We start from the raw sequence: 288,358 nt of genomic DNA on the forward strand, positions 1-288,358 counted from the left end.
AAGTCAGCAGCTGGTACTTATATGAGGCAGTATCTTCAAGAAAAGTTTTCCTTTTTAGGCACAGTAGCTAGAGATTGTAGAGGTGCTTCAAATGGCCTTGCGTTTAAAGGCTCTGTTGCATCTTTCCAAGAACTGAGTATCTTGAACATCTGCTAGATATTCAAAAGTGACTCAGATGTGATCTCTAAAGAGGAAAAGTAGCAAGATTTTGTAAATATGATCAGCTCCTACAATAATAACTGAACGTCAGTGCCAGCATTAAGGAGAAAACCAGAAGGTGTTAAAATGAGCTAGAAAGCTTTTAGGCCTATTAGTCTCTCTGCCAAATGAACAGCTTTAATACGCAAGCTTTTAGGATGCTCATGCAGTTAACCCAGTATGTTTTCTAATGCTTGTCTTGTCAGTGAAAGATAAGGATTTCATTGTAATAGAACCACTTTTAGTGAAAGTATCTGCTATTTCCTGATTGCTTAACCATTCTGATTTCTTCTGATTTTTAATCCCATAACAAGAATTACAAGTGAAGGAGGATTCCTATGCAGCTGCTTCAGAAATTGTTTGTCTGCAATGGCACATTTGTTTTCCATCTGAGTGTTTGCTTAAATTGCATTTCATCCCTCATTTATATTTCTCATCTACATGATAACATCGTGCACGCTGATGCAGTTTCTCTTGCTATCATCCACATAACTCTTTCTGATTTCATTTGACACTGTATTAAGGTAGACCACATTCTTGTTAACAGTAATAAGCACCAAGGTGGTTGAGTGCTACTTTGAATGAAGACAAATGAATGGAGGTAAATGTAATGACTGTACACACCGTGAAGCAAAAAGGCTGTTTTAATGGACTGAAATCAGCTTCTGAGGATAAAATGACTTCACTAACATACAGTTGAGATGGACTTGACTGATTCAGCCAACAGCTTGCTTAAGGTACCATATTATTACCATATCACTAAGATCTACATTGTAAATGGTTCCCCAAGTCTGATAGCACTCATGCCTGTAAAACCTAATTTTACTCCTGGGTAGGTACTTAGTCTAATTTATTTCACTAACATATGCTTATTGCAGAGAATATATCTGGGCATAACATTTGTTTCTTAAGTACTTTGAAATAAAAAAACAAACAAACAAACAAACAAAAAACAAAGCTACCAGAATGTCCTGTGAGAACAGATGTCACAAAGAAAGTGGCCAGTTCAGGGAATTGTTTTCAATGAAACTGGCTGTGAAATCACAGTAAGATTTTCTCTAGTGTAATCTTTATGCAATGCATAACTTAAACTGTCAGCTGCTAGATGGCACAATATACTTCCAGTTGCAACAAGCATTCATACAAACACTATATTATGCACAAAGAAAAAAATCATGATAATGATTTTTCATGGTTAATGGAGCAGTAGAGTTCAACATGGTGGTACAGCATGTCTGCAGGAAGGTTTTTGTTTTTTTAAACTTGCTAAGACAGTTAATTTGGAAGGAATACTAGTAGGAAATAAAGTTCAATACTTGAGAGATGGTTGAAATAAAAGTACTTTCAGTTCAAGGCAGCATTAAAAAAACAGTTGGGAGTCCTCTGATCTTTATTTTGTGCTTCTAATGCTAACGTAGAAAGCCATCACTGACTTTATATTTCCAGAGATTTCTTCTTATTGTAACATTACTTTGTTGGGTCTTCTAGCAAGTGACATCACTGGGAGTAGATCTATTTATGTATATGGACAATTTTTTCCAATGTTTTTTCTCAAAAGTCTTGATAAGGTGAAGCATAAAAGAAGCAAGGATGTCTATTCTGTATGCCAAGAACTTTCTTTCTTATGGTTGGGACACCCATTTTCCAAGAACTCTGTGGAGAGACAGGACTTTGTCGTGACTTTCATTTTTGACAGGGAATTGTATGTGTTGGGCAAGCATTGATTCAACCAAGGAGCAGACTTGAAGAGAAGCCTGATCTTTTAGCAAGCATAAGAGATACTGAAAATTACTCCTTTGTGTATCTTTGAGGATGGGCAAATAATTCAAGGCAACAAGTCTATAGGAAATACTCTGGACCACTTTCTGTGGCACATTGACAGTACTTGCTATTCATTTTGAATGGCTTCTTGTATTATGTATAAAGTGCAAATATTAGAAGTGGTAAGACCCTTGTAACCATGAGTGGAACTTTCCTTCAGTTTGGCAATGAACATGGAACATTATTCAGATCCTGAGAATGTCAATCATTCTAAACAAATGGCATTAAAGGTGTAACATGAACTCCTTTTTCATCCAGTCACAGATGGTACCTTCTAGAACGGATGCGGTAGTGAAGCTCAATGAAGTGGATACACACTGCCAGAATTCCTGGTACCTGTGACTAGCAGTAATGAGACCCTATTGGTTGAAGCAGCTTGTGTGTGCTATGTTTTATGCAAAGATAAAGCACATTAGTAAGAGAAGTACAATAACGGATCAACAGTACCGAACAAGGAACTCTTGCCTGGTCTGAAAATAAAGACATTGTATAAAAAGTAGAAGCACACTTGAGAAGGAGCAGAGATGAATGGCATTCACATGTGGCAACAGACCCTGGAAATATTAAGTCACAAGGTTAATTGCAACTGATTAGAACTTGAGGACAATGAGGTGGGATTTTTAGTAACTCCATTCAAAAGGAAAGAGGAGAACAGAAAATATAAATCTGATGCTGAATGTATAAAGAGAGGAATAGCAGCTAGCACAGAGTAGTCTCAAGCATTCAATGTATTTTTATGTCATTCTTCATGAACGTTAATTATGAGGGGTTGATTTTTCATTTTATTTAACAAGAGAAAAGCAGACCAGAAGTGCAAAGAACACTTTTGTCTGTTGGTTTGGTTTTGATACATAATCAGCATGCAGAAGATAATAACATTGTAAGGAACAGGCAACGCTGGCTTTACATGACTCTTGACAAGTCTAGCCAATCTTTTACTTCAGTGGTGCAGCTACCTCAGTGGATAGCCAAAGCAATGGCTGTTACCTCTTGACTGTGCTGAGGCTTTTAATACCATCCACTACGACTTTCTCATATGCAAACCATGGACCCTTGAACTCCAGGAAAATTCTGTAAGTGGGTGCACAGGGCCTGAAGGGTCCTACTTGAAACAGCTTTCAGTGGTTCATTCTCCAAGGGGCACAGTGAGGTACTGAGGTGAAGGCTAGCTGGGCCTTAGATTTTCTAGGCAAATTCCTAGTGCCATCTCCTACATTGTTAAATACTGCTTAGAGCCAGATTTATTGTGTGTGTGGGCACTGAGTCAGGAGAAGTAAGAAGACAGAAAGCTGGAGTTCAAAATCAGTCACAGAGGGGTGGATTTGGTCTGAAGTCTGTAAGAAAGAACTCAGCAATAAGTGCAAAAGTCCTACTTGTGGAAGAAGAAATTAAATGTGCATTGCAGGTGGTCTCACCATCCATGCATCAGCAATGCAGAAAAAGATTGGAGCTTATAATGAGGCATAGACTGAATATGGAGTTAGAATGCGAGACTTGCAAGAAAGAGACTATCATATATAAAGCCTAGGAAGTAATTTTTCCTCTGCATTCAGTACAGGTGAGGTCTCAGCTAGCTAATTCTGGTACCACGTTATTTTTAAAGAGAGATGTGGAGTAATTAAAGAGAATCCAGAAGAGAACAATGAGAACTGTTACAAGATTAGAAACACTTCCTATGAGGAAATGCTGAGGTGATTTCAATTGGATTCAAATTGGTTTAGGAAAATGAAATCTCTGGATATTGCATAAGATAATACCGAGTTTAACACTTGCTGTGGTTGGATAGCATTTACTGAGACTGAAATATCCTCTTTGACATTAGTGGACATTCAAACCTCAGAGGAAAGAGAGCATCACTAGCTAATAGACACAAGTGTTTTTGAAAATGGAGAATTGCTGCAAGTTATAATAATGCCAATATGCAACAAGCATTAAAGAGAAAACCTGAACATACATGTACAAGACACACACAGAGGGATTAAAAATTCTAGCCCTGCAAACGCCTTTTAATTGCTCTGTTCTTACTGTCAAAGTTTATACAGCAACATTCTCCATCTACAAAGGACAAATATGGTCTAAGCAAAGCTTTAAAAAAAAGATTTACTTGAAAAATGAAAATATGATGTTAGCTTCCATTGCAGAGAGAAAAATATATATGCAGCCTTAATCCTAGTAGAAAGCAGCTGGATCTGACATGTTGACAGAACAATGACCACAGATACAGCCTGTACTAACAAGTGAACACTCTGGTCACACTGCGAATAACAAATAAGCATAACAAGCTCTAAGCCACCAAGTGACTGTCACTGCGCTGCACAACATGGACAACAAACTCACAGAGGCAGCAGGAAAAGCGCTCATGTCCCCACCCCCACAAGGCTTTCACTGCTGTGGCACATGCTGCATTGGCACCCATGCTGGCAGTGTGTCAGCCCCTGCCCAAGGATGAGAAGGAAAATCTCTGGTTAAAGGCAGAGATGCAGGCAAGCAGGCCCTCTCAGCAAAGGCCCACAATACAATCACATAAATTCCTACCCTGCAAATTGCTATTAAGAAGGTATTTAAAGAACCTCTCTCTTCCCTCTCCACTATATCCTCAATAACACCCTTTGCTTACACCCTCACTACCAGAGAGGAGAACACACTAAATGTGTGGAGAAGAGAAGAAGGTCCCCTGCCTGCCAAAACGGACCTACTAAAGGACACAGGAATGTCTACAAAACCAGCACTGCTATGTCCCAAAGTCAAGTCCCAGCAGCCTCTTCAGACCTGAGATTTTGGACTTCATCCACCTTTTTTTCTGACCTTCTCTACAGTTAATTTCGTCAGATTTTTGTCCCCATGTATTTTGAAGTATTGCCTAGTCCCCTTTCCAAGCTCTTTATGGAAATGAGAAAAGTAAGCTTGCATAGATGACATTTCCTTAGAATAATAAAAACGTGCATTCTTTTGGCTGTAAAATCAATCACAATGCTAATCAGAAAATCAGAATCTCTGGAAACGTTTACAAGTTTAATTCTCTGACAGATGATAACTCATATAAACTAATTTATTGTAGCAACAATTTTTGAAAAATATGTTCACCATTTCTGTAGAGTTCTGTTCTAATTTTTATTGACCCTTAATTACATAAGTCTAGTAGAAAAGTTTCAGCCACCAATGAGGAAATTTTCATATGAAAATCTTGTTGTTTTTAATCAGAAGTAATAAACTGCTATATTTCATGGCTAACACCTTATATACTGCAACTTATTGATAAACCGATGCAAAAGAAAATCAGTAGTAGCTAGATAGAGACATACAAGTTAATGAAGGGTTTGCATACATGCCAATAAATGGAAGACTCACATTCAGATTGGTTTTCTCACTGATGTAGATCTGAGATTAGGAAATCTCATTTGCACAATCAGTACTGGTTTGTGTCAGTAAAAATAAGAGTGCGCTTTGAAAAAAAGAAATTTCAAGTCTATTTTGATATTTTTGTTCTGTTTATTCATCACATACTGCTGAAAATGCATTAAAAAATGGCCCCTGTAAGATATTACATCCAGAGTCTTATCGATAAAGTCATTGCCACTCTACTTCAACCTTTGCTAAATATTCCCCCGTTCCTGCTACTGATTCCAAGCAAGCATGCTGTTTTACTCAGAGAATAAATATCAGAGACCATAACTATGAATGCTGCTTTGCTGTTTATGATTTGGAACGATTTTTTTCCCTACAACCACAGTATTTGAGAATTATTCTTCTTACTCTACTTCCAAATCCCTAAATAACACAGGCAAAGTGAGGAGCCGCCAGCTGATTCTCCTGTGGTGCATAGTATTCCTTCATGTGCTGAACACATCTGAAATGCTGACCTACTATTTTGAAATTTACTTTTTTTCAGCAGACTTCCTTCTCCAAAATCTTGGGCCAATAATGAGCAATCAATGGAGTAAATAAGTAGGTACTTGACTAGCCAGAAAGTACAGCTACTGGCCTGTTTGCTAGGGATGATTTTACATTTCCCAGCATGTGTCCATTCTGAAAGTTATTGAGGGGGATTTGGACTTCCAGGTCACTGCAGAATGATCACTGAGCAGTCATTTGCTCGAGACAATCACTATTATTATGGCCCTGACTCCACATCCTTTCAGGCATTGAAGGATTGGTATTGATCTTTGAGTAGCGTTTGTAAAGGGCCTGTGCACCTGACAGCAGCTGGACCATATCATTAGACTATTTAAGGGATTTCTCATCAAATATGTTTCTAAAGGTAACACTAATAGAAGAACTCTTGACCTCTGAATCAGAAGATGTATGTGTAAGAGGGTTAATATTTTAAAGGAAAGAACTTCAAGAAAACAGCTGCTAAAAGGCTGTTTGAAGTTATGGATCACAAGCTAATCATTGATTTATGAAGGCAGCACAGTAACAGTTTTCTAATTAATTGATCTGATTGTTCTCAAGGGTGTTGGATTCTTAATATTCACAGGAGTCAATGAAGAGCAGAAACCTATTTCTTGGCTCCAAAACAAAGCGGAGTCTCAGAAAAAAGGATGTAACTGCTGCTTGGCCACACTCATTGCACCCGTGGCAGCTGATAATGCAGCATGTCAGGTCCCATGCTCATGGACTGACTCACCCAACCTTCTCCTCTGACATGGTCCTTCTTCTGTTGTGTCTGCATTTTAAAGCTCCGAAGCTCCCTGGCTCTGATAACATGGAGAACTCAGGGCCACAGGCAGAGTGAGGTACCCACTCCACAAGCAATGCTGCAGCTGGGGCTGTGTGTGTGACCCTTTCCCATCATGTAGTGTGAGAAACACTGTTTTGCATTAGGCTTTAGGTGAACACATCTGAACGTACTGCAGAACAACTTCTGGGATTTTGTAATAGGATTTTAGAATCAGCTAACTGAGATTTAGGTGAGATTACAGTAAATTTCACCTCTAGTTAGTTGAGCACTGATAGCAACTCAGCCAGAGAGTCTGACACTATTTTGCTAGGAAGAACAGATTTCCACCCCCAAGCTACAAATAAAATTTTAAAATGTTAACTTGGAAACAGTGGTATCTATATCTGCCAAGCAAAGACTAAAATGTATTTACTGCAATGAGCTAGAATTGAAAAAATCAAATTGACTTTCTAAATTTCTTGTTTTAAAAAATCAAACACAGAACTTGTTTTGTCTTTGCCTTCGTTTAATTTTAATCTGAGGTACTCATGCAACCTAAGTTACTGTTGCAATAAATAGAATCTAAACAAGAATCCTAGTGTTTTGGAAAAAAACCCAAACATATTCCCAGGGTTCTACACTCAGAATCAAGTGAAAATATGAGGAAGTTAGTCTTCCGTTTTAGGACTTTCCTTTCTTACTACAGTCTGGTAGTTATCTTGACCACCATTTTAGCTATTAAATTTACCCAAATACCAGTCAGGTATTACTGTAATTATTACTGACTAAATGCTTATTCATAACTTCTCCAAAATTACAAAATTTATTAGCAAGTGAGAAATATGAACTTGAGAAAGCCAACAAATTTTTAGCTTTATGAGTCTGGAAATGTGCTTCTGAAGGACACAGAGCTTTCCCAGAAGTTTGGCTTTAAGAGTCAAAAAGCTTTTGAAAATATTTACTTAAAACACAAAACTTTGCTTGTGTTTTCCGTGTAAATAAAGGATAATGTAGTGCAGAAGCAGCTTATTTAAACTATGCATACAAATATGCATGAATGCCAATTGGATTCAATTTATCCTGACTTAATTTGAATTAACTTGATGGGTCTTTTGACACGAGCTGTACTGACTAATTGTTGCTTATTTGGGTGCACTATATCAGTGAGCATGGCAATCAAAAGCTCAGCCAGATGTTCATATTTTCTTTGATTGCCCACAGTCTTAGGTTTGAAGAAAAGTCAATCAGCAAAATTATTCTTCTTAGCATCTGTCAAGGTACTGATCACATTACTGTAACAGCAGTCAGAAAAGCAGAATGGCTCTGATTCCCCTTTCCCTTACCTTGGAATCAGCCTTCAGTAGCTCTCTGCAGTCTTGGTTTGATACCATCACAAAACATGGAAATGATGTGAAATGAGACCAAAAGTCTTTATAAGTAGTTGATATTACCACAGTGAAGAGTGAATGTATTTTTATCTTTGTAAGAACTTATATTTATGTGAGTCACTTCTTTAAAATACCTTTTGTATGTTTTATACTGGCACATGTTTATGATGAGTTATTGACTGAAGGGATATTTTTTCCAAACATCATCTAAAAGCTTTTAAGAAGCTGAAAAATGAAATGTATTGCCCCCATGTGCAGGACTACTGAAACAGTTTCTTTGGATTTAGTTTAAAACTTTTGGAGACCTCTAAGATACATCAAGCTTTATATTTACTGCACAAGAAATGTTTTTCAATTCAATAGTGTTTTCAGGAAAGCATACAGAGAAAATTAAAGCTTTTTCTTTTTTTTTCTTTTTGTATATTTGTTTCAGATGTTCTGAAAGCATCTAATAGAGAATTTGCATGTATTTTCAGGAGGGATGCAGCTCAAAATGTCTTAACCTTTCTCTCCTTTCATCCCTAGATGTTTGAAATGTGTCCTTGCATCTCCTGCATAACTGGATCCTAGCTCATTAAGGATAAGACTTTTTTTTGCAAACCAGATAGGAACAGTGGTAACAAGGGAGAATGGACAGTTTACAACTGTGTTAATTTAAGAACTACCGTGGTCTGGAGTTTGCTCCTGCTCAGGAGTGTTTTAATTTACAATCCCCACCTGCCTGTCTGGCAGCTGAATACTTTGAGCAAGAATTATCATTCCGTTTGTTTCCCTAGGATACCCTCAGCCTAAGATAATTCATAGCTAAGGAGAACTGGGGGAAGAGAGCCCAGGCTAGACCACAACTGTTAATTTGCTGCTTGTCTATGTGTAGGACTGGTGCAGGTCTCTTACTTTGTTGTACATGTTCCATAGAAACATCTTAAAACTGTGAATGTAGAACAATCCTTGGCATGGTCCTTAAAGCTGATGGACTGTGGACAAGAGGATTCCTTATTTTCAACTGTTTATCTTCAAAGCTGTGGTGAAATGTGCTTAGTATTTCATCAAGTGCAAAAGCAGACCTGTGGACAGTAACAGCACTGTGTGCTGCTTTCTCCCCTTTGAGTAATGACGCTTGTACTTCTCTTTTACACTGTTTAATGTGTGTCATGTCAAAAAGATGAATTTAACCTGACAGATGAAGATAATAGGGGAAAGATTCTGGAAATATTATTATGGGTGATGAGCTCCAGCAGCAATTAATTCAGGAATGAGTTACTGAAGGAAGCTCCAAGGCTCAACCACAAAACCCTGCATGTGACTTAGTTTTCAATCAAAGCTTTCAGAGGAAGAGATTACATGAAAGACGAGCTACCACATCCACCACAAAGCTACTTAATATGACTCATGTCTCAATGGAACAGTTTTCAGTGTGAAAACTCTTTAAACAGTGTTTCAAAACTAATGCCATGTATCCTTAGTTTATCGAGTTGTTTAAATATTCTTAGTGTTTGCATACCTGCTGTCACAAGTCCCACACCTTACTCAGGTTTTGCAGAACTGTGCAGCCCTTCTACCACAGAAACACCTAGGTAAAGAAAATAAATAACCTTTTCCTTCCTTTACTCCTTAAAAAGGTTTCTCACCTTAGGTTGCATACATCCAGCTCTTCAGAGAATAATCCTCAGATCGGTGCTAACTGATGGGAAACACTTGCATGGCACGGCAGGAGAAAACTCAGGTAGTGGGAGGTGGCACTGTCCTCTGTACACTACGGACATGCAATGCGTTCATGTGTCTGAAGGACCTTACTCATGGCTCTGCAGAGGCAATAACTAAACTTGAATCCACCTCTTCCACATACAGAGACATAAAAATCTGTGGCTCTCTGACTGGTACATTTTTAGTGGGATGTTTTTAGGAGAAATGAGGGGAGAAAAAAACCAACAAAAAATGGCGGGATTTTTTGGCTAGAGAGAAGTGGAGGTCCATCTTTTACACACGTGCGCGGACTCTGAAGTTACCTTACAAGCGTTAATGCAGTCGCCCCTGAGCTGAGCTCAGCCCCCTGCCCCGAAGCGGCGGGAAAGGCGGCGGGCCCAGAGGCCTCACGGCCGCGCAGGCCGCGCCCGGCCGTAACGCTCCCGACGCTCGGTGACGGCTGCCGGGCCGCCGCCGGGGGGCGCTGCGGGGGCGCCCTGTGCAGGCGCTGCCCTGGCCCGCCCGCGGGGGCCGGGCGGCCGGCGGTGGCTGCGCGGGGTGTTCACCCACAGCGGGCGTGTCTCCGCGCTTGCTGCGCGCTCAGCGGGCTCTGCGCGCCCCCGAGCACCGCCTCATCGCGGGGCACAGCCCCTTGCGGGCGGCCTCGGCCCTGCCTCTCCCAGCCTGTCGGGCCCGCGCCAGGGCAGCGGCTGGTTGCCCCTCAACGAGCGCTTTCTGCCAGCTTCAACGCAAACTTCCTCCTTGGCAGAGGTTGAAAGTTTTGCTCGGAAAAACCACCCAGGTACTGTTAAAGGAGGGCTTAGGCTAAATATTTCCTCAGCTGTACTTGGTCAGCTTTCTCTTCCTTTGTAAATACTCTCTTGTCATGTTTTAGTGTTTGCAGGCCCAGGGCTTTACCCTTTTCTGCTTTTTGCCTTGTTACAGCCCTGTCTTCCGTGTGTGGGAGTTAGCCCACATTTATTTACAGAGATTTGAAAGCCTGCATCAAGATCTATATTCTTTCACTGTGTTCAAACATCAAATGTAAACTGCTATCTGACTGTTGCTACCTATGTCATGAAAATGCTCCAGTGTTGCAAGAGCAAGAGTGCCCTAAAGTATTTTGGTGCTTTTGCTTCCTCTGATTTAGGCGTCTCATTAGAGTTAAATGTGTCATTTCATACACCATCACAGCTGAGTTCCACTTGGGTAACGTGCATCCAAATTTTCTGTATATCTATATGAAGTATTTATTGTTGTGCATATTAAGAGGGTATTAACTAAGTGTGCTTGCATATGTTTCAGCCCTTAGTTGGCTTTTAAATTTGTGATTTCGCTTTCATCTTAGTTTTATAGTAGATAATTCTAACCTACTCATTAAATTTAATGAGTAATCACACTGGCTAGCTGCTGTTTCTACATGGTACACTTGCATATACAGTCATCAGAAAGATTATGCAAAACATGAGAAATGAATGCACACATGCAAAACTGCATAATGTCTTGAAATAGTCAAGAATCATTTAATCAGGAAATTCTTCAGGTATCATCAGTTCACGAGTACTGTCCCTTTTTTAGGTTTTTTTATTGCTTTCTCCAGGAAAATTGTCACAGAAAGATGTGACACTAGTTTAAATGTAGTTCTTCAAGATACTATGCCTTTATTTTGAGGTTAATGTGTTTAGAAAATGAAATAGACCAACTTTAATGTGCAGAGGGAGGTTTCTCGAGGTCATCAACATGAACTGATTTCCCTGTTGTTTTCATTTGACTTTTGTTGCAGAGACAGTCCTCGGGAGGACTGTAGTGCTGCCTGACCCATATGCTTCTCTGTGGTAGAAAAAGGACACAGAAACTGAGCAGCCCTTGTCATTGCCTATTCCTAATCTGGGTGTCTGGATGGCCCAGACAGGCGTTATGTGAGTCTAGCAGCATGTTAGTGTGGCTGATTCGTGTATTGGTTTCCCACCCTGCTCACCCTCCCGCATCGTCCTTTCTCTCGCCTTCAAGTACCTGACTTTAAAAGTTAAGCTTCTCACCCCCCTTTCAGAGGTCCTGTACTTTTCAGTGCCACAATAAAATGTGGCTGAACCGTGAGACTAGAGCTCCTGAAGAGGAAACAACTTCAGGAATGTCTGTTTAAGACTGAGGTACTCTTGGGAAGAGAGAGGAGGGAGAGGAAGGGACAGCTAACAGGGGCCTGTGGTCTTTGCTACTCCATTTAGGTTTGATTTTTATAAACCAGTTTTGCTGCTGCCTCCTAACTAGGGGACTGGTGCACACCTCCACTTTGCAATGACTGTGAGAAACAGCTGCTGTACACCAGCAATCACATGGGATGCTCACAGACTGGGCCATAAAGGTTGCTCACCGGAGAGGAGAGAGAGGAGGGAGCCACGTTTTGCTCCCATTGTCCTTTTCCCACGCATTGCCCCTCTGCTTCCTTATTTCCTTTTTTCCCCTACAGTTTTATCCTTTCTGTTGTGTACACTGAGAAGTATTTCTGCTTGGTTTTATTTTGCCTTTCTTTTATACAGATGCCTTTATTCTATTCAACTGTCAGTATTTGACTCAGCTCCTGTCCCCCAGTACACAGGGAAACAATCTCAATGTGGATACCAGTGGCCTTCCTCCTACCAGTCAAGTATTTTCAGTCAGTTTGAAGAAAACAACTTACAGTTTCAAATGGAAACATCACAAACAAAAAAGGGGAGAGGTGGGCAGGTGAAACAGACTTTCTTCTGCTCAGAAATGGGAGTGCTGTGAAAATTTTTTACAAATTAAAATTCCATTTTTGGCCCTCTCTGACAGTAAACAGCTTTGATCTTAATATCTGCATTGAGCAAGTCTGCAGGCCTAGAGCAAAGTGGATATTTCTAAAATCCTTCTGAGGAATAACAAAGGGATAAGTCATCCTTACACATCCAAATCAGAAAGTTACTGAATTGTGAATGTTATGAAGATTATATATTTATGCATTCTCCAGAGCCTGAGCCTTCACATTGTGCTGTGTTATCTTGTGAGCCAATTTGGGCAACAGGACCACAAAGCAGAGCTACTTTCTCACCTGAGCTGCCATTGAGGTGATATTCTGATAAAAAAAGGCATAGGCTCGAGAGACTGTATGAATAGAATATAAAACCTTACCTTTTTCTTTTTGTTAATATTTGACAGAAATAGGCTTTTATGTCAATAAAAATAACTTAATTCTAAATCTCGCCACTTCTCATTCACCTAACATACTTTACATGCTGTGATGAACAGTGGCTATTGGAGAAGTCATTCAGTTGGTGATAATACTCTAGCTGACTTCAGTGGGCTTTCTGTGTAAGATTCCAGGTAAACTAAGAAAGAACAAATTTCCGTTTCAGAAACACCAATTTTATTGGAATGTTGTTATTGTTATTTGTTAGTCACATCCTGAGTTCAGTTCACAATTTCAACATTTGGTTAATATTTTCCATTGAAAAACTCAGGTTTATGGCTCTGCTCTAGCAATGTTTACTTTTTACTTGTGCTAGGGAACTACAGAGCTTGCAGGCTGGGCCTCTGCAGGCCGCACCACACTATGGCCTTATGTTGCTGCAGCACATGGTGTGCTGTGGCCATTTTCAAGATCTCTGGCTATGAGATGTTTCAGGGTGAGATGGGAACTGAATGAGAGGCATCTGTGTTCATTCCTGGTCATTAGGATGACCTTAGGACTCTGGGCAGCCTTGTTGTCACAGCCCTGTGGACTCAGAAAGTTAATTACCCATTACATCCTTACTATAGTGAAAACACAGCAGAAGTTCCAGTTTAGAGAACTTCTGGGGCTAGAGAAGAATTAATTTGGTTTTCTTCTTGCAGATAATTTTACTGACCACCATTTAAGGCATAAAGTGAAGGCCAGAGCGCAAAATTAGAAGATGGCTTTGCGAGCTGTTAAAGAACTCTGACGGGTACTTACATATAGTTGTCTTTAATGTACACAGAAGAAGAAACGATAAATGTTCCATCAGCTATTCTCCTTACTGTGTTGTTTGGAAAGTGATTAATTTCCCATTTTCTTGTTATCTGTTGAGGACTTATTGATGCTGTTTGTGGCAGATGGTTTTTGTTTTAAAATCACGAAGGAGGTTGAGTGATTATCCTTGTTGAGCCTTATGTTGCTCTGAAAATACCAGCTGAGTATGAGAAAAAGCGGTAACGTTAGTCACTTGGGTGTTGAATGGCTGACAATCAGGAAATTGAAAACTACTGCTACTATTAGATTGTAACAGCTCATGAAATATATAGTAGACATTGAAAGGCAATCAAATAGTCAGCATCATCCACCAAAATGCAAATTACTAAATGATGATGAAAGGAAATCAGATAACAGGCTCAAGGTTTTTCCTGGAGAGTAAACTCTGGACTTGGAACAGAACTGGCACCATCAAGAAAAGGAAGACAGATGCATTGACTTCTTACTTGTGGATTTTATCATAAGCCACTGACTGGGCCCTTGATCATCTCCTATTTATATAAATTATATTTTAGTAGTGTATAATGTAATGGGAGCATATTGGATGAACTGAATTTTGATTTTCATCAGCATTTTAATCACTGCAAGCTGGGGTTTTTTTATGCTTCAGCAAGATTTAGCTACAATGGCTTTTTGATGTTAAAAAAATAATTTCTCAGACCATATCAGGGAGCAGAGAAGACACTTAGATCCCATTCCCGCTGCTGAATTCTTAACAACTCCTGTCTGTCTTACTGAAGTTAGACATGTTTTGACAGAGATCACTTCTCCACCCTTGTGAAACTGGAAACAAAGTCAAGGTCTGGCAAAGCTCCTGAGAGAACCTAGACAAAACATGTGCATGGTAGCATTGTAGGCTTTGACTCCATCCTCTCTCATTAGAACATAGCCTTTGTTCACATAGATGAGATAGAAAAAAGCCCAGTTTTGGCTAAAGCAGCATGTCTGAATATCTGTATGCTTGCAACCTTCCTCACTGTAATAATCTTTGATGTCCTTATTGAAAACAAAATGAATAAATAGCTTTATAGCACTCTACCCGTTTGCAATAATCTTGGCATTGCTTTTTACTAAATTAACAATGAGCCTCTGACATGTGTCTAGAAAAGGAACACAAACAAGATGCCTTTCCAGGTAAATATAATAGACATGACATTTAATATCCTGTCTTTGTCATTTTCAAGTTATTTTTGGTGTGTGTACAATAGAGGTTCATTCACAGAAAAATGAGTGTGCTTGTAATAGAAAATCAATTGCTATTAAGGCATCTCCTACCAGTCATTAGCATGTGAAGCTTCATTTTAAAATTAACAAAGCTGTTCCCAAGGGGAAGAATCTTAAGCAATTAACTGTGCTTATTTTTTGAAACAAATGGTAGCTTTTTGTGTTACAAGGTGGCTGTTGATGTTAGTCATAATGACTGCCCACTTAGACTGACAAAAATATCTTCATTACATTTTATGAAATTTTCCAAGAGATGTGCCAGTCATGATGATTTGATATTGCCCTATCCTGGATTAGAAACAGGAAAGGCGAGAGGGGTGGGGGGTAGAAGAAACTACACCTATGCACAGGACAGTCTATACCTCTATGGTCATAGCTTGACATCTAGTGTACATCCATGTTATTCTGAACAAAACATTGCCTCAATGTGTAATATTTGTTGCCTTGTGTTTGCTGTGTGCCTACTTACTCCATTTCCATGCAACATGACAGCAACATCTGTATTTGCAGTGAAGAAGCTATATACCATTGCTAGTACAGCTTGTCTCTCTTTAGAGAGAGGCTCGGAGCAAACGTTCAAGAAAAACTGCACAGTCTGCTCTGAGGTAGGTAGGGTGAAACCTCAAGATTACAGAACATACAGGTTCTGTTGTCAGTTTCTAGAAGTAAAATCCAGATGTCATACAGCAATTTTTTTTTTTTTGTGTGTGATTACAAAGGTTTTTAATTTGTGGTGTGAAGAATATTGATCTTTGTTTTCTCATGGGCTTGGTTAGGGAATTTAGCTTTCATAGTTTTGGAGTGGGTATTTTTTTTATGACGGCATATGATGAAGCTGAGGTTTTGTGTTTTTATGGCCAGTAGGATTTGACTACAGACTCTGAAGTTTATTTCATAGAAAGACTGAAGTGTGAGTTTTGATGTGGAATTTATTTCTGTTGGGAAGAGTGCTTTTTTTCAGGGAAAAATAAATAGCATAATTTTTCTTGAGGGCAAGACTATATAATGGTAATTTTTCCCCTTTAATCAGAAACTTGTAGAGAACAAGAACAGCATATTGAAACAGAGAATGGACAAAGAGGAGTTAGAATAACGAGCGGTGGTGAGATGTTTTCATGACAAGGATAAATTATAAGGAAGGTACCTGGGTAAGGCCTTAAGAAGGGCTAAAGAATAAACCTGATGAGTCTTTGCCTGAGAGGTGTAGAAGACTCAAGTTCATTTCTTCCTTTGGGATGTTTTTAACATGAACCTTGGAAAGATACTTTGATTAATTCTGGAAAAGATCTGGGTTTGTTTGGCTTCTTGCATACGTCACTGCAGTCTTAGAAACACCATTCTGCTACAGCCTAATCCTGACTCTGCCAAATCACAATCATCTTTAGTTTTTTTTACCCAAATCACCCTAAAGCACCTGACCTAAAGTGGTGGTTTTTTTACATAGGGTTGAGCAACTCAGCACCTAACTTAACCTAGCTCACTTGAGCTGCAAAAAGTAACTGCTCCTCTGCCAAACTTACTGGAGCTGCTTTCACAGCTCCCATGGACATGACCAGAGTTCATAAAGAACAGTAAGCAGCTTAAAAAAATATTTTGCAGGAGGCCCCAGGTGACACATCATGTCTCTAGCTTGGACCCATCACCAGTTTTGATTCCACTATCTAAAACAAGGTACTGGAAATTTTGTGTTCCAGTACTTTCTAGGTCTTGGTTTCTTGGTTCTTCTCATCCATTTCCCATCAATAAATAGGGTCATTTACCTACCTTATGGGATCCTACAAGGATAAGCACGAGATTGTGAAGCACTCAAGCGTTACAATGTTGTAAGACAGTGGCTAGGGAAAGAATGTCAGGTTCTTATCTTGTGTTTGATAGTATCATGTGGACTGCTGCAGCTACAAATCCGTATAAACGAAATGTGAAATTATCAGCGTTGCTGCATACTACCAATGGCCAGATCAGCATCTTTTCTATTAACACTTCTTTTCCCCCTGCTGGTCCCAGTGCTTGCCAGGACATGTAGTAAGACGTCTTTTTTTTGAGTCTGGATGTTATGGAAGCAGAGTGGTTACAGTAATAACAGTGGGTGACTTTTGGACATTGAAAAAAGAAAATGACCAACCCAGGTAGACAAGACTTGATTTTATTAATAAAATTTGTATTTTCCTCTTTGAGGTGACAGTTACAAACTTTGGTTCAAAAATAAAAGAAAATATGAACAGCAAGAAGTTGACTTTTGAAATCTCACTTTTACATGTATAAACGTGCATAAGAAAATACCAGTTGGAAATGAGCCAGCAGAAACTAGTACTATTTAATTTAACAATTTATAAGAAATAGAAACAAACATTTCTTTTCAAGTCTTACATATATTATGAAAAATAATTACAAAAGGATTTTTGTTGTAAAGCTAAAATGTAATTTCTACTTAAAACTACCTGAATAAAATGTTCAGAGGGAAGGCCAAACCAATTTTTTTTTTGGTGAGATTTGAATAGCAAATTATAACAGTTTGGGTCAAAGACAGCTCTGTAGGAAGCAGTCCCCTCGTATGTTGCTTAGCAACTATGTAGAATCACATGACCTAGACATATTGCATCCCTGGCCTTCAGGTGAAATAACAGGAAAAAATAAATCATATTAATGGGATGGGCAAATATTGTATAGGACCATTCTGTGGAACTTTTAGTATCCAGTTCAGGAAGCAAACATCCATCATTGCTTACATAAAAATCTAAGTAAACACTGCAAAAACCCATAAATAACTGTTTAGAATCCAGTTTTAATATTTATGCAGACCAAATAAGCACAATGGAAACAAATTCAGATGATCTTAAAATAAAAAAGGAAAGCTATATGACTAATTTATTTCACACAGATTTTTAACAGATCTCTTACACAGAAGTTGTTTTTTTTTCTTACAAATTTTCCCCACCCAAAAATATAAACTTGTTTATTTTAGGTATATACAGGTATCTTATGAAATTATGGAATTAGAAAAGAAAATAAAAAGTCTGAGGTATAGCACCATGGAACACAGCACCTTTGAAGGTGCTTTCCTTATTGAAATTCAACATCAGAGAGTGATATCAGCAGAAAAGAGTTGTTTGAGTGTGCTGCTCAAGATTGTCCAGTTTTGCCACCTTAAGTTTTGCTGGCGACTTCAAATAACAAAGCTCTTCAACAACAATATATACAAAGGGATTTTATTATTAATCAGAAATGGAATTCGCTTCACTGGCAATTACAGCTTTATTTTTTCAGAATACATACACAGTATTGACAGTGTAGTTTTGTAATTATAAAATAAGAGCCAGATGCAATTCAGAGACACATGCAAGTTTTGGAAATGGACAGAGAAATAACAGTATAGTACTGTACATAGAATAATTACAGTTTATTAAACACTTTCTTAACACCTCTTTGTTGTAATGGAAGGAGCACCATGTCGTTCGTTTTTTTACAGCACCAAAGGAATCCAAAGGGGGGTGTTCCTAAAGTAAGCCCTATGTTGTCTGTCTGTGCCACAGCATCTTTGCAAAGTAAGTTTAAGTCATGTGATTCTGGCCCTACAAGGGCAACAATTACTTTCTAGATAAGACATACATACACAGCAAGACATATTTTCTATGCCATCCTTATTCAAAACTTGCATGTGGCATGAAGTGGGTTGGTAGCACCAAAGTGCAACGTTTTTGTTGATCTGATTTTGTCATAAGCTTAACCAAGGAAGCAGACAGGACCAACCTCAAATCCAAACTTCTGGTTCTGGTCACCAAAGTCATTGATCATCACATCAACTATAGGCACTTGGTCTATTTTGGGTGTGTTGATTTCAATCACTGTCTTTGCATAGCCCTTTCTTGACTGTTAAAAAAGAAGCAAAAAAAAAAAAGCAAACATGGTTATATATCAGAGCAGTAGACATGTGCTGTAGATCTTCATAGGTTCTCTCTGAAGTGTAGAATTTGTAAATTATTGCCCCCTCATGCACCAGATATTACAAACTATGTTCTCTTAGGATTTTATTTTTAAAATGTGACATGGAATGTTTTTGATTTTAGAAAGAGATCAACCCATAGCTTTTTGACTTACTAAAATAGGCCTACAAATGAAAAATTATCTAAGACATTTAATGTTTCTTAGAGGATTCTAAGTTCACATCTATACTGTTTAATAAATAATAACAGTATTCTCATAACAGTGCATGTCTTCCCTGTGAAAAAAATCACTAATTAGTTCTGACAGAAGAAAGATCCACTTCTGAGAAGAAAGACTGTAACCATCTCACAAAATATTACAGCAGCTTTTTGGACATGAAAGAAAGTAGTAGTCTGTCAGGACTGCCAACTGATGTGCTTAGAAACCAGGTTTGAAGGCACACCCTTACTTCTCTAACAAAGGCTCTCTACCTCCTCTAAATATCATCCAGCCAAGTCATCCTGTTAGTTATCAGGACTGCACTTTGTTCAGATGGTTTCTTAAATCTTGCTGAGACCCCTTTCAGCTGTGCCAGGGTCTTGGACTTTAGATAAGCATCCAAATCGGTAGATCTGAGTGTTCTTAGTTTAGTGACAGAGTTACACCCTAAATCACTTCTAGCTCTCTCTCAAGCTGTGGATAACAAAAGCAAAATAAATATACAGGGCATACAGAAAGGCTGACATGAAGCAGTTATGTATTAGACTCTCATTACTAAGGGGAGGAGACTCTGCATCTACCCGAGCTGCATCTCTGTCTCAGAGCCAGGTATGTATCCTGGCACTTTCAGGGCTCTGATTCTCTATCACTGACTTCTGAGGAACTGCCTTCAAAATGCTCCCATATCAAACCCCAAAATAATTAATGAAGCTTCAGCTGTCACTTGCTCCTTTGATGTCTTTTTTTCAAAGTGTTCAGTACAAACCATTCTGTTTCTGTAAAGAGGTAACAGTTGCTATGCCTACAAAGACCCTGCCGGAGAGGTGGTCAGAGAGCTGATGCATGTTTGTACAGCTCCAGGGATTTTAGCTAAGCTAAGAGAGGATTCTGAAAGGTACAATCCACAAACTTCACCTGGTTTTGACTATCAAAAAAATGAGAAAAGGAAATGCAAAGTCACATATCAAACTATGCAATTAATTCATTATGTTTGGGTACATCCATATGGCTTAGTTCATATATGTTTTTACTGTATTCACTAAATATTCTGTCTGCATATGCCTTGATTCTGAGTATAAATATATTCTGCTGATGGGCTGCTTCACCTGATTATGCTTTTTCGCTTGTGTTCTTCTCTTATACTGTGCTCATACTACCAGATAGTCTAGTTTCAGCACATTGGTGCTGACAGCCTGTATCCATTCCAGGTTTGTTCCATGTCTGTTGCTTGGCTTATGGTTTGGGGTTTTTTTGGTGTATATATGAAAATTAAATAAGGGACTAGTGTACTGTAGTTAAAAATGTACTAAATGGCAGTCCATTAAAAATAAAGTGATTAGAAAGCTTTTCTCAGAAGAAAGCTGTGAAAAAAATGAATATTTGATTTTTACTTTAATTGACAGGTTGGTTTCGTAAAGACTCTTCTGAACCTATACTTACTGCACAGCCGTCGTGAAGAGCTTTGATGTAAGGATTGTTGTCATAAGACATTTCTTCATCATTCGATCCTAAGAACCTTAGCGCTCTGTCATAGCTGTCAGATGATGCATCATGCCAAGCTACAGACTGATGACAGTTGTAAGTGAAATTCTGTCTGGCAGAGGCACTCAGTAGTTTAAGGAATGTCATTTGGACCATATTAATGGAATTGCCTTCAACATCCAGATAGGAAAGCTGGAGAATATATGAGTTACATGAATATTTATCTATTTCCTTCATTAAAATGCAAAACAAAATTATTGACAAAAGAACCACATAACTGTCCTTAATAAAAAAAAAAAAAATCAACTAACATATAACATTTTATGGAGTTTTACAGTTCAATAAAGCTATGACTCAGTAAATAGATTTTCATGTTGTAGCAATATACTTAGGATGAAGAACTACATATTTTAGCTTCATTCTGATGGGGAAGACAGACAATTACTCCTACCATAAACGGCAGAATCTCCTTAGGAATCTGTTTTTAGTTAATTATAAAGTTACATCAGCTTGCAGTCTCATCTTTGCATACTCAGTATATTTCCAGTTACCTACAATGGGGCAGGGGATCTATGCTCCACCTGCTTTACTAAGGTTCAGTGGTGATGTGTGGTCTGCCAGAAGCTAGATCCTGACCGTCAGCTGTGCAGGTGACCACTGGGATCATTGTGGGACAATACAGAGGAGGCTTCTGCTGTTCAGTGGCAAGAGGACATATAGATGCTCTGATATTTAGGGCAAAAAGGCTGGGGCTGAAAAGTCTTTTCATTATCTAAATATTTATAAATTTCCTTGGGATCTGTTGATCACTGATAACACGTACTTGATTTGTGAATAACTGTTACATTGCAGTGTCAACTTACAAGTTTGCCTCGCTTAAATTCACTAAACCAAGATCCTGGATTCTCCTTTGGCCATGATGAAATTCTAACCTGTGTGATAAAACAACAGGGATAGAAGTATTTAAAATATATGTTAACAGATACAAAGGTTTTACATTACCTGGGACAAATTTCACATCAGATAGTAAAGAATGGTTCTTCTTTCTGAGATCTCAGCCTCTTTAAAACTCTAAAATAGGATATTTTTATTGCATAGAATGCCTTCAAATTAGTGACTTTAAATGGAATCTAAGGTGATAGCTTATAAAGAGCGCTAGTTCTATTTAAGAGAGACTGTTGTCATCTGTTAAGATTCAGGTAAACTGCTGGTATAAATTGTTCCTGTGAAGACTGTCTAAATTAGATTTTTCACTGGTGTTGATGCTGATAGATCTCTCTCATTTAGGCAAGCTTTTAGAAAGCCTTCCTCTACACCATATGCCCCACCAGAGGTAATTTATAACAATGAGCGAGGACGCTGTTAATACATAGTGTTTTACATCTACTTTGCATCAGTATAAATAAATAGATATAAATGAACCCACAAGAGAAGCACAGTAAGAGTTTAGCTTTTAGATGTCAAACGCTAGATTATGCACTTTAACTGGCTGCACAGCTATGTTGCATTCTGAAATGCAGTGAAAGGTTAGCAAGCAGGTGCGTAGGTTCCCTATCTAAGCAAAAGGGGGAAAATGCTGTTTGTTAAAAATATGTACCATTTTACCACTTCATTCAGATTTATGCAAATTTTGATGTAATCAGAAAGACAGATATATGAAAATGTGACAATGTAATTATCCTGTTTAGTTCAACATCGCAACAGCATAATAGGATCTGTCAACAGCCAACTGAAAACACCGATTGGTACTTACTCCTTCAGATTTCTTATCTGGGTAGATGCAAGTTTCCCCACCTGCTGTAAAATTGCAGTATACTTTGAAGGAGTCTCCAGAACAGCCCTGGTTAGGATCAATCCAATATTCCCCTAAAACAAATGAGAAAATACTTGCTTTATATAGTGGAAATGGTATTTGGAAGATCTAGGTTTTACTGCTACTTAATGGCCCTCCAAACTTTGTAGCAAAGTTATTTTATCTGAATGAGGAGAAAGCAACCCTTTCTTTTCTGCCTTGTGATTTGTTGCTGTTGTTGTTTATGAAAGATAACACCAGGATCAAAGTCTATTTTTATGTTCTGGTTTCAGCTGGATAGAGTTATTTCTTCTTCTTAGTAGCTAGAACAGTGCTGTGTTTTGGATTTGGTGTGAGATTTGATATGAAAAGAGTGTTGACAATACACTGATGTTTTCAGTTGCTAAGAAAGCAAGGACTTTCCAACTCCCCATGTCCTGCCTGTGCACAGGTGTACAGGAAGGTGGGAGGGAGCACGGCCAGAGCACCAGACCCAAATTGGCCAATGAACTATTCCATATCATGTAACGTCATGCTCAGTATATAGAGGACGGTTGGCCGGGAAGGGGGGACTCTCGCTTTTGGGATTGCATTTCAGGATCTTGATTTCTCTGGGATTGCTAGCTGGGAACAGGCTGGGTATCAGTCAGAGGGTGGTGAGCAACTGCATTGTGCATTACCCATTTGTACTTTCTATTAGTGTTATTATTATTTTAATTATTAAACTGTTTTTATGTCAACCTACGAGTCTCCCTACCTTTACCTCTCCAGTTCTTTCTGCCATCCCCTGGGCAGGGGAGTGTGAGTGAGTGGCTACGTGGTGTTTGGCTGCCAGCTGGGTTTAAACCACGACATTTTATCTGCATCCTTTTGTTTTTGTCTAATTTTACTTCAAACCATGACTCTATTGCAGGATACTGCTGAGGTTTTGGTGGAACTGCAGAGACCTCAGTTTAGAGGAGGAGGGATATTATGTGTGAAGCATACATTGCAGGTCTCAACAATTTGGCCATTTCAGTATTTCAGCTACAAAGATAATTTGTACCTGTGGTAACAGCACTCTCAAAACCAGAGCAGAGGCAGCCTTAGGCAGAAATAAGTTATGGCTTATGTCAGAGAGTAAACTCTGGAGTCATTTGCATACCTACCTACATAACGAGGTGGCTGCATAGGGCTTGGTGAGGTTGTAGCTGGCACAAGTACCTAAAGCTTCCATTGAGAGATATACCTCAGGCAAAGATGGTTTCTACTACTGGGTTATGAAGTTTCACAACACTAGTGAAACTTCAGGCTGCTTTAGTTGATAAAAACACCTTAACTAATGCTTGGTTAGGTGACACGGGAGGAAAGACAGTTAAAACTTGCATGAGGCTTCCCATAGTTTCAGCAGTCCTACTTGACTGGCATGATTGAGAAATTCAGGCCCTATAACGCTAGGGTGAATGAAGGCTGGGCATGAAAGAGAGCCACGGTCAAGCCAAGGTCCATTAAAAAGCAGGGCTGTTTAAAATCTACCATTCTAATTGTAATGATGATTTCTGTGATGTGGGTCCTTATCTCCATCTAGTTTCACAGCAGGACAGCAAATGATTTTCTGACACTACTTCTCTAATCCAGTTTCAAGCAAATAGTGGAGGTTTCAAAGAGGAATGACAAACCCTTTCACCAGTTCTGTCTTCTGAACACAGAGCACAGACAAAGCATTTATGCTATTTTAAAATTCTATTGGTTCAGGCTGTATTTATTGAAAACAGTCTTTCCTACCTGTAAGTCTTGTCCCTGGAGAATTTTGTATTTTAATGAATGCATTTATTTTTATTTTAAACAAAATAAGATTACTTTTATAAGAAGAAAGCTCCAAATAATAAGCAAATACTGGTAAATGAAGAAGGTGAATGTGTTCTATAAAAAACATTCATTATTATGGAGGGTACTGAATTGTAAAATATGTACTTTTCATATAGCACATACACTGCTTAACTACTCCTCAAGGCAACCATCTGTTTTTATCTATCTAGAGTGAAGGCAATAAAATATTATTAAGCTGTCAAAATTTATTTTTCCTCCTATTTAAAAACAGAAAAATATTGCTTTGAACTGGAAAAAATATCCATTGCAATCAAAAAAAATATGAAAGGATGAAAACTCTGTGAAAGCTGGCTTTCAAAAACCTTTCCAGAGAGGTAAACTCAGTTAGAAAAAAAGAAGAAAACAACACAGAATAATTACATCAAGATAGTACTTCAGAACACAGTGTCTTGTTCATACTACTCTGCATTTTATTAAGCTAGTACTTAGTAGCATTAAACAGTATCAGATAAACTTGCATGTCTATTTGCTGAAAGATATAGAACAAGCAGTGGTCTTGCAGTAGAACAAATTATTGTTTCTAAGAGTCATAATCAATAATAAATCTCATATAATACCAATGCTATTTTATATTATTATGCTAAGCTAAAGTATACAGCTACTAAAATCGTGTTTCTTTTAAAAGAAGCTATTAGCTATCCCAGCATGTTGACATTTGTGATTTTACTTCCCACTGATCTAAATAGCATCAATCTTTCATCCCTCTCCTGTTTGGATAGTTCTGAAAAGGCAAGACCCACCTTTCAAAACAATAACTTTTTTATTTAGCACTTCAAAAAGTTTTAAATCTAAAACCAGATCAGGTTATGTATTTAAAGAATTTTGGCTTTTACCAAGAGAACATCTCCTACTTACATTTTATAAGCTTTTATACCTACAAAAATGGATTAATGAGACTATTTATTGAGCAACTATATTAACCATCTACCAACGATTAATCATTCTGCCAGAGTATCTTAACAGATCATAACTTCAGCTTTGTTTGCCTTTGTCATGCAATATTAACATACCATCTGGGAAGTCTGGGTGGCAAAGTTGCAAGTCTTTGCAAGTTCGGGCTGGGTTATTCTGAGTGCCCATTGGATACTTCATATGCTCAATGTCTTGCTTCAGTGAATTCAGTGAACCAAAGATCTCTTCCATGCCATCAGAATAATCCAGAATATTATCACCAGCATCAGATAACATGTAATCAGGAGATCTTCTTGTTTTTTTGGGTGACTGGATTGGCAGCGGCTGGATTACCTCACCCGGAGGACCCTGAGTGGAAAACAACGTATCTGGTTACCTTTTCTGTTTGTTTTTCAGCTGCATAAATACACAGATGAAGACCACAGAATGTGACTTGGAGATGATTTGATTAGGCTTTCTTCAAATTCTTTATTTCACTTATTTCCTTCACATTTATGCCTGTAAGCTTTGATTTACCTGCAGAAAAAGATGACTGTAGAAGGCCAAACCATTGTTTTGCTGTAAACTTTCAGATTGGGGAAGAGTGTGCCGCCCTCATATAAGTTAAGTGTGCAGAACTAACTTGCGATTGCCTTTTTATCCCTGGCAGTTCCCTCAAGCACAGGCATAGCCTCTGACAAATGAAAACTGTGGATGTTTCCTATGATAAAACTTTAAAATTCCACTTGGGGTCTACAAAGCAGTATTTCATTTCAAGAAATTGAAACACTTCATTCAGATTTGGACTGTTTTCATTTCGGATTGTTATGATATGAAAAAGAAATAGCAGAAACTGGAAAGTATCAACAGGGGGATACCAATATCATTCAATTTTCTGTGCTTCAATATAACACATTAAATAATTATTGAGAGGGGGTTTTTTGTTTGTGGGGGGTTTTGTGTTTTTTTTTTTTAAGTTTCTAATTTTTTTTCAGTGCAGACAATGTATTTCTGTGTCTGGTGGATTTGTGTTTCCTGAAAAATTAATTTTTAAACAATTGTTAATATTTTCCTTATCTGCAAGTTCACCAATGCTGTTTTCTAGCCTTGTCAAAACAGGGTGGTCCTGTCAGTGTAATGTGCATGCATGTCAAATAAGAGTCTTACTTACTGGAGGACCAGGTGGACCAGGTAACCCACTGTCACCCTTTTGACCAGCAGGGCCCTATAAAGCAATGAAAGAAATGCAGTGTGGATTGTGCTACACAACGTTAAAAAAATAACACACACAAAAGTTAAGCAAAAGAACAAAAGACAGAGAGGAGAATTACTCACACTAGATCCTTTGGAACCTTTTGGACCTTGGGGACCCTACGGGCAAGAAGATATAACTATAGTTGGAGTGTATTCCACACAACATGGGAGTGTTCTGAAGAGGAGGACTGGATAAAGTTACTTACAGGTAAACCAGGAGGACCAGGGGGTCCGAGTGGACCAGCAGGACCGGAAATTCCCTAAGAAAGAGTAAGAGAGTAAGTACAGAACTGAAGTATTTTACATACTGGACTGGATTAAAAAATGCATATCTATGAAAAAGGTAGTCCTACGAAGCATCCAACCCTGATGATTTCTGATTTAGGCCATTTGCTAGGGTTCAAAATAGTTTGTAAGTTTAAAATATTACTGACAGTTTGAGCTGCTTGTAGTTGTTCCTACATGCAGTAATTATAGTCCCAATGGTGTTCCCCTTCAGATTGGCTTGGCAACCTCACTTATTACATAGTGTCTTAAAACATAGCTTAATAATTCAGAGAAAGGAAGCTATTTCAGGTAGTGCAGTTGATAAAAATGATGAGATTGGTGCTCCTAGTTTTATCTCGTCCTTAACTTAGGTGTTATGTGCTTCCTTCATCTTCTGAAGCACTCTATGATCTCATTTTAAGCTGTTTAACTTCACTGTGTTTGTACAATATCTAGGAAAGTTTTAATGTCTAGCAGGAGGCTCTGGGTGTTAAATATTTATAGCAACTTTATGTCTCTCGAAAGACTGGAATATGTACCCTTTGCTTGCATGGAACTTGAATAAAAACACAAGTATGTTTTACTCACTGCATCACCCTTGGCTCCAGGAGATCCCTGTGGGCCAGGAAGACCCCTGTCACCCTTTTCACCCTGTTCTCCTGGAGGTCCAATCAGCCCAATCAAACCAGGATGTCCCTAAACAAGATAGAAGAAAATATAGTTAAAACTCAATATATATAAAAGCAAATGTGCTTTGCAAACACACAAATTAGAGCTTTCAAATGTCATCACTGTTGCTAGACAACAATTAACCCAAAACCAAATTATTCTGAAAGCGTATTCATTGTTGTTAATTGGCCTTTTAGGCTTGGGGATTATTTGCAAGTTGTGACTGCTTATTCAGTGAAAGAGATCTAAGTGCAACATAGTCCTTACTGAAACTGATGCAGAAATAACAATACCTGTGGGTACAAATTTCATCCCAACTTTCGCATTTAGATGCTATAAGCATATTATAGTTGCACATTCGTTTCCACATGTAATATAGCTGTATAAACAGCTGATCCAAGCACGTAAACAAAAACTGAAATTCACAAGATATAATCATATTCGTATCCCTTTCTCTGTACAGTTTTTCTCTGATACACAAGCAATCAATAAATTGCTGGGACTCCATTAGAAAATGCTATCCTGGATGTCTCAATCCATTACTTCAAAAGAAAGTGTTATAGCTGTTAAATATTTACATTTTGTTGTCTTAAAATAAAAATATTTTTATTTCTACTTACTTTGTTTTTGTAAAACCAACAGTTCTCTTTACATCAATGTCTTTGGGATTTTCATTGCAAGGAAGAATCACATGGTCAATGGATTACCACACAGGCAGTAATCTTTTTCATTCTATATATCTCCAGGATATTAGATGTGGCTTAAAACTGCACAATTACTATAAAGGCTATGGGAAGCTGACAGACAGGGTAAGTTGTTTTGCTTTCTGATACAAAACCCCTAGTGTTTCTGCTATTTTTATACAGGCTTTTAGACTGGGTCAAATGTACAAACAATGAATAAAGTATACCTTCTCTCCTTTGGAACCTGGATCTCCTTTCAGGCCAGGCAAGCCAGGTGGACCCTAAATAAATCAAGGGAAGTAATGTTAGAATAAGTTTTAACACACTGCACAGATCATGTTTGCTTGAAATATTATTAAAGGTAGTGTCGGTCAAAGTACAGTGTCATTCAGTGGTTGATGGTTGTGATTGATGGCATGTGATTTAGGGCCCAAGATAAAGTTGAAATGTATTTTTAAAAAGGCATAATGATGCTACTGTAGCATTTAAATTACTTTATAATTAGAAATCTATAAAGGGTTGTATGATTAGAATCTAATCTAAGCAGCAGAGGGTCAACTGAATTCTTAAAAGAGCACTGAAAGTGTCCAGTGAAACAAGTGATATTTAAAAAAATATTCAAGCAATTTTTGTTGATTAACCTAATTTTGGTTGTGGTTACATTACATGTTTTCAATTATTACTTCCACTTTAATTGCTGTACCTTGTTTTAGTTGCTTATTTTAGTCCTTTCTTTCATAAGACAGTGGAAAGTATCCTCTTAATTTGTTTTCTCCCAGTTTACTACATCTCAGAAAGATTTTTGCAGAATATAAATCAGGTTGCTTATAACAGCTGCTCCTCAATATTGTTTTGTTGGAGAGCTACCTCATAGTTTGTTTCAGCACTCAGAGCGTTGTCTCGGGATTATGGTTTCCTTGATTTGCCACCTGAAATCCCTGTATGACCATGAATAATGCATTTAAATCTATATTTTCTAAATATTCAAGTCTTTTCTACTTGACATTGCAGGCTTACTTAATGTGATCTAGGTGTGCTAGGTCCACTTGACATGTACAAGTTTATGGCTCTTTGTCACTTTTCTGAATGTGATTAGTTACACAAATTACTTAAGTTTTTCAATACTAGCCTGGGCAATCCTAAATGCTTTTAGGAACTGCCTTAGTCTGTTTGGGCCTCAACTGCTTGTTTGTTGGATAGGGATAATACCCCTACCTTACAGAGGTGTTAAACTGTTACCTTTATAGGTACTTACACGATTCACATCATATGAGCAGCTTACAATTTTTAGTTTTTATTTACAAGCCATCCTTTATGCAGCACAGTAAAGACATGTTACTTTATGAAAGAAATGCGCTTTATTCTAAATTTTATCTGCAGTTGTCCCTAAACATTACTCCATGTAGCTAGATTTCTGTAAACAGAAATATGCTGGGGCAGGAGACAGAGCTGCAAACAACCAACACAGGGTCAACAGAACCATTCTACCAGCCCTTCCACATTTCTGGGGTGGGTGTGGGGAGGGGACAACCCAAACCACTCATTTTTTTCAGGCGATTCCAATGTAAGCTGATGCTTAGAGAATCTATTGGAAAACTCCACTGCAGCTCTTGCTACCTGGGAAACCACCGCGAAGGATAAACACATTCACATGGATAGGTCTTACTTTCTGCACATCCCTTGCAAAAACCACTGAATAATCTTGTTCTTATAACTTGACACAAGCTTCTTTTCCCTGACAGTGCTCTTTTAATCTTTGCTGGGGTCATAAGAGCAATCCATGAAAGATACTATTTTACCAATAGTCAAAAATACAGCTGAATAGATGGCACAGAAGAAGATTATATATGAAACTTGTTAAAATCTCCTTGGTTTGTTTATTCTCCAGCTTTTTTTTTTTTTAATTTCTTTTAATCCTTATTTATAATTTTAGAAGAATTTTGAGGGATTTGAGAAATCTTTTGAGGTTCATAAGAATGGCAATGCTGGTTTTGTGTAATTTGTGCAGAATAAGGTGAAAGATTCAGGCCATGCAGTGCGTATGCAAGCACAGAAAAGGCAGTCATTTCTCAGAGGCTATTAGTCTCATACTGAACATGTATGCATTAGGTGTAGAGCTGCTAGACTAAGTCAGTATCTCATCACTACCAGTCTCCTGCTGGCAGCGGACATCTGTGAAGTTATGATATGGATAGCAGTAATAAGTGACCTTTTCAACCTGGCACAGATTCAAAAGTGCCGTAACACTTCATGTACAAAATATTATTCAGTGCGTATCCTTTCCATCTCTACTTCAGGATATCATTAGATGCAAAAGCCTAGGCAAATACATAATTCATGAATGAAATTTTTAAGCTTCTGGAATACAGAATCAGACTTTTTCACCTGCAGTGTGTTGTGCTCTGCTGCAAATCTGCTTTCATATTCTTCTGATAGCAATCTACTATGGAGGGAGGGAGAGGAAGGAGGGAAACCTAATATCAGCAACTTCTACATACAAACTTCACTTTCTTAAAGTCCAAAATAAAGTTTAAGTTGCAGCAATGCATCTAAAAAAAGTTCTGCTGAGCTGAAAAGAACCCTATGCATTTGGGAGTATATAGTTCATTATTACACTCAGCTTCAGATTTGAATTGAATATTTAAGCTCTCAAATGTTGGAAGAGAGATCTTTTGGTGATGTATTTGGAGGCTTCTGGTGACTGACATGTGGGAAAGGGATTGCTGAATAATTGACTTTTAGATTTCAGCACAGAATTGTAATTGAGGAGATCAGTTTTCCATTCCCTGATTTATCTCCCATGCATTTTATTTGTAAATTGGGCACATAACTAAAAAACTATGGTGGTGATCCCATCATAAACTCTTTGGAGAGAAAACGTTTTTATTATGGGCTCAGCACAGGGGAGTCCTTTTCCTTGCAGCTTCTCATTCATTGTTTCCAACCTCTGACTTACAAGCAATATGTTATCCATGAGAGTTTAGACAAAATGCGAATGTTAAAATGAAGGGCAAAGAGCAATAGTGTAAGGTTTCCTCAGTACCTTATTTGCTCATTATTGTTTTCTAAGGGACAGAGAAAAATGAAATTATATGTAAGTGCCATTGTAATACCATACATAATTATATACAAGAAGTGATCAATAGATGGACCTATGCACTAGATCACTGTTCATCGGAAAAAAACCCCTACCTAGTGTGTGGGGCATAAAAATAGATGTTCTGAAACTCTTTGCTTATAGGTTAAGTAGTTGCATGTTTGGAACATTTTTGGAAATGTAATCAGTTACCCAAACACTTTCACCCATGAAAGTGTTTCAGTCAATTAAAGAAAAGGCAATTGCTCCTGTTCACATATTCACATGAAGGAGAAAGACTGGTTTAGGGTAAACGTCTTGATTTATGCATTTCACTTTAAATTCCCCATTTTTTCCACTTTCATTTTTATATACTGGTAAAGTCTGATATGAAAATTTTATAGCTGATGTTCAGATTCTGAGTTCTCACTGGGGAGGCAGGAATGCTTTTGGAAAGATTTTGAATTCAGGTACATAGCTTAAGTGCAGAGAATAGTGACTTTCTGCTAAGAACTGACTTGTACATTCCGTTTTCTGTAAATGCACAGACATGCTAATGGTATGTTTTAAAAGGTGCTTTTTCTGTTTTGGCACTGAAAGGAAGGGTACTCACCAGAGGCCCAGGAGGGCCATCCTGACCTGGCGCTCCGGGTAGACCTTGTTCTCCCTAGAATAAAACAAAGTTTGCTTTACCAGAGGGTGTACAAGAAATGCAACATTTAAAATATTATTATAAACTTCGCTTACTTACCACAGGGCCAGGAATGCCCCGGAGACCCTCTGGGCCAGGTTTTCCTGCAGGCCCCTGTGGGCCAACTGGACCTGTTTTTCCAGGAGCCCCTTCTGCACCAGGTTCACCCTAGGGAGAACATAAGCAACAGGTCAGAGAGGAAGAGCTGACTAAGCTTGGCAGTGTAAGGTTATACAAGCTGCAAAGTGAGAGCAAGATTTCCTTACTCCATTTTTTAAAAGCGATTCTAAAACAGCGTTCTGCAGAGGACAGTTTTCTGAACAAAATTTTGATAGCCTCATATAAAGATGTGGTGCCAGCAAAGCATGCTCATCTTTCTTTTCCACAGGGGTGAGCTAAGTTGGGCCTACACTGGTGAGAGTCCACCAGGTACTCCATTATGTATTGCTACTAATTCTGGGTCTTAATTTAGATTTTACAGTTTACCTATTACTACTTTGGTAAGTTTCACACTCAGTGCATGATAAGCAATTTACTTCTCACTAGTTTACATTTTCATGGTCCTAAAAAAAAAAAAATCTTGAATGTATTACCTTTGCACCTTTTTCACCTTGTCTGCCTTCAGCACCAGTTGCTCCAGGAGGTCCCTGTAAGACATGGAGACTGAGCTCATAATCTCAGTTCTCTAATATATTACCAGTGGAAAGATTCTGAGAGTGCAATTTCCACTGTATTAATAAGTTGTACATGCTAACAAACGATCATTAAATTTCTTTCTTGACATTTTATTTACAGGATAAAAATCCCAATCTATCATATCATCTCTGTTTCCCTTTATAAAATTTTCTGGGTTTTTAGAATATCTGAAAGAATATGGATCACCTAACACCTCTGATATGCTGAGATTAAAAACAAAGACATAGCCTGGAAAAAAATCAAAACACTATATAAAAGGAAAAGAACAGTACTAATTTACTTATACAATAACAGTTTTAAACTTGTTTTGCATTGGCTTCTACCTATTCACTGTAGTTTATCCACTGATTCCAAAAGGGCCTGTCATTCTACAGTGTACAGAATAGCATATACTTCTTTATTCTCCAAGTCGTGGATGGTCTCAGTAAGCCTTTTGATTACATTTGGACAGCCAGAATTTGATACATGCCTTAATATTATCCAGTAAATATGAACTGGAAAAAAAAAAAATCATGACTAGAGGTTGTAAGGAATGAAACAAAGACACTGACTACAAATAGCTCTTGGTATCAGGTTTCCTGCCATTTCTCTACAAAATCTCTGTTTGACTAAGAAGATAGAACTCAGTACTGCAGGAGGATGTAGAGATGGGATAAGGTTCAGCTGAAGGCCACAAAACAGGAGTTCCAGTTGTACAGCAGCACTGTGACTACGTATTGCTGATTCCACCCATCTTTCATTTTCTTATGGTTTCAGTGAAAAATAAAAAGACAGTTTTCTCCTCCAAAACATCAAGGGCTGATTTTTCAGGTCAGAGAATTAATATTCATAGCTTTAGTTATAAACAGAAGCAGTATCTAGAATCTAATGTACTCTTCTGAAAATGGTTCTCTTATATATACTTAGTTTAGAAAAGATGCACTCAAAGATAATGGACCAACTGTTTTCCTACAAGGTTAATTTTTAGCCTGGGAAATGTCTTTATTACAAGTAGCTATTTTGTGCCAACCAATGAGCAGCTTAAAGCAAAAGGAAAGAAAAGTGACCATGATCAAATACAAGGTGATTTTCTGAATCTACAAAGTTTACTTCCTGAGACTTCTCTGTTCATTAATGAAACAATCAGTTTGTTATGTAGAAAAAAAAAAAATGTTCTGAGGATCAGCAACAAGAAAAAATTATTTACTGTTTTTAACTTCATAACAACAGAAAAAAAATTGCAGGGCCCTAAAAGTAAAGCACTAAACCACATTCATTATTCATCCTATTCTGTCTAACAGATAAGAACTGTTCTTCCAGTGAGGCATCTACCTGTATGCTTTGTGAGCGCATGGCTTTAGACCAGAGTTTGACCTAATAGCAATTTGTTATAGTAGAGCTGAATTTAGCCAAAAATTTTTATAGCCTGATATATTTCACCACCCACTAATATTGGCACATACCTTGAGCAACTCCACCAGTTTTAATTTAATTCCTGGGAATTTATATTCATTTTATAACTATTTACATAGTATATTAAGATCATTCATTTGCTTCTGAAATTAAGCTTTCTCCAGGGTGGAACTGAACATCTGCAGCACTGTATGAACCTTTTGGCCAACAGAGATAGCTCAGGCTTTCCATCAAAGGTAATGCAAAATGAATTGAATTACCCACAGTGGTCTTTGGTCATTTGTTTTGGGTATCAACAGGTTGTTCTCTTTAGTATTTTTAAGAGCTGTAAGTGGTAAAGGACCTAGGTTTACTTCTTCAAAATACAGAGAAGCTAAAAAGTCCTGGCTAGGGAGGTCCAACATCTGACTCTTTAAAACAGGAAGAAAAATTTAAATCACTACTGTTCCAGTAATAATCTCTGATGCTACACCCCTCTGTGTAGGTTGTAATCAGTTGGGTGGATCACAGTTTGCAGTGATAACAAGAAAAATTATCAGCAGGTATATAAGCAAACACAGGAACATATTAGGAACAGGACTTTTCCCCCCCCATACACGAATTAATTTACATGCCCATTGTCTTTACTGCTTGAAAATTCCTTGAACTCAAGTTCCCATATGGATTATAATCTACCCTACTTAAGAAACTGAAAAGAGTTGAGCATGGTAGTTTGTATTTGAGAAATATGGTCTCTGTATAATCTAGAAATGCAGCTGCAACATGAATTAGCAGGGGTAAAAACACTGTGATCGCTAAATTACAAATACAATGAATCATGATTGCTAAACAAAGGGGGTGCATTCATTATCAAACAATGCCAATGCTGCACCAAGCACAAAGCAGCTAAATGAACTGCTCTTTCTAACAGGCTGTGATTGCTGGCATGGCACAGATGGTGCTTCTACAGAGGAAGACTACTAATTATTATTTATCTTACCTTCCTACACTTGACTTGTTGGAGTGTCTGGTAAATTTTAACTGACAGAAAAGATCTCAATAACAATAATTTTAAATTAATGCATGGCTCTCCACCCTCACCACCCCAGCTGCCATAGTGATTTTTATGATCATTACACTTTAAGTTTGGACATATCGCCCGATACATTTTATGCAGAACTGAGAAGACAAAAGAACTCATACAGAAACAAACTTTTCCTCAGTTTTTGTTACGTGAACCTATTGGACATTTTTGTCTGTTCTTCCACATTTCATTATTTCATTCAAATAATTTAAACTGTTGTTTATTGCTGTCTGTCATCTGACTAAAAATATGATTTCCAACACAGAAAACCATTACCACATTTCATCAGTCTGTTCAGATAGAAACCTGGCCTGTTGTTAGGTGTTCTGTGCATTTGCAATCAAGAGAAAATCAGCTTAATTTTTAAGTGGTGTGTGCACCCTGCTGAGGCAGCATGATGCTGTAGCCAAAATGGAAAAAATCTCCTTCATAGAAAGACTTACTTTTTTTCTAGGTTATTTAAGATTGTATATAAAGGCAACTAACCAAATAAACTTCTGCTTCTCACAAATTTAGAGACTGGTTTTGCTGCAGTATTGACATCTGTTCTTTTATTGAAAGCATGCAGTATGCCTTCCAGTTGAGAACAAAAATGTATCTTAGTCTTGCACTTTAAATTCTAACATTTTTAGATTGATATACGGAGCCTTGTGTATATGTGATCTAGACGTCTAATTGACTCTAATAAAGAAAACAGCCAAACAGCAGAAAACACAGCTGAAGGGCCTAGCAGACTGAAAGCTTGAGAGGAACATAAGCAAGAAGTACTGTGTTGATTTTTGTTGACTGTATATATTGCTTTAAGAATGAATGTTTGATGTTGTCTTTTCCTTATGCTATTTTTAACATTTGTCAGATAGAAATCAATGAATTCAAACTAGAGATGTTACCCAGTACTCTACAGCAAAACAAAAAAGTCCCAAAAGTATGTGCAAAGAATTAAGTTTCAGAAAATAGTAACAACGTAATTGTAGAGTAGTTCAGTCTTTGTAACATTTCTATATAAGCAGGCTTTGGATCAGCAGGCCTTTTGAGATGTTCCACTTCTCATTGATCACAACTCATTTATCTCCTACATTGGAAGGAGAAACTGGAAAACATTACACTTCTTCAGAAACACAGCCTTCACATAGTATGCAGTTGGTCACTGCTAACACTATTATGAGCAACAAGAAAGCTGTATAGCTGAGAACTCTCACTGACAAGCCCATAGCAATTTGTCAACATCTTGGTTGTCTTAGATTGCTCCAACAATAATTAACTTCATAAAGCAGTTTTTGTCTTTCAGAATGTAAAAGAACACCTCAGAAACCTCATCCTTCTGTGAGGTTGGCAAATTTCATTTATCTCTTTTTTGCAGATAGAGAAATTCAGATGGCAATATTACAAATGTTTAACATGCATGGATTAGAAAAGGGGTTCCCAGTCCCAAAGCTGTACTAGACTGTTCAGCTTGGAATGTAATATACGTACATGCAATGCCTCAAGTTTTCTAGAGGATCTGGGCTGATTTCCATCAGTGGAGAACTTTTCAAGGGATTTGATGATGGAAAGCCCACAGTGAGAGGAAGATGTGCTGATGAAGAGCAGCCATTCTCAAATCAGACAGAACTGGTAAGGCTAGAGTTGGGTCCTGGATAGCTGAGAAGACAAGTCAGTGGCCTGCTGTGGACTACCTTTACCAAAAAGCCTATTGTGTTGGATATTTTTATAAATGTAAAGTAAATATGACAGCTGATGAAGTGGTAGTCGTTGTGTCTAGTCTCTGAGGTCTTGATCTAGCAAGACGCTTAAACGGGCACTGAAATCTGCAAACTGAAACAAATGCACGTTTCCTACCAAGCTTGTATACTATGTTGAATCAGGAATACTAGGAAAGTTGATCAATTTTTCAAGTAGCTATAACAGATGTCTTTAAATAGTATAAGTTTACTTTAAAAGTTCTTTCTTTTTTGATGACTTAACAATAAATGGAATTTTTGGAAACACTATATTTAACTGCTGGTGAGCGTTCTTCAGAAAGATGATATAAAACTGTTAGCACTGGTCGGTTAGAATGCTGACTTTAGCACTAAAATATTGTAGTTTAATTGCCCTTCTATAGTTATGAAAACATATGTATAAAATGTATATTATGCAGTTGTTAGCTTCATTTTCTGTTTGACTTCAATAACAGTTATGACATGCTTTTACTTCTACACTACTCATTCACATTCTGCTATCAGTATGCTGACTATGTAATCAGTAGCTGACTATTTCTGCCTAAGAAAGAGTAGCAAATGCTTCCGAGTACATTCCTTTTATTTTAGAACCATATCTTTAATGGGGGTTATCTCGTATAAGACAACTGTTTTAAATCGAAGGAAATGTGTTTTCCCTAAATACTTCCAGCATTTACTCCTATATTTTTGTTAATATCATCTCATTAAAAGTTATAAACCAAGATAGAAACCTATATTTTGTATATAGAAAATACTGAGCATAGTCTTTTACTTCATTGACAAGATACTCTTTTAAAGAATTACTATTTTTAAAATTTATTACAGGACATTTTATAATTGAATTTAAGAAAATAAGAGTTTAATCAATACTAAACTAGTTCCTGCAAGTCTGATCCAATGAATATGTATTTTTAAATTGGTGTTTTGGGCACTGATCCTCTCTTGCATTGAACTAGAGAATCTGACCTTCCATTTGTTAATGACAGAAGCACTTCAGCTCTATGTTTCCCTCGACATGTTTCATAGCTCTAATTTTCTAAACAGTATGTGCACAAATCCATGCTAGATTTGCACACACGATTACTATTATTACTTGCACCATAACTACATAGAGGTATAAAGTGTTCTAAGCATGCCTTTATCTGATCTGGTACATGCACAGATCATTTCAGAAGTCAGGATCTGTAAAATATTAATTATAATTTAATGAAAGTTTTAAGAAAAATTGTATCAGTTTGAGAGACTTTATCAATGACAATGTCAGAAGGTTTGCCCTTCATAGATTATGGTTTTTGCCTATTAATATATTTAATTTAGTCATTCATCTGACTATAGGACTTCATTCTGAAGATACACTGGTCTCTCCCTTATAAAACTGGAAGTATCTATGGTATTAGGACTTTATGAAAGGCAGTGGTGGAAATATTTTTTTGGAAGAGCAGTTGTTAGGTCTGAAAAATAATATATTAATTAGGGTACACATTTCGTGGATGCTCTAATGATCCATTTTTGTTTCATCCATAGATTTAACCTTTTGTTTTGATTTAGATGAGTCAAGTGGTCATCAGCATGCTAGTCAATTCTACCTCTTAAGAGTAGGAGTCTGGAACAGACTTATTGTTCTGACATGTACTTCCTAAGTGGTATTTCTTCAAAGAAATTCACCACAGTGCTTGTCCATGAGACCCTTGCTCAGTCTGCAAGGCTCTGGTACTTAGTGTCAAAGCCTTTAGAGCATCACAGTAGAACAGTTTTGGTATTTGCTTATCTCACCAGCTAGTAGTACTCTTACTACTGTTATCCATCAATAACTAGGAAAAATAGTTTTTTCTTGGCCTTCACTTGATAGTTGAATGTAACTGTAAGTATGTTTCTGTAGCTGAAGCCTCTTAGATACAATGGGAATTTATGTATTTATGTCCATGTCCTTCACTAGAATTTACCTCCCAGGGAAAGTTGGGGGAACCTCTTTGTAACCAGCAATACTAAACACAGATTGCTCAATCTGAAACCTGGTAATAAACACAATTTCAGAAGACCAAGCAGTGAAACTGAGTTCAGGTCAGTTCCAAAATAAAGGGACATGAAAATGAACAACAGAATAAATAAGGAGACTGTACAGTTGAGTTTGAGGGACTAGATTTAAAAGTATGAATCCTGAGCTCTGCCAGCTTGTTGTTTCAGAGACAAAAAAGAACAAAAAACAGGGTGGAATGTTGTTTGCTAGTAGTATAGCCAGAGCTGCACCTCCATAGATAGCAGTAAATTGATTCTACCATACAACTAATGGAAACTAATGAAGAGCATTTTTTGTGTTCATTCTGCCAGCAAAGTATGAAGCTTTCAATCCTTCATTGTTTCTCTCTCATATAATATCAGTACAATACAGACATTCTGGTACTCAACTAATGTAGAATCTGATTCTACAAAATGCTTTCTTCAGAATTTGTGAATGGGATTACTTGGCAATATTTAGCCACACTTTCTCCCTGAAGTGGAAACATGTCAAACCACTGGTGATGTGTTATTTGTGTTTCTAAAGTGTTTTTTGTCTAGGTACAATCAGATGCAATATATCCCATCTGTTAGGAATGAGCTACTGCCTTTCTGTATAATAAAGTCGGAAGTTCTAATTTGATGTCGAACAAACATACTAATTGCTAATATTCAGTCGAGCCATATTTCAGTTCTAGTGATAAGGTTGCTAATGCTACCATAATAATTTACAGTATTATAAGTGCTTTGCAAGTTGGTGGAGCAAATAGATTATTGGTGTAAAATGGATAAAACTAATTAGGCATGTCAGTTCACTCAAGCCTATTAAATAGAGCAATTTAACACATTTTGTTAAATCGCTCTCAGCTTACATTCAATGATACCCCCTCCCTTGTTTTTTAAAGTGTAAAAACTGCATAAAGCAGACCTAGGGGTTGATGCATCTACTACAGTTCTGCAAGTGTAACATTATTTACTGGTTTTGATTAGCTATATTTGTAAAGCCTGTGAAGCTTCAAAGACTTCAGAAATAATGGAATGGCTTCGTAAGTTACAGAAATGTCTGCCTGTTATTTTGTATGCAGAAGGGATGACACAGGCCTGCACAAAAGCTGCATTGAAATTATTTTATTTCAGAGGCTAAAGACCCCAAAGCAGACACATTTCTTCCTGCTCCCTGAGAGCAGCTATGTACCTAAGGATGATGTCTTGTATTAGTCTCATAATCACTCACTCCTATTAGCAGACTAATTCAGCAGACACTGAATTCTTACCCTAGAAGACACTGAATTCACTTGGGTGAAAAGAAAAAGCGCAGTTATAGATAAGAAATACATTCTTCCCTATGTATTTTTGTTCCCATGTTCCATGTAACCCATGTTAAAGGGTTTTCTGTGCTGTTTCTATTATTTTCATTTCTCCTATTACTTCAGAGAAACTTCAGATGTCATATATGAGTGTCACAACATGGAAAACAAATAGCTGAAATTCTCTAGAACGTAGTGTCTCAGAAAGAGAAAATGAGAAATGACTTACTCTTTTTCCAGGTGGACCAGGTGGGCCAGCTTCACCTGAAGGACCTGGTGGACCCTGCAGTGAAAAGTAATAAGCTCAGTAGTAACAAAGGATAAAGTTATCTTTATTAAAGGCAACAAACATCTGCAATATGTGGCCCCTTTCGATGGACAGAAATTAAGTACTGTAAATACACACAGAGAAGTATGCCTGCTTATTCAACAAATACTTTCTTAGGGTGGTCTTTTGAAATTTGTAACAGCTTTTGTTACTATACAAAGTGCAATCATTCTTTTTTTCTCTTCCTGTTTGCAACAAAACATTTCTGACCAGATAGTGGCTGCACAGAAGTAACATACAGTCTTAGCCTACTGCCTAACTCCATCAAGAAGTTTCTTACTTTCTCAGGTGCTGAAATCATTACTTTTGCTAAAATTTTTCACTACCATCTGTGAGTTAGCTGCCTTCTCTTGAAAAATCTTTTGTGCACTGATAGCCATTTGGCTACTCCATCTTAGTAAACTGTGATACTCTTAAATTTTTCAGGGTTGCTGAACAGTTTGATAAGCTTTTCTTCAGGAACACAACACTAAAAGTACTTACTGTTAAATAAGACATACAGATACTAATTTCCTGAAGTTTTCAGGTAAACCCTAGTTTATAACTTACTTCCAACCATATGTTCAATGTAGTAGGAGTTTTTATTTTCAAACTGTACTGTATAGGATAATTCCGTGATAATCAGAACTTCCAGAATTCCAAAATGGAAACCCTATCTTTTTGCAATTAAAAAAACCCCCCAAAACACGTTTTAGTAAGGGAATCTACAGAAATATAAGAACCTTGATGCTTAATATGGGTATTGCTCAGATACTTAACTAAGAAGCACCAAGATTTTGCTTCATTTCATGACGTCCGCTAACAAAGATTATTTGGCTGCAGCATTCCTTTCTTATGCTCAGAGTTGCTCTATTTTTAGTTCTCCTCAGCAGCTCCAGCACAAATCCTTAACACATCATTTGTTCCTACTTCTAATAGAAATTGAGCTCTTGTTTCTGTTTGTTACTATAATATGGGCAGTTCTACCTCTACAAGGAAGTAAATAAGATATTTTTCAGTATAATAAAAGAAGCATCCACTTAGAAAATATTTTTAAGAGTATGAATGTATAGAAACCACTGATTCAGTAAAATATACTTTCTTAGCATAGGAGAGAACATGCAGCTGAAATAAAATGCCAGAAACAACTCACAGGTTGACCAGGATCACCATCTTCACCTTTCTCTCCACCAACACCATCCTGACCCTACAGAATTCATGGGAAAATAAGCAAAATACAGAATTCAGCTAAATTAAGTAACTTAGTTTCATATACGAATATAAGAGCACTATTTTTCTACAAAGCAGTTTCCTAAGGATGCTAGTTTTCAAAACTCTAAAGATTTCTAAACTTTTTTTAAGTCTTAAGAAATATATGAATAGAAAAGCAAGAGATCTTACAGGCAAGACTTCACCCGTAGACAAGGAAGAGGCAGAGTTAACTAGAATTGAGTGCAAAACAAGACTAGGACATAAAACTGTTTTTAAAGTATACTTACAGCTGGACCAGGTTCCCCAGGGGGACCAGGATCTCCAGGAAAACCAACTGGACCCTAGATAAATCAGGAAAAAAACAAGGAATGTATCATCCATTGACAAGAAGGTAGCAATTATCACAAATATTTTATGAAGCATACAATGAATTTAGTTCAAATGTAGAAAGTTATGTACAGTTCTATACGTAGCACAACTTCAGTAGTGCTTCACAGTGACTTGTGTTAAACTTATTAAGGCCACTTACTGGGTTACCCTTAGGCCCATCATCACCTGGAGGTCCTTTAGCACCTGGTGGTCCAGCTGCTCCAGGTGGACCAGCCTCACCTTTTTCTCCCCTTTCACCTTTTGGACCCTGTAGAAAACATATGAACACAAAAATTTCATCTGGAAATTGAATGGCTAAAAACTGATTACAATGGCAAAACTGTTTTTCAGACCTGGGCAATGTTACTCCTCAATAAATGCTGACATGTGAATGGGAAATTAGGACCTCAGCCTCAGACTGGGAAAACCTGTGAATCTCAGGTCAAGTGCCAACATCTGCACCCAGTTTGCATCAATGAACTGTCTTTAGAGAGAAAAACATGCATGTCAAAGTTAATACTTTCGGAAGAAAAAATAGGTACTCTTTTAGGAAGTCTTCAGCTTTGTTCTCTACCTCTTAGTACAAGATTGGGCTATAATTATACAGAAACAAATTGCATTTTAAAGGTAGAAGTTCCTCCCTGAAAATTTAAAGAAAACATACACAAGTACACAAATAACCCGATTAAATGCTTTCTAAAGTAAGCACTACCAGATACCTTAGTTCACCATAATAAAGGTTAATAATAAGACAAAACCAAAATACTCACAGATGTTCCAGATTCTCCAGGAGGTCCAGGGTTACCAGCTTCTCCAGGTTCACCCTGTAAATGTGTGAGGATAATTTGATGAGTCATTAGGGAGATTATTTCTATGTATTTACTTCTGTTGCTACATATTCTTCTCATGCTTATTCATATGAACAGCTTACAGAACTGTCTTTTATTGGGTCTAACTAAAGGGGGTTGAGTTACATATGGTTTTGCAGAACTGGAATCTGAAAATTTAGAGAGAATATATCAAACTAAGCTTTTAGTGAGTCAGGGAGACTAATCTTCCCCTTGGGCTTTGGAAGATCTTCCCCTTTATTATCCCATATATTGCAAATTTCCTGTTTGTCATCTTTCTTTCTAGTCACAGAAAAACCAAATAAGTATATTGACTGTGTAAATTTATTTCTCTAGAAGATACACTTTGCCTAGAAGCAAGTTTCTACAAATGAGAGAATACTAATTAGAAATGAATGTCAATGGAGTGAAGATATTATTGCTATAGCTACTGTTAGAATAAAAAATCATATGAAGAAAACAATAAGGATAAAATAATAGCATAACAGTTAGTAAAACTTTCACCACAGGCCACAAAGTTGTATTCTATGTATTTACTCGTGATGGAAATTGTTTAGCAAAGCAGATGGCTTTGAGGATGACACCATACGAAGAAAATCTATGCAAGTCAAAGATTATACACCATTAAGTTAATGTTTAAGTTAATTCAGTCTCTTTTTGAACTCATACACAGTATTAACTCAAAGACTGTCATTGCAATTGTTCATTTTAAAGTTTAGTTATGACTGATTATTTTCTAGCTCAGTGGTCTGATAAATAAACCTTTATAGAAAACTACTCTGTTAGTAGAATATTTAGCTATTAGCATCACAGACACACAAATCTGTGAAAGGATAACAGAATCTGCTTTGTGATTGTCATGGAGTGCTGAGATAAGAACTGTATATTTTTATTCCAAAGGATTTCTCGATGTAACTGCTAAAGGGTGATTTTTTTTCCTGCCGTATATATTCTTTTTCCAAACCGAATGTACCTTGTCAATAATTATGCCTATAAACAAGAGTACTTCAGTGCTGAAAATGCATCTCACACAATCCCCTTTACTGAACTCAAATCCAGATTTGGAATAAATTCTTGTATCCTTCATATCCTGTATGACCTGCACGCCCCTCTTCATTGTGTGCCATTTCTATTAATACAACATGCATGTCTGTCATTTCCAGGTGGACAGTATAAAAGTATAAATCATAAAATGTGAATTTTAAACAAATCTTACTGTGTAGATACTGGACTTTTTTCATAGAATCTAATGGCAGCACAATGACCTCACTGGGACCAGAATTTGGCCCAATGTGATACTACATTAGATGAATGGAAGAAGATCTGAGTACCCAACTGAATTCCAGAATAGGATAGTTAACAGATAACCACAATTTTAGGAGCAATATTAAAATGTCCTTTAGAAAGGGCACTTTAAAGGGCTGAATTTGCCTTTAGAAACTGTGGTATGTTTTATTAGACGTACTTAAATTTGCAGTAATCTTAAAATTTAACGATCCTTTTTAGTACTTAACATTCATTTGCTTCTGTGATACAGCATTCATTATTTAAAAAAAAATCTAGTGGATACTTCACGTCAATAAGCATTAAGGATGTTTTCTAGGAAAATTCATAATCTTCATTTCCTTATCCTTTGCATGGGGTTTACTGAATCTGCAGCATCATTAGCATTGCTTTTTCGTTCATGCCTACTGATCAATCAAATTAGAAACAGAGAATGAGGTCTGGAATTAGCAAATAAATTGATGTTATTCAAGTTAGTAGATATATTATGTCTAACAGAGTCCATAATATAGACCTTTTCAACAGGTGTTCCCATTGCAGGACTAGCTAACTGAGTGACAGAAGAGCGCTAATTATGCCAAGTCTTGCTTGACAAGCACTTGTGCCAGTATAATCCCCTTCTAAGCTTCTCTGAGAATAAGTTCTTTTTCTGCCTTTCTGCCAAATAATATTGTAATTTATGATGATTCACATTTGATTTGTAATCCACTCTTTACCCTTCTCATTGACAAACACATCTTCATTTTATGATATCATGCAACAAGAGAAAAGATGGGCTTTCTCTGACATATTGACCTATTTTGGGGGCCAACTGGGGAACACTGTGCTCCTGGGATCTCAGAGATCCCTGCATGCATGTTGAAACTGGCAGATGCAGTCAGCCTATATGAGCTCTGTGCATAGTAACTCCCCAATAAGCAGCAGTGTGGAAGACAGCAAAATTGGAAGGGCTAGAAAATGTCAAGATGTTCCCCTTAAAGGGCATCTGTGAAAGATGAGAGCAGTTAAAGTTTCATCTCACGTTAATACTTCTAAATCATTGCTCTATTAAAAAATGTGGTTCTTCCCTGTATGCAGTCCTTGTTTTTGCTGACACTGATTTTTATATTCCAAATATTAGGTACTATAAAAGGTTGTACTGGTTTTAGACAGCTGTTAAGGGAGTTAAACAATGTTTTGATAGAGACGATTGTAGCTGATATGCATTTACAGAGTGCATTTTTATAGCTATGAGAATCTGCAATCTGTAGGTTACTGTTTGCCCTTGTCTTTGCATTTTTGGTAATGATGGTATTAATTCAGAATCTGATGCACCTTCTCTATGGGAAGTATCTCAGATTCTTCTTTCAGGAAATAGATTTTATGATCTAATGTTAAATTTTTTTCCTCTGGAATTTTTCCTCTATTCCTCTGGAATTTTTTTCATCTTTTGTTATCAAGTCAGATCTTTTAAAAGTTAGTGTGGTCTCTCTTAGGCAAAGCCCTCCTCTGACAGAATTTCAACAAGCAAAGACAGACATTCTAAACCTACAAAGTGTCTTACCATTTCATGGCTATGTTTAATTCTGAAAACCTCTTTGGATTAAGCAAGCAGAATGATTTCTATCAGGCTAAGGACAGGACTTTAAAGGTCCTTTGTTTTCCTTATTATGATCAGTTCTAGAGAACTGTTCATACTAAGCACAGCGACAGAGATAGTGGATGGAAGGCTGCCACCTTTTGGTTAAATTCTGGGATGTGGTGATTTATTTTGTAAGAATGAGAGGCAGCTTTGCAGCTGTCTGGGTTGTGAAAAGGATTCAGTTACACTTCTGCTCCTTTTTGCCATCCTTACAAAACAGGAAAAAAAAGAAAGAGAAAAATTGTGACTCTAGAATCTAGACAATCCCTTTTCACATGGGTATGCATATGTGACTGTGTTATATATTGTGGCTCTGTGGAGAGCTAAATTTAATCAAGAGATAAAATCTAAAGCTGTGCTATATTTTCTGGGAGGGCATGTTGGAGAGGTGGAGAAGGATGAGAAGAGGTCACAGTCAGTGAGTCATGTAAAGTTATTAAAAGTAATTTGTTAGGACATATATTCAGGTAGTGTAAACTGTCATAGACACATCTTGATTAAATACCTTAGCAATTGTCTGCACACAGGTGTGTGGAAAAATGATACACACACATAAATATGTCTGTGCAAACTTATCAGACATGTTTTTAAACTCAGGGCCAGAATACTCCATTGATTTTGTCCTCTCACTTCCATCTGCAGTATAAATCAATGACTGATTAAGCATGTAAACTATTGATTTCACTTGTTTGCTGTGTTGGACTCCTTATTAGTGTACTATTAAAAAAAATATTTTAGAAAGATATAATTGGAAGGAGTATAAACCCAGATGTGTAGTGGTTTTCTAACATCAGACTTTTTCATACAGTAAAACAGATCTAAACTCTGAGAGGCTACAGAAAGAATGCTTAGGTTCTGTGGATGTTCATTCTGCATTACTCATTGACTGCCAGTTTAACACACGCTGTGGAAGGGAGAAAGGGTAGACAGGCACAGTACTCAGTGCAGTTATCACAGATTAACCTAAATTAGAGGCAAATTTATTTTATTAGGCTTTGTGGAAGGGAAGTGTGAGGTCAATGTTACTTCTTCCATTTCTTCTCTGCATTGTAAATTCTTATGTAGTGTAAAAACATCTAAGGCCCGGTTTTGAGAAGACCTGAGCAATTTACTGGGTATTTTGAATATCTGCATGTTAGGCCTTTGATATCAAACTAGAGATAAGCATGTGTTGGTACATTTTGGTTTTCTGCTTTTTCTTAATTATAAGCACAATGAAGAGAATAAACTCTGGGTGGAAGCTGGATTTAAGTGGTTCTATCTGAGTGTCAAGAATTCTAGACTGCTCTGTGGAGCCTACAGACATTAATAACGCACGGCTACATGCACATTTGTACTGCTGATGTCTTTGAATGTTTAGGCCTTCGTGTGTACAGCAGAGGGAACAACAAGCTAGTTAAAAATACATGGCACTATGTGTGACAAAAATTGTTTATAATTTGCAAGAAGATAAGGGGGCTTTGAAACTCCAGTATTAATGACAAAATATCTCCTATCTAACCATTCAAATATGAAAGTGAGCAAATCTGTTTCACTCCCCAACAATGACAGGGAGGATGCGGAAATGTTTTTCCACACTCTACAATCAGCACTGCATTGCATTTCCTGTAGTATGATATGTCTTTATGAAAGGGATGCAGAGGCCAAAGCATGCTGATGTAATAAGAAAAACATTGGGGAAAAAAATATGTAGGGAGAAAAGGAGAAGAGAAAAAACATGTTTTGTTTAAAAGTGTGAACTGTCCTCCTATTGCTTAAATTCCTTCTGACAGAACAACTCTCTGTGATTTCTAAGCTTGCAGAATTCATTAAATGGAACTGAAATTAAGAAGGAAAGTATCCTAAGTAGGAAAAAACCTGGCATGTAAGAAAACTTGAGGAGGAGAAAAGTAATAAACTTCCAAAATAATATACTTGGAAGCTTCTCTGTGTGAATGCAGAGAATATGGGAAATAAGCAAGAGGAAATAAAAATGACAACTAGTGATAAACAGTCTGAATTTCATGTTCTTGAATTAAATTTGGTGGGCTGATTATCACAAATAGGGATTCTAAATCACATAGAAGAGTCATAGGGAGAAACAAAGGAGTAAGGAGTTCAATACAAGTCAATGCTTTTACAAAACAATTGGAATAGAATTTGATTATGAAACAGTAAAAATCAAAGAGGTGATTGAAACCAATGACAAAATTCCTATTGACTTCAGTGGGCCACAATATTATATGAGGTGGTTTTTTTTCAAAGCAATGAATATAATGGGTGCTACCCTGGATGCAGTGTTCTCATAATAAACGTTTTTCTCGGTACCCTAGTGGTCACAGGAAGAATTTTTCTTCCCACAGTGCCCATTTTTTTTTTCTGTATCCTGCTGACATACAGACTCTCTTTTTCCAATAATTTTTTTTGCCATCTCTACCAACTCTTACATTCAGACATGTGTTTGGTACTCTTCCCAGAGAGAAAAACACATCCTGCAGCTCTCTTTAAAATAGGCTGGAGGAACAATGTCACAAACTTGGGAGATTAGAGGGAATATCCTTGTTAATAATGCAGTCAAGCAGGAAGGCATCATGTTTTGTATGTCTTATACAATTTGGGGTAAAAAAGATTGAAGACACAAGAATGCCACTGCTACCAAGAGGCGAGTTGATGCTCAGAGCCACATCCTGAGAAACAGGGAATGCAATGAAGCACTGACACCTTAAACATGGCAGTGCTACCATGAAAAAAATACAGTATAAAGGTAGTATTTTCATCTGCTTGGGATCAATACCCTTTGATCTCAACAGACAAAGAAGGAAGATAAAGTAGGATATTTGTCCATCAAGCCATACGTTATATTCCATTATTCTAGTACTATCTTCACCACATCCCAGAGCACTGCTAAGTGATTTATTTGATGGGCATGTAGAAAAAAATCACGAAACATCCAAAGAGTCTATTAAAATAATAGTTTGGTCATACTGATAAGATGTTGGTGACTCCTTTTGACATGCCCTAATATAAGTGAAGGGTTATTTAAAGAAAAGGCATTTTAGTGAAAAAAAACAGACACATAACCAAAATTTTATGGTAGATGTCAACAATATTGAAGAGCATCATAAGAAAGATCTTTTGTCATCACAGGGGAGCAAGAAGCTTTTGAGATACTGTAGGATGAACTGCAGATTTCCATTATTTTATTTTTTTTTTATTAGTCATACAAATGATCCTGGGAAAATAATGACAACTTCCTTATCTTGTGAAAAGAAAGAATACCTAAAAGCTTTGTGAAGCGGAGTGACATGTTTTTGGGCAGTGATCAAGAAGAGGATCGTGACAAATAAGTAATTTTGATTGATCTGGTACTTGAGTCATTATTTGTGAATTCATAGTTCTGATGGATTTGTACCTAAAGGTACAATACTGGTACACTGTGTCAAAGAGAGTATGTGGATAAATGAAAGGGAGAAGAAGTTAAGATTTATCAAGTGCTGAACTTCAGTAATGGTGTATGAGGAATTTGGGAGAAGAGGTACCTGTGCATTTAATTATCTGATGGGACAGGAAGAAAAGTGGAAAACTTGCTTCATATTCTGAAAAGTTATCAATACAGTGAGCTTTCTGAAAAACTACCACTACTGACATTCCTAGGGATGTCTTTTCTAGGATTCATTGACATCAGTGTTTCATTGGATACATATGATATTCTGTGGCAAATATTTAAATAAATCAAGAGCAATCTACAAAGTTTCTCGATGTTATTTATACAGTGGCCTGGAACATATTTATATTGTTTCCTTCACCTTATGGTCCTTTCAAAATCTTCTTCCCAAATCCAAAGTTAAAGAAAAAATTCATATTAAATCTGTAACATTACAGCAAAATGCTTTTACGCTTACACGCATGATATGTCTGAGGTCATCTAACTTGGTAAAATAAACATAAATAGGAATTTCAATAGACTCTTTTGACTTCTGTGTTTGCTCAGCATTTTATAATAGTTTACACTGGTGATTCAAATAAATCACACAAAAAAATCCATTATGTCTGTTGCATACAACACCTTTTCTTTAAGAAAAAGAAAGATATATCCAACATGTTCCTTGTGTAAGATATGAAATTAAAAAGAACCCCAAAACATCACCCCATATACTGGTAGGAAATTTTCTGAATAGAGAACTGAAAATAGCAATGAAAATAATTTCAATGAATGTCATATAGCATCAGCCTTAAGTTAGATTTTCAACTAGCACAAATCATCCTTGAACCTTTGACTTTATTGGAACTGTATCTATCTGTATGAGGAACAGATACATATTGATGCTTCAAATCTGATTCACCTCACAGATACATTTACTACTGATACATTAGATAACAGCTTATATTCTTAATGTTCCAGATAGATGGCTATATGATATTCTAAGTTACATCATAACCATAACCTTATTTTAATACTTCACCTGAAAACTCTCTTTTCTGCTCTGAAGCTCTTTCTTATGATTGTTAAATATTTTTGTGATGTAAAATGTGAAATAAAAAGACCAACCATGGTAAGTCAGCTATTAGAAGTATAGCTAGATCACTATTAACAACAACTAGGTCAATGAAGGATATTTGGGAACCGTAATCTAACTATCCAGCTGAGAAAAATCAACATGCATATTCATATTCCTATTCTAATGTTTTCTCCTTCTAGGATGTTATTATCAACACTCACCTTTTCACCAACACCTCCAACAGAGCCGATTGAGCCTGGGGGGCCTTGAGGACCCTACAATGATAAAAGATGCTAGTTATCCCAAATATGGTGCTTGTTATTGAATTACTGAGAGGAAAAATTAGATTAATTCTTACATCAGCTCCATTAGGACCCTGGGGACCTCTTGGACCTGGAGGGCCAGGTGGACCCTGTATCAAAGAGACAATTTGATAGAGTTACAATCATAAAGAATAAGTCCAGTGGGGCTTTTTTGGACAATGAAAAGCAATATACTCAATCTGTAGAGGACTATTAATCTTCTCAGTGCTACAGAAACAGCAGGGCCAGATTGTTGCCCATTGCATGAGTTCACAAGGTGACAGGGGATCCAGGCTATGTTATACAGTACCTGAGCTGGAAGTGATCTGATGCTTAGGACTCCTGAGGATTGGTTTCCTGTATTGTATTTTCCCTGAAGGTTACCTGCACACCCATTCCACTGTGCAAAGACCCTGGAGTACCTTATATGTCTGGTAACAGCCATATGACAGTACTGCACCATGGTGCCTACAGATGGGCAATAATAAAGCATCCAGGCTTGGCATAGGGTGTTAGAAGCAAATGAATACTTTAGATAGCTTGCGTTTCAGGACCAGCCCAGAAGGCATTCTGTCAATAGTATGAACAGTTGGAAAATGCAGTCTCAAGATCACCCAGAGAAACAGACTAAACATAGCCAAATAGTGTTTACCATCTTCTGGCCTGCAGTTACCTGAAGCTAAGGTACAATGCCCTGAATTTCAGAAAAGCAACTCTAAACTCTCTGGTGCAGTGGTCTCTCCTTTTTCTCTTTCTTTCCTGAACCTGCATGCCACTGTCCTGTCTCAGCATCTGCTTTGCTACCTACTCTTCTGAGTATTTTCTTAAGTTACATAAACCTTGATATTAAAGATGAGGCGATAGATACAGGAAAGCAAAGTAAATCCCAGAGACCAGTTTATGTTACACAAAATGTTTCCTACTCAGGCACCAGATTCAGGAGTATCTTATCAAATTGTGAGCTACAGAGAAAAGACAATAATACATGTATGATATTTATGTCCTCCAATGGGGAAGAAGCCTTACCATTGGTCCCACATCACCATTTTCACCCTTTTCACCTGGTGGGCCAGGCAGACCCTAAGACACATGGAAGAGATAAGAAAACTATTAGTAGGGTACCTGGAATGATGAGTTATATATCAATAAGAAACAATATAAATCAGATCTACATGTGAAACTTGGGAACTTGGGGGGTGGGGGGGGGAACAAGAAAGCAAAACCTATTTGCATTGAAACAAAGAAAAAAAGAAAAGGGTTTCTTTATATTACATCAAATGTATAGATAGCCCTATATGCCTAAACCAGGTGAGGCAGAAAATTTTTGAAAAAAAAAGGGACACAGAAATGCTAGGGTGGCTGATTTTAAAAACACTGCCATCGTTATCCAGACCACAGGTGGGCATCTGGATAATCTGATTTATGCTATACATAATATATGATTTATACATATATTTGTAAAGAAAACATAATCAGTGCAGCACAATGAAGTGGTATGCGAAGATGTCTAAGCTACCTGAGTATTGGAAGCTGTATAACTGCTTTAATAAGGTGTCCAGTGGTGGTGATAAATCCTGCTGAGAGGCATTGCATTGGGTTATACAAATGTATCCTTAGAAGCAAAGGTTTAAAGTAACACCAAGAGAAAGAAACTAGCTGATGCTAATACTGATATCTAGTAAAATGTTACCACAGCTAGAAGCACTATCAGTTTCACCTCCTGGGTTCTGCTACTTTCAAAGTATGTTATCGAACTATAGCTAACCAGATTGGAAAACACAATTTGCCATTTTTGCTACAAAGCTGTATAAAAAAGTATGAAGTATAAACTTAGCCAACACTATATCCATTCCTCAGCTGCCCTCCTATTTTGAAACAATCTGAACAATAGAAGTACTTCTCAAAATTCAGAGATGCACCTTTTCTAAAAATTATGTGTGTCTCTGTTGTCTACTACCATGAAAACTTGGCTGACCTGTCAGTGCACTGTGGTTGTTGTGAAAGCCTGTTTACTATTAGATAATCAGCACAAAAACAGCCAGCTGTGGCTCATGTGATGACACAGTGGCTTTTCTGTATAATTCTTGCTTATTTTAAAAAATACTAGACTGTGTTCTATTAAAATGAAAGTCCATAGCTGGTAATACTATCTTCAGTAGCATGTATTGATTATAGTACATGCTGAGAGTAATGCTAAGGTTATAACAACAGGTAGTTTTATTACTTTCTAACTTTCTTCATGTTTATTTTTTGTAATGTGGTAATAATTCAACAAATGAAATTTGAATTGACTTTAACTCTCCTTCACTATGAAAATTATAATGTTTTAAATAACAATTTTGTATCTAAATGTTCTAAAGAGTGATTAGAGGAGAAACCTAGGTTTGGACTGGATGGCTAGTCTTTAGAAAGTTGATATTCAGAGAGAAGAGTCCCACCTCAAATAAACTAGATCTTCCAGTTGCCAACAGTCCACTCAGTTCTACCCCGTGAACATAAAAAGACATTTAGCTTAAAAAGTTGAATGCCTCATCCATTATGATTCATGGTCATGGTAAACCTAAACAGCTTATTCAACTGCTTGCAGAGGAGGTATTTATAAAACTGTGAAGGCAATTAAACATTTACTTTATATTTCTGTCTATGAAAAGACTTTCCAAAGCCATTTGGTGCACTCCTATTTCAACACTGAAAAAATCTCATTGATTTCACTGAATCAATATTTCATGCATTATTGGACATGGTATTTTGGGAGTGCTTTCAGTTCCTTTTGGCAAGAAGTAATGGAGGTGTTTTGTCATTTAATATTTCAAAATTTAAGTAAAATTGCCATAAATTGACTATAAGATAAACTAGATAAGCCCATAGAGTTTTTCAGATTTTCTTTGCTTTCAACTCCTTTTGTTAGAAACTTCCTTATTTTTAAAAATACTATCAAAATTAAATAGCAAGGAAATTAACAACTAAAGTAATACATTTTCAAAATTACCAATGTTCACTTCTATGATCAAAAATACTTTTTACTTAATGGCCAATGTAAGAAATATCAGTAGAATTTAACGTAAGTTAAAGTAAGTGTGATATAGGTACCACTGAATATAAGACACAGAAAGTTGTTACTCCCTAACAGTTCATAATAACCATAGAACTGCTTTACTGAATAAAAGAAACTCCTGATTTCTCAATGGTACTTCCAATACTATTAGCAAATATGGGATCTCAGTCCATGGACTAACATATTCAAATTAAAATCTTAATCAGAGAAATAAAATTCCTCATTTGAAATATTTCATTTGCATAAGTCCAATCTAATTGATTTTTATATTTATGCAGCTTAGTGCTCATTAAACTTAAAACGTTAAGGTGGACTTCACTGAAAAACATCAGTTGAAACAGTATCCTAGATCTGAGAAGAATAACAAGGATAATTTTATTTCACTCTCTTTAAAATAGTAAAAAACTTAATTCATAATAAAATTTAGGAATAATTTTTTTTGAGTTATGATTTCTGAAAATAAAGATTTTTCAGTTTCAAAGGCAATATGAATCTACACATGACATATGTGTTGGTGCAGCAAGGAACTGCTTAACTTCCGTGAAGGTTTGCAATATTTTATAAACTTTATTGTAATTTTTCTGAACTGTGTTATGTAATGGAATTTTAAAAATTATAGGTACAGGTTAAAGTTTGGCTTAGTGAGAGAGATGAGTCAGTTCATGCATGGTGGATAGAAAGGAGACATACTGTTTAATACATTCAAACACTATTATTATAATTTTCCATTTTTTAAAAGAGAGTGTATGTGATTCATATTACAGCTTAATGCATGGGTTAGAAATAGTTTCAAAGTGCTCTGTGCTCTAACGTTAATTACATGGAAAGGAATCAAAGGTCCTAAACGTCGTCTTCTTTGTTTTATTTAAGCAAAATAAATTCTTGAAAAAGCAGGATTTTTTGACCGTAATCTTCTGGATGCAGCAGTGAGAAGCCTACATTTTACTGTATACTTGTTTTGGGTTTTTTTGACTCATGATATAACAATTTTAAGAGGAAGAAACATGACACTATAGGAAACTGCCAGTGATGGCAGCAGTGTATAAGCATCGTGGAGTTTTACTAATCTTTCAGAATACAAGTAGTGTCTGTGATGGTATCACCCAGAAACACACTGTGTTGCCAAAACCTATTCTGAAAATACAGTAAATGACTAGAACATTTTAAATAAGCCTCCAGGTGAATCTTTTCTTTAAAATGTGTATCTCCCATAAAAAGAAGTGCTTTTGTTGAAACAGAAGTCATTGGACTCTATAAATGACTGAATTACTGAATGAAATTCTAAAGTCTATGGTAGCCAGGAGTTCTGTTTCAGAGCATCCTACCAATCTCCTTCAGCATTAAATCTGGTATTTATGCACGACCTCTATGAATATGGGATCTTTCAGACCTTATTAACTGATGCTATCATTTATTTAATAAAGACAATACTCATGCGGTTTCTGACACAGAAATCAGGGTTCTTACAGGTGGGGGGTAAAATAATAAAGGAACTTACCTGTAAACCAATAGGGCCTGGAGGGCCAGGGAAGCCTCGAGGACCTTCATCACCTTTTTGCCCAAACATCCCTTGCTGACCTCTTGGGCCTGGCTCCCCATCACCTCCCTATTTGGAAATAGAAAAAAGCAAAAATATCACAGGTCTGATAATAACAGAAAAAGCTCCATGTCAGTGACTGGAAAAAAACTACAAGAGGGCTCAGAATCACTCCTGATGTCTTTTGAAATGCATGTAGCCACCTTGATTGAATGAAATCTGTTACATAAATAGAATACCGGCATATGCCCTGGTTTAATGTAGGTCAAATAATACTGCAGGTCTCAAAAATCTTCCCTGAATACCTCTTCTCTTTCACATCTGCATAAACATTCTAGCTGTTGAATATCTACATATTAGTAAATATGAGTAGCATATAGTTTTACCAATCCTCATGGTAGAAGAATTCAAAGCCTTCTAAACGAAAATACAAATCAATCCACCTGGTGTAAGGTTGAACTCTTTCAAAAGGTGGTTACTCTTTTAAATGCATCTGGCACCGAGCTGATTTTACCACTGACTGTCATACGAACCCTCAAACAAGTGTACTGAAAGGATGGGTCTCATTCACTATTTACACTATTTCATTTTTAATAATTCCTTCAAATTATTGCCCAGCTGTAAATATGCAATAAACTAACACCTATGCAAACTTGTTTACAATAAACAACTGCATGTAAGAGGACAATGACAGAGCTGTCAATAGTGATTTGAAATATATTCCTGAGTAAGGAGCATGAGGTTCAAAGAAATTTTAAGTATCAGAGGAGTTATGGCAAGATTGGGGTTTGCTCTGAATAAGCTACTTACAGCTATACCAGGGGCACCAACAGGACCCTGGAGACCTGGTGGACCTGGAGGACCCTGTAACAAACATCCAATAGGAAAAGTTAGTGATTATGGCATCTGGATTGAGATGAAAAGCAAATATAGAGACAACCCTATTTGCATGATCAAGGTCTATTAAGCATTTCTTCATTTCTCCATAGAGAATGTAGCATTATTCACAAGTCTTTTCCATTCAGTACAATCATTTATCTCTCAAAAACTCAGATTTGAACATCTATAATAGACTTAATACCTGCATTTATTGAAAGCACATTTGTAATGTTTCAGAATATTTAGAATAGATTCCCATGCAAACATGAATCAAAATGAAAAACATTTTTTTTTCATTATTCAAAATATCAGACCTTGCCATGAGATTTGTGCAGAAAAACTCAACCTTTAAAGCATCATCTAACAATTTATCTTTAAATGGAATGCTTATTATTTGGATTAGTTTTTATGAAATTGCAAATGGTTTTTGCAACAGCACAAAGCTTATTTTGACCTCCAGCACACATGAAAAAGTCAAAGTCCTTGTTGCACACTGGGTGTCACATTCTCTTTGATATTAAGTCTCTCAGTCTCCTTACAGAATAATAACTTTCTAAATTATACTGCATGTAATTTAGAAGTCAGTTATGCAGATGTGATGTAATGAAGATATCTAACAGAGTATGGGAATGCAAGATACAGGTTTATGATGGGGTTAAAATTATGTGGTAGGTTAAATCTGGTTTTTGCACTAGCTAGAGAGACTAGACTGATAAAGAGTGAAACTAAGAAAGCATAAAACCTTACACCTGGCAATAGCTGAATTCTAGTCTGCTATTTCAGATGGCAGGGAAGTTGTCTGCAGTTTCTAGGCTGGAAATTCTAATTTACTGCAGAATAATGCTTGGGTTTAAAGACCTTGCTAGGGCTAAAATTAGATTATTCTTCCCTTTATAGGGAGATTACAAAAAGGAACTTCTAAAGTCTTACAGTCTATTTATTTGGGTTCTATGTATATTTTAGAGTATCTTATTTGTAGGGAGTTTGAAGAGTCAAGCTATGTGTTTCTTCTCTTTTATAATTTTATTTTCCTCACATACCTGATGGTAATAGTTGAAGCAAAGCTTTTTAGCCTCTATGGTGAAATCTCTAAAAGAAGGGACTCCTAGGAATGCTCCTGTTGACTGGGGGTTACCATGAGAAAGGGAATTAGCATCCATGAATTTGAAAAAAAAATTGTAATGGAACAGATTGCTTTACAATCTGCAGGGTGCTTCTACCTGCTCCTTCATTTTGCAGGGCCCAGAACAAGATTTACACATTTTAAATCTCATTTAAATACTCATTTTGATATAAAGTAATGTTGGAAGGTACTTTGCAATTGATTAATGTGAAGTTATTTGGACACATGGCCAGATAATTTTTTCCATTGCTCTGGAGGGCAAAGGGAGAGAGACTGATCAGAATCATTGGGAGAGAATCTTCAGTTAATACAGGCAGCTGTGGTAGCCATGACGGGTTTGAGGCTCAAGATAGGATATACATCAACAATAAAATTGTGCTGTCTCTAGCTAGGATATGGCAACATAGTATTTTTTATTAGGCACAGAATAGTTAAACCCCCAAACATAAATCTTTGCTAGTTTCGATGGGAAATTGAAGATGTTTCCGGCTCTTCTTACACAGGAAAGAGGGATCAATTCTTCTTTGCTCAGGGCCCTTGCTGTGATTAGCCTCTAAATGCCCACTAAGGCTTCTGTGGGTGTCTAGGTATTGTGAATATCTATTCTTTATGTCCTGTGATTTCAGAAGTAGGTACTTACTTCCTCTTCAGAATCTTTCAGAGGTGACCAACAAGGCCTTCCCTCCCTGCCCCAATATACATCTGTCAGCATGTTGAAAGGAAAGCAGATTTGAAATAAACACATTCTGAAATCGTCAGGGTTGAATAACTGCAATTGAGGGCGAGTAGGATTCAATACACATGACTTCAAATGGGGTAACATTCACTTCAACTAAGCAGGCCTGAACACTGAAGGAATTTCAAGGTATTTCGAGAAAAACACAGTATATTCCCAAATGCCTTAAACCTTGAGACTGAAAGTACGGAGCACGTTCTCAAATGATTATGCTGCAGACACTTTATTTGTAAAGCAGGTCTGCTGGAACATGCCCAAATACATTAGTACTCACTATGGGAACTGTGGTCACAGTCTGATGCTCAGCATAACTAGCTATGCTAAAATGATCTGAAATAATAGAAAAGTGCAGCATGTGTTTTTTCTGAATTTCTCTGATGTAGAAGTATCTCTAATGAAGAGGCATGTCAAAGGGGAAAACAGGAAGATATGCATGTGATCACATGCAAACCCTGAAGTGGAACTGGACCATGACCTGCTTCATATTCTTCCTCTGTCCTTTCCTTTAAATACCAGATTTTTCTGTGTACGCAGCACCTGTACTGTTAAGAACCTCTTCAGGTGGACAAAGAGGAGCTGCATATATCTCTATGTATCTCACAGCTGCTTTACAACTACAACAGCAAATACATTAGGATTGATTTTCAGTCAACTGGGAACAAGTCCATAGTTTTGAAATGGACTTTTAAAAATGTTTTAATTTGATAAATCAATTTTACCAAGTTAACCAAAGCATTCCACTCAGATTATGTAGGAGTAATTTTAGTCTGAAGCAGAATTTGTTTACAACTTGGTTGCATGTATGTTTCTTGGAAAACTGGGTTTTGTGATAGAAGCCCTCTCTCATCCATATGTGTAATATTGCATTCCTTGTGTTAACAAGGCATTACAAGTTGTTTATTACAGCACCTGTGATTTGATCTAATAGTATAAGATTGTGAAAATTATGTGTTTTCTGCATTGGAAACTGCAGAAGTCTTTCTCACATAAATAAGTAAAAAGGACAAGCTTATCTTTAAAAACAAAACAAACCCTTGTCATTTTTTTGCACATTTTATCACCACATTTTTTTCTATGAAATTATCATAAAACTGTGATTTGTTCGAATTTTATGTATCCTCCTATAAAACATCATCTGATTATGTGTAAGCCATAAATTTGGAGTAATTTTTAGAAGCAATCCGCTTTTATGAAGCTCTATAAGTTGTTAATCATAATAAGCACATAGTGTTTTCAAGATAGCAAATATGCTTAGTTATGAATACTCCTGTGTTGAGTTCTGGGCTTTGCTGAATTGAATACTGATGCATGAAGTGAATATTGATGAAATATAATAATATTAAAAATCTTTCTGCAATTACTTCTCCATTTTTTCTTAAGGAAAATTATTCAAATAAAATGCCAGCTTATCTTGAAATTGAACAGAAGCGAAAACAAACCTTTTGTAAATTTTTGGGAAAGAAACCAAAATCAAACAGAAAAAAAAATGCTAGTTTTATTCTTTCTAGCTTCAAATTTTACAGAAAAAGCTTATTTTTATATTTCTGACCTCAATCAAAAGAGGAAGTGCTTGATCTTTAGAAATAATTTTGAAGACAAAAACATTTCAAATTAAATCAGTAGAAGCCTGATTAGTCCTAAATTCACTAATAGGCCTAGTGATAATATTTGAAAACTCATATTCACCATTTCATCTGAGGTCTTCGCTGTTCTGAAATGCTGCTCTCAAGAATTAGATTCTTTAAAAATTTTAAATCTATATTAGTATGCTTCTCTCCCAAGTCTTCACATTCTTCATCATTATGTCTAAGAAGCTAAAGCTGGGTATGTTCACACAATCCAGTCAGTGAAGTTAACTTAAACACAGCAAGAGAATGTATGTATGTTCTTGGTCTCTCCCATTTCAAATGTAGAATGGATGAATTAAAATGATAGAGGAAGGGTGCTAAGGAATGTAGTGTACCTATCTATTTTTTAAAGATTCTGTAAGCTCAAGGAATATAAGCAACACTAAATATATGCATGGCTCTATAAGTACAAACCTCTAGTGCTGCGTTAAAACTCAACATTATTTTGAAGAACCATTTTTGAAGTGTGTCTTTGTTTCTGTTCATTGATGTAGCAAGACTACCTGCATACTTCATGCATAAATACTTTTTATTTATGAAGAACATAATGGACAGAGGATTTTGCTACTCACGTTTTCTCCCTTGTCGCCTTTACTACCTTTCTGACCTGGTTCACCAATTTCACCCTGTAATTGAAAGTTAAAAGTTAAACTTCTTGTTTAAAATGGTCTCCTTCACACTTAGCTGAAGTCAATATCACAGTATTTTTAAATGTCCCCTTTGATATTATTATTCTGTGTTTTATGCTGCTGCTTCAAGTGTGAAGGCCTGAAGGGGGCAATTCTGCATCGATCAATAGTATGTCATATTAATCCAGATATTGATTGCTAAATTGCGAAGGGCAACAAGACCTGGCTTTGAAGTATAGAGCAACTGAGCTCTAAATAAAGGAAATTGTGTTCCTCATGTCACCTTCAATATGAACTTATAATGAAAGCACCCTGATTTACAGACTCATCTAACTGTATGTGACTGAACAACCGCTTCTCACTGTAGAGTACAATATTTCAAAACTTCAAAATTATTCAAATCACCAGGAAACCGTGTCAGAAAAAAAATGTTTTCTTTATACAGTAATAAAAGACAATTAAATTAAATCACAGAAAATACTCTCTGTAGGATAAGTAATGCATCATAAAAACGAACTTCAAAGTCTTTACCTTTACCCTATGCTAACTAACAGAACAGTGCTAGATCAAGCAAACATGCAAGATGATCCTGAAGGGTGCTGTGTCCTAATTTCTGCCAGAAGTCAACAGAATATTTCTGCTGTGAACATAATATTTTGACACTCCCAGCCTACCAAGAGTGGTTCCAAATCACTATACATTACTGAGAACATTTTATCTTACTCATTCAGCAAACCAAGTTTCTAAAATAGGCAAAAATCAATTTTGACATTATCTGCCTCGATTTATTTTGCAACACTTTCATCCTTGTTTCTTTGCCACAATAAATGTTAGTCTACTAGTTCTTGAACACAAATCCCAATGCCCCGTGGCATCTGTCCGTCAGACATCTAAATATAGAAGGGTTTTTTATTTTTTTTGCAGTGGGTGGAGGGAGTTTGGGGGAAGCAAGTGTAAGAACGAAGTATGCTTCGTTGCCAAATTTGTTGTGAGGAAAGCTACAACCAGAGAAGTCTACTGACAGATCTTCTCACAGATGCACTAATACCAACTATAATGATTCACCTTGTCACCATCTTCTCCAGGAGAACCACTAGGACCAGCAGGACCAGGAAGTCCTACAGGACCCTGTACTCCATCACGTCCAGCTGGACCTTGAGGACCTTTTTCACCCTGGTTTTGAAGAAAAGGAAGTGATCCACATTATCACAGGAGACTAATGAAGATTTCAGTACAGGGAGTCACATTACCAATATAAAATTAAAAAAAACCCAAACAAATAAAATAAATCAGAAAGAAAACTATAAAGGGAAGAGAATGTATCAGAAAATTATAGTAAGTAATAGTGGAAGCTGATGACAAATACACTTGTACTCTAATGCAGAGTGTCTGGGTACAAGTTTTAATGAAAGACCAATTTCACAAACTTTTTTATTATATTCACTCCCTGCTGTGATAATAACAGGTTTAACGTTTCTTGGGTGTTAGAGGGTGTGACAATAGATGTTTTACTATTTACTTAATTGTAAATATAAAAGGAGTATGTCAGGTGTTCTGAGGATATGTTTAACAGGCAAATACTAGAGTGGGAAAAAGTAACATTCTGGAATTAAAAGTCTGTGCTGTGATAGTTTTATGTGACTGTGATTACTTACAGGAGCACCCTTCTCCCCTGCAGGGCCTGGAGGACCCTGAGGTCCAGGACGACCTGGTAGACCAATAGGGCCAGCAGTGCCTGCTGCTCCACGTTCCCCTGGTGAACCCTGGAAAGCAATAAAAAAGTATAAGAGAATTCTGATATAACCCTGATAACTGTTGGTGGTTTTCATGACCCAGGTTATTCAGTGAGGTTCCAGCTGGTAGAAGGGTACACATTCAGCATGAGTGCAAGTAAAGAAAAAGACTGAAAGAACTAACCTGAAGTTCATACTCAATAGTTCTTATTCAATACTAATGTTCACTTATTTTTAGATAAATACCCCTTCCTGTATTTGTTCATCATAATAGGAGTGTGCTTCAGCCTATTTTCAAGAACTTTTTTTCCCTCTGTGTTTCCTATATACATTAACATACTACTTTGATGAAAGAATATTCACCATATTAAAATACAGAACTAACCCACACCACAACCTAAAATTTTAGGCAAGGTTTTGCCGTACATTGCTGTGATGATCAGTATGTTTCTGCATTTCAATTCACCTGTGTAAAAATTTATTGAAGTATAATGACTAATTTGATTTGTCATTAGATGTCTTTAGATAAGCACAGAAAAAGTTAAAAATCTAATACTGCAAATTAAAGGGAAAAAGACAGTGCTCTATGTGGAAAAAACACTGTAATTGTGTATGCTAGAATATATTTTTACAGAGAATAATAGCAGAGAGGAATAATTTTTACTCTAATGTCAACAAGCCTCACTTTTAAATGAGTCATATCATTGTCATTACTGTATTCCTTTAATTGCCTAAATAAGTGTTTTGGTTTTTTTTCCTATCGGAAACTACCAAATCATCCATAACCAAAAATTAGTTTCTACCTTCCCCGTCAGTTCTTTCTTTTGAAGCAGTGTAGGGCTTATGGCTGTTTCATAAAAAGCCAACCTTTCTTTTAAATATGTCAATCTACCACTGAGCCAAGCTCCATAACCTTTCATAATTTGAGCTGTGCCTTTATGGTTTCTGCTGGATTGAGCTAACTAGACAAAATTGAGAGAATGGCTAGGTATGTAAAAATCTGCAGTGCTCTAAAAACAAAGAGGTACCTAAGGTGGACTAATTTTTCCTGTCTTATTTATTGCACTTTCTAAGAATACAGATGGCGTATACTTTTAAGTAGTTCTGAGGGGGAAGGAAAAGAAACAAAGTGTTCTAGTACTGAAAAACCTTCCTAAAAGGATACAAGGGAACAGATAACAGTATAGATCAGAACTTCTACTCAAATAAATGGAATTTCATAATGAAAATGTTAAATTTTGGTCTGTCCATATTTGTTTATCATTTAGTTGAAAGCCACAATGTGGAGTACTGATTTTAAATCCTTTCTGTAAGCTGGGTTAATTTCCAAACAGTGATCTATAACCAAAATTCTCTGTAACTCATAAGCAAAGAAATGGACACTTGTTTGGAGGCACATCACAGCAAGAAAATGACAGGGAGCAAAAGACACTTACACTTGAATTCCTAGTATCTCCTTGATCACACATGCAGATTCTGACCAGGTATTCTCTATTTGTGAAATGGATTAATGATAACACAGGAGAAAACTTCCTGTGTCTTGATAGAGAGGTTAACTGCCATCTAACCTGCTTCCTCCTGTCTGTCCACACAACTCAGCATGTGCAGGGAGACAGAAGCGTAATGCTCTCCTGGGTACAGGCAGAGCATGGAGAATGGTGGAGCTTCTTTGTGCTTTTTTTGCACCATCACTGGCTGAGAACTCTGGCAGGAAATCCAGCTTTGCCAGACCTGATACTTCCTGAAGATTCAACATACTGTACATCATAGGGCAGCATAGGAACAAAGACAATGGAGAATTTTCTTCCACTATATTCCACATATAAGGTAGTCTTGTGCTTACAAGCCTAATGGGAAAAACTATTTCACTAATAGCAACACAGTTAACATTGAAATTTGTGGGCTCACTGAGAAGGAGAGAGAGCTGTTATCTTTCTCTAAATTCCTGTATTTTTGCACTTTTGCATCATCTTTGTTTTCTGTCTTTTAAATAATTTACAATTTTTCTATCAATAGAGCACTGTTAAAGGTTTGTTTGCTCTGCAGTAATATTTCCCCAGCTTTTCAGTTTGACACCTACAAGATTGTAATGCTTTAAAGTTATCGATAATTTCACTTTTCCAGCTGATATACTGGAAGTGGCATCATACATCATGGAAGGATAAGTAATAGGTATTATAGCATGAGGCTCTGAATAGCCAGGTTTTTTTCCATGTTTAAGCAATTTGCTGGCTCATGGAACATTGGAATTTTATGATGCTTTCACCTATGAGGGCCCAATGTTTTGCTTTTATTCATGACATAATTTTCTTGGACTGACCCCGTTAGCATAACTGGTACTAATTCCATAATAAGGTGATTTTTCCTCCAGATAAATCTGAAGAGAGTGCTGAATCGTTGCTCCAAATATTTTTGCAAATTGTCTCAGTAAGATCTAATTTGGCATGAATGTTCAAGAAAAGTATTTGTGCAGGAATCATAGATGACTTTATCCTTCCAGGTGTTGAGGGTTTTTTTAAGCCTGGGTGGATGCCTAAGTTTCAGTCCTGTTTCTGTTATTTTAGTTCCTAAGACTTCAGTGAATTCAACAAGAAAAATTCACTACCCTGCAGCCATACTACCATGGTCTCTGATCTTGTCAGCTTTCATAAGCTAAATGATTTTAGGTCATCTCATCAGTAGGATGCAAGAATAGAGAGGGAAAAAATACAAATAACGCATAGATCTTTCCTGTATCAGACAGCAGCCACTAACAGTGGCCATAATTTCTAGTATGTCTTTTTATTCAGCCAACTTTTCGTGTCTATCTTTGCATCATTTTTATTTGTTATACTTAAATTTTACATGACATGAACAGGAAGTACACCTTCTGTTTTCAAGGATCTTCTCATATCTCTGTGAGAATGGCCTCTGATCAAATTAGAACACATTAATTATAGTCACAACTCAGAAAAGCATTTTAGGCAACTTAAGTCTGTTCTCACTTTCTATGTTTATTATCTTTTTTTTTTTATCACTCTGTCCCACTATGAAACAATCCCCTTCTATTACTAAACTCCATGTTAACCTGTGGTCTTGCAGTGGCACTCACATCTCGGAATCTTTTTATTAATTTGGGGGGGGGGGGGGTGGGGTGTGTTTAAAACTTTTCTACAGAATGAAGTTTCATGCTCTGTCTTGTATTTCTCTTATACAGACTATAAACTCATTAGTAACCTTATTGCACTTTCTGTGAAGAGATATGTAACAATAGCTATTGTATACATTATATGTAGTAGCAATACTTTTTACTGATGGTTAACAAAATGTTCAACAAGTGAAGATCCCTATGACTGAAAAATGTTATAAGATAGAGGAGGGTTACTCTAGATAGCTCAGTACTGATAACTGGGTAGCCTACAGCTGGCTTGTTCTGAGTCCAGTTTAAGCATCCTATTCCTAAATGAGCTAACGAAAAATGACTGCTTGACATTCCAAAGAGCTTTCTCTCATCAGCATTCAGCATTCCACACAGTAGTATGAGAAGGGAAGAAAACAAACAGAAGACAAAGATAGCAGATAAAAGAGAACTGTTAAAAAAAAACCACCAAAAACCAACAAAACCCCAAAAAACCCACAACAAAAAACCCCAGGAAAAAGCCTTGCTCTGGAGTGTGTTCATGCATCTCTTTCTTTTGTCCAAATCCCTTTAAGCACAGTAATTGACATGCACATTGGTTTTGTTTGTTTGGTATGCTTGCAGATGTATGTACTAGCCAAATAAAGCTTATAATTGACTATATATGCTAGTTAGAAGCAATTGGTATTGGCAGGGAACTGGAGGAAAACCATCCAGTGGCATGAATTCTCTTCCTATTATAAATGGCAAATGAAGACTCCATTATAATTACACTTCTGTGTGTACCCTCTGTTGGCTAAAAATAGATGGGAAAATATTTTAAGACTATTTGATGCTCATGGTCTGCTATGAGCTACTGTGAAAAAAAGCAAGCTATTGTGCTTTAATTGTGCTCCTTGCAGATGCACAGAAACCCAGTATTAAGGGCATCTATGCATCTTTTTTCATTGAAAACCACTTTGAAGATAACAAGTTAGTAATTAAAGATGAAATAGAAAAAAAATCCCACTGAGGACTTCTGGAATACTCTCAGGGCAGCTTGGTGCTGTTTGTGCCTCAAGTGGCCTGCCTGCACTACAGTGAACTCAAAGTATATTTTAAAAAAAAGTTTACCCTTCAAACTCTCTTTCCACTCTGCTCATGATTCCTGCTAAAACTACATCTATTTCTCAAAGATCAAAAAAACAATACACAAAAAATTCTGAGCTTCCTAAGTGATTCTTTCTATGACTATGTTTACCTTAGAAGGAGGTGAGGCCCCAATGGGAATGGATTTATAAAGTGAAGAAGCAGTCGGTACTGTGCTACTGACACCCATACTCTGTGTATTCCTGGACACAATTATCTTTATGATAATTCTAGTCTGGCACCGAACTCCTATTAGCTGGCAGGTATTAGAAGTGCCTCTGGAATTTCTCTTCCAATTTAGTTTCATGTGAAAGGAATGCTGTTCATGAGCTCCAAGAGAGCTCCATGATTTGAACCAAAGGATGGTAAATGGGGGTGATTGCAACATTCCGCTCAAAAAGGCTGTGATGTTTTGAATTAAAGCACTAACATATACACAAAGCACTAACATATACACACCCTGTAAGAATTAGAAAAACATGGATCATCTGAATTTAAATTCAAACACATGTATTTCAGAATATGGACAATCATCACTAAACAAGATATGTGCTTTTGCCTCACAACCTTATGTGATGCATATTTATGAGAAACTATGATAGTAGTGTCACAGCTACTGTGTGGGCATGCTGTCTGGGAAAGTGAGGTGTGTTAAATGTCAGGTATGCTTGTGCTGTCTGATCTGTGAATGCTCAGAACAGTTCTGCTTCATTGCACCTGAACTAACGATCTGCTTGAGAGGTTAGTCCAGCCTTAGGGCCTCCTTTAACAAAAAATCAAGACATGACCTTTAGATTGAAGAGACTATTCTGGTCGGTGCTTTCTTGATTTTGATTAATCTTTTCTTCTAACAGTTCAGGTTCTTCAGATGGGGTAGGATGGTATGCCTTTTGACTCTCCCTACTAGCTTCCATTCCATTCCCTGGTACCTTGTTTTGGTGCCTTTTGGGAATGTATACGGAACGCATGATGTTAAGAAGAACTGTAAATCACAAATGCAAGTTCTCAATTTAAAGAACCAAGCTTAGAGGCATTAAGGATTCAATAATTAAGAATTCAAGTACCAAGTATTAAGAAATCAAGAAGCTTAAAAGTGTGCTACAGCAGATCTTTTCCAATAATGTAGAAATAATCCAAAAACAAGAACCTTTATAATATGTGGGATGTTCTCCCTCCTTGTTTAATGCATTCTAATCTCAATATGAATTGCAGGGACATAAGAGAGCTTTATTATTGAAATACAGAGAATTTCAGCTCCTCCATTACTTTTTTGTCTAACAGGAATAGCTGTGCTGACTTTTTTTTGTTTCAGTTGCACTGAATGAAAGAAGTAAGTTGACAAGATGACTGTCAAAATGTACACAATTCACATTTGGGAATAATTGAACCATGTTTTGAATACCAGTAGAATACTTGTAGAACCTCCTTGCATAAAAAATGACAACAGAGAATAGGTGACTTTAAGCATACCCTACTTCAAACACCTTTCAGTGGATAACTACCAGAAACTGAAATGAAAGAGGTAGGAAAGGTATAAATAGTAGATGTGCAAACACGAAACAAAAATCTAAATGTAAACAACTTCTGAGCACAGGACCATCTAGAAAAAGCCTAGTCACACTACTCAAGGGAGAATAATTTACTGCTTTTTGAGGACTGAGTACTTATCACTGCTTTTCTATCATAATCATAATCATAAAGAAAAAAACAGCTACAACAACACAAAAAGCTGGCAAATACATATTTATGCCCATGTTGAGTTTAAAATGTTGAGAAGGAATATTACTGCATGACATGCTTTTACATAGCTGTTATTAGCCAAGCAAACATCATTTGTAACAGTTTCACTGATGCTGTCTATAGGCATGGTCCACACAAGAAGTACAGTAAACATAAAGTCTTCAAAGCAATGGATGGGTTTGGTCATCTTATCTTCTAAAATTCTCAAGTAATTGTATAAGGCATAATTTCTTTACATATTCATAAAATGGTATTGTTAATAAGCCATTCTTATATTCTTGTATGATTTATTTTCCCATGGATTTGAATGGGAGATTGCAAGCTGCATGTTACTATTTTCCAAAATAAGATTCTGTTTTTACAGTGCTTATTATACTTCCTCAAAGTTCTTAAGCTTGCTCTGCAATTTTTCCCTTTTCCTACAGAATCTTAACTTTCATTGAAAAATATTGTTTTCAATGTAGATACTGTGGCAAAAAGTATGCCTGCTGCTCTATCACTCTCTGTATCAGTTTCAAAGCACTTCAAAACAGAGTTAAGATGTGTTCCCTTCTTTAACTATGTTGAGGTCTCCAAAATCTGAGTGAAAAAATCTCAATAGATTCTGAGACGACTGTCTTCAAATTTTTTTTTTTTTAAGATAGCAAATAAATAAAAATTGTAAAATAATGGTGGAAAGAAATAGGCTATGTGACATTTCCCAACTATACAAAAATTACTGAAGATGAGTAGAATATTTATCAGTTCTATTCTTTATGTATGAAACATTCTGTTATCCCAATCTAAACAAAAAGAATCCGTTTATCAATGAGTTAAAAATTAATCAAAACTTACACATAGTCTAGTATATGGTTTAAAATATCAGATGCAGTAATAAAAATTTTTAACATTATGTGGGTCAACTGTATGAGTGAACTGCAGTTGTACAAAGGGAATAAAGCTGTATTGGATTTGAGTGGCAAGGTTTTGGTAGTGTGGGGGCTGTAGGGATGGCTTCTGTGAGAAGATGATGGAAGTTTGCCCTATCTTCAACAGAGCCAATGCCAGCCGGCTCCAACATGGACCCACCACTGGCCAAGGCTGAGCCCATCAGCATTGGTGGTAGCACCTCTGTTATAACATATTTAAGAAGGAAGAAAAAACTACTGCACAACAGTAGCTAGAGAGAGGAGTGAGAATATGTGAGAGCAACAACTCTGCAGACACCAAGGTCAGTGAAGAAGGAGGAGAGGAGGTGCTCCAGGTGCTGGAGCAGAGATTCCCCTGCAGCTGGTGGTGCAGCCCATGGTGAGGCAGCTGTGCCCTGCACCCATGGAGGTTCACGGTGGAGCAGATCTCCACCTGCAGCCCAGGGAGGAGCCCACGCCAGAGCAGGTGGATGCTTGAAGGAGGCTGGGCCCCCATGGGACCATGCTGGAGCAGGCTCCTGGCAGGACCTGTGGCCCTGTGAGAGAGAAGCCCATGCTGGAGCAGGTTCACTGGCAGGACTTGTGACCCCGTGGGGGACCCATACTGGAGCAGTCTGTTCCTGAAGGACTGCACCCCGTGGAAGGGACCCACACTGGAGCAGTTCATGAAGAACTGCCTGTGGGAAGGACCCATGTTGGAGAAGTTCACGGAGGATTTACTCTCGTGGGTGGGACCCCATGCTGGAGCAGGAGAAGAGTGTGAGAAGAAAGGAGTGTCAGAGAGAACTGGCTGCAATCCCCATTTCCTGTTCCCCTGCACCACTCGGGAGGAGGAGGTAGAGAATTTGTGAGTGAAGTTTAGCCCAGGAAGAATGGATGGTTGGGGGGAAGGTGTTTTAAGGTTTGTTTTTTATTTCTCATTATCCTACTCTGGTTTGATTGATAATAAATTAAATTAATTTCCCCAAGCTGAGTCTGTTTTGCCCGTAACAGTAATTGGTGAGTGATCTCTGTGTCCTTATCTCAACCCACGAGCCTTTCGTCATATTTTTTCTCCTTCTGTCCAGTTGAGGAGTGATAGAGCAATTTGGTGGGCACCTGGCATCCAGCCAAGGTCAACACACCACCACAGCATAAGTCCACTATCCATAAATTTTCCACTATGGAAAACCTCTTTCATCTCAAGTATCGAGAAACAAGTAAATCTCATATCTACTAATAGAGAAGGCTTCAGATATTCACAACCTTCACATTCCTTGAATGTTTATTAGTATGGAGAATTAGTAGAAAATAGTTATTGATCACTTTGAATGACATACATCTGTCTGCTCTTTTACAGACTGTGTTGATAAAAGCATCACAGCATGTAAAGAATAAAAAAGGTTACTATGTAATACTGTTTATATTTCCATAAAATTATTATGTTTACTTACAACTGGGCCAGGTGGGCCTTGTGGGCCTTCCCCTCCTTTCAGACCAGCTGGACCCTAAAAAAATCAAAAAAAAAAAGCTTATCTCTTTATCTCTTACACTGGCAAGTTCAAGAGTTATTTTTGCAATACACGTGATAGGAAGAATGTAAAAATCCAAAGACAAAAAAACTCAATAAATTCCTTTTTGCTTATATAGCCAATGATATTTAACAATGCTGGATGCTTGATATCTGCTCTCCTATTGCATTCATTTTTAAACACAGTAGAAGGCTCCATGAAATAAAAGAGTTAATCCATTGTTTCGTGTATTTAGAAACATCATGTCAATTGCAATAGTGCTTATATCATACCTGAGCACCTGGAAGGCCTCTCTCTCCAGGGAAACCACGAAGACCTGCTGGTCCATCTTTCCCAGGAATGCCCTGAGGGCCTGGGTCACCCTTGGAAACATATTACATTTTGATTAAAAAAAAAATATTTGAAATTCTTATGTTAGTCACTAAATAAGTGATGAAAATGAAATACCAGATTGTAGTTACACTAATGACAAAAGATTATGCTGCCACCTATTCACCCACTAATTCTTTTAAGATTTTCAGTATAATAGTCTATCAATATGGTTAAATTTATAACAAGCTTTGACAAAATACAGTATTAGTTATAGAATATAAATAGCGAAAAACACAGCAAGCTATAAAAGTATGTTTAAAGCTACAGTTGTTAAAAATTTACAATGCACATTTAAAATGGAAGATTGAATAGAATTACATAGCAACTAGATAAGCAATATTTTTCTTGTGCCCCAATGGTGGCCAAAAAGTAAGCAAAGAGTTAAATTTAGTCAGTGAAATTCTGCCTTTTATCCAGTACTACACATCCTATTTTAAATGCCAATGTACAATTTTCCACCTTGGTGTGAACATGCCATTACTATATTTCCATAGTGGATGTGTGGTATACATAAACAGTTTGGGGTTTTTTTTGTTACTACAAAAACACTAGTTATTGGCTCAAGAGAATTTTCATTATTTCAATGGAAGCAGACACAGCTCTAAAATTGAAATCTTCCAGTGTTCAAAATCCTTCTGGGTGAAATGTGCCAATCGTGATTTTATATTGTATGTTCTGATTTTATTCTGCATGTTCTGCATGATGATTTGAAATGTGAGAGTGTCAGCAATTTATCTGTCCCTTTCAATTTGTTCCCTCAAGCCACATCATACCTTAGCACCTTCTTTTCCTGCAGCACCTGGGAGGCCTTGTTCACCTGGTGGACCAGGAGGACCTGGATGACCTCTTTCACCAATTGGGCCAGTCTCACCAGTAGGACCCTAAGCACAAAAGTAAAACTTCAGTCACCTCAAGGTATTTAATGTCTTGGGTGGTAGGGAGGAGGAGATTCTTAATACCCAGCTGTTATGAGTATTTGTTACAAAACAATATTACCATTGGTTAGCATACATTCTTCACCTTCCCCCCAGGCAAAGCTAACTTACAAAATATCTTTGTCCTATAAAATAAATCTTGCATTGCATTCTGCTTGCAGACACATCTGTACAGCTTCCAAAGTCTGAAATCCTGATCTTGCTCCTTAAGCAATGAAGTTTTAAAACACAGTATCCATGTATGGGAGGAGGTTACAAAAAGGACACGGGAGGGAAATCCATGAACTATGCTTGTCTTGAAACACTATTTGTACTGTTGTTTTTCTGAATAATATGAATTGGAAGGTAGTAGAGTTGGAAGATACCTCTTCAGATTCACTAGCAGAAAATTTTCACTGAGGGAATTATCTAAAAAGCTCATGCAATCCAAATGCTTGATTTTGTTGCAAATAAGTAAGATTAGATCAAATTAAATATTGATAGTGAATCTCTCCACAATCTAAAAGTGATTGAAATTTGGCCTCTGTCAAAAAAGTCACCTGTTGTATTGTTCTTTCTAAACTATTTCATGGTAGAGAACTCTGCCTTCTTGACTTCTGTAAACCACCAATTTCATAATCACATGAAGAAAACACACAAAAAAGGAAGTGGAATGGCAACCTTGACATTTGCATATTTTGTGGAATCACTGATGATTACTAAGTATACCTTTCTAAAATTGTTATGTATTATTTGTTACAAAAGTTAATATAACAATCAATGTGTTCCTTTTAATACAACAAAAGCAACTGCCTTAGCCATAACATAACCATTAAACATTGGTCTTATGAAATTAACTATGAAATTAAATGATGTACCTGAGGGCCAACAACACCACCGGGACCAGGAGGACCAGTTTTTCCTTGAAAACCCTGTGAAATCATCATAGAATACTATGTAATGCAGGACAAGATATAGAAGAGCAAAATTCATATCTGTGCTGAAGAGGAGGAAGAGAAATTCCATGTCACACATTCCTTCTCTTCAGGAAATGAAAATGAGAAATTCTTTTTTCCTGTGTGTACTTAGAAGTGAAATACTGATTAATCTCTCTTATCTCTATCGTCTCCAATCTCTCTGAGGTGGTACAGTAGTAAAAATTCCAGTCAATTTTACAGATCTCTCTAGGTGAACTTGATTAGGTGAGTCTGAATGCATAAGTGATGCAGCTGAAAGCTGAAAATACATTTTTACATATATACATTATGAATCATAAAGCCAGACACACTTTTTAAAGAAAGACACAGATGGAGGATTAAGTTGGAGGGGCAGTAAAGATAAAGGCGAGCTTAGACAGAAAGAAAATGGAAAGAAATAGCGATTCAGGTAAGATGAAGGTTATATAGGGATGGTAAAGAAGGCAGCATGAATGCCACAAGAAGAATGAAGTTAATGAGAAATTGATATGATGACAAAAACTGGGAAGCAGAGAACAGAAAGGAAATGTTTTGGGGACAGTTTTTCAGAACACTGGCAAATTTTACAGAATTTTCATTTTCTAATCAGTGGCCCCAGGCTTTCATTCAAAATTAGTCAGTAAGCTGAATGACAACCTCACTTTATAGTAACACTGTTTAATATATCTTTGAAACGTACTAAATTATTTCTTTCAAATATTGGAAGTCTGTTGCTTCATGAAGTTAGGTGAGTGCATTCACTGCTGTATCACATCTAGGGTTCCACATAGTATCCCCTGCCTAACAGCCTGTATCTGCCTCCTACTCTGATCACCTGTGAAGAAAAAAAAAGTGTCATCTGGCCCATATTTCTTATAAATGTTGGGCCCTGCTCAGCATTCCTCTGGACACAGTCTCACTGACAGTTGCCCTGTTCCATCAGATCTGGTTTAAGCTTTTTTTTTCCTTCCTCAATCTGATTCTCTCCTTGCTAGCAGTCAGACATTATCATGGGTCAGTTTGGCCCGTAACTGTTTAGGCACTCTCTCTCAGACCTCTGAAATGATCCAGATTAAAAACAAATACGAAAGTACCCCTTTGCTCTAATGACTGAAAATCAGAACTGCTGCAGCTGGAATCATTCATGTGTCCCTTCCTTTACACAGTCTAAGCTTCTTCTGAAGCCTATTGTAAGGAAAGACAAAGTAATGTTGAATATTACCCATTTCCTGAAAGTATCTTGAGAAGACCTGTTATTCCCAGGTTTGCAGTATATTCAATGATTCTTGATGCTAATGATGGTTTTACTACTCTGCTTTTTCTCTTATATCACCAGCTTATCTATTCCTACAGATTCAGATTTGTAAAAGAATTAATAAGGAGATTTCAGCAGCAAATACTCAAGATGACCTGAACATCCCATGGGTTCATCTAAAATATTTAGTATTAAAAAATTTACACTAATGTCTCATGCATGTGTTTGTAAGTGCCTAATTAGCCTCCATTTTTTTTTATTTTCCGTGAAAGACAATTTAATAAAACTGAGTTTATTGTAGTGAGAAGAAGGCCCTTGATTAATCCTAATAAATGAAACATTCAGTATATTTCTATTTTATCCTTTCACAGGCAGGAACCCTAAATTCTTGTATAACAGCAATCTAACAATCTGCAGCTGCTGCCTCCTGTCAATCTGAGATTGGTATCACTGAAATTGATAATCACTGCTAAGGAGGATCCAGCTTAATATTGGTTTTCAGTATCTAGTTTATTCCTACAGTTATATTCCAAATTATTTATCATGATATTAGTGTTCCTATGTCAAGCATCTCAGCACAATGGCAGTTCTTCAAAGTGCATATGGCTTACTGGTGGAAAAAGCTGTAGCCTTTTCTCCACTAATACTTACCTCAGTTGCAGTCAACATATGTTTATTATTCCATAAGCAAGCTGCAGAGTGCAATCTGGGAATCTGGGTCTCTAATTTGTTAAGCTTCAGTATGTCTCTTAGCCTAATTCCCTAATTGCTATAATGCCCACATGCACCACTGAACTTTAATAAGATATATGCCTAAATAAGAAACAGAATTCTTAAGATCCTGATTTACCAGTAACTGCAATGAAAATTTTCTGATTTATACATTTTTAAAAAATTGGAAATGGAAATGTTCATCGGAAAAAAAAGTCCACTTTTTGTTTTTAAAAAAACCCTGTTTTTCTACAAAAACATATACATAAGAACCCATGGGGGAAAATATTTTTAAAATAATTCTGGCTCAAGTATACACATATGAAGGGCACAAAACAATGCTAATGAAAAGCTGCATTTACTCCTAAATTACTCAAGTTTTATATCTGTCTAACCCTGCTAAACCCAAAGGAGATACAAAATTAGAGAATCATAGTAGTGATTGAACCCAGGGGGACCTGGTCCAAACGTCACACAGTAGTGGAGTCCACAGCTTCACTGTATTTTGCATCTTTCATTTCTAGTCATGAGTGAAACCAAGAAATCGTAGAATCATAAAATGGTTGAGGTTGGAAGGGATCTCTGGAGGTCATTTGGTCCAACTGCCCTGCTCAAGCAGGGCCACTGAGAGTTGGTTTCCCAGGAATATGTTCAGATGGCTTTTGAATATCTCCAAGGATGGAGACTCTGCAACCTCTCTGGGTAATCCATTCCAGTGCTCGATCACCCTCACGGTGAAAAAGAGTTTACTGATGTTCAGATGGAACCTCCTGTATTTCAGTGGTGCCCATTGCCTCTTGTCCTGTCACTGGGCACCACTGAAAGGACCCTGGCTGCATCTTCTTTACACCCTCTCTTCATGTATTTATATACTTTGATAAGATTGAACCTGGGCCTTCTCTTCTCTAGGCTAAACAGTCCTAGCTCTATCAGTCTTTACTCATAGGGGAGATACTCCACCTTAATCATCTTAGTGGCCCTTTGGTGGCCCCTCTCCAGTAGCTCTCTCTCTCGTACTAAGGAGCCCAGAACTGGACACAATACTCCTGGCCTCAGAAGGGAAAGATCCACCTGCTGCAGCCCAGGATACTAGTAGCATTCTTTGAGGTAATGGCACATTACTGGCTCATGTTCAAATATATAAGAATAAAGGGAAAATAGGAACTGCTTTTTCTTATCAGACTAAAGAACAATTTTGAGCTTCCTGCATTCTAAACAATGATTAAAATTCATTCTTATGATACACAAGACTAATCTTTGCATCACTGCAAAGAAAAAGAACAAAGAAGTAGTCAATAACATTTCTCTTACACAAAAAAAAGCCACTGTCATTGAAAAGCATTACAATACTACAGTATTAGCAGAAGAAAACATAGTTTTTCAGAATGATGTGTTACTCCAAGCTCTGTGCTCCTCCTTCCAGCAGTGGAAGGGACTCAGCAGTCACTAACAGATTTCCAGGGAAGTTGGAACCCCAAACACATTCTAGATGCTGAGAAAATTTCTCTCTTAATTCATCTATGGCTTTCTCTAGCTCTGAAAAATCTGAGTAAGAATTTTATTTTATTTCAGTGGGATATGAGTAAGTTTTTGGCACTAGAGAAGCAGAGAGGGTTTTTTTAATAATTACATTGAAACTGTTACATGTTAATTTTTTCATTTTGCTGTCAGAATTTACTCATTGTTATTCTTACAGGGATTACATAGGATATAGTTTCAAAATTTAAGGTTTTTTTCACAGGTTGAATCATGCCTGATCCTACTTTCCAAAGGTGTTGGCTTTTGAGTTTCCTAACTGCTTACCATTAATGAGACTTTTTATTATGTTATTATTTATGTTACATGGCATTCAGTGAGGAAAGAACTATGTAGTAATTGCCTGACAAATATTTATTAAAATTGAGATCCAAGTATTAATTTCTTTTACTTCTATTGACTATTTAAGCTGATTGTGATGTTACTAACAGGGCATAGCAAAGAATAACCTTACTTTTGTAGCATGGAAACAAAATAAAGCTTTCTCATGCCTAACCCACCAACCATAAGAAAACTATGTAACCTTTTACACCCAGCCTCTTCCCCTTTTTTCTGTTGTCTCTGTTTCTTTAGTTTTGATCACACAGTCATGACCTTTGGAGGTTTACAACACTAACACAGTAGAATACATTTACTTACAGTCTCGCCCCGCTGTCCTGGGTGCCCAGGCAAGCCATCTTTTCCAGGTGGCCCCTGAAATTGTAAAATAGATAAATCAAAACATTTCTCAGCCATTCTTAATTCTGAAGTGTACAATTAGCTGTAAGAATCTCTGATCTCTTTGTTTTTTCTAGACTAGTCTTCAGTACAGCTTAACTGATCCTATATCAGCTATGATTTTAATAATACGTTTTCTTTGTGTTCTCCCTGATGTGTGTTAGCAATTGCTTGGAGCATATCTGTTAGGTTGTCAAATGCATGCATGCTCAAAATGGCTTTCTGTAAATTCAGAAATCATGGAAAGTCCCTATACTTCCCTTCCATTTTTCTTTATTTAATGACTCAGTTAACACAAAACTAAGCATTACAGGAGTATTTGATTAAATTTCAGGTTTTGGCATTGGAAATAAAATAAGAAAAGCATGCATGAAAAAAATCACAGGTGTTTTGATGCTTTTGTACTTACTCCACATAAGCAGAAACACACAGGAAGAGCAGTATAACTAGCTCAGGCTGCAGCTCAAATGTGCTATTACTTCAATACATTTCTGCTACTAATGAATGTCTCCTTCCTCTTCATTTTTACCTCAACAAATCAATTGTTAGAAGAAAATATACACCAACAAAGTAATTTTTTACCTAAACTTAGTCTGTCACCTAGGCATTGGCATCAACATACTAGAGGATTTGAAGTTTAGTATATTATGCTGAATGTCATATGAGCTGCACCAATTATCATTTTGAATATGTGAGTTCTTGTCTTAGCCTTAAACTTCAATAAGCATATTTGTACTCTATACATAAACCATCCCTTAAATAAATCTTCAAATATTTGCTTCAGAAACACTGTATGAAAAATAACATTCCTGTTGTTGCACATACTTGATTAGAAAGATACTTACTGGAGGTCCCTTTGGTCCAGGGAATCCAACAGGTCCCTGAGGCCCTTGTGGTCCCTAGTATAAAGTCAACAAACAAGTAAAGTTTTACTCTAGCTGCCATGACACTGGATTGAAAAGTTTGCTTCAATTATAAAAAATATTAACTTCAGTTATAAAATATATTAACTCTGTAGATAATGTCTGGTTATAAGTATAAAGCCTCAGCTCCACTGCCATAAATACTGGTAGCAACAATTCACATGCATAGACATTGTAGGGGATTTCCTGAAAGCAATACTGCCTGTGTAGGAATGTAGTAAGAAAAAAGAAAAACTACTTATATCTAATATGTCACCCCTGAAACTGTGCATAATAAAATAGGAATCAACTGTGAGTAAGAAACATTGTTTGCTATGTTGCATAAACCATGGGAATTAATTAAGAGTCTGGTGGTCTTTTTAACTTTCAGTCCACCATTCATCTTTGGCAGTTCCTCCACTCTGACAATATTTCAAGTACAACAGTACAAACTTCCAAATAAAATAAGCTTCCAGAGTTCCCAGGGACTAAATACAACATTCTTGCTATCACGAAAAATAGTTGAGACAGCTGAAAAAAACCCCATGATGCATGAACATTTTGTTTATATAGATTTGTATATACACATATATATGGAGAGAGAAAATTTTCATGCAGCATGGTTTTACAAAGTTACTTAAAGATGATCGTGTGAGTTAGTGCATTGTTTACGTACATGTACAAGTATATATATATACACATATGTACATACATGTCCACATACATCTATACAGATAGATATTTACACAAAGTACTAGCTTACATGACTGTTTCTAAAATTGTCACCAGACAAAATGGAGGCCAGCTTTTAGAATTTATTGCTGATATGCTGAAAGGGACTATGTCAGCTTATTAAAAGATTTTTTCCTGGTTAGTTTTTAGTGTGTTAAGTTAAAGAGTAGCAACCTGAAAAACCTTATTTATTCTACACGGTCCCACAGTGGAGCCATGTACCCTGGTCAAATAGTGCAAGACTTTATCCTGTTCTACTTGGTATATGATGTGAGGTTTTTCTAAGACATCAGCTGTCAAAATATATTAGAATTGTTGATTTGATGCAAAAGGCGAAGCAGGAGGCCACATCTCCCAAATTATGCTACCCTTTTGCTCCTCTGATAAAGCGCCAAGTGTTTCTGAGTTCCATAAGGCTCATTCATTAGAGCCCAGGCTCACTTCCAGAGCATGGCTGCCTCCTGTGGTAGTTGAAGCAGTGTGCAAATGTAGCTGTGGGAGAGGATCCCTTGTGCCCAACCTGGGAGAATTTGCCCTTAAGTGAATATTATTCCAGGGTAGACCTTGATTATACTGTAATACTAAATCTGAGTCAACTAAGAAATGCTAGGCAAAGGAAGAAATCTTTGTGATCTTACTGCACTGTCCATCATTTTTTATTTTCTCTTCCAAAACAGGTGTAAAGTTGTTTCTGAAAGCTCCATAACACACGAATATGTTCCACATAAGGGTTTGGGGTTTTTTCATTCTGCTGTCTCTGTGAACAAATGACCTTTCCTTAATTGCTTCTGGATATAACATAAAGCATAAAGTTTCAAAAAAAATGGGGGAGTTTTATAGAGTAAAACTATTAAAATTGACTCAGCTACTGTACAAAATATATGAAAGAAGTTGGTCCCTCTTGGGAATTGGGTTATAAGAACACAACTCAAAGTTTTACTGTTAGTTTCACCTTCTTTCTCATAAATTCCCACTGTACTTTCATCCTCACATCTTGAGACTTCTTAAGAAAAGGAGATTTGCATTTTTTTTTTATTCACAGTACGGCTTGCAGATTTCAAGATGTTAGACTGATGGATTATGTGAGAAAAAGCACTAGAATACTAACAGCATGTTATCAAAACTACATTTTCTTTTTTGTCATTAAATTTCATTTTAACAGTAGCTACACAGTACAGATTATTTAATGTTTACATGTCTGGTACCTGAAATAGTCTCAGTGGAGTAGAAATGACAGTTTTATTTTTTGGCTGACATTCACCCCTATTGGGAAGCAAATAGATACCTCACACTTATATTACACAAGTGATATAAGATGTGGTGCTCTGCAATTCTTCATCTCTTTGCTCTAATCAATTTCTCTCCAGGGATGCCTTCATCTTGGATTGATCTGCTCATTGTTTTCAGTCCACCCACAGCTTCTCTTCCTTATAACCTCTTGGAGCTGTTAGCAAACTCCTTTGTGAGGCTCTGCTATTCACCTTCTGGTAGCCTGCCTTTGATAGTCCTCCTCAGTGTAGAACAACTTACAGTTCTTTTCTTGGACTATGCCTAGTTCTCTACATCCAAAATCCTAGTTAACTCATTCCTCTCTTAAATCCCAGCTTCCTGCTCCTGTGTCTCTCTCTCACTTGCCACATCACTCCTATTTCACCCCAACTTCCCACTTACTCCTGTTGTCCATGTTCCACTTGGTACATTGTCTTTTGCTTGATATAGAGGTACTTTCAACTTCTTACTGCAGCCTCCCTTGGAGCATTGTCTTCCATATGTACTGGCTACAGTCTAGTCCTCCAGGCCTCAGCTTTCCTTGTATTCTATCCTACTTCTCCTCCTTACTGCAAGAACCACTATCCTGCTCACTAACTCTTGGACAGTTAATATTCTGCTTGTACAATAATATTCTGCTTCAGGAATGAAAGAGCTAAAATGAGTATGAAAGGTTTTTAGTAAACTAAAAATTTTGTTTCCAGTGTACTTGGTATTAATTTTTTTGGCATATGCTTTAATGGCTTTCAGTCAAAAGGAAAGGAATCCTTTCCTTAAGCAGAAAAATGTGACATTAGATCTGCAGACATTCATTTACATGTGTATAGCAGACAGATGCTTATTAATACTCTACTTGCAACTTCTAAGGATAAACCAAACAAAATTAACCTTAATTGCTTTCTGCAGACACACAAACTGAAAATCTGAGATTTCTAGAACACACTTACACCATGCTCTTGTTTTCATTGCTTTTATGGATGTCCTTATCTCCAGTAATCAACTCAATCAAACCATGTGGTCTGATCCTATGGCCTTTTTCAGTTTGCTTAGTTATTCTAGCAAAAACAGTTTGCTGTTATTCTGCCAGTTTTGATACACCAAGTGTGCATGTATTCAGCAAGGAAATAGTGTAACAAAGTGATATTATGGGGCAGGGGAAAATGCACAAGGAGCTCCCTCCCGAGGAGTAAGATTCCTGGAGATCATTGGCACTTATGGGTGGATACTAGGAAATGATTTATAGATTCTCTACATGAAAAAGGTTAGCAGTTTAATGAAATATGACTATGAAAGAAAAGTTTCTTAAGCTTTGCAAAAATACTTTGGCAGAGAGCATGTCTACTTAAACTGAGTTGGTTTTCAAGTGCTGCTATTACAAATCTGATTTATTAATATTGTTTTTCTATATACTGCTGTGTAATGGGCTTACTGTATATTGGATTCGTGTATTGATTGGTAAGATAATAGCAAGCAGAAAATTTTATTTTAGCAAGCACAACAGGATTTCTCAAGCATGCAGAAAGTAGGTTGAAGGGAATTCTTAGCTGATCAGAACAAAAAAAATTGACTGCTTCAACAAAGAAGCTTCTGGAGGTGGCTGGAGTGATTTGCAAACCCCATAAACAAGCAGTAAGCTGCAGTAAATGGGGCATTCTTAAGAACATAAGCTGATAGGTATAACTGTAATTTGCTTGGATATATACAAAGTGCTTGGATATAATACAAAGTGTGTATGTGTTCTCTGTGTCCTATAGTACACAACTAAGCTACAGATGGAGGAAGCTTTCAGCAAACTTCAGCTACCCCATTCATAACTTCATGAAAAGCATCACTGGAACTGAGTTTTTGTTAGTTCTGGTTACTCTGGTTGAAGAAGGGCGAAGACATAAGAGGGAGAACTAAAAATAAAACAATACTCCAACCCTCAAATCACACTCCTACATAGTGGGAAAACCAACATGTACATAAATAGCTTTCACATACCCTTTCACCTGGTGGGCCAGGAGGACCATCATTGCCTGCAGTACCCTAGAAAGGAAAGACAATATGTTTAAAGATCAGACCTCTATTTTATTTGAAAGAAAGAGCCTGTAGACAATCTATACAGTATGCTTGACAATTACCTTTGGACCTGGTTTGCCAGTGGGACCTCTGGGACCTCTTGAGCCTCTTGGACCCTGTCAATTTAACACAGATGCACTTGATGATAATTATTGGCTATTACAATCAAATCAAAATAATTCTTCACAGTATGGTGGAGGAAATTCATAGAGGAAAGCCTCTAAATTGCAAAGCAAAAGTACATACTGTTGGTCCTCGCTGTCCTCTGGGGCCTGGTTTGCCATGTAGTCCCTGTACAGAAAAGTTCACAGAAATCATTTTAGCAGACACTGTATTTGTGAGATAAAGTTTTTTTACTGAAGTGGAGGCAGAGTGCAACTCCCTTAGGTTTAAATGTTATTTTATCTTTAAGTATCTACTTTTCATTTCAATTTGCAGAATCATGTTCCTTGATAAAATTTATTATCTTCCTTAGTTCACTGGAACTTGTAGCTAAATGCACTAAATTTGACTCAAGAGTCAGATTCTGTCATATGCATTAGAACATTTTAAACTCTGTTAAAATAGTAGTGAAGATGTCACATAACAAGCAGAGTCTCTCTGCAGTAGTCTAAAGGACTTGGCATCATTTCCAATGTAATAACAGCCTTGAAGACAAAGTTCCCAGGTTCCCATGGACAGCTCCTCAGGTTAATAGGGAAAAGAAAGGGCAAGCCTCTCTTTTTCTAACTGAAATAGGTACTGTAATACCTACCAGGATTCCGCACACTTGCACAGAGACACAGAACTTGCCAGAATACTAGCCCTTAATTTTTTGCTTCAATATATCTCTTAATCATACCCAATAGATTTCTTTCTTTAGGTTCTGCATTAGTATTGCTGTGCACTCTAATGCAAAGAAGCTTAAAATTCAAGAGAGTAGTATTCTTTAGGCAGGAAAAGGAACCTCATGACCGGTACGTTCTAAGTTCTCTGAGGTAAACACAACAGCAACAGAAAATCAGCAAGGATGTTTTTGCTTTTATTGGAAACCAGTTAAATGCAGACACCTGTTTTCTTGAGGGTTTTCTTGTGGCTTTGTTTTGGGGTTTTTTAATATATTGATTTTATTTCACTTACCAAAGTAAAAACTATGTGTTGTTCTTAAAATGCTATACAGCTTATGAATTTCTCAGGGACAATGACTGTCTTTCCTAGTACCAGTATGCACGATAGCATAAAACACAATGATATCCCTTTAGGCAAGATTAATAATACCAGATTCAAATTACAAACCCAGCAGATACTGTCTTGTTGATGATTAGAATAATGCTTAAGTATACATGCAGTTTGATGGTATTAATTATGTGGTTAGTACCCTAGCTAACCTGAAAGCTTTATGAAGGCCTGATAATGGATCAATATAATTAGATTTCCATAATTTTAATTCTGCTCTTTGATGTTACTGTTTTGCTTGTTTCTTTATTCTGATATCTTTAGTCATTTTTCTCAACAAGAATGAACTGAACATTGTTCTATTGCTTGTGTCTGTCCCTAACAACGTATCTTTATCTTAGCTAAAATAATACACAAACAATTTAACCCATACATAAGAAAAGCAAATGCAATTGGATTTCATAGATTCATCTTTAAATCATGAATTTCTGCTTGTTTTCATTCTGCAAATTAAAATGGATTCTTAAGAACACTGATATACAGTTTTACTTTGTTGCTACAATCTATGAATTCTGACTCATGCTCTTAATTTCATTGTCTTTCTAACAATATCTTCTGCTATGTTCAATCGAGCTTTAGAGACAACAGCACAGTGACCTTCTTTCTAACCGATATTTCATTTTTATAGTTTGAAGAATATGCATAACATTTTCCCTCACCTGCTTCAAGTAAAGAAAGCAGCAAAAGCTGTCATTTTACATCTATTTTTTAGTGTATGTAATAGTACATGTTCTTCATCTTGTCTGGTACATTTTGCATTTTTGAAGCTCAGCCTATAAAAAAGCTTGTGGAATATCAGAATACTTATGAAATACAAGTTGAATTTCCTTGAGGGTAAATTGCATGGTAGCAGGATAATTCATGGGATACAGGAAAATAGTCCTTGCCAACTCATTCAGCTATACCGTCAAAAAAGATACTTCAGAAAAGGTGATTTCTCTTTTTCAAATATATCCAATTATGGTAGCATACACAGTGAGAAAGTGAGTTCCTGTATATTTAGATTAATACCTTAAAGAATGAGAACTAGTGTCAGTATGGCCTGTTTTACATAACTGTAGGGGTTCATCTTAAGTGTGAAAAGCCTGTTTATATAGTTCTTTTCATAGTAGCTTGTATCCATAGATTTCAGTGACTTTCCATAGCACTGAGTTCCTAAAAGTTAATTAAGTGTCATGCAAACATGAATTATCATACCCTTGCACCTTTCTCTCCATTGGAACCTGGAAATCCTGGGAAACCAGTTGAGCCCTGTGTAAGAAATCAATAAAAATATCAGAGGATATCAATAGCAAAAGAGTAGTATAGCCAACATTCAATTTTTATGTAAAGCACACCTCCAAAGTCATGGACATTTTACACGTCAAACTTGCAAGTGTGACAGCTCTGATGAATAGCTGTAAATTAACTTACCATAATGCCTCAAGTCCAGAATGCATTAAAAAAATCAATGTAGAGAATGGACATTATTTGTCATCTTATTAGACAATAAAGTATTCATTAAATCTGCACCGTTTTTAAAAGTAGGAAAGAAATTATCAGTAACAGATGACTAGAAATAACTGTATCATAACAAAGAGGAACAAACAAGGCCTTGTTGCCTCACAGTATAATAATTCTTTTACAAAATTACTTCATTCAAAATAACTGCAAGGTGTTGCCACATCTGAACAGTGGTGTGGCCCTCTATTCACTTTACTGAGCTGTAAACTACTTGAAGTGCTTTACTCACTGTAAACTGACCACTGGCTAGTTTCATTTAACTGATTCATGCAATTTGTACATGTGCTTATATACTCATCTCATAAGCAAAATTTATGAGGAGACCATCTGACTTGAAACCACTTCCAGGCATTATTCCTGCTTCTTTTTTCTCCCCTTTCATTCTGCTAACTGCCCAGTCTAATCTGAACAGTACTATTTTCTTCTTTATTTCTGGTATACAGGTCCAGAGGGACAGCAGACTTGTTACCTGCCAAGGTGTTAATTTGTCATAAAGGACTTGGGGTAAAAGAGGTGGTAGACTTGATAAAATATACTTTTAAGTGACTGGAGATGCAAATCAAAGCAGTGTTTAGTTTGGTCAGCCACTAAAACTACTGGCCAGACTCCCTGCTGTGATAATGCATCTATATCTGTGCAGCTTGCTATTAGTATTTTAGGGGCAAATAAAATGCATATAACAAAAACTTAAAATAGAATTTCTTGGTGCTCTTCTTTGAAACATCAGTATTTTTTCCTTTTTTCTCTTTTTCTTACTTATGTTTTTCCTTTAATGAATCTTGTTTCACAAAATCATTCCAATTATGCATTAATGACTTATGGGCAGTACAACTTCACTGATGTTGATTTTAATTAAACCCTGACCGATATTCACTGGTGGAAGAAAAGTAAGAGGTTCTTTTCTTTTCTTTCTTTTCTTTTCTTTTCTTTTCTTTTCTTTTCTTTTCTTTTCTTTTCTTTTCTTTTCTTTTCTTTTCTTTTCTTTTCTTTTCTTTTCTTTTCTTTTCTTTTCTTTTCTTTTCTTTTCTTTTCTTTTCTTTTCTTTTCTTTTCTTTTCTCCTTAATTTTCTTTTCTTTTTTCTGTTTTTTTTTTTTTTTAAATACTTAACCAGTTATAACTTATAATGTGAATAAAACTGTGAAAATTCCGATCTGCAAAGCCCAAGAATGTTCTTTATAATTAAAAGGCCAGAGGAAAAAACAAACTCTAATGACTGGGCATTAATAGGCATGACTTGGTTGTAAATATATATGCTATTTTTTGCAATTGTGTTAATCAAGAGGGACTGGACAGGAAAAAAACCCATAGAGAAAATTACCAGATAATGGCAGTACTCTAAGAATAATTCTCCGAATAAAAATAATGAAAAGCAAGCAAGCAGCAACAAAAAGAATGGTGTGAACCTTCTTGACAATACCAGGACAAGATTCTTATTTGCTTTACACAGCTGTTCTTCTGCTGCTTCTTTTTTTCTCTCTCCCTTATGACAATTTGAGCTGGACTGTGAGTAACTTTCAAAACTAGTCTCTAGTGAGTTGATGTATTGTAGTTGTCATTACTCTTTCCTGGAAATTTGAGCAACAAATTAGAAGAGTGAACAGTGAACGCAGGTTGAGAACTATTTTCAATTTTAATGTGATAAAAATTTAAAGTAATGAAATTCTTGATCAAGTGTTTGCTGAAAGAAGAATCAATCAACTTTTATTTGAAGTGTTACATCATTTTTATTCTTAGAACTGAATAATGTAAAACCTCTTTGATCTTATACTTTTCAAAAGACGGTTCTAAAGCAGAACAAAAAGAAAGACTGAAATCTCAGATATTTGAGTTAAGAAACAGAAGCAAAAAACCATGTCTCTCAAGGTGAATAGTTTTCATTAATATTTTCCATGGATGGTTTTGATATTTTTCACTAACACAGAATGTTCAATGAATAAGCATTCTTCAGATAGTTCATTCATCTGACTGAAGAGGGCTAAAGTATAGGCCAGAGTCAGAAAAACACTCTGCTTAGCCAGCCAGGAAGTTGTATTTCTTCCAAAAATCGTAATTTCAAATCTGAAATTAAAAATTGATCCCAAATTAGAGCAAAGTTGAGGATTGTACTGCAGGTTGATTGTTCAGTTGTGTAGAAGGGGTAAGGGATTCTTTTACTTGTGATACTTCCCATGATGAGTCATCTTCGAGACAGTCTGGAGATGCAATGTCTCTCTAATGGCCTCCTCTACACTGGGAGATGTCTGTAGAATTATGTTTTTATTCCATTTTTTCTTTCTTGCTAATATCAGAAAAGAGATCTTGCAATTAATTTAGCATGCCCATTTCCTAAAGCTGTGTTAGGATGACCTTTTTGAAAATATGTTTCATAAAAATGTTTTAAAAATATAAGCTTTCACTTAAAGCAGAAGCCACCCATATCGGTTTGTATTGCAATCAAAACATAAAAAATAGCTGAAGGATAGATGTGGGCACATAAATCAACTAAGGGTTGGGTTTTGTCATGTTTGTCTTAACAGAAGCAAAAGGAAAACATGATGAAAATTGTAAATTATATGTTTCAAAGAAATATGGTTTATTCTATGGAAGAAGCAGTAATGACACAAATGGAATGCTTGTACCACATGGAAAATTCTCATCACTATCAGCACCCATTTAGTGGTCAACATAGTCCTCATTCTCTTTCAAGCATATCATTTTCAAATTGTTTAATGCGTGCCTATCTGATGCTCTTACACAAATACAACTCATGAGAGGATAGCAAAGGTTTGAAGGCAGTATTGTTAAGAGGAAAGATAGGGCTCCTTAAAGAGCCTGCCTTAGGGAATCCAACATTTTTAAAGATTTCACTTCAGAACATGATTGTCAAGAAAGAAAATGTGAAAAATGGCCCTTGCTTTGATGCTCACACCATGCTTCCCCAAACGCACAAATAAAATAACTGCCATTGTGACTAATGTCAAAGCACAAGATATACAGCTCATTTACAGCTCACCTTTGGGCCTTGTCTTCCTGGATATCCTGGCAATCCGGGTACACCAAGCTTGCCCTGCAGTTAGAAGGCAGTGTTAAATTCTATTTTATTTTATCCTCCCTAGTGGTTCAGCAAACTTCTACAGAAAATATTTTTTCCACAACATAGAGTGATACTTTATGGAACATAATATTCAATTAAACCAATTTCTCATTTTTACTGTTAATCACCAGTGTGCTTAGTTCACCAAAGTTAAATAAGTGCTGTGTAGTGATATGGGGCTGAGGTCATTATTAATATTCCCTAAGAAATCAGGGTGTTAATAGGTTTAAGTGAGAAGAAGTACTTTTTAATTTATAATGTGTGATGGCTGCTTTGTTTTCCACAGATTTTTCATGAATAGCCATCTGAAGAATCAGTTTGTTTCTTGAATAGTTCTAAACTCTTTGAGAATATGATAAATCATACCCCACTGACTATTTGCTGACAACAGATTTGTGAACAAATATTACCAACTTGCCATGTTCAGAAAGGGCAACAGGATGAGCAGTCTGATCAACACTGACGTTAACCTTTCTTAGAAATGAAACACAGTACCCTCCCCATTGAGTCTGTCTCTTCAGACCTCTAGAGGATGAGTGATGGTTTGTCACTTCCAAAGGCAAGGGAAAGCAGCTTCAGTCTTTGAAAGATGGCAGCTCTGGGGAAGAATTTGCCTATTTGCCTATGTTCCAAACTATCACATTTTGGAGAAGATCTCAATGGAAAAAATATGATTATACAATATAACATGGTACTCTGCAGTAAGATTAGATAATGAAAAAGAGGAAGGAGAAACCTGTATGGGAAAGAAAATTTGTCAAAATAAACATGTCTATTCATAAAAAATGCATCACATGAGTAAAGATGTTGTGTTTTATCATATTCATGTAAGTACATGTGTCTGGCCGAGACATTATTAAAGAAGAATTCTATGATTTATGAAAATATTCATAATGCTGCCAGTTATGTGCCACACTGAAACAGGCTGCATGCATGACAATGACTGAAATGTTTTGCAGCATGATGGTGCATCAAACTCTTGCCAAATTCAGTGAGTTTTGTCCCTGATTTTATGATTAAGCAAGCCCAGTTGGCTAGGTTTTGAGTATGGATATGGATTTTTTTTTATTATAAGCTCTTTTTTTATATGTTCCTCATTGTTCTGGCCCCATACTTGGCTTTTCCTTTACTAAACAAATCCAGCCCTAGACCTACTTGGAAAGAGAGTTTTCTTATCACAGGATCAGCTGAATGTAGAGAATAAGAGACTACTCTGCTATTTTCATTACTATGGCAGAATAGTACCTTTGCATTAAATAAGACATAGGAATGACAAGGAAATAGGACATTAATAACTGGTCTTTCAGGCACTTCCCTAATATTGTGGGGAGATCTAAGAGTTCATAAAGATTATTCTAGTCTTTGTGCTAAAACAGGTATCACAGGACCAACATCATCGAACTCTTCTCTGACACACTCCATTTTGGCCAAATACCCTCAGAATATCAACATAAGATGTTTGACTTTCAATGGGCAAGAAAAGGTATAAATATTTGTATAAAAGGGAAAAATTTTGGTCTAAAATTCCAAGCCCAGCTAACAGTATTATCAACACCAATAATTTTTTCAAATATGTTCTGATATTTAGGGATTCAGATTCTGGACTTGTGAGACTGTGAGAGTCCCATATATAGTGAAGAAGAAATGCTTGAAAACATGAATCTATATTCATACTGAGTAATTTGAATAAGAAGAATTAAAAATAACTGAAATTCTTATTTAAAAACTAACAACTATAAAACAAAGTTTATTTTGTCTTGGTTTGCTTTACTTTTTTTTTTTTTTTTATTTAGATTATAAAGACTTGAGAAAGATGGACTGTTTTGTAGATGTCCTCAGTCAATTAATTATTCTGCAGATACCATGACAACAATACAAATTTTTGTAAGATTCCTAATATTCTTACATTTTTGTCAGGTCAGCAATACTAAAAACAACCACTGCCATGAAACATACAGTTCTCTGGAGACTACAAATATATTGTGGGTGAAGATAATATGACCCTTATTATACCGGATTGTTTTGCTGATCTAGTTAAAACTGACTACGCTGGCTTTCTGGTGTGAACTCAGCTTGCATTCATGTAGGAAAATAGTTCTGAGTTTCTTTTTTTATATTTTCTTTGATTCATGACCTAATGAATCAATTCAATGACCTAATAGCTGGTGAGATATCTTGCAAAATTGTGGAGAACATTAATTCATACATAATTCCCAATAGTTAAGTAAACCTGAGGATAAATCTTATTTGCAATGAGTGAACTGAGTTTTTGGATATATACTTTTCTAAGAGTTTATGAACAACATTATGCTCAAATTATAACCCTAACACCTTTCTGAAGTTCTACTAATGACATACTTGCAAAAAGTAGCAACTTTTGATGAAAAGAGTTTGTTCCCAAATTTGCTGAATACATTTTTTTCTTCCTGGCAAAACTCTTAGCTGTGAACCTTTTTACATTTTTAGTAGTACCACATACCAAGATTTCAGTGTATACTTTTGAAGACTGTATATAGATAAAAAGACAGAATAATTAATCATGATGTCAGATGGGATGTTTCTGGAAAATACTAACTGTTCTTATTTCAAAGACAGCGAGACTGAGAAAGAAATGTAAAATGCACTTCCTGTCTTATTCTTTTCAAGACAGAACTATCATTAAAGCCACAGTTAACCAAAAAAATTAAAGGGAAATATTTTCATCTGCATCTTCTCACTTTAGTGAAATATAGTATATACATTTCTAAACCATCATTTCTGTTTTATTTTATCATTCTTTCCCAGTTATCCAAAATGCCACTGCTGAAATCATCTTTCTTTTCTGATGCCATCACCCAGTGAAATATGGTACCCACACACGCATTCCTCAGGCTCCTTTCCTCCTCTGTATCACTGAGGTCAGGATTCTACAGAGATTTGTACTTTGTGCTTGTGCTCTCCTGTATTTCATGTCACTATCCTTTTTTTCAGTCCTCTATTTTAACAGCCCCTTTTGCTTTTGCCAACCCTATTTTGGATTTTTATTCAGGATAGGTTTTCTGTTTAAAACAATCTTCACATCAGAATTTGTCATAATATGTCTGTGAAAATTAATTCACTCTCCAGCAGCACCTTTATCTTCCTTTGTGCCCAACTGTTTTCTTTGCAATGCATTTTCCTTTGTTGGCATGCTCTGTATGTAATTTGGGGTAAGAATTTAGCTGCCTCACATGCTGATAAAGTACTATAATGCCCTTTTGTATACTTACAAAATAAAGATTCCCAGTACTTGTTCAAATGTGAACTCCAGTGGTCTGCTATAGTAGTGGTGTCTCATAAAAACTACTGTTAGGTAGCTAAAGATTTTGCAGATCTGGAGGCTTGTTTTTTTAGTGATGAAGATCATCACTAAATGATGAAGATCATCACAGGCAGTGACATGTTTGTGTTGGTATCTGGCTACTGACCTTTTCCCCAGCTGGACCAGCAGCACCTGGGTCCCCAGATGGACCTGCTCGACCTTTTGGACCTTCTGGACCGTCTTCTCCTCGTGGACCTGGCTGGCCAATTTCTCCCTAAAATACACCACCTTATAAATATGAACAATTGCCTTTGTGCATATATTAGAGAGACTACCTATAATTACTTGAAAATGTTTTCAGTAAACGTAAATAGAGATTAGAATAATAGAACCATAGAATGGTTTGGGTTTAAGGGACCTTTAAAGGTCATCTAGTCTAAGACCCCTGCAACACGCAGGGACATCTTCAGCTAGATTAGGACACTGTTTATGTTCATTCTATAAATGCAAATACATATAAATTACGTGCTGAATATTACTTTCACAAGTGTAAGAGCCCAGTTGCCTTGCCTGAAGAGAGCTGCATTTGCAAACTGCGTATTCTTATTTTTCCTTCCCTAAATTCTTGTGAAGGCACTCTGACAGTCCATAGAAAGAAAAACGTTTGTTTCTAGGTACTTATGTGGATACCATCTTCACAGTTATTTATTCATACAGACAACAGATACAGGCCAGAAGCCTCTTGTGAGTTTTTTTAGAACCCCCACAACACTTACTATTAAAGGAAGTAAGTGCCCATTGGGCTAAATAAACAACATTTTGGCAGAGATCTGCAAGATGCTAGGTTGGAATCAAAATATCTTTATCCTGGATGGATTAATTTTCCTCAGGCAGATACTGGAGATCTTGGAATCTGGAAAAGGAGATTCCCTAGGAAGAAGCTTTGTGAAAAGGATATCTAAGACTGACATTCTCCTTCTCTTTAGAACTGTGCCATTGTTGATTCACAAGAACCTAATCTCTGGCTCAAATCTGTATATGCACAGGGAATAGAAATAATTTAAGCTACTAGGTTTTATTTTATTTTTGGTTTAAATTTATTGGTTTGCTTCAGTGATCCTTTCAAAATAATATTTAAACTTTTTAAGAACATATGGGCTGTGAACAAATACTTACCCGGTCACCTTTAAGGCCCATGTCACCTTTAAATCCTGGAAAACCGTCTTCACCCTAAAAAAGGCAGAAATGCATGCAACTACTTTTAATAATAGAGAGGATTTTTTTTTTTTTCTGCAGACAGAATAAGAAAATACATTCACTACAGATTAAAATAATTTGCATAGATAAAGTGAGAACTTCAGACACCAGAAAATCTAACATGGTTGTTGATATTTTAGAGAAAGTATATCAGTGCACTACACAAAATGACTTTTTACTTTGAAAGTTCCTAATAACAGCTGTTTAAAGCTGTTTAAAATCTGTTTAGAGAAAATAGAATTCTACTGTTTTACTACGAATTATCTTGCAAAGTCCTTTCTGAACTCCTAAGCTTTTTTTGATTATCACTCTTTTTAATAAGGTCATCCATTCAATTAACTAAAAAATTGGTGGCAAATTATTCAGTGTTATTCTTTGTGATAGAAGAATTTCCCTTTAATTAATTTTTCTTTTAAACTAGTGTCTTAATAGTATCATGAAAGGAATCAAAACATTGGCTGGTTGTGACATCTTAACAATAAAAAAAAAGATATATACAAATGTTCATAATCTAAAAGAAAAAGTAGTCATCTCTATATAGTAGTTTGATGTCTGGCAGTACTCAGCCCTGCCTACTCTCATTGGCTGATGCAATTGAAAGAAAGTAGAAAAACCAATGGACATTAAGACTAAATCCATACACCGTGGCAAAACAGATGCACATTACTGTTATTCCTAGTGAGAACTAATTATTTACTGCCTAGAAAATTCTGGTAGAAAATTTACTCCAAGCATTTTAATAAGTCTCCATGGTGAAGTACAAGCAGACAGGACTCAGACAAGTTTCATTTACACCTGTATGAGTTCAGATACAAACAGAAATCTCCAGTTGTTCAGTGGAGTTCATGACTCGCTCTAGCACAACTGATCAGTTTCTGGTTCCCTCTTTCTTAGACTAACTCATCATATAACTACTGTTCCAATATTCAGACAACAAAGATTATTGACTGCATTTTTATCTAATGCTTATTTATATCCTGAGAGTGAAGGTCTTTGTGATGAATAAGCACATAGTAAAATGTTTTACTATGATGCTGGTTTTTTATATGCTGAAGTAATATTACTGACTTAGAAACTGAGTAATATTTGGACTGTCCATAAAGCCAGGAAAGAGTGATACTGTGCTCCATGTTACTGAAATAAAAAGAAAGGCTTTCTATTTCATCCTCACTTTGAAAAAGAAGTTTGCAATCTGAACTCCTGGGCCCGCAAAAGCTTTATCTTCTCCCAGATCAGCAACCGAGACAAACTGCAAGGCTAAAGCCATTTTGACTCTGTTCAGAAGTAGTCATACTGCATGAAACAAATAACCCTAGAAAGGGTGATAGAAATAGATTTTCTAGTGATGAACAGCTCAAAATAGGTGAGGAGACATTAAGATAAAAAAAAAACCCAAGCAAATATATTTTCTTGATAGTATGTGTTCATGTAAAAAAAGATGAGGTAACCCATCGTGATTCATTGAAAATAATACCCTAAAAAACATTCTAAAAGCAGATTTCCCATTCCTTCTAGATGGTGAAACTAAGCTTTATATGGTCATCTTATATTGCATACATTAAAATTTCAATGTGGTCCTTCTTAAAATTTAGAGAAAGATGAAAAAAGTAGAGTGCAAATACATGAAAAAAGCTTTAATTGCAAAAGTTGCTCAGTTATGGACATGGACAGTAATAATTATATGAGAACACTTTGCAACATATCACCAAGGACTGACCATGTGCCAACTAGTGACCAAATGGCTGCCAAATGAACTGAAACTCTCCTCCAGCTTTCACAGTGAGGTTCCAGCTATTGAGATCTAAAAAAGGCTGATTTTATTCCATGTAGGAGGAGAGAGCTGAATGCTCTATTTCCTCTTCTGCTGTTAACAAAAAATAAAATAGCTAAAGAGTTCTAGTCACATTTAATGGTCAGTACAGAGATGGACCTCTTCTGATATCCCTGGGACCATTCCAGATCTACAGAGGCTCTCCTGAATGATCAGTTTATTTATTTCTGTCTCTTACAGTGCTTTCCCCCATGTAATGGCATCTGAGTAATTTCAGCAAAAAAGGCCTGTGTAACAGACCTTTAAAGCACTGTGAGAACAATCTAAGAAATATCTCTGTGTGACCTTTTGAGGTATTTAGTAGAGATCAGTGCCTTACTGTAACTATGAGGTCAGTTTTTAGGACCACAGAAATATTGTAGAGATTATGCTAATCAGTATTCATTGATACACACATATATAGACACACATATATTAAGTTTATTTATATGTGAGTCCTGTATTTTGTCCTAGCTGGATATTAATCACTCAATAAGGCACAAGAAAAAGCTGGGTTTTTTAACTGTCCAGTCTCCACAGGTATTAAATACACTCTTTCTCAGCTTAGATTTAATGATCAACTCTAAAATGAGTATGCAGACTAGACAAACTGTGGTTTAGGAAAGCTGAAGAATGTACAGCAGCTCTTGGCATCTGAGCCTGAAAGATAGATCTCTAGTGCTGAAATCAAGGCTTTTTTGGCAAGACTGAGTCTTCTGCTTTAGACATAGCTATAAATATACACACAGTAGCCACCAGAGCCACAAGGCTGAATTTGCCTGTGTGGTCAGGAGGTATGACCGATGGTGTTTGTTATCTGTCTCTCATTCCAAGTGCTGAGGAAAGTGGGAATTTAAACCAATACTGTCTGTAGTTGCAGTCACCGCAGACCATCAGAACTCAATAGAGATCGCAGTAGTTGGTGTTTGCTCTAGTAAGAGCTCTACATACAGAATTAATGGTATCAGGGGGACATAAAAGCTTTCTTCATATTCGTATATATGCATCTGACTGGAGTTGTCCATCACTTTGGCAAAAGTCCCCCAAACACCTGGGACAAAAATACCTGGAACCTAGAAAGCCATTGGAAGTTGTACATAAAAAAATACAAAATCTAGCCTACAGCTCTATCTAAACAGGTAAGATGGCACTATTGTCACCACAAATCTCTCTGATGCACAAGCTTCTCGGTATCCACTATAGAATCTATTAACAAGAGAGGGGATGTCTAATTCTCTACTTAAGAGCACCCTTAGAGAGAAGTTTCTTAAATGAGTGTGAAGAAGGTCCAAAAATATTCTAATAACTGAAGGTTTTATATTCACTTTGCACCAATGTAAATAACCATGGAGGTCACTGTTTTGGGCTTGGTATGTCCTTAGGGTAAGGCAAAAATAAACCCACTGCTGTGTTCCTGAGCACACTGCTGTGAAGGACACAAAAGGCGTTGCAGTGAAATAAGGAACACAGAAAAAGGGAAAGAAATTAAATACCTTTTCACCTTTGGATCCCTTGAGACCACGGACACCATCAGCTCCCTAAAGAAAGAATATAAAGAATGACCCACATGCATATATTCAAAAAGGGGTGGGGGAGGAATCTAATAATTAAATCTTACCTTTACACCACGAGGACCTGGATAGCCAATTGGACCCTGAGGACCTGGAGGCCCCTAAAACATATTGGAGTAAAGAACCTTTGTTTGTACAGCACTTGGTTAGCAAGCAGTTTTCTTCTGAGTCTAATCCTTGTTCCTTCACTATAATACAGCACTCGTGTGTGAGACATCAAAATAACACTGGGCTGCCTGCCACTAAGAAAAGTCATGGCATCACAAAGCACCCTTCAATGTCACTATAAAACTATTAATAGAATTATGAACTTGGTTCTACTTGTATATTTGGGAAACGTCTATCCACAATACAAATTATCTGAAACAATGATAACTGGAAAATGTAACAAACAAACAAACAAAAACAAACAAAAAGATGCCTATTAGAAACCAGTGGTGTCTTACTGGGGAAAATTTATATGTTAATTATGATGATGACAAAAGTCAAAAGTAGATATCAAAATAATGATAATAATAAAAATCGTGGTCTTTAAAAAAAAGAGATTCCAAATCTGAAAGCTAAAAGGCTCATGGTGATATAAATACTGACTGGTGTCTGGATGCTGTTATTTACGGTTTGCTGGGCATTTTAATGATGCTTAACTTCAATACTATGCAATCCAATGGCAGTGTCTAAAGAAACTGTTCTGTAAACAGTGGAAGCAAAGAAGCCTGGAAATATACATATCTGTGTCTGAGGCTGAGCTGCTTTGTTGATTCTTCAATGTCCGAGATGGACAGATAACAAAATCTTTCCCCAAGGGGGCCACTGATAAGGTCTTTCTCCCCTTTCCAATTGTGTCTTTTCACAAAACCTTTAGACTAACATCTCTGAGAAATAAAATTCTCTATCAAATTTGGCTGAAACTGATCAGTAAATTCAAAAGACATAAGGAACAACTGACAGATGGTCACACACCTGTAATTTCAAAACATAAATGCTCTGCATAAGTTTTATTTTCTTAAGAAATCAGGACAAAATCTACAAGCCTCTAACAAATAACATTTTGGACAAACTGTAATACATTGGTAATATGTACCTTCTGCAATGTACTATTGATTCATTCATCCTATTTATCCAGAATACAGCCTTTTGGTATTGCCACTGAAATCAGTACTGCAACTGAAACTTATTTCAGGTGCAATAAAGGGTGTTATTCTGGATAAATAAGGGTCAATACTGAGCAAGCAGAATGCTTTAAAGAGCCCCAAGAAATAAAGAAATTACTTTTCACTGCCACTGACTTGAAAGTGACCTAAAAAAATACAATGTATATGCATGCATTTGTAAATCTTCAAAAATCAAAGTTGGGAAGAATCCTAGAGGGTACTCTACAATAGAACTGTAAACTCAAACTATTTGCAAGTTATTTATATGAAATGTATGCAACTTTTAATTGATTGTCAGTCAACTCCACAATCGGTTTTACTTTAAAAGAGTTATCTCTATATTATTTCAAATCTCTATAATATTTAGAATATAATAAATATGTTTGTCTGCACACAGATGCTTTGAATGTGTCATGGGTTTTCTATTATCTTCCTTGGTTCTTGGAGCAAAAAAATATGTCATAAAGCTGAAAAACTGCTAAAGGTTTTCTTGAAAGCTATGTAAATAAATGGAAATTTTTTAAAACTCACCAATGCACCTTTATCTCCAGACTGACCCTCTTTGCCAGGATGACCCTGATTTAAGAGAAATGTTTCTGAATTGGAAAATACTCGTTTTTTCAGTAGTGACATTTTATTATAAAAACACAGTTATTTAAACACTTGAATTTCAGGTCGTTAACCACCCTTCTTCTGTATTAGAACACACACACACAAAATTTTGAGGAAAGATTTTCCTCTCAATACCAATTTAGTTTATGTAACAAAAGAAAACCTGGACAATAGTTATGTTAATGTTTTCAGGAATATCCTGATCACTCCTTCTGTTTAGTTAACGTTTCAGCAGTAAGAGGTTTTTAATGCAAGACACTCTCAAATTTGATTTTGAAACAAGCAGGGTGATTAATGCTACAGCATGAAGACATTCCTAAAATTATGTAAAAGATTACTGAATTGCAGAAGCCAAGAGATGGATGATTTAGTTTTAACGTTCTATGTCTTTGTTTCAAACTGTGACTTGCTTTTAAAACAAAATATGTTTATGTCTTAGTCTTTATTCTACATCACTGATGTTAATACTGCAGTGCTCAAAACATTTAACAATCAATTTTTTTTCTTTCTGAAAAAATGTACACTAAAATGATGCAAAATTTAAAGGCACTTTAATGAAACCAAAGGTTAATAGAATATTACTCTTTATGAGAATCAGTCAGGAATCCTTTTTCTACTTATGTTCATCAGTTTTATTAGAGGAACATAGTAAATGTCTAGTTTTGCCAAGCATGTGTTCCCACATAACATGTAGCCAGTAACTAAAACCATTCATGTTTTGGAGTCACTGACATCCCAAAATGTTTTCAGTGTGACAAACATGATATACTTTGGTGTGGCTGTTAATCTCTTATGACAAACCTCTGGTGCTTATATTCAATTTTATGGCCTTGGAAAACAGTCTAAAATATGTTCTTTATTAAAAGAATGATTAAAATAAAAAGTATTTGATACTTGCTTACCAGTGATTATTAATTTTCCTTTAAAGGGTTTGTCTTACTAACACTGAATATATGTTGTTTTTTAAAATGTATGTATGTCTGTTGTTTAATCCTAATCTCACAGAATATGCTTTCTTGTGCACAAAATTTTAAATCTCCATCCAGTATCAGAGGCCTCTATAACATTAAATGTCTTTAAAAATGCTGCTATTAAACAGCACATTTGTAAGCCTTTAGATTTCCATTAATTCGAGTATAATATACCGCTTTTAACAATGACTCACTTTCAAAATAGAACATTTCCTCACAGAGAAGTAAAACAAAATAGCTAGCAAGAATTTTCCTGATCTCCTGAAAAAATGCTCTTGAGATTCCACTTGATCTTAACACAGATATCACGGGACCAGTTACAAAGCACATTGCAATCAGAAGGTACTGCTCATTGCCTTCAATCACTAGTGTAATTCTATGGTTGTAAATAGGTCATGTCAATTAGAATGGATTTAGTTTAACCTGCCTCTCCTGCCCTTTCTCTGAACAAAACTATTTGTGCACGAGGGAGATAATTTTGGGTAGGTGTATGGGGTCTGGCTGGGATGGAGCTAATTTTCTTCACAGCAGCCCATATGGTGCTGTGCTTTGGATTTGTGACTAAAACTGTGTTGATAACACACCAGTGTTTTGGCTGTTGCTGAGCAGTGCTTGTACAGCGTGGAGGTTTTCTCTTTGTTCCACTCTAACCCCTCAGTGAGTAGGCTAGGGGTGGGCAAGAAGCTGGGAGGCAACACAGCCGGGGTAGATGTCCCAAATTGACCAGAGGGATATTCCATGTCATATGATGTCTTACTCAGCAATAAAAGCTCAAAGAAAGGAGAAGGAAGGAAGGGACGTTCATGGTTATTGTGTTTGTTTTTCCAAGTAATCCTTATGTGTGCTGAAGCCCAAATTTCCAGCAAGTGGCTAGCCATCTGTCTGCAGATTGGAAGTAGTAAATGAATTCCTTATTTTGCTTTGCTTGTGTGCGTAGCTTTGTTCTACTTATTAAGCTGTTGTTACCTCAACCCATGAGATTTCTTGCTTTTGATCTTCTGATTCTCCCCCATTCTGCTGTGGGAGGAGTAAGCATGTGACTGGGTGGGTGCTTAGCTGCTGGCTGCAGTCAACCCACCACAGTAGGGATGTATACCAGGTACACACCTGATTATGTCTTACAGCACTTCCCCCTTGCTTTTAAGGTTTAACAATATGCAGAGTTTAAAATAATGCTTATGTTTGAAAATTAATATTTTTCCCAGCATGCAGAAAAGGATAAGGGGGAAAGTTCAAATGTTTACACAATGATTCAAGATACAGACTTCCAGCTGGACTGTCATTGCATATATAACAAACATTCTCCATGAACATAGTACTTTGGTGGGTAAAAGAGAGGTGTGAGAGCTCTGGGTACAGTTCTGTATTTGTAATATAAGCATCTATGTAGTGAAACCCCTGCAGACAGTTCTGTTGTTCTTATCCTAGCAAAAGTCCTGCTGAGAGTCAGGTTTAAGACATGCAGATTTAACCTAAAAGAAAAAATGTAAGGGAAAATGGCATGGGGAGGAGAGACATGGTCTGAGAAGTCATTCTGACTGTCTAATGGCTCTTGGTGGTATAAAAAGATGATGATTTTGATGCAAGAAAACTAGTGTATATGCATGTCATTATGAACAATGATTCCATTTAAGTTTAATGTCTAAACTGCAAGCAATGCTACTCAGGTGGTTACACTGTGCTCATGTAAGTGAATGCATCCTCAGAGCTAAGATGAATTCCTTAGTGATCACAAGATTCTAAACTTTGGCTCAGGTCCGTCCCAGAGTAGACAATGAAAGAAGCAGCCCAAACATGTAATATGCACCTTAGGTCAGGAAGCAGAGAAAGATCTACTCTATTCTATGTTTCCTCAGAGAACAAGTGGTGAGCATTTTTACAGATGATTTGCTTTGCCATACTGACATAGTAGGACTACAGTGAAACAGTATCTGGCCCTTTGTGTGTCAGTTAGGTTATTTACACATCCCTGCAGATGTTTCAGATGCATTTCATCATCTGGGAACACATTTTAAAGGCCCACAGACGTTTTTAGCAGCTGCTTCAAAAATGTAATTCTCTTAGTTTTAACAGCTCAGATGATACAGGGGTGTTAGATGGATCTTATGTTGTTGACAACTAGGACTACCAGTGCTTTTAATCTCTTTCTTTTTGCAACACAGGTATCCAGAAATATTTATTACTTGGTAAAAGTACTTAAACATTCAAGGGATGAAATATTTGGTTACTTACAGGAGGCCCATCAGAACCAGGAAGGCCAGGAAGGCCAGGTTTGCCTTGAGGTCCCTAAAGGCAGTAACAGAGACACATCTTAAGAACAATAGTGAACATTCTATCATTTGCTAGGATGACAGAGGATCATCGTTGTTGAGGACTGGTATGCGGTATGCCCTAAAGCAGCAAACTATCTTAAATCGTTTTAGTATTTAAAACAACTGGTGAACCCATCGCAGGTGTAGAGTATAAGAAAAATAATAATAATAATTGAAAAAAAAAAAGGAAAGAAAAAGGAAAAAAAACCCCACCCATATCCAATACATTTGACTCTACGAGCTAAGGATATAAATTAAATACCTAAATCCCTTGATATGGTTATCGGGGATAAACCAAAAATATAACAAAACTAAACTCAGAAAAATACTATCATACAATATATTAGCGCAAGGCCAGTTCTTACAATCTTTAATCAATACAAATCACCCATATTTTTCAGTAAGATGCTTGACTGAGAACAGGCTTCAGGAATTACTCTGTGAACGTGCACGTACCCAACACAAGATGGGGAAGAATTCTCCAGTGTACAAAATTATTATTTAGAATTTCAGGAATAAAAGGATTAACCATATGAAAGATACCAACAAGATCAAGAGGCAGAGTACAGGTTACAGAACTCCAGCGCTTATAGCTGAAAGGCATGGTACGTCTTTGTGAAAGTGTCTTGAATGTGTATATTGTGGATCTAGCCCATTTTGCTAGAATAATACTTCTTAGGCACACAGGCAGGTAAAAAGCATGTATATTATTTCCTAAAATTTCCTTCAATTTCTCTTAAAGTATATACTAAATAGGGAAGAGGAGCAAAATCAAAGAAGAATCAATAGACCAGGAATTCAGCAAGAAGAGGAGAAAAGTAAAATTAGCATAAAATTCAAGTGACATTTTTAAAATTAACAGATGACAGTTTCACACCACCAGAACATGTACAAACAGATCGGAAAAAAACAAGTGACACTGCAGTATGCCAATTACACTGCAGTTATGTCAAAATATAATCCTTGAAAAAAGAGAAGAGAATAAGACTTGAGTAGGTAAAACTTTGATAGAAAAAAAGAGATTAATAAAAATAATTTTCACAGCTTGCAGTGAAATTAACTAACATACAAGTATACACTGTTTAGTATTGTAGATGTGATTCTGAAGCTAAGAAGAGAAAATTAATCCAGAATAAAGGGAGGAAACTATGCTTGTGAAAAAGTATATATGAAAGGAAAGCCAGGCCTCCATTGGTTATTCAATTTACTTGATGATTTCAGGAAGATCTGTTAATTTTTAGATCTTAGGTTACTATTCTGTAAAACACAGCAAAGCCCTTAAGCACATAAGCAAGGTTGTTGCACAGAACTGACTGTGAAATACCAGAATAATGCTGTAACTTACTTTTTCACCAGGAGGTCCAATAGGACCTTGCGGACCAGGAAGCCCCTATTAAAAAGAAACCAGTGTGAGAAACCAGGGAGAACAATATACATACATTCACCCTACTAAAGGTCCCTCATTAATCTGTTTAAACACACTGGCAAATATAAGTGGCTTTTTTTCCCCCTTACGAGTTAGATCAGGAGTTTTGTGTGAGCCTTTTGCACAAGCCACTATTCTGGCAGTAGGTCTGTAACAAGATCCTATTCAGAACCCTCCTCCAGGTGTGGCCATTCCTGCTGCATTCCAGGAACACTGAATGAGTCATTTTTCTCCTGAATGAAAAATCCCTCTGAAAGCTTACTTGAAAACTCTGCTCCCACTGCCCTCAGCACATTTGCAGCATTATTTACAAAATCCTTGAAGCTTTATCAGTTTTGCACATGAAAAACTAACCTTTTAGTAATTTTCATTTATTAAACATTTGCTGCACATTACATCGTATTTCTTGAGAGTTATTTTACACTTACTTGTGGGCCTGGAATTCCTTGCTGACCAGGAGGTCCTGGTTCCCCTTGAGGACCCTACCATGGAAAAAAATACCAGGGCATTAGGTTTGCATTTCTGCATTACAGATCTTCATTGTCAGGACTAAAAGGAATACAAACTCAACTTTGTTCCTCCCTCTTTAAAGTCTACCACCAGCTTTCTATCCAGTATGATATTTTTTCATGCTAATGAATATCATGGCCTTTTCTTTAATAGAGAATTTATCTCTCTTTAATAGAGAATAACAGCCCACACATAGGACCTTAGCACTGGAGTCCATGGTGCTAAAGGAGCTTGAGAGAGAAAGCATGGTTAGGCCTTTTGGCTGAAGACTAAGTAATAGGAGGCTTCTCTTTTCTGTGTGAAATCATCATGAAACTGAGTATTTTGACAGAAAAGTTTAATTAAATGGAAGGGATGGCATAGTGGCAGGGACAAGAGAATGTGGAAAGGATTCTTATAATCCACTCCCTTTTTAATTCCCAGCTTATTTACTCACCATGTTTCCTTTTGGGCCTGAAGGTCCATCAACACCTGCAATGCCCTACAACAAACAACATAAACATAAGCAACTTTCAGTGGACTTCCATTTTTCTTCTGGACATTGTGAATACAAAACAGTTCATACGTACTGGTTGTCCAGGCGGACCAGGTGTACCTCTGGGGCCCAGTAATCCCCGTGGACCCTGTAAGAGAACAAACACTTATTAACAACTGCATGATTTTTTCTGAACAGAGAGGCCCAGGAGCAGGACAGAGCAAGGAATGTCATAAGGAGTAGGAAGGATATGGGGAAGGCAGCATGGGAGTTGAAGGAGACAGACAGACAGACAGACGGGAAGGAAGGAAGGAAGGAAGGAAGGAAGGAAGGAAGGAAGGAAGGAAGGAAGGAAGGAAGGAAGGAAGGAAGGAAGGAAGGAAGGAAGGAAGGAAGGAAGGAAGGAAGGAAGGAAGGAAGGAAGGAAGGAAGGAAGGAAGGAAGGAATACACTGATAACAGATTCTCCTGAAGGCCACCATATGTCTGAACAGGATGTCAGTGGCAGGGCAAGCTTTTATTTAGCTGCTGTATGGTCATTTCAGAGAAAAGTAGGAAATAACTATTTATATTTCCTGGTGCAGAACAGTGGCACAGCATCTTCCACTAAAGTTTCAGCTGTGTCTTGGCCTGAAGGTCTGACCTGAATAGTAGCATACATGTTTGTATTCATGCCTTTAGAAAACATGATGGTCTGTCATACTCTATACTACTATTTTAAGTGTATAACAGTGTTTTTATCTGTAGTAAAGACCCACTAAATAATTAAAAATTACTAATAATTTTATTATAATAAATGCAAGGTATTCTGTAAACCAAAATCAGATTTGTTCTTCCTACCCCTAAAAAATTTCACAAAGGACCCAGGACTATTCTCCTAATTAAGGTGAGCAAGATTTGGTCTATAACATAATCTTTTGGCTTTATACTATGTAAATGAATATTAGTTTTCATCATTTGTGTCATCACTCGTGTCATGTTGCTAAAGTAGGCAGAACTGAGTCTCCAGTCTCCTCATGTATGATATAGTCACAACTCACTAACACTGACTCTGTAGCACCTTCTTCCTACTTTGTGAGTAGGCAGCAGTATTTAGGGTAAAATTCCCCTTTTTGAGGCATGCTTTCTTGCCTGCAATGCAGAACTCTGCTCTGCAGTGACAGCACCTGCAGAATTGCAACTGACAGTGGTGGAAATTCTGTATGTGAAACAATTGTAAAAATACACAATGAAGCACAGCAGTGTGAAGAAAGGGAAGAAGCCGGGCCTTATCTTCTAATAAGTAGATGTTTGGAAAACATTTTCAAAGCAACAAGGGCTTGGTTATATTGTCATGTATCAAAGACTTCAGTGACTGATTTTACACAATAGGATAAGAAATAGCCTTTGTGATTCTGAAACTTCTGTATACTTGGCTGGATATATCCCTGACTTAATTCTAATCCTGTAAGTAGTGTTTCACCCCTAACAAAACTGTTCATTTGTTTGCTTTTCAGCCAGAATCAGTATTCTCTCTATATACACACACGCAGTAATTTTTATACCTGGAATTCAGAACAGTTCCACAGAAAGAAAAAATATCTGAGAGTGACTTTTGTTTGTAACAGAAACAGAAGAATAAGAAAGCACTGCTTACAGCTTCACCTGGGAGACCTCTTGGTCCAACTTCCCCATCTTCTCCCTGTTTTTGTTCAAAGGGAATAGAAGTTTTAGAAAAAAAGAACATGTATCACAACCACATTCCCATTACATGAGGATTCACTCTAGATTTTACTGTGTAAATAGCAACTTACTCTTGATCCATCTTCACCAGGTAAGCCAGGAGGTCCCTGTGGGCCACGGTCTCCCTGTAGAATAAGTAAAGTCATTAAAGTAATACATCTGTTGTTGGAAACAACAATGGATGGGAAATGAAATGAAACCAAATGTGTTAGCTGAAGTCTGATGTGTCAAAACATGTCTCGACACAATAACACAAATCCGTAGGTTATAGTACTCAGTAAAGTCTTTTATTACATTAGTATAAAACCAAATGAACAAGATTGAAACAATGAACTATTTGTGTTTGTAAAATTTCACTCTGCAACTACTCTTGGCCCCAGAACATACACAAAATACTGCTACAAAAGGCAGTGTTACCCACATTTTCCTTTGTCTCACTGGCACCTTCCCCCTCCCCCTACGCAATGTATTACTGCCAGTAAAATAAGGCATGTGTACATGGGTCAGAAGTTAATAAACCAATTGCTGGGCCCTGGAATATACATAGTGAAGTTCACTAACCACCTTTCAGAACCACGCTCCCTGGCACCAGTCATTGAGAGCCTTGGGACTGATTTGTCTGAGGCTTTGGAAGGCAGCCAGACTTCCACTTCCCCTCAGAGGTTGGGGCTTTTCAAGTCTATATATGCAGAGCCTCAGTAGATTCTGGACTATACTTTAAAGATTTATTTTTCTTTCCCCATTTGTAAAGAGAACTAGTGTGCTACATAGCTGAAACACCACTGACTGACCTCTTTTGGGCAGTGGATTTTTAGACTGTGACTTCCTTCTGGCATTGGACAACAACCAAGTATTCATGCTGTTTTCCTTAATTTTATCAGTGTCTCCAAGGAGCCTGACCATTGCTGTGGATCCTAGCAGAGGTATATGGAGTCACTCTTTAGCGGCTCCATTCTTCACCCTTTCAAACTTTCCTAGGGAATTTTATGTAACTTGCTGTCTTACCCCAGAGCTATCTAATATTAGGGATGTCAGGATTTTATTCTACTGCCTTTCTGTCCTCTATAAGTTGGAGTCAGCATGGGAGAGAAAATGAAATTCTATGATTTGCACTTTCATACCCATAAGGTGAATTAATACAGCAGTTTCTATATTTTGCTAAGTTTTGGAACTACTCAGTGTGATTTTCTGGTAAAGCATGTGTTTTTCTACATGCTAAATGACACTCTTGAAAGTTGCCACATGAGACACATGATCTGTGCTCTGGCTTCCAATTAATATCCAGGTGAAGACTGACCTAAGCTTTCAAATATTGAAACAGTTCATCCCTTCAAGGGCTACCTTTCTTGTCTTGCAATCACATGACACTTAGAGTTAGATTAGGAGCTTGCATTCAGCGTCCTGGTATTGTCATTCAGTAAGAACAAAACTTCCCTTCATTATCAGCCTTCTCAGTTCTTCAATTCCCCAGTTCTTTCCTTCAAATGTTCTGTTAAAGATTGAATTTTTTTCCTTAGACCTTCTGTTCTAGTCTATCGTGTCTTGGTTTTATACTGGAGAAGGTTATGCATCTAGTAAATCTAAATAAGAAAAGTTCAAAGTCATAGATATTGAGGCTAAAAGGAATATTACACCATGCAGTCTGATCTCCCCTGCACTGGAAGTCAGAGAATCTCATCCAGTAACTCCTGTCTGACAACTTGTGTTTGATAGAGGAATAACCTCAGAGAGACATCCAAATTGCAACTCATAGTTCAAATATGATTAATACTAAAAGTAGACCTAAAATTTCTGCTCTAAAGTTATGGATTTTCAACACCAATTCTCTTACAGCTGAAACATAACTACAACAGAAAAAGTGTTTCTCGTGTCTTTCCTTCTGTGCTCTTTATTGAAAGCCAAAGACAACTGAATATTTGCATTATATGCTGTCAGTATATATGAAGCTGAAGAGCTACAGCTATCTGTTCTAGCTTTGAAAAAAGCTGCTTTCAGAAAAATAATAGTTTGTACTTTTACAGAACATTTCCATACAAACATGAGAATGCAGTGATTTTTAAATAGTGGGATGAAAGAAATGATGAAAAGAAGTCATTATTTTCATTACTATTTTGCAAATTTCAACGCAAATTTATTCTTCTATTTTTTTTTGTTTGTTTAGGAATTATGAAACAAATAGAATATTTGCAAAAAAAATTAATTTTTTTATGACTTGGAAGGTCTCACAGACAGACAATTCTAGTATTCCAGGTTGGAAAACAGACAAATTCCCTGACTGAACCAATTTCTGATAAGCCTTCAGACTGAAGTAGTGGCAAGAGCTTAATGTCTATCCCCCTCTGCTGGTCACCTGCTGATCAAGCTGGATTTCAATTATGTGATGCGCTGATTGCTTTACATTCTTTAAGTTAAAGGGGATGGTGAAAGAGGATGAACACATTTCTGTATGACACTAGTTCTTTTCCCACTGCACACAGAACTCAAAAGAGTATTCTTTAGATGCTGTTACAAAGAACTACATTATGGGCCAGTAGCCAATGCAGCTGAGATTTTCTGGGAAGTGCAGCAACTGTGCTAACCTATTGAAGGGTGAGAGCTATAATCATTCTTTGGTCATCAAGCTTTAGCACATATGGGAATGGTTCTGCAGACATTCCCACTCACTGTTTCTTTTACGGTGTGCTGCACTTACCAGGACAACAGTCAGGGAGGTACATTCAGTAGAGTATGTTGTTACTAACATCTACATTACAGGTATAATTTAAAGCAGAAATCCCCTGATGTGATTATTTCTACACTTTGTAGGGAAAGATGCAGTCTCATCCTATAGACTGGTATGACACAAGGAGAAATTACATTAACTATTTTAAATATTACTTCAAGTTTTCCTAACTTATCTGACCCGACTCTGATCTTTCTTTAAACTTCAGTTGTTGGAATAAGCCACACTAAACAATTCACTTTGCAATTCAAATATTCAAATGCATTTTTTGAGCAAGCTTCCCAGCAGGCTAAAATTTGTCATGCTTCTGATACAGAAACTTCATGCTAATTTCCTTTTCCTATTATTGTTTCCTTTAACAATCACTTTAAATCCAACAGGCAAATTCCTTAAGTAAGAAAAATTAGAGCAAAACCTAGCTGAAGATATGATCTGAATTCTGAAAATATATTTAAGTCATTGAGAGATATATATATGAATCACTGTCTATTGACTGATATTACTAAATTGTTTCATGAGGAATACATTACCTGACAATATACATATTATTCTGTAGTGTGAAAAGTTGACATTCTTTTTTAACTTACTCAATAGTCCGTAGTGCTATTCTTAATGAACAGTGCATTATTTTTGTGACAGTATCAATTTGTTGTTGTATAAATATACATATTTTTCTTACCCTGTTACCTTTGTCACCAGGGAGACCAGGAAGACCATCAAATCCTCTGTCACCCTAGGAAAGAAGAAATCACAGCTTTAGTGAATGACTACTACATTCTCTATTACGCTGAATAAATTGTGCCTTCCCTCTAAAAGTTAATTTCTACCTTTGGTTATATGTACACTTTTGTTACTGAACGAAACACATGGAGGGGAGCACACAGATCAAACTCACAAGGTCTTCTTCTATGCACTAAAGCAAGAGAAGATGCCACACTAACTTTTTCACTGTGCTTTAATTATGCTATTTATAAAAAGAAGTCTACATTGAAATGGAAAGCTCAATTCTAGCTGCACTTTACAGTTGCAAAACTGACTTTACTATTACTGATACTCTGTAACTAGAAACTGATTCAGAAGGATAGGAATCAAGTCCCAAGAATCAAGTTACTTCAAGGTCAGACTACTAGCCATTACCATTAATTACCATATTTTAAATGGATGATTCATTCTCAGCTCTTGCATCTGACCAGCTATCTGAAACCTCAGTATTTTCTCTTGAGAGAAGAATTTTGGGTTAGCCTGGAAGAAACTGTGGTACCTACATAAAAACTGTCTAGCCCGTTCCAAGACTGAAATAAAGCCTCAGCTCTCATTATTATTTACCTTTGCACCAGGTTCTCCTGGCATTCCTCTAGCACCATCAGCTCCAGGACGTCCCTGCAAAAACCCAAAGGGGCAAACATTTGAAAAAGCAGTGGAATCAGTTAATATTCAAATATATTTACATAGAAACTATTTACCCAGAGCAAGGTTGATCCATACACTACCTACCCTTTTGCCAGCTTTTCCACTTGGACCAGGGGCACCTTGAACACCACGAGGACCCTGAATTTAAAGAGTGTAATTCTTAGAATCACATTCATGTCAGCAAAAAGCTAGTTAAACATCTCACCTCAAGATCAAGATAAGATTTTTTTATACACAAAGCTGCATTTTTTTTCGAGGAGATGGATTCTGGTTTCCAAATTACCATTAATTTTAATAGAATATGGGTATCCAAACTGGCCTTAGCACTACCAATTTTAACACTAGTTTTCATGAGATGGCACTATACACAGCATAATTGGGCCTTTTAACATAAAAGCTTTTTACATTCCTTTCATGGCTTTGAAGATACCAGTCCTGGTTTGAAAAGCCTCTTCTTCTCATGCCAAAATTATTTTAGTCACATAGTAATTATTTCATGAAAACTAAATAGGGCTTATTTCAGATCCCTAACTCATACACAGACATGAGTTATGCTGGTAAACAGCTCACATGCTGTCTTAGCTTTACATAGCACAGTTTTAACTAGAGGGACGCAAAATTACCACAGACTGAAAACCTAATTCTACTTTTCAAACATATGTTAACTTTCATTGACAACTGTGTGGGCATGTTTCTGTGTAAGCTTTCTCATTGCCCATCCAAATGCATCTTCTTCAGGTGAAAATAGCAATGGTAAGGACTAGTCATCCAAAAATACTGAATAGGAAGAGAAAAAATACTTAAAAATGTAAGTAAGCAAACTGGAAGAAGGACCAGCTGTTCAGAGTGCCTTTTTGTTTAATTGCTTTCTTTTTCTTCTGCAAATATAAATGTGGAGTTTTAAGACAGGCACTTAAGAATGCAGCAAATCCACTTGAGATCTGGCAAAATCATTGTTTCAGAGACTCCTACCATGATTTCTTTAAGAACCCCCTATTACTCTTAGATTTAAGCTGAAAGATTTCAGTGTGTTCCAGTGCTTTTTAACATCACTGCACAGGAGCTGATGTAATAGTAAGCTGAGAAGAAAAGTGGGCACTGATTCCTAAAGACTTATTCTCGCTATGTAACATCTTTCTTGAAAATATCCTGTTTAATAACCAACTAAATTCAGCCTCTCTCACCTTCTAAGATCTGATAAGATCAGAGCCCAAGGTCATACAATTGCAGACTGAGATATGACTATTTAACAGAGAAGAGACTGAAATGACAGTGTTAAAACAGGTTTTCAAGTGATGACACTACATGTGAAAATTGCTCTTTGTTATATAAGGATTGTTACTTTCATATTTCAAAATGAACAGTCAAGCTATTGCATTTAATTAGGATAGTATTGTAAAAGTTGTTTTTCTTCAATTGCATGTGGAAAGTATATCATTGATTGATTTCTTCTATGTGGTATGAGTGCATTTTCCTAAAGATAAACAGGCTGAGACATAACAGGCAGTATTATTGTACCTGGGGACCTGGCTCACCACTTTCACCCTTAGCACCTGCTGCTCCAGGTCCACCCTTGATGAAAAAAGGAAAACATTGATTAAATATACAAAAAACTCTTTAAATGAATAAGTTTCTTTCTGTTGCTATACGTTAATTACAAGGAGAAAAAACAAAAAAATCCCCTATGCATTAGGAGGTGTGACTTCACTATTTGAATCTGCAGATGTACCCTGTCATATGATTGTCTATATATGATTGTCTAGACACTGGGCCTAACTGAACCAAAAATCTTTCTATTACCAAAGAAAACTCCCATCAATATGAATGGGAACAAGTGTTAACTCTTTGTTCTATATTAATATTTAAGAGCTAAATATAAGTACAGTAACAATATAAGTAATGCAAACAGAAATGCATCTGCTGTAGGGAAGGCAACAGAAATGAAAGCCACCTCTTTTTACCTTTATCTATTTCTGTGTTGTACAGAAAATAACAGAGTCTCAGAGTTCAATCCAAAGATCACTACAATGAAAAGTACACTGGCTAATCTTGTCATGAACTTCAGTGATGTTTTAATTTTAGTGCATCTGGCCCCGAAGAAGTGGAAAATCTACATAACTGCATTTCTTTACTATCATTAAATGATGATACAGATTTTCAGAGTAAGTTTTACTCATAAACAGACCTAAATCAGATCTTCATCCAGGGTAAGATACTGTACATGGAATCTGGGGCAGAACTAGTCAAAGTAAATTTGTGTTTTCTTAATAGTGGTCTCACAGAACCAGACAAAACAAAACAAAAAATCTCCACATGCTCACACAGAATACAGGCTCAGAGAAGGAACATACTGGACTTTACTATTATGGGTAAAAGAATTTTTGCATTTCTGACCTCTGAAACAGGTCGTGACCAAATGTATGTATTTAATATGAAACTAATCTTGCAGACCTTGGAAAACTGATAATCCTCCTATATTCAACACAGTGACCATTCAAAGAAAGAAGTGGTCTCATGGCTTGGCTTAGTGTCAAGTCTAGCATCCTGGAGTGGGAAGATTCCCACTGACCTTGCAGGTATTGAATCAAGTCCTAAGCAAACTGAAAATCAGATCCTGGGCTGGTACTGGCAATGGAGAGAACAGTGGCTTTGGTAGGTGGTGACTGTCTGTTTGGGTTTCCCTGATGTAAGCTCTGCTTTTAATGAATATAATTGATTACATTTAATATCTGTAGGCAGAAATCTATTTTGTATGCTATGTTAATTAAACATGTGAATTCCAGACTCAGTTGAAACTAGACTGGGGCTTTCACACTGCTATGTTTAAGACTTTTAATAACTGATATGTTTCTAAGTGTATCTTACTGGATACTTTAACAAAATACAATTCATATTAAAAGTAAAAGCTCCAACTATTTCATTCTTAAAATAAACAGGGCACAAAAACAATTGACAGACTAAGAATCTGTAGCTGCTTCTGGAACTGTAGGCCAAAAATGTTGCCAGATCAAAGAGTTGGATTTCTAGAGCCTCCTGGTGGCTTAAAAGCAAAACAAAATTCATGAAGGCTTTTAAAACATGAAAGCATGAGTATGAGGCCAGGTTATACCTCAGCTAAATGTATACAACCCACTGACAATATTATACCAGTCTTTACAAATCAATTCCTTGCTTACAGCAGTTCTACAGTTATTTTGTCTGTATAGACTGAATGTTATCCTGCATGTCTTGATTTAAAACTGCTGGAAATAGTGTATTAGTTTGTTAAATAGACCTAACATGTTTGAATATAAGTATTGCATACCTAATCATGATCAGTCAGGAGTATGTAAGCCAAATTCTACTCTAGAAAAGAACTGGTCTTATACAGGTCTGCTTAAAAATATGTCAAATCCAGTGATTTCAGTTTCTGGGGACCAAGTGAGATTCTGGTGGTATATTTGGCTAAAATTTACCTGAAAACAGTAAATTTCACCTAGGTAAACAGACTGGGTTCATGAGACTGGCCAATTTGGAGCACAGCATAATCTGAAACAGATTTTTTGATGCTATTTGAAGGTGAGGCAAAGCACTACCAAGCCAACTGAGAATACAACTTACAACAGTTTTAGTATCACATAGCTTTCAAGAGTCACTGAAGATAATGTTAAGCTGCTAGGATCAGGGAAGAACACGATTCAGAATATTTCTTATGCTCCCTAGAATATTTTTTCAACAGTATGTAATTACCTTATGTCCCCCTGGGTTTTCTCTGTTAATGGAAGTGGTCACTGGAGGGAGTAACAGTGAGAGCCACTGAGGCAACCTTTCAGTTGCATTGTGCTGCTACAATTATACACAATGAGATGGACAGTAAACTGGTCAGTATTTTCTGTTGGTAATAGTAGGATGCTATACTCAGGTTTGTCCATCTGCCTCTCCTGCTTTCAAACTAACAGACACTGTACATTAAGGAGGGTGAGGATGAGAGGGAAAAAGACGAGGTTGGAAAGGAAGGACTTGATTGTTACTGTTCAACTATGGGCTGTTGCTGAAGCATCACACTAAAGAAGGAAAGAAACACAAAAGAAGGCAAAGGAACCATATTTCTTATGCTACAGTCTCACCACTTCTAAATTATGACCACAACTCCACAACTGGGATGAGTGGAAAGAAACTACTTCAGAGGAAAATGCTATTGCATTCTGAGGCAAGGAGAAATCCAGGTGGCCTCCAGGAATGTCTGTTGCTATCTTCTAGGTATGCTGATATAGTTGTGATTGGCATATCTCTGCAATCACTTTTTCTTCACACAATAAACCAATAGGAACTTGCTTCATCCTTTTCTCTTGGTTACCCAGTGAACACTTGTTTTCATTTCTCAATAGCACAATTGTATTCTTGTCTGTGTTTTAGAACTAGATGCTTGCCTGATCTAATATAAAATGCTAACATTACTCTTTGTGTCCATCACCATAATGATAATATGAAAATTACATCGGACATAGATCAAAATTTAAGAGGTCAAATATTTGCCAACCTAGCTATGCCATCACAGTAGACAGAATAACAGTTTCCAAATTAAGTGGATCTTTCAAATATGGATGCTGCACTAAGTGTAGAGAATTTCACTTCACATCAGAGGATAAATACAATCACCTGAGAGAAAGTTAGAAAAGACTAGTCTTCTACAAAGCTTATGATCTTGGCTGCAGCATTTGTTATTTTATATCATGGTACAGATGCTTTATAATAGCCTTTTGAAAGATGGTAAATGCTAAATTATGCCATTTAGCGAACTATTGAGTCTGAAAAGTATCCATTTCCTAAAAGAGGAAATTGCAGTTGCAAGATTGATCAGGTGATTTTGGCTTGCTGATCTTCCTACCTGGTTTTATTCTTTCATTGTATTGTCCTTTTAAAGTGTTTGTAGGGACTACAGAGGCAAACCTATTTGTGATCAAAAAGTTGTTTTGCATGTCATAAGAAAAACTGTGTTGTTCCATGTGTAGACTTTGTACAAATATTAAGCTTTTTTAACATCCACAAGGCCATTTCCCAGATCCTTCAGTATTAGCAGTCAAGCCAAATTCAGGGATGAAGTAAAAAAGTAAAATTCTTCTAGAAATCTGTATGGCTTTTATTTGCTTATAGGAATGCCTTTTAAGAACTTTCAGGATTCATCTTAAATAGTGAGCCAAGGTCATTCTGCACACTCTTGCTTTAGCATCTCCTTCTGCAGAGTTTCATATTTACCACAAGAAATTTTATAAATATTATTACATAGATGACAGACTGTAGAGGCATATGTATTTATTTATGTAAAACTATTTGCTAGTTTTGTAAGTCTACCAGTGTGCTATACCCAAACACCCCAAAATCTACAATAAAAACTGATCTAGTATTCAGGTTGCATTGCAGACCTTGAATAAGAATACAAACTATGGCTTTAATTATATCAGTTTCTTTTCAAATAAAATAAGTACAAATACAGAGGTGTAGGCAAGGCCAGAATGAGATCCATGGACTTGCACTACTATGTTCTTAAACCTGTGCCCCTGTTTTGTTTACATACCACAGGACCTGGTCTTCCAGTGAGTCCCATGGGACCAGGTGGACCTCTCATAGCAATCTGAGAAAACAAACAGAAAAAAACAACAGGTATCAAGAAAAGTCTTCCAGCCAGCATACAAATTCTATATTAATACAATTTCATAATGCTTTATCAAATAGACCCCATCATTATCTTAGTTGTCAATACTACTGTGATGAGATGATGCTTGGAGCTCTTTACTTCACATCCTGCATGATACAAAACAGATTTCTTTCTGGAGCTGTACCCTTGTGGTAGTTCTGTTTGCAGGCTCCTTGTGCTCACCCTAGCTTGCTGAAGAATGGCTTGTGCTTGAGCTTCCTGAGCTGAGATGGTTGGGCCCTTCTCACCATCTCCTCCAAAACGGAACTGCAAGTATCAAAACAAGAAAAGGATTCAGAATTTATCAAATTAAAACCATACTTGTTATTTGCTGCAATTGCATAAACCACTTCAAAGATACAGGGTCTCAGTCTTTAGTTCATTCCACTAACTTCAGAAGACTGCTGCATTGAGACCACTGGATCCAGCATGAATATGAAGTCATTGGTAATAGTTTAGAACTGAAGTGCAAATCTAATCCCTTATGAGCAAACATTTTCTTGATGTCATAGGATTTTGGTTTTCATTTTATTTGCTTGTTTGTTTCAAAAAAGAGGCCAAAATAGACTGACTGCAAAACCTCATTAAAAATATATATCAAAATTAATTAATTCTCTGTACATTGGTAGCTACCCACAGAAAAATACGATTCAATTTAAGGTAGGTTTCAATTTGAAAAATGTTTGGTATCTAAAATGAAACAGTTGTATGTCATTTCTGACAGTTTCAAAATAAATTACAGAATAACATTCCAGTACTCATTCCTGCACTCCTGGACTGTTACTGCTCACGAAACTGCTAGCAGGAGCTTTGCAAATGTTGCAGAGACACTAAGCTGCAACAAGAAGCACGGCTTTCCAAAGGTATGGCATAGACACACTGGATATCAGGGCCATGAATCTTTCATTGCCCACAACAGTTTGTCCAGTTTGTCTACACCCAGAGTTGGCACTTTCTCCTGCAGTCATATCATTATCAGAATGGAAGGACTTTTTTTTGGAAAGTGATGGAAAACTTACCGCTTTAAGCCCCCACAAAGAAGCACCTGACTCAAGCCCCACTCATGATGATGAAGAGCCATACATCCCACAAAAGGTGTCTCACACATGTTACTTGGTGTTCTGAATGTATTTCTGACAAGACAGTCTGCCACGCTAGATTCAATTCCACCTGTTTACTCCTTTATACCAGGATGGCTCTCAAGCTAGTAAGGAGGTCATCTGTTATAAAAGGATAGTGGCTTCTCAGTGGGGTTTATAAATGTGGAAAAGAAATTTGGATGGTGGTTAAACTTCTAGGCTGGAATCTGGAAGACCTGAGGCCAATTTCTTCCTTCCTGAGAAATTTCTGGTTTGACTTGATAAATCACTTGTGGTGAGACTTATTAACATGAAAAAATAAAGCTAGTGAGAATTTCCAAAGTTAAGTCCACATTTACTATGTTTAAAGGAGCAAAGTGATAAAAGATAAATTTTCCTCTGCTGGCACAGCAATTACAGATGGAAGAATGATTTGGGAATAATTCCCCTGAGGAGTAGTGGCATTTTTCCATCAACTAATTATTGATAAACAAATATTTCTGTTATACAGCCAGCTGTGATAACAGAACTTGATGCAAGCACAAGGTCAAAAACTTTAGCTTATTTTAATAAACTTCCATTGATTGTTTCATAAATAGAAAATAAACATTACAAAATCATCCTTTCCTCATTGATACTGATGGAGTCCTGCCTCCTGTATTAGAACTGCAGCAACTACAGTGCCAAGAATTTTTACTTACTTTGCTTTACTTACCAAAAATACTTCCCCTTCATTTACAGTTTGTTTGTAGTTGTTGATGGTAGTACTCATCAGATCTTTCACATACACACATACACTTAGGAATAATTAATTCCATGCACATAGTACTTTTCATACCACAAAGCTGCAAGATACTTTAACAGCTTTGGGCTTGTTCTTCCACCTGCTAAAACAGATGGTGTTTTGCTTTGACTCCAGTGGGAGCAGAGCTGGCTATGTGCATATATTTCTATTCAAAGGATGCACTGACTCTTCAAAGACGACACTGAAGTCCAATTTTAAGCATGGAATGCTTAAAATTCTCCATGTCAAAGAGACTTGAAAGCACACATGCCTGCTGGGAGTACATGCCCTTTGTACAACAGCAAACTCCTTGTTTAGGACATATAGTAGCAAATAATAGTTACTGTTGAAAATATGAGGATTTCAGTGAGTTTAATACGTTCATGTAGGTTCCAATCTGGCAGGCATGCAGGAGCTAAGCATATGTTTTGTTTGGGGTAAGAAAGGTACCATATGATCTCCAAATGATTACAGCATACAAGAAACTCTGTATCATCTCTCATTTCAAAGACAAAATCAGATGAAAAAAGAAAACACCTATACATTTCTTGAAACGCACTTCCTCTTTTTGGAGGCTGGTTTCCCTGTAATCATAACACAACTTACCGGCAACATTAACATGGTACCTGGGGGACCTGCTAAACCATCAGCACCAGGGAGACCAGGGCGACCAGGTGGACCCTAAGAGAACAACAGGAGGAGAAAAAAGGGGATGAGAACAAAAAGATAGCTGAATAAGATAAACCTTTTGACTCACTCACACATACTTACACTTGTATTCATAATGAGGCACTGGGAGGTTAAATATTCTCTTTGCAAATGATTTGGGAATGTTATTAATTATTAGTGAGGTAATTAAAGAACTGAGTTAGGGGAAGACATTCAGCAGTAGGGAAGAAAGCTATTCTCTTTAATTATTTTACTTACAAACAATATTAAAAGATGGAGTATGGAGTACCTAATTATGGAGGTTCTGCTCATGATTTCATAGGTTGGGTTGAGCTGAGGTTTGCATTGTGTTCCAGTGTTTATTTCATATAGAGAACTAACACTGCTGATTCTCTTTAACCCCTTTGAGTAGGCTTGATTTTCAAAGGCTACATAAGTTCTGCAGCTATGACTTGAAATATATTTTTTATGAAATCTAATTCTCCCTGACAATTTAAAAAGAGTTTAACTTTTTGTGTAAGCTGGAGTTGAAGAAATGTACCGATGTGTGTACATGACACTCATGATTACTGATCCAACATGCTGCAAAGATAAATATTGCTGTTGTGACAACAGTCAGATTTATAATTGCACCTTTCCTCCCAGCAATTTGCATGCTGCATTTTTACTAGCTGAAGCTGTCAAGGGCAGGAGGAACCTGCATCAGGAGTGCTCACTTGCCTGCTGCATGTCTGCCAGACAAAGTACTCATTCACCAGAACGACTCTCTGCAGGGTTGCAATGACAGATCAACAAACATCAAACTGTCTTAACGGGTTCCTTCTGCTGCTCAGGAGTTGAACAAAACAATGGGAAAGTTGATCTGAAAAATTTTGGTCATTTTTCCCCTTTTCAAGATCAGTAGTCTATTGTTGAGTCTGTTTGAGATCTTCTTTCAAACAAGCCTGAAGTGTCAAAAAATAATTCTCTACTAATAACACACTACAGATAAATCTTAAGTTGAGAATTATTACTAATTCAGATGTAAAATATTGAATAAAATGTTGCCATTGTTAAAAAGAATATAGTCAGGGAATTTTGAGCTAAGGTTAAAAAATAGAAAAATAATTAAATGCACTTGCAAGGTACCCAAAGAACCTTCACTCTGACCTGCAGTGACTTTATGCCATATGATCATAAGTCTTTGTGAAGATTAGAACTAAAGATTAGATCAGAGATGAAGATTAGATTACTGGACATGAAATTGAAGATTAGATTAGTTTTTCACTTTCTTCTTCCATTGCACCATCTTATATGAGTGAAATTCATCCCTACAGTAAGTAAAAGTGGAACCACTTATGGTCCTCTCCAGCAGGGTATGTTCCTTCATTTCTCAGTTGTCTTATACCCATTATTAGGATTAGAATGATATAATAATTTAGTACAAAAGCTGAAGCACCATAGGTAACTACAAAAAGTGGTGGATTTCTCAACTAGTTCTTCTGTAGTTCTGTGCTTAAACAATATTCTCAATTATTCTAAGTACTAATGCAGGATTTTTAAAATTAAGCAATGTGCTTTTCTTGAGTGGTAATTTTCCAGAATGTTACTTTTCTAAATATTTTATCTAAAATGAAAAGTAGTCAGAATAGTTATAGCAAGCAGAATAGTTATAGCCATTATTCATACGCACTGATTGTCGTCTAAGTAAAAAACCAAACCTGTCCACATATGCTTAAAATTTAAAGTAAGACATGTTATTCCATTAGAATGGAATCTGACAGCAGAATCTGGTTGCAGAAATCTGTATTTTTCTGAGTTCGGTAACTCATTTCTACAATTATTTATTTATGTAATGTGCCCTTTTTTATATAAAGCATGAAGTGTGTTCCATGATAGGCACATGATCTGTTTAGTCAAGAATTTCCTTATGATGAATTCAGTAAGCAGTTAGTTAAAAAACTGAGTACTATCAGTAGCTATTCTATTACAATGTGTTAAAATTCCCATTTTATAAGTTTAAATTCCAAACTATGTTGTTTAGTTAATCTACAGGAAATAAATATGAAAGAAGTGTGGATACTGACTTACTATCAAGGTGAAGCATTGTTGGGATTTTAACATTATCTCATTATTCAGTGAAGTAATAGCATCTTCTCAACATCTTGCTTACACAAATACAGCATGACCATGCTAGACTTATCAGTAAACTATCACTCATAAAACTCAGAAAAGTTTTTTAAGTAGCATATTTTCCTCAAATAAATATATTCAGGTTGTTTTAAAATTGTGTTAGTTGTGACAGTAAGAAAAGGCTTGTGAGAATAATAATAAATAATATTAAATAATAGCTTCAATTATATTCATGACTGGATAGGGTTCTCATACAGTATGTTATGTAATATGGCAAATAAATTCTGTGTAGATCATCTAAACATTACCCATAATTTTCAAAATTTCCATATGTATTTTGATTCTGCAGAGCTTGTTCTTCTCTGTATCTCTAAATGTTATAGCTGAGGACATACTGTTTTTTTGAAAATCTCATCCAAATCCATATGAAATGTCTTTATTATATTTTACAATAATTCACAACAAAACAGAAAAATATAGACAAATAGGAACTTAACTACATATTTCTACCACCAAGGAAACGTTTGTCCAGATTCTCAGTTGATTTGCTCAGCTGAGTGAATCAGCCTCAGTTCCACTGAAGTTTCTTAACCTATGGGTATATATTTCAGATCACGATCTAACCCACTTACTCTTGTAGCAATTAGTGCAAGATATACCATGAACACCCAGGATAATCTGTTTGTTGACTTACCCTTTCACCAGGGTCACCCGGAGGACCAACAGGACCTTGTAGACCTGGGGGACCTGTAAGACCCTATGGAAAATGAATGTCATTATTATGTTGAATGCTTGCAGCATTTTTGAACTATTTTTTTCTCTGTAAAGTTATGTTGAACACATATTTGGATAAAATAATTTATAAGGTGGTATACTTTTTTCTTACAAAGATTTATAGTCAACATTCAAGAGTTTGGTTTTCATGTGCACACAGCTTGTAGCATGCTGTCACTGAAAATGCTGGAGATAACCCTTTTTTACTCCCTTGTAAAAATGCTAAGTCTGATATACCATCTGGGAATTATGATAAAACCAATATTAATTGTGTTAACTTATGAATACCAAAGCACAGTGGATAAATCAAATGCAATAAAAGGAAATTGTGATTAATCTACTTACAGCAGGTCCTCTTGGTCCCGGTGGTCCTTCAATGAGCATACCCTAGGGGGGGGGGAATGAAACAAGATACTAAATTCATCATGTCTTGGAGAAAAATATAAAACTTCTTTTTAGCTGAACTATTAAAGCTAACATTTCCAGTATTTAGATAAACTTTTCTGGGGATCTTCTCTCCATAGTTACTAGAATTGGAATCTGAATTGTTGTGTGGCTTTAGAAGTGAGAAAGACTATTAGGCTGGAAGGGTCTCATAGTACTTGATTCAATATAACTTTTTTTTTTTTTTTAATGCTGTTAAAGAATTTGCTGTGAACAGCTCTGGTTATTTCTATATTGTGGTCTTATAGCACCTCCTAGTTCCATTTATTTGAGTGCAGATGTTAGTCCAAATTCCAGGTCATGGTAATACCTATGAATATATGATCCTCACTTGCACTTGGCTTTCCACAGGAAGGAGGATTGGACAAACAAGCTTGAAGCTAGCTATAGTGAACTCCAATAGTGCTGGAGATTGGCAGTGGATATCTCTTCAGTATTATGGATATAAGCTAAATGTATCTTGCAACGGTTTTAAAAAGCCACGCATTTTATGAGCAAACACACTGAGCTTCTTCATAGATCGTGACTGAGAGGTCACAATCCTGACTTGTAACTTGTTTATTATGGTAGTCCTTTACCTTTGCTGAGCAGTAACTTAGCCACATGCTAATCCTGGGATAGGAATATAGAATTAAGAGGGAGCTTTTGGATCACAGAATCTAGATCTTTGATATTTAGGTAAGAATGACACATCATAGTATTTTATCAGAGTTCAATTTAAGCTATTTGTTACTCTTGATATTTCTGGAACTAATTTTCTATGAAATAAAAACCAGATTAAACTTTGATTTCTATTTGAGTCAAATACAGATTTGAAAGCAGTCCTTGAAAATTCTAGAAGAGTAAACCACACTGGCATTCAACTTCTGCTAGATATTACAAAATTATTATTTTTGTATAATCTATGTATTTTTTTTAAATTCAGGTACATTTTAGTTTCTAGCCATCAAACATGATGCTAAGTATAACTCTGTCCTACTTGTAAAAGCCACTTAGTTACTATATGACTATTTAAAGATGGGAGAAATTCTGTAAGCTACTAATCCATTACTGTGCTTATGACCAAGGTGTAACCTCTGAAGAAAACATTTAATTAAACTTTTAGCAGTTTGATTGTACCAGCACAGGTTAAACATACAAGCATTTATTTAACCTCTCAGAGGGACTTCCTTGCCCTTGCTGAAACCTGTAGTTAGTGTTACCTGTGCCTAAGCTGGAAGCCATCTCTGTAGGTCTGTCCAAGCTGTACTTACTAAATGGCCTGAAGAGCAGATCTATGCTCTGTTTTCCTCTCCACAAGAAGATTCTCCTTGCTTTAAGGAACATATGGTTAGTCCTTTGTGTAACTAGAAGAGAAGGCTGAACAGTCTACTGTCTGTTACCACTTTTATATCATCCACATTGCAGGTCATTGTTTCAGAGACTATGGATAAAGTTACTGCCATCCTATCATGAACAACATGGTTTGATAATTATGTATCAACAGTGTACATATGTTATATAGTGCTAAAGAAAAACTCACCCACATTTGTACTTACAGGTTCAATCACAGCTGGTTCTCCCTTTTGGCCTTTTTCTCCATAAGCCCCATGTCCAGTCACCTGGTCAGTAAAAACAGCCCCAAAAATGAAAATAAGTAGAAAGTCCAAGGACCTGGTACAATAAAGAACTGCAGCAAACTGTAACTGAAAGCTAAAGCTGGAACTGATCTGTGCTATGAAAAATACATCACAGGCACAAACCATATCAATCAAATATATTTAATACTTGAGAAATGGAAAATGCAGAAACTGCATGCATACTTTTCAAATTACTGGATATTGTCAATTTGTAGTTTTCCAATGAGATGCAACAGTTTGCATCCCATAGTTTGCATTTGGACTTTGGACTTAGAATCTGAAGCTTCTACGTGCAAGTCACAAAGTTGTTTCTTTTCTTATTTGAATGGACATATTCTTGGCAATTAGCAATGATTCTTCATGGCTCTCTGAGTTAAGCAAGTCTAAAGTAAGCTGGAAAGAAAGATCCCTTGGTCCCATATGGACAATACCCTTCAAGCTCCTAATTTAATTTATTAAACATCCACAACATGTAAATTACTCTGAGAAGAGTCTGTGACTTCATAGCATAAATGGGAAAGGTGTTAAGTGGCATTTTAAACATTAAGTAATATCTGATGGCTAGCCAGTTATGCCTCCTAACTACATGAATCAGCATCAACTGCAAAATTCTTTTGGGATCAGCTTTACAGGAAGTTTTGGGTTCAGGATTAAGATAACAGGAGTATCTAAAAAAATAGGTAAATAACACATGCCAATGGCAGAACAAAGACGGATTCAAGTTTCAAACAAAGAAAAAGAAACTGACTTTTTTTTCAAACTGTGAGATATGTATTTTTCTTCAGAAGTACCTCTCTTGATTTCTAACATATCCACTAGAAATTAAATTCAGCTTTGATCAGATGAAAATTTGAAATTTATTTTTTTTTATTTTAGTAGAGCGATTCCACATTTACACTAAAATAGCTGGGGATTTGAAAACGATAAGGATAATGTTACGGTATTTCAATATGAAATATTTTAGAAAGAAAAGCAGAGATAAAGATTCATGGCTTGTGCATTTTGTGTTGATTTATAAAGGCACAGAGTTCACTAATAATGATGAAATAGTTCATAAAGATCAAGTAGCTAGAGGTATAGATAATTATGTTTAATTATATTAATGAAAATTGGTTGCAAAAAATGAGAGCAGGTCTCCATCTTTGGAAATATTGCACCTTTTTTGAAAGTTTCCAGGTACTGAGTACTTTTCATCTTGCTTTTTTATAAAAGGTAGAACTTAATTTGTTCTAAATACATCCATATGTCAAAGGAAAATGATATGATATCTCTGGTTCAGCAGATGAGAGTTGTAATAAAGCTGGCACAGGTCAGAGCCTGGGTTCTAATTCAAGTTTCCAGACTCCTTCAGTTTTGTAGCAAGGCATTTTAAGTTGAAATTTACACCAGGGGATAGAGTCTACACAGTCATTTGCTTAATGCAGGCACAAATGGTGCCTCATAGGCTCTTTGCTTTGCAGATAATCTGACCTTTTCTGTGTCATTCTGCCACAGTGTCCCCATCTGGGCTAGAAGGAAAAAAGTAAGCTTGTATCACATTGCATAGATAAGGATCATTAAAAAATACAATGACCCCAACAGGGTTTAGAAAGGAGTGATAAATGAAATACAGAAGTATGGGTTTCAAGGTTGGCAGAGAAAAACAACCTCACAGCACTTGCTGTTATTTCTTGGATTCTTTGTAAACTGAAGTTTTGAGTTTGTGAGGAGAATATAAAGATAAGACTGAGAAAATACTGCAAACAAAATTCTCCTTTCCTACTACATTCAGGACTTCCCCAATTAAAAATCCAAATGGAAATTAATTTTTCTTCCAGTCTTAGTCATATTAGTTTTCTTTGCAGCTTCCACAGTCTGGTAAACTGGTAAATGAAGATCTTGGCACAACTAAAGGAAAATTAAAGCCTTGCTGTTAAATCAGAGGGAAAGAGAGAACTATAAAACACACAAAAAAGAGCATGATTCACAGGATCCACCATGTCATCCTATCTTCCTTTATAGGTACTGAGCTGTTAAATCACTCCTGCAAGGTCATAAACCTTTCACTATTGACTAAACTCATTTTCATGAAAGGGTTCAGACCTTCACCTTCCCACTCATGAATTTTCTCCTCGGAAGCAGAAGCCATAGGATTCTAGACACTTATATGCATTTCAACTTCTGAGGGTGATCGTATAAAAATATTAATTACAGTACTTGCATTTGCATTAGAACTTACATTCTTTCCAGCTTTAGCTCTAGTTTAGAAAGATTTTTAAAACTGTTCATTTTATCATTTATTTTTGGAATTCCACCTCTTCATTCCTTTCCCTCCCATCTTCAACCCTCCCTTACTCCCTTTACCAAAAGAGACAAAAACCTTGCATTGAATAAAAATAAAAAGTTCAGGTTTACTAAAACAAGGGATTGGCTTGATCCAAAGCCTGTCAAAAGTGAGAATATATATCCTATGTACAAGGAGCTCTGGATCAGGGTCTGTACAGTCCTGATTCTGTACAGCTATAAAAGAATTGCTAAATTAAATTAATCTGCATTATGCTTCCCATCAACTTACGCTTGTTTCTGTGATATCGGTCTCTGCAGGAACACCTGGACCAAACTCCTCATTAGTGGAATCAGTTGGTTTCTCTTCATATTCTTTATATTCATAAAAATCATATTCGCCTAAATCTCCATCTACCAGCAGATCAGATTCACTGAGGTCTACTCCTCTGCTTCCATATTCAGTTTCCTCAGTTTTTTTATCATAATCCTCTCCAGTTATGTATTCTTCAGCAAATACTTCTTCAACAGGATTTTGCTATTCATATCAGTAGCAAAGATTTGGGAATAGGAGGAATACGTGGGTTATTGTTAGTAAAGCAATGTAAGCATATGCTGATTGACCATGATGACTTGTCAAAAGAAGAAAGAATGGTAGAACTAGAGCACATTGTCTTTTAATTAGAGTCTGAAGGAATGGAAGTCCAGCCTTTCAGAGTAATTAAAAGATCTTTGCATAAGTAGCACAAAGTAATGCTTTCATACGCTTTTTTTTTTAATTTCTAAAACCATTGAATTCAATATATCCAGTACGCTAAGTATACTGCTTGCTTAATGTTACTTTAGTGTCAAATATAGCTAAATTTCCCTGCTTGGTTTCACACTTACAAGCATTCATGAATGAACATATGCACCGCAATAAGCAGTGAATAAATTCAGACCTTTTTACAATAACAATGTACAGGAAGTGCAAGCATCACTTTAGTTAAGCCCAGCCTTCTTCACTGTTTTGTGTCTCTAAATACCAATGCTGAGATAAATGTTTCAACTTCTTTTCTCTTAATGATTTTGCAGTTTATTTATCACTATAAAAGCCATGGTTCATGTCTTTCATGGCAATTTACTTAGTTTTTGTCTAAGTCAAATTCCACCTGCAAAACTCAGATAAATTTTAACATTTCTGAAATCTAAGCTTTTATCTTCAAGTATGTAAACTGTCAAACCAAGCAACCAACTTACAAGCACTAAAGCAGTTTAACAGAATGCTATATCTGAGATGTACAAAACCATTTGTGAAAAAAAAGAGGATTGCTTTATTCTGTTACTGAGGTCTTTTGAAAGCATAATTTTGAAAAAATCAGCTTGTGAGAAGTAAAGATGAAATTTAACACCAAAGCAATTTACAGTAGAATGAGTAAAATATACCTTAATTCACCTTCACATAGAAGGAAACAAAAGAACAAATGGGGACTCTTTTTTTCTTTTCAAATGTTTGGGATGGCAGGGGGGCAGTTTTGTACATCTTTCAAGCAATATATATTCATTTTGAAAGGAAAATGTAAAAGAAAAATGAAAACAATATTTCTTATAATCAGCCATCATTTTTCTAAAATGAGCATTAATTAATATGCAGACATATTAATCAACACTGTCTTAGGTGTAGTAATCTTAATGTTTAGCCTTCTTGTGGCTTTCTGAGAACATGGATTCTAACCTAAGTCAAAATAATAATTTTATCTTTTTTGACAGTTCAAAATACAATGTTTCATTTGAATAGAACCTCAGTGAAAAGCAAGTAATTTGGTTCTGTTAGCTGAAGAACTATTAAAAGGAAATGATGGCTTCTGACTCAACTTCAATGTGCTGCTGTGGTTGCAGCCATTCTGTCTTGCATTAGGCTCGTTTTATGCCGCATCTTAAGAATTACAGGAAAAATTAGAGACTTTACTTCCTATTAGATCAGGAGCTCCATTCACATCCACACTGAATACAACAACTCTGCATTCCCATAGCATATATCACTGAATGATGTCCAGAATCACGAACTCTGCAGTCTAAAGATTCAGAAGATCTCTACAGAATTAATGGGAGTTCTGCCCAAGAAAATAGTAGGTTCTCATATTGGCTGAAAAAGCATAAAATTGCATTAACTGTTGTTATAGATATTGTGTATATTTACACAGAAGAACATTCATCCTTTTAAAACGTGTTTGTGCTTTTTTAATCATTGACACCTGGTGGGCAAGCATTTTTGCCTATTGTTTTCTCAGGAGACTTTATTACCTCATTTGCTTCAGTAGTTCTGGAGGGAGCTTCTGTCTGGGGCCCATAGTCATTTTCAGCTATGCTATACTCTTGAAATCCATCAACAACGTTTGCCTAGTATTTAAAAAAAAAAAAAAAAATTATTAAAAAAATCCTGTAGGAAAAATTCAAGAGATCACTTTTATTCAGGTTATGGTATTAGCCAAATGTATCCATCTAGTGGGGTTAGGTATATTTTTTCTTATTATCAGAGATCTTCCAGTCTTGGCCTGGGAAAGATCTTGATTATTTCTTGGCTACCTTTACCCCTAGTTTGCCTTTTGCTGCTGCTTGATAACTTTTCTTCTTCTTGGATGCATATTTTTCAGATTTTTTTGTTGTGGCCTTTTGGGGTTTGTCCTTTGAGCTAGCGGCCACTGTCCTCTTCTTCTTTCTGACCATGGCTTTCTTTTTCTGCAAACGTTATGAAAGATGGAATGGGAAAACATAAATAAAATGAAAATTGAGAAAGCATGAGTGAAAGAAGGGTAACCAAATGTGAGATGAATGCTGTCAGCTGTGAGACCTTCCATCTCTAACTGAAAGCAAGTATTACAGCTACAGAGTAAAGAAATGAGTGAAAGGAAAACATTAAGCTCATATACAGAAGACACAAACTGACAAACCATGTGTTAGGGGACAGCTGGACACCACACAACAAACAGATCAGATTCTGTTACCTCTGTTTGTGCTACTGTCTCTTCGAACAGTGGGGGTCCCTCTGTTACAGAATCAGTTTCTTTATAATCTGCATCCCCATACTCATAGTCATATTCGATAAAATCTTCTGGTGTGTACTACATTGCAAATGGAAAAATATCAGGCATTCCCATGTTAGTGGTAGCAAACTAGATTAGCAATGCTGGAAAGCATCTTAACCTTTACTTAGGAGTAAAGCTTAAGAAAATTAAAGTAGTATGAACAATTCAATATAGTTATTCACTTGGGGGAAAAATACATTTTCTTATTTCTTTAAAAGCACAAAGAAAAGTAATAAAAAATCAAGTAGTAGTGCCAGGAAAAAACTCTCTTTCATTGGACTGCAGAAAAAATATCAACTATCATTTGGATTACTGGGAGCACCAACTGATCTTTGAGAAATCATGTATTTATTTAATCCTTAAATTGCAAATAATGCCCCCTTTTACCTATACTATTTTACCTGTTTTTTTCAGGTGAGCAGCAGAGCAGAGAGATGCCAATATCTGACATGAATAGGGTAAATAATTTCAGATACAGGAAAGAGGCTACAACTCACGAATAACCATGGCTATCCTTGTTTGCTGGAGAGTTCTCAAAACCAGGACAGCTTCACAGTACACATTGCCTGAGCAAATGCTTCACTGGTATAATTTCATTTAAAGGTCAAATCCTCAGCTGCTGTAAATTGCTCCATAGCTCTGTATCTATAATACTTAGTATCAAACAAAGATTTGGCCCACAAAATTTTACAAGAGAAAATGGGTTTAGAATTGGCTTGTGTAATGTTGTGAACACAATCTAGGGAGCCAGGAACTCCTGAGCTGTAATCTTGGCTGTGCCATGAAGGCACTCGTCTAGATATTCTGTGCAACAAGTACTACTCATCACGGCTGAGAAGAAAGGGCAGCTTTAAACTATCTTACCACTCCTGTCATGTTTGAAGCTACAGGAACTGGTTGGTCCTGTAAATTAAAGCAGTCTCATGGCTGCTATCAATTCTCTTTACATCCCCAGGGAGCCAAAGGAAGGTGGAATTGCGGCCAGAATCTGGCCAAGTGTCTGCTTTCCCTTGTTTAGGAAGAAATATTCTAATGTGACTCATGTGAGTTAGCCACTTCTGAAATCTCCTCCCTCCTGTTACAAGTCAGCATCATTGTCTGTAAAATGAAGACAGTATTTGTTTGTTTCATTAGATTGCTGAGAGTACATTACACTTCCAAATGACTCTGAGGATTCATAGAAGTCATAAATATCATCAGTATCAGAAAGAGATTGACATTTTAGAAGAAATTATAAATGAGATTAAAACAAATCTCCAAATTCCAAAATATATTCTATGTGACCAAATTACTGGTTTAACTGTTTTCTCTGGCAAAGCCTTTTGGCAAAATTCTTGTAATTATGATTTTAGTGTGCAGAAAATATGGAGAAGTTGATTTCCTCAGGAAGTGCGAGACTAACACTGAAAGGCCTTAATCACTTAAAAATCCCTTTACATGAGTTTCTGTTACTTCCCTCCTGTAACTCCTCAGAGTCCTACTATGACCAACAGCTTTTCTTAAAAAGAAGATACAGAATTTTTTAAGTTAGATGCTTTTTGTTTGATTGTCCTTTTAATTATTTCTACACCCATGCACATATAACTTGGTTAGTCATGAGATTTGATAAATATATAGAAAGAATGTAACATATTTTTGGAAATTGTCCAAAACTACATTGTACATTAATAAAAGAACTTCAAACTACACTTAAATAACAAAACATTTATCAGTTTAGGTGGAGAATATTCTCTCTGTGAAATATATTTGAGTTTTATATCTGCCTGTTATATAATGTAAGCAATGCTTTGATTTTATCAGTGCTATCATTGGCATTACAGAAGTTGATTCTATTTATACTTTTCAAAACCAGCCGCATTTTAGACTTAAATCTGGTAAGTAATATGTGATTATTCTCTCCCTGTTCAGTAAAGTAAGATTCAGTCCTAATCCCAGTGAAGTCAATGAAACATCTTTGAGTGTAAATGGTATTGTCCAAGGGCCTCATGGGACAGTGATTTTTACAGATGTGTAAATGTATAAACACATGTTTTCTGGCTTGTTCAGTTCTGGAAATGCAATTCAATATAACTTGTTTCTAACGAAGTATGCCATTGGCATCCAAAAAAGAAAACAGCGATGAGTTTCTAGGAGTCCATAATCAGCCACATAAAGTAAAGAAAAGAAATAACCACACGGGTAAAAACAGGTCTTTTGAAATATAGTTACACAATAGCATTGAAATTGGTGTATTTCTTTGGAAACTAAAAATGTGTGCAAATGCATAAAATCGGATTTGCTTATCTTCTGTCAAGTGATTTATGCAAACTAGGTTGGTCTACAAGAAAAAAAGTCTTTAGTGGAATATAGCTCTTCAAATTCAGTCATTCTGCCCTACCAGTGACACCCCATTAAATACTTTTAAATGCTTCCTCAGCCAAACATGAATCAAGCAGTCTGCTATGCAATTTTTATTGATACCAAAACAATAGACACTACCCATATTAAATATTATCCAATATCTTAAGGGATAAGTGGAGGAACATTTTGGAGAGAATTACTGTGTCATTAGCTGGATTTAAACATACATTTAAATATGCTCTTTGGAGTTTGTTTTAATAACTTCCAGACATGTAGATTCCTTTTTAGTAAGCATTGTAGACCTATTCTGAAACTGGAAGCATTCATTCCAGCATTCATTCAGACCAATTAACAATTAAAATATAACTCTCTGTTGCTCAGTATTATAACTGTTTTTCAAATCTCAGTAGTATGGCATCCCTCAATGTAAGCTGAATGGCTGTGCTGAATTGTGCCAAGTAAGCAACTAATAAAATTGCAACAGTGGGTTACAAAAAGTTCTTCAGAGGCCATAAACTAAACAGAAATGTTGACTGGAAAAAAAAAAAGAAAGGAAAAATATCTGTGCCAAGTATGTTAGTATTAAAAAAGAAAGTGGTGAATAAATTGATATTTATGCTAAGATCTGCCAGAGACATAGTTTGGAAAGCCAGACATTTATGAATGAGAACTAGAAAACACTCATACAAAAAAGCATGAGTATGTGGAGAGATCTATTGCATCATGCATAATCACACAGAAAATACTTTACTTTTGGGTATTGTGCTTCACTCATTTCTATTAAAGAAAAAGAAACTTTCTTGACATATGCAAAATATTATCACAAATACAGTGGTATATTTGGGTTGCAATGATATGCAGGCACACAGACAAAAAGAACAGGAATGGATGAGAAGTGGAGAATGCCAGTTTCCATGCAGGAATCAGATTACTGCCAAGCAAGTGAAGATCTTCTCCATGGCCTTTTTTTCTTCCTTTTTGAGAGCACAGTATCAGAGGGGTATTATGGAAATTCTTGAACCTACATGTGCCCACCATGCTGAAACCATACTCAAGTTGTTTCTAATTGGCACTACTTTGTAGTCCCCCTGGTACAAGGGGGGGATAAGTGGGAATATGAAGTAGCCCTAAACTTCCTACATAGAAAGACCTTATTCATAGCAATCCTTCATTTCCAGATGTTTTTGAAAGACCAGCAACGCTAGTCTTTCACACCAGCCAGTAAACAGAGAGAATATGTTTTGTACTCTACTGCACAGGTCCTGTAGCAATTAGTGAAATATAGGTGCAAAATCTTCCAGGTGTATTTCCTGAGGCACAATCTGTCCAGATGGAGGAATGCATCTCTACACCCCTAACTCGTGTAAAGATATACTTTAGAAATATGGTTTACTCCACAGCAAGATTTTATCAACTCAACCTGATAAAGGCTATTCCCCGTTTTTAAGATGAGACAACAGGACTAGTGAAGGACTGGCCAGTTAAATGAGGACTAAATTTACAAACACCAGGAACAGATTTAATGGAGTGAATAATGGGGCTTTAGTCACCTGCTATGAGGCTGGCAACTCACACTTACCCTGCCATTAACAGTCAAGATTGGATATGTGGCACACAGCCCTTCTTTTTCTAGAGCTACACAACTACAAGGTCACCTTTATCAGATGATCAGAGTCAGCAATATGAACCACTCAGTTTGAGGCCTCAACAAACCTTGAGAAAAGTGCCCTCACATTTTGGGTGCTAACATTGCTGAGTGGAAAAGCCATGCTATCTCAGTCCTTGCTATTAGTTCACAGAAGTCGTGGAGTTCACAGAAATCTGCCATGGTTGCACTGCTAATCAAAGAAAAGAAAGTAGACCCTTGAGAATATAGGAGAAAGCATCAGGAATTTCAAAATTAATTAATGAAAATGGAAAAGTATCTTCTGTCACTTTCTGAATTTACTCAAGAATACTAACTCTAGCAAGAAATCAAAGCAGGGAATAAAAGCAACAATGACAGAGATGAATATTGTAGTTCAAGAGAGCATCATTTGTTTTGTTAGCTATATACCAAAGGAAGATACTACTGGCCAGGAATGCAGCCAGAGAATCAAGAAGTTAGAATGGGATTTAAAGGGGCATTCAGCTTGTGGATCACTCTGATGATCCTTTTATGGGTACAGACTTAGCCAAGTGCAAAGCATACCTACCACAGCTGTGCAGCATTACTTCAATCCTTTTCAAGAGATCTGTCTATGAAAGTTTACCTAAAACCTAATACTGCTAGAAAATGGGATGGTTACAGATCTGAGACAACAGAGATGAGATTCACCAAGCGCTCGTAGTAATAGCAAAATATATACAACTGTATTAACTTTCCCAGTGATTTCCCATGAATATCAGAAAGATTAACTCAAAATTCTATCTTCAACTTGGACAATAGCTGGAACTTAGAGGTTTCAGCTAAGAGACATCAGATAACACATACTTCAAAAATGATGCAATCGTCTGTTGTTTTTCTTTCTTCTCTTGTAAGACCACCAATACTTACAGAACAGCTATTCTTGTAATGAATATTGCATATGACTGTTTTCTTACAAATGAAAGGAAGAATAAAACCTGCTGCTTCTTGATGGGACAAAATCTTTCCACTATGACTTCATGCTTTCTTTACCAGAGTGATTATATTACACTACCAGATCATCATGCAATTCCAATTAAAGAGATGAACTGTTTTTTTCATCAGATGAATTTTAGAAGCAGAAGATCAGCAGCATGCAAGGCCTATTTCAACTGTGGAATGACTTAAGTCTAAAGACAGCCTTACTTTGAAAATGGATTCTTCTGCTATCCATACTCTAAAAACCTATCCCCCTATTCCAAGATGTAGATTTTAGCAATTTTTCCCTTACCTTTCCAAATACAAGGAACTAATAGTCTAAATCCTACACCAAAGAACTGTCATAAAATCAATCTTCCATTGCCTAAAGATTATGCTAAATCATCTAGCTGGGTGAAGAGGCAAAGATGACTTTGAAACATTCGAGGCCCACTAACACTTTACAAAATGCAGTAAAATAAAGGATGCCAAGCAAAATGAGTTTTAAAAATCAGATGCAGTAATACAAATAAATAAATGGTAGCAGATGTCAATCTTAGGGCAGAAGAAAAGTTAGAAGATGTAAAAGACAGCCTCTTCTACCACATAGTTCTTATATTGTTCATAAAAGCGATAAAAGCAAGGAGATAAAAGGAGATAAAAACAAAATCTTCAACTTTCAAAGACAGCCTCTGTCAAAAGGAGAACAAGACACTTAAGGTTCTTTATTACATTAATTGCTTAAAGAAAAAGTCTATATATCTATGCAAAGAAAAAGAGAGCTAGGAAGATCACCATTTTTAACACCTGCTAAGTTAGCTAACTGCAGTTCTAAACATGACATTAAGCATGAAATCAAACAGGAAAATAATTATCTTTCTGTACTCTTCAGAAAACTAGTCTTTCTGATCAGACACCTGAGAGGACACTAAATTAACATGGTCTGAAAGGACACCTGAAGCCTCCACGTCAACATACTTGGGGTCCATTTCCACCTTTACTTTACCAAGTTCATTTCATTAAAGGCAAACATTTCATTTCTTCAAGTAATCCATTAGAGTTTGGTATAGGTCCAAAATAAATGAAGTAGAGTTCCTTTGGGGAGTAATTTCTTCAGTAGGTCAGACAGTGTGATTTATTGGGTTCTTCCAAGAGAAGATTTGAAAGCCTGATAGATGGGTCCATTGAAAACTAAACCTGATGACACTCCAGAAAATATACTGCCCAACGTCAAGGAAGATGAAGGCTGGCTAGGTCTTTCCCTGCTCTAATTTCTGTGAGCTGGCCAAGCATATGTGATTGAACTGGAACGGAATTTAATACATTTCCATTTATAGTAGAAAGGGTTTTGAAAACAAGACAGAGGACAGACTATTCACAAGATATTTATAAAAGAATCATAGGTGTGTAACTTCCTTAGGAAAAGTAATCTTTATAATTTTAAAATATAATTTCATATCTATATTTGATCCTTAAAACCTATTTAGACATTCAGCATGAAACAAACTTTAAGATTACTGAATTAATCTTAAAGCTCAGTACAAAAAAAATACTCTGAAAAAACCAGCAGAATAGAGCTTAAATGAAATAAAAAAAAATAAAAGACCCTTTCCTCCCAAAGACTTTATTCAGCCATATGGCCATTTTGCCACTATGCTCATGAACCCTGCAATGTATCTGAATGGCTAGCACCAGTGCCTCCGTAGTAATTCATCCTATCATTTAATTCTAAGATTCAGTGAGTTACTATGGAGCCACTGGTGCTAGCCATTCAGAACCATTGTAGAATTCATAAAGATGCCATATTGTTAATGATCAGATTCTGTTCTGTAAAATTCTAGAATGAAGGATAACAATCTAGCACAGAGAAGTCACATTTCTCATTCATTTCCTCTCCCTATTTTCTACCAGTTTACTCGTTTGCAGCTCTTTGCCCCTTAGTTTGTCTGCTTTCTCTATGTAAAAACCCTCCAAAATTTGCAGACCATAGGAAGATTTTGCATGGCCAAATGACTGTGATACTAGACTGAAACCATGCCAATGCACTATTCTAATTACTTTCTAAAGTTCTTGGCCCGTTTGTTCTCCGTTTAATTCTCTTTATCCAAAAGTTATTTAATTGCACCAAACATTCTGAACTCTCTAGCAACCCTCTTCCAACATAAGGCAATAATACACAACACTTAATATATTTCAGGATACAATACATTCTTTAAAACCTCCTTCCTGTTGGAAATCAAACATAGTGACTTTGCTTGGAATTTCTGAGAACTGAGTTGTGCTCATCAAGTAATAATTTGGTTTGGTCCATTTTGGAAGTACTCTCCCTTGCTGTATTAAAATTTGAACATTTTCTATAATCAGATACCCTTTCTTTTTCCTGCAGAAGCAACTACAGATTCAGGACAATTTTTTAAGCAACTTCTAAGCAACACCTTTTTGGTGTAGGGAAAACAGCTGAGGTCATCACTCTGTACTTGACAAGCTATGGAGATTCATACCTAGCTATTCACAAGCAAGAACAACTGATGCATACTTCAATTAAAGCATGTATTGAAGGTGGAATAAATGTTAATAACAGAGTAAAGTCTGCGGATGTTACTACTAATCTATTGCTTTCCCGTTTTCAAATTTCAGACTTAATGACACTTAGGTCTGATGAAGTTGGAACAAAACACAGAGGAATAAAAGCATTCTGTACAGGAATGTCACTCACATGCATCTATTCTCATGGCTTAGCCTGAACTGTCCACAGAAAGCCCCACAGTTCTGGCAAACAGCCAAGTTCAACAGATTTTGCAGAGCCTGTGCACAAAAAGTAGTTAAAGGTTACCCAGTTAAACCTTGTTTAGACATATATCACAGTTACTTGGATCCAGAAAGGGACTGATAATTAAAATGGAAGTGGCAATGCATCCAGGTCCAAAGCTTTTATTTTGAAGTCCTTAGGTCTCTCCTACCTAATCCCCCATAGCAAGGGAGAGGTGATGGAAGAGGATGCAGGAGGGTGACCTTGGTTAGGTGGGAGAATGGCATGAGGTTCAGGATAGCACAGCTGAGTAAACCTGGAGAGAAGGGTAGAATTTAAGATATGTCCTCCCTTTGTAGGCTGGCTAGCTTTTGTGAATCCCATGTGAGATGCTTGATTCCTCCTGAGCTTTATTTAGGGTAACCTCAGCACTTAATTCAGGGATGAAGGGACCCTGCAAGTAAAAAGTAGGCATTGAAATCCTCTCTGTTGCATCACCCAAATTGCAATTTGAATCTGATGCTAAGGTTAAAAAAAAATGCAACAAGAAAAAGAAAATCTCAATGCACCACTTAAGGTATCATCAGTAAAGACACTTTGATTATAAATCAGTGTCCAGTAAATATGAGAGCAAAGTCAAGGTCTCAAGGTTTTGAGACAAACCCAAACATTTTAAAAAGCAAATATCACAGAATCACAGAATCATCTAGGTTGGAAAGGACCTTGAAGATCATCTAATCCAACCGTTAAATATTGCACTGCTGATGTTGCAATGATGTGACGTGCATCCTCAGACTCATCTAATGGAAGATCACTACAATATATTCCATAATTTTTCCCATTTTAACGTTGGTAAATTATTTTTAGTCTAGATGAAGTCTCAGACCTTAGCCCCAGCAAATGCATAATTATACCAGCTGAACTGGAAAGATGGCATAAGGTGCAAATAAATACAGAAAAGGAAAGGATTCATTTAAGCCAGCACTGCTATTGGAAGAAATGCCAGAAAACCTATAATGTTGGTTATTTGATTGTTTGCTTTGTTGCAGAAGGAAACACTTCCTAGAGCAATGAGGATTACACTCAGTTAAGAAAAGTATTTTTGCCTTTAAACCTACATCATCTTAGCCAAATCTTTCTCTCTGGATGTTTCTTTAGTGGTCTAAAAATTATCAAACTTTTCAGCATAACTCCATTCCCAGACTGTGAACTTACCAGGAGACTACAAAGGTGTGCGATGTCAAGAGAAATCCTATTCAGCTTCCTAGGTGCAACTCCACAAATGTAATTTACTATTTCACTGACAAAAGTCAACTACTTCCTTTGGGTTTTATAGTCAGTGCTGGAAACACACATTAATGGGTTCTGCAATCACATCATTTGTCTCTTTCCTCTAAGACAAATATCAGTTTCTTATTCTGGCCTGCAATAATTCAAAGGCTCAGATATGTAAGGCCAGAAAGGACTATTGGATCACCTTGACTGTAATGCCTGTACACTTTCAGACTTCAAAACTTCTTACAGTCACCCTGTAACTGAGCCAACTAAAGTATAAATGACATTTCCCAAAACTACTAGAAAGGTATCTGTCCTTGGCTTGAAGATATCTAGAGGTACACCATTTTGGTAATTTGTTCTTTCATTCCTAAAAATTTTAGTAGATCTTTTCTTAACTGTAATTATCTCTCTTTCTTTTCTCCCCTCCCCTCACCATTTGTCTGCAGCCAGGATTTTATTTTTGTGAAGGTTCTTTGTATATGCTAACTGAGCAACATTTCGAGCTCTTGTCATTACTGTGGACAAGCAAACACATTTAGTTTTCCAGTTCCCAAAGTCACAACAATTATGTAGCTTTTACTTGAATCATTCCCATTTTTGCAATATTTGTTTTAGTGACTAAACACCAAGACTGTAAATGATGTTCCAGTATATGTTTCAACCAACAGCATCTATAACAGTAATAACACATCTGTATTTTTATTTCTTTGATTACAAACCAAGACATGCACTTCATTTTTTTGCCAGTTTTGCTTGGAGTGCTCATGTACAAACTGTTTTCCTGCCTTAATAACCAGTAATCTAATCAGTAGTCTTCTCATGTTGGCTTTCAGCTTGATTAGTATCCCAGTCTGGTAAATCATGTACCCCCAAAATCGCTTTCACTGATATAGCAGCAGATGAAACCCATCTATGGGGACAACGCTGAACACAAAAGGTTCTTTTCTTAACACAAGCAACCAGAGTGTATTACAGTGTATATTTCCTAGTTCTTTATGTTTGCCCTGCATTTCTTTCTTTTTCTTTTACGCATGTAACACTGCCTTTAGTTGTGTTATCATCATTGTTTACTGCTCTGCAATATCATGACTCTGACAAATTTTAATAGCATCTATCTTACACTCATTTCCATAGTGCTAGCCTAATTCCCAAGAAACTCCACTAAAAAGTTAATTCAGTGATAGCTCTCTGTTTATGGTAATTTCTGAAATAAGGCAGCCAGATTTGAATCTGTTTATCAGGCAATTTATCTTTACCATAAAATGCTAGGATTTTTTCATTCAAATATCATATGTTGACAAATCAGAAGCTTTATGAAGGTCTAAGTCTATAAATTCTATCAGATATCACTATCAAACTTGTAATCTCCTCAAAACATGACATCAGGCATTTTGAAATAATTGTTTTCCATATAGACTGGCAGTAATTATAGTTTTATCTTTTAATACCTTATTTAATTTTGCAATCAACAGTTTAAAAAAAATCAGCATTATTGTCTTTGTAACTTCTTCCTGGAACTAAATAAGACTTGTTTCATTTATTGCCTTAAAATGAATTATCTATGAGATTTGATAGGCTGCATCTTAAAAAATAACAAAGTTGCCTGCTTTAACAGACTGCTTTTTTATGATTTAGCAGATAATTCTGTAATTCTGGGCAATTCAGTCAGTTATTTATTCTATTGTATATTCATCACACTGGTAGCATTGTTGATGTGATTATTTCAGTTTCCTATTACACAACATGTTAAAGAGATCCATTGACTTCACTGGGAATATTCACACAAAGTTTATGTGAGTTTCATATAAACTCATGGATAGCAACAAAGAAATTGTGTTTTAGCTCAGAAAACAAAATTTCAGTCACCACTGACAGCAATAAACGAAAGCAAACAGAAATGGCAGGTCTCCATTTTTTTAATCTTTTAGGTCTTTTCAGATTTTTTCAAATTAATTTTAAAATGTTACATTGCAAATTAAGATCTTTGATTTCACATTTTTCTCTGTAGGTACTCCCACAAACAATATGTGTTATCACAGGGCAAAAAAATAGGTCTTAGAAAAAACACATTAAAAAAACGCTAACCCCAAGAGTATTTTTGCAATGGTTGCTGAATTTAACGATATTTGCTAACTCCAGTGGCAGTTGCATTAGGCTACAGATGATCTCTACTCTGGATGCTCAACAACATCAGTGCCAGTTACTTGATTTTATGGTTCCCTTTCTTTGGTGTCCACCGACTTTTTTCAATAGATGTGTAGTATGTAACGAATTCTACATAATGAGCATATAACTTTATATGTGTACATAGTTTTTATAATTATGATGAAGCTTCTTTTCTTTTTGATCTACAAATGAGTATTCTCAATTGATGCTAGTGTTAAACAGCTTTTATATAGTATAAACATAATAACTGACAGCAGGAAATTTAGCTAGTCATTCATTATGGAGGGAATGTAATCCCTGGGCTATTTCATTCATATTCTACATCCTTTAGAAACATTGATTTACACTCTAATAATTCACCGTTAGTCATTGCTAATAATCAAGCACAAGTACTCATTCTTCTTCAACTTGAATAGATTTTGAATCTACAGTCTGATCCCAGCTAATTTCTATGGACTCCAAGCCTTATCCACATGCATTACACTAAAGGCCAGGAGCCATCATTGCCATCAAAGGTGGCTAAAGCAAGCAATTATTTGCAATCTCTATAAGCCATGTTAACGCCTGCTTAGGAGTTGATGTGAGTTTGGAGATGACAGTACTCCCAATTTAGTTAAAGCATTTTAAGCATTTAGATATATTCCTCTTCAGGAAAGAGACCAAGGGATGGTTTTAGCAACCTTTTCCCACAAAGATCAGTTTATTAGATTGACTACTCTTCAGTCTTATTTCAGTAGAAAAGTACTAGCCCATTCAAACCTTCCAGGCCTTCACACAGGAAATAGAAAAAGAATCAGAGTGCTAAATCACACAGCAGCGAAGCCCAGGAAAGTTCCCAAGCAAAATTTAAGATTTCTTTGAAATTTAGTAATGAGAAAAAAATTAATTTGATTTTGCTGTTAAATTATTCCCATAAAATATTAACAATACGCTTTCAGCCTGTTCTGCTTTGGAATACAGTGCATGGAGATCCACATAGCCAGGCACACAGAAAGAAGGTCCTACAGGGAAGAATGTAGTGACCAAGGCTTCTGTCTATGTGCAATTCACTTGACACATCTTGTACTGTACCTCTGAGGTAACGGATGTGGGAGTCCCTTTGAACTATGTTCTAGGGCCTACAGACCTTAGTCACTTGATGACCAGATTTTCAGTTAGGTAGAATAAATTGTAGCAACAAATAAAATTATCATATATTTAGGAAAAGTTCTGTCTCAAAATGGATCAAAGCAGGCATCTGAGCAAGTTTTTAATGGTGATCTCTTCAGCAATCAGTAATAATAACGAGTCAGATCACACACAGCTGTGTGCATACTAACTGTCCAGAGCCAACTTCAATTAAGACCAATTACGTTTTGCAAAAGCTTTCCACTTTACACTGTTTGATGCAAGTATTTAGAATGTGTACAACAGTCTAATCTGAGGAACTATCTTGACCTCAGTGAATTATTCAGTTTATGGCTGTGAGAACTGTCTACAGTGACAAATGGTTTCTGTAAACATTTTTTGTGTTTCTGGGAAAAATTCCAACTCTGTTTTGTCTCTGTTGATATTTACCTGCTATGAGTGGAGCTGGTTGAAATAATTTTGTATGTACATGCATTTGTACACTGGACACAGCTCATTAGAATACATGGCATTTCTAGAAGAAGTAGTTTACAACAGCAGAATACTCATAGCTCCCATGTCTTTCAAATGTGGCATTTGATGGCACTCAGAATCAGTGAAATCATAAACGTACACAGGAAGAACAAATAGGTACAACTAAACAAACTCATATTGCTATCATTTTTTAAGGATTTACAGTTTAACTTCATTGAGCATGCTGGTTATTGAAATACCAGTGTTATAGGTTCCTTCAAATGCTTGATATAAATGAGTAGATAGAAAAAATGAATGTACTCCTTCAACCTTCCTCCCTCATATCTAGAACAATGCATGCCATTTAGCTGTAAATGCTCCTTGGGTAACTTGCATCCAGCACAACCACTAATGTGCAATAAATTTAGTAATATGTGGCTGATTACTCACCTCATCAACTTGAGGATCTTGAGCCTGAGCAGCATTGGGCACTGGGGAATCACAGTCTGGGCTATAATGCTCACAATAGTCATATGCAGCTCTGGGGTCAGCTATAATCAACAGCTGCTGGATCTCACCCTGCAGGAAAGTATATGCAGATTAAATAACAAAAAAAAAATATTGTCTACAGTTCATCAGAAGTACAGACTTTTAATTCAGAAAACAAAAGTAGGCACATAATACTCAGATATTATATTAACATTTGTGATTACAGATAACATATCTACTTAATTTCTGCTGCTATACTGGAAACCACCTTAACTATTGTTCACATGGAAAAACAATGCAAATTAATACCGAATGGACTAGGTGCAAAATTCTGGCTTAAAATACTGTCTGGTTTGGAAAGGAGAGGGCGGGAAGGTGTAACTCCTGCTCTGTCATTTTCATGCTGTTTGTTTACTTCTTCACTGGGAACTAGTCTAAATTCCTAAGATTTAATTCAGGGCACTTCCTATTACCAGCATGCAGCTCAGCATGCAAGTGATCAGCAGTATAATTCTGAGAGTTTGCATCACATCTGTACTCTCAAAGAAGGGAGAAAATAAAATAAAATAAAAAAGGCTGTACAGGAGACACAGTTATTGGAATAAAAAATAATTGAGTAAGCAGTGTGTAAATACACACTATAGAACGTGTTGAAATAAAAAATTTAACAGCTAACAAATGTTATTTTCATTTCTATTCCCATATATCATGCATAAAAACAACATCACAGTAAAGAGACCCACTATTCTGGATAATAAAAATGGCTCTGCAGAGGTCCCCTACAGAGACCTTGTATGTTTATCATTTTCCACAGAAAGCTGTCTGGTATCCAGTGTATTTCTTAACATAGTGGTACCATTTAAACAGCATTAGGTAAATTCCTGCCAACATTTCCACTATAAATTTCCTCATTCAGGAGCTTCGTATGCTGTCATAAAAATAAGGTTGTTGAAAATTGGCACATGTTCTCGGTCAAAACCCATTAACTTCAGTCTCTCACTATTTCCCCATTAAGGAGGATTTTTAAACTTTTATATACTTCTAATGTAATTTTATTTTGTTCTTACCAAAAATGGGGGTGAAGGGATAACTTTGTTAGTATCACCTCCCCTATGAGGACAGACTGAGGGAGTTGGGGTTGTTCAGCCTGGAGAAGAGAAGGCTCCAGGGAAACCTTATAGCAGCTTTCCGGTACTTAAAGGGGGCTACAGGAGAGATGTGGAGGGGCTCTTTATCAGGGAGTGTAGGGATAGGACAAGGGGAAACAGTTTTAAACTGAAAGAGGGGAGATTTAGATTAGGAAGAAATTCTTCAGTATGAGGGTGGTGAGGCACTGGAGCAGGCTGCCCATAGAAGCTGTAGATTCCCTGGAAATGTTCAAGGTCAAGTTGGACGGGGCTTTGAGCAACCTGATCTAGTGGAAGGTGTCCCTGCCCATGGCAGGGGGGTTGGAACTAGATGAGCTTTAAGGTCCCTTCCAACCCAAACAATTCTATGATTCTATACCTGTGCATGTTTTGTCTTTAAAGAGGAAATATCATAACTGATGGAAATGTACAGCTGGGAAAATTCACAATTATCTCAGTACTTCCAAAATGGCTTTACAACTCTCAGAACAGTAGCCCTTAACAAAATTAGAGAATATTTTAAAATAGTAAAGAATAATTTGTAACACTCCTTCCTTTCAAAAACAAAAATCACAGAAAGAAGCAAAAAACCCTCAAACTGAAAAAAAAACCCCAACCTTCTGTAATTTTCCTAGTTCTACAATACTTTTTTACTAACTTATTTAACATAAAGTATGAAATACTCAGTTTCTTATCGCATAATGTCTATACATTACAAATGTGTTTTTTACAATATTCTCAATTCATTTTTCTATATAGACTCATGTGTGTCTCAGATTAATTTAGAATTGGAATATATATTTTTTTTAAGCTTCCAGAAATACTACAAATGCAGCAGTTTGTTCCCCTGCCAGGGGGAAAGAAAATCTCTTTGATTTTCCTTAGTTCACTAATGCGTCCTGATTTGGACATCTTCCTAGAAAACCTGCTATACATACAGAGAAGTTACCCCTTTGATTCCTTACATGACTCCCTCAAGAGTTTGAGTGCTTTGAGAGGTTTTGTACAGTCATTGTCAGCCTGGGCTATGCAGCCCCTATCTCCAGCAAAGTGTTTCCAAACTGCTCTGCCTTTCCTCTTTCACCAGCCAAATTAAACTAAGTGAAGCAGAGGAATATGTTAGAGAGAATTAGCAACTGAAAGACAAAACAGGTAACTCTTTGGAGCAACCATTAGAGGTGGATGTGTAGAACCTGTCCTTACCCTGCAGAGCTCAGGTCACTGTCTTGCTATATACCCCGGAACATACATGACTTTCTGAGATGTCCATACAGAGCACCATGCATACAGTGTGCCAGCTAGTGTGAGTAATGCTGAAACTGCTCCTGAAACTATTACTGTTTAGTATGATATGCTAAGAGAACCCAGGTCGGGGAATATAGCCAGTATTCTGGAGCTTGCTTTGTGCTGATCTTGAATGCCATGGAATTTTGGCATGGGTTTTGTTGGATTGTGCGTTTGCAAGAAGCACTCAGCATGCTGTTACCACTTGGCTCAGACATCCGTAAATTGGTTAAAGCTGTTCCTGATCCATTGATTGTACTTCCCAGCTCTGCCTGTCTGTCTGTCATGGGTCCACATAGAGGGAGGCCCTCAGAAGTCTTGCACAGTATACATAAATTGCTACTGGCTATTTATGTGCGAGAAGTTTACTGAGGAACTGATTGATTTTACATTTGGCATCTCAAATGTTAATTTTCCTCTTTTTCCTTCCACATCTGCTATAAGAATATTTCTGGTAAATTATTGCTTTTATTTTTCTATTTTTTGTTTTTATTTTTCTGTCTTTGCAAATTGAATGGCTTCTTTGAGTATTTGTATTGGCAGTGCTTTTTCACTAGTCAGTGAAGAGCTTTCATTTCAGATCAGGTCAATCATCTCAGCACATGAAATTCCACATACATTATTGGCAGATTTCATTATTGTGATTTAGTTATCATTCTAAGGTATTTGTTAGACAAATCTACACTCCTGCTCTTTCAGAATTTTTCACAGAACAACTTCAGTCTTCACAAACACATTCGTCAATTTTAACTGTCTAACTTTGTGAGACTGAAACAAAATTTTGTAAAGTCCATTGCAAATAAACTACAAATACTGAATCTGGCCATACTTCACGACCTGGAGTCATAGATTAGGCACTTAATGATCTACCTGCACAAGTCCCAAGAACTTTAAATGAAAATATGGATAAATGGAGTCATGGGTTATTAACAATTCTAATAGTTGGTGTCTAGAACAACACTGAGGTATCTAAACATATATGCATATCTGCATAATGTTATTCGTATATGAAAATTGCAGGAAAAAAGGAAGTCTCACAGGATAGAATGATGAATGCAAGAGAGAGAGAGCAAAGATGGGGAAGGAGACAGGAGAACAGAGTAAAATTTACAAATACACCTGAGCATCCTTGAAGTATTCTGAAAAGCGCAGAGATAAAAAGCCAAAACGTGCAAAAGGCAGCTGTCTATATAGATTAGTTCTACTTCCTTCTCTATGAAAGTGTCATGACCACCTTTGTGGGGAAAGACTGCTCAGGCAATTTCACAAAGTTGATAGATGATATAGTGTGTTATACAAGTGAAATGTTTGATGTCTCTGCTGAGCCAGTCTTCCACCATGATTTGATGTCAGAGATAAGTGGGATGACAGTAGAAGGCAGAGGCAGAGAACTTGTGGTGAGGTATCAGAGACACATATACAGCCACTTTTTCATCTTATTACTTGTAAGATGCTTAGCTTGCCCCCTGAAGTGCTAAAAGCCTATTTAGCCCTGAAGAAGACAATTTTGCCTTATATTGCCTTATATTGCCTGATACTGCCTTATAACAATTTTTTTATGCTGCATAACACTTAATACAATATATTTTAAACAGTGTTTATCAGATATTTAACATTACTTGCATATTAGGGATGAGAAAGTTGAGAGCTAGGTCTCTGCCGTAGTTGCCCAGAGGTGAAGGGGAACATCCAGCAAGGTATTCAGACATGCCTAACATTAAGCATACAAGTACTGCTTGTAAGTAAAATGGATCATTTTGGAGTCTTAATATTTAGTTTGGAGCATAAATACTTTATTGAAACAGACACTAAATTGTTGTCAAAGCCAACACATAACTCACAAACTCAGTGCATAGTTGCGTAATTCATAACAACATGAAATAAAAATAGTTAAAGTCTATGAACATTTTAATTCCTCTCTATTTTGGGAATGTGCTCATAATTAAAATCAGAGGCTTCTGAATTAGCCTCATGGTTATATGAGAAAAGCTGCCTGAGAAACATAAAATATCTTGCCCACCAATTATGCCTAGCATGAAAATATGGTACAGAAGGATTACTTATGTAGCATTGTCCTAAAAGATACTCTACCAAACAAGCTACTCTTTGCAGAATCCTCCAAGACTATTAAAAGGAGTTAATTAGATCTGAGGAAACATTCGCTTTTTTGTGGCGTGCCACAGCAAATGTGGAGAACATGCTCAAATCAGTTGAATGCCTGTTGGAACAGCTGCACATTCACTCAGTTTAACTGTTCTACAAGTAACAGCCCAGCTAAGAATGAGAAGTGTGTGGTGGATTCAGTCATTGAAAATTCCTCTGCGAATCTCACAGACATTCCACAGTGACATTCTAAAATAAGAAAGTTTATGTGCGTGTACACTTCCAGGATTTGTTGAAAAACACACCTCAAAGTAGTAATGTGCAAGTTGGGTTATCTGCACTGAAAATGTAGACTCAATATGAAAACCATTTGCAACACTGAAAAAATAGAGCACTGACCAACAAAAAAAGGTAACGGAGACCCAACTTGCAGAAAAGCAGTAGACTACCAAATTGTCTTTCCAATTTTACCGACTTTCTCTTGATGTAATTATTGTTTAGTTAGCCTCATGGTAGTAATTGCTCTATTTGATTCCACCTTTTTAGAGCATTTTTTAGATTCCACAACAGAAATCAGAATAAGGAAAATCCCCAGTTAGATATGGTGTCAGATTTTCACAATGATGTGAGTCATTGAGAGACTGAGAAGTAAGGAATTAATTATTTAATAAGCAATAACTGTTAATGTCTGCTTATTATCTTAATTGTGACTTCATAAAAAAATGTAGATTATCTCTCTTCTTGAAACATTCTCTTTTCCTTTTAACTATGTAATCTTACTAATGCATTCTAAATGTGATGTATTAGAGAAGTACAACCACAAAGTAGTCCATTTATAGTCTATTTATCAGCTAAAAGTTTCTATCATTGATAAAAGACATCTCTGTTATCACCTGCCAGCATTGTTAAAAAGGCAAACATATGAATTCTTACAAGGCTGTAAGGGCACTATATGAAGGAATCAGTGCTGAAATTACTTTTTTTACCAGTATTTAAAATTTTATGGTCTAGTTTCCTAGCTCTACAAGAACCTCAAGCAGTTCAGTTGTAGATGGATTTTTGGGATATCTGTTTCACAAGAATCTTAATAAAACAATAACCCTGCCAGGTGAAAGCGACCTCTGTCCAGAGAATAGCATGTAAGTATTACTCTGCAGGACCCTCTCCACAGAAGCAAACTTAACAAATTATTTAAAACATTTAAAAAAAAAAATTTCTAAGAACAAGTGATCTTGGTAGTTGCACAACTAGGATGCTACATAACAGTGTGACTGAACCAGTGTTGAGAACTCAAGTTGTAGCTTCTTATTGATTAACAATGAGATTTTCTAGAATTATTCCATCAGGAGAAATCTTATTGCTTGTTTTCCAGCTCCACCAAAAAAAAAAAAAAAAGAAAAATAATGCAGCAATTACTTAAATGTCTAATTCATATATTAGAGGTTCAGAAAGACTTTCCACAACTAGAATGGGAAGGTTAGTATTAGCAAAATAATATCCTTCTGATTCATATTCTGGATGAAATGAGTGCCTCTTCTGTGCTTATAAGGATAACTAGATTTTAAAGATGGCTACCTAAAGGGTGATAAAAGCATAACAAAACCGGTGCTAGGCACTATATCAACCCAGGAGAACATCAGTATCTTTCATTTTCATGTGATGGCTAAAGCCTGAGAATAACAAAGTAGACTCTTCAGTAAATCAGCAGAAACCCTAACCTGTATATATGTGCTGACTTTCTCTAATTGGTTATGTGACAGTACAACTATAGACTCCAAAGAACAGAAGTCTAGACAGCCTGGATATTATTACTATAGAATTTAGAAAAACCTGCTGCAGAATTCATTTAATCTTCCTGCAAAGATTTGAGGTATTGGAGAATTCCAGGGGCCTTTAATATAATATTCCATAACCCAGGCTCATTGCATAATATAGCTAGAGAAAGATATTTAGAGCCTGCCAGACTGAAGCACTGTAAAAGCAATAAATTGTGAAAGCAGAATTCTGTACAGGTCAAAGTTTCCACAGAAATCAATGTCTTCTTGATTCTTTGAAATTCCATGCTTATAGGAGGTATATATTCAGCTTGGTTAAGAAACAGGTTGATATACCATTTATAATTTTAAACTTCAGAAACATAGCTGTTCACAGACCAAAGTCTGTTGTAATTCTTAACTGAGAGATTAATTATAAGGCCTGTATATACAGAATGTGTACATAACACACACACACAAACACATATGTGACCAAGGACATCCTATTTTCTTGATAAGAGCTGCAAATCTGTTACATTGTCATTTATCTTTGAAACCTCATTTACAGCTGTTGTTTAAAACTTAAACATACTACAGGGAAGATTAACTGAAATGATAATAAGTCCTATCTGTAAAATTTGCTGGAGGTGATGTAACAGGCAGCATTTTTTGAGGTTGTTAACTTTAAATGTAATTACAAACAATGTACTTCAATGACCATTCCTTTGTTTCTTGGGACTATTCATTGAAAATGAACTTGAACTCCAAAAAATTACCAGAGCTTTGCTTTCTTTTTCTCTCCCCTTCCTGCTTTCAAAAATAAGGAGAGGAAACACAGAAAACGGAATTACTTACTTTTGTTCATCGAGCATAAATTTGGAAATACTGTAAAAAAACCCCCAAAAAACCCAAAACAGACACTAAATCACCATTCTTTCAGATAAAAAAAGAAGGCAGAATGAAACAAGCCAAATAGAAAGCTTCTGTAAAATTGCTGGGTTTTTATTAGGTGCCTCTCAAATGGAAAAATTGTTTGCTTTGCTTTCTTTTTTTGTGTTGTTGTTTTTTCCTCCCAATGCTGGAAGTTGGCCACTTCTCTGGTGTTGATAGCTAGAAGGTCACTTCTAAATATTTTTGCCTGGAACCTATTGCATTTTTTGGTTTCTTTCCCTTTTATGTTAAACATTACTCTTTAGTCTGACTGACACTAAACATTGAGCAGGTCACTAGCAATTACTAAAGGTGACGCATAATGGGAATAATTTTGGCTATGTCTACATTAGCTAGTAGTGCAGCTCAGCAGGACAGTATGAAACAAGAGGATACTGATGACACGTCATTCACACTGCGTGCCTTTGGGGGAGTTTTACTTTGGGCTAGCCTCCCTATTCTGCTTTAGCCGTACAGCAGTTTTGGTCAGTAAGTAAAAGCTCTACCCATTCTGCTACTGCTACCTTCTTCAGGGAGTATGCACACAGATGAATGGTCTTTCTGCACTTGCACACTTGGACTTTCCATGTGATATGTGAGGGATGGTTACTCATCTGTCAAATATCGCTCTATCTTCAACTGCTCACTCAGGCTATTTAAAGGAATCTTATGTTGTACATCAGTGTATGAATGCTTTTTTCATGAAAACAGGTTAATGCGTAGCATCAAAATCTAAACCCTTTATTAACAAGGATTATTGCAAGGATTTAACCTCATAAACTGTGTGCAGTTAAAACTTTCGAAGGCTTTAAAGAAGAGTCTTATATACATCAGGTTTTGTCTTGTTATACTCATTTACAGTACAGTGCCTATAAATCATTGTATTGGTCTGACATGTGGGGAGTTTTGAAGGAAAAAAGTCTCTATAGGGAAATATCTGCATAAAGACTCTGTTAGTTATTAACTTATTATAAAATACTTGTTATAAAAAACTGTTGTATTGTTCACACCAACAGTACTAAATGAGGAGTGACAAATCCTTAAAGCTGGCAAAGAATAAAAAGATCCCTGCTATTTATCAAACATTTAAGCTACAAACATATTTCAATGGATACAATTCAAAATTTTTTCACTAGGTGCCATGCACCAGCATCTGACTAATTTCTTTTTTTTTTTTTTTTTTTTTTTTTTTAAATTCTTGTATGCTATTGCAGGAATTTTCTTCTTTGCAGCAAGCACTTACAAACCAGCCCTTCTTGCACTATCTATCTGAAAACACAGAAGAGATTAATTTCAAATGACACATGTAAAACTTTGAGGTATACTGTGTCAGTCTTTCATAAACAAGCATTTTCAAACTACTCCCACTGATATCAATAGATCCACTTCTGTGAGCAAGTGCTTAGCAGTGTAAATAAAGGTCTCATAATTTGGCAGTTAATGATAATACAGTTCCTAGACAGCATAATTTTATTATTTTAAGACACATTCACATCTTATAAATTGCTTCTCAATATAAGCATAATTTATGCTTAATGCTTATTTGTATTCAATATCTTGTTTGTGACATCATACTGATTTCCATATTAACTGAGCACGATGTCATGAAATCTCAGATTAGCACCAACATTCAGGAATGAGCAGCAGGCAACTCCAAATTAGACTTTCCTCATATAAAACAAACAGACCCCCCACAAGATTTGGAAAATACTTAAGATATTTTCTTCCTTGCTTTTAAAGCTAAACCAGAAGATCTTTCTGAGAGCACTACTAAAAAATGCCTCTTGGCTATAGCACCACTAGGTAAACTTATCAAGGAATATTATGTTTGTTGAATATACAAAAATAGCAAATTAGGCAGTCATTTATCATGCTCTTAGCAGACCAATCAGCCCTCTCCTTCTTTCAGTGGTGATCTACTTGATCTCTGGACACCCAGTATGTTTACTTCCTCAGGAATTATTGATCATCAGCATAGGAAAGTTACATGAAAGTAGTCATGTCAAACTGATTAAAATGTATGCATTTAAAATTTCCCAGTGTACTATAACATATTGTTGTGTTAGCAATTATTAGACTGCCAGAATCAGAACAAAGGTGGGAGAGCTGCCTAGAAAACAGAAGTTAATATGAGGAACAGAAAAAAGAAAGGGAAATAGCCGAGAATTTAATTTCATTAAATTTTGTGTATTATAAATTTTAAATAACACAGTTAGAAACAAAGAATAATATTTGATCCGCTGTGATGTAACACTGTTTTAAAATGTGTGAAATATTCCTCACAGGAGCAATATTTGTTCTGAGGATGCTAAATAAATGATCCATGCAAATATGTTAGAGCAATATGACTGAAGAAGTACTTCTTTTTCCAAAGACACGATCAAGTTGTTGGGAGGTCAGGATAATGTCACTTAGTCATATCTATTTCGGACTCATGAGTGTATGCAAGAATTCATAGAAGTTTAGATGTACTCTCTGAGGGAACAGGAACATATGACGTATCTAATTGTTTACAGTGCTGATTCTGACAGTGCTGAACTCTGCTTTCAATGGGAGTGAATTACCTTAACGATGCAACTGGGTTTTGTGCAGTTGTGTTTTGCTGTATGAATGGGTTCAGGACCAGAAGAAACCCTGGCATCTTCAACCAGTAGGTCACTGAAGCCTAGGATTTCATTATACTTATCTACAGGTTCATTATTTCCACATCTTGAATTTCCATTCAGTTTGAGGAGACTGGAGTGCTCCATCATTCCTGAGATCAAATCATTGGCTTATTATGACTAAAACCATCTTTATTACCCAAGATAAAACAGCCTTTGTGATGCATGGATCCAATATTAATCCTTCTGACACTGTGCTGTGAATTCCAACGGGTCACTATACACTTAGATTTTTCTTTTTATGTGCTTCCTAGATGTGAGCCAATAAAGGCATCAAATGTCACATGGAAAGTGTGTCTTATACAGTTTTAAGTCTTATGAATCTAATGTCATGGCTAAATAAGTTCATTTCTGGAATTTCCTTCACATAGAATAAGACGCATTGTGTTACATGTTTCTTCAGTGCCTGTTGTGTCTCAATATACAGCAGGGTTCACAACACAGAAATACTACCAAGGAGAGCCATGGAACCACCAAACATCACTCTGGGCTACCATGAATGAGATAAACAGAACATTTAAGACACAACCAGGAGACTCTTAAACAGGGGAGAAATTCCAGGGAACAGCCCCAAACTTTAGAAATTGTAGCAGCAGTAGCTAAGGGATGGATAAAGTCTTGCTAATGAAACAAAAAGAATGTTGTTTAGAGAGTAGAAAAACATGAGAGTAGAAAAACATGAGACAACCTCAAAAAAAACTAGATTATGTTTTGCTTGGCCAGATTTTGAAGGACACATATCATTAAAACTGTATATGGCACAGTACTTTGTTTAAACTTTGAGGGACATTCTAATTGCCTATTTTGAACACATACACATCTAACTAAAGATTCAAATAACTGAACATAGGTATAAATGTACCCATGGTGGCTGTACAGTAAAAGAGAAAGCAGAATAATATAACTGAATATAGGTATAACTGAATAACTGAACATAGGTATATGAATATGAAATATTCATATACATAACTGAACATAGGTATAAATGTACCCATGGTGGCTGTACAGCAAAAGAGAAAGCAGAAACCTATCCCAAAAGAAAAGACTGTAAGCTTCTAATTTAAGTAAGAGACTTCGGACTAAATATAAACCCCCAGCAATTACAAGAACAGTCTTACAAGAATGTAACTGATTTCTCTGAATAAAGCAAAGGAGTACAATCACTTAAGTAAGGAAACATAATCACTGAAGGAATACAGAAATGTACAGTGATGTTACATATGGTAGAAATGTTGCTGTTCTCAGTGCTGAATGTTAAGATTCAGCCTGTAAACTGACTTTACAGACATCTGCCTGATCTCTTTTGTGAATCCAAAGTCATCTTTCTTCTTAGTGGGTCTCAGCTGGAATTGAAGCACTGACTTGCCACGTCAGTGTAGGGAGATATCAGTGAAAAATCTGACATTCCTTTTTCATCCTTCAACACATGACAAAAACCCTCAGAGAAAAACATTTTTATTTAAGTCATTCTAGCAAATTCTGTTAAAATTATATCCTCATGCCCATGTTGATTTCACATAAGTTGAAGTTCAAGAAAAATGTAGGGTCATTTTTGGGGTTTCTTCAGTTAATCCACTAATTCTGATTTTAAGTACCAACCGCAATTTGCTACGTATGTCTTCATCCAACCTTACTGACTCTTCCAACAGCTGCTAACAAAAAATAATTGCATTCAACCACATCCCTTTCCATCTCTTTGTCCTCTATAGGGCTTCAAAGAGCAGAGGGAATTGTATACACAACTGCAAAAGGTACAGATAGAGGAAACTATTACCGAGGAGGAACTGCTACAGTAGGAATTATTCTGCCTTAAAATAATTACTCTTTGTCATGAGTCAAAGTTTCATTTTTCTTTCTGAGTGGCTAATAACTTTGGTGACATAAGAATGTAATAGCAGAAAATTTTCAGAACTATCATTTTATTTACCCCTTAGATAGCCTATGGTCCTTCTGTATTCCCACAGGAATGGTCTTAATCTCTCTTTAACAAATTTTTTTTTGGAGGATTTAATATTTAATACTGTTTAAAATAGAGAGGACAGATGTAATATCTTAATAGTAAACAACTTCAGAGACGAAAGGCCCCTAGCATGCTTCTCTTCTATTAAACGTGTTACTTAATGCAAATGATTAAAACAAATATCTCCCTTTATGCACATATCATCAACCACTGCACTTATTTTCAAACAGCTACTTACAATCATTTCAGCACCTCTGAAACTTCAGACAGGCCTTTTTATTTAGAAATTGTACTGAATAAAACAAACCAAACACCAATGTTTACTTATTATGCACTTCCCCCCTTGACGACTTTTAAAATAGTTACAAACTTTGCAAGAACAAGCCAGGGCCTGTTGCCTTAGTTTCTATTAGAATCTAAAACCACTTGTAAAACACTAAAAAAAATATCAGTTTATCTACTTTTGCATTTTTTTTTCTGAGTTCTTTTTACTTATGTATATTAACATTGCACATATTTTGGCAATTTATTGCCAAATACATACATTGTGGGACTTGTTTTCTGACCTAAGAAAGAAATACAAATGAAAATTGAAAGTAATTATCCCCTGTGCAGACCAAAACTCCTTGTCCCACCCCATATAAGGCATCTGTGGAATTCATCTCCAAATGGAAAATAATGTCCCTCAGATGTCCAAACTGTATTGGGGACCACAAGTAAATTAGGCTGTCAATACCAATCCCATAAATTTCCCCATTGAAAAGCTCATGTTTCATCATGTCCATAGAAATGAAAGATAACAATGCCACAATGTTACACTCAAAATTCATATTTCCTCTCTTGATACCAATGCAGCTTCTCAAGCATATGCTTTACTTAAAGCTAGGATTACAACTCTGGACATTTATGGAGCACCAATGTATGAAGTGAACTACTGCTCTGTATTTTCTTATTTTTCAGTTTTCATTTAAATTTGACAGTTTTGACTGTTGTATAACAATATTATAAAAGAAACTTAGTACTGTAGATTTAGAGAAGCTTCATTATTAGCCTGTAAAAATAATCGTTGACACAAGGATTCTACCTAGAAAGGCCTCATGATTGGCAGTCACATTCTTCCTTAGAGGCATTTTACCCTTCCTATATGTACTTCTTGGCCAGTAAGTGATGGAAACATATATGTCCTTATTGCCAAAGTATGTCCCAGTTACTGGAAAGAGTAATAAGTGGGATAAACAATATAATGGGTTCATATTACACAGAAAACTTTCCAGGTCCTTCTCCCCCTCTCTCAAATACATTAGCATGCACAAATATCTGTAAATGTTTAAGAGAGACAGAAATAAATTCAGTATAAAACTACTCAACTTTCCCAGATTAATTCTCAAAAATATCTCAAGTATCTCAATATTAGGCAGAAAGACAAAAAAAGCAAGCCCTTTCCAGATACAACATAATCTAAAGGACAGAAAAATGTGTCATATCTTCCAACAATAGAGACACTTCCCTGTTCTCTTTTATTTCAGCCTATCCTAACAGGTTCTATAACTCAAAGATTCTACATTATACCAGCTATTGCCCTAAAAAAATTATTCTGATTTGCATTAAGCACTTAACACAAAATCACTCAATTCCATTTGTTCAGTATTGATTTTTACCTCAAAAACTTCTTCATCCAGAATCCTGGTTCCAAAGACAGTGATGCCATTGGTGTCCACAACTGTTTTGTCACTTCTTTCAAGTGGTTTTGTAGTTTTTTTGTTACAGTCAACAATCATTGTAACACTTTTTTTCTCCACACTAATAGCTACTCGATGCCACCTATTAAAAAAAACCCAACATAAATCTACTGTAGTTTATGTTTTTAAAACTAGGTCATTGTGTTCTTATCTAGACAGTTTATTGCAGATTGTGCACCAATCAAATCACAGATAAAATTTTAAATGTCTCCATTTACTTCTTTCTTTCATACGTATAGAAATCTACACAATGTTTTGTCTATCTACTATGTAACTTCTGTCCCTTAGTACAAAGGAATCTCATCCATAGGTCATTATGGATATCCTATATAAGATAAAATTCAAGCTGACCTCTGAAACTTTACCCAGAGAACATTAGTAAACTCAAATTAGAAACGTGTGCACTGTTTACATTTTAATAGATTGATCTGACAGCAAGTTTTATTTTTATGAATGTGTTTGTTTTTCCAAATTACTTAAGGAATTACTTGTGCAAAGATATTTAATCCAGCATCTTATTCTTTATTTACATTTTACTATTTGTTCTCTGTGATCAATCACCAAAATTTGACCATGTTGTTTTGCTTATTTGAATGTATTGCATAGCTATAGATATTTTTCAAAGATGTACAACAGTTCCAACATAGATGCTTTTCTAGCAACTTACAAATGCTTGCCAATATTCCTGCAACAATAGCTTTGCCTGCATAAATATTCCCAAAAAGTGAATGAAGCAATTCAGAATACTGACAAATTATTCTATTTTAAAAACATTTGAGAATAAAGTTTTGTACAATTTGCCCAACTATACTATGTTCTTTATGAGAGTTTATTATCCTGGCAGACCACATTAACTTAGTTAGCCTCTCTGCTATGACAACTTGAATATCTAAGAGAAAGGCCACTCTGTAATCTAACACAGAGCAATACATCAAAGAATCTTTGGTAGACCAGGGCAAAAAGTGTCGAAGTATGTCATATTAGTAACTGGTAAGAGGAAGGAGGGAATCAAATTATTTTAGTTGGCATTTGTGGCACTAAGATTGTCTAAATCAGAGAGACAGCTTAGATCATTGTTACAAAGAGCTTCTGTATATCAAAAGGAACACCTCGAAGCTAATGGAATCTGACTGCTAAACAGTATCACTGAGCCAGAACTCTAATTCCATGTTTTCTCTGGAACGTGGTTAAACATTATCATTATAAAAGCAAACTGTCCATGCATCCTTAGGCACATTACACTGTTTACACTTTTTTAATATATCTCATTTTGAGATGATGATTGTTGTCCCAGATCCTTCATAAAATAGCTGAGTCAAAAGAAAATTGTTGGTCTGTCTTTTGAAAGCATGTAGAAGATGAAAGCATGAAAACATAGCTCACTGTGGACAGCATTGTTTCCAGTTGATTTAGAAGTTGTATGGTCTCACTGCAGGAAATCATACCAAACCAAGCTCATTTTGATTTCTTCATTTTTATCATTTTCTCAACATTTTGGATGAAATACTGAAATCCATGTCAAAACTTGTTATTTAGAGGAAGTCAATGGAGAAAAAAAAGTTTGCTGCTTAGTTTTATCACTCCTTCTGCTAGGGAAATCCATCAGGCTTAGGCTTCATGGTATAATTCCTTTATCTGGTAATACAAGGGCTAGAAGACAATTACTTTTTTTCTTTTTTATCCTTTATTTCTTTATAAACATATTTCATTATAGTTGAATTTTTGCCCTTCCTTCTCTACTGATTTGTTTTCTTTCGCTTTAATAGAATTTCACTCTGTGTATCTCTGAAAACTGTGGCTGCTCTTCCTGGACTGCAGCACAATAAATAAAAAGCCTTTGAAAGAATGAATGTCCATTAACAAGCACTAGAAAGACATTCCCAGAGAATGATTGCTTGTCTACAAAGGGAAGTTAGGTATAAAAAATTAAAAACTGCATTAGTAATGCAATAGATGCTTGAGATTAATTGCCTTTGCTGAGGCTGCAGTATAAATCCTTCCAGCACTTCAGATTAATTGTCATAGAATTATAGAATGGTTTGGGTTGGAAGGGACCTTAAAGCTCATCTAGTTCCAACGCCCCTGCCATGGGCAGGGACACCTTCCACTAGACCAGGTTACTCAAAGCCCTGTCCAACCTGGCCTTGAACACTCCCAGGGAGGGGGCAGCCACAGCTTCTCTGGGCAACCTGTGCCAGCATCTCACCACCCTCACAGTAAAGAGCTTCTTCCCTATATCTAATCTAAACCTACCCTCTTTCAGTTTCAGTCTTGTCCATCTTATTCTTCCTTGATTTCCTTATATATAGACATCTCAAACCATCTTATTTATCTGCTGTTTTGGTTCAGGATAAGAGAAATGTTATGCTACCTTGTCAACTTGTCTTCACTCTGCCTATCATCTTCAAATCTTCTAGTGAAACTATTCCTTGAGTCTTTTTGAAAACAGAGTTTTTTTCTATATTGCTCAGAAAGAATCTTCATACATTTAGTTTTTGTGGGTTTAACTTCTATGACTATTTGTTCACTCTTGATTTATAGAAATGGCAAATAAGAAGGGTGGTTTGGCTTTATTTGTGGCTGTATACACCATTTGAAGCTGGAACAGCTGCAAAGGTTCTCTGTTTTGTACCACAGCAGTCCAACTAGCTGGAAATTGTTACTGATTTATTTAAATATTTCAGATAACTGTTTGTAAAGACCATATCACCTATACAGTGGTCTGTGGTATTATTTGTCATCTTAAAATTTTACACTTACTTGCCATCAGCAATGTTGACTGTTCTGAAAAGAGGATAGTCTTCTGGGGCAGGTTTTCTATTTTGGTCTTCAAACAGGAAGACAGGGGATCTACCAACTTCAACACCTACTTGCTGAATTCCTTGCTCATTGTAGACAGACAGAAGGAAGGACTGGATACCTTTTTTAGGTTTTACTGTCATTAATATTGAAAAATCTTCTGGAAAATCTCCACCTGTAAGCAAAGTGATATATACAGTTACAAATTCAGAAAAGATTAAACCATTCTGACTCATCTACCTGAACTCGTGCAAAGCATTTGACACTGTTCTGCATGACATCCCTGTCTCTAAATTGGAGACACGTGGATTTGACGGATGCACCACTCAGTGAATTGGCTGGATGGTTGCACTCAAAGAGTTGCAGTCAACAGTTCGATGTCCAAGTGGAGAGCAGTGGCGAGTGGTGTTCCTCAGGGGTCGGTGTTGGGACCAGTGCTATTGAACATCTTTGTTGGAGACATGGACAGTGGGATTGAGTGCACCCTCAGTAAGTTTGCCAACACCACCAAGCTGTGTGGTGTAGTCAACGCGCTGGAGGGAAGGGATGGCATACAGAGGGACTTTGACATGCTTGAGAGGTGGGCCTGGGCAAACCTCATGAAGTTCAATAAGGCCACGTGCAAGGTCCTGCACATCGGTCGGGGCAATCCCAAGCACAAATACAGGCTGGGCGAAGAGTGGATTGAGAGCAGCCCTGAAGAGAAGGACTTAGGAGAAGTAGTGGATGGAAAATTGACTATGAGCCACCAATGTACACTCACAGCGCAGAAACCTAAATGTATCCTGGGCTGCATCAAGAGAAGTGTGTTCAGCAGGTCGAAGGAGGGGATTCTCCCCCTCTACGCTGCTCTCGTGAGACCCCACCTGGAGTCCTGTGTCCAGCTCTGGGGCTCCCAGCATAAGAAGGACATGGAGCTGCTCGAGCAGGTCCAGAGGAGGCCACGAAGATGATCAGAGGGCTGGAGCACCTCCCTTATGAGGACAGGCTGAGAGAGTTGGGGTTGCTCAGCCTGGAGAAGAGAAGGCTCTGGGGAGACCTTATAGCAGCCTTCCAGTACTTAAAGAGGGCTACAGGAAAGATGGGGATGGGCTCTTTATCAGGGAGCGTAGTGATAGGATGAGGGCTAACAATTTTAAACTGAAAGAGGGTAGATTTAGATTATATCTAAGGAAGAAATTCTTTACTGCGAGGGTGATGAGACACTGGAACAGGTTGCCCAGAGAAGCTGTGGCTGCCCCCTCCCTGGCAGTGTTCAAGGCCAGGTTGGACGGGGCTTTGAGCAACCTGGTCTAGTGGAAGGTGTCCCTGCCCATGGCAGGGGGGGTGGAACTAGATGGTTTTTAAGGTCCCTTCCAACCGAAAACATTCTATGATTCTATGATTCTTTAAAGGTTTATGTTTTTCTGCAAGCATAGAGGATTCTGCATACAAACTGTTGGGGCTTTTTAATTCTCCAAAATGTATACATAAAAAATTACACGAAGATAATTTTTTATCTCTTTTTTTCTTTCTGGTCTCACTCAATTCCTTAAAGATATAGCTTAATGGTTCTTAAAAACATGATCTATATATCTACTGTAAATTTATATAATGATACAATATATGCAAGAACCATGATAATTTCACATGCAATATTTTTCTATTCATCATCTTTTTAGCAGTATTCTAATTTAAAAGCATGCACCACAATTTCACTCAACAAAACAAGTATCCATGTTATAGCAAATATGTTGCCAGGCACTTCATCTCCCTTGATAACCACTTGTTTTACTTTCTCAAAATTTATATTTGAGTCTTTCTAGAATATTATTGTCCATAAAATTGAAAAAATACATAACTAGTTTTATTTAATAGGAGTTTTAGTCAAAATCAAAAACCATTTAATTTTCATTTATTCCCTGATGCTTTCTCTTTGAAGTAGAGATGATATATCAATCATTGTTTCAGTCTTTACAACTAAAAATAATCAAAATTAAAAGTGGATGTCACTTGTTTATAAAGGGAGGACTGAGGTTTGTAGTCAGTACTGCTCCTGTTGAATCTGGTGGTAAATCTGCATTTCACTTGATGTGAAAGTCTGTTAGGCTTAATAACAAATGAAGTGTAAGACTGAGATTGTAAAATTTGGAATATACATTGGATCCGTGTGGCTTCAGCTGCGATTTGTCATGCAAGAAATAAAGGGATTAGAATCTAATCATAATGCTGGCAATGCATATAACTGCAACATTGTGTACATGAGAGTGGGTAAAATGTTCTAAAACATTTCAATAATATAATACAATAATTTTTAATAAAATCATATATTACATTTTTGTAATGAATAAAAGTATGTAAGACTTTAACATTGAAAGATGATTTAGGAATTGCTTCTTCAAATTGAGAAAATACAAGATTGTTTGCAAGACATGTCTTGTGGGAAAACTGTTTCAGGATTCTATTGAGTCTTCTGTGAAGGCAAGCTATGGATGGCATTAACCCTTTAGTTACAACAAGGAAACAAAATGCGTAAAATCTTCATTGCTCTTTAAATGACATACTGCTCTTCTAAAACAGAAAATCCCTAGTTTTAACACTTAGTATATTGCCTGCTGCAATGTTATTTTATGTGCTTCCCACCATCATTTTAACATTTTTGTAGAAGGTTGTTGAAACACTGTAGTAATATAGACCACTTTAGAGCTTGTTTTGTCATGTTGTCTTGAAGGGATCAAAGCTCAATAAATAGGAAGCATTTCATTTACTCTGGTGAGCCTTTGGTCAAGCTTTTTAATGACAAAGCAAAGCTGCTAGTTTACAAATGAAATTAAATTTATGTTATATCTGTTAACATCAGAATAAACAGGTGACAAAAAAAGGAAAAGAAAGAGAAAAGATGACTGTCAACAAAGGCCAAAGAAATTACCTGAAAAGCACTGAACACTTGCCCTGTCTGCACTGTTAATCTGAAAGATATGTTGAAAACACTCAAGGCAGGTGACACTAGTTCACCTAGTCTGGGCATGTGGTCTTCAAACCAGTAACATCCTGTGAAAAAAAAAAACCTAGGTGCTTTCTAAGAAAGGTGACTGAAAATGAGTCATGTGCCTCAATTCAGTAGTTTCTGTTATCACTGCTGTGACTTAATATTCCCAAATGGTTTATCTTGCACCTACATTGTGTAATTATAAGTAAGTTTCCTCCAAACACAGTTTTGATTGAAAAGTCAAAAAATGAGTGACATTCTAACATGTAAAACTTTATGTATTGTTATGTATATATAGTTCTTGGACACATATCTAGAATAGTTATCAAAGTCTTCTCAACAATTTTTAAATTTCTTGTTTATTGGTATGGTTCTATTTGAATAATAACCAAAAATAACAGTAACAGCTGCAGGGAAAATTGCTAGAAAAATCTTTGCATATGTATGGGTTGCCATTCCTGTTATTCCTATATGCTTTTGTAAAAGATAACTGAAAGCATATAAAGAAACAGTACAACAAAAATCTAAGCAGTTATCTTCACTATTATATAATGTCTTCCAGTCAGTGAAATCAATGCCTATTATATTCTAGGAAGTTGGCAAATATTATTAGATGCATTTTTAAAAGATGGCTATATTCATGCTCCCAGCTTTTGCCATTCATAGCTCCCGTTGAGCTATAGTAGCTAAAAAATATACTTCCTGATGAGTTATAGGAGTTAGATGAAAGCAAGCATAGGATGCATTGCAACTTATATTGTTTAGCTAAAATGGTGTCTCACAACTCAGTCTTATCTTGGGTGTCTTCTGTAGTCTTTCCACTAGTATAGAGCACTAAGAAAAAGGGACATGATCACTCAAATATCTTTAAGAATAATCTCTGTACAAGACGGATTTCTTATGGTGGGGAGAGGATGCCTGTTCAAAAGGAACTAATTTCTATAATCACCTCCAAAAAATTGTTTCTAGGTTCTTTACTGAAGCAGAGGACAGCATGACATTTTCCTGTATTAAGCGAAGTTTTGTGGTGGCTTCTTTTTATACTGTGAGTGAGCAATGCTTTTTGTCTCCTGCACAAAGTGTTGCAACAGATCGGTAAAAATCAAGCAAACTCATTCCAGCTGAGTTTGTAAAGAAGAAACTGAAAGCATTAATAAGAAGAGTACCTAAATTAAAGCAGTCAAAGGCTACAGAAATTTAGATGTCAGCCAACAACATGAGGTACTTATTTGTTCTGGCACTCAAGAATCATATGAACAGTTATTACTACAGCTGCCAGATCTCCTCTTTAGGCTACGATTTGATTTATGAATAAGTGGAAGACAACCCAAACTCTCAGGCTTCCAGCTCTAGACTCTCAGGCTTTGATTTAGCAGAAGGTGATTGTACTGTTCTAAACTTTCAAAAATATCAGTGATTCCAAGTCAGTTTAATCTTCTGTCCATTTGTATTTGAATGATCGTTTAAAGTCTTTTGTTGTACCACTTGGCTTCAATGACACATATCGTAAAACTCAGAATATAAAGGTGCCGACTTATTACACTGCGCAACTTGAGCAGTTTTTCAATACAGTGGATCATTTTAGCATTTTTTTAAAGAAAAAGCAGCCCATATTCTGCTAACCTTACTTAGGTGAAGTAATAATTAATTATACACAGTCACAGTAGTATCAGCAAGCATTGCAGACTGTAATGTGCCATTCAGTGAAAGATATTTTCAGCCAGATAGCTCTGTTAACTGTATGCAACTTAGTTGAGAGGATATATTAAAAACTGAAGAAATTTGTTAAAAAATAATATAAATATTATATCTGTAGAGAATTTTGCTTTGATCTTCCTCCATAAATAAAAAAGTAAATTGATGAGTTAAGTGAACATGTAACGCTTGAACTGTGTTTAGCTGTTTCCCATGTTGCTCTGGGAACACCTTATTACTACAAAATACTGTATGTTTCCCCTTTTTATAGATCTTGGATGATATCTATATGATTGCTACTTAGAAAGACAAAAAAGAAAGCATTTTTCTTTGCCAACATCTAATACATATGTTTATAGACAGATTTGTTCAAACTCTGCATTATGTATCAAAGTTGAAGAATTGAATGTTCCATAATTTTGGTTTTTAATATTCTTACTATCAATTTCCTCAACAGTTTGGGTCAAGTGACAAGTGACAGCAAAATAATGGAACAAAAGTCTCTCCTCAATATCCATAGAATCTCTTCCAAAATGTGATTATTTCATTTTAAGAGCAATTTGACAGAAGATGGAATCACATTACCTGTTATCCACAACTAGCTTTGTTTAGTCCCCAGATACTGAGGTAATTCTTAACAGATGATACTTCTGGGAATGATTTTGCAATGGCCAACCACAACTTATTTCTCCCACTGCAGCATTACTCCAGGAAGTATTGCTTTTAAATGGACTACTGAAACTGGAGGAAACTTGCCAAAGCCAACAAATAAGCTTTCCATCAGATAGCATCATGAAAGAACAGGTAATATCACTTACAGGCCAATTCTGCCAATGACACAGAATTTGATGAAGAGCTTTATAACTGAAGCCAATAAAAACTGACTCCTTCAGTGGATAAAGAGCATATCCTGTCATTCGTATGCAGGCCCAATTCTAGGGATAGCAGAAGTGGGTTGTGGTACTGATGATGGACTACATGCTGTGCATTAGATACCATAGAAACATAGGCAATAAGATAATTTATCAAAGTAATAGCTTTCTGACAATCTTACCTGGGTACAGCTGCTTTGTTGGGGCACTCAGCTGTGCAGTTTTTGAAACTCTGTAGGCGACATCCGATCCTTTTGAATCCCTTCTGTTTGTGCAAAATCCTGCTGTTCTTGATACCCCTTCTGGTGAATTGTGAAATTCTAATGCTTTTAGCACATCAATGGGTTCAGCTGACAATGAAAAAAAAAAAAAAAACCAAAACAACGAAAGGAATTACTCATCTTGCATCTCTACAGTATGCAGTCTCTAAAAAGGATATTAATTTCATTGCAAAAGCATATGTGTAATCATAGCAGTAGCTGCATCCCATATGGATTTATTACAGATTACTCCCACACCAGAATATTAACAGGATCATTAATTTTTAAACACATAAGAGTTCATCCCATCCAACGTACTTGTTATGATCAGATTTTCCAACTACTTGACTACACACTGAAAATCACTGTTTCCCAAACGCAGAGAACCTTGGTGATTGAAACTTACAACACATTATTTTAATGAGTGATTTCTAAGAAGTGGAACTGATTTTAAAAGTTTGCACAAGTTTCAGAAGCATTAAGCTACTAATAATCTGCTATCAGAAACTCGCCTGTTGCTAATATTAAAATACGTTCCGATTACATACTTTCTCAGACACAAAGTGATAAAGAAGAAGCTAGTGTCATTTCTCATCCAGTTAGATATAGAAAAATGTATCTGCTTTGCCTGCAAGGAATGAATGGACTGAATCACAGGCTTTCGTTATTTCCAAGTTAAAATTCAAATGGACTTGTTTTGTACTTTAGAGCCCAAGTACAATCAGGTTGCATTTATGCTCAGTTTCTATTATTTAAAGTTGAAATCCAGAGCTGTTACCACACTGATATTGATACAAAATTTTTTATAGATAGATATATATATATAAAGCCGACAACAAAGCCTTATTCTTTAAAAGTTCACGGTGACAAAAGGGCCAAGTACTGAATGGACAAGCACTTCAACAGAAGCAGTGAGAGAACATAGTTTGCCTACTGCATATCTTTTCTCTTAGAAAAAATTAAGATGTTCACTCTCATACTCCCTAGAGATCATGGTTTCAGATTTATTTTTTTGAGTGGAAACAGAATTTCAACAGACCATTTTTTCACTGGGAGTATTCTGCAGTTTTTATGTTGGCAAACTCATAACCACTTTATCTGGAAAGACAAAGTTTTACATGACTTTCACTGATAAAACTAAGAAATGTGTTTGGTAAATATGACCCTTCTTCATGCCTCTGAACTACACTGTGGCATTAACTATAGAATTCATTCTCTGTTATTATTCATTTTATGTGTCAACAAATATCAACTTAAGGCCCCAAATTCACTGTGTGTGAATATTCATCTATTTCAACAACAATTTACAAACAACAAGTGAAAGAGTGTAAAAACACAGGCAAAGTGATATTCTAGAGTCACTGATGAAAACACCTCTACATTCTTTTCTTATTATTTGCACAGTTCTAAGCAGTGTTACTACTTCTGTCACTGTAGTATCTCAGAAGTCACGTCAGTATATTCACTATCAATAACAGATATGAACAAAGTTACGTTTAACTAGCTCATCCTATTAATCTCCTGGCATTGCCAAATATGAAGAACTCAGCTTTGTGGTTAAACCTATCTTTTAATAACACCGATAGTATATTCTTTAAAAATAAAATCTGAGGTTTTCTCAATCAGTTTAGAATGCACATAACTTATTCTGTCTTAAAATATATTCACAAGAAAATGCTTGTGAGCTTCTTAAATTTTTTTCACATGCAACTTCTCATTTCCTTTTTCCGTCAGATCATGTTATCACATCTAAAACCAATAGCCAATGTTTGTTGCAAGTTAATACATTTTGAATGAGTATAACAGTACACACCTGAGTTCATTTAAAATCTACATATCCTGCAGATTCAAGAAATTACGTTTAAAAATTCTAAAAATGAAAGTTTCAATAATGTGCGAATTCTGAAACATTAGTCTCACCTCTCTGTTAAGTACTGACTAAATAATTTTAATGGATATAATGTATGTTCTATAGACATTCCACACAATTCTAAAGTAACTACCATACTGAAAGAACTGCCACACTTTCTTCTGGTAACCAATGGCTATTTTTGCAGTACCTCTAATAACTTGAACTAGTAAAGCAATGTAGAACCAATCACTGGAAATATTAGTAAAAATTGTAAGTCACTGTATAAGTCAACCACTACTACATTCCTTTTTCCTTTGCTCTTTCCCATAATTCGTACCAGATTCTTCATTATTTTTTAGAATAATGGCTGTTCTTTGCCTGGCTGACTGGCAGAGTATTCACCCATAAACAAGATTATTCATTACTCCCTGCTAGTTCTGAAGCTAAAAAACTTCCAGACAAGAAACAGAATAATAATAGAACAATCTTCAAACCACAAATACCAAATAATAAGAGCAAACATTTTGTTAATAGTCCATAGAAGAGACTTATTTCCACAAACTGTGATTCACAAAATGTAAGTAGCAAAAACACTAGTCAGTTTACAAGGATTTCTAGAAATGTAACTTGTCGTAGGAATGACAAGTTATATGAAGTAACTTACACAAAAAAGGTAATTAGTCTATCTCCAAAGATAATGTGGCTGACTTACTAGTTATAGATCACAAATAACAGAAACTGCTTCCCTAATTAATATAAAAAATTTCAGATAGCCACTTGGATCAACAGTTAAAAAGTAAAGTTCTTTAGAAGTCTTTACATAAACCAGGCAGGAAATTATAAGATTTAATATGCTGCTTTACAAAACTTTGCTTTTCATAGAAACCTACATATCATTCAGTCTGTGAAATAGACTGAGTTTGTGCCTCTTCCTCATAAATGCTTTTGCAACAATCTTATGCGTGTCATTATTTAACCTGGACTTGATTCTCATCAGATGCCCAGATCAGGATGCAAGGAATCCTGTATTTCAGCTGGGAGGTAGCAGGCCTGGAAGTCTCCTCACAGCTGTTATTGCCACCTCCCAGCTGAAAACAGGTCTCACTTTGTATAGTACTTCTTCCCTGCACTCCTCCTGCGTCACGCACAGGGCTACTACATACTGGGGTTTCTGCAGAAGCACCTTCTTTTTGCTAGGGAAAATTCTGTCTCAGTGAATTTTAGGATTTTTTTACATTTTCTGGAACTATGGCAACCTAGTTGGAGCAAGTGTTTAGTAGCACTGACCAAGCTGCCATGACATTAGTCCCAAAATTCTTGATGAGCTCACTGTGCATGTTCAGATGATCTGCTCAGTGCCTCTACAGAAAGCACTAGACACAGTTGTTCTCAGTATGCCACAGAGCACACACATGTAGGAATCCAGTCAAAAATAATCAGCTCCCGAAAAACGGCAGCGCTTACATCCTAACTGGTTAGAGGTAACTTGATTGAAGTATAAAGGCCAATGAGAAGTCCTCACACAGCCAACACCGGTCTGTTTAGAAGACCAGGGTAGAGCAGTAGGAAGACAACTCACAGATCCAGGGAAGAGCATAGTCTGGAAGCTATCAGCTGAAATTGTGGCTTCTCTCTGCCACTTTCTGTAGGTTCTGAAGTGCTCAGTGTCACTATCCTGGGAGCTTCAGCTCTTCCTGAAAACTGCCTCTTTAGCATTCTGCTCCCACACGTTTTCTGGGAATGGTAAGAAATAGTCAGAAACAGTACCAGTGCTAAGGCCATACAGGCCATGCCTGTTTGCATGGTCCACAAATTAAGATTACAGCTTGTATTTATATGGGGCAACATTAATGTAACCCATATATTGGCAGATCAAGGGTCTCTCACAAGAACTTCCTTACAGTGCATAAAGCAGCTTCCCTAAATGATTTTACCTTCTAGTCTAATTTCCTTGGGTAGTTTTCTCATAAGAGAAGTAAAGAAAACTGTAAATTCATGATATATGATGAAATGAGTTTGCATCCTTCCAATTTGGTGCTAGGATTTAAGATAGCAAGGAAACAACCAGCAAATAAGCATCATGCAGACCGCTCTGTTCACCAGTTCTTGGGGTGCAGTTAATTCTCCTTATGAAAGTTAGACATCAGCTTTGAAAACTCAACTCTATTTGCCATGGCAAATTTGATAAAACGCAAGATCCAGACCCTGAAAGTGGGTCCCTTCATGCAGATGTTTACGGCCACACTGCACTGCTGCTTGAAGGCCACCTCCTGCAGGCAAGCCAGACAAAGCCTGTGTTCATCAGGGCAAGTCTGCATTTTTCAGATTAAGCTCTCCTGAGTTTCAAACCGCAATCAAAAAGAATATTTCCACTGTGCTACTTTTCCACTGACAGAGAACCAACGGCAGGGAATCATTCTTCTCACTAAATATTATAGTGCAAAGTTCAACAGCATATGTCCTTGATTCAAAAAAGTTCAGAGAGACATGTGCAAGTTTCACTGCCAGTTAACAGACTATACAGTAGTAGCCAGAGGAGAAGGGTTTAAAAGCGCTGGGATTTCTGCAATGAAAGGAGAATTCTTCAAAAATCCCTTCTTAGAAGACAAAATTGTGTGAGATGGGAACCTGAGTGTCCTGGTAAGTGTAGTAAGAACCTGAGTGTCCTAGTGTCCTTTCAAGATATCAAACTGTGAAATCATTTAGCTCCAGAATAACTTTCTGGTTTTCAAAAGTAATGACAGTGAAGCACAAAAACAAATTAGTGGTGTACCATCTCAAGACCTGATATAACTTGTAACTTGCAATATTTAAAATTGTAAAGCCAAATTCTGGTCTTCATTACTGTGGCATGACTGAAGTAGATCCATTCACTCAATAAGCTTTCCATATTTATAGTGGTATGGATAAGAACATTTGGTACAGAGCATTTCACATTAAATATAACCCCAAAGCCTTATTTAATCTTCCCTGGCTTTGCTTTTAGCTTTCTTTCACAGGGACTAAATAGGAACCTTAGGGGAAAAAAAAGATAGATTGACAGAAATATAGAATCTTCTAAGCTACTTTAAATGGTACTAAAATATGTGTAAAAGCATGTTAACTAAAAAGAAGAAACAAAAAAACCTTCTGTCAGCAGATCTCTGCTGGGAATTAAAAGGATTCAGTGGAGTTAAGCAGTTGTAAACTGGATGCTAGATCACACTTTTACACTGCCAGGTCAGGACAGAATATCAGGAATGAACTACATGAGGGAAATTTCATGTGTTTTCTGTTTGTTTGGAGAGGAGGAAAGTGCATATAAAAACTGTCTTCCAATTTTGGTTAGCATTTTCAAGCCTAGTCTTCCTGTATATACAACGGTACACTTATTTTAAAGGCTACTACAATGCATTCTATTCAATGAATTAATAATCACATCTTTTAAAAATGTAATGCAATTATAGATTGAAAAAGAACCTCTGTAAAAATCCAGGCTACATTTTGGTCATATATTCACAGTTGAAAATATCATAGCTTTCATTTCATTCCACAATCTCTAAAATGAAATAAAATCTGCATTATTCCTATTAATACTGATATTGATACTACACATATGGATCAAATTCTGATGCCTTTATATTGCATTATACCTAAAAACTACTGCCATTATTCACTGTGATTTCTTCTGGAGTTAAGTAGAAGCTGGTGAAAAATGCAGATTCATTTCTAATATGTTATAATGTCATAAATATAAACAGCACTCATTATACAAGTTCAGAGGACTTGCTTCCTTCACTTTGACTTCCTGATGCATTTGAGCTGGAATCTATTACATAATAGGGCTCTCCCTTTCTTTTGGTGGAAACTGTCCATGGAGGGAAGTTCCCAGGTGCCATAACAACACAGGTGATGATATCAGAGAAACGAGGGACTGAGAAACTGTACGACAATGCAGAAACTGAAGTCTTTTGGCCACACAGTCTGTGCTGATGACTTACTCAATATGTGACATCAAGCCTCCTTGTCTTAAGGTTGACCTCAGTTTTCATTACAAATGCTTATCATTTCCACATCTCTTTATGGGAATGCTTCTCGTAAATGACCACATAACCCTGGGTAAAAGGATATACATTACAAGCAGGGACAAGTTATATCAGATGCCAGAAAATTTGCATTGGAATGGTCAGGTCTGGTTCATAACATTTGGATTTATTTAAATGCAGATGGTAATTAAATGAATGGTGTTTAATCATATTTTCTTAGTTTATAAAATATGTATCCTGTCTGTAACTGAGATTGAGGCAAATTTAGTATCTCAGTGATAGGCAACAAAATTTCTTGTTTGTGCTTCAGCAGCCACCATTAAAATTCTGCATTGTGATAAAGCTCATCTGACCCTGGAAAAGCAAACTGTACAGAACACAAAAAAGATGGATCAGCAGTGCATCTAACAGTGCAATGTCATCTTTGGAATTACACCAGCAGCAATCATTTTGGACAAAAAGGTAAAATCCATACATATTAACTTTCTAGCTATAATCATGTTGTAAAGTTAATTATCTTTATTTTAATGACTTTGCATTTATGAAAATGTTTTGATTTACAACAGTTGCTTTTCAGTTTTCTAGCTACTGATCAACTGCAGTAATGACCCAAAACCAAAGTAAGTTCTCCATATAGGCTTACTCAAATCAATCTAGCAGGTGACATTAATAGAAATGCTAAGTATGTAAATGTTAGGCCACTAACACACACTGAAAATAGAGCTGTATTGTTCCACATAAGTAGAATCACAGAATCACAGAATCAACTAGGTTGGAAAGGACCTTGAAGATCATCTAGTCCAACCATTAACCTAACACTGCCAGTTCCCAACTACACCATATCCCTCAGCGCTATGTCAACCCGACTCTTAAACACCTCCAGGGATGGGGACTCCACCACCTCCCTGGGCAGCCCATTCCACTGCCTAATAACCCGTTCTGTAAAGAAATACTTCCTGACATCTAGTCTAAACCTTCCCTGGCGCAACTCGAGGCCATTTCCTCTTGTCCTATCGCTTATTACTTGGTAAAGAGGCTCATCCCCAGCTCTCTGCAACCTCCTTTCAGGGAGTTGTAGAGGGTGATGAGGTCTCCCCTCAGCCTCCTCCTCTCCAGACTAAACACCCCCTGTTCCCTCAGCCGCTCCTCGTACGACATGTGCTCCAGACCCTTCACCAGCTTCATTGCCCTTTTCTGGACACGCTCGAGTAATTCAATGTCCTTTTTGTAGTGAGGGGCCCAAACCTGAACACAGTAATCGAGGTGCGGCCTCACCAGTGCCGAGTACAGGGGTAAGATCACTTCCCTGTCCCTGCTGGCCACGCTATTTCTGATGCAAGCCAGGATGCCATTGGCGCCCCTGGCCACCTGGGCACACTGCTGGCTCATGTTCAGCCGGCTGTCAATCAACACCCCCAGGTCCCTCTCTGACTGGCAGCTCTCCAGCCACTGCTCCCCAAGCCTGTAGCACTGCTGGGGGTTGTTGTGACCCAAGTGCAGCACCCGGCATTTGGCCTTATGGAAGCTCATACAGTTGGCCTCAGCCCATCGCTCCAGCCTGTCCAGATCTCTCTGCAGAGCCTCCCTACCCTCAGGCAAACTTACTGAGGGTGCATTCGATCCCCTCGTCTAGATCATCAATAAAGATGTTAAACAAGAGTGGCCCCAAAACCGAGCCCTGGGGGACACCACTTGTGACCGGCCTCCAACTGGATTTAACTCTGTTCACCACAACTCTTTGGGCCCGGCCATCCAGCCAGTTTTTTACCCAGCAAAGAATGATCTGTCCCATATCACTCTAAGCAGCTAACATGTATGTGTCAATAAATTTACACTTAAACATATGAAATACTTGAGCTCCTGTTTCTTAGCATACATATCAGCTTCCACTCACAGTATCTTACTAGTAATTTAAGTCTGCTGCTGTCAAAATTTAATTGAAGAATTCTGTGTCAGATTTATTTCATTGATTGCAAATTACCTGGACACTCTATTACTAGAATCTTTGTTATTTACAAAAGAAAAAATTTTCTGCATACTTGTATTTCCTCAGAAATTCTTTTTAACCTATATAGGCTAATTGGTTATCAGACAGGTTTCTAATCATCCTTTCCTACATACAGCTGTATTGAGAAACAGTTTATGGGTCAATTCCATGAGTGGCTGCAATTCCCAACTGAGCGTGGATCTCAGTATTTTGTCTTACTCGGATCTTAAGAGGTCAAATATCTAGAGTGATCCTATCACAGATGCATGCGGTGGTCCTCAGTAGCCTGGGAATACATGCAGATTGAAAAGATATTATTCATTGAATTAAGAGTTCTTTGGAGTGAATTTAATTACTCCGTAAGAGATAACCAAGGAAGTCAGAATTGACAAGTGTCCTTCTTATCTACAAGGTCCCACACCTTGAGTTTTCTTCTATTCTACACAGAATATGCTGCAAGCCACTCAGAAGCTTCAGTGAAAAATGAATATAGCCTTGACCTTTTTAGGTAGGCTATACCAAACCCAACATCTGTTTTCTTTCCATGGGCTGTACAGCAAAGCATTTTTAGCTGCAGTTAAAGATGCTGGTGACTGAGAACCAAGCAGTTCAAAACAGACTTTCATTAAAGATAGGGTATACAGAGGAAACAATCACCTGTATTTTCAGAAGGAAGGACTTCACTGTCAGTCCTCAAAGTGACTCCAGGACTGACAGGAGAGTGACTGTGGCGGCAGCTTCTGGCTACAAAATTCATTCCCATAAGAAATTGTTCAGGGGATGACTCAGACTAAAATATTTTTCCTTCTGTTCAAATGGCTAATAAAGCATAGAAACTGAGATCCTATTATATTTAGATTTTGGTTGGGTAACTCTTGGGTCTTAGCCTCTTAATTTTATGAGAGAGCTCAGGCACAATGATCCTTCCCTATTCAAAGGCTATGTTCACTTACATAATTTACAAGATGCTCCCAGATTGCATGCTGGGGGACATACTTTAAATGCAAATAATAAAAAACTCAAGGGAAAAAAAAAGAGCCTATTCTTTACTTTACAGATATACCTTAGCAAACTGAGTGTGCAACAGTTTGCTGTATTGTTAATAACTTGGGTAACTGTGGCTTTTCCTTTTTCAGATATAATAAACAGTATTTTTATAATAAACAGTATTTTATATTTTTTAGATATAACAGGTAACTTCAAGCTATCATAATTCTTCAGCAATGCCCTTCTTATAATTAATATGAAAGTGAAAATTTATCAGAGAAGACTCCACAAATAGCCTGTAAGAGTTACAATCAATAACTTGTAATTACTGAGATACAACCCTGAAGTAGAAAAGAGCTTAATTTGCCCCAGTGAAAAGAATTATCTGAGAAATTTAGGAATACTAATGTTTCTAAATTAATATTATTTTACTTCATATTTTTCCATGGAAATATGTTTCATTCTGCCAGTAATCTGTTCCAATGGAACCCCCGCAAAACTAAAACTCAAAAAGTGTTGAAACATTAATCTTCTATTATAAATGGAGTGGTTTTTTTAAAGTTTAGTCCAGTTTTATTTCACTGTGACAGATCATTTAAAGAGTAGAAGCTATGATAACCTGGTAGGCTAAAATATGCATACTTGGTGAGTTCTGATGAAGGGACTCCTTATATTTGTGGACAAGACTTTCAAAATAGGCTACCTACGGTTAGATTTTTAGGTATATATTTAGGAACTTAAATAGAAGGTAGTGGCTGCTCCACAGTTTTTTGAAACTATGCTACCTAATAAAGGCATAATAGCCTACAGTTACTTAGTTTATTTACTTTTCTTAAAATTCTGAATCTTCATAACTATAAGTGCTCATTCTAAGGACTCTGCATGTATTCTATGGGTGCATAAAGGTAAGAAACTGCTAAGATGAAGGTTTCTAACTGACACTCATTAGACAGTCCAAGGCTTAATGAATGTAAGAGGTGAAAATATTTTCATGAACAAGAACAACTCATATGAAGAGGTAACTAGTCTTTGGTTTCTGCTGTTGACCTCTCAGAACAGTGCTGTCAGGCCAGAAAAAGGGACAAATGTTTTTCTTTTAAAAACAGTCTTAAATACAGATTGTGTGAAAGTTCTTCTACATAGGTTTATTTTAGCTACCATTTGTCAAGCTGTTTCAGCAGTTCTCCTACTGTGAAACCTGATAACTTTTCCCCTCCTTGCATTCCTTCTCCCAGATTATTAGTCCAGCTTCTGATTCTATCAACAATTAGCAAGCAGTTTAGTTTACCAGCTAGACCTAAATTTGCTAGAGCAGAAAGAGTAATAAGTGCCGCCACTTTGCCAAATTATCAATAAGGAAGTCTTCACTAGCAGCGCCAGAATATGGACTTGTTAAACTGTTAGTTTGTTGACCTTTAGGATACAATACAAGACCCATCTACTACTAGAAATCTGTGCTATTTCTAATGTGGTAGGAATATTTTTGTTCTTATTTTTATCTTTATACACTTTTACTTATTGTGGGCAGGCATGATGGGTATCTTTTAAAAACAGAAGTACATACAATTATTATTAGTGTTTACTAATTTACTGTGTTTTTCATCTGTTAAGCATTAATACAGGAGTAAACATCCAAGAGCAGGAATTCAAAAGCATGTTATGCCCAAAATGCTTCACTGAGTTTCCCAGTTCTTACGAAGGACTCTTATCACCTTCCCTCTGCAGGCTCTAGTCTCTGTATCTCAAGAAATGATTCCCTGCAGTTCTGCCATAGGTGTCTAAGCACCAGAAAAGGATCAGATACCCTCCTGTCCTCAGCATTTCCTACTGGCTAGCTCTGGGCACATATGGGCTTTCTCACAGGCTTTTGGGATTGGCAGTCTGAGAATCGCCTGCCTCCCAACTCTACTGAGAGCCCAGGCATGTAACAGAAGACTGTTCTGGGAGCAAGCATCAAAAGCATCAGTTCTGCAGTGCCCTTTATGAAGGTTCTAATACTTTTCATAGATGTTAACCAAAGGACTTTACAGAACTGGATAATATGAACTCTCTGCTTTGTGGGCTGCAAAACTGAGTTACAGAGCATCTTCCTCCAGGTACAAAAATGAAACCAATTAAACTGCCTAAAGTAATGTTATTTAACATAGTGCTCCTGAAAATCAAGCTGTTTATGAGATTAACTGAATAGATATTGCCCATGTATATATTTCTAGAGACATACTACAAGGTTGTTTTACCTGTTAAAATTTTTCCTACATGTTAGCATTAAGATGAATCATGTAATTGGGATCTTGGCTGGCGACATTTTTAGAAAAAGGTGCTATTGCAGTGCTTTCATATTTAATGATTACAAGAACTAGAGATTATCCAGATGCATACAGGAATGCTTTAAATGGCCTATGACTGACGAGTTCACCAACAGACGGGTTGTGTGAAACTGCTCAGAACTGGCTACTGCTCTTTCCACACCAGTTATTTGGAAATTTTTTATTTACTTCCTATGTTGCAAAACCTACTAAATACATAATAGTATTTCAAAGACAATAAAGACAGTCTATGCATATGAGATGCATTTTGATAATCACCAGCTACTAACTATAGCTATTTTTAAAGACCAATCTCTAATGCTCATAGAGTAAAAATCCAACCAACCAACAAACCACTTAAATGCCACGTTGAAACGAGTGGAAAACTTGCCTATATACAACTACACACTCAGGTCTTTCATAAGGTTAGCTTGCAGGCTTATTTATTTACCGGACACATTCAGCAAAAAATAAGAATATTTCTGGGTTTTGTTACATTGCACAATTCTGGAGTGTAGTCTAGATTTTGAGACTGATATTTCATACTTGCTTTATATATTTCACTACAAAACATGACTTTTTTTATTACTTAAAACCTTGTTTGAGACTAGATAGGTTGTACTTTTATCACATGTTCAGCAACACTGGCTACAATCAAGCGCTAAAGTCCTGACCCTGATTCCATAAAATGTTTCGCTTGTTACCCACTACCCACTGGGCTAGTTCATCATCTGGTGCAGACCTGTATTGTTCCATCAGTTGACAATATTTTAACATCTGGCTCATTATTTCTGTAGAATTATTCCTATTTTACAGCACAGTAGATTATATCAGAACTGCAGTCCAAGTGTCTAACTATGTTGAGGCCTCTGCTAAAGATTAAGAAAGTTCTTTTTGTGCAGACAGTGGAGACAGTACTTCCACCTGTGAAAAATCAGCAAAACAAGTATTAACTTCTTGGAGTATCCCGCTTCTATTACCACATCAAAAAAATACACAGTCTAAAAATGGTCACTGCTACAGGAAGAGACACAGTGTTCCCTTAACAATTGAACATGAAAGAAATTGAGCCCACTTAAAAGCTTTGTCAATCAAGGTATTTATTTAAAAAATAATCCCAATAGACTTCCAAAATAGCTTCTAATATATGGAAGTTTCAAATTGTGGAACATTTGTACATTTATTTCAGCTATAAGCATAGGAAAAAAACAAAACAGCTAAGGACAAGATTTACAAATGGTACCATTTAAAGTAACCCTATTTAATTTGACAAACAACTGAATGTTTTTTTTAAATTATACAACTAAAAAATTTCAAAGGTATTATGTCCCTTTGGAGAGCAATGCAAGGAAATCAGACCCAATTCTGTATCCTACTGATATTAGCAGGAATTCCACTTAAACATACAGCAAGGTTGTAAAATGTTGATTTTTATTTTTTTTTCATAAACTATGAATGTTTGATAACCTATCAGATTACTACGATAATTTCAGTTAATACACATGTAAGGGAGAGGGTAGGTAAAATTTAGACTAGAGTAATACTTTAACAATGTGACCATAATTTGACTCAGAACTAACTTAATTCATATTATAGGCTGATTTTAGCTGCCAGTGACATTATTCATAGCAGGATCAGGATCTTCTGGGTTTTAATCATATTTTGTAATACATCTTTCAATTTGCTTTGGAGCAAACAGTTTGCTTCCATAATATCAGCTCTGTCAAATAACTTCTATTTCACATACTGTATGCATTAACTTTGACATACAGTGAAGTCCCAGACCTAGAATTTACAAAGGTTTTTACAACTTCTTATGTGTGATAATGTGCTAAAAAGAATTCAGATTCTGCCAGATTCTACTACTATTGTAATAACGGGGTCAACAATTAATCCTTACATTTACAGTCTCTAAACTTGCTATTTAATACTGAGTAGTACAGTTAGAAACCCTTGCAACAGGCATGTGTGTTCAACTAATTCCTTTTAAACCACTGCTCTCTATTGTGTCCATCCAGAGGGCAAATCTTTATCACTGCATGAGACTTCACATTCTTAGAACATTGGAGATTTCTCCCAAGCTCTGCTTAATTTATTCCCCCCTATTACCAACAAATACTCAGAACAACAATAAATTAACCAATGCTAGGAGGATTTCTTCTGAAAAGAAGCAGAGAGCTCTACAGAGAAAAGAAAAGCAACTTCTTAATCTTGCTGGCAGATGGAAACCCTACTGTTCACCACTGTACAAAACAAATCTGGGAGAGACATAATTGCTCCAGTGTGTTTTAGGTATAACTTCACTTCAGTAGTAATGTCATGACTCTTTTATCATGCTGCAACCTTGTTAGAATTAAGGGCCCTGTTTGGAGGAGACCAAATAACTTTGGGCAAGACAATTGTAAAACTGAGTACAACTCCTCTCCTACATTTTGCAACTGCTACAGACACCATTTTTGCCAACAATGCTTTTTTTTTTTTTTTTTTTTTTTTTTTAAGTAATCAGAAAACACCATAGCACCAGGAAAAGTTTTATATCAAAGATTATTTTTCCTAGTGACATTCCAATAATTGGTACTAGGCACAGACATTATTTCAAGCCAAAAACACTGAATATTTGTGGGTATTCTATAGGTACTTATATACAGTTACATTTGTTAAGATACACACAAAACTGAAGTTAAGAAACTTCTTTTCTGCAGAGCTAGTAAAAAGACACAGTTTCCTGCAGTCTGAATAGTCGTTTCTGGGACCCTTGTGAAGTCTCCCTCTAAATTAAATGCAAAAATTCACACTCTAGAGAATCTAAAACACCTATCAGTCATTTTTCTGTGTCAGATATCTGCTGCTTAAGTTGAAATAACTACTTTACCTTTGACATAATTTTTAAAAATCTAAATTATATAGCAAAACAGACATATACATGCAGGTCTCTCTTGCTCTATACTGGGAAGACTGACCATTTCACCTGCAGATCCCTGGGACTCAGAAAAACTTCAGCTAGGACCACTGGCTGAATCTAGTGAAATTGCCCTTTGATTTAATCACTTTTGCTCATTTTGTGAATATTTATCTGAGAAACCCATGTACATCCTCTGTTTCTGAAGGTTAAAGGCATTTTGTTAAACTAAAATTAACACACAAGTCTATTTCACTGTAAAATAAAGGAACAATGAAAATGTTTATATTCTTTTTCAACCATAAGAGTGAACTGATCAGTTAACACCAAAAAGTGCTTTATATCACTAACAGTTCTGAGAAGATATTAATACATTTCTAGTTTAAAACACCTTTTTGTACAGGCTTAGACTAGCCAGATACATTAGACAGTTTTCATTCACGAAACAGATCCGTATCTTCCCAGTGTAACTTACTAAGCAATTACAAATAAGTAACAGTGTTAAGTGTGCATCCACAAAGAAAACTCTCCTTTTGCCATCACTAGCAGGCCCAGTTCTGCATTCATTCCTTCTGCACCTAGAACTCCCACTAGTTTCCAAGCCTGTGTGTGGGAAGCACAAGGAACCTTTGTATTTCTGAAGATGACTGTAAAAAGTATCTATTCTATATTACAAACAAATCTGCTTGTCACTTACACAGAAGGTCCAAAGTGTATTTTCTATATATAGCTTCATAGCCTCATTTTCAGTAAGGATTCTTAAATCTTTTTGCACTCAGATTAAGAGCTGGATTTCCATTTGCTTGAAAAAGCTTGTAAATAATAAAAAGACTGATTTTTCATTTCTTGCCCATGAAACTTAAATCAGTATCACAACAGTGCATTGATGCCAGGCCCTTACAAAAAAATTTATAGTGTTGAAGCCATGCCATTTTGACTAAATGAGTTTATTCATTCCAAACACATTACCAACAGATTTAGTATTAAAGGTGAGGAAGGGGAAAGGAAATCAAAGGATGTCTTTTAAAATACTGTATTTTGTTTACTTTAGCCAAGTCATAAAGCAAAAATATTTTCTAAAAAGAGCTGCTTCAGAGCTGGTGGGCACTGAGCTGACCAAGTATGAGTCACTAGTTTTCCCATTCAGTTGCTTCTCACTTCTGTAACTTTTTCTCTCTAAAGAAGAAATAGCTCAAGAGCTCAATCAGATCTTCACACCCCCTTTCTTGGTACTATGAAAGACACCCCATACTTCTCTTTCTTTTTTGTGTTAAATAAAGAAACTTGAAAAAAAGTCAAGAATTTTAGGAATTTTTGAGGTTTCTCTACATGGAATGGATTCTGTTGTCTTAAAAAGAAGTCACTTTATACGAATATACCATGTGATTTTCTTTACATAGGGGTAGCTTATGAAAAGACAATTGAAGAATATAGGATTTAATTCAACAGCGTTTATAAGGGCAATGATTCATATCTTACCCAGCATTTTCATTTAGTCATATTGTTTACCCGCTGTAGTATGCTATTTTATTTTATTCCCCAGTATTTTCCTTCTCCTACTTTGAAATATGAATCATTAATGTCCTAATTTATCTTTTAACTACTTTAAATAAGATTAGAATCCATAAAAGACAATTCAGAAATATCTCACTTGTACTCCATTAGGGAAATTAGGTCAAATTCTATTGCCTCTGTAGTCAATGGAAAAACTCTTACTGACTTCAATAACAGATCAAGCCCTAAACACACAGCTCCCTGTAGTTTCTACGCAGATGGCATACTGTATTTCAGAAAAGTTCGAGAACTAAGTTCTTTTCAGAATGCTTCCACAAACATGAGAAGCCTGTAGTTTTATGTTTCTGAAATCTCCTTTATACAGAAGACCAGAGGAAAAGATTTTTAACGTAGCTTTGTAAATAGTTACCAAAACCAAAGTAGTCTGTCCAATGTTGCTGAATATATTTCAGTAAGTACCAGATAACTTCTGTTGATTTTTCCTGGGCTGCTTGGCTTTAGATTTTTGCCTAACTTTTCACATGCATCCAACCATTATGTAAAGATAATCAACATAAATCCTACTTAATCAAGTCAGTTCTACTGTGAATGGCCCCATGAAAAGTGGCCTAAGAAATCTACCATGCCTTTGCGGACAGTGTTGTTTCGACATAGTAATAAGGAGCCGAATCCTTGAAGCCCTGCGAGGTTAATTCACCCTGGGCGTAACTCCGCTGGAGTCCGTGGAATCGCAACAGGGATGAAATCTGACCCTTCCAGTCCCTGTCAGAAATGGGGCCAGCAGAGGGCAGAAGCCCTGACTGATCTGACACCGTCAAGGTTGTGCCCAGGTATGAAGGGCTTGAATGGCAAGCGATCACCTTACTGTGCTCCCTCTGGGACGCCTGCGGATTCAGAAAATGGGACTTCAGATCGAGAAGTACCTCCCTATGCATAAAAAATGAATAAAATGAATAGAAAATGCATAAAAATGAAACCTCTCTTGTCGGAGAGTTAAGCCCCTCCATGGATGTCAGACCCACCGAAAAATCAAAATCTCGATCCCAGCCAGACTGGCCCCCAGATGCGCCTGCGGGCTCCGGTGGGATGGAGAGGCGGAGGGAGGGAGGAAGAGGCAGCATTTCCACCCCCGGCAGGAGAGGAAAGGGCTCCCGCCACTGCAGCTCCGCGGCTGTGCGAGCACAGCTCAAAAACCCGGAGAGCCTCGGCGGGCGGCCGAGGGCTGAGTCGTGCCGGGGAGCGGTGCGGGGGAGAGCGGTGCGGCGGGGAGCGGTGCGGCGGGGACGAGGGGGTGGTGCGGGGGAGGGGGCAGCGATTCCCTCCTGCTGAAGCTGCCGCCTGGCTCGTGTTCCCACTGCAAGTCCCCCGCGGGCTGCACCCTGCCCACCAGGGCCACGGACACCTAAGGGACCACTCGATGCCCCCAGGGAGGCTGCAAAGAGGCAAGGAGTCTGGGGACGGCGCCCCGGTGCGGCCACCGCCTGTGTGGAGCCCAGCGACCGTCCGGCTGAGCCCCCCCGAGCCCCCCCACCCCGCCGGGGCACCACCTGCGGGGCGCCGCTGCCGCCGGGAGCTGCTCTCCTCAGCGCCTGGCGAAGGGCCCCTCCAAATGTATTCTCTCCTCTCGTCCTGGAAAACTTTTTGCCCACTGAAACCCTTTGCAGAGGGAAAAAAGAAAAAAGCGGAGAACGGAGAAAATCAGAGGGGAGAGCCTCCACCCCCCAACTTTCCCTTTCCTCGCCCCTCCGAGGAGAAGGCAGATAGTTGTCGCTCCATTTCAGCCACAACTTGGTGAACTTGAGCGGAGCAACGACTCTGTAGGTTCAGCAAAACCGAAAATCGTACGCACGCTCCACAAAACTGAGTTCAGTGCTGGAAAAGGTGAATTCACTCCGTTCAACAAGTATTCCTTTAATCTTCCCACCCCGCCAGTGCGTCCCTTTTACTGCATTAAAACCACATTCGAAGTTAAACGCTGAGGCTGCCACCCCTCCGCGGCACCTGGGAGGGAGGTGCCCCGCCCGCGCTGCCAGGGGCTCCCGGCGGGTCCCCGCGCCCCGGGCCGGCCCCGGGCGCCTTCGTGCCCTGTCGCCTCCCCAGCATCGGGAGCCGCGCTGACAGGTTTCCCCTGAAACGCGGCCCCAGCCGTGCCCTGGGTCCTTCCCCCTGAGGGGGGAGAGAGGTGACTGTCCTCCGCGGCTCCCCTTGGCTTTCTTACCTCCTCTGACCTCTGCAGCCCGGAGAAGGATAGCGAAGGTGATGAGCACGGTTACGGCCGACTCCCAGGGCCACCTTCTCGTTTTCCACCTTGTGGACCATCTCTGCATCTCCATGCTGGGCACCCACAAGTGTGAATTAAACCCGGGCGCCTTCAGTTTATACCAGCTCCGTCCTCTCCACTATATTCCCAGGGACGATTATTTCTCCTATAGAGCCATACGTGGTATACCAAGAGGGGTTTTCTCTCTCTCACCCCCCTCCCTCCCTCTCTGCCCGGCCTTGCGCAGGCCCCTCCGACCCGTCCTCCCTAGTGCCCTGCCTTCAGACTGAAGGGAGATGAGGGGTTTTAATCAAAACGCGAAGAGCGCCGCATCCCCCTAAAGGCTTCATCCCGTCAGAGGGCTGGGCGAGAGCCTCCCAGGGCCACCCCTGGAGCCCAACTGACAAGCCAGCCGCCGGGCGGAGGCCAATCGCGCGGCTCCCCCGGCCGCCCACAGCACCGCCCTCCGCCTCGGCGGCGGCACACCGGCCGCTCCACGGCCGCCAGCCGCCCGCCGCACCGCCGGCACGGCGGAGAGCGGCCCCCCGGGAGGCGCTTGGGGAACGGGGGGCGGCGGGGCGGGAGCCAGCCGAGGGACGCCGCCAGGCGGGGGGGTCCCGTCGCCGGGCCACCGCTGCCCCCCCCAGTGCCACCGCCGCCCCCCGCCCGCCCGGAGCATGCGCAGTGCCGGCCGCGGCTCCCCTCGGAGCGGAGGGGCGGGCGGCGCGAAACGGGGATGGGCGGGGGGGGCGACCCTGGGGACGAGCGGAAGGCAGAGGGAGGGGGGCGCCGGGTGGGGAGGGAGCGAGGCGGGGGATGTCTGAGGGGAGAAACGTGCGTGAGAGGAGCCGGGGCGCTGAGGTGAAGGCCTGCTGCGGGGTGGCCCTTCGGGCGCCCCGAAACTCTGCCCGCTGGCGCGGCGGCAGGTCCGGCCCCGGCGGCCCGTACCCCCTCACACCCGCTCCCAGGCGCCGCTGGTGGTCACACACACCCCTTTGGGGGACCTCCGGGGACTCCGCTTTAAGGGCGCTGTAAGAAAGGAGGGAGCGGGGTGATGAAGGAAAAGCCCGCCACCGAACAGCCATCCCCATTCCCCGCCTCACCACATCCTGGAAATCGGGGAGCGAGGTTTCACAGCTCCTCCCCGAGAAACCTCCCATCCCCACCCGTGTCCTGCTGTCCCACTAGTGCAGCAATCGGTACCGGGCACCGACCTGTAGGTAGGTAGAGGAAACCTGTGCCTGAGCCGAGTCGCGCAGCAGGTCCGGTCGAGATCGTCCGGAGGGATCACGCTCTGCCCGGCTCCTCTGGGAAAGGGGAGAAAACTATGGTCACATTTTAGTAGAAGTATATATCAGTTCTTCAAAATTTGCCTTGATTGAGATCTTTCTACTCTAACGCCTTACAACAATTAATAAACCTATGGTTTATCCACAAAACACGTTGCTTTTATGTGTCAAATTAAATTTCAGAAATGTATTATCCTTTCCTGCAGTATCTTACGTTTTACTGCACTGTATTAATATAGCTATCTCCTTCCATCCTTGATTTGCTGAAATAGTTGGTATTACTGTCATTAGATTTAGAAATGAGGGGACCGAGGTGCATAGCACAGTTACATCTAAGCTCCCTTAAATGCTTCGGGTGCCATTCTGTGAAGAGATGCAAAGGTTTTTTCTGGCACTTCAAGGAGTTAGCCACAGTACAGCTGTGGAGCACCAAAATGCCATGTCTATCAGGCTTTTCTGTATCAAAGCTTACTCCTTCAGAACTGGTCTTACAATTGTCTGTCTTAAACCCTAACCATGTACAGGTCCCCAGAAGTCAGGAACTGATTATTAGTGCTATTATTGTTGCCCTGCCAGTCTGTGGTGGTCTCAGTTGTTTACTAGATGCTTCCTAGAACAGATCAATTAATTCCTTGATGTTTCATCCTTCTTCATTACAATGTCAGGAGGCAGTCCTGATGGCAATTTATTCTTTGTACTTAATACTTTGTCATTGGAAAACCTCCTATGCTATGAAGTTTCAAGTTTCCTCTTGATGCTTAGAAATTACACATCTTTCTGTCACCAGTATTCTTGCTGTTTCCAGTCTCTTATCACATGTTGCCTCTCTGACATTTTTTTTTTGAGCCTCCCTATTAGTGTAAATGAATCTAAACTGTATCCTAGTAAAAAGAAAAATTTCTGTCTCTGCCCAAGATAGGTAGTAAAAACCAGTTATTCTCACAGTGTGGGGAACAGTAATTTAACACAGTGCCTTTACAGTTATTTAAATTTTAGGAGATGTTGTTCAGCCCCCAAAGTATCAGTGAAAAGATACCCACTGATTTTTGTGGTCCTACAGCAACCCAAAGCAGAACAAATAGAACAAAATGCTGAGAATTTTAGATCCCCACAACGCAGTAGAAGGAAAATATATTAATCCATGTGAGACAGCATGCTTATATTAATACACAATTCTGTATAAGTCTATATTAATTCCAGTACCAGAAACATTTTTTTAGAGCTAGCTCAGTTATTTTTGCATGCTGGCATATCAAGCCACACAGACATGTAATAAATTACCATCAGATTCTGCAGTTACAAGAGAAAAGTTACATGCTGTGTAGGTGAAGATCTGCATCTTGCAGCCCATCAAATTCAGTATTTAAGGACTACTGATTTTCATGTAACTGATTTTCTTAGTTTGTAATCTTCTTAATCACCGTGATAGTATTCTGGAGTGAAGTAATTGCAGCCTAGGTGCAATGAAAATATGTCAAAGAATAAATAACAATTTAGAGCATAGATAAGCTTTACAAGCGCCATAAAAATATTCTTAAAAGATTTTGGTAGAAAATTTCAGCATTTAGATGTAATTTCAAGAGAAATAAGTTCTTTCTTGAATCTCAAAGAGGGTTAAAACATGAAAATGTTTTCACAGAAAAACAAGAGAATAATGTTATTTTTTAAATCAACTGTGATCCTCAGTGGTTTGTTCTTTCCGTTGTCTTTCTTGTTCCTCATTACTCTTCAAGACAGTTTTAGTGAAAAGAAAGACTAAGCACTGTGACATTCATTATGTTCTGTCCCTGATACATCAATGTTGGCAGATTAGTCCATGTTTAAATATTAGGAATTGCTTTCTTGTATGTGCACAGATGGGTCATTGTTGTATTTTGGGGCAGAGAGGGGGAGGGGTTAGGAACTATGGAGATGAGAATATGTTTCCTTGGACCACTATAGCATACAAGAAACTCACAGCAGCAGCGTTTTCAGAGTCTTCAGACTATAGGCACTGTAGTGAAATGTAACTGTAAATGTGATGTTCTTTGGCTGTCTTGCTGTGTTTTTCCTAGCATATTCCTTGACATCACCAAAAGCAAGACACTTCTCTGTATATGAAGGGGTCATTTCACTGGGAATAACTAACGCGCTGTAAGGAAGAGTATGCTTTTATTGTTGGTTTCCACGTATTTCAGGGTCATTGACTTGGCTTAAAACTGTGTTTCTAGCTTCACACAGATGTTGATGCCTTCTAAAACTTGAACTTCTTTCTCCAATTCTGTTCACAGCACAGAAGTGAATACTGCAAAATAAATGGCTGTCTTAAAAGTAATCAACCACTGCCTTCTCTATGACTTTAATTATTTTGATTTATGCAGGTGGGTAGTTCATCCTTGTATCATTTGTGCTGCAGATCCATGTTTTCTAAGAGTTTTCTGTGGTATGATTAATACCGGGAAGAAAAGTGAGTTATACTGCTTCAGGGAAGTGAACCCTTGGTAAGAAACAGATGTCTTACAAACGGAGATTAGTGGAATGATCTCTGCTAGGTGAAATGCTAATGGACTTCTTTTTGTAGTTTTAAAGCAAGAGAAATATATGAACACATGCATATAGACAAAATAAATGACAGTATTTCTTTCCATGATTCCTTCTTCAAGAAGTGTAATGTAGCATTTGCTACTACCAGCAATAGCTTACAGCTTCACTGAACTTCCCCAGTTCCATTATCTAAGGTTTTGAAGGATGAAGCCAAGGCTTTCTTTGTGCCTCACCAAACTCTTTTGGCTAGGGAATGGCTCAGTGTCCACTGATTCTTTCAGATTCCCAAGAAGTAGAGAAAACAGATGATAGTAAAAGAAATTTGATACAAACCAGCATAGTTCAGTACTCATTAGCTCAGTACCAGAAGACTACAGAAACATTAGCAATACTGTTTTTTTTCTATTGAGAATGTAAAGAAGCCTCTTCAGTTGACATTGGCAAAGCTGGAGTGGCTGGATGCAGCTGCACTGTGCAACCTTACACAGCTCCAAAAGCAGGGCTGTGATGTGTCTGCAAATTGGATACATATTTGTTGCTGTATATATATTGAAGTTTGAATTTGTACAGTTTCTGGTGGAAAATTCCTTACATTTTTAAACTGAATGTGCACTAAATGGAGTTGCTACCAGAAACACCAACATGAGAGATTCTTCTAGGCCCGTGTAAGGAATAAAGTTAGTGTTAAGGATAGAGTTAGGGATTTAAAGGATTAAATGACATGACTACTCTTTGAAACAGATTGTCTGCTGATTTGGGAAGGGCGTTGTAGTTGGTAGGAGCTTATACCTCTCTTTTGCTGCAGGGTTTATCCCCTTTTTTCTTAATGTTGTTAACATTGAGTGTTAAAATGTAAACCAGCAAAATTGCATCCTGTTCTTCAGGATCATGAAGATAAGAACAGGTTTGGATAAAAGCAAAACAATAACCTGTGTTGTGTTTTACTTTAGGGATGTTTCCTCAAATAAATAAATATAATCCTTCTGCCAGAACTTGGTTGACAGAAAGAAGGAATATCTTTGTATTTAAGGGAGTTTGATAGTAAAACAAAGGCTCAAGCCCTCGCCTAGAAAACCAGGAAAATTAAATTTCTTTTGTGCTCTGAAAGTGAATTGCAGATGGGTACAAAGAAGATAAACAGAATAATACGTGATACAAAATTCCTAACTATAACATTTTCACAGTCTTCTCCAGTGAGGCATATTCTAGGCCAGTTGATTGCTTCCTCCTTTTGCAGTAACATGTAGTTTACAATGTAGGGTTATCAAATCTTTGTGGATAGCAAGGCGAGATTCAAGCTGTCCCATTTGGAGCTGCTGCTTTTCTGGTAACTCCTTGTCTCTCTGCTCCCAGTAGCCATTCCTTCCTTTCCCATTGTGTGCTCCTACATCCTCCTCCCTTTCTGCTTCTGGCATCACTTCCTGCTCCCCTCTAGAGTTCTCTGGGAGAGAACATAAAAGTGTATGGTGTTTTTCTTCAGTTTTAGGAATCAGCTGCCAGGTTTCATAAAATTAGGGTTAGGATAGGGTTAAGTCAGGGTTTTGGAGTATGAAGTATAAAGGTACTAGTTTAGTGTAGGATGTTAAAATAAGAGAGAGTTTGGAAATGAAATTATCAAGAACTCTAATGTGGATCTGACAGTCCCCCCAGAAGCTTGAAGGGGCCTGAGTCATAAAACCTATTACTCCTTACAGTTTTATACTATAGTGATTATCCCTTGTCTTTCCATAATTTATATATGAGAGGTTATACATGGGGTTTGGTCACAGTCTGGGAAATTTTCTTTTGTTTTTGAATTTGGATTTTGTAGACTCTGCAGAGAGTGATGTTGATAGAAACCGATACCTGACAAAGTTTCTCCCTGTAGGCGTTCACATCACTGTTAACAGTAAGAAAAGGGAAAAGATTTGGCACAGGGCTAGGGCTCATGATTTTGAAGTCTTAAGAAACCAGATTGTTCCTGGACCCTGCTGACCCTTGGAGATAGTAACTGTGTATCTGATAGAAACCTGTGCCTTGAGCTGCATGAGTCCTATAGGAACTAGCAGACTATCTGTTTAGGAGGTAGATATGACAGGTTTAGGCTGAAGGTTTTAGCAAAGAGCTCAGGGTATGATACCTTTCTAAAAGTTCCCCCAAAGTTAAGTATGCTGGTAGAAATCATTGACTAATATTGTCTTTAACTATGGGGGCTATTCCCTTATGTCCTAGTTAATTCAATTTATAGTTAGTGTTCAAGTAATAGTGTTAGGGTTTGGGAATCGTAACTGTCCTAAACCCTGAGTAATGTTCAGCTATGCAAGACTGCCCAAGATGAGTAGCAGGGAGGTATTAATAGAATCTGATGTATTGTGTTGTGATTTCCTGTAGAAATTGGTGCCCTTCCTAAAAAATAAAACTATTACTAGAAATTAGTTTAACGCTGATACTTGTATTCTAAATCATCACAATTTCCACTTGCATTTTGAACCTATGGAAAACAAGGAGATAAGAAGGAGGTAGGTACTGACAGAAACCAGTGCTTTATAACAACTGACAGAAACCAATGCCTTAGTCTCCTGTAGGCTGAGAATAAGTCTAGTCTTAGGCAGAGGGTTTAAGATTTAGAAAAATAATGCATCAACAGGTAAATTCATTTCTCATAAATGCAAAAATCTTGCCAGCAAGCTTTGTGCTAATGTAGTTTGCAGCCAAAGCCTTTCGTCATTTTCTTCCTCAAGAGAAAATAATATTTCTACACCAGATGGAGAAATAAGCTAAGGGTCTATATTTTGTTTTACAGTTGGAATTCATTCTCTAGATATGAACAAGGCCTTTGTTACACTTCAGGCTAGGTTTTTTAATGCAATGTGTCTGCATCCCTGAGTACTGTTCTATTCTATAGGGTCCCCTGCAAGTAAGCATAGAAACAGTACAAATGAAAACCAGAGACTGATATTGTCTTATATTACATCAGTAGGTTCCTATGTATAAATTACAAATTAGTATTGGACTCTGCAGAGGCTACAGAGGTGAGAATTGGGCAGATAACTGCTAGAAGCTTTCACTGTCTTTTCTTCCATCAGTCTCTGTAGGAGTACTTGCCCTAGGAGAGTGTTGTTAGTGTTTAAAACAGGTTAAGGGTAGGGTTTTGGAAATGAACGACCGAAATATAAAGAGCATACCTTATGGTAGAATCTACAGTGTTCCCAGCAATAAGAATTAATAAGACTTAGCTCATATGAATAGAAGCCATTGGCTTTTCCTCTAGTAATTGATCCTGTAGTTACTATAATGCAAGAATTAGAATTGGAGGTATAGGAATTTAGGATTAATGTTTGGGAATCTTTAGACTGAATCTAGTAAATAAAATGGGCCAGGGACTGTTCTGTAGCCCTAAGGTGTCTGGTCTCCTGGGTAGGGTTGAGATTAGATTTACTATCTAGAATCCAATTTATTGCTAGTCTCTGGAAGGTTCTCAGGGGCAGGAAAGAAACCAGTGACGCTACAAGCTGATGACACTTGTTCTCTTTCAGTAACGATTTACTATCTTTCAGATTAAGATTAGGGGAGTGTCAAGATCCCAGTTCACCATCAATTTTTACAGATCTGAAGAGTTAGGAAGGTTGCTATCAAGAGGAGGAGAGGCTTAGGTGAGGCGTCAATAGCATAATTAATAGGCAACCCAGTTGATTGGATCTAGAGATACAAAGTGGTCTGGTATCATCAAGATCCAGCACCTTATTTTCAGTTTGCTATCTTTTTTATCTGCCAAGTTTATATACTATTGGTCATTAAGGTTACACTACAAAAGATGACTTCAGGAGACTGGGTTATTGCTGGGGAATAGAAAGCAGATTATTGCTATCAGTGGCCAATGCCTTGTTTTTAGGACTCGGTATAGTGAATGTTAGGGATATGATTTGACTTGAAGATTAGGGCAGAAAAAAAATATTTTCAAGATCCACACTGATAGGCAGATTCTGCAAAGCTTGCAGGAATAGGATGTTGTATGGAATCGTCATGGGCTTATATTTATTCTGAAAACCGTATGTATGCATATAAAATTAGGGGATGGGGTGGAGTTAGGAGGTATCATTTGGGAAATGAAAACTTGAGCATGCTGGATAATTGTTGGATTCTGCACAGCTCATTGAGATAAGAACAGCTCTGATGTTTTCATGGGCCATTGTCTTAGTTCAGATACGGTGTGTTGCCAAATGGACTACACCTAAGGTTACACCTTAGCACAGTTTGTACAGATCCATCACCTTGCCACAATGAAAGTAATGTTTAGGATTGGGGTTATGTTTAGTGCTTAAGGCAATAAAAACTCAAGAGTCCTGCTTTTCCCAGACACTGCAGAACTTGCTAATATTACAAGAATGCTTCATCTTTAGTTTTGTTATAAGCGCTGGTTACCTAGCTGTGTATTACACTTGGGTTTGAGAAGAATTCACTTGGAGAGCCTGAATTATCAGTTGATTTTGTGTGAGCCTCAGAGATAGTAATAGGAGTCAGTCTCTTAGTTTCATGTTTGCTGTGGCTATTGGTCTGATTATTGTTGTGATTTAGGAAAAAAGGATGAAGAACCCTCCCCATGTGGATTCCCTCTGCATCAAAGAGAGAGGAAAGTAACTGGTGTTATCAGAAGCTAATGCATTATTTTCATTTTTTGTTGGTTTTGTTTACTTAGTCATAATTGAGATCAGAATTGTTTTGAAAAAAACAGTCTATTGCTTGATTCTGACCTGTCTGTGCAGACAAGATGAGGGCATGTGTTCTTTTCTTGAGCCTCCTACTCCCTTGCTACTTTGATGCACACCTCCATGTCACCACAGTTGCCTTCCTTCATGTGTCCTACTCCCCAAACCTCCTCTTTATCAGTGTGCATCTACATTGTTACATGAGAGAAGTAGCTGACTTCATTTACATAAAAACTTGCCACACTTAAGGAGCACAATTTTTTCGTTAACTTTCTTCTTTTCATTCAAAGATGTAGTCTGACAAATATGTAATTCTCTGTGAAGTTCCTCCTTTCTTGCTTTTACATAGCCTTAATATACACAAAAGTAAGCACTGTTCTGGTGCTGATACAGATGACCTATTTGAGGAGTTACAGCACATGGTATGGCTGGGACGTTAGTTTCTCTGTGGATTGTGGATCCATAGGACCACACATTTGTGAATGGAAGATTTTCTGATGGGAATTGTTCTGGAAATGTGCTGTGTGTTTGGTTAAAAGGTTAAAAGAGAATGTCTCTCTCAAACTACGAAGATCATTGAAGAAAAGCAGCAATCACTATCTTTCCTGGTCTCATTGATTTTGCTGGATCTTTATCATGACTGTCTTGTGGAATAGTCTGATTTTCTTGCACCTCCCTTGGTAGAGAGAAAAATATTAATGAAACAGTGTTTTACAGCATATAAACAGCGCAACTTTTCCATCCTGTTCAGTGAGCAGCAGGAAGTATCAAGTATCATGCAACACTGCCAGCTCAATTTGGTAATTTGGTTGAAATTTTTGGGGCTTGAAATAGCCAAACTCCCTAATCTTTCAAGGTTCGCCTACTGATACTTTATAGCATAGCACAGTGTAATTGATACAACAACCCACCATTCCTTTTTCATTTGCATAAATTTCTTCTCAGGATCATAACCTGATGTAATCACAATTATACTTAATTCAAAAGAAGACAACATATGAGCAATTAGTGTAATATTTAATACATGTCCTAAAACATGACATATTAAGGATACCAGATTTTTTCCTCATTTAAGTCAACTGACATACATATTTGATATAGGGATTAGTTTCTCGGTTTCTGTCTAGTTTTTAGATGTTGCCATTACATACCAGAACTGTCAAAAATCTACATTTTGATTGCTGTTTCTGAATTTATTCAACAGCTAACTGAAACTTACCTTTAATTGTAAGTCTGCCATGGTTTTGCAACACAACACTTTGATATATTTGCCTTTAATTGCTGGTGTCTAATTGGTTCCTTTATTCATTTGTTTTTACTTTTTATCTGAGACTTTCTTTTGCTGCAGACCAGTTGAAACAGATACGTGGGCTGGGGGAACGAACAGGGGACAGTTTGAACAGGATCAGTTACTCTCATTGCCAACTGTTTATCTTGTCAGAGTCTCTATGATCAGTTCTGCTTTAATCAGTTTTGTTCTTGAAGCAGTGGGCCAATATCTGCATACCACAGTCCATTTTTAATTATGACAAATGACGAATGCAGATGTTTAAGTATAAAAGGCCTCTTACAGTCCCTGTTCTGCATTGTTTTGTGGATTGTCTTGTACTGGGTGAGTACTGGTGGCCTATCTAATACACAAGGAGGCAGTGCAGGCACAGACTAATGGTCTGCATGTGTCACACACTTGTAGCATGTTTATTAGTTTCTGGCAACAAAATGCTACCACCCTCACAGTTCCTTTTAACTGGTGGAAATTAAGACAGGGAGACAACTAAGAAGATGAATAGCTAACAACAAATTAATTTATGCCTAGTCATGACAGTCCTGTACTTTCTCTTCCTATGCATAGACACCTCACAACTGAAGAACTTGTTAAAGTACTTTGGAGTAGAATAAAAGTTTATCCTGTTCTATAAGAAAGAGCACTGAGAAAACAAAGGTAACCTTTCAGGGAGGTCTTCTGCCTCAGGTAGCTCCCCGTCTCATCCCTGCCCTCCCATTTGCCCAAGTTTGAGAAGAGAAGGACCAAAACATAATGTGTATATGAATAAATAAAAATAAAAGAAAAAATACATTAGTAGTTTATCATTCAATAAATATTTAAGTTGCATTATATTTATCTGATATTCCTCCAGAATAACACATCCTGTCAAAGGACTTGTTGTCAAAGGATGACTGCCTTGGAATATGAGAGTGCTGGCAGACTTGTTCAAATATTTCTCATTATCCACCTCAGTTCATAAAATAATGGCCATTTTAATAGTACTAGCTGATGAAAACTGAATCCCATGCATTATCATGCCATGTAATAATTCATTGTTAGACATAATTCTGTATTTATCCCAGAAAAAAAAAAAAAGAAATCCCTCTGAGGAAAGTGGTTGAGTTATATGTAGTAGCTTTAAAATTAAGACATGGCAAAGCTTTTAATTTGATTGGGTGCCTTTTAATTGTTTAAGATTTGAAAACTCTGTTTAGGGCTGACCATGCCCTTTTGAAATGTGAGGCAGCCTTCAGTACACAAGCCCTATCAAAGTCTTGGGGACCAGTCCCAGGAGGCCAGTGGGCTGTGTGTGTTAACAGCAGTTCCCAGAAGGCATTGAGCAGTTCATGTGACAGGGAATAATGAAACAAGGATTGCACTAAAACTGCCAAATTGCCTTGAGCTTCCTGTCCATGGGCATGGATTTCTGCAGAGCACATAATTCCTCTCTCAAAGGCAGTGTATTTACATGTTGTTTGTGCATTTGTATGGATTTTCAAAAGGCGAGTCTCTTGAAAATACTATTTTAATCATTGCTTAATATAATAAAATGTGAATATTTGCATCTGATATAAGGATAAACAGAAGACAATATAGCAGATCTGTGAGAATCACAAAAGAATAAGTAAATGCAGGACCAGCAGAACATCTTGACATACATTTTGTCCTATTTGATGATATCTTGAAATTGTGGTTCACTTTTTTCTCTATAATGTGTGTTACACTAAATGATCAATATATTGATTGCTACTTCATTCACTCCTAGTGGTATTCATCTCCTCTTAACACTTTAAAAAACTTATCAAACAGGTGCTCACAATGTTTCAGTATCTCTGTTGCAGTCTGTAATAATCTCAACCGCCCATATTTTGATTTTTTTTCAACAAAGTGATTATTTTGTAGTCAATACCATGAAAATTATTAACTTTATCAGAAAAATGTCAAGTTTTTCTTTCAACATGTATCTTCAAAGCACCAGTGGGTGTCCAAGCCCTGCTGTCTGCCAGGCACGTTGCCCAAACTATAAAATAATTAGATTCATTTGTAGCCAGTCTGGACTGAAGCAAAAATTAATGAGGTCTAGTTGCATAGTGATAGTTGAGGAAGATGAAAGCAGTAAATGGAAAAAGTACAAAATGTTAAACTCTAGATTAAAATCTATCTTAATTTATTAATATTAAGTTCATGAGATACTATAAAACAGGCAATAAAAATATAGGAAAATAAAATTTCACATTTGGATTAAAGAAATGCAAGTTCCATTACATTGTTTCTTCTACTACTATATTATTTGATGATTTACGTGATCCGGACACTCACGATTAAAGTACCAGGCTACTGATTATTAAGTTATCACAGTAATAAGTAAATTTTATACTAGATAACAATCTTCAGTAGATGCTAGGGGGTCCAGAATTCAATTATTTCAATATTAAATTTGTTCTGGTAATTTTCATATAGATTGTGAGAATGTAAATATTTTGCTTATTTATATACTGAAAGTTCTACAGGTATAATGAAAAAAAATTCATTAATTTATATATAATGCCTTGAGATTAGATTGCTAAAGCAAACCATCAATCAGAATAAAATCTGAACATTCCAAAATGTAGTATTGTCAAATGTCTATAAAACAAGATGCAGAATTTCTGAAATACACTGGGCAAAATAATGAAAGTTGACATATACTTATTTGTTTGTACTGTTGTCAGACATTGAAACCAGAGATCACTTCTCTGTGCCAGGTGCAGTACTAGTGTAAATTCTCAATGTTCAGAGAAATCAAGATTCAGATATGCTTAAAGCATCTACAATGTATGTTTGCAGATTCTAAGTGTAGGAGGCAATGTTTACTCTATTTTATACTAAGGATTAATTTATTGTATCCAGATTGATTCCAGGTGATGACTGCAATAATTTTCCAAAATTTATTATATGGTTTAGTTTTCTAATTCTCTACCAAACTATAATCAGATATGAGAGCGAGACAGAAAAGGAGAGAAAAAAATGAGAAAAAAATATATTTGATTCCAAATATTTATTATTTAGCTACTTTGCTATCATCCCTAGATTGCTCAGAATCCTTCAGTCCTCTTAAAGATAGAGCTGAAGGATCATCACATTTGCAGACAATAGCCTTTTCAAAATTGAGCTTTGTTACACCAATAGGATTTTGTACATCTGTTTTTATTTTTAGGTATGTAAAAAGCTCAAAATTCATCCCAGATGATATATAGCAATCTTGTCTTTTACTTTCCCCTAGGTAAGAACATCCAACCTATCTTAACCATAAATACTGTTTCTATTCTTTATTTGTTCCCACATCTGCAAGTCAGCTATGACTCTGATCCTTCTACTATTTTGGCAGATGCCTAATTTTTAAGTATGTAAATGTATATTTGTATCCCATTAAGGCGTGTGTATATATATATGTATCTTTTTCTCCCCAGGACTAGTTCCAACTACTACAAGGTAGTTAGACATTTCTAAAATCATCATATGTAAGTGGTATTTTTTATATATGAAAAGTAGAATCAATATATATTTCTTGGGCATCTGTATGGTGGCTAAGACAAAGATAAACTGGAATGATGTTACTATTATTTTGAATTGGAGGAGAGTTGAAGTGGATGAAAAAAAGAAAAAAAATGGATTAGTTCACTGTAAATACTCTTCTGTTGGACCCAAAATGATTATGGTGTTGAAAAACCTGGAAAGACCTATAGGATAATGAGAGTGAGAAATACTTATTTGCAATGCTCTGCTTTGGGAGAGAACCACTAAATGAAAATGGACATTCAGTCTCCACCATTCAGTGATGCCTGTGCTGCTAATGCCCAGGGAAAGAGACTGATGAAATAGTGATGCTAAAACCCAGTAGAACAATCTCAGATAGTATCTAACACAAGGTCCAGTCTTACAGTTTTAACTTTTGGAATAATCCCTTAAATTCCTAGAAACTCATGGTAAATTGCACCTAATTGAATAGGATCAGAATTTCCCAGATTTTAAGATATTGAGACAAATTTCTTCATGAATATAAGCAAGCATAACTATTGACTTCAGTAGACTCATGTCAGATCATTAGAGCTCTGAATTTGGCCTGTTTGCCTTTGGAGCCTAAAGTGAATGTTTTGTGAATGACAGTGTCACAAGAAAGATGCATTTTGACAGGAATGAGAATAATGAACAGGCAGCTGGAAATACCTGGGCATGTTATGCTTCTTGGCAGACTTCACAAGCAGTAGAGCTGCTGACTTCAGAGTTGCCTGTGGGTCTGTCACTTTGTTCATCTCTGTCAGGGTTGATCTTTCAGAACCACTTTGTCTCCAAGGCATCATTTCCCCGATGGCTTACCTTAGCCTGTAAGGAATTTACGTGTTATTATCTGTGAATATGTCTTAAATTCCCAAGAAAGCTCTGGAGCTGTTTCTTTATTATAAAAAGTAATGGGAAAGAGAGGGTAGCTTGTCATCCCGTTATTTGTTTAGAAACATAATTTGTGATAGCATATCTTTATGATATGTTTCTGTAACTCACTGGACTTACTGTTTTTGAGAAAAAATAATTTAGAAAGACCCACGAAATTACCCTACAAAATGAAGCTGCTAATTTATTTAATATTAGTTGCCCTTACACTGTTAGTCACATTGTGAAATTTAATCTAATACTGCATTGAGAAAGAGGAACACAAACAATGTTTTAAAAATTGTGGTGGTTGAGAGAGCAATAGTACACTGTCACAGCAGATATTCATAAAATTTCAAACACCTACATCAATCAAACAATAAAAAATGGAATGAAAGAATGCACAGTTTGATTTCAAACATGTCAAGCTAGTACAATCTACTAACTTTGAAACCTGACCACAAGTTTGCATTACCCACTTTTTCTGTTTAATTTCCAGCTGTGGGAGCCACAGGAATGGGCTGCAGGCATGGGAATGCTGCTGCTGTCCCTTCAACAGGGAGTTTCCCTGTTCCTGACTTCCCCTCCCCAAAGGCAAAATGGTCTGGCTTGTAAAACAGTGGCTTCTTTCTATGCAGAACACAGCAGGAAGAAATGCAGGAATTATTTTTTTTTCTGAAAAATTCCCCTTAAAAATAGACGTTCAGTGCTTTGCTTCCTCTCTCACTTGTTAGGTCTCTCACTTTAAAAAAATGTGTTCATCCTCATTTCTTAAAAACGTGCTGCTGCTTTTATTTAATCAAATTAAACTGTGTATTCTGAGGGTCATAATTTGGTAGATAACTCAGATCCAAGGTTTTCAATAATTTGTTTGGAGAAGAGTTGTTAAGTGCCAAGAGTTAGTAAAAATTAAAGCCCATACCAGCCTTCCATAGGTCTATGCCAAACCTCTGAGGAGTTTTAAAAAACTCAACAACAAAACAGCAAACTCTCTTAACATCAGTAAATGCTGTTTCATGGGAAAAGGTGACCTGTCTCAAAAAAACCCCTCTGCCCTGCTGTTCCTTCTCCATTAAAGCATTGTTGTCTGCAACAGAAATATGCTCTTATATCCATCCAGCAAATATTTGAGCATGAAATTAAAAGGTCACATTTTAAGTGAAAAGAACAGAGATCAGTGAGCTCTGCTTGATTAAGCACATGTTGAAGAAAAGCCTTGTAGAGTTCCACATATGAGAACTTCTAAGGATTCTCCACTGTTGTGGTACTGCCAGGAAGCACAACCAGGGAGGGCTCCATGGTACATAACATCCTGCCACACTGTAAAATTCAGCAGTCACATAATTTTTAAGTTAACAATTAACAGTTAAGCACTGTCTTTCATCCATGGTGTGATGAACGGTGTATTGTGTCACTTGTTTGATCACAGCTTATTGTGTGCTACGCTTTATAAAAAGGTGAAAATAGGCCTGATGAGGGATTTATTTAGTTCAGGTGCACCCTTCCAAAGGGAAGGGGTGGTGGGGCTTCCCTGGAATTAGTTTCTGAGTGTTACTGGCCATGGTCAGCTGGCAAAGCTTCCCCACCTCAGTGCAAGCAGCTGGGGAGTTCACGGAGGACCTGGGAAATTCCTGCAAGAGGCAGGGAGCAGCTATATAGCTACATGTGAAGGGACAGGGAAAGTCTCCTTAGGCTTTAAAAAGGAATGCTGAGTTTGTAGCAGTCCAAGAATTGAAAACTGCTGGACCTAGGAGCAGGATTTGGGCGTATAGGCACCAAGGGTAGGAAGGAGATTGTTTACAAAATGTTGTATTTGAACCTGTCTCTTTCAACAGACTTGTATTTTATCTATTTGGAAAGCTACCTTTTTCCAGTTTGGGTTCTGCTAAAATCTAGTTTAACAATTAAAAACCTCCAACTGCTTTTGAAGTGCTAATTCTAAGGAAGGTGCAGACAGTTCTACTTTAAAGTCCTGGCTTTCTTACTGCCTTGTCACACAGGGTCATAAAAGCAGTCTCTTCTAAGGCAAATATGTTGATTCTTGTAGTGAAGCTAAGATAGAATTGTCACCTTGCCTGCTTGTTAGCATATAGCTGTTTGTATCCCTGCAATGAATTATGGGGTCATATGATAAACTTCATTTAACATGCATCTTTGATTTCACCTGCATTTGCCTTTTCAGCAGCTTCCCACAATATGCCTTTAACATTCCAAACCTTTGAGCAGTCTCAGTCAGGTGACCTTTTCTTTCTTTAAATAAACTGCCCCAAAAATATACCTTTTCCCATCTTCCCTGTGCCAGCTATGGAGTTTCCCCTTGCAGTTATGCTAACCTGAAGCCCAGAAGGGCAATATTCCATTTTTTACTTATGTTGAATTGCTTTGAGATGGTCTGTTAGAGCAAGAAACAAGCAGTGAGAGCTAGAACTAGGAGACTGATGTCATTAAAAAGGGGAAATTACACTGAGTTAATGAGTCCTGAGATGCCAGAACTTAAAGCCTAACATTCCTATGTAAAATAAAAAGGATTTGGTTCCTTTTAAAAGCAACCAATAAATACAATTTCTCAGTTATACTATTTCTCTTCTTCCAAAATGGCACTCATCAGACTGTTTTGCGATCACAGGCATTTAAAAATATAACTCAAATGTTTTAAGTTGAGGAAAATACCTAAAAATGTTATATGCTTGCTCTAAAATAATATATATTTGTGTAGTTTACCATGGAGTTTTCAGCACTCATCATTGGGCCGTAACTCACATAATTTGGCTGTAAATCCTGCTGTAGTAAATAATACAGACTTTACTTCCTTTACACTCTGTGTATCTAGATATATACTGTATAATAAGTATCCAGAAATTGATGGTAAAGAAGATAGGTAATGACAAGCTTGAGTTCTCAACCACAAATATCTCTAAGAGAATTTTAATTCAGTCTGTGCAGAGCATAATCTCATCCTCATACCAGTTTTAAGTGGTTGATTAAATAGACAGGTCCATATAAGTCATCAATAAATGATATCAGAAGCACATGATGTGATGTACATTAACTGAGGTTATGATACTCATTTTCTCATTATAAATCTAAGAAAATCAATGTATCTGAAGTATTGGGTTTTTTGCATATATCCTTACCAGATTACTATAACCATATTATGAAATTTTGTGTTCGTTGCCAGTGTGTTACTAGGAGTTATTTGCCTATTGTTTTTTGACAGGTGCAAAAATGTATCCTTGTTTATTGCCTCAGTATAGTATTACTCAACAACGGCCTTAAGAGGTAAGTGAATTCTGTATGTTTATATTCCATATTTTCAGTTGCATTTTCTTAAACTTACTGGTTTTGTAATTTCTATAGAACACTGCCTTTTTACACTGGTCAGTGTAGTGGCAAGAGGCAGGCAAATTCTTCATGATTTTCTAGAATTTCAAGTCTACTTTTTCACAAGGAGAAAACAAACAAAAATATGAATGATATATAATGTTTATCACCATTTTCCCAAAATTATGAAAAAAAAAAAAAAGATTTGGTGAGAAAATAAAAGTTGTTCCTGGGTTCTTCTCTACTTTTGGTTGTGTTGTTTTTCCAGTTTCTCACTTGAAAAATGGTTAGTGGTGGAGGAAGGGAAAAGGAAACAAAAAAATTAAAAATCTCTACTGAAATAATATGTAGGCAAAGATGCTATTTCTATTCCAAAAGGCTTTCAGTGTAGAACTTCCATTTAGATTTATGAGTGTCAGTGTCCCTCTTTTCTAGCGTTCTTCAGTTACTAACACTGAATTGCATGTTAAATGATCATTTTTTAATTTATCTGTAAAATGACAGAGGAAAAAGGAGTTCAGATTTATTAAAGATACAAGTTAAACATTAATCAAAAAATCTTATTCCTAGAAAATGCTCTCATTCAGAATTAAACTGTGTGCATAACTCTAATGTGTTTTAGAAGGAAAGTGAGTTAAATGACACCTAATTATGAAGGCTAATTCTGAATAAATTTGTCTACTCAGCCTTTTGATATGATGTTTGCAATGTGACTTTGAAATTTAGTTTGGATTGTTTTCCCAAGTGACCCTGCAAAGATTGACTTAGATGTAGTCCTTAATCACCAGTTTATTCCTATTACTTGGGTAGTATGGAAAATTGACTTTCTCTATGAACTATCCACAGTACAATCTGTAATTTTTTTATTCTGCAAATAAAAGGTTCAATTTCATGTCTGAAAATAACTAAGATAGTGGTGTTAACAATCTCATATTATATAGGATTATTAAATGATTTGAAACATTAGGAAAATAAATTCACAGTAACAAATGTACAATTTGATTATGTTAGCTGGTAGTATGGGTTTGATGAACAAACAGCAAAGGTATTATCACAACATTGTTTATTTCTGTAATGCTATAATATTGGAAGAGAGGTAAGCAAATGCTTGCTGTAACAGTAGTACCCTGTTATAATTACACATGAAAATATATAAAATAACTAATCCAGAAGAACTTTCCAAGTATTTTAGAACTTTAACTTTTTGCTGTCATGTCTGTTGAAAGAAAAGGGTGGGGAAAGCTGAGAAGAGGTTTGAAATGTATAGATGAAGGAACTCTAGTAAACCATATAACCATAGGCTGATATTGTGAATATTTTCTAGGATGAGTTTAGTAGTCTGCATTTGATGAGTTATTCCCTGTAGATATTTACAGTAGTATGATAAGGAATAAAATAGTAGATTCTTGCCTTATTCAGTAGTGGTGAAAGCAAGTAAGACTGGGTAGTGGAGCTCACGAGGCTTTCATTCAAAGCACTAAAGTGAGGGTTACAAACTTGTATTTTAGTAAAATGCCAAATAACCTGATTTATAAACAGATAAAATCAAGATTGTGGATTGTTGAAAAATCTGCCTATCAAACTGGACAAATTATTTAGTCCCTTTTCTAAATCTTAACTGGATTTCCTTCTCAGGGCTGAAAAATGTTTCAGCCACCATGCTGCATGTAAATCGTGTCAGGATCTGCACCCCTTTGTGACTTCTTGCCTGGTAGTTCTATTCACCTGTGCAGGATTTGAAGACTGACTTGCACTGTGATTGCCTAGAAAGCAGAGCACATCTCTCCCTTGGGAGTGTATAAAATACAAGTCACAATTGTGTCCGTCAGTACAAATAAAATTTATTTTATTTGCTGTCAGGCAGGCATCTATATAACCATATTTTTAGGTCCCAGTTACAGTTGTCAGTATCGATAGGTAAAGCTTCCCAGCCCTTCCTGGTGGCGTGGAGAACCTGAAGACATGGCTGATTTGAAAGCATTTTAAATAAAATAGATGCAGCTTGCTGCTTTCCGTCTTTCTTCTGTTCTTGAGCAATGTTCTTAAGTAATTATTATAAATCATAAATTCAGGCTATAAAACTGAATTAGCTGAATGCTTCAAGCATTGTGCTATTTCATCTCCAAGGTAATGATTTCACAAATGTTATTTTTGTGGAACACACCGCCTGAAGTTTGAATGTACAAAGGACTGTTTCTATAACCTTTCCTCACACTGAATTGTACTTCCACATTCAACTAGTTATATTTATCCCCAGGGTGGGTATATATTTAAGTTGGAAATTGCCTTAAAATAATAGTAACAACCTGAGATGGGAAGCTTGGATTGTAGAAAGTAGTTTAGTCCGTGAAAGAAGATTAAAATGGCGATGGGAGAAGGAAAATATTGGTAACTGAAATATGGAATTAAGAATGGGTCATAGAGAGTATGACCTATTTACCAGCAAGAAAGAAGGAACACCCATGATGAATTGCTTTAGAATGGGGTAGACCAGCCATTTTATGAGAGCTATTATGATAGTAGATTTGTCTTCTGGATGACTAGAAATGTGTTTTTATGGCACAGTTGTTTTTTAGATATTTTAAAGAGAAGGCTTGGGTTTATTTTAGATTTTTAGTGTAGGATAATACACAGACAACCACACCATACTGCATAAGGTACATGGGTATAACAATACACATCTGGAAGTCTTGGTAAACATGCTATCCAACCTACACATAGGTGATTCATTTAAGAATTGGTTACTGGCCTAAATGTAGAGTCTCCAGCTTCTGAAACAAAAGCTCTGTTATGAAGCAAAAGAAACAGCTCCCTGAGCTCAGGCCAGCTGAGTTTGTTATATTCAATCCAGACTGCTTTACAACCAATAATTCTTCTAGTTTATATACAGTACCCTGCTATTTCCAGAGGGATGGTTTTATTTGACTATCCATTCACCTAGGATACAAGTTTAACTTAAACTTGATGGTGCCAAGTATGGCAAGTTGGTCTTATACCACTTTGATATCTCACTTTGCAAAGCCAAAACAAGCATTACCAAGCTCTACAATTGTGGTTCACCAGACTTACCATTAAATGCAGCATTTTAAAACTTACTGTGGCATATCAAAGGAATGTGATCATTGAGATGCACAGGACCAAAATTACAGTGCCAGAATCATATCATTATGTACCATTTCCTGCATTTTCTTTACACTGCCATGAAACATAAAATGGATGATACAAAACTTAGATTAACCAAGAAAAACATTAAAGCATTAGGGGAGTATTCCTGAACTTGAGAGATTAAGAAATTTGTAAAATCTCAAGAAAAATTTAACTTTCATAGATATTTTCAACATTTTTTTTTCTCTAAAATGCTAATTTCTATTTGTGGAATGAGAATTAAACAAGGTTAACCTATACTAAATTAAATATATATAATGCCTGGCATGAAAGCAACTTTACACAACTGTTGTAACTAAGATAGGTTACTACTGATTCCCTGTATTTCCCATTCTAGCTGAGGACATGGGAGCAGATGACACTTCAGTGCTAGCAGAAAGGCTTAGATACTCTTCCACACTGGCATGTGTTCTTCTTAATCACACAATAGGGCCATTTTCCATTCTTTCCCCCTTTTTATCTATTTTGATATAGCCCTATCCCACAGAAGTGTGATGTGAGAGAAAGAGTATGACAGCTATACACAGAGTCCCACATAGCAACTTTTCTCTTGTTAAAGGAACCAAATGAGATGCAGTGTGGTTTTCATAGGCTGCGTTTTGAGCTGGTGTCACGTGAGGGAAACTGGTGTGTGGAAACACGAGGGGGCAAAAACTCCATCTCCCCTCTCCATGCTACGAAAGGATCTAATTGTCAAGTTGTGTCAAATCTGGGACAACCATCAACAACTACAGAATAGCCCTCTTACTGTCCTTCCATTTTTGGAGAGAACAGTTTCCTCCAGCTGCTATAGGCATCTCTTTAGTAGTGTGAGGTGTGAAGTAGTGTTGACATTTAGGTCTGCACAGTTAAAATATTTTATAAAGTGACTTTTTCCTCTGTTCTTTTTTAAAAGTACATGCAGTTATTAGCTAGCTCTAGTACAATCAAGTCCTTTGCTCAAAGAACAGCCAGCTTCAAAAAGCAAGCCGAATGTTTGAATGCACAGGGATCAGGAGAATGTGGAAATAAAGCCACAGGATTATGGGAAAGGACTTCCCAAACTCGACTCCTCTGGTATTTCAGGCAACTCCTAAATTCATAAAAGAGATTGTATTTTATCAAGCCTCATCTCAGATGAGTTCAGTTGTTCCTGTAACTGAAAGATTGTTCTAGAAGTCCACCCCTGACATAAAAAAAAAAAAAAAAAAAATCTGATTTGCTGACTAGATTTATTCATGGCTAATTTATACCTATTTTTTTGTGCAAATGCATGATTACTCTTCTTCCCTCCAGCCACTCATTCAACTGGTGTATGGATGGAAAGTTATCATATTATTCTCTGTTAACATCAGCTTTGGTAGACTGAATCAGGTTGTATTTTTAGTCATTTCTTGTAAAAAGAGCACTCGTTTTCCCTGCTACTTCTTTGCATCCATTCCATTTTGAATGCATCTTTTAAAAGAAATGCTTAGGGTCTTTAGGTGAAAGCCTTTACCTGGAATACTTGTGACTTATAGATAGTTTGATAATATATACTGCTTGTGGAGTTTTTCTTCTCTTTATGTGTTATTTTTGTTATGAAACATCCTTCAGAATGCATTAAAAAAAATCACAGCCTACTGTAGCATCTGGTTTCAAAAGAAGTGAATTGTCTTCATCCAAATTTCCTGGTGCAATGCAAATCTTGGATACTTTTGCTGCCCTCACCAGATTATTTTGTCAGTTGACAAAGTATACCGGAGTCAACAGTTTGGTCCCGTGTATCTTCTTCTGAACCTTTCAGGTATGAAAGAGGAAGCTATGAAACAGGTTCTCAAAATATGTATTATTCCATATTTACCAAGATCTGCTCCCAATTTGCACTATACTTTACAAATGCATAGATGATAAAACTCTAATCCCATTGGGTTTACACTCCAGCTTCATTAAAATGCAGAAATTAATTAAAATGTGAAGAAAGAGACACGAGAAATTGAACCAAGCTTCTAAAAGGCCCAAATATATCTGGACATAATAATAAACTAGAGCTAAAACTCCTTGTTTTAAGCTAAAATCTCATTAATTCGTTTCACTAAAAAGTACATATTTGAAAAAGAGGATATTTTTAGGAAATTTCCTGATATAAGTATGCTTGCTTTGCTGTGTTAAGTCAAAAAATTATACAGATCTGTTCTACTTTCAATTATTATTTACAGGTGCAGCTGGGAAGACATTTATTTATTATGTATTAAGTCTGAATATGAAAACACTGAATTGTTGATACTTTAAAGGGGGGAGAGGGAAACCCTTTGTGCATGTCATTTCCAAGCTACCCCAGCTGACAGTATGAGACACCTGAGAGAAACCAAGTGCAAAGACAGGTGAAAAAATGACAGATGGTAAAAATCTACAAATCTATCTAATTATTCTGTCAGTCCTGTTGTATGCTACAGACTTAATTTTTTGAATCATGGGCTGACTGTGTCAGACAAGGTCCAATAAATTTATTACTGAACTGTTCTTTTTAACATCAAAGACTAATTATTTTTAACCTCTAGCTTCACCCACGCTATTCTTCAATACCTATTCTGGTAAAATAATGACGAGGGATCAACTATGTAGTGGACATGCTACAGTGATATTTGAAGAGGAAATATTTCTGATTTATCAAAAAGTATGTAAATTTTAAGAATAGTAAGTTATTGCCTCTTTGCTATGTTGTCTCAACTTAGTCAAATATCATAAGACAGGCTATCTTTAAAGTGTCACACGAATTTAAAATAAACATACTACATTGGCATGTGGATTTGAAGAATCTGCGAGAATAATTTCTATGAGAAGCATTGATTTTTAAATATACATTGTGTATTATATAAAGGAGAAGGAGATACTATAGAAAATAAATTTGTACAAGTAAAATTTCTAGAAGAGGCAGACATGGGTAAAAGTAAAGGGCTAGATGATAGATACAGAACCAGAAATAAGCCATTTTGGGCATTCTTTGACTTCTTTTCCTTACTGGGATGCAAAAAAGACATGAAAGCAAAGTATAATATCTGTTTGTAGTGTCAGTACTGATGCAAGATAAATACCCTGTGGCGCCTTTCAAGGAGTGGAGGAGATACTTGCTTTATGTAGCCAACCTTTTTCAACAGAAAAGATACTAGTTTTTCAATTGTTTCTGAGCCAACTGGTGATTGTACAATAGGAATTTTGCATAACTACTGCATCATTAGTATTTAACTTAGTAATTCATAATGTGCATGATGCAATTGTTTTCTTAAATGTAGAGCATTTCTGTAGGGTTTTCAAAGTTGATTTAAAAACTGCAAATACTATTTTCTTCAGGATTTTTACAATATTTCTACAATATTTCTTCAGGGTTTTTTTGTGAATAGCTACAGCTTCTTTAGTCTTTGTGCCAGCTCCTCTTGAATTACTGAACTTCCTTAATATAAATCAAGGCTTTATCACCTCAACGGGGCAATTTTTCTTGGCCTAAAAAATCTGAAACCACAGCAGACACATAGATTCTGCAGACACTAACCTGTTGTGAATAACTTCCTTTGTCCTTGAACAATTGGCTAGAACCATAGCTGGCTAGAATTGAGCTGGACAAATGACAAGTCACTTCAAATACTCCCAATATTAAAATAAATTAATTCTTTCTATTAATAATCTAAAAATTTCATGCACTTTTGTATTAAAAGGTGACTGAATTATTTAACCCACTGATTTACTGGTATGGATTTAGTCTCCTCATGCAAAGAAAAATATTTTATGTCAAATCACAGCATCAATTGTAATCTTACTTAGAGAACAGAACAATTCTATAAAAAAATGAGCCATTTGATTCTCTTTCCATATTAAAGCTAGATCCATCTCAGGTATTTCTCTTTATAAAAATTAAATTGATGCAGGCAGTCAACTTGCTCTCTTAAGGAGTTAGATTAAAGATATAAAATGCAATAGTGTCTAATTTTGTACCTATATCATCATTTTTTCTCCTGCTTTATTCATGGTAAATGATCATGTCTCTTGTGAGTCTAAATGACTTTGTGAGCCTTGCCTTCTTTAGCAGTTTGTATTGTACTGTCTTTTCTAGTTGTACATTCAAAGGAAGACACCCCTTGCTTTAATATAACATGTCTTCATAGAAGACATTCTGGGTTTACCTGTTTCTGTTGCTTTCATATTTGGTAGAACTTCAGTAAATGGGAAATGTAAAACACTGCACTTCCTTTTTGTTCAGTTAATATATTGCTTTATTCATTAGTACTATTTGCTAAACACTGTGACTTCATCCTTTAGAAAACATTTTAACTGATACCTGCCTTTCATACTTGATTGCCTTGCATGTACATATCTTCTATACATCTGTGCTTTTTCTGTGGTTTCTGTTACTACTGTATTTGCGTCACCTAATTTAAAACAGACATTCTGCTGTTTTCAACTATAATGGGTTTGTGGCTTAGTATGCGAAATAGAATTGACTGCACAAAATGTGAAATTCTGATGCTAGACATTCCGGCTAGGTCTTTACAGACAGGAATGTGCATTTGTCTGGGCAAGCATTATAGTCCTAGGGGTGCTTAGCTTTTTTAGTGACAGCCTGAATATGTTGAAGTCATTCGATTTTTAAAAAAAAAAAAAAAAAAATCCAACACCCCCACCCCCCTCAAAGATAGAAGCATTCATTTTAAAGAAAAGAAGAAACTGCCTTGGCACAGCTCTTAGCATTTGCAGTGTAAATCTCACACAATACGAACTGTAGAAAAATTTGTGAAAGAAACATTGAAAGGAGAATAAATATCTTAAGAATATAAAGCCCCAAATACTAAGTAAACTGTACAATTTAGGAGAAATGTTTACTATCAGGAGCAAGTCGTACTAAAAGAATCTCTGAAGCGTAGACGGCTCCTAACTATCATCTACTTCTGATATTTTATGGTATCTGCAAAAGAATGCAAGTACATTAATCCACAAATCCTCTAAAGGTTTTTTAGATTTTAAAACATGAGATGGCTCATCCCATTTTCCAGTCCGACCTCCAGTTTTTGGAGAAAGCAAATACTTCATGTTGCTCTGGTAGTGATGAGCAGAAGTCACTAGAACAGCCACAAGAAGCTCATAGACAGAGAGAAAGCTGTTAAACTGAAATTGGCCCTGTGGGAAAGGGTTAGTGTCTCCAGACAAGGTTAGGAGAGAATGAAGAATGAGTGAGGAGAAACTCCCACTCCTAGGATAGGAGAGAGAGATGAGAAGGAGGGGTTTGAACTCTTCTCTAACAGAAGTTTCTCAGGGTGGGCTGATGGGAGTCATGACTATTGAAAGTCCAAGTCTTTTTTTTATTAATTTAAGTTCAGGTTTCAGAATATAGAAAACATTTTTCCTTTAACCAGCTGCTAAGAAGCACCTCCTGTTATGGCTTTGCATTCTAGAGCTGCCTATAAAACCTTCAGTCATCCTTCCCAGAGACGGGAGCAATTGAGCAAAACCCATCTGATGGACACACAGATATGTAGCATGACTATGTAGTCCGTAGGAAATCAGTTGAAAAATACTGCATTCCTGATTCCTGGCCCAGGCAGTGCCAGGGACTTATAATGTCAGCTCCCTTTCTGTTCCCCAGCAGCCTGCCTATCTGAATTGGTAGGACTCCTCCTAGCAACACCCAAGTCCCAGGCCACTAGCAGGATTTTTCTTAGAGGCTCTCTGCAGCTATGCTGATGGCTCTGGCTGTCTCCTGGAGCAGCAGGAACAGTGCGTGAGATGGGAGAGAACAGGCTATAGACTGAAATTCCAGTTTAGAAATAACTAATTTCTGTCAGTTTCTGTAACATCAGTTTTACATGTCGGACTCTGTGGTTAAAAGAAGTAATGGGCCATTCGTGCTACTAGTTCTTTTAAATAACGTAATGGAATGAAAAAATAACACGTGGTTTGGATCCATTTGTATCACTGGCATAAAACTCACTTCCAAAGTAATGTGTTAACTTCATTTTAATTAGATTTTTTTATGAATAAGGAGACCGATTTTACTATGAACTGAAATGAGAATTCTAAGAGAAAACAGAGTTCATGTTTATATTGTATTATACAGCAAGGCACGAGGCTCCTGAAAGACAGGAAACGGATTATTTGAATTGGTAATTCTCAGTTTTTTCCATTCTGAAACTCTATCTACTCCCAGGACCCTTCTTGTGTCTACTCAGGAACTAGAGAAGATTTCCTGTCTATTGAGGAAGCATACAGTAGCCAGAGGCAGAACAACTTAAGTTAAAGACTTACAATTTAAATACCGTATGATTGTTGAAACAGCTGGATCATGCAAATTCATTTTGTAGTATCTATAGAAAGCACTAGGATGCTTTCGTAGCATTCACATGCAGTTATAAGCATGGCTACACTGTGTCAGATCCAAGGTCCATCTAACCCAGGATCCTGTCGCAGAGAGAGGCCAGGAGTGGAAGCTTACAGGAGTGTAAGAACGTGTCCCAGTGCTCTGTCCCACTTTCTATGGATCTACTATTAAAGATGTTCTAAAGTGGAAGCATCTTCACCATCAAGTCTGAAAGCTAGTGGCAAACCTATTTTACACCAATTTGCTTAATTGTTTTTTGAATCTATTTATACATTTGGCATTCAAACTATTGCACCTACAGATGCTACCATTTTGAGATGTAATATGTGAAAAAGTATTTCTTCTCTTTAACTTTAAATCTACTGACTGATAACTTCTTCAAGTGACTGTCAGTTTTTTTGAATGATAAGAAACAGTAAGAAATAATTCTTGACTACTTTTTCTATTATAATTTCTAATTTTTTATGTCTAGAGCAACTCATATCAAAGCTGAAGAGTCTTGATCTTTTAAATCTATCCTTGTCCAGAAACCATTCCATAATTCTGCTTAAACTTGTTACCTTGGATCTACTGGTGTGATACTGAAACATCCTTTTGTGAAAGGTGATCACTAGTAGCAGTGCTCAGATGTGTGTTCTAGGGATCCAGTCAGTGTTTAACAATTTTTCTCATTTGCTATCTCATTCCTGTTAATTTTTAACTTTGTCTTTTTGTCAGCATCTGAGTACTGAAATATAGTTTTCAGAAAATTATCTAGATTAATTCTAAGATCTCTTAATTTTTTGGTAATAGTTTACATCCCAACATGTTATGTGCATATTAAAGTAGTATGTTCAGTCTGAGAAATAGAAGTCTCTTTACAAAGGCTTAAGTGTTCTGCCACATTTACACAGTGAAATCACACCATAACTCTGTGTGTGTGTAGCAGGGGAGGGTTGGTATTTAACACAGAGCAGATCTCACAGGTCACAGTTCTTGTGAGCTATGCAGAATTTGGATTGCAAATGGAACTATGCTTTTCTAGATGAACAGTTTGAAACCCCTCATAGTGACCGCAGATTTACTACGACTGCTTTCTAGTTTTGATTAGCCATGGAAAAGATGTATTGGTGTAATATGCAGTTAAGAAATGTAATACTCCTCCCAGGTTATCTAAAATATTTCAGTATATATAACAGAATTTTTGTATGCCTTTGTGTGAGAGAAAGCTGTTGAGAAATCAGTTTGGAAGCTTTCTGTCAAAACATTTACTATGAACTGATACATGCTTATAAAGTCTGCTTTCTTCAAGAGCTTGTTAGGTGTTGCTATCTTAAAAGTAATATGATATTACATCATTTTTTCCATATTTGTCATGTAAGAAAGAGCCTATTTTTAGAAAAAATGAAGATGTAAATGAATACCTAGTTCATGAACACATATCAAAACTGAATCCTAGTCTAAACATTTCATGCATACATATTACAGTTAGTGAATTGGTCTCCTGGTGTCAGTAACAAAGAAATATGTATTATTGTAATCCTTAATACTTAGTGTTTACCAGTAGCTGACTTTATGATCTAACTGCTAATTCCTAAATTATAAGCTTTACAATAATTCTCCTTTTTTTCAAGCCAAAGTTACTATGCTTAACTAGTAAGTTTCTAGCCACATTTTCCACTGTGTTAGCTACATGAAAATAAGGCTTTTTTGTAAGGTTACATATTTAGAGAAAATGCTACAAAATTGCCCCTGTATTAATAGAATCCAGAGCATTCCTTGGTGGTGGCTCAGCACATTACCATCTGAGTCGCCTGCCCTTCAAAAGGCATAATTTGATCTTAACAGTTTTCCTGAATTCTCTGGTAGTTACAGAGAACAAGTGACCACAGTTCAGCTCCTCAAGCTGAAAGCTGAGTTTAGAACCACAGTGGTGCTGACTTATATGTTTCTGAATTTCAACAAGAGAAGGAAAATTCTTTCTTGCAACTGAGTCTTTCTGATTCTAGTGAAGAGCTGGAAAACTGAAAATAGCAAAGTGGTCCCAGATGGAGATTTTTTTCCTTTTTTAACTAAAGGCTTTTCAGTGGTGGAGGTCTCTGTTAGCTTCAGTAGATATAGAATTATAGAATGGTTTAGGTTGGAAGGGACCTTAAAGCTCATCTAGTTCCAACTCCCCTGCCATGGGCAGGGACACCTTCCACTAGACCAGGTTGCTCAAAGCCCCGTCCAACCTGGCCTTGAACACTGCCGGGGAGGGGGCAGCCACAGCTTCTCTGGGCAATCTGTTCCAGTGCCTCACCACCCTCAAGGAAAGAATTTCTTCCTTATATCTTATCTAAATCTACCCTCTTTCAGTTTAAAACCATTACCCCTCGTCCTATCCCTACACTCCCTGATAAAGAGCCCCTCCCCAGCTTTCCTGTAGCCCCCTTTAAGTACTGGAAGACTGCTCTAAGGTCTACCTGGAGCCTTCTCTTCTCCAGGCTGAACAACCCCAACTCTCTCAGCCTGTCCTCACAGGTGAGGTGGTCCATGCCCAGATCATCTTTGTGGCCTCCTCTGGACCTGCTCGAGCAGCTCCATGTCCTTCTTATGTTGGGGGCCCCAGAGCTGGACACAGGACTCCAGGTGGGGTCTCATGAGAGCGGAGCAGAGGGGGAGAATCCCCTCCTTTGACCTGCTGGCCACACTTCTCTTGATGCAGCCCAGGATACAGTTGGGTTTCTGGGCTGTGAGTGCACATTGCTGGCTCATAGTCAGTTTTCCATCCACTACTTCTCCCAAGTCCTTCTCTGCAGGGCTGCTCTCAATCTGTTCTTTGTCCAGCCCATATTTGTGCTTGGAATTGCCCCAAGCCCTGTGCAGGACCTTGCACGTGGCCTTGTTGAACTTCATGAGGTTTTCAAGGACCCACCTCTCCAGCCTGTCCAGGTCCCTCTGAAAGACATCCCTTCCCTCGAGCATGTTGATTGCACCACGCAGCTTGGTGTCATCAGTGAACTTGCTGAGGGTGCACTCAATCCCACTGTCCATGTTGCCAACAAAGATGTTAAACATCACTGGTCCCGATGAGGGACCGGCTCCTGAGGAACACCACTCGCTACGGCTCTCCACTGGGACATTGAGCTGTTGACCACAATCCTTTGAGTGTGACCATCGAGCTAATTCCTTATCCACCGAGTGGTCCATCTGTCAAATCCATGTCTCTCCAATTTAGAGACAAGGATGTGATGCAGAACAGTGTCAAATGCTTTGCACAAGTGCAGGTAGATGATGTCAGTTTGCTCTTTCCTTATCCACGAACACTGTAACCTCATTGTAGACGGCCTCCAAATTCACTGGGCATGATTTGTCCTTAGTGAAGCCATGCTGGCTCTCACCAATCACCTCCTTATTTTCCATGTGCCCTCGCATATTATCCAGGAGGATCCACTCCATGATCTTGCTGAGCCCAGAGGCAAGACTGACTCACCTGTAGTTCCCTGGATCTTCTTTTTTTTTTTTTTCTTTCCCTTTTTAAAAATCAGGGTTATGTTTCTCCTTTTCCAGTCACGGGGGACTTCATTGGACTGCCACAACTATCTCTGTGTAGGGTAAAAGGCTGGATAGTGTTGTGCCAGACCCAACAGGACTGTCAGGCAAACATTAGAAAGGGCAACATTTGTACTCTTGATCATATAAAAATTAAACAGTTAAAAAAATACATTCAGAATTGTTTCAGCAGATTGCTTATTTCCCTTGCTCAATATAAATCTTAATTACCAAGGAAAGGAGTAATAGTAACTTAAGTGAGATCCAAGGAATAAATTTCCCTAAAAGACAAAAGAGTTAATAGAAGTTTGGAAAGCTTATAGTGAAATAACTACATACTTTCTATCAGCTGCTTTTAAGCAAGAGAATGGAGTTCAAAGGCCACATGCTGATCTTGGCTACAGCAGGGCAAATCCAGAGCAGCTATCTGTGAAAACAGTAGAATCGCTGAAGAGCCACATCAGCATGATTAAAACTAAAATTTGGCCATTAGAAACTTCATTACAAGGGAGTGTATATACTGCTAGGTTTATTTCATGGGGTTTTTTAATATCAGAACATTGGCAAATTCTATTTGTAGCTATTTCTGCAGGTTTCTTAAACTGATTTTTTTTTCTTAACTTGCTTTTGTGTCTAGCAGCATAAGGGTGGTATGCTATTGGGTTTTGACTGTGTTTTATTTAAGTAATGATGGTTTTTGGCCTAGTGAGGTGAAGTGGTATTATTAATGGACATTGACCAGTAATGAAACAGAGCTGCATAGGCAGATCTCTAGTTGGAATAGTAAGGCAAAAGTTGGAAGCCTGCCTGGAGCAGGGGAGTGAGTCTCACCAGGGCACAGCACATAAAATGTCTCTGGCAAGCGCATACAAGTAGCAGCTGAGAGGATTTCACAGACAAGCATAGCTGGCAGATACCATATTTCCCACAACGATAAACAGAATGCCAAACAGATAAACATAAAGATATGCCGCTTTAAGTTGAAGGAGAGCTAATGCAGATCATTTCTACAAGGTTGCTATACACATGTGCCTATTTCTTTATTATCTGCCATGAAGCTAACTCTTCAGTGAACAGATATTACATAGAGTTCAGAAGATAAAAATGTAATAACTTTTAAGCAAAGAGCATAGGACAGAGATCTCAGTTTAATTTCTAGTGAAACCTGTTACTTTTACACTGAAATGAATAGCCTATGTTTGGAACCATATAGAAAGATTGGTTATGTCTCCAGCAGAGGAGGTGTATGATGTATGGACCCAACTCCTTTATGCTCACTTTCTGCTTCATTAAGAATTAACATTAGCAATAAACAGTTTCTAATGATTTAATTCAAAATGGGTAAATTGAAAACATTATATGTAATCATATGTAACATTTTCAGCAGGAATCCTAGTGAGCTATCATTAAAAAAACATTAATGGGGAGCTTCTTAACTTTCCAATCACAGCTCAAATCTTTGTTTAAACACCATACAGATGTCAAACATAGGAAAAAGAAAAAAATGGCAGTTCATCCCAGTCTCTACAATAAAAATTAAACATCAGTTCTAGGTGAGATAACTAGTATCAAGACAGTGTTATTGTACAGTCAGCTATCCATGAGAAAAGCAGCAAAAAATTTATGTAGAGGCATACCATGTGGAAACTCCTGTAAATATAATTTCCATTGAGGTGGTGAATTGTATGGCTTGGTACATAAACTTGTTAAACAGCTGTGAATATTACAGTTTGCTTGCATACATGCAGCTGTGCAGAGAGTCAGAATTTGGGTTTAAAAACCAATGTTATCACATTATATTTTGACTGTACTTGCAACAAACTGGTATTTTGCAGTAAATTATGCTTTCAAATGGCACTGAAAAAGAAAACTTCTTTAAAAGTCTAATCTTCAACTGAAAGAATGCTTTATATTTAGAAAAATAAACATATAAAACACTAACCTGATTAGTTATTAGTTATGGAAACAATAGATATCAAGGTACTCGCAGGCAAGCTTCTTTACGACATACTGACCTTTAATTCTCATGAGACTTTCAGATGGTTTTGCTGTTTACACAACAGTAGACTAACAGTTTTGGACACCTGTTATTCACTTTGACACATCTGAAAAAAATGGTTGTGGTTTACTTGTGGTCTAGCTAAAAAATGTGCTATAATTGGACTGGCTAGTTATTCACCTCATAACATTACATCACAATCATGATGGTGTTAACATTTTATCTCATGAAAGAAAGATAACATTAACTTAAAAGGAAAATGCAATGGGAAATTGTATTTTATGTATAGTTCAGATTATGGAAATGCCATTAGTCAATCTGTTGTTTGAAAAGACATTTATACATTTACTTTTTAACTGTTAGTAATTGAATTCAATCTCTATATTGAAAATGAATTTTCTGGGTTTTTTTAATGAAGAATATAACAATTTATACTGACAAAAGATTTATGTGTGATCCTTTTCTGAAAGTTTGCTCTAAAAAGGAAAGTTTTCCTTTTTTGTGTGTTCCTTGGCTGGATAATCAGTTACCACGAGCTCCAAACTTCATGCGTTTGTGTGAGCACACACACACAGATGCATGCACACAGTAATATCTGCAAGGGAAGCCATATTTGAAATGTCAGAATTAAACTTATAATTTATTTCTCCCAGGCATATCAAAATGCTGACAGCACTACCCACAGAGGAGATGAGTAAGAGTGGATGGTACATGAGAGGGAGACTGAGGTTCAGGTTATAAGAGAAATGTGCGCAGGGGACAGGGCCTGGTGTGCAGGAATTTTTAGTGCTGGAGATTTACATGGATGGAGGTGGAAACAGAGCTCTAGGGCAGTCTGCCAAAGGCCAGTGCTTTAGTAAAGAGGCAGGTGGTTTCTCTGATATTGCCACCTTAGCACTTTGCAGGGATGCTGGCAAAGACCATCTGATGTTTTCTTCCTAATGCAGTGCCTGAAAAGACTCAAATATCCAACTGCACAGCTGAGGGGTCCTCCCTGCACTGCAAGGAAATACCTGCTGTGGTGCCTGGAGTATCTCCTCCTCCCTGTCCTTCTTCTTGGGGGTCGCAGGGCTGTTTTTCACACTATTTCCTCACTCCTTACCACCTTTGTGGTGTTTTGCCCTTTCTTAAATGTGCTTTCATAGAGGCGCTACCAGTTTGGCTGAGGGGCTCAGCTGTCCCCTACTATGCGGCTGTTGCGGAACTGGCCAGAACTGGCTGTGTCCAGTCCCGGCGGCTCCTCACAGAGGCTGCTCCTACAGCCACCCGCTGCCAGCACCCTGCCACAGGCACCTGCTACAAATGTCAACTTTGAACTTTCCTAGGAACATTTTTAATTCCCGCTAATAAAATTCTCCTAAGAGCTAAACAGAACTTGTGGATATGAATGGAGAAGGGAATGGATGAGACAGGCAATGGAAACTGCTTTCTCTATTCATCCTAATCGTACAAAAAAAGAAGCAAGTCTCAGAGAATATCTGTGAGTAACTTTCAGCAAGACTCCTCCTATAACCAAAAATAAACCAAACCCTAGCAGCTTACGATATCTCCTGTCCTTTTGCATATTGATGATTCAGTTCCTTTAATGAACCTGGAGACCTACCTCAAGTTGTCTTAGCAGAGCAGGCGAGGCTGCTGGGGAGGATGGGGAGGAGGAGGAGGTGGCAGGCTGCTGGCAGTCGAGACAGGCAGCAGTGGAGCTGGAGCAGAGGAGGCCCTCTTGAACAGGACTGCCTGAGCCCCTGCAGGACAGTGAGAGCAGCTGTACCAACTTGCCACAGCTCTGGCAGGCATGAGATAGCTGTGGGCAGCCATAGCTGTCTTTGGTTAGGCCTGGGCCTGGACTCTGCACCCTGGACTAGCATCACCTGCCCTTTTGTATCTTTGAGGGTTTCTTAGGTAGAACTCATTAACAGATTTAAGAATTAATGTTGAAAATGTGGTGGTATGAATTGACTTCAGATCTGCAGGATGTGCTGTCTGGTGGGGTAAACAATTTCCTTTGGAATATACTTCGCAGCAAAACAGATATAACTTGAAAATATACCCCAAGTATGTAAATTCTTTCTTTCTGTGCCTAATATAATTACAAACACTTGCATAAGGTGTGGTGGATACTGATTTTATGTTTTTTCTTCTACTCTTGCCACTGCTTGCACAAATTAGTGTGACAGAGAAAAGAATGGAGGCAAATAAATGCTTCCACTAGCAGGCTGCTCTGTCATCTATCTACTGTTTTTATTACTTGTTGCCTTTGGTTTAATTTCTTTTTCATTATAATAGAGGCAGAGGTTCATAAGAAGCTGAGTATGCCTATGCCATTAAGTGAACATAGATTTGTTCTAGATTCTGGAATTCATTTCTGGCATTTTGCTTGGTCAAGGATTATCTTAGTCTGGTTTTAATTTTGCTAACATATACGTTGACATACAGAAGGCAAATAGTGGTCAATGCCATATGCTTCAGAATTAAGTGGGGAAACATGCCTCATGCTTCTAATTACATCTTAAGTAAAGCATATATGTTGGAAAAGGGACTTCTACGTAAGAACTGAAATTAGAATTACTACCATTATGATATGAGGAGGAAAATGGTGATGGTATTATGGTATTGTTTCTCTTTAGTGTGGCTTATAAGTACAATTCTAAAAAGACAAAAGAAGGACAAACAGGCTGGGTCAGAGTTAGCTAAAAGGGGAAAAAAGGAAATGGGAGGAGTAATCAGCAAATTATATAGCTTATGCACACATGCTTGACTCATTCTGAGTAACACAATTCATGAGTATTAAGTGAAGCCAAAATGAGAGCTTTGTAGACAAGTTCCTGGAAGTTACAGCATGTACAGGACTCAAAACCTGACATGTGAAGTTGGGATATGGTCATTATGTAGGGGTTAATATGAAACTGGAGTTTGGGGGTACCCACAACAACTTATTTCTGCATTTTGTAGAATCTGTGTTCTACTGGTGGTACTTCTGAGTGAACTTTCTTGCATGGGCTCACATCTTTTGAAGCACATGAAATCACAAAGATTTGAGATGGTTTATGGACATTACAGAATATGAGGGAATTTGGCCACTTACCCAAAGTGGTTTTACTTGAATTATAAGATGTTAAAACAGTCACTAACATGATGTGCCTTAAATATATAGGATAGAATATAATTTTCAAAAATATCCAGCTAACTAACTTGAGTCACATCTTCAAACCTGATTAAGGCACCTACATTCCTTAGACACTTTGAATATTTTGCCTCTGAGGCAACTTGTGAAATATTTTGCAGAGATCATGATAAATTCAGAATGCAAAAAATGTTAATTTGTAACCGTAAAATACCTATTTCAGAATATTACTGTATATTTTCTCTTTATTTCATATTATTATTCTGTTATTCACAGTAAGTAGAAGGATTTTTTTTCTCTTACAGCCTCTGGCATACAGTAGTTATTCAGCTAACTATTGGCATATGTTCTTGAAATAGTTGCCCAGAAGATGACCTGTAGACTAAACAAAATCTGTGGAATCTGTTGCTCTACTTAGGCAAACCAAACAACTGGTACTTAAAAAAGCAACAGGTAACACTATAGTAAGAAGTTATCTTAGCCTTATTTCTTACTTGGCTGAGAGGAAAAATTGTTGAATGATTTTCATATGGGCCACATAATTCTCAGTCCCTGATTTGGAAGGTAATCCAAAACCACTCTTTCATCTTCTAGTGATGTTTAATTTTGGCAGCAAAGTGCTTCATGACTATAGTAGTCACAGTGCTGCAACTATTTAACCGCTTGACTATATTGCAAAATTTAGGTGAGGCATATGTTTAAATTGCAGGTATAACATAAAATGTGCTTGCAAAAAGTACAGGCCGTCTAAAAATATTTAACATCTTGCCTAGGATTAGTGTTGACATTTCAAGTAGGTGGGATAAATGGGAAAAGGATCAAGTCAGAAATATTCCAGAATTCAATATTTCAATTATTAATTCTGGTAAATTGATTATTTTTGTTTGTTTCAATATTGCAATAACAAAGATGAATAGAATATTTTTTATAATTTCCTTTTGTGGAGGTGATACAGATATATAAACTCTGTAATCTTAGAAATGCTATCTAGTGTAACATTTACTAACTCACTTCCTTGGTGGGGCAAAGAGCACTCTACATTGGAAGGCTGGAAGTTTGCCATCAGATGTATGTAATCCAAGTGAGAAGATGCAGTTTGGAACACTGTCTAATAGAAGCAGAGGTGAACAGAGAATTTAGCATGTTGAGTTTTGGTTTTTGTTTCTTCAGAAAACTTCGGTCATGTTTAGAAATTTAGAATGAGATTTGAACCCAGTAGGGCATGCTAAAATCTAGCTAACTCATTGGAACAGACAGGAGGCTTTGGCTGAAGTTTTCTTAAACAGTACTAAGTAGTTTGACAGATGTTTCTGTTCCTTTAGCTGAGAGACCTCAGAAAGGAAATAGGCAATAGGAGTGGCTTAATAGGAGAAAGTAATGGGTAATGTTAGGGATAAGTGATCAGCAGAGTTGCCTGAGACCTGCAAGCCAGATAACAGTGAATGTCATCCAACTTCTAGGTACAGTCAAGGCAAGTCTCATGACATCTGTCCTTCCATGATTCCCACCAGTCTAACACCAGCATTGCCTAATGGGCAAGCAAGAGTGGACCAGCTGGTACCCTTCTACTGGGCTTGTTTTCCTCCAGAAGAACTGTGAAGTAGCAGAAAGTAAACAAGAGATTTTTAATTCACAACAGTTTAAAGAAATAAGTCCGAATATCATTTGCAGAATCATTCCCTGAAGACAAAATATTCTTAATTTTTGTAGGACACTGCTCATATGTATACCAACGTGAACTGTTTATCTAAAATCTTGGCTCCCATGTATCATTTACAATCTATGAAATCCAAAAGGTCTTTAGAAATATGATGTCTTGCTTGAGTGAAGAAAGAAAGAAACAAATCTCTGCAAATGCAGAAGTATTCTGTGCCACAAAGGAAATGAAACAAGTAAAGTAGATTCTTCCAAGAATTTAGACAAAGCCCACAACACTTAGGTGTAAAGATAATAGATATTTACTGTTGGAATCTTAAAGAAGTTCTACTTCTGTCTTAAAATCAGACCTATCAAAGGAGAATTACTTCTGAGGTTCAAGAAAGGTCCTACAACTCACTCAGAAGGAGACTTTGTGTAGCATTGGGGAAAAACTGTGGAGTCATGTGTGAATGTCTTCAGCTACACATTCTTGGATGTCCAATCTTATTCTTTTTTGAATTAGAAAATAAGAGGGTTTACATTTTTGTCTCTCCTTCAATATCTAGGAGCTTTTCTTCCTTTTCCTAATTTTTTCAATTTCCTTTGTTCCCCCATTTATATTTAAAACTTGCTTTGTGGGCCATTTGGCCTTCTAGCTCTGGAATCTCAAAAACTATCATGAGTTTTGTTTGATTCAAACCTTTATTTTCCCAAGGAAATACTGCAGCTGAAAATATTTGCCTAGTGATGATGTTGTAACTGACTTGAAAATATTCTGAAAGCGCTGGTTTTTTTCTCCTTTTGTTTACTCATTTTTATTATGTGATTGGAGCATATGCAGGCTGTTGACTCCCCTTGTAATGTCCAGCTAAAGTGCCAGAAATAACACAGAGGGGAGGACTGACTTCAGGTGAGGTCTAAGTAGATACCTACCTCAGACGAAACACCCATGTCTAGTCCAGATTCCTGCAAAGCCATGCTCATTGCTGCTGAAGGTAAAGGGTGTAAAGGTGTGTAATGCAGTAGCTGTTGCAATAAGAATTTCTTCTTACAGCAATATCTCACTCTAACTCATCCACTGGCAAGATCACCTCTGGCTCATTCACAGGGAAGCAAAATCTTATTTTCACTACATCTGTGCAATGCCTTTAGCTACTTGTGACAAAGGAACATTATGCCAGCTGTAGATCAGAGATCTACAGACTGGACTCTGGGGGACAGAAAACTAAAAAAGGCCTAGGAGGGAGTGGTGGTTCTTCCTTATGGGATGTTCAGAGGTTTCACAAAATGTGATGCCACTTGCTCAGTTCAGATTTTAAATTCATGACCAAATACAAATCATTATTTTCTTATTCTGTGCACTGTTGTCTGCATGACTGCTTTTCCAGTGGGGCTTTATGGTGGAAGAAGAGAGAAAGAGAGATTGGGAACATGTATGGAAAATCTCTAGGTTTGTGGGTTTTTTCATTTTCAATACTGTTTTGAATGAAGCATTTGGGTCCAATAAAGATGTTTAAAGTTCACTTTTTTCAAGGAACACCATGTGGATTGCTTGATAGTTTTCTCAGATGTGAGGAGGGATTTTGGAGTTGGGATAGGTTAAAAATAAAGTCTTTCCACTTGGTTCACACTTTTGGGGAAAGGAGATCCAGGATTCTGGTTATAAAAAGGGAAGCTTCCCAAAAACACTCAGAGTGCTAGTAGATCTGTTAAGTTTAATTATTAGTGAGAATGGAGTTTTTCAGAATATCATGCCTTAGTTTCATACATAAAGACCTCAAGGTACTTTGAGTTTGTGGAAAATCCTAAAGAAAGAATTGCAAAAGTAAACTTTGTGTATGAAAAATGATAGCTAGAAGAATATCCACCTCATTTGTTTCAAAGTCACTATGAGCATCCAACTGTGCCTAGATCTCTTAATTAAATTGTAGATATCAGTATTGCAGTGCAAGACAGGAGAGCTAGAAGTTGCCTGTGGTGAGGATGGTACCTGGAGAGCTAACTGAAATGTGGAAGAGAGGGAGAAGACTGAAGGAAGGAGTCTGGGAAGAACAAATTATTTTCTCTGGCATTTGTTGGAAAGAATTAGATTTTTTTTAGAGACTTTAAAAGAAAAACAGAACAACAAACAATCTTTCCAAGCTTTTTAAGTTTCTTCTTCAGAAAGATTCACCTTTTAATGGAGAGTGAAATAAATGCCTAGTGTAAAAGTTCCTTGGCAGAGCACGAGTCTTTTGGAGGTATTAACTGTTTTGCTGGAGCTATGTCTCTGAGCACCAGCATGATCCCGGGCTGACTTGCTTTGGGGCTGTGCCAGCTGTGGCAGCAGCTGTGTGAGCCAGGCCCTGGACTGCAGGAGGGCTGTGTTCCCTGGGCCCTCACTGTCCCCCACAGCCTGACCCTGCCTGGTGGTGTGGCACAGTGCCCATGCTCCCTGTGGTCCCAGTAACACTGTAGTTCTGGCTTACTACAGGTGAAGACACAGCATTAAAGTATTCAAGAACTGGATCATTTGTGTACAAGATCACTTGAATAATATATTTTGCCAGTTTTACGCCATTACTTTACTCCCTGCATTGCAATACTGGCTTTTCTTATTTTTTTTTTCCACAAAAATTAAATGTAGCTTAAGAGTTCCTCCTAAAAATGAGATATACTTATTACATTAAATGTGTTTATATTGCATCTTATGCCTGGGATTTATATGGCATTCTAAGTGCTATTATTTTGGACAAACAGGGTGAAACTTTTTTCTTTACCAAATATAAGTAAAGGGAGGGAGATTATTTTCACCTTAGTCTGAGAGACTGCAATTGATCCTATCTCCCTATATTTAGAACAGCTGGAGGTTTAATTTAAACTAATGGTCAAAAATATGGATGAATGTATATTGATCAATACATAGTTGCCTTCTAAATTAATTTTGAAAGTATATTTTAACTAAGCCACTAGACCAGGCCTGACTAAAATAGTCTGATTTATCCGTATTTACTGAGAAGAAATATAAAGGGGTGGACTGGATATATGTAGAAGTTCTTTATTCACTTTTCATCATTCCAGCATCTTGTCCCCTTAGTAAACTAAGGGTAGGATGTAATGCCTTGTATCTTGTACAGGAGGAATCTCCTGAAAGACATCTCTGAGGTGTTTTGTCTAGAAAAAAAAAAAGCTGAAGCAAGATTACAAGAACATATTTATTTTTAACTTGAAAGGATAGAGGAGAGGGGACAAATTCATTTCTCGAAGAAATGTAAGCAAGGAATACCAATTATCCTAATGTTATCAATTGCTGATGATATACTTTCCTTTCTATTTTTCCCTCTAAGTTTAGATGTAATACATTAAAGAACCCTGATACAAATACTGAGCCCATGAAAACATAATTGGTTTTAAATACTAGCAAAGTTGGAATACTAAATTTGATTGACATGATTAACAAATATTCATGAGTCAAAAGCATTTGTGAAGTTCTGCCATAAAGCAAGGTGTCTTAAAACTTTAGGATTCGTGGTTTTCTTCCACCCAACACTGCTTTTTTTCTGTTGGAGATGTAGATATCTTGGCTTCCTTTCTACCAGATACATATCACTTAAATTTTTCACTATTTTAATATTTGTACAGAGGTAACTACTTGATGAAAACTTGTGAACAATTTATTATTAACACTTTTTTATAAATACCTTTTCATTTAATTTTATTTCATAATAAAATTGGCTCTAATGCCTTTATTGTTAAGTTTTTATTTAATTGGATTTCTGATAAAGTCATTGCAGAGGACAGCTTTTTTGTCTTTGGTGAATAGTCACAACCTATAGTTTAGAAACTTCTGCATTTCACGGATGTTTCTTCTTTGGTAGGAAAAATTAGAGCTTTTGGTGATATTACCGTTGAAGAAAGTACTTTTATTTTTTGAAGGGTCTTCAGTAAAAAGTAAATCATGCCACTTTTGACAAAACCTGATTCATATTAATTTACAATTTCTGTGGAAAATTTTAAATTTCAGTTAAAATTAATTTGGTATTATTATTTTTAACTTTGATGTCTGAGAGGGACTTTTTTCCAAATAAATCTATTGCCTGCTTAGACTTCTTTAAGCATGATGTAACAGCAGATGAAACTTAAAAATTTTAAAGGTTGATGTGGAAGATTCAAGTGTTGCTGGTTAACTTTCTTTTATGTAATATTCTAGGTCTATAGACTTAGATATATGATAGATTGCATTTTTTGATAACTTTTACCATGCACTGAACCTGAGCATTTTGTTGTGGATTTATTTGCATTTTATATGTGTCATGGAAGTCTGATTACCCAAGTTTATGAATCAGTCTTCCTCTCTGATTCAAACATCTGTGATTTCAACAGACTATGGTCAGGCTGCTTTTTTTTTACCTTCATATTTCATACAGTTAATTAGATCATCACATAATTGTTTACACTGACATTATTCTAATTTTCTCAAGCTTTTCCATGTTACTTGTTAAATTATCCACTGGGACATATTTTGAAAACGGAGCGGTACTTTCTGTGATCAGTACAACTGTCGAAAACTTCATTGGGTTTTTTCACATTAAATAAAATCGGGATTTCCCTCCAGTTCCTGCCTTGAATTTCTTAGATGTATTCCATATACAAACTTCTACTAATTCTTTGTGGATCATTTGTTTATAATCTTGAATTTCACATTGATCCAATATTTAAGTTTGAATACTACACCACCTTCCCTTAGAAATGGTGATTCTTCCTTGCTCCGCTATCAAATATTAGATTGTTCTGGCTGCTAAACATGCTGCTTCTGCTATTTCTGATATATGCCTTCCTCAGAAATCACTTTTTAAACCCCAGATTGTCAATTTTTGGAAAAAATGTAAAAAAAACCCCAAACAAACAAACCAACTTCTGGAGTCTGAATTTACCTGCTCATTATAAATTCTCACTTTGTCACAGTAAAAAATGGATCGATTTTGCATTAGCAACTATGTGGAAAATAAAATGGTAGCATGTTACAGAGTCTTCTTTAAATGTCTTCACAGGAACAAAAAATAAATGTAACCCAGAAAGTATTTCTGTCAAGAACCAATGGCATATAATTAGCAGACATAGTGTAGAAGAGGTTTCCCCTGATATATATCTAGCTGTAAAGTACTGACTTCTGTCTGGAAATTCCATTTTATTATGTAATATATTTTGGAGCGAATCAGCAACTATTGAGCCAAGACACAAGTGCTATAAGAAGTGGAATTTTCATTACTGCAAAACCACTGCTGTATCTTTCAACTGCTTTAAATAAATCACTAAAAGAAAAATGTATGAACAAAATCTGGTACTTAAAAATCAATTTTCATAGTTTGCTGCATGGCTTTTTCAAGTACATCTAGGAGTCTAGCGTACCTCATTGCAACAAGCACTAAGCTAGACATTTTAGGAAGACAAAGCTATGACCTTAATTGTTCTTCATTTTTCTCTTTAGAACATGATTAAGATTTAAGAATTCCAGGAATGAAGTTTATTTAGTTCCTTCATGTATGCCCCTGTCATTTCCCACCTGTGAGAAACCGGGAGAATGCCTACTTTCCCTTTTAGAATGGTGCTATAATGCATTTGGTACAGAATAAAGTTAGTGACAAAATCTTATCAGGACTTAACTTTTTAAAAATTTTACTTTACTTATGAGTATATTGGTCCCTAAAGTTGTCAGACAGCAAAGTCGGTGTATATTTTACAAAATACTTACTTTTACCTTTACAGGATTCTACTTTTTTATTTCTATAGTTAGGAGTATGGCTGGACACAGGCAAGTGATGGTTATGGATATCACTAGTTATAGAATATCCAGGCTGTACTTGTGCACGGGCAGGAGGTGTGAAATATGTTAACCAGGCAAAGAAATTGGGTATGTGTCATTCTAACTCAGCCCTCTTAACTTCTGATAATAAATCACAGATGCATACACAGGAAACTTATTATGATCATCTTAAACAATCAAGCAGAAGTTTCAGATGTGAGATTTGGAAACAAAGCTGAATTTTGTTTCACAAATTCTCTGATTGTGCAGTATAAAATCTTAGATTTACAATTCCCAGACTTTACCAATTTCATGCCAGACTCTGACTGGAAGTTGGATTGCATCTTTCATGTAGTGTTTAAGGATTCCATAATCCAATTTGGGGGTAATTGTATTTTTCTAATAAATCATAATAAACAGTACCCAAATAGACCTGACAAATGCTGAGGAAAATAAAGGTATTTAGTATGTGAGAGAATATCCAATTGCTTCTAGAACACTTTAACATTGACTAATAAATGTATTAAACCCAATATTTTTTAGAAAAACTAAACTTGCAAAACCCAGGAATGCTTAACATATGATTCTTACTACAGAGCAATCTTGGTCATACCCATTGAAACACTCATTTATGAATAATTCATCAAGCATCTGCAGTTTTTATTGTAATAATATTATAATGGGCCTAGTAAAACTACCTCGTTAGCACTGTTACTACATTTAGTGATGGCTTTTTTGCACATCTGTTCATATTCAGTCTTAAATCCCCTAAAGATAAGTTTAAGAATATATACATATACTGGTTTTAACCTCCCTCAAAGTAAGAAAAGCAGGTGAAATTCATTAAAAGCTCTATAATAGTTAAAGGTCTAGCCCCAACTTAGATATAGAAACAGTGGAGCTAGACTCTTCTCAGAGGTGCACAGTGATAGGATGAGAGGCTATGAGCACAAGTTAAATATTAAGCAAGAAGTTTTTACTATGAGGGTGGTTAAATACTGGAATATGCTGCCCAGAGTGGTGGCGGGATCTCTATCTTTGGAGCTAGTCAAGACCCAACTGTATGAGGCCTTGAGCAACCTGATCTAATTAGACCTGGTTTGAGCATGGGGTTGGACTAAATGATCTCTGGAGGTCCCTCCCAAACTAAATTGTGCTATTATCCTAGTCTTAAGGGAGTACAGATCTAAAAGTGGACTAATACACTCTTACTGAGTAACATTCAAGGAGTGGGTAAGTTAGCAACTACTACAATAGTGTTGTAGTGTGCTGAGCCACTGTGAGCTTGTTTTACTCTGTCTTAAACTGATGAAGCCCTACTTAGGTGTGACCTGTAAGCCACATTCTGTGAAGAAGTAACTATTGATATACTAGCTTTGTGATTGTTGATTCCTGTTCAAGAGAATACTTTCCATATCTGCATACACAGCTTTATTTATATATGTTATCTAAGGCTAACACACATTTGAGTCCAATCTTGTTTTATTATGAGGTCTGTGACAAATAAGGCTCAAGGGACCTAGAATGTTGTAGCTTGTCTCTCTGTCCCAAGGGAGGAAAACTACAAGTTCTGAAGGTACCATACAATCTTCTTTTTTGTCAGTGACACTGGCTTTACAGCTAGGAACTTCCCTTGCTGCAGATTAAAAATGACCTATCTGGTCTTATTGTGGACATAAAGATCAACTTACTTCCTTGTTTTTTCAGCATGTTTTAGAGTGCGTTATTGCACCTTTTCCTTGGTCTTCTCTTTAGAGAATAAATCCAGTTCTTTCAAGCTTTCTGCAAGCCTGAAAAGCTTGTACTTTTTCTCCTTTCTGGATTCTCTCCACACATCTTACGTGAAGTGGGATGCCCAGACTGCGATGTGACTTTCTGGTGAAGTCTTTACCTGTGCTTTGTAGAAGAATTTCATTTTGTGTTATGTCCGGCATCCCTGTCTATACTCCAAATAGGATATGTCTTCTTTGAATAAAACTTTCTCAAACTCTGTGATTTAGGTTCAATCTGTGATTTTTAGTGTAATTGCTGTTTTGAAAGCCCCCCTCTGAGCTCAGTTCAAGTTGTTGCTTATCTGCATCTACATGTGGCACTTTACCCATTTAATTGTAAATACAGTTTGAAGCTGTTTCTTAGGATTAATCTCTGCTAATTTTCAAGGCACAGAAAGCTGGCATTTTCAGCTGTGCAAGATAAAAAAGCATTATATTTGTGTTCAGAGCTATAATAAACATGTCATTTCTAATTCCCCAGGCGGCTTGGGTATTGGAGCTGGTTTTGAATGCCATCAGTGAAGGACTTGTTCTCCTGGCAGCTCACTAAAATTTCACTCAAATCAGAATAAATCATGTCTGCAACAGAGAATTGGCATAATGTAATAATGTGTGTTGCCTTAAAATACCTCTTAATGATGGACCTGTCTATAAATAGAAGATCATTTTCACTGAACTTAGCTTAAAAATCATACTTTAGTTAAAACAATACACATATGCATGTGAGTCATCTGTAGGATTTTGTTTTGACTGTTTTTACTATGAGCTAGTAGCACTGAACTTTTATCTGCTAGCTTGCACTCGTTTAGAGCTGCATTCAGGATATAATGAAGTAAATGAAGATTTTTTTTTTTTTTTTTTTTTCCTTGGGTTTAAGTGACCTGAATGGAGACATTAAATAAAAACATTTATTTTGGGGTTCTAGCTACTTTATCTGTTGATCTTGTGGAAGGTGTCCATGCCCATGGCAGGGGAGGTTAGAACTAGATGATCTTTAAGGTCTCTTCCAACCCAAACCATTCTATGATTCTATAAAATGGCTAGAGAGGATTTTTAGCAGTAAAACTTCACTTTAAGTATGAGACTTGTTAGGCCCTAAGAAATCCAGGCATTCAAATAAAAGATTAAAAAGCATCCTGTAAGCCTTGCATATTTTTCTATAAAGGTTGTCAGTCTGAAATTTGTCATGTTTCTTCTGATTAACTTTTGCACAGAGGATCCAGAGTTCATTTCTTCTGATAATTCAATAGACACAACTAAAATAGCTATGCTTGCAAACAAAGATTTCACTTTGGAATGACAACAGTCATTGTAATTTATAGTTTGAATTTAAGATTACTAGTTTCCCAAAACAATGAACTGTATCCCAGAAGGATGTTGTTATCAGGTCCTTGTTAGTAAATGGCCTTACCGTATGTAAGTACTCACATTCTCTTTTTAGGAATGTTTGTAAGTAGTTTTACAATGATGTCAAATAACATTTCATAACACTTATGTGACAGAATTATTAACTCGTATATTGTAGTAACATTATGCATTTAATATACAACTTTAGAAAAACAGTATATGTGGAATAATCACAGAAATAATTTCCTTTCTGATAGTGAATAATGTCAATAGCCCCATTTGTTGTCCTATTTATAGTAGCAAGTTGAGAGGAAGTCTTCCAACCTACTGCATAATTAGTACATATTTTCTTCTTTTTTTTTTTTTTTTTCTCCTGGCCTGCTATCCAGTTCTTAGAGGAATAAAGAAAATGAGTGAGAGACCTAACAGCACAAACTTCCAAATCTGCTACAAGAAAGTAAAATAAATATGAAAAATTAATCCCTTTGGGCCCTGGAGTCCAATTTTCCAGACACAAGCTCCACTGGAATTCACTGGTACCACTGCCAAGGAGTTAAGTTCCCTTGATATATTTTGTTTACTTATCCAACTCACTTTGACTTTTTGGTCTAGTGTGTTTGATTTCCCACCTACTGAAAACATATCAGCCTATTTCATTTCTAAAGACAAACCAAAATAAGCACCCTAGCTGCATGGGCAGGAGAAAATCAACTTAAAGCACTGCCCTCTGCTACTCTTTTATGCTTTTATTTTTGAAAACAGTAAATCATCCAGCCAGGTAGAATGCTGTGGGAGCTGTCTGATGCATGACCCCAGTTATCATCAGTCTCTATCTGGTCAGAAGTACCATGCTATGACAAATCTTCATATCCTCTCAAGAACTTCTTGAACTTTTCTTGGGGCAGGGATGTGGTAGATGTGAAAGGTTGTCTTAGATATTAAGAAAATGAGAAAGACTGTAGTTCCTAGTATATACAACTCCCTATGGTGATGCAACTGTTTTCTTGACTTTTGAAAATACTGTTCCCCATGCCAAAAAAAACCCCAGCAAAACAACCAACAGAACCCCCAAAACCAAAACAACCAACCAGTCAACCAACAAACAAAAAAAGAATACTTAGCAAGTATTTGTGAAAGAGCCATATTTGGCTCCACAGCTGTAAACTGCTGACCTCTTTCTTGATGCGACAGAGCTTCCCACTGGCAGGAGAGCTCATGTTTTTTCAGCTTTACCTTCTCAAGAAGTAAAAATTGTGGTGAAGAAATCAGATGTTAAGAGGGAAAGATATTCTCAAATTCTACCTGAGCAATGCAACATTACCTGTGTTTGTAATAACAAATTGAATAATGATGCTCACTTTCAGCAGCTATATTATCTGAATTAATTTTTTTCAAGTGCTTGGAAAAGCAAATTCTGTGCATTTTTCTAGTGAGCTAAATTGTAATACTACTTGGAAACTAACTTTATGGTGTTCAAAATTAATGTTTGCCCTTAGGGAAAAGAAAACATCAGTTGTTAAAAGGAGATGTGAAATGTATTTGACATCATAGTGGCCTTCCACTGGAAGGAACAATTTTTTTGTTTAAGTGCAAATCAGTGGTACGTAGGATAACTTTTTGAATAACCAAACTGGATACACTTACAGTAAAAAATGTACCTTTTCAAGTTAATTTTAAAAAATCTAGCATATCACACCTTAAATTTAAAATGTCAAGTGATTTTAATAAGCCACTTGTGAATGCTGAGGAGGGTTCATTTTAGATGTGTATGTCACACTGAATTCATATTTAGTCATATGTAAGGGAAGCTGGAAATTGCAGTGATCTAAATAGTTATGATTTTTTGTGAGCTGCACATGAATGGTTCTTCCATGAAGAACAGACCCACAGACTCTAGCATAAAAACTAGGAAGAAGTTTTGTTTTATAAGAACAATTCTTATTGACAAGAGAGACAAACTGTCTCTGAGCTCACTGCAAGATTGCTGGTTCCAGTGCAAACAGGGACTGCTTTCTTCCCAGTGAACACTCTCTGAAAAGCAGCCTGGTATCCACAAGCAAGATGAAGCCCTTTCTCAGCATTTTATTCCTCTAATACACCAAGTAGCTTGAATTAAGTTCATCCATAGGAAGTATAGCTTGAATGAATTTTGTCTGGAATAGATTGCCCAAATAATCAATACAGTAAAAGACCTCAAATAAAAGTAGTTGTAAAATGGCTACTGAAATAAATGCAATAATGAGAGTAAAGCTTGGGGCGCTGCTAAATGAGCAGTGTTGTGTTGTCTAGATTTCACTTCTGTATTGGGCTGCACTGACTGACATAAAACTGGCTAGCAGTTGGTATTGTGCTGTTCTCTTTATTGATATGGTTTCTTGTATAGTGATGAAATATACTTTTTATTAGATGAATGATATGTACCTGGTATGTGATGTGAGGTCAGCAGACAATTCCTCGTACTATAACTGGCTAGTCATTTGTCCATTGGGTCCAAAGAAATATTCTCCCACTGAACTAACAATAGCTTAGTTTAGGGGTTGATTGGAAGATGGAATCCAGCTGCTTGAAATTTGAATAGTCAAAACCAATCTTGCTTAAACTACAGCTTGTGGAGTCTTTGTGGGTCAGTGGGATAATTCCTGGGATCCGTGATACACTAACAGTGATGCTTTTTCCTGGGAAGCCAGCAGTCCTCTTCTGTCAAGTACTGGCTGCAGGTCTGGCTTTATGGAGGAGGCAGTCTGGCCAGGAGGCAGTCATGGGGCTCTGGGGAATGACAGCTGTTGGGAGCTGGCCATGTTTAATTGCCCTGGCTCTTGCAGCCCATTTTCAGCCTCTGTCACTGTTGGGCCAAAGAGTCTTGTGCGTGGGCTGAAAGCAGACTCTGGACAAATCTGTTGCACATTGATTATACTTCCCACAGACCAGCATGTCACACACACTAGTGTCATACTGGGGTTATAGCCCCCATACTAATAATATGAATATGTCCTGCCTACCCTACCAGAGAGATTAGTCACCACTGTTAAAGTGCAAAGTCTATAGCTTTGACTTAATTATTTACCTCAGTTGTATTTTTTCCAGTTAGTATGATAATAACACAATTGCTAATTTGTGATTCAGTGGACACTCATTGCTGTAAGACTAAATTGGAAGTCATCTAATTAACCCCTTGAATATTTTGGAGTGCATTCATGCATAGAAGCTCTAGTATGGGTGGAGTAATCAAAATTCCTGCAGCCCTTTATTCTGGGATGGAGAGTAGCTTAGATGTTAAGTTACCATGTATCTTTGCCTTGCAACGTTTTGTTCTTTATTAGCAGAGAATAACATTTTTATCCCAGAGTATAACTGTGTTCCCAAGGTTCAGGTCATTCAGATCAGTCCAAATAGAAGAAAGCTGGCCAAGAGTACATCTGGAAACAATGTTAAACGCAGACAATTTCTGTATGCTGAGCTATTTGGAAGATCTGAAAGTTGAACAGAAAGGGCTCACACCTCTGATGTTCCAGTAGAGTAGCAAAATGTTTGAGTTACTTCTGTAATAATACCTACCTCTTGGACTGCTCTGAACAGCTGGATATTTATGTTCTTTTTTGTTATTAAACTTTTAATCACAGAGTACCCTTCTAATTAGAGTAATTGATCTCTTGCATGTCTGTATAACCTGACCCTGTTCATTTTGGGAGATACAAATGCAGTGAGCCAATTTATGAAAGTAACACCCATTTAAAAAAAAAAAAAAAAAAGGTTTCTTGATATGCCCTTACAGCAGCCAATTGAACCCATTCCATCCTTAGCTTTAGTGTAACAAGAGAGTATTTTTCTAGCACACTGCTAGGCTCACAAATCCCAAGCACTTCAGTTATATCGTTACAAGATCCTCGCTTTCATACACGATTATATATAGCTTTTTGTTGCTGTGTTTAATTTTCCCCTGGCTTTTCTAAAAGTTAATCTGGCAGGCTCCCCTCTTGCTACCTCTGCAGCAGATACCTTTTTTTTTTTTTTTTTTTTCTGCTGGACTTCACGGCAGAATATGCTGATCTAGGGTAGCTGAACTGTCTAAAGCCTGAGCATGGCAATTGTGTGATGTGTTCAGCCAGTGCCACGCTGGTGCCCAAAACTTGACATTGGTCTCTGACTTTGGGTCATTGCACTCATAAAACAAGGCAAGAGAATTTTGTAGTACCATACTTCCTTTAATTGCAGACTTGCTCATTCTCACATGCCATCCTCTCTATTCCTAAATTTTGGTGTGATGTTTTTTAGTATACTTAACAGCTGCCACTCTCAGGCAGAAGCACCTGTCTTTTTAATGCCTAGTTTCAATAACTTCAGATTCTTCAATGCATTCTTCAAATGCATCAAACGTTTTTGTGCTTATCAGGAACCCAGTTAAAACCTTTGCACTGGAGGAAGGGTAATAAAGGTAGAAAAAAATGGCTGCACTTTCTTTAGTTGACTGGAGAGTAAGACTGTAGATCTAAATCTTATATTTTTCTCTCAATATTACACCCATTTACCTTTGGGATCTTAATTTCCTTCCTGCTTCCTTTGCTTTCAGTCCTGCATCAGGGCTTTATTCAGTTCAGTATTATATTTCTAACAGGAAGAAAGTAAATCCACAGATTAAATGATCCAAAGAAAAATATTTTCATACCCCTCATGTTACCATGTTTATAGATATTATTGTAAACAGTTTCTCATTTTTTTTTTTAAACTATCCTAAACTGGATCTGCATAATTATTATTATAGGTGCTTGAATAATTTTAGGTCATTACTCTTTTCAGGATATAAGTAACTCTTCTGCAGTTTTATAGAGCATACACTGATGTATTTTATTGGGTTTTTTTGTTATTGTACTGCCATTATTAAAAGTTCACTGTGGGATATCCACAGCTTCACATTGTCTTTTCTAGATCACTTCAGAGTTTTTCAAATTCACTGTTCAATCCAGTGAACATGACTTGTTAGCTTGGCTTTACTGAAGTTTAACCTGAAATCAGATTTCAAAATACTGATAATGATTGGCCACTGTCCTGACTGGAGGCCTGGCTAGCCTCTTCTGACATGGCTACTGCAGGTGCCTTTCCCTCTTGACTACTTTTTCTGGCAGACAGACTGTTCTGCATCAGCCCTTCCCATTTTGCTTTTTTGCCTGTTTAAATCCTTAACCTACATTCCCTATTGGGCTGTAACACTTCATTATTTCTGCGTTGTCCCAACACTGCACACTTGGCTGTTATGCTTTGCCCAGATCAGACTGCTGAGAGAAGTACAAAAGTAACAGTTCAACAGTCTGTACCAAAAATTACACACTCGGCCACTGTATTTAGCACTGCTTATTTCCAGCTCTTCTGTTTTGACATATTTTACTTCTCTTAATGTTTCATAAAGGAAGTGATAGAAGGGTTTTAAAATTTTTCTACCTGAGAAGTTATCCGTTTTCATCTAATGCCTGAGTCCAAGCTGACCACTATTTTTCTCATAAAAACTTACTCCAGAGTCAGATCCTCTCTTGGCAGAAAACATCCCACACTAGTCCCGGTTTTCTCATTTAAAAAAAAAAAAAAAAAAAAAACAACCAACCAAACAAACAAAAAAACCCACCAAACAACAAACAAAAAAAACCCAAACAAAAAAACCCCCAAAACCCCACAACACAAACAAACAAAAAAAACCCCCCAACCTAAATTAATCAACATGAAACATTTCACGTAAATTGTCACACACTTCAGGAATCACCATAACATTTCTTGGACTGCACTATGGCAAAATGGTTGAAGGAGCTTTTATACCAGAGAGAGACAGAAACCAGTAAAAGTAGATAAGAAGAGGTGAATGATGAGGTTCAAAAACTCTGGAGGGATCATTCTGAGGAAAAGTGAACTGCCAAAAAGGTATTTTGCACACAATTATTTCCACGCATTGGATATTTGACTACAAAACTGACCTGATTAGAAGTAAGGAACACTAGTACCAGGAGGACCTGAGAAGTGGACTGTGCTAGTGATCATGTCCAAAACTTACTTCACTTAGTACTTCTGCTTGCTTCAGTCTCCTGTGCATCGTGGTGGTTCATGATATTTTTTCCTGTTTAGTGTAAATACTAACATTGGTTGTATTGTCTTTTTGCTCCTGGGAAGACAGCAATGTGTCAGGTACAGGCATGTTACAAGTAGAGCTGCCTGACAGGTGATAACAAGATATTTGATTCCTTTTTAACTTTTTCTCATATTCTGAACTCCATCTCAGCTGAGCTTTCTCCCTAAAAGTTTGTGGTATCTTTTAAGTGCCTCTATTGGCTACCTTCTGAGTTTTGTTTGTTTGTTTTTCCGTAGCAAACTCTCTGCTTGGAGATCCTAGCTTTTTCCATTCCAGTTACAGTGTGGATGAAGCCCTAGCAAGTTGGGTTTGGCAGATGACCAGTATTTGTTATAAAGTCAGGAGAGTGTGCATCCAGAGTCTGGACTAGTCATGCTGGAAACATCACCCAGTCTATGAGAATAAAATGATTGTAGAGAGTCCAAGAAACATTTTAGGATGTAACTAAATAACAGCACTGAACTTTGTTCCTTTTGTAATTTAGAAGGACTCTAGCAGAAAGAATCATTAAATGTTTTTCAGTGTTTGATGTCAGTCATTAAATAGTGAAATTCTGTTGGATTTCACAATTAGAGTAATCTAACAGGTAAATGAGTAGAACACATGTAAATAAAATATAATTGCTTTTTCCCTACTTAGGGAAAATCATGATAAATTATTATATGGTTCAGTTAGCTAATGTGAATAGTTCAGATAAGAGTTTAAAAGCCCACAAAACTGAACAGTACTGTATTAAAGAATTTTACCTTTTAACCATGCTACTTTGACTTCCTTCATACTGGCAGATTCATTGGCATAATTAAATGTGCTTTTTTATGTCTGGTACAAAACAGTTTTCCTTGGTTAAGTGGCAAAATACAGCTGTTTAAATTTCTCTCTACTTCTAATTGGACCCGAGCTTTGCAAAACTAAGGACTGTGACTGAACGGATCTCATTTCCTTTTAAAAAAGGTATCGGCCAACAGGATACAAAATAAAAGAAGTTCAGTAAAAGAAGTCTTCCTTTATTAACAGAGATTAAATCCTTCCTATGGCAGTCAAGAGTGAGACTCCCCTTAACTTCCAGAGAGGGCAGGATTTCATGTGAAGTGAAAGTAGGAAGTGAAACTTAAATTTCCCATTGGCTTTTGTCCAATCTGTGTCTCACCGGAGGTAGGCACCTTGCAGTTCTTTAACAGAATATGATGATATTGCCAGCCCCAAATTAGACAGTATCCAGACTAAAATGAATTTAAATTATACTGAAATTTTAACTGTTTTGACACAATTTTGTGGCACTCAGATGCTTTGATTAGTGTAGAGTCTGAGGATTGTATAGTTTGGTAGGATGGTTCTCAGGCTCTATTGAAGATCATTCTGCCTCTGTAAAAAATACCAGCTCCAAGGTACAACTTAGTGTTTATTACTTCCTGATGAAACTACTATATTGTTAACTGGGTGAATCACATTTTTCATTGTTAGATTCATTCATATTAACTATGTAAATGAGTTCACAAACATTGTAATGGTGTATTTTTACATGTTTTAAAGACTAATTTTAGTAAATTTGAGAGATTTCTGATACAGGCAATACTTCAGATGCAACTCAGATAAGTAGTAGTCAGCAGTTTTGATAGTTAAGGCACAGAGAGACTCAGACATGGAACTCTTGCACTGAATTCTGTAACAATATTTTCCCTTCACAACCCTTATTATCTGGCATCCCATGTTGATGCTGGTGGGAAATAAAATAAATCTACATAGATATGTAGCACACTGACAATAAATGTTTCCGATCTGTAAGAATTTCTAATTTACCTGCTGCAGGATATTTCTTATGTCCAAATGCAATGTTTTATGTGTTAAAGTGATTGCTTTAGCAGAAAATGTCAATCCATGGAATTACTATTGTGCATTACTGGGGTTATTCTTTCCAGTCTCTAGAGTGTCATGAGAGAGACCCAGACATGTTCATTTTGGCGTTGGACCTAACAGTTTACATTTAATTATTTATTTACTTATTATTATAAAGTGTATTTACTCCCCTAAACAAAACTGTACTCATTGTAAAACCTATTTGTCAATAAGAAGGTATGTACCTCGCTTTTCCCTTATGCTAGAACTTTCATTAGCATAAATCTTTTAATAGTTCTTTTCTGTGAAGTTCATACATTTAATTAAAGTGTATACCAAGTAAGAAATATGAGAGAAGAGAAAAGAAGAGACTGTGTTGTGGTCAGGCAGCACTGATCTGTGCAAACTCATCTACAGACTGGGATCTTGCAAGTAGCTAAAACAGGGCAGGTTTTATCTAAGCACCTTCCAAAGGCTAACTAATATCTACCAGCAACTTTTGGAGCCAAATAAATGTGTAACATTAAAAAAAAAAATCCCATTTGCCTTTCCAAATGTTAGACCTCTCAAATTAGACCTCACTGCACATGGTCTTAATTTTTAAGTCCCTACCTGAAACACACTTTTTACCTCCAAATTCCTCCAGCCCATCTTGAAAAGTAAACATTGCATTCATAAAATGGTTAATAATTATAACCCAGACATAAAATGTGTGTAAAAGGTAGAGCAAAACTGAATGACAAATGGTTTTTTTGTTATATCCATGCCTGTGTGTTGTCTCCTTTAACTGCAAATATATGGTGGCAGGATCCCTGCCATTACCATGACCCACTCAATTGCTTAAAATCCTTTCACTACTGCTGAAGGATATGACATGGTCATTACCATTAGAGTATATACTTGATAATAACCTTATGTGAAGTGGGTGAACAAGAAATAGCTTTTTAAAGCAAAGAAGAAAAAAGATTCCTAGACAGAGAAATACAGTCTTGTTTCTCACTCCTTTTGTTTAGAAATGGATAGTAGGAGACCTAAAGGACAAAGTATACATAATCCAATTTTGAGTACCAGTACTGATGTTGATGGATGTGCTGTCTACTGACTTTATTTGCTGGCACTAGTATTTCATACGCCTTTCAAACTGAATTTACTTGTCACCTTAGACATTAAGGCAAAGATATGTGAGCCAGAATCTGGAGATATTTAATACTGGCAACATCCAAAAAGATTATTCAATCATTATGCACTTCTGTAGATGGAAACTGCTTGCTCCTTGACCTTTAAAATAATTCATTGTGGCAAGCTAGCTGAATCTAGCTGAGTGTGAAAGCAAACATATATCTGTATTTAATAAGAGGATTCCATCAGCATTCACAGAACATCTTCTCCAAAAATTATATTTTTTCTGAAAGAATTTATTGCTCTTAAAAGTAATTTTCTCTACTTGAATTGTAAAGTAGGGAATTTTCAAGTGGTGCAACTGGTAGCCCTCAATGAATTTTTAGTAATGAAGACATCATTTTATGTATCCAAGAACAAGTTGAATAGTAGTATTTAGTTACAGAAACTGTAATTTTGGTGGGCAAAAAGGAAGACTGGAACTGGACTTACACAGCATATCATGACTAGCTGGCCCATAACATCAATTACATCTAGAGCATGTTTCTCTTTTTTTCTTCCCTCAAAGCCGTTTAATTTGAGTATGTTAAAAGGACAATAGATAGATGAAGTAACTTTTTCTTTTCCTCCTTCAGGTAAATGTTGTATTTTCATGTCTGAGAATCTATTTATTGATTATGTTGATACTGGCAACAGCAAAGCCATTTAAAAAAATCTTTAGTATGTCTATATATCACAATTAGTACATGAACTGAGTCCAATCCATTTCTAGCATTATTTATGTCTCCTCTTATGGGAAAATGAGTAAATAAATGTAGACATGGGAAAAACTTGTGATAATGAACTTCTTATGAATGCACACTGGCTTTAAAATAATGAAATAAAGCTATCAAGGCAAACAGGAAAAGTAGGAAAGAATATAAAGAAATTCCTGTTCTTGTATTCCTATATAGACACAAATGTCTGAGAAGGTGAGGCCTTACAGCAGTAGTTGCAAGGCAGGAGTAGTATCCTCACTCTTTATTTCCAGCTCCCTCAAATAAACCCCTAAAATTATTCAATTCATCACACTTTTTAATAGGAATATATTGCTTTTGGAGAATAAGTGTTTATCTCTGCAAATTTGGAGGGGATTGTTGACCAAGTGATGTGGATGGCTGTTTTGTCCTTTTTATAGCCAACCTTTAGTATGAACATGCACAGAGTGACCTGCTTCATTGTACCTGAGCACTAGGGTAAGAGTGGCAGGGACAGGGAAGAATAGGCTTTCTCCTAGCTGCTACTTATTGCTTGCATGCCGTAGGAAATTGTACTGGTGAGTTACTGACTCAGAACTAAGGAATGAGGCCAATATGTGAATTGCAGTTTGCCTAGTGAGAGAGCAAGCAGAAATTCTTCTAGTTTGCAGTCATGCTCAAACCAGAATTGACCCCATGCTATTCTTTCAATTTTGCTTCCTTTACAGTTTCATGTGTGGTTTTTTACATGTATGCAGGTCTACTTTGTGACAGAAAGCTAGGGCTGTAAACTCTAAGACCAACTTTTTGTTCTGTGTTTGCACAGGGACAAACCCTGTGAGGTCCTTCTTGTTCATGACTTTATGTGAAGTCTGGTTCTGAAAAACAAAAGGATGAATAATTTTTTTTCACTTTTACTCACACAAGCAAACTTTAACAGTGAAGGTTCTCCCACAAAAGGTAGCAGAGTCCTATACATGATAAGGAAGATTTGTAAGGTGAGTCCCTTGAAGGTAGCACTTTCACAACACAAACTTCTGCAACTTGCTTGCACAACCGATGAATGAAGGAATTTACTAATACGTGTTTTCCATAGTATGCACACAGTATGTATTTACCCGTTTGGAACAAGTCCGGTTTTGCCACCCTTACTGTATGTCGAACTGTACTTCTGAAATACTCAGTATTTCAGTATTTCTGAAATACTCTCACTAATTTCAGGACTTCCTCCTTACAAAGAAGGGATCAAGTCAGTGAAAAAGGTGTTAGGAAATGAGACACTGATAGGCTCTATTATTATTATTATTATTATTATTTTATCACAAAGTAACCCTGGAATAACTAGACTTAATTCTTAAAAGCTGCCAATATTTCTCTTTTGGAGAGTTAGGCAGAGATTTTTCTCCTGAGGCTGTCATGTAGCCCAGCTCTGCTAGGTGTATTGGAAATTGTTGTGATAAGTATGGAATATAAGTGGAAGTAAATCTACTCTTTTATTGTGATTTTTTTTTTTTTCTTCAGACTAATCCAAAATCTATATCTATTCCAAATAGAGCTTACAAATATTGAAACATGGAAAAAAAGTATCATTCCTACCTAATGATAATTCAGAATTGAATACTTGTCCCTTTCCCCCTGTTCCTCCAGTCCTTCCATTAACTATGAGATTAGGAAACTCCTTATATACAGCTGAGTAAATTTAGGAAATGTTTCACTGGTTTAGCTCTCAATACTGTAGTGAGAGGTATTGATTCAGAATCCTTAGCTATAGCACAATATACGTATTTTGAACTGTTCAGGAGCTTCTAATAAAATATATTTCTATTTAAAAATGCCTGTTTATTGAGATCACATCTCATGAAGGTTTCATTCAAAAAGAGACTGTTGTGACAGTATCTCAGTTTGGAAAAAAAGATGATTTTTTTTTTTCCTCAGTTCAAATCAATGTTCTTTTCACAGTTTAATCTATTCTTAGTAAACAGACCTTTTTCTGAATTGGAAACAAAAGCATACTCTTTGATCATGTAGAAGAGCACATAGATTGCTGCAGAAGTCATCTCCTCTTGTGAATAATTAGATTTTTCAAAGCAACCAGTTTCAGAGCTTTTTGGCCAGGGAACCCTTCTTTGCTGTTCATAGCATGCTCCATACCAGTATTAAATGTGTAAAAGGAAATACTAAGAATAAAAGAATACTGAGAATACTGAAGTAATTCTAGAGCAAGGTTTGGGTGAGTCCCTGTGATTCAGATGAGCTAATCTTTGTTCACATCTATTCCCTGAGCCTGGCCTGTCTTCCTCTCAGAGGTAATGGTGGGGGGGGGGCGGGCAGGGGGGCAGTAGAGATCTGTAGTGTAGTTCGTAGATACAGACTAGAAATGAGGACTATTCCCCACTTGCTGTGGAATCAAACCATGGTGCACCCCTGGAGAACTGTATCTTAAGGTACAGCATTGCCTACACTCTGGAAAAATATTCTAAGAGCTTTTTCTGTGATTACTGCTCCATAGTCTGCCACAAAGTGATTCTTTAATTAGTAATAAATACTTAATCATGGAGATGATATTGAGAGAATACTGAGGTGGGAGTAAGATTAGCTAAAGAATATTCGTCTAGGCAGAGTTAAAAGGTAAAGGAATTATTTAACGTGAGCAAGAGTACAATAAGTTGTCTCTAAGGCACTCGCACATATGTCTAACTTCAAGTATCTCTGCAATTTCTTGTGTGATTATTAATACATTTCAGAACCAGTTCAAAAGCTCATTATTAGATTCGATCAAATAACATGCTCTAAAAATCTATTCATTTTCTTTTTTAAAAAAAAAAAAATAAATATGGTAGCCACATTTAGTATTGAGAGTCTGTTCTTGCTATTTTTCATTATGCCCAAAGCCACAAATGTTCCTTCCCTCAGGATTCTGATTTAGATATGGGTTCTGGAGGCATATACTGGCTCTAAATACATCACTGACAATTTCTAGTGGTAGCAGCCTTCAGATGAATAGCCCTACTGGTCAGTGGTATTTTTCACTAGAGTTAGAATCATAGATTTCTTTTGTAAATGTGCATTATATCTCAATTTTTAGGTTTAAAGATTATTTTTTCCAACTGAAATCTATGAATGTTTTACCTGAATTAGCCCAGTGTGCAGCTGCTTGGAGTTAGGTCACAACAAATGCAGAAGGCAGATACAAATCTTAATTCCTGGTTTGCACACTCAGAGATGCCAGGAGTGATTTGGGATTTTATAATCCAGAGCTAGGCCATTCAAACATAAGTACCTTGCAATATCCTCATGTCTAGTTCCTTTTTGCAGATGGGCAAAATGTTAATAGTACTCACCTAGGAAATGAGTGCTTCTCCCCTCTTTTCCTGACTTCATTTGCCTCCTTGTCTGCCTTGCAGGGGATGCACTGCCAGTCCATAACCTATTCTGCTCTGGTGCAAACAAAATGCACTCTACTTTTTCCCTCTCCAGATGGTTTTCTGAATTTTAACCTATGTCTGTTTAATGGAAAATTGTCATGACACCTGGTCATGACAATGGGCTCCAACATACCCGTCTCGCACTTGGGAACATACACTTGAATCCTGTCAAGCTGAAGAACTACCTGGTTGGACATTCATGGGCAAATAACCTATCATTAGGTAGTAAAAGAGAGGAACAACTTTTCTTCCTTTTTTCGCTTTGCAGATGACATTTGAAAAGAAGGTGGGGTGGGGATGGCTTTTACTGCAGCTTGGCAATTTTCAAAACTCTTGTAATGCAATGGTTGAAATAAGTTATAAAGCAGCTACCTGCATCTTGTGAACATTTTCATCTCTTTTAGGTCATTCTGTAACCCAAAAGCCTCAAGTTGAGTAGCTGGGAAACTAGGATCCATATATAGGAAAAGTGTCTGTGTGTCTGTTTTGATTTTGTTGTTTGGTTTTGTTTGTTTTTCCTTAGGCAGGGCTTTCAGGGGTGGGAAAGCTGTTGGACTTCACTTCAAATAGGTGAACATCTGCTGTGACTCTCAAAATGGATGTATATATTTCTGTTATATATTTCTGTGTCTGGTTTTGTGCAGTAAATATATGATTATGTTGTACTTCGTATTGTAATCATCTGTGTCCCTCTCTACTTGCAAGAGAATGCCTTTCTCTCTTTTTTAACATTTGTTCTTTCATAAACCCACAAATGACAACCTAAAGAATAACTAAATATTCACTCTGGCAAACCCAGTGCTCTTCTCATGAATGTCGTGCCTTTTGCATTAGAACATCACATGGTAAAATGGCTTTATGCTGAAGGACTGATGCATGTCTAATTGGTAGAGGCAGCATTTTATACAATGTCTCAACTAGAAATGGTTGGAAATTCCATGTGACAATACATTCTTAATCAATAATGCAGTTTCTACAACCTAGACTTTTTAAGGGATGTTAATTTTTTTAAGTTTTTTTTTTTTTTTCAGAAGAGGAAATTAAAAATGAATTCAACTCTCTAAAATCTGCTTGACCCAGATCAGAACTTACTCTTTCTTATTTGAATTAAACTGTGAATTCAAAATATTCTAATAAACTACATAAATGTGTTGCGCTCTCAGTATATTGAGTCTGTATCATCTTAAATAGGACTGCCCAGTGGCCTATAATTCCCATAATTTATATAAGATTTGCAAGATCTGGAGCTGCAGTAGTACTGCAGATATAATGATGCAGTATTAATTTATTAATTTAAAAATCAGTTTAATAAAACCAAAACATTTCAGGACACCTTTGGAAACTGAAAAAACCCACCATTCAGTTCTAGGAATATCACAAAAATAACATGAAATGACTAATATTTTGAAGTTGATTTTTTCAGAATTGCCATTTTGAAACTATTTTCTTCTATCATCTATATCAAGATGGGGCAATTTAGGTGTTGAAATGCTGGAATTTCTCAGGTGATCAAGATTCTTTGGCTCCAGTTTTTGAATATTGTTGTTAATATGCGAGATCTCAAAAAATCAGTTAAAAAGAAAATGCAAATTGCATCAATCATTATGATGGAATCTGTATGGGATATGCTCATAAACTGACAGAAGAAGGAGTTTATTAGAATAAAAGAAATACTTAAGGAAATAAATTTGAGCATTCAGCATAGCAATTACTTAAGAAAATCCAGCATGTGGTAAGGGATAGAAATGTGTCCTACTAATCCTTCCATGAATGTTAATAGTTGTGTATTCTGAAAAAAGACTTTCAGTATTTTTTCTTCCAAATCTGTTCTTTTTCTCACGTTTTATTTTCACTTCACTAGGTAAACCTGAATATAAATACATACCCAAATGATATGTCAGTCTGAAGAGATTATCCATTAGATACAGACTGTATAATTATTTAAAAAAATATGTTGACCTACAGTGTTTCTAGCAACGTAATCAAATTCTTGTACTTTAAAGGATCTGAAAAAAGGTGCCAAAACTTTTTACTTTTGGGTAAAAATATTTTTCTGATAAAAAAATATTCCTTACAGAGAGAAAAGTGGCTCTGTCCAGTTTTCATACTGGAAGTTGATTATACAGTAGATACAAAGAAAGGTTTTCAGTAGAGTCCAACAGAAAACAAGCATACAACTGCTTTTCAAGTGATGATGGGATATTCTGCTACCTTTTTGTGTTATTGAGAATGCTTCCTCTGACTTATTCAAATGTTCAATACTCTCTCACAGAACTAGTTTCTATGCTGCTCTTAGTTTTCTGAACTTTCCAAGCTAAGAAAATAGCTGCTAACAGATGCCAGTGCTTGTTCTAAATTTTATAAGGCTTGACTTATATTACTGATGAACCTGTTTAAATAGTTTTCCATGGACATTTAATCGGATAAAAAGAAACAAACTGTTAAAACCATATAAAAATTCAAAATCTGTGGGGAACTGAGAAATTTTTTTTTTTTTCCAAAGACCCGCTCCAAATCAAACAAATTAATGGAAAGATTCCCTGTTATTGCTATATATTGAAGTTTTTGACAGTAGGAGCTCAAATAGAAGCACATCATGAATGCTTCTCAATTCCTCATACCGCCATGAACAATATTTTTAACAAGAATTATTCTGAAATAAATTAAGCCTCAAGAATACTAATCTACTTTACAGACATACCTATTCCTCTAGCTCCTCTGACGCCTGCTGAAGGTGTTATGCAGATATATGTTGCAGCAGATGGTGCACAGTTCAAGTAATTGCAAGGTTCTATTTGATTTTCTAGAAGCAGAAGAATAGAAAACCATTTGTTTGTAGTTTAGTGGATTCAGCTTAGAATAAATATAGAACTACACCTTTCAAATCTACAATTTTTACTGACTAACCTTAGCTAAATATAAAGGACCACTTCCTTTTTCAAGTTTAATATTTAGTAACCAATAATTTAATGTCTAAAATGCTTTACTAACTAGAAATACAACTCTATACTTGCATTTGGCAAGAGAGATTTAATGCCAGAAAATAACTTGAAGGAATTCAAGGTCCTGTGGGCCTCTCAAATGAGCTTTCCAAATAACAGCATGCAGTCATGTAGTTTTATGAAAAAAAAAACCCAAAACCAAAACACAACACAAAACCAAACAACACCACACCTCCCCCCCCCCCCCAGTTTTCAAACAAACAAATAAAAAGACTCACTTATAAAAGAGGAATTTGTCATAGTTATACCTAAAACTTGGTTACAGTTGTCATTAAGACCAAAATATATGGCCTTTATCCAGGCTGGAATTATAACTTTGTATAGCTTTGGCACATATTATGGAATTAGGCTAGCTGAAAGATTATTTCATACCAGTCTTCTACTACGCATCTTATTATATCTTTAGAAAATTAAAAATGTAGTGTTTGGAAAGAATGGAGTAATCAAAGTATTCTATCTAAACAGAAACCTGGCAAAGAATGAGAATGGGGGTTGCAATTTTTCTATCACTTAGGAAAGCCACACAAAATGATGTTGTGAGAAAGGTATAACATACCTACTAAAAATGGTCCACAGAGGAGAACATTAATCATGATGGTATAGAACTGCAGGGTAAAACAAATATTTGAATTTGAAGAGTTAGTGGATGGGCTAATAAGGGAATGGAAGTGGAATTTGAATAGTGACAGTCCTACTGAAATCCTTTCCTTTGTATTTGTCCTTCTGACAGGGAATTACAATTCCGTTTGTGTTCTGTCATTATTTCTGCAACACAGGAATGTGAATTTTAAAGGGTATCTTCAAATAGTGGTTTGCAATTGAAGAGTTAAAAAACCATTTAATTAAGAAAGATGAACTGATCATAAACAAGTGATAAATGCTCAGCAGAGAATAGATTTGTTTGTAATAAAACCAACACATTAAAATGGTTGTGTAAAGCACAGCGTGCATATAGCAAAGCAACCATTTACAAAAACGTGTTGTAAACTTGATGAACTGTGAAATCCAGAACTACACTAAAAAACATCCTAAGCAGTGTTAATCGGTGCTACTGCTAATAAAATGTCTGAGTTCTTTACTGGTTTCTACAAATTAAAATAATATTCAAATGAAGCAAGACTGATAGAAAAACCTTGATAGAGTCAAAGTGACTTGCAGCCATACTGTTTTGAAAATTAAATACCATAAAGAAATAGACACAATAGATTTGAACTGAATGGGTATATTTTACAGAGCAGAAGGCTGTGCATAGGCTGGAGTGTAACAGATGGAAATGCATGTGATGATGTAGGTATGCAAGTGGAGGTGTATGGAGCAGGTGTCAAACACTGCTAATTATAGAAATATTTAAAAGATGGGATAGCAAGGAGAAAGTATGTCATACTGATGGAGATACTAGTCTATCATTAATGAACATGCAACTGTTGGCAATAATAAATTGAGTTTATCTGTGTACAAAAAACATCAATCAGACTTTCCATAGGAGAACATTAGAAGATGCTGAGGAAAAATGTATTGAGTGGGCACAGTTGAAAATGTGATCATGTGTTGGCAAAGTCAAAATTATTAAAGGCTTGTGAAAAACAACATCAAATGTTATGTTACAGTGAGAGACTCTCTAATGTACAAAAGTTTGTTAGAGAGCTGATCCTCTATGGCCTTTGACTACAAAATCATAAGAACAATACTCTTTAATTTACAACAGGAATATTTAGCTTATATTTCAGGAAAACTAAGTAGGAAGTATCCATTAAGAAAGCTATTAAGAATACCTTAATGGGAAATAAACACTGCACCAGTCTACCCTTCAAGGCTATGCAATCCTTCATGTTTGGGGATAAGGCCAGATAAAACCTCATTCTATGTGTAGCTGATAATGTTTTGTTGCACTAAGGGGTCAGTTCCGCAAGGACAATCTCTTACAGTTGTGTATTTCTGTGATATGACAAGCACTGAGCACAGCGTGTCCTGAATGCTGTAAACTTTAACTGTCTTTGTGGTAGGTTTATATTTCAGTGGTTTCTGTGCAATATTACTTCAGCAGTTAAGTAATGTATGCTTATATATGTTACACCTAATATTTTAGAGATGCTGGATAGATTGGAAGCAGTAACGGATGATCTCCAGCTTGCTTCTGAAATTATCAGAAACAAAAGAATATTCTAATATATGACAAAGAAAATAACCTAAAGGTACCCCATGTTTCACATTGTTGTACCTTGAATAGTACCTAAGCAGTTTGCTTATAAAATCAAGAGCAAACAAGAGCATCCAATTCCATACAGATTTCAGGATGTGTCAGGTGTCAGCTTTCTTTTGGTTTTAGGATATAATTTGATTACAGTATTTTTAAATATTGCTTACTAGATTGTGGCAAAATACTGGCTTTGTATAAAGGTATTCAGCCAGAACCAAACAGGGTTAAAAGCTAATATACAAAGGAGTATCCTAGAACATGGAGACCTTTCCAGCCTGTCAGAGAGCTGAACAAACTCATTCTCACTTTGTCTAAAATAAATCTCATTTAAACTTTCCTTGAGCACAGGGCAGAATGGCAATGGGAAGACTGGCAAGGTCTGAGAGGGGCATTCAGCAGAGAGTCCAGAGTACTGACGAGTGCAGAAAGCCTGTCTAAGATGCAAACTTACACACAATTGAATCAAATGTGAGAATTACGTTTAGAGTGTGCAAAAAGTCATGGAAGTGTGATTGAGGGAGATGTCACATGAAGGAGAAAAGCTTTTTTTTTTTGTCTGGGATTTTAAGATTATACTGTCAGTGAAAAGATGTGGTGATCTAGCTGAACCCTGTGCCTTTCTTGTGTTGAGATAACTTTTTGTCTTAGCAATTATACCCCTGTGTCTCAAAGCAGAGAGCATCCTGAAGAAAAGGATGTGATAACAATTGCAACTGTAGATGGTATAAACCTGTAGGATAGTGCAAGGTGGGATTAGTTGTGAAGGTGGAAAGAAGAGTAGAGTTGACTGAGGAGCAGGGCACAGGAGAAAATAACTCAGGAAATGCTGCATTAATCTGTCAACCCACATGCTGCTCTCTCTTGAGTCATGTTTCTCTTGTTTCTTTGTGTCTTCTCTATATGTAGCTAATCAGTCAGCTTCTCTGCTTGGACCATTTATCCTGGTCAGCAGCCAAAAGAGCTCTGAGCACCCGCTCAGTAATATCCCAACTAATATTTTCACAGTTGGATAAACTGTGCCGCATGAAAACCTTCATCGTCCCTTTCATAAACACTTGGTATTTTCTGTCTTAACCAGGTACTGCTTGTTCCTTCACTCTGTCCTGGATGCCTGTGGCTTATAAATTATGCAGACATTTACCAGTACATGGGCAAAGAGGACTATTGATTAAATCTGTCTTTGAAGATGAGGGGAATGTAGACTAAGTGTCAAAGGCTAAGAGGAATTTATCTAAAATTTTCTGTTCTGCAATTTATTTAGATTTTAATTTTTTTTTTTTAAAGGCACAAATATAAGGCTTCTTTTTCTCATAAAGACCTTGTTCTACCTTCATGAAAACAGATAGAACATCCCTACTGCTCTCAGTCTTGAGTAGAGTGACAAAATGAAATCCATATATCCTCATGACAGGAAAGACAGAACAGCTACTACATTGAGAAAGTATGTGTTAACCACACTACCATCTGAACTAGCTTCTCCTGGCATTGCTTAATGAGGAAGACAGAGGCATTGCTTAAAAGGCAAATCACCTTTGAGGATCTGATCTAATTAATCTCTTGTACTTACTTTATCATACAGTGATCTCATACCACTCTTGGCTGACTGGATACCTATCCATTACTGTGCTGCACTGCCACGGGACTACCATTATATTTATATCTCTGTCTCAAACATGGCTGATGATGTAAGACCAACATCACCAAATCTGACATCCTTTCACTTTTCAAATGCCCAGGATCTTTAATGGGAATTTGTTGCAGAAAGAAAAAGGCCAAGAAAAGCTCAGCCAAGATCAGCTGAGTCAGAACCAACAAAATTTCTGACCTGCCTTCTATTTGCATTTTAATCTATTATTTTCAGTTATCTGTCAACACAGTTGATACTGTTTAAACACATGATTGTGCCCAGAAATTAGATATATTTTCCTGCAACTCAGAAACTTATGGAATCAGATACCAACAGAATGCATCTCTATCTGATGAGCTTTCTGATACTGGAAGATAAATACATTTATGGTCCTATGTCACTCAACCAGTTTCATAAATCTTCTTCCTTTATTTCACTTATACGTGTGAACACTGTGCTTCTAGACTTGGTTCCATAATTCAGCTGGAATTGGAAATAATAATCACAAAAACGGGTGCCATACTTTTGTACAGACCTCCATTGCTGCTTTTCATCTCAAGAAAAGAGATTGACCCAAAACACATTCTGTGATCTGAATGATTTTACCGGTAGACAGGAAACCAGAGTTTCCAGTAGCCAGTCTTTAATGGGATGGGAATTACAGGGCCAGGTCAATCCTGCCTCTATCTTCTTTACACCAACATATAAAACAGACACTGATTTCATTTTGGCAGGAATCAGCTTCAAAGAGAAGGCAGTACGTTGAAAACTTTTAAACAAAAAATCTATTAATCTTTAATGAAGCGGTACATGAAGGAAGACATTGCTATTGCAAAATCTTGTCCATCGTGTTGCTGCATGCTCTTTATATATGGAATTTTATACTGCTTAAATGTAACATTGAACTGAATTTATTCAAAATACTGAAGCAAAATTCAGGCCTGTTGTTTGAAGAAGAGATTTTTTGATAAGAAAGAATTATGGAATACTCTAGCCTGAATAGATGCATCAAGGTTGGTTTATGGTAATACAAGTTGAAAAAATATTAGGATGAAATGTAGACAGCTGTTTACAGTTAAACTCTGTGAAAAAAAGAATACAGATTAACAAATGAACTGGTATTATGCTACATGAAAAAGCATAACTTGATATTTATCCTAGGTTTGTTCATTGATATTCATGTTTATTCAAGCACTTGCTTGAGTAAGCAATAATAATACAAGCACCCTGGTCAAAGAAAAATGTATGCATTTTTCCTCTAAAAAGATCATTGTCAAGACCAAGAAAATTAAATCTTCCCTACTTTCTTGCATTGTGCCTATCAAATGCAAATTTTATTTTCTTACTGAGGTGAAATCTGTCTTTAAACAAATCTGTCATAACCAAGGCAATAGGTTCCCTCAGGGAAAAATGGGGTGAGTAGATACAAATTTCATAAGAAAGAAAAGTTCATGCCATAAATATTAGCAGGGGTAATTTTTGCTGGAAGAGACACTGGGTATCTTCTCCATTGTTGCTATGTTCTGCTTTTGGTTCCATGCCACAATGGATTTAGAATGTTACTGATTTTAATTTCCATTCTGTTTTTACCTGGAATCCCCACCTAGTGGAATGTGGTTGCATAAATGAAAGAAAATTTTCTGATTTTCTTAAACTCTTTCTCAAAGAATATATTGTTTTTCTTGAACCATTAATGTATAATGCTATGTAGGTAACCAAGCATCCTGTTAAACTACTTTCCTAAGGCTTATTTCTAATTTTCCTATATCCTGCCATGATTTGAAGCACACGTAATTTTAAATGAAGATTTTGCAAAAAAAATTAGCACTGCTTTATTAAATCAATGTATGGTGTATATATAAGCAGATACATTAACAAATACCACTGTGATGACCTAGACTACAGCAGGAACTCAGCACTGTGTAAGGGATAATAGTAAGTGACAAGAAAGTATAACACATACCATGAAATAAATGCCTAATAAGAGGTCTCTAATCTTAGCTGGCAGAAGCATGACAAATCCCAATGCAATCCCAATCCAGAGACAATGGAGCTTGATAAACTTCATAGCGCTGAGGATTCACATTTAGAGCAGCTTAGAGAGGAAATATCTGTATGGGCAGGACATAAATGGTCACAGGTTGGCCAGACCTTACTTAGGTAATTGCATTAATTTAAGACTTGCCTACTAATCCTTTCTTCAAAACAAAGCCAAACAGGTACTATCAAGTTCTTTAAATTACCTATTTTTTAACCCCTACTGAAATACCAACCCGTTTACTTGAAATAATAGAATTCATAGAAAGTGATCTTAAAAGGTTTAATAACAACATAGAAATGTTTTGTCCAAAATAACTGTTTGGAGATTTTATACAGTTAGGATCATAAAAACAAACTGTAATTTCTGGGATCCACATGATAGCATAGGCATGTTTTTGTGGTTGGGACATAACTGAAGATTTCAATTTAAAAAGGCTAAGCATGGTGTTTTGGGTTTTTAGAAATGACAAATTACAAAACTGCAGGTATTATATTTCCATCCAAATCTTTTTATATATCTGTAAGCTCTTTCATTCAGGATTGGCAATACCATAACAAAAAGGAAAAAAGACAACAAAGTTGTATATTCTGCACAAAAGAAGGGAGCTGAGCCAATGCCTTTTGTTGTTTCTATATACCCATGCATGACATTCAATGGTAATTTCTGATTGCATTAATCACAGGATGATGAAAGAGGTGTGATTCTCTCCATGTTAGTGGAAGAAAGATCCCTCTCTTCACAAACTGTTTTATGTTAAAGTTTTCTAATGGAAGTTGTGTCACCCTTCTATTATTCCTGTCCCATTCTCTGAAACTTCTAGTTATTTTTAGTTGAGACCCAAAGGGCTGGAACATTCTTATAAATCCAGTCCCGAACGGAGGTCTGAAATCAAGTGTGTTAATGCAGAGAGGCCCTGGGGATACTGAGTGAAGCTGTTGTAACTCCTAGGGTCCCATTCTGCTTCTCAGTTCCTTCTGGAGAATCTGCTCAGGCTGCACATAAGGCAAAACACATGCTTCTGCAAGCTGCCCTTCTTCCTAGGGCACAGGACAGAAAGACTAAGCAAATGCTCCACAGGAGCCATTATATGAAGAAAATTTTCTCTAGCTTAAAACACTTCATCGTCATGAACAGGGAGCACACATCCAACTGACATAAGTAACAGCTTGATATAAAAAGGCTGATTAAAACAGTGTTATCACTAAAGGAAGAAATGGTCATGTTTGAAAGATAAAAGCCAGTCTTGCGCTGCCTATGCTGTCATGACAGCACAGATACCATCTCAGGCTAATATCCAATTATCTGACTAGCTTTTTATGTAGGTTCTTGAGTTTTGCCATGGCTACATAGCCAGTTATGCCCAGGTCAGTGTGGCTGTGCTTCTGCCTGCCTCTCATCTTCTGTAACATACTGTTCTTCTCAGATGACTTCCAGAAAGAGAGAAATGGTAGCACAGATATTAGCAGGAATGCACCATGCTGAAAAACGTTGTTTTGTAATAAAAGCATTGGAGTCCTGTACTCATTAAAGAATTTGTGCTGACTCTGCTACTGTGGCAATAGCTGGAATAAAAATACTCATTTTTGCACAAATAGGAGAAAAGGGATAGTGACAGATGGAAATAGTAGAGCATTGTGTAGAAAAATGTGAGGTTTGGGAAATTTTCTTATCCTTCCAAATGACCTGGCCAAGGAGTGAAGGAAATACCCTGCACTAAAAAAACCAATTGACCTAGGGCATCTTTGCATCCCTAATTTCCTGAATACTGTGGCTTGACAGGGGATGATATGGCTGCAGTGTGTCAGTGCTGCTGGATAGACCTGCTGCAGTTCCTCTGCCATGTGAAAGGAGCACATGTGCTACAAAATTGAGTATTGCTCAGGCAATCTACCTCCCTAAGCAAATCGATGCCTGCCTGCACTTGAAATGCCTGGGTTTGTTTTGTTAAAGGAACAGAAGCCAAGAGTTATAGTTGGCATTCTCTAAAATCTTTCCCCTGTTTGTCCACAAAAGCTTTTTATTTCAGTTTCATAGCACAGTAACACTTATTTTCAGCTTCACTACTTTCTCACAGTAACAGTAGATATATAAACTGGTTTTCAGTGGATTGGTAGATAAAACAAGGCTCTTTTTTAATAATGTATGATTAATGGCAGGCAATTGCTCAGCTTGAAGTACTTCTGTTGGTGGAACATCTGTGCTCAGTGCAACAGCTCTAACATGTACATCATCAGTGTACAGTAGAATAGTACAGGCTCATGAAGAATTATTTGTAAAGCCTGTTCACCAAATATATCACCCTGAGTGAGGTCCTTTGTCAAAAAATCCTTCCAGCTACTATAAGAGTAGTCAAATAAAATAAAATTCTTTTATGTGTCAGGGAAATATCTGGACCCCATCCATGAATGGCTGGAAACAGTGAACAGTATATTACCAGTGTCGAATATCAAGGATCCAACATTAAGTAAATGCTCTTTCTATGTACAGAAGAGTCCAAGCTTTATAGAAGAGTTAAATATTTAAAACGTTGATCCTACTACCTTTATGGGGGTGTTAAATATACTTGATAGCGTCAGAAAAATTGCATATCACGTGTTGTGGAATAAATAGAAGAATGAGCTAGTATTTTTCTGACTCAAAATACGAAACCAGATTCCAGGGCAGATTATGACTTTTAAAAGGAGGTTCACTGTGAATGGAAGAAAAGGAGTCATGCCAGAGCAGGGTTCCCAGGAGAACTGTAGCTGAGTCAAGTTTCTTCTTCTAGAGACTGTAGAGTTAAGAGGGTGAATAGAGGAGCACAAGATCTGATCACCCCTCCACCCTAACACATTGCACTATGCACAAATTTTCCTCTGTCCTTGGCTTCAGTTTGAGCTAATTACCCAAATTATCCCTCTGTGTAGTTCATTTTAGTGCAAGGCATAAGGAATTTATAAATACTAGATGTGATATTCATTGTTTTAATAAAAGTTTCAAGTGGAGATAAAAGTTCTGTTTGCTTTGGAAAGCCGCCACAAGCAAAGTTTATTTTCTACTTCAGTGCCAAGTCGAACTACAAATACAGACAGCGATTCTCTTTATCATGACCGCAAAGACCATAAACCTTTGAGCCAGCTAAGGGAAGTCCCTATTTGTGAAAATTAATGCGAATATTTCAATTTATGCAGTCTATACACATTTTCTTGTGTTTGTAATATAGAGCTCTCCTCCAGGATTTTAGAAATATATCAATATCATGAAACTGCAACCCTGGCTATATATATAAAAAGGTCTAAAGGTTGGAACGTGACTAAAAGCTGGTGACAAAGGTGTCACTAGTATCTGCAGCTTTGACATATGGTTCTTTATAGCTTTGAATATAACTGTCATTGTCAGTTAGTGTTTCCATTCCTTCTGTGGGCTGACACAGTACCACTGTGCTGCTGTACCCCAGCGAGTTTAGATTTGAAGAAAGAGTAAGTCAGAGGTAGGAAACAGGGGGTTGGGGTTTTTTAGTGTGTTGATAACCACTTATGACCATTCTCTCTCATCTTTCTGTGATGAAAAGGACAGTGGTACAGCCCAGCTTGTGTCCTCTCAGGCAGCTCATTTCTATGCATGATTTTAATATGCTGTGAAAAATACTTAGTGTGCTCTCTCTGTATTTAATTATTTTGATCCTGCAAATCTTTGATTTCCCCTGATGCATGCTTTTATGAATCTTTCATCAGCTTCATTTTTCAAGAAAGCTTCTTACTCTCTGACATGGACATGTGCTTCCAGTGTTGGTAACAGCACAGTCTTTGTAAATGTAATATCCAGCCTTTGGCTTACAAGCAAATCTATTTTTGCCAAAAGCATAAACCTATATGCAAATACATCATTCACTATATTTAATAGCAGTGGTAAAGGTATACAATGTTTAACACAAACACATAATGTTCAGCTTGTATAGAGTTTATCTGACGTTTGGGACTTTTTCTTGTTGCATGTAATTTCAGTGTCACTTCTAGAAACACCAATATCTTCCAGAATAACTTTAGCTTTTGGGAAAAGTGGTGTATTTTATTTATAAATAAATTCTGTTTTCATCTGCAAAACTATAAATGAGAGTATACGTAAGCATAAGGGAATGTTTTTATCTACTGGTAAATGTCTCCCTACCATCAGCATTTATCTTCCATTAAGGCTTTCCTTAAAAGATTATGCATCTGCCTAGAAAGATTGTAGAGATCTTTCCAGTTTCTGCCCAGTTATTGGAAACAAGATATTTTCTTGCTTAAGGGTCCCTAAAGCAACGTATAATGAAGGAAAACTCAAAGCGCTCTCTCACATGGGAAATGCCATGACAGCTGTGATGTCTGAGGGGCCCTTTGGTAGAAGACTTTGCATGAGCAACTCTTCATATGTCACTGCAGAGAGAGGTTTCACAGCATGTTTCAGTGATATCATATTCCTTTTAAACTCCTTTCTTCGGGATTCACACAATACCTGCCTGCAAAATCCTACAGTATAATAGTAGGTAATATATTGGACAAGAAGAATTTCAAATTATTATTTGTCAAAATAAAATAATTATGATGTTGATATTAGAAAGTGCCTTGAGGAAGGTTACATGCTTGATAAGAGAAATATCTGTATTAATTTTCTTACACTAATCCACAAATTACCAAGTATGTAATCTAGAATTTTACCACTGAAAATCTTTCTGAAATGTATTTTGCCCTGCAGTGTCTGGTCTGTGGCTAGAAATTTTTGCCTTATTTTGAGTCCCAATCCTTCTCACCCTGACTTCAGTGGTGCAGACCATACTTCAGTGTAAGCAACCAGTTACTGATTGTGAAGCAGTTTATCTGGGATATTTCTCCAGATTTTTGAGGTTTCCTTTCCTAAACATTAAGACAAGCTTTAACTTTGGAAAAGGTCCATAAACCAATAGACTGAAAGAGTTTACAGATGAATGTAAAGGACTTCTGAATTTGTACTATTTCAACCTCGTTGTTTCTTTGATGTTTTGTTTTTTATGCATTTGTGGAGTTTTTTTTTCCTAAAATAATGACTTGGTATGTCAAAAGAAGTGTTTGAAGGCACCTGTCATTATTTTTGAAATTCCATAGGATTCTTTACCAAAATTAAAAGTCACAGAGACATGCCTGTTCTTATGAGTGCTTTCATTATCCACAAGCTGGTGTTTTCCAATAAAAAAATGCTTTTTGCAGAAGCTTCTGTATGCCCTCTCAGTGTGAGATGCACCATCTTCTCCACTGGTCCTTACCACTTGTTAGCAAAATCAACTGTAGCCATAGTAAAGACTGTGTTAAAGATAAAAGTTGAAATTACTTGCACTTTATATTGCATTTTATGATTCCCATTTTTATTCTTTATCAGCTGTTACATTTTCTTGAGTATGCCAGCACACAGGCTTTTATTTAATGTTTCCAATAAATGGCATGGGCTTCTGCTTCTTAAGATTGAATAGGAAATATTTCGAAAGTCCTTCCTGTCTTGCTGAGTGTGAGGTTGTGCAGCTGTACGGAAAGCCAGAAAAGGTTTAATTCATAACATTTGTGCATTTTTTCATAGAATTTTGCAGATGTTCCTTTCTGGTGTGGCTTTTTTATTTGGCTTTGCCTCTGCTTTGTTCTCATATTTCAGATTTCAGTATGAAGTAATAAATGACTGTGGTATACAGAGAATTTACAGATGGATCATGATTTCTCTTTTCTTTTTCCATACTGTTTTGGAAAAGTCGTATTCCATTTAACTTCTGACAAAATTCTTTAAAAATACCAAGATCATTAAGACATTATTGGTACACTTTCCACAAAAGCTGAAGTGAAAAATATAGACCACTGATAATAAGAAAAATCGGTGGTTTTTTCAAAGAGTTGGGAGCACTGAAAATGGCTAGTGAATTACTAAAGTAAAAACTGATGAGCAGAGTGCCTTAGGGGGCAATGTTTTATCAAAACATTGAGTTACATTGTGCTTCCTATTGTCTCTGTTCAAAGTATTATATACTTCACAGGTTTTCTAAAATGAGACTTTCACTGGGATTAGGTAGTCAGAGACTGCTAAATTCTCTGGCCCCCTCTGCAGGCATGCAGAGCCCAAGAAACAATGCAAATGTCATGCTGTGACTACACTGGGACAAAATGGGGGAAAAAAGAGCCTCCACGCAGGCACATAAACCCACCTCCATTCTCCATGTCACAAAACCGTGAAGCCTATTAACTTGGAGCTGATGTGTAGGAGGAGGGAATGAGACTGCAGATTTCCTGGCAACAAACCCTCTCAGGCAAATGGGACCAAGTGCAGCAGCTGTGACAAACTGGAATCCCTACCGATGACTATCCTGCATGGTCAGTACAGGGTGCCCGGGGGGTGTACTATTTAACCTATAAAGGGATCTCACCTGCATATTTTCCAGGCAGTAATCGAGACCAAATGTGACTGACATGTTGACGGCATGAGCTTCCTTTGTGAGGGTGGCTAAATACTAAATAAAATAGGGTAACATCCACTCCTGATTTTATGTCAGACCTGCAGACACCTACAGATGTAAGATGACTTCAGTATTCTTCAAATAAATTTGATTTTCTCTTAAAGCCATACAAAAGATCTCTCTTGTCTTCTCTCTTCCTCACACACATACAACTATGCTGCTTCTTTCTTCCTCTGGAGTGATACCAGGAGACAGTTTAAAGCAATTTCCAGTATTTGGAATAAACAGGGCTTGCACAGATAATGAGATAATACTAGCACAACATAAGATTTGGTAATGTTGAGTTCTGAAAAGAATAAATTTTGTATTAAAGAGGAAAAATATGATGAAGAGTTAAAAGCACTACATAATAGTGTCAGTTACTGAGCTGTTGATTTTTCCTGCAGAAAGTCTATCCCATAGGAATGTGTCATACAGTTATAAAGATGTACAGAGCACGTAGTGTTTTTTAAAATTCTAGTTGGCTATTTTTTCTCTTGGAGAAATTTTGCCTTGCTGGGTATGAGCGCCACAGGTTCTTACCAAGATCCCCCTCTTTTTCCAGAAAGTGGACTGTGTTGACTAGTATTAACAAGTACCCCTTTATACCTTTCCTTCAGAGAGCACAAGGATTCTTTTGAGCTCTGTAACGAAGGTTTGTTCTTCCTGAAATTTACACATTGGGCTAAGCTTTGCCCTGGCTTGCAGCACTGCGACCCAATTGAGCAAGTTCAGTGGGGTTATGTGGGGATAACTGAAGCTGACCTCCTGACTGTCATTATAATAAACAGAAAAAGAATTTTCTTTCCTTACTTGGTTTATAAAGGTCCATTTTCATTGATGTTTTTTTAAAGCTACATCTTAGGAACTTCATATTCTGAGCATACCAGTAGAGAATCTTAAAAGCATGTTGTTGATATAAAGCAATTATATTTTATCAGATATTCTGGAGTACCCCAGCAACAAATCACTTTTCCCTCAGTAATATGGGAATGGTACTGCAACAGAGTCCAGAAAAGCCTGTAGCACTCACACTTCTTCATGTGTACCCTGTGAGCTGGCTCTGGCCTCTCACTAGGAACTATAGATATTTCCTGTTTTGTAAGATGTTCTTGAGCCAGCAAGAGAGTGAGGAAATTTGAAAGTACAAACTTCAGGCAAAATGCATCCCTAAAAGATACAAGTTAATTTTTTTTATAATAAGACTGTTCTATTTTTTTTCAGTACAATTTCTGTAAATACCTATATCTTCTCCAGTACATGCAGCTGTGTATGAAAGTATATGTACACACCCAAAGAGGCATTCACTGGGAGGTGTGTCAGACAAAACATGACCTGCTCACCTGCGGGGAAGATGGATATTTTGTGTCATCAGCTTTCTGCTGCAGCACATTTTTTGAAATAACTGGTGCCTTTCTGAGTCATTTTGCACAACAGGAGGTGTTATATTTCAAAATGCTTTTTTAAACCCAAATCGTACTCTGTCCCTTGCTTCCCTCTCTCTCCCCCTCCCCCTTCAACCTCATGCTACTGAGTAGTTTCAGCTTTCACAGGTTTCAATTTATGATTTATTAAAGCTATTGCTATTTCCTGAATATCTCTAAATTCCTTTCAGAGGAAAGTTCTGACGAGTCCTTACAAAGACTGCTGGAAGCTACTTAAACCTGCTCCATTAAAATCCAGCTACAAATAAAATGCATCATTTCTCACTGCAAACAGGTAGCTTTCTATAATGGAAAGACATGGTCACATACACTACCCATGTAACCAACGTCTAGTAAGAAAACAAATAATTTATTTATTTTTGCTATTTCCATGCAGATATCAAATTGTGTGCTCTGTGGGTCTTAAATGCACCTCCTTAGGGGGCACTTAAGTATCAGGGGAATTATTCTTATGCAAAGGAATAGCTCAAGAACTGTAGTAATTCCAAAATGTGCTCTTAATGCTTTTCTCTGATAAGGTCAGCAACGTATTAGGAACTACACAGACAGAAGGGAAACTGTGGGATTACAGAAAGAAAACCAGATTAATTCAACATGTAAGTTGTATGATTAAGCAGGCATTGACCTTGCTATGATTTGTTATGGACTTTTTTTTTCAATTGAAAATTTATTCCTTGTTTGTCTCTCTACTTCTTCACAAATTATCAACTTTGCTGAAGGGTATGTCAGGGAGGAACTATCTTCATGGATAACTCCTAAGAATTGGGAGCTGCATAGAAGGAAAACCAAAACCCCCTAGCTAGCATGCGTTGAAGTGGCAAACATTGTCTAGAGGCTGCCAAAAGAGATGGGACCAGAAAAGGACAAAATGAATAGAGACAGTGATGGATAGATGAGAGGGAGTTATTCATGGCTCTGAAAGCACAACAAAATCTTAACTAGATGGGAGACAGGCAGAGCTTGTGAGGAGAATGCCATTAGACAAATAAATGTCATAAATTTACAGGTGTCCTGTGTTCCACTGCATGAGCTAGTCCTGTTAATCCTTGGCATGTCTTTTCAGATAGTAAAGAGTATTTCATCAAATCCTGCTTATAGCTGATACCGAGGTTGTGGAAATAAAGTGCATATGGTGGCAAAAGACTTAGAACTTTCAATTTGAGTGTGCATCTGAGGGTGTGTAAGCACTTAGTTTTATAGTTTTTGTTGTTTTAGTGAAGACTGCATTGAATGTTTATTGATGGACTTCCTTAAATTCATTTTCTTTCTTGACATCAACATTTAGAAGTCATGTGCCTCTTGCCATCTATGTCAATACTGTTGTACATTGGCCTAGGCAAAGGAAGATCAATTCTCCTTTGATTCTTTTTTCTAATCTATTAAAAGTATTAAATTATTTGGTCTGGCAAATCATTTCATTTGTTTTATTCTTTATAGTGGGTGATCTCTACTGAACCACTTTATATAGCTCTGAGGCCATCCCGATTAGTATTACAGGCTGTCTAATGCTTGGGATTCTACAAACATTTGCTACCTGGAGCTGTGTGAGTTGCTCAGACAGCTTTCCAGACCCACACAGACAAAAGTTCCATTGAAATGAATAGCTCTATTCATTTGCAAAAAGGAGGGAAAGGACCGAGCAAAATTTTTAAAGAGGTCTCAGTGCATTTATATAGCTCCTACAGAAGTCACCAGCTTCAGTTATAGAACAAACCTTGCTATCCTAATTGTTACAGTGCTTTGGTCATTTCTTAATTGCTCCCTTTGGACTTCTTTACCTCCTGTCCAGGATCTTTTTTAAGTGTCTCCCTTACTAAAACACTGCCAGCACATGGCAGGAAAAGTGAAGAACAGGTCCAGGCTTCTAAACTCCTACATACATGAGGAATTTTAGTAACAGAAATAATCTCAGAAAAGTAAATGGGATTCACTATGCAAGTAAATTACCTACATGCATGTTTGTAGGATTAGACCTAAGACATTTATTATTAGCTAAAAGGTTTTATAGTTTTTGCTTCTTGCAGGCTTTGAATTTTTAGCCGGAAGGGCTGATTTGGCACCTCTGGAACCACAGTGACTAAAATAAGAAAAGAACTATGGGTGACAGCAACAGTTGTTCTAACCTACTACATTACAAAAAATGTAATGTTGTCACTAGCATTCCTCAGTTTCAACCAAGTGAAACTTCATTGGTTTTTTTGCAAACTGAGATTTTGTTCTAAATATGATGACATTTCATTCCTTTGAACAAATAGCAAACCTATATGTATCTGTCCTATTAGAAATTTATCCACTAACTGAAAAAATATACACTTTTCCAGTTCTTTGTTTCCATTTTCACCAAGTGTTGAGGCACAACTGAAAGGGGATTTTTTTTCTTTTATAAAAGCATAAATCAGGGTTTTACTAAAGAATAACGTCTTTTGCCCTGACATAGATCCACAGTAGACACAGAAGCCAAAGGATACATCCCAGTAAAGTAGACTCAAATCTGGCCAGTGTGATGGGTTTCTGGAGACTTAGTCTTATTACTCTTTAGATTTCCTGTGCTATTGCTTCATCCTCATCATCTCCTTGACAACTCTTGCCTTCCCCTGGCTAGGCTCTTTCCTGTTCCAGTCTAAGGTATTGCTGCCAAAATCATGACCATAATCTTCTATTCGAAATACTTTTTCTTTCAGCATCTTGAACCCATTCATTGACTTCCCACCTACTCCCCACATCGTTCTTGTTTTTACCTTCAAGATGCTGCACAAAACAGAATTTGCTTTGGCCTACACCCTCTTTTTCTTCCGTTTCCTTTTCTTAATATCTCATTACTGCTCCCTTTGCCTACCTCTCCCTGGCTTAGATTTGTTGCTTACCATCCCTGATTCTTGGAAATTCAATGAAATACAGAGGGAAGAAAACACAATTTTTTGCCAGTATACAGTTGTCTCTTTTGTTTTTAATTCTTTTTTGCAATCTTCCTAAGGAAAGCTAATGTTGTCACTCTTCACCCTTTAGTAACTAAATTTCCCATTTTTTGTCTGGCCTGCATGAACTCAGTTGTAGGATCTTTGGGACCTTTGCTTTAATGTTCTGAATAGCTCTGTGAGTATTTATGATACCACAGGGATACTGGAAGCATAGGCAGTGAATGTGAGATGACAGACTAAAGAGAAATATCGGTGTTAAAGTTCAGCAGGTCATCTTGATCTCATTTCCCAAGCCATTGCTGCAAAGTAACAGTGAGCCTGGCCTGCCTTCCTTTGTATCAGGCAGATTTCCAGTAAGATGACTAAAGGGATGCTGGGGATGCTGGTTAGGGGAAAGGTGGTCTGTGGTCGTACCACCTGTTCCAGGCACAGATGATCTTGGAGGAGAGTTTACACCCTGTCACTGCTCCTTGCCCCCTGCTAGCCGAGATCACCACCCTTCCAGCAAGTGGTCTGCTGTGTGTTTAACCAGTTCGGTCTGGGCTTGGTGTGCAACCCCTTTCATGATTTTTTGTGTCAGCAGAACCGGATGTGACTACATCTTTGATATAATACCTTGGAGATCTGTTACTTTTGTCAGTATTTCACTGTTTAATCTTATATTTCAAGGGGAGAGGTTAGCCGTTTGTGTACAGTAATCACAAGAAGCCAGTTTCATTTAACTTGTTGAGCAAGCTTGACAAGATAGAAAATACATACAGCAAATTTTTAATATCTATTTTTCCCTGTGTCAGAACAACTTCATGATTCTTTATTTCTGAAGTAAACAGTAATTAGCAGCAGGGCCATATCTTGTACAGAGACAGAATTTCCATGCATAAAAAGATCTGTTCTGGGAAATTTAAACCTTTGGTAACACTATCCTGATTAGTAGAAGCCTTTAGCAGAAGGTGATAAAGCATAGCTGGGACTGACTGAATATTGCTCTCTTCAGCCAACAGCTGTTTATAGAATATCCTACAACTACCGTTATATAGGTAGCTCCTGTTTTGGATTGGTTCTTGTAAGCATAGTGTAGCCATGTGTGACTGTTCAGGAGACCAGTGATACCTTTAAATGATTCAAATAAATATTTGCTGATGTGTTTAAGTCAGCAAATTACCTCCCTTTTTACAAACCTACACACTTTGGTGTAAGACCATATAAAGAACCTTAATTTTACCAAGATGACAATTTTTGGCAAACTTTTTTGTATTATCAGTGTTATCAATATTATCAATTTTCAGTATTATCAATACAGCTAAATGACAAATGACCAAATAATGTAATGTCATGCACAAGCCATTGTTGTTTTATTGATGAAGGCTTATGTGTTTCTAGGCTATATTTATAACAAGATGTAAGGATTTTTGCTAAATTCTTCAGAACACACAGAATGAAATTTGTTGGAATTAGACACAGTGCCTTTAGTGAGGCCAAGACTTTACCATAGTAGGCAATGTAATTGAAGTCATTGCCAGATTAAGTATAACTATCACTTTTTTGCACAAGATTTATTTCATTTATAGTATGTATACTTTCATTGTAGTTTAATGATTGCCATTTCAGAGCAAGGATGTTAGACTAATGCTAGATATCTTGAAGCAGAATCATATTTTAAAATACTGGTTTTAATGGATTATTGATTTAAGTGTCTCAGCATGTGTGCAACATACTCTTCAATGTTACAAAAGCAATTTTTACCTGGTTTGTGGCTCATAGCTTTTTAATATGTAGTAAATTCCTTTAATAAGCTCTTCCAAGTTCTGCCTCTTCAAACCAACAAACATAGGTTTGAAATGCATGTTATGTCATTTTAAAAGGGTTTTAGAATAAATCTTTAAGAAAATAACTTTTATCTGTCCTTTGAATTTCTCTTGTGTAGAGACCAGTCCAGGAAAGGCAATCCTGCATAATGGAATTTTAAGAAATTTAAAAAGCCTCTATGTAATGTTGTTTGAGTATCAAGTGTCAGCAATATATATTTCTGTGACTCGCTTTGCTAAAAAATAAATAGATGTCTAAAGCTAGGCAGATGAGATGAATAATGTGGTTCAAAGGCATTATCAGTCATGGGGTTTTTTTCAGTGGACTTAATATAACTTTAAAATGTCCAGCTAACTAAGTATAGCTGGTGAGGCAGTACAATATGTGAAAGATATGAAAAGGCACACAATAAAAATCAATATATGGAACTTTGGTTGAAGGTATTCTTTCCCCATATATTTGGGTGCTTATGTATTGCACTTTATAATTTTCTCTTATGTGTATGCCACTTGTTTGACAAAAGGTCTGGAAGGTTAATTTGCAGAATCTTCTTATTGTTAGTATTAGTATTTTGACATAGCTCTTAGAAACATCCTACAAATCCTATCTTTATAGTACTGAGTCTCGGAAAAGAGAGGAAAGATACAACTTTAGTTTGCTAGTAGGCAAATTTACCAAAGACCCAAAGTGATAATATTGTCCGGTGCTTAGGCTCAACAACAAAAATTATAGAGTACTGATGACCAAAGAAAATCGGTGTTACCAAAAGACTTGATTCAGATTACCAGTGCATTAAGAAGAATGATAGAGAAAGAAAATAATCAAATCTTGAATACTAAGTATGAGTTGTTTGACTTTGTGCTTCCTCTCTTGAAAACAGTTCTTTGCTAGTCTACATTCCAGTCCTCCATGAGGAGACTTCCCCTTTTTAAATGTCTTTTTATTTTTTCCTTTCTTTTCCTTTCTTTCCATAAGTATCTTAAAAGCACAGCTACTAAATATGGCCACATTTGTAGAATGTATTTTACATTTGATCAGATCCTCTAAGCTGCAGAGAATGGGAGACTGCTTTTCAAAGTCTGTTTCCACTCAAGGATTCCAGTCTCTAGTTTTGCAAAGCCTTCTGGGAATACCTTTTCCCGGTCTGCATTCCAGTAGCTTTTTATTTCCTGTAGCTGTGTCAAAAGTAGTAATAGTAAGTCTAAAGAATGGAACAGGTTACTTTATAATATATGTACCATATGTCTTTGCAGCCTTCTTTCTTCATTTGTTTGGAAATGATTGCAGAGGATAATAGTGACTCTGTTCACTAATTGGTGTCCTACATGCCATATTCATCTATTTGAACTGGGCTCTCAATGAAGAATTTATGTTTTCTCTTCAAATTTTCACTTAGATCATTATATGACCAAAGGATGTTAATTACAATTTTTCAGAAAACACTGGCTTCAACAGCAATGTCTTTTGGAGCATCAAGTCCATACGGTATATATGAACTTTGCATTATTTATTGTTTTATATTCAAGTCTGATTTTCTATGGAAAGAAATGTTGGTTTTTGCACTCGCCTATTTCTCAGCATCATGTGGAGCTCTAGCATCTCCAAATTAACCGGGAGAAGCCGATAATTTACAGAAGCTGCAAATTATCTTCATCAAGATAACAGCATCAGAGCTGCAAACCATAGTGGGATAACATTCTTTATGATATATTTCAACCGCAATCTTTATAAGCTCAGATTTCATTTATGAAAAAAAACCCCAATATTAATCGATATTGCATTTCCCCAGAATGTTGCTCATCTTTAATTTAAAAGCAAAACAAATAATATTTTACTCCCAGGTAACTTTACTGCAAACACCATTATAAAATCTTATTGTATGCATTTTTTAAAAAGCATAATTAGAAGACAGTAATGTAAATGCTGAAATTATGAGAGGCTCCCTTGATATTAAAGTACTGTCTGTACTTGAGCTTTATCAATTATTTTATTTATTAATTATTTTGGTAACAAATTTACACAGAGTGTCCTACAGTGTAATAAATAGTTTTAATCCTACATATTGCATAAAAGTTCACTGTTGTCACTACATTCAGTGATTTTTATTTCTTGCTCCTTTTTCCTATCATTGTGTGATGTAAATTACACTGGGGTATTAGTGCTAGCAGAAAGTTGTGTGCATTTCTGAGCTTTTGGCTTTACCTAGCTAATTCATCTGAGGTGCAGCTGGGATTGGGGGGTATCAGGGGGGAAAGAAGGCTTCTTGAACATTTTTCAAGTCCTGAACAGCAAGACAATAGAAAGAATGTCCATGCACAACTGTTAATAACTGCACAAAAAAAAACCAAGAACAGTAACAGAGACAACAGTCAGAAGAGTCTTTTTTTTTTTTTTTTTTTTTTTTTTTCCCTCAGTGGAGTATAAAACTGAACAATGAACTAGGTGAAAGAGAGAGGGTGAAATAAAAGACACTGAACAGCTAAAGGAGTTGTCTGGACTAATCTTGTACTTACTGTTATATTTAGTTTACAAGTCATCAGTGCTGAAAGGAGAAGTCAGGGATGTTGATGGAGAAGGGTAGAAAGGACAAAAGAAATCCTGGCTAAAGAAGCTTGTCTTTTAACTTCAATGTCCATCTTGGATAATATAGCACCAGGATGGACTCCTGAAACAAAATGAAATGGGGCATTTATAACATGTCTTTAATTATGACACTTTTGAACGAAACTTATGACCACTGACGTGTAACAACTCTGGAAAAGAACAAGGCTGCCTTGTGGCGCCAGCACACTATTAATCAGCCAGGGTGGGAAACTGTATGCAGTAAGTGGTGGGATGAGGTGAAGTGATTCCTTGGCTGCATAGACTCCCTGTCAGTGGTCTAACATACAGCCTGGCAGAGATTTCCTATGTGTAACTGCAAAATGGTAAAGTAAACTTTCCACTTAAGCTCTCCCAAGATCTTCCTCATTTAAACCAAAGGAGAACCTTCTGATCCCATCATAGGCCAGCCATGAGATAGTGACAGTCTCAGAGCTGTTGTTTCATTGGAGAGAAGTCAAGGATGTCTTACACTAGAACAGCAATAATTCTGTTTATGCCTATAGTATTCCTAAAATGTGCCAGCTATAAAACAAACACCCTGAAGCACTCAACTTTGCATGGGCAGCCAAGGCAGAAAGGAATATGAAGAAAAAAGACAGCTATTTAATTTTACAGTGGGCTTTTTCACACTATCCAATTACAGTTTGCTGTTTTATCATTAGTAATTCGGAATTAAGTGCTTCAGGAAACTTTTAGGTGTTCTCCATAATGTATTTCCTTTTGGGATTCAATTCTCACTTCTCTGAAATTCCATGTGACTGAAAAAGACTTGAATGAAGACTGAGTAGTAGGACGTTTTTCTTTAGTTTCTGCTTGTTGACCACTGTATGTAATTGTCACACTTTCTATCCTTTTAAGAAGAAGGACAGGTAGACAGAAGGACAGAAAGGAAACACTTGCCTGTTTGTCAGGCAGCCGAAAAGCTAAAGAGGCATATTACCCAAGGTCTTCTGGTGGCACAAATGAATCAGATCACCAGATGGGAAGAACAGAAAACAGTAGCCAAAACGTGAAAATAGTGGGGTAGCTAGGAGTAGGGAGTAGCTACAGTAGGATAATGTGAGGTTTGGTCTGAGGAAATAGCTATGTGATAATAACCTTTTTTACATGACTTGATTTTCTTTGCACTCTTTAACAGAGAGACGAGGGAGCTATAAAGTATTTTTAATCCACAGCACTCTGAGGCACTGTGTTCCAACTGGTTATGGATTTTGTGAAGAATTGTTTTTTTATTTGGTCTGATCCTATTGCCTTGTTTGATGCTCCTTGTATCTTGTACTAGAAGAGACTGAGAATATAAATTTCTTATATACCTTCTCCATGCCATTATTCATTTTATGACTTTAATCCTTCTCATTTTCCTCTTCTCAGGGTGTAGTTCTAATTCATTCCTGTATGGAGACAGTCCTGTGTCAGCATCCTTGCTATCTTATATACCTTTGTCTGTACATGTTTATTCTGTGATGAGGAACCAGAAGTATGCAAGTTATTCAAGACGTGTGCCTCATGGATTAAACAATGTCATTATAATGCCTCTAAGGTTTCATTCTCAGTTCCTTTCCTAATACCTAAGAATATAATTGTTATTTCTGTATAGTACTATGCACAGAACTGGTTATGAAAATACACATTGTGTTTTATGCTATCCCTTCTTGTAAGGAGCCATTGCTATAAACTACTGGAATAGGTAACTGGCATATTCCACATACACTGAGCCTACGTACCACCTCATCTCTGCATGGCTTCAGTCATTAATCCATACGATGGCTCTATGTAACCTCCATTAGTTTCAGTAATAAGCGTGATAGCTAAGTTGAAGTGCCTGCTGCTTGATGAAACCCGTCTCAAGCTGATCCAGGAATTCTCTGTGAATCAGTAATCCCTAAAGTTGATCATCTGGGTTAAGATTTACCCTTAAGACATGCTCTTCAGTATCCTCTTCACATGGAGTCCAGAAAGGACATGCTAGAGAACATGCAGCCAGGACATCTGGCAACGCTTTTGTGAAGACAAGAGTTAAAAAGCAGGACACAACTCAGTGGTACCTGTTAGCTCTGCAGAAAGCCTATCTGAAGTTGTAGAATTAGAAGCAAAAGTTAAAATGAGGTCTTGAGTTAAAATGAGTCTAATTAGATGAAATCTACCCTTAACTGAGGAAACACTTTAAACTCCATTTGAATATAGAAACATTTGTTTCTAGACTCTCCTGCTTACCTTATTAAGAGCTTTACTTTATCTCTGCCCTGGAGAGGAATGGAATCCAAAGGCTATGTCTACTTCCTGCACTTTTGCTTTGTCCAGAAGAAGAGGCTTGTTTAGAGGTCATATTTCTTTACAGGATGCCTTTTCCTTTTTGTTGTTAAAGAAGAAAGCTGTGTTTCTTCTGAGTCCATCTGACAACTTTTTTCCTGATTTGTCCAAAGGTAAAAGGGAGAGAAGGAGTTGTCATTATCAAGACAAGAGAGTTTGAGGAATAAATCCAGCTGTTGGTATAACTTGAGGGATGAAACATCACAATACAAAGTAGATGACAGTTTATCCTTCTGCAGTTTGACTAAGTGAAATAAGATCTAAGCTAGGATGGTAATTTCCCACCAGTCTTCTAAAATCTTCGTTAAGAAGAATAGGAAACTATTGTTCAGACTCATCAATATACAACATTGCTGCTATTTTACAACATTTGCACAAAAAATTAATATTATCCCTTGATACTTCATGTGAGTAAACAGATCCAGTGTCTACCATACTGCCTCAATAAGTATAATACAGTGGTTGTACTAAAACAAGTCCCTTGGCTCAAGGAGGAATCCTTTTTCATTAATATGTTCAGCCTAACTTATTCCTAACAGGGAAAATGAGGATTCCCTAGGGTAAACTGTAGACAGCATGAAGTTAGTTTATGCCAGCCGTTATTCTCATTGCTTACCCACTGCAAAAGGCATTTGGGAACTTAGACTGAAGGGGGAGAAAAGATTCAGGCCAGAATATATATTGCATTACTGAAAGAGTTCAAGTTGATCCAAGGTACAGCAGCCCTGAAACACTGTTGTCTGTGCTACCACTTAGCTATGCTGATTAAGAGCCTGGCAGATCTGAGCTTGAAGCCCAGGTTCTGGACAGTCAGTATAATTGTCTCAATTTCAGAAGTGTTTGCAATAGGGAAGACCAGTGCTCAATAAGGAACTGGCCTGGCAGTTACTTAGATATTTGGTATATGGCATTTCTATTTCCAGTTGCCAAGGTATGTCTGAAATGTATTTTCTATGTCATTTTGTGGTAGGAAGGAGAGCATATTCATAGCCCAAGCATCCATACCTTGTTATCCACTCACATACAGAACTTCTGACTAAGATTACATGTGTAAATTAACAATTTCAATCAGGTCATTTCAGTTGAAGATCCTACGTGCATAACTGTGCTAGACATCTTTCAGCAGACTGTTTCTTAAGCATCTCTAGTATAAGTGAATTTTGCAGTGTCTGCAGTTGGGTAGACAGCCCAGCAACATGCGTTGTAAAATACGAATTCAACATGTTATTTGTTAATGCAAAATTTCAGATTTTTATTTCCATATGTTGCTCTTCCACTTATCTGCTGATCCCTTTCTCAGTTGTTTTTTTGTTTGTTTTTGTTTGTTTGTTTGTTTGTTTTTTTGTGGTTGACAAAGTATTCTGTTCTAACGTACAAGATAAAATGGAGGCAATGTCTGTGGTTTGAAAGAGTAGCTCATGAGAACTAGTGTGGTAGAACAGACTGTTGCTGTTTGCAACAAACATACTATAGAACTTCTACAAAAACAGTGCTTGGATTTAAATTTTGTTTTAAAGTTTCTCCAGAAAGACAGAATGAAACTTGGCATGTGTATCTCAGCTATGATACCACTTGGAATGGTGAACGGAGAGGTGATGCAGGTCCCATTTCCCCGTGCTGATGTTTAGCCCAGTATTGGGAGACTCCTTCATGGGTGTCACTGTGAAAGTGCCTCCTGCTCCCAGCCCTCCCATCATAGGCAGTGCAGGCACAGTACAGCAGAGAGAAAAGTGAAGATACCAGGCTGTTTCATAGCTACTCTCAGTGACAGACTGTCTTCTGGGAACTCTTGCCAGCTGGCAGAGGTTAGAGCAGTCCACAGGTTGCACTAACATGTCCAAAACTGGGAACAGAAAAGTAGGGAGCACAGCCAGCTCCCTGATGGTCTCCTCTTTCTGCTTCACTGAAGCAGATAATGTAACGCTCAGCGCTTGTGTCAGACGTAGTCTGAAAGGATGGCTCCTGGTGCTGCCGTTGTTTCATTACTGTTCCTCTCAATAATAACAGAGACCGTGATCCCAAGAGCAGCAGAGTGCCATGAAGTGCCATGGAAGAGCTGATAAGCCCCATCTAAGTTTTCACATGGAGTTAAGAGTTAGTTGTTGGCTTCACAGGAAATAAAATGCTGTTACTACATCACCACCAGCTAAAGGTAATGTGCTGAAAACCTGTCAGACCTATCGGTCAGACTTAACTGCCAGAGTTCTTGTTTTATACAGGAGTTTTTAAATTAATTCAAGGCGATTCTAACTGCTCTTCAAATAAATTTAATATCTAAATACCAGACAGATAGCATATCATACTTCCTTATGGTTCAGAAGCAAAGGGAGTTCAGCCTAAAATTCATTTGCAGACATCTGTAAAACACATTGCTATGGAATGACAATAGAGGTGATCCATAACTTGAAGTGGGCACTTGTTCTTTATTATGAAATACAGATATAGTGACACAAAACATTGCTTTCAACTAACTGTGCTCAATGCAGGCTAAAAACACAATATAACTGCATGCCAGACATTGATTGTCTGTTGCCAGTGAACATCTGCTTGATATACACAGACATCTTGTGATTAGGCTCTGCTCGGTAGCTAGACCAGCAAATGAAAGGGGTGGAGGGGAGGAGGATGAACAAGCTTTCTTTCTGCAAGTAATAAACAAACCATAAATGTGTTTATTTCCATAAAGAGTGGAAATAAAGATTCAGAGTTCAAAAGGTATTCGCTTTCAGCACATTTCTTCATTGGAGCTGGCTGTTTACTTTTCATTGGCAGTCATCTATAACCGAGTGTATTTTCTGGAGGAAAGAGATTTTCATCTGCTGAATTTAAAGACCTAATGAATAAGGAAACAACATGCATATTAATTTATTATATGCATGAATGACAAACAAGCTGACTTATTAAACTAATTATCCAAAGGAGTACAGAATAAAAATGTTGTAATCCATTGTTCTTAAGAAATGTTACATCTCACCAGGGTTTTTTAAATCCTCTAATTCCTGTGGGTTGTAATTTCCAGTTTCAGAAACATCTCCGTCAGCTCTGTACGTCATTGCAATAAAATCCAGTTGGGGCCAGATCTTACCATGATCCCAGTTAATGTTCCTGAGGGACAAGTATCAGTGCTGCTAAGCAAACTGGACACCGTCTCCATTTTGCAGGTCCAAAACAATGTATTTCAGGAACTATAATAATGAAAAGAAGTGTCTACTGTGATCTGCTAGCTAATTTATACATCTTATACTTGCAAAAACATATTAGCTAGCTTATTTTCCCTTTGGGTTTGTTTACTATGCATTTTGGAAAGAGGACAGAAAATCTCCAGTTAAGGCATTGGTTAAAATTAGGAAGTAGGGGTTCAGTTCAAAGATCTGCTGAAGATTCCTAACCGCAGTTTATAGGTACATCAATTTCCTCAGTTAAATAACTGAAAAACTCTTTTGCTAGTCTCATTTCTGCCTGGAGCATTTTTGCCACTTGAGAGGATGTTACATTCTATAAAGCCACAAGGGAGTCTTTCATTTATCTAGTATGTCTTGCCATATAAAAAGGCCAAAAGAGCTCCCTGAATTAATTGCTGTAAGAAAAACATTTTATTTTTTAGAAATTCTATAAGCACCTACATGAAGAAGAAGAAGGGAAGATCATTCTGTGCTAATGACTGGCCTTTTCACTATTCTTAGTGTTTGCTTTCCCTCTAGTCTCAATGTGGAAGTTTACCATATGGCTGGAAGAATCCAAAAGAGATTGAATATATGTTTATTTCATTGCTGAAGAATGCCCATCTAACTGATTCCTTATGGTGGAAATCTGATATTTCTTATGATTTGACTGCTTTTACCCAATATCTAACCAAAATCTTCCTTTCTGCACACTGAAACCAAGTAGTCATTATCTATCTTTTTGTCTGTTTCTGGTAAAAGTGTTTAAGTCAATATCAGAATGGATACCTTAGCAGATAGCATTACCTGGTTTAGTAAGAACCTATACCCTTCATAAGTAGGTAAATTCTATTGAATATTTTTGCATTTCTAGTAAACAGACATACCTTTTTCAGAAGAGGTTTTAAATATTAAAGATCTAGCCTCAGAGTATGTATTTTTGTCATTTCAGTGTCATCTCTTGCAAAATGTGTGCTACAAAACACTGTTCCACTTCTCATTAATACATTCTTCTAGGTTACTTTATATCACAGCAATGATAGATTTTTTTTATTTATAGAAATCAAGGAAATTTTATGCTACCTCATCAGAAATAAAATGACACATAAAATTACCTCACTGTATATCAATTACTTGACTGTTTCCAAAAGACTAGGAATGAACAGGAGAGGATTTTATTTTTCCTCTAGGCAGTCTCAAGGAGATACTGAGTCTCAAAGAACATTTGTTGTCTCATAAAAAATACAGCAGGTACTTTTGCCATACATAGCCTTGTGGAATACCATAGACTGATAGAATGGTTTGGGTTGGAAAGGACCTTAAAGATCATCTAGTTCCAACTCCCCTGCCATGGGCAGGGACACCTTCCACTAGACCAGGTTACTCAAAGCCCCGTCCAACCTGGCCTTGAACACTGCCGGGGAGGGGGCAGCCACAGCTTCTCTGGGCAACCTGTTCCAGTGCCTCACCACCCTCACAGGGAAGAATTTCTTCCTTAGATATAATCTAAATCTACCCTCTTTCAGTTTAAAATTGTTAGCCCTCATCCTATCACTACGCTCCCTGATAAAGAGTCACTCCCCATCTTTCCTGTAGGCCCCTTTAAGTACTGGAAGGCTGCTATAAGGTCTACCTGGAGCCTTCTCTTCTCCAGGCTGAACAACCCCAACTCTCTCAGCCTGTCCTCACAGGGGAGGTGCTTCAGCACCCTGATCATCTTTGTGGCCTCCTCTGGACCCGCTCGAGCAGCTCCATGTCCTCCTTATGTTGGGGGCCCCAGAGCTGGACACAGGACTCCAGGTGGGATCTCATGAGAGCAGAGCAGAGGGAGAGAGTCCCCTCCCTCGACCTGCTGGCCACACTTCTCTTGATGCAGCCCAGGATGCAGTTGGCTTTCTGGGCTGTGAGTACACATTGTTGACTTATAGCCAGTTTTCCATCCACTAGTACCCCCAAGTCCTTCTCCACAGGGATGCTCTCAATCCAGTCTTCCCCCAGCCTGTGTTTATGCTTGGGAGTGCCCCAACCCATGTGCAGGACCTTGCACGTGGCCTTGTTGAACTTCATGAGGTTTGCAGGGACCCACTTCTCAAGCCTGTCAAGATTCCAATATCTTTGTATTATTCTACAAATGAATGCTTGGAATAAAATGAAAGATGCCAGAACTTTATACATGGTTTTAACAACTTGTTAGAGCATACTGCAGTGCATTTAAAAAAATCTTAGATTTACTATTAAACACTCATCTACCTACGTAGTATTAGTCTAAAAACAACCCATAAGAACAATCGCATGTTTTAAATATATTGCTAATGTTTAATGAAATTACAAACCAATCAGTGAGCATGTATGATAATTATATCTAGGTATGGAGTTTTGAATTTTTCAAACTTTTGGCTTTAGCCATATCTGCACTTTTTCATGGAACACGAATAAAAATTATGCACATTCAGGCAAACAAAAATTGCTCTGAAAAACATTTCTGAAAGATTTCATACTTAGCAAAACAGCACTGCTAGAGACTTACATAGCATTCTTTTTGTTTTTAAAGGCCTAATCCAAAATCTATTTAAAGTTGATGAGAATGTTTTTATTGAATTCCATGTGCTCAGAACTGTGCTGTAAATGCAAAAAAATTGCTTCCAACTGGGAAGAGAAATATTAAATATACAAACATATTAACTTACATGTAGAAATATATATCAAGATTTTTTTAAGAAACTCAGAGTCTTTTAATAGACTATTTTATAGTAGCATTCTAACATTCAATTTCTCCTCACAAATTTCTTAATATTTGGGTAATGAAACAGTATGATTTCCTCAGAAGATCAGAATATAATATAATGGATACAATAGATAGATTACTGTTGTTAGGTCTCAGAACATATAAATTACACTTCTCTGAAATGAGATTCATTGTCTGTTATGTTTGCTTATAAGGAATACATTCAGTAGAATCAATATCTTTTTTTTTTTTTAATTTACAAATGTTGTCCTTGAGAAATTCCCATCACTACTGCACTAGTATTTGAATATATATTATGAGTATGAATATGTGAGTCTGTACACTTATGAAAGATATTCATACCACCTGTTAGATATCTATTCAGTTATTTTGAATACCCTTCTGATGAGTCTCTTTTCTTCCATTGACATAGGAGTCTAATATAACCCTAAACTTGATAGCTGTGTGTGTAGGGAGAAAAAAAAAAACAAACCAAAAAACACAACTGCTTAGAAAATATGTCCAGTAATTAAGAGTCATAGGACTTATGGCAAGACATATCTTGACAAGACACCTACATGAAAAAGGCATCTACATGAAATAATTGTTTCTCCCTTTGTGAGAAATATTGGAAGTGATGGACTGTAGCCCGTTTTGTATTTTTTTCCTTGATATGCTGGATAAGCATATATGTAAATCTACTGTTATCTCCTTGCTTCTTCTTCCACCCTCCATCCGAGCTGTTCTATTCACTGTAAGGTTACAGCATAGCTTCAATGCACAAGAGATCTCAGAGGTTAACTTTTGCTCCATCTCCAGGCTCTCATTCATCCTTGCCAGTTTAAAGCTCCTCATATTAATGTATCCTGAACATAGTTGGCTTTCAAAACATTTGTTAAAAATACTACTAGACAACACAGTTTCCTTCTAACAATGTGGGATAAACAGATATTCTCTATGAAAGAATCACTCGTATAACATAAAGAATACATATATTCATTATATCTTTTGTAGAATAAAGAAGCAAAACCGAAAAAAAATAACACAGCAGCAAATTGAGGGGAAAAAAATGATTCATTCTGAACTGGGAAGGGGGCTTACTAATTCCTGAGTTCAGACTAACTTCAATCCAACTTTTTACTAAATAATAAATCAGAGAGTCTTTAAAGGCTAAGTAAATCGAGGAATTGCTTTTTTCAAGTCCCATTTTTCTAAGAGTACTGCACTTTTTGTTTTCTTAATGCAAACCAATAGGCTGAAGTAAAAGCCTTTGTGCATAGGTATAATAGAGGCTCTTCTCACAGAATAGAAAAAAAAGAAGATGAAAATGTTGATTCTGGCAATTGAGAATATGCATTTAATCTATGATCTTTCAGGCAGTCATCTTTTCACATTCAAAAGTACATTTGTTGCCCAGTCAGAAGAGACTGTGCAGAGTTCTCTGAGGTCCTTCATCTTTGGAGGCCTTTATCATGAAGACTGTTTTATTTTTCTTCTCTTCCTAACAAAAATTTGTTTTATTATAAAACAATAAAACAATGCATGTTAGAAAGGGCATCAAAACTTTATGTTATTGTTCCATGATTGAACAACTCTCGATCCCAAGGAATCTGCCTAAACTTAAAAATCTTAAATTGAAACAAATAGGGACACTAACATCTCTGAGACAAAAGACATTATGAGAAAAAGAAAATATTTTCATAGAAACATCTCTGAACCAAAAGACTTACTATAGTTTTGCAGGAGTGCCAAAAAGACCATGCATTCTTAGATACATGAATTTGGGGTGAGAAAGTCAGAAAAATAAGTAGTGTGAAGCAAAGGAAGATGCTAATAGGGATGGGTCAAACATGAGGATAAATTCTGAGTACCAGGTTTCTTTTACAAATATCTTCTGACTGACTCTGAATGCTGCTGCAACAGAAAAAGGCTACTTGGGTGTTTTTTGAGGTGATCACTTCAAGGATGGGGAGAGGAAATTCGACTTCAAGACTCTGGCCGTCTCAGGAACTCATCTGAGTAGCTATGAGATTTGCTCAGACTTAAGTACAGTAAATTATAAATTCTAACCTAATGGAAATAAAGTGTCCTGCAAGCTTATTATGCAAATAACATTTAATATGAAGTTAATATCCACTTAGTGGTCATTGACTGTAAATATCTAAAACTGGAAACAGCACAGTGCCAAAGTACTGTATTATAAGACTGACCTCTGAATTTATCAGCACAAAGATTTAACTGGTCCTGTTGACCTATTCATACAACTTGTATTACATCCAGGTTTTTGCATGACACAAAACATAAAAATGATGACCCCCAAACTGACAAAGTTAACTAGCACCTAATTTTACATTAATCAAGGAAAATTAACTGTCTGTGGTGGATTAGATTCACAAACTGTGCATCTGAACATCATAGTGTTTCTTGACCTAGAAGCAGTTCACATATCAAAAAATTAACTGGAATCCCTGTTTATCTGTAAAGGGTGTTGGTCACTGGCAGGAATATTTGGATTACAACTACTTGCAGTGATACATGTCTTTATCCTGGTTTTAATTTAAATTAGATGCCACTTATAACAAAGATTTACTTCACTGTGTCCAGAAAACTGTCTGTATACTTTACACCACTACACCATTCTTCAAGCTGTGCTGAAATCAATGGAAGAATGCACTATTGGAAAACAACAGATCGTGGCACTTGTAAATGCCAATGGGTATTCCATGTTGAAGTGTGTTATTCATGCCTTACACACTGAAATAAGGAATCACATACCCTATACAGATTTTGCAATACATACACTGACTCTCAAAGTCCCCGTAAATTAGGATATGGTACCCTATGTCATTCTTAGAAGACTAGAGTATACTCTGCATTTCTAGATTCTAAACTGCTAAGCAGATATCAAGAGAGAAAGTATTACCTCATTTCAGCAACAAGGGAAGCAGAGGAAAGATAAAGTGTAGGCTTGAGCAACCAAAAAACAACATGACTGAGACTGGACTTTAATAAACTTGAATGAAATATTTATATAAGAAAATTTCAACATCTCTGTCTCGCTGAATTCACACATTATTCAATAACTTGAGCACAGGTAGACAAAAGGAAGCAGAAATTCGTGGCTTGTACTTGACTTGACTTGCTTGTAGCCAAGTTGTTCAGTGGACTGTGAGTACTACCATTGGTGGGGCTGAGACTGATTCTCTCCAGTCAGAGGGAAGGACCTTTTGCTATTGGTAATAGTTTTTGCACTCTTAGTGTCAACTGAAAGAAATAGATGTGGCAGTAGCTAATGGCAGGTATATTACTCTCTACTAGGGCACAGGCAAAAGCCTGTTACTGTTTATTGCCCGTTTTCATCCAAATGTGTCAAGGGCTTTCACCCCGGCTGAGCATTGATGAGAGTAATGCTGGTTTTGCACTTGAACTGGGAAGAAGTTCCCTATAAAGACAGGCAACAAATAGGAAATAGTGACTATCCAGGAAGAGAGGGCCATGCGACTTCTCTGCAGAAAGAGAGTCCTCTTTTCTTTGAACTAGTGTTCAAATATGCATTTAGCTTTTTGATGCTATCCAGTCACACAAAATGTGTATGTAGCCTTTTTCTGCTTCTCAAATTTACTTTGCAGATTTACAGGTTGTTTCCTCACAGTGATACTCGTCTGTAGAAAGCATTTTGGACAATACAGGTAGTGAGACCGACAATTAAAATTACCCAGTGTTTTCCATTATAATTCCCTGTTACCACTACAGATTTTAGCTTTATTATATTTCTGTGGATTGTATGGAGATTATTTATGGGGAGTATCAACAAAACTAAAAGCGGTACAGTCTCTTGGATTGATGTTAGAAATCTAAGTGATGCTATTGGCGATAAAAGTTTATCCCTTTTATTGGTTCAGTTTCTTATTTGGAATCTTTTGGATACCTCAAGGTAATAAGAATTGAATAAAAGTGCAATAGGTACTTATATATTAGTCCACTGGCAGGAACTGTGAGGTGCCTCATGGAAAAAATGTACTCAGCAACTGTGGAAACTAAAGCTTCTTTTTTTTTGCTGATGGCAGCAAAACTGAATCAACTAATTGACTCCGTCTATATTTTTACAGTTGGCTTCTAACATATTCTGAAGTTGGATTTTACACTGCCTTTTTGAATTTCTGTTTCTGATTCAAGAATGCACTGCCTTTGAAAATGGTCTGATCACCGTCGTGCTACATGTAATAATCAATTTATGGTAGGATAGAAACACAAACAGAGTCTAAATATACTCTACAGAAATATGGAAGTTCTTTAATCTGGACAGTTTCTCTTCATGGAACTGAGGAATAACACACAAAAAGGAAACTGCAAACAGATGGTATTTGGCATGCCTTTAAATACAAAGATGGAGTAAACACAAATTATTCATGTGTAAAACCAGTGTGAAACTGGGAGATTTGACGTTTACAAAATACTATCTTTGAAATTAGGGTGGTGTTTTTTACTTCTTACATTTTAAGTATTTTTGGTTCAAAACAACGGAAAACAAATTTAATGGCATGCCAGATTTTTATTTTTTCAGAGCATTAAAATGACTCCTCAGAGATTCCAGGAAATTATTTATTCACAATAAATTAGAGCTGCTGAAACTGCCAGCCAGACTGTCTGCAGCAAAACTTACAAATGTTTTATTGTCTAACATCATTGAAGTCTGCCAATAAAATTGGGCTTCATTCTACAGTCAGTGAAATATTGTACTCCCTCTCTATAGGGCTGTTTATTTAGTATCCACTCACATCGTGTGTGTTTATGCATGTGTGTGCATGTGCGCTGACAAATGTGTGTTATCTTATAAAGAGGAAAATTAAAACAGACATAGCTGAAGACAGAGTACAAAGACCTTGTATTAACCTATTTTCATTCTGAATCTTGTTCAGACACCCAGTAATATACATTCTTTTCTAGCATTTATGGTTTACAAACATATATAGAGTCTTTACAAAGGTATAGTGGGCTAGTAAGCTGTACAAATGAACTTTTGTTGAAGTCTTTTAGTGTTGCTGTATTTTTAGGTCTGCATTTAAATCATGAAAAAGTTATTTAGAAAAATAATTTGGAGAGTTCACAGATTAACAAAGAGTGACACCCACGGTATGCCCCCACATATTCTTTGGACAGAAGGGCAGGCCTGATCTAGATGGTGTTTGCTTCAATATTTGTCTGGAAATATTACTTACAAATTGAGAGAAAGAGGTTTGCTCAGTCTTTAAAATAAAAAAGATTGACAAGGCATGGAAATTCTAATAGCAGGTACTTAACGAGCACACAAATCAACGTTTATGCGATGTGCCTATCTTTCAGCTAGGAAGCAGAATGGAATCTTTTGACTGGCCACATCAAAGTAAGTTTTGGGTCAGGCATCCATACTATTCCAATAATGGGCCCATACAGACTCAGAGCACAGAAGGAAAAGGTCCATGCAGTGTCCTCTACTGTACAACTATTTCTCATGAATTGCTTTCCTTTTAGACATTTCTTTTTACCACGATATTCTCCGAAATCTTGGTAGCTTTTTCTCTTGGAAGTTTAGCTAAAGAAGTGCACTAATTTCACTTTTTAATCCTAACAGTAAAAACAGGTGAATCTACAAGGCTAAGTTACAGATTTACCATCTCTGTTAGTAAAGTTGCATTTTCATCTCCCTACTCCATGCAGAGACAAGTAGATCATCAGCAGTGCATTCATGGCACTGTACGAATAAAAGTAAGGTTTTTGCTCAACTAAGCCATTTATTACACTACACAGTGAAATCTGTGGTTTCTTTAATTTAGGCTTATGATTTTGATAAACTGAATTAAGTGGAGGAGGGGACGAAGGTGGAAGGGAGCCTATAACATTTTAAAATGTATTTAAGGGAGTGTTCTTATCCCGTCTATGTCGATCAACACTCCTGTCTCCCAGGTACCAGAATTTGGTGCAGCTTTGCTGCACTGTTATCACAGAATCCTCTAAAAGCCCAGCTGTGAACTTGTTAGAGGAAAAGGAGTCTAAATTCTTCTACAACTCGGGCTGCCCACAGAGTGCTCCCCATAGGGAATTCCATAATTAATGGGATACATCATAAAGTAATACTTCCCAAGGAATTTGCTCTATTTTCCCGTACAAGTTTGAAGAAGACTGAATCTAGAGAAGCTTATTTCATTTCTCATTTCAGTGGACCTTTGAGAAAGGTTTCTGAAGGGGCTTTGCAAGACCTGGGTCCTGTCATAATTCTAGACAAGTAGGTTTTAGCTTCCCCTCCTGGGATGGGTGGCTACTATACACCAGTGAAGAAAAGGAGAGAAAGGGAATGAATAATAAGCTACCCAAATTCCTGTAGTCCTCACTCAAGTGAAACCTATTGCCTGGTATTTGTTGCTGAATTTCATACTTCGAAGGATTTGAATCAACAACCCCACTTGTTTCAGAGGTCAAACAGAGTTCCAGTTGCTTTCCTTTGCCCATGCTGCTTCTTCTTTTTTTAAGTTGGACATTATTGCCTTTGTGAATTTTCAAAGTGAGTAAGATCCAAGCTTTTAGACATATGTTCTTCTGCAGTTTTCAACGGCTCTTAAGGTGATGCCAAAACATAATCTGAAAAGTCCCATAACTTTAAGAATAAAATACCATGTTTTCTGAGGTACAAAAGTGAGATGGAGGCTTAAAATACCTCTTCCAGAGAGTAGTATAGGATAGTTAAAATAATAACACAGGAAAATAGAAATAAAGGTGCATTATTCCTGTTTCCAGTTCCACGCTAGCTGTATAGTTCCAATTCTACTGACAGCATGTTTTCAATAGAGTAATTACAGTTTTTTACTAGTGACAGTGGACAGAAATGTGATCATAACGTTAGAAGGATGATATGTTTTCTTTCAAGTGTTGAAACCTCTCTATTTCCTTTTTGTTAAAAGGTATGCATCATTTCAGTTTTTACTTGCTATGCCCTAAGATATGCAGTTCTTTGCCACTCTCATAGTTGGAATTATCTGGTAGTGCATGTAATCCATCCTGTATGGACTTCTTGACATGAGTCAAAAGGAGGGCCCCAATGACATGGCAAATTTTGGATTAGGATCTTTCTAAAAACTTGCTTTGTACATACATCTTTGGAAATCAGTCACCATACTTCATTAATACAGATGATGCACGTTGAGGGAGAATGTAATCAAAATGGGATTGATGTGAGTCAGAAGAAACTCCAAGCCTTATTTTGCATTCCTGATCTGTAGAATGTCAGAAGACACATTCCAGAGTCGCACTACCTGTCCACCCCTCAACACAATGTTTCCTTTAAAAGGTGTCATTCATGACTAGATAATTATAGCAACCTTCCAATACAGTTTTAACATAATAATTATTCAAGAGCAGTGTTAATTGTTTATTCGTAGCTGATGTCCTAAATTTCACATCCTGCATCATATAAAACATAGCTGAAATTCCATGAAGAGAATGATAATTATAGAAAAGTCAGGGAAAAAATATAATATGTAGAAAAACCTTTATCTGAACATTCTGATTACATTTTGCTTCATTTTCAGGAGAAGATCAAAAACAATTGCAACCCCCAATCTCTTACTAAAGCATGACAACATCTACTATCTTACCAAAATCTACTATTTTACCCCATTATCTTACTAATGCAGCAACAAAAGTTATTATTTAACCATAAATTTAAATGAGAACATTGCATAAAAACTTTGGTTTGTATTTGTCACTCTTTAATAAGTCTTCACACTCCAAAATTATTAATCTGGGATGTTACATGGAGTCCAGTTAACCCACATCACAAATTTATTTAAGGAAACAGATTATAATAAACTCCATAACATATGACTTGCATAATGACTTTGCACAAATTTGAATTAGGTAAAACTCTGCTAAATTCTGTGGAATTACTTCTATTTTGCAAAGCATAAATGAAGGAGATGCCTTCCATAGCAATTAAAATATGGTTGCATGTTTCTTAATTCTTTACTTTTCAACCTTGAAAGACTTCAGCTTTAACAAGGGATTACTTTTTTGTTTTCAACAAAAAAAAAAAATTGATGTTAGGATTGTATTTGACTATTAGCATGATGGGAATTACAGATCTCTATAATTCAGTTCTGGACTGCTCATAATGTGAGATCCCATTAAACTGTACAATAATGTACCTTTGCCATTCTTTGGAAAATATACTACTTGTTCTATGAAGCGAGCAAGAAATGTATTTGACTGTCATTTGCTAAGCCATTACCAGTATATTCCTACTAAAAACATGACTGATGGTATAATAAGAAATCTAAATTGTTATTTTCTTGGACAGTAATGCAACTTTCCTTGTAGTTTCATTATAATTAAATTTTATACTAGCTCTTTTGAAAAGAGAGAGGCTCCAATACTTAACTAATTATGAGGCAGTTTCTGCTGTTGACAAAGAATGAAGTTCAGTCAAAATGTCCTCGGGCTTTTCTAATAAAGTGAGACTGTTTTACATCTTAAATTGATTCAGAGATTGTTTATGTATTTCATGCCTGCAGAGGAAAATGAGGATTTTAGTCTGATGTTGTTTGCTTGGAACTGATGAAAATTGCTCTGTGTATCAGCTGCATCCTACTAGTTCTTTCTAGGCCTATTGTTTGGGCAGGGTGTATTTGCAATGTACATCCTCTAACAGATTTCCTTGGGTTACCAACAGCTCAGAATTAACAAATACTTTTTCTCCTTCTTTTCTTTCCATTTTTCTCCTTCTTTTCTTTCCATTTTGTTGTTTTCTGAGCGGGTTGTTTTTGCAAGGCTTTGTATCTAACCCTGACCTATGAGATACGGATCCACTTATTAGGTACCAGTGCAAATCTGAATGGGAATCAGTCAACAAAGAAAAATACTCCTGATGAAATGCAGTCATTAAAAGCAAACCTGTAGGTGCTACATGACATCTACACTGGTTCTCTGCTGAGAGTGTGACAGGAAGGAAGCGTTACCCTTTCCTTCTCCATTCCATGTTAATGAGGACTTCACTTGATTCCTTTAGCGTTCACTCAATGAGACAACATACATTTTCTTACATCTCCCGCCCATTACCATGCGGGGTTACAATCATAGAATCTTCTGAGGAGGGTACTAATATTATTTGCCACCCAAAATATTTTTTGAACCAGAGCAATTACTCTTGCCAACAACTCTGAAAGAATACCTCCAATCCTGTGTTTTTTGCTACAGATCATCTAGAACCCAGTTTTGTAAAAGCTGAAGATATCCAGCAAAATTGGTAAACATTAATAGGAGCATAATTACTATGCTTCCTTGCCCTATCATCAGCACTGATTTCTTGCATGGCTTCCAATGAGGAAAGGACGGAAAGAATGGGGAGAGGAAAAGGGAAAAATAGAAAGGCACTTTAAGTTTTAAAGCATCTCAGTAGGAAGAGAGCAGGTCTTGTGAGCAGAACACTTTGCTGTTGCTTATGGCCAAAATGTTATACCAGCCCCAACAAACCCACATGTGAGTTGAATAATGGGCTTTGGTTGATATAATCTTAGACTAGACAGTTCTGCAGGACAGTGTTGCTAAAATATTTAATGTTGTTCACGTTAAGCCTAGCTCTGCCTACATAAACATGCAGGCAGACACTATCCCATGACCCAAAGAGCTTTTAGAGTAATACATTAAATAATACACAAAGAGAAAGAGAGAGGCACAATTAAAGTGCAGTGTACTGATGGAATATATAGTGCTATGTTTGAAAAAAGCCTATGTATGTTTAAGCTCTAAAATATGATTGGAGACATCTAATGGCAGCTAGGTCCAATGGGAGTTTTACCACTGTCTTTAAGCATCATGGAAGGATAAAAAGTAATATACAGTAAAAAGGATGCCAGCTTGCACATGCAGGATGTAGCTTTTTCATCATTAGTATCATGGTTAGCACTGTAGGAGGTATCATTACATACTGGGAGTTTTTTATAACTTTCAAAATTATTTCTCTGTCTCTGTTGTATGAATGGTCCTATTTACTCCTCCAAGAGTTGGGGAGAGGTGGGGAAGAAGAGAGAGCACATTTCAGCTCTGAGCAGCAAACATTCAGCCCTGGCGTTTTGAGGTTCTGTGTGGGTCAGGTTTCATGTGGCTATTTTGGTACTCTTTACAGGTAATGGGTACTACAAATTTAGCCCATTTCCAGTGGTTGGCACTCAAAAATGAGAATAGCTGCTTTTGGGTAGCCCAGTGAAGGAAAGTATCCAAAGCATCTGCTAACAGACAGGCACTGTGTGTCTCACCAAGAACACTAATACACAGCACATTCTGCCACAGTTAGTACTGATATAATTGATAATATTTGTCTTACTCTTCCTAGTTGTAATTCCTACAAAACGTTGAACATAGCCTTTTTAGTGTTTAAAACTATTTTTCCTTCTTTTAAGGAAAAAAATCCCCACTCTTTTCCATTACTTTAAAGGAAGGAAAAGGAAAAGGAAAAGGAAAAGGATACCTGCTTGCAGTAAACTGCTTTCTAAAATCCTGAGGATTTCATTCTCTAATTGATGAGCCTTACAGAAACACATAGTGTTAAAGCAAAATATATAATCAATGCCATGTTTCTGAAGTAGTGGGAACTTGTGAAAACAATAAAAATAGAGAGATAAATAGGTTCCTTTAAGCAAAGCTTAGCATAATCTTTCTGGTTAGGCTTCCCTGTAAGAAGGAGTCATTTAGGTTTTAGTTGCTAATCAGAAAGATGTATCATGGGATTTTTTTTAAGCATCCTATGATGTTTATTTTCCCTGAAAAGAGTAGACTACAGTGAACCTTCTATTTCTGTTTCATCAGTTTCTGGACCTACGTATGTTCTAATAAAAAGTATAATGCTGCCAACTCAAACAGCAGTGTGGTGAAACGTAAACGAACAAAAGCCAACTTCCACACATACAAATAGAGGAGCTGAATGGGACTAATGATACCCCAAATAGCAAGGTACTCCTCCTCCTCCTTTCTTCAGAGTCACAAGCCATCAACCGTTCAAACTCAGTACTAGAAGGGAGACTTGCAGAAAAACTGAAAAGGAACTCCAAGATGTGACAATAATTGAAAGATCTTCAGGATTTCTTGTGGTAAAGTAAGACCAAGGCTGCCAAAAGAGCTACTCAGGTCATTCTAAAGTCCTTTGCTGTACCCAATATCGTAGTTATTAAACTCAATTCTATAACAAAAAAAAAAAAATTAGTATTCTAACACCATTCTTTGCCTCACATACCTCCGCAAGTGCTTCCAGCCTTTTCAGTCAGACTTGCTCCAAGGAGAGCTGACCACCAACTAGTCCTTCCCTGTGCCAATAAGCCCTGTTTCTCTGCCAGTATGGGTGGAGCGCCTGTGTAAAACAATCTTCTCTCTGCGGGAGATTGTACCAGTCTTTGTGAGGGTGGCATGACTGACCCACTTTCTTTGGAAAGCACCTCAGCACAAGTTCTGTGAGCACATTCCAGAGCTCCCTTGTTCCCTGCTCACCCAAGAAGCAATTCCTTGGCAGCTTCCCCCACTGCTTCACTCTGCATGCACAGACTGTCTCTCTCAGGGCTTCCTTCTGACTATGCTACTGCTAAGCTTAATGATGTGGAGACAGCTGTCAATAATGGGGAAAGAAACCCAGGGTGTGATTTTCAGCTCTTTGGTGTCCGAGAAATCAGGCAGGAAGCTAGATGCATTTTTCCAGTAATGGCAAAGTATGCTGGGACGAGCTCAAGGAATACAAGACCAAATATAATAATTGTCCAGGTATTCATCAACGGTAATGTAAGCACTACTGTATCCTCACAACAGCAAAACTAACTGCTGAGTATTTGCAGCATAGGCCTAGCAATATTCTAACCTGTACTATCACACCTGAAGTAGGGCGGTATGCCCGCATCATGTTTACTGAAAAGTATATTCTTTACATAGTAATGAGCACCAATCAACATATCTGCCCCTGTGATTTTGACTAAAAGAATCAAAAAAGACCATATACATGTATGTGAGAGAAGACAAGATGAAGGATGGAAAGAGGAAGCTATAGAAGTTTTACTTCTCTTCAGAAATTCTTCTTAGTGATTACAGTCCATTTTGTCTTTAACATCTCAGTGAAATGGCTATAAATAGCTATGCTGTAAAACCAAGATGGACTTAAAATGGAATCCTCCTCATGTTAAATACAAAACTGCTCATAATTCCTATAGGTTACACAAGGTAATGGCTTCTTATCTTAGGCACATGAACCACCTCAAATTTTCTCTTTCACTATTCCTTGATCAGCTTACCTATGAACTTGACTTTTTCCTGAGGATAAAAGGAAATTAATTCTGTTAATGACATGGACTGGAAAAAATGAAGAGGCAGACCTTCATTTTGTCAAAGAGCAAAATTTGGACTCAAGATGGAAATGCAGGTTGGCCATAGTGTTAAAATGTCTTTTAGTTAAGCTAATTGTTTTTCACTTTTCTTTACACTTGAGACAATGGGCATCTTCATTGATTCTCACAAAAAATGTTAAACAAGAATCTATTCCCTGACAGTAAGTTGGATATTTTATGGGAGAAAAGCAATGAAACACTAATCTTTGTTATGGTACAAAGACACAAAGTGAAGGAGACACTGAAGCAAGGTTCCCCTTGTAATACTAGGAAATAGCTGTTTCAAAATAAACACTGAATAAAACCAAGGCACCTTTCACCTGCCTGGATGAGTTAGATCAGTAGCATATATGAAATACTGGTCTCTTACTTAGTAGTCAGTCATTATTAGCTTGTCTCAAGCATGTATATAGCCCCCATGCTGGTACTTTTGCTTATCAAATGACCTGGTTAATTCACCCATGTTTGCTCTCAGAAAGTTCTTCAAATTTGAACTCTTTAATGAGTTTCAGTATTCAAGTAACCTTCAAGTTCTCCTAAAAAAGATAACTAAGCATAATATTCCCTATAATATCTGCTGTAGGCAGGGAGTGCATAAGTTGTCTGAATTTTAGAGGCAAAATACTTATTAGTATAACAATTACTAAATGAAAGTAAGTTGGGGTTTTTCTGTGGGGTTTGGGTGGGTTTTTTTAAGTATGGGAAGAAAATAATCTCCTGTAACATGAATTGGTGATATATTCCAGTTTAAGAAGTGCTGATTCTGAATATTTACCTCCTATTCTGTGGCCAGCATGTTCAGGGAGGTGATTCTGCCCCTCTCTCCGCTCTGGTGAGACCCCACCTGGAGTACTGCATCAGCACAGGAAAGACATGGACCTGTTGGAGCAGGTCCACAGAAGGGCCACAAAAATGATCAGAGGGATGGAACACCTCTCCTACAAAGAGAGAGTTGCGGTTATTCAGCCTGGAGAAGAGAAGGCTCCAGGGAGACCTTACTGCAGCCTTTCAAACTTAAAAGGGGCTTATAAGAAAGATGGAGACAGACTTTTTAATAGGGCCTGTTGTGATAGGACAGGGAGTAATGGTTTTAAACTAAAAAAGGATAGATTTAGACTAGAGATAAGGAAGAAATGTTTTACAATGAGAGTGGTGAAACAATGGAACAGGTTGCCCAGAGAGGTGGTAGATGCCCCATCCCTGGAAACATTCATGGTTGGATCGGACGGGGCTCTGAGCCACCTGGTCTAGTGAAAGATGTTCATTGCAGGGGGGTTGCACTCGATGACCTTTAAAGGTCCCTTCCAACTCAAACTAAACTATGATTCTATGATCCCTCAAATCATCTGTGAGGCTTCTGCCGTTCTGCGGTTCTCTTCACAGAACTGAGAGACCTTGTGTCACTTCAAAATATGGTATTTGGATGTTTGGAGTAGAGCAGGATCTGCAAGTCCAATTTTTTTATGCTCTGAGTGCACTGTGTTACTAATGCACAGGTAGCACTCAGCATCCCGTTCCTAAGTTTTCTGAATGTACTTCTGAATGTTTTCTAATGATTTTGATAATGTTGTTATAACCAATCAGTTGGAATTACTGTGACATGCTTGTCTTTCTGAAATAAGGCCACTAAAGAACATTTCAAAAGCCTGAATTCACGTATCACTTATAAGTGTTCTCTATACACAATACTATATCCTGGCAATGGCTTTCTTTAATTTGTACTTTCTCAAAGTGAAGTTCTGGCTAAAGGAAGCATAAAAGCCACTGTTCCAAAGCATGTGATACAACTTAGAGACCTGTCTCCTGAGCTCTGTGGGCCGTGGAGCCCATGCTTGAAAAAATTTAAGAAGTCGTAGCATGAGGTAAAAGACAAACTGATTTATGCTTCACAGGGGTCTCCTGGGCTGTGGGTCTTGGTTGGCTTTTTCTGTCACTAACCAGTTTTGCCAGTGCTTCCATGATAGACTCTGTCTTCACTTTTTAAAATGCTAACAGGCTCCTTGTGGATGGGATCAAATGACTGCCCTGTTCCCTTCACCTGTGAAATTTCAGAGACGACTTGAAAAGGGCCATTGTTTCCCAGGAATGCCAGGCCTACTCCAGGAAAGAAAGTCTTCATTTCAGCAGGAATTTGGAGTCTGCTTGAGAAGGTCTTGCAGTTAGTAGGGGAAAGCTATGGCACATTCATTAAACATCTGAACATTTATAGTGACTGGGCCTCACCCTTTCTGGGTTCTTTTGCTTACCCCTGCTGAGTGGGTGGGAAGGAGAAGGAAGGCTTCACCACTAAAACCATTGGGTTTGAACTATGATTAGCCCTCCACACACAGGTTTCTCTGTTCCTGGCTCTATCCTAAGCATTTATAGCACTTGTGTGCTTTCATGTGAGTAAGTCTGTATGTTTAACAAGCATTTTGAAAAACATTTCTAATAGAATATACTTGTTCTTGAATACAAGAAAAAGATACAGTGAACGTATTCAAGTTCACACAGATGATGCCTGCTTCAACAAATCAAAAGTCCCAGGTGAACACTGGGAATAGAAGCTGTGAGGATACTCTGGCATTTTTAAAACCATTTGAAACAAAAGCACATAGGCCAACCACTTCTACAGGAATATACTGGGACTGGCTAACAATTTTACTATCTAAGAGTCCTACTTGTTAAATTTCTGGGATATTTTCTACAGAATGAGTTGAGAATGTTGCCATGATGGACTGATGATGCTAATAAGGTGTGTAAATTTTCATAATTCTTATTAGGAGTATTTGATAGTGTCATGAAATCTTTAATGCATTACACAGTAGATACAGAATATGCAAATATGAAACACAAAGTAATGATGAATAATATTAGTGAATTTGTAACCAGATGGGTAAGGGGAAGATGGGAGAAGCCTTCAAAGGGTTTTTCAACCTGTTTTTCAAAGGAAGAAGGAATCTGACCTGAATATGAACTGATGATAATAAGTACTGTGCTCACTGAGCTGAAGCACTGGAAATTTTATTTTTTGTACAAATACATTTCTTCTCTGTTTTGGTTTCAGACCTCATTTAATCTCCAAACGGTAACACTCTATTGACATTAAATACTCAGATTATAATAAACTGACTGTGACTGTTTTCTGAAAGTATGGACCAGAATGTAATAATAAAGCTAATAAATAATGGATTTTAGAAAGCTCAGGAGTATAATTTATGACATTTTAGATTTTATTTCTTTTCTTTTTAAAGATGTTTCCTGTGATCTAGCTAAAAAAAAAAGTTGTAGCACTGTGTGTCCTTAGACCCTGGTATAGATGGCACACAAAAGGAAGCTTGTCCTTTTGGGACCTGGCTCTGAATCAATTACAGACGACAGAGAAATACTCTTTTGTGGCTGCTAAAGTTCAGGAATGAATTCTGGCAGGCTTAGCCAATTCCCTAATGCAGCATCCACATTACCAACATCAAATTGGCAGCTTTTGCCTGTCCCAATGGGGACAGGGTAATGAATGGATTTAGTTAAGGTGTCCTGACTCATCTACAAAGTGCCTGGTATATGCACCAAGGCTCTCCTGTATAACTTCCAAAAAGCTGTCATTCAAAGAAAAATGAAGTTTAGAAAGTTTGCTGGCTAGCACTAGTATAGCACACGACCGTGTTTCAGTCCACCCTGAGTGCCCTAGAAAAAGCTACTGTTCATTTTTCTTTTAACTGGTAGATGCTAAGGCACTGTAAGAGAATTAAATTTGTCATAATCTTTGATTTTTTTACTACATTTTGAAGGAAGATAATTTCTTTATGATCTTCACACTTTCCTTCTTTTCCTTTTTTTCTACCACCCCTTCAAAATAATTTACACCATGCCAAAAGACTACATGGCCTAATGATAATTTTAAGTGACTTTCCCTGGAATAAGACACTGTCATTCTTGAGTCCCCAGGCAGTGTGTTTATGAATTTTAAGAGAGTGGTACAATTATACTTCTCTGTGAGGCTCTTACCCCTAACTGACTATTCAGTGAAGATTGACAATAGATCCAAAAGTAAATACATCAGAAAGAATATTGAAATCCAGATTTGACAGGTACAATCTG

General features: G+C 36.8%; 1 protein-coding gene and 1 long non-coding RNA gene across 5 annotated transcripts; one reads left to right on the forward strand and one right to left on the reverse strand.

The window, feature by feature from the left end:
- The first annotated feature begins 12,286 nt into the window (after positions 1–12,286).
- LOC141926597 (uncharacterized) lies at positions 12,287–20,646 on the forward strand. The gene is made up of 3 exons (XR_012624159.1): positions 12,287–12,466; positions 13,600–13,691; positions 20,524–20,646. It is a non-coding gene; the product is annotated as an uncharacterized LOC141926597 (long non-coding RNA).
- On the reverse strand, positions 17,108–181,516 carry COL11A1 (collagen type XI alpha 1 chain). Of its 4 annotated transcripts, XM_074832649.1 has the most exons (68): positions 180,172–180,381; positions 162,305–162,472; positions 156,549–156,762; positions 153,708–153,870; positions 140,190–140,318; positions 126,961–127,077; positions 126,548–126,694; positions 126,260–126,355; positions 124,269–124,514; positions 121,634–121,696; positions 119,997–120,038; positions 119,572–119,634; positions 116,703–116,777; positions 114,417–114,500; positions 114,114–114,170; positions 110,078–110,131; positions 108,644–108,697; positions 108,476–108,529; positions 107,829–107,882; positions 104,499–104,552; positions 104,342–104,386; positions 102,801–102,854; positions 102,668–102,712; positions 102,150–102,203; positions 101,641–101,685; positions 100,216–100,269; positions 96,932–96,976; positions 95,297–95,350; positions 95,172–95,216; positions 91,788–91,841; positions 90,778–90,885; positions 87,251–87,304; positions 83,952–84,005; positions 81,786–81,830; positions 81,602–81,655; positions 81,462–81,506; positions 77,421–77,474; positions 76,498–76,551; positions 72,279–72,332; positions 71,260–71,367; positions 70,387–70,476; positions 70,037–70,090; positions 61,632–61,739; positions 61,042–61,149; positions 59,920–59,973; positions 55,792–55,845; positions 54,943–55,050; positions 51,416–51,469; positions 50,446–50,499; positions 50,309–50,362; positions 42,627–42,680; positions 42,017–42,124; positions 41,775–41,828; positions 41,429–41,482; positions 40,198–40,251; positions 32,388–32,441; positions 31,855–31,962; positions 31,717–31,770; positions 28,255–28,308; positions 27,264–27,371; positions 26,615–26,668; positions 26,490–26,525; positions 26,326–26,379; positions 25,274–25,523; positions 22,356–22,468; positions 21,466–21,534; positions 20,561–20,794; positions 17,108–18,847 (listed from the first exon to the last, which is right to left on the reverse strand). In XM_074832649.1, the coding sequence occupies exons 1-68, from the start codon at positions 180,284–180,286 to the stop codon at positions 18,701–18,703; spliced, it is 5,571 nt and encodes a 1,856-aa protein (XP_074688750.1). In that variant the 5' UTR covers positions 180,287–180,381; the 3' UTR covers positions 17,108–18,700. The 4 variants fall into 4 exon arrangements, with proteins under 4 accessions (XP_074688750.1, XP_074688749.1, XP_074688747.1 ...); XM_074832648.1 differs by lacking the exons at positions 126,548–126,694; positions 180,172–180,381 and adding an exon at positions 181,428–181,516; XM_074832646.1 differs by lacking the exon at positions 126,548–126,694.
- Between the last annotated feature and the right edge of the window lie 106,842 nt (positions 181,517–288,358).

Source organism: Strix aluco, chromosome 8 (genome assembly GCF_031877795.1).
Source record: "Strix aluco isolate bStrAlu1 chromosome 8, bStrAlu1.hap1, whole genome shotgun sequence".
Taxonomy (NCBI): domain Eukaryota; kingdom Metazoa; phylum Chordata; class Aves; order Strigiformes; family Strigidae; genus Strix; species Strix aluco.

Bases quoted from the DNA above. Each gene is read 5' to 3' on its own strand.
- COL11A1 (XM_074832649.1), bottom strand. From the start codon at position 180,286: ATGGAGATGCAGAGATGGTCCACAAGGTGGAAAACGAGAAGGTGGCCC. The intron at 70,477-71,259 runs GTATGATGTGGC...TATGTTTCCAAG, and splicing joins CAGGAAAAGAAGGTGCTAAG to GGTGACCCAGGCCCTCAGGG. The intron at 18,848-20,560 runs GTAAGTATAGGT...CTTTTTTAACAG, and splicing joins CTCTTCACGACGGCTGTGCA to TCAAGAAAGGGCTATGCAAA.